Below are 238935 nucleotides of genomic sequence, written 5' to 3' on the forward strand. Positions count from 1 at the left end.
GGTGGTGAGGGTCTTTGATGATTGTTGCTGCTCTCCTCATTCCCTGTAGATATATTAAATAGTAGGGAAAGTTTTGCCTGTGACGTACTGGGCTGTGTTCACTACCTATTGAAAGGCTTTATGCTCAGATATGTTTGGCGATGTTCCAACTTTTCAGTCTGTAATTCTTCTCAGATTTGACCATTTCCACTCAGCGCCTCAACTTCCTCAGGAGTTTGTGGAGGTTTGGTATGACATCAGAAACGCTGGAAAACTTCTACAGATGTGTGATAGAAAATGTGCTGACCAGAGGCATCAAGGTCTGGTATGGAAATACCAATACCACTGAGTGTAAAGCCCTTCAATAGGTGGTGGACACAGCCCAGGACATCACAAGCAAAACCCTCCCCACTATTGAGCACATCTACAGGGAATGTTGCCATCAAAGGGCAGCAGCGATCATCAAAGACCCTCACCACCCAGCACATGCTCTGTTCTTGCTGCTGCCATCAGGAAAGAGGTCTAGGTGCCACAAGGTTCGCACCACCAGGTTCAGGAACAGCTGCTACCCTTCCACCATCAGACTCCTCAATGACAAACTCAATCAGGGACTCACTAATTGATTTTCTTTGCTCTCCCTGCATTGCACAGTTATTTACATTCATTATCTGTTTACTGTTCTTTTGTTTACATGTTTTTGCTGTGTAGTTTATTTTTTTTTGCGCTACCAATTAGTGGTAATTCTGCCACGTCTGCAGAAAAAAGGAATCTCAGGGTTGTAAGTGAATTTCATGTATGTACTTTGATAATAAATCTGAAATCACCCTCGTGACTGGTTTGGTTTTCTCCATCCGCCTGCCCTGCTGGCCCATGCCACAACATCCAGCACCAGCAAAAAAGATCATCATCTTCCTTCAACTGCCCCATTTTCCTAAGCTGTTTTCAGGTGGCCAGAATACCCCAATATAAAGCCTTCTAAAATACCCAAATGAAGCTGTTGGGAGGCCACCCGAAAGCAGAGGACCCTGACTTGTGGAGTACTTACCTAACCCTCCTCGGGTAGGTGTATTCTCTGCTTCCAAGCGCTCCCCCTAGGCACCGAAAGCGAATGGGACTACGGCCACAGTCGACAGGAGCCAGCGTTTTCTCCACGGCGCCTCTTCCCGCTGCGGACCTTTCAGGTGCCAGAATAGCGCCTTCAGCACTGCCACCTGAACGTTGCTTCATACACAACCGCAGCCGGCTCCGGAGCCACATTCTCCCAGCTATTCCACCTGAAAGTGGCTCTAGTCTCACTCTGCCACAAATATTTCCATTGTCCAATCCATTTCTCCCAGCACTTTCTCTGCAATTTAAAATTAACTTTATTTTTAAATGTCTTTCCTGGTTCTGATAGTCACTGAACTGAAAACACCTTGAAAACAGCAGGAAAACACCTTGTTCTTTTAGTTGTAGGTCATTGTAAAATTTCATTTGTAAGGCTCAAGTAAAGGACATATATGGTTGATGTTGATTGTGATTGGGTTGGTTTGTTTGACATCTGGGGAGCTGATCCGTATAACCATATAACCACTTACAGCACAGAACAGGCCAGTTCGGCCCTACTAGTCCATGCCGTAGCAAATCCCCACCCTCCTAGTCCCACTGACCAGCACCCGGTCCATACCCCTCTAGTCCCCTCCTATCCATGTAACTATCCAGTCTTTCCTTAAATGTAACCAATGATCCCGCCTCGACCACGTCTGCCGGAAGCTCATTCCACATCCCCACCACCCTCTGCGTAAAGAAATTTCCCCTCATGTTCCCCTTATAATTTTCCCCCTTCAATCTTAAACCATGTCCTCTAGTTTGAATCTCCCCCTTTCTTAATTGAAAAAGCCTATCCACATTTACTCTGTCTGTCCCTTTTAAAATCTTAAACACCTCTATCAAGTCCCCTCTCAATCTTCTACGCTCCAGAGAAAAAAGCCCCAGTCTGCACAACCTTACCCTGTAATTCAGACCCTGAAATCCTGTCAACATTCTCGTGAACCTTCTCTGCACTCTCTCTATTTTGTTTCTCTCTTTCTTTCTTTTTTTTCTTTGGCTTGGCTTCGCGGACGAAGATTTATGGAGGGGGTAAAAAGTCCACGTCAGCTGCAGGCTCGTTTGTGGCTGACCAGTCCGATGCGGGACAGGCAGACATGATTGCAGCGGTTGCAAGGGAAAATTGGTTGGTTGGGGTTGGGTGTTGGGTTTTTCCTCCTTTGCCTTTTGTCAGTGAGGTGGGCTCTGCGGTCTTCTTCAAAGGAGGCTGCTGCCCGCCAAACTGTGAGGCGCCAAGATGCACGGTTTGAGGCGTTATCAGCCCACTGGCGGTGGTCAATGTGGCAGGCACCAAGAGATTTCTTTAGGCAGTCCTTGTACCTTTTCTTTGGTGCACCTCTGTCACGGTGGCCAGTGGAGAGCTCGCCATATAATACGATCTTGGGAAGGCGATGGTCCTCCATTCTGGAGACGTGACCCATCCAGCGCAGCTGGATCTTCAGCAGCGTGGACTCGATGCTGTCGACCTCTGCCATCTCGAGTACCTCGACGTTAGGGGTGTGAGCGCTCCAATGGATGTTGAGGATGGAGCGGAGACAACGCTGGTGGAAGCGTTCTAGGAGCCGTAGGTGGTGCCGGTAGAGGACCCATGATTCGGAGCCGAACAGGAGTGTGGGTATGACAACGGCTCTGTATACGCTTATCTTTGTGATAACCTCACAAAAAAAAAACCTCACAAAGATTTTGTTTCTATCTTTCCTATAATTTGGTGACCAAAACTGTACACAGTACTCCAAATTTGGCCTCACCAATGTCTTGTACAATTTCATCATAACCTCCCTACTCTTGAATTCAATACTCCAATTTATGAAGGCCAACATTCCAAATGCATTTGGAAGCTCTGCAGCAGAGAGGAACGTGTCCTTAGGACAGGCAGTGCCTGCTAGGGCGGTAAAGATGGAACCAGTAAATGGGAGAAACCGGAGTGACTTCGACATGGGGAAGAAGAGAAGAAGCCAGTCATTCAGAATGCAAAGAAATTCTGGTCTGACTTATCTTTAAGTTAATTGGGGCATAGGGACAATGGAAAGGGAAGCTCTGAGGAATCCATGGCAATATTAGAGGTCTGCAGGAAGAATGGGGTGCCAAAGTGTGTGAATGTACCATTGGAAAAGTGGAAACAGTTGGGGAGAAGAACTACAGGACAAAGGAATTACGAAGCCCACTAAAGACTGGCTTCTGAGGGGGACTTAAACTTGGTCGAAGTGTGGTTTAATGCTGATAAGTGTGACGTGCTTCATTTTGGTAAGAATAATCAAAATGGGAGGATATTGAGGAATGCAGTGGAGCAGAAAGATCTAGGAATAACGGTTCATTGTTCCCTGAAGGTTGAATCTCATGTGGATGGAGCGGTAAAGAAGGCTTTTGGTATGCTGGCCTTTATAAATCAAAGCATAGAATACAGGAGTTGGGAAGTGACGTTGAGAATGTTCAAGGTCAAATCTGGAGTACTGTGTGCAGTTCTGGTCACCAAATTATAGGAAGGGTATCAACAAGGTAGAGAGTGGAGAGAAGATTTACGAAAATGTTACCTGGGTTTCAGAATCTAGATTACAAAGATTGAGCTGATTAGGTCTTTATTCCTTGGAGCGTAGAAGGTTGAGGGTGGATTTGATAGAGGTATTTAAGATTATGAGGGGGATAGATAGAGTTGATATGGATAGGTTTTTCCCCTTGAAGGTAGAAGAGATTGAAACAAGTCATGAGTTAAGGGGAAAAAGTTTAGATGTAACATGAGGGGGAACTTCTTCACTCGGAGAATGGTGGCTGTATGGAATGAGCTTCCAGGAGTAGTCGTGGTGGCAGGGTCCATTTTGTCATTTAAGGAAAAATTGGATAGGTACATGGATGGGGAGGGGAATGGAGGGTTATGGGCAAGGTGCAGGTAGGTGGACTAGAGGAGAGTTGGGTTCGGTGTGGACTAGAAGGGCCAAGATGGCCTGTTTCTCTGCAATAATTGTTATATGGTTATTTCCAAAACAGACAACCGTGAAGAGCACACAGCGAGAAGCATGGGAGTTGCCACAAACAGGCACTGGTCCTGAGCTCCCCAGACAGCCAGGTCCCATTGTAGATATTAAAGGAACATAATATATCTCAGCATAATATGAAGTTGACAAGAGCCCACAGGTGTGCAGTTAGGACAAATGAAATTGATTTTTAAAAAAAAACCTTAAGCACTCAGGTAGTGTTTCCAACCCAATGAAGGGACTCCCAACAAGCTGGTGCAATGGATAATATCCTATTCCCTTGCATTCATTTAGACCATCGCTCTGTACAGCGCACACTGCTCCTAATCATCACCCTCTCTCTTGCACAAATGCAAAAACACCCACCAGGTTGCTTTTTATTTGAAGCTTCTTGCAAGTGTTCTCACACATGCTCTTTCCTTGGTTCAACAGTACAAAAAGGAACTGTCCACATGATCGCAAGCCACTTTTTGCATGAGGATTACGGTGACTATTATCTATCTTATGTCATTGACTAACTTAATTCAACTATTGTAGTCTTTCTTTCCAAGTTCAGCTGCATCAAGAAAGAATTTTGGTGCATGTGTACATTGTACAATGTGTATGGCAATAAACTTATCATCACTTCTTGTTTTGCGGGTACCACAGCACACATTGAATTTATGCCTCCAGTGTATCAACTTTGTCTCTTAAGGTCCACATGTTTATACAAAGACCATGTATTTGGGGGGTCACACCACCCAACCTGTCCTGTTTCTCAGGCTCCATTCAGTCATCTGCTGGTCTAATCATTGTTCATCTTACCTGTTGTTCCCAACTTCTTCTCTTCTTCCCCATGTCGAAGTCACTCCGGTTTCTCCCATTTACTGGTTCCATCTTTACCGCCCTAGCAGGCACTGCCTGTCCTAAGGACACGTTCCTCTCTGCTGCAGGGCTTCCAAATGCAGCTTCCACCTGTCGCACGAGGGAGCTCGGGGCAAACAGGTAGAATGACAGAAACCTTTTGTGTGAAACTCAAGTGGTATAAACCACCCATCAGAAGATTTAGACCAAGGAAACCAAATCACACCCAGATACATAAAATAATTCAAATATAGTCAAGGAATTAACACGAAGAATGTTTTCCCTCTCATTAAACGTGACAGTTTATTTTATGGAAAACTTTATTTAAACTGTGCAATCATTCAAATGCAGACTATTTTACAACAGGTTTAAAACATTTTGGCTTTTAGACTAGTTGTATTTTTGGCATGAGTCAGCAAATTACAGATCAGGAGCTCTGGGCTGCATTCACTGCAGTGCTGTTAGAACAGAAGAACACAGTTTTCTCAGTAAAAGTAGTTAAAGACATAAATGCAATACATTCACAAATCAAGGCCAGTCTTTATTCTCCTGCAGCATTGGACAGAGCGAAGCTGATCCCCTGAGACAAATAAAATTTGATATAATCCAGGTTCACCCTCCAGTGCCAGGATTACAAACACGGCCTTTACAAGGTAATTCTTGGCAATTGAAGAGAGAAGGTTCAGAACACCGGAGATGTATCAGACTGCACCCTCCCCTTCTTCCCTTTTGTTCACATCTTAACAATATGCTCTAAATCAAAAAAAAAACTAGCACATTAATTGTTCTCATTACAAAGGAATAAAACAGTAACCAAAAAAAGTGTTTAGTTACTCTCCTCTCACCTTTCCGAACTGTTGCAACGAGTGGTCACATGACATACTGTATATGCAGTTGTATAGGATAATTCCGGAATTTCCACCAAAAATGTTGGTTTTGAATAAGATAACCTCCTCTCACCCCAAAATCTGGCACTTACTGCTGACCAGTGGATGCTGGTAAAAACAAATCGCAATATTTTACATAACAAATGATCATTTAAAGGTTTCAATTTTATTTGAATATTTTAAAATAAACCACTGTTGGCTTTTGTAACAGGCTGTTTAAAGCCAACAGCAGTTGAACTAGGTGGATTGACCCCGCAGGGGAGTCTGAGATCTCAAATAACTAATGGGGCAAACGCAAGATTGCATTGGAACTGGCAGAAAGATGGCTGTGGTGTTGGACCATTGTCAAGGTAAGAATTTTAGACTCAGCGTTTTGGACAATCTGATTTTAAGATGAAAATTTAAAGTTTCGGATCATCCTATTTGACAGCACAGACAGTATTTCAGGCCCACCGCAGGTATGAGCAGAACTTGTCATGTAACCACCCGTTACATCAGTTTAATACACAATAAAAAAATGAAAATGCACTTTCAGATAGTTTAAACACACAATTCCAGATTAATGTGCATCAACAAATACTTAAAAAGGAGGCAGTAGTTTCTAATTATAATTCAATTAACATCTCCAACCTCAAAAATGGCAGCAAAATCCCATCAGATGCCAGCATATTTTCCAAACTCTGATCAAGAACCACTTAAAACCTGTGCTTAAAGTTCCAAATGTATTGAAGCTCTCAGGCTCCAAGTTCAGCCCCTCTCCCAGATACGTTTTAAAAGACAGTTTCTTCAACTAATGGTGTAAGTCAAATTTGATTTGTTGAAATTACAATGTCAGGTTTCCCCAGCAACCACAAGTTGGGTTCCTTCATGAATAACTCCCTGTACTTGTTAATTATGTTAGTGAAAACATCAGTATCCATCGACACCATATCTGAAGCAGTGGGAAAATGCTGGTAATTTTTTTTACAGCAGTTGTCATTTTGGAAGTACTGTACATTGCATGTCAAAATGTATTTTCTATTTCTTCATCTGGGGTAGTGCTAAGTGACAAGGATATCAAACGAATTGTTCACACACTGTGTCCTTGGCAACAAGTGTTCAGTTGCAAGGTGAACAGAGGATGGGTTAGTGTCAAATAATTTAGATTTGCATTTGTCAAAAAATAGAAATGTTAGGTGATTACAGGATAGGCACATAGTGTGAAAAAAGGCCATTTGGCCCCACTTGGCCATGCCAATCAAAATGTCCCACCCACACTGGTCCCACCTGCCTGCATCTGGCCCATATCCCTCCCAACCCATCCTATCCATATATTAGTCCATATTTTTTTCTTGAACATTGCAATAGTCCCTGCCTCAACCACCTCCTCTGGCAGCCCGTTCCACACACCCACCACTCTGTAAAAACATGACCTCTTAAGCTCTTCTCCCTCACCATAAACCTTTGTCCTCTGGTTCCCCTACTCTGGGCAAAAGATTCTGTGTTTATTCAGTCTCTTCCTCTCATGATTCTGTATTAATGATGAGATCACCCCTCATCCTCCTGGCCCCAGACTAGTAACTGGATGTAAAAAACTGGTCTCACAACAACATCATTATCAAATTTTTCAACTGCTCAAATTGAACACCAGACTGCCCAGAGTAGAATGGGGACTGCAGCTCGCTCAATAGGGTGGGAGTAAGAAAACAGGGTCTATTAGGATAGAGAAGAGGAAATGCCTTTTGCAGAGGGTGGTGAATCTGTGGAATTCACTGCTCTTTGAAGCAGTGGAGGCGACCTCAGTAAATATATTTAAGACAAGGTGGGAGAGATTTTTGCATAGTACAGGAATTAAGAGATATGGGGGAAAGGCAGGAAGGTGGAGATGAGCCGATCATCAGATCAGCCATGATCTTATTGTGCGGCAGAGCAGGCTTGACAGGCCGGATGGCCGACTCCTGCTCCTATTTTCTATGTTCCTATGACAGTATTTCAAAATGACTGCTGTATAAAATGAATTGATGCCCATTTTGATTTGGAAAGTTATCCTTGAACATTTGTTGCCACATCAAGATACAAAGCAAACAATTAAACAATGTTATGTAAAAGACACAATCTAGGAGTGATGAACTAAACAACACCGATACACAAAGGTGAACAAAAAATAAATCTTTGGTTTCATTGGACGGCTGATCTAGCTGTATTTGAAAACAATAGAAAAAACAAATTTATTGTTTTTAAAAAAAATCTTGATCTGCTCTCCTTTCCTCACTGAAATTTCTCAAGGTAAGAGGCAGAATATTTTTATTGCTCAATGTTGACTACATAGTTTAAAGCTGTTTCAAATCCCTTTTCTTTCACATGCTCCAGAACTTTGTTTAGAGAAGTGCAAACCATGGAGCGTGAGCCACAAAGTATGCAGTTATCTTTGGAGAAGGGCTCAGCCAATCACATGTTAGCAGTTTAATTTAATTCTTAAAGGAATGTACAGATCACTGGAGGTTTTTTTTTAAACTCCTATTTGTGTAAAAGAAAATCTGGTATTTCAAAAAATTATAATTTGGGTTCATCAGTAAAAGATATTCTATGCCTTTTTTAAAATGGCAAATCATGAAAGATGTCCTTAAAGCTTAATGAAGTTTTAGTTAGTTATATAAAGAGAATCCTTCCATAATCAATTACACAATTATTGCAATTTGAGAATATACGTTTACAAAATTACATCTTGTGAGAGAATTCTCTTCATTTCATTCATCAACTCTACTGCAGGGTTTAAGGGAAAGTGTCACAGTTCTTGGATCTGGAATTCAGATACTGCATAGGTACAGTGTCCCATCAACATCAAATCTTTGGATTCAGTCGCTTATCATTTACCTTTGTATACGTTTTTACTACCGATACAATGGGATGACACTAATCTGAAAGGCAAGTGCTAAACTGACTATAAATCTGATCTACACTAGAAAGAGCAGAGTGCAGCTAACCAGAAGTCGTACTCAGTAGTTAGTACTAAGGATCTTTCATTGAACCGATATTAGAACATAAGTGAAACATTAAAATCTTTTTGGATTGGGCTAAGACAAAAATGGGCTTTTAAGTAATTTTGTACAATAGATCATTGGATATCTATTTACTATAATTCAATTTACTACATTTCCAGTTAGGGCTCGGTTTTAATAGCATTTGGGCATTAACACATCAATATAGCTCATTCCCCAAATTAAGTTTCCAATTATTCTAGTGTAATATTGTATTGGAAAATCAATTTCAATTCAAAACACATACAAGTCACTACATCTGATTGATTAAAGACTATCATAAAATTAAGAGATTCAATAGTTAAATGGCCCCAAAAAAAATCCTAAAAAAAAGTTATGTACATTTTCTTTGGTAAGCTTACTTTAAAGTAGTTTTGATATATCGGTATGCATTGGCGCAAACATTTACTGGCACACAATTCTAGTGATCTGTTCGAACTCTTCAAAGCTACACAGTAACTATTTTAAAAGCAAAAATACAAACAAGATACCCTGTCAGTACACCACACACTTGTGTGTGGCAGTTCAAATGTAACAAATATTTGATCCCTGAGGTTAGATAAAAGAATAACACTAAAATAGGTTTTCAAAGAGAGGTAGTATCAAACAGGAGGTGCAAGGCAAGAGCACATGAGAGCAGCAGCTTCCATTCCCTCTCAACATCTCTAGTGTCATAAAGCTCTGTTTATGCAAGCAATTCTAAAGACTAATACAGTTGAGGCACTGAGTGGTGATCCTGGATAGCAACCCCTCTGGAGCTACTGGATTTGATGCCGATAAGCTGAAGTTGTTTCCAAGGGGAAAGATTTCTTGTAGAAACCGTGGTCGAGATCTGGCGATTGAATACCTGAGCATAAAGTTGTTTTATTTTGAAATCAACTCTCTATCCCTTTCAACTTAACAAAAAATTTATATTCCTCTTAATTAGAAGCTGAATTCCTTGACTAGTTTAATCGAAATAATTTTAAACTCGGCAGTATTCTTGCATTCCCAGACTCAAAAATTAATTCTGCTGCAACTGTTCATTTTGCAGTTTGTTGAATTAAGTGGATCCATTCATTCATCGTGAGGATCAGAAGGTTAAAAGGTATGTGATTAATTCTGAGAGGAAGAGAAAGGCTTTGTGTCAAATAGGGGTTTAAAAATATTCATCAGTTGACAAGATGGCAGTGAGCTGACGAGGTGACATGAATTTGGTGCACCATGGCAGATGCATATTTCTAGTTGAGATTTTCCTTATTGTAGTTTGGGGGATAATACTCTCTTCAAGGCTGCAGAAAAATACTCATTTAGAAGGTAGAAATTCTCTTGGAATATTAAATTCCAGATAAAAAAATTTACTTTAGCTTCAATTTGGACTTCCTCACCAAACATCACCAGTGGAAATCCCACTCACACAGATCAACAGCTCAGTCCACAGGATTCCCCTTTAAAAATAAAAAAAAGTTTGAGTGAATATATGGAATAAACTACAATTGTCAAGGACCATCCCACCGGATGCTAGGCTCATGTCGAAATGGATCAATCACACGGTTGCAGAAGCATCTGGTTGAATGCTTGAAATTAGATCTCAGGCAGTGAAAGGCTCTGTCAGGGGTCAATGCAGGAGGCATTTCAACCCCAATTTATGCATCTGCATTGTACTCCCCAGTTTCTAGAGCTGGACCCATCTAGGTAATCGTTATATATAATATATACTGTATATTAGAAATGGAGTGTGTTCACTCAGCCTGGAGTGCAGGCCTCTGGTATCTTGCAAATCAGCTTGAAAGAACATAAATCAATCACTAAATAAACACCTAAAGGCACCTCAACCTTTTCTTCTTTGATCAAACCAGTTCTATAGTTTTCCCCAAAACACAGAAATGTTGCAGGAACTCAGCCAGTCTTGCAGCACCCATAGAAGGTAAAAAAAAATTATCCATGTTTCCCTGGTAGGGCTCAGTCTTGAAATGTCGGTAATATATCTATGGACGCTGCAAGACTGGCTGGAGTTCCTCCAGCATTTCTGTGTTTTGACTACATTCTCAGTGTCTGAAAACTGTCGTGTTTCATTCTCAGTTTTTCCACACATCTTAATGTAGATGTGCATTCATCCCAGCAGTGAAAAATGACATTAAATTTCCTGGATTGAGAATACCAATTCAAAACCTCCAATAATATGAATGGATCCATTGCTTTATATTAAACAAATTTCATCAAGAGAACTTCAGCTCAACGGCACTGAGTATGGCCTCATTTTAGAATCTTACCTGCCCGTGTAAACAGATCTTTAGTTAAACACTCTCATGGCAATGTCCTTACAACCCCCTTCATCACAGCAGAGCAACACCAACAAACATTTCTCTTTTATCAAAAAACTCGTCTCTGTAAGGAAGTATAAACTATTCAGCAATGGAGTCCAATACCTGTTAAATACTGGAGTTTATCGTTAGGTAAAAATGAGGTAGATTTTCAGCAGAAAGCCTGAAATATTATTTCTACTCCATGATTAAACTTCCTAAAATAAAATCAAAAGAAATGTAATGGTTCTCTTCACATTTTTTTGACATACAGACATTCGTGGTGGGCAAACTAAAAAAAATGGAACATTCATAAACCAAAAGTGTGTAAGAACCTGGAGTGACTAAATAATAATGACCCAGCCCTTTTTTCTAGGGTGCTCCTTGGCTTCCTGCACATTTGTCCATTGCACAGATAAGTCACGGAGAGACTGGATCGGGTTACTGGTTGTTGGTGTTCACACTGGCTAGTTTTGAAGACATTGGAGTTGGCTGAGGCAGTGTCAGCAGGTCAGAGGTCGTGGAATGAGAAACAACCAATGGGTGTTGATCTTCCTCTGAGGTAGACAGGACAGGAATGCTAGCAGTTTCTGCTTGGACACAGACCCCCAAGAAGACCGATGAAGCACCCGCCACGGAGGAAAGGTGTGTCATTTCCATCTCCTCTCGGGAATCGTGCGAATATCTGCCCGAATCACCAGTTTCATGGCTTCCATCGCTGTTATGAGAATATTCCGTGTCTCCAACAGCAGTGAACTCAGCCGGCAAGGATGTGGGGGAGATCAGAGATGAGCCACCTGTATCCTCACACGTCAGCCGGTACGAGCTCATACCAAACCCGTTTCTTCTCAGCGACTGTCGGCAAAAGAATGGTGGGTTAGCAAAAGCTTCAAATTTCAGGCGACTAGTATTCATTTGCAGAGGATTGGAACAGAAAAGCCAGGAAGTATTGCTGAGACTTTATAAGGCATTGCTCAGACCACATTTGGAGCATTGTGAGCAGTTTTGGGCCCCATGTCTAAGGAAGCATGTGCTGGTGTTGGAAAGGGTCCAGAGGGGGTTTACGAGAATGATTCCGGGCATGAAGGGCTGGATGGAGAGGACATGGAGAAGATGTTTCCAGTAGTGGGAGAGTCTAGGACCAGAGGGCATAGCCTCAGAATGAAAGAATGTCCCTTTAGAACAGAGAGGAGGTTTCTTCAGCCGGGGTGGGGTGAATCTGTGGAATTTATTGCCACAGATGGGTGCAGAGACTATGTTATTGGGTAGACTTAAAGCAGAGGTTGATAGGTTTTTGACTAGGAAGAGTGTCAATAGTAGTGGGGAGAAGGTAGGAGAATGGGGTTGAGAGGAGAAGTACATCATTCGTGAATGTGGAGCAGAGTTGATGGGCTGAATGGCCCAGTTCTGCTCTGACGCTTCCTGGTCATTGGAATGAATCCTATTAACTGGGTTTCTTGAGTGATCTACACATCCAATCATAAACCAAAACACTTTAGAAAAACAGGACCATTTTATTGGGCCTTTTTGGTAATTACTTAAAGAAAGCCAATGGGTCTTTATGGATGTGCAATATGCAAACGTGCTGGAGAAACTCAGCAGGCCATACAGCGTCTCTAGGAAGCAAAGGGCCTGAGCTTTTCGTCAAGGTGTGAACAAAGGGAAGGTAGGTCCCTGAATAAAAAGGAGAGGAGAGGCGGGAAGAAGGGGCAGGTGGGGGAGCACAGACCCACAAGCAAGAGATCATTGGTGGATATGAAAAAAGGTGAGGTAATGGGTAGGGGATAGCTCACTAAATGGGGAGGTAAGGGGGTGAGGAGCTGGAAGAAAGGAATCAGAGGGAGAGGGAAAGAGAGAGAGACACGGGGGAGGGGCCTGACGGAAATTGGAGGTTGATGTCAATGCTGTCTGGTTGGAGAGGGCTCAGATGGAATACAAGGTTGCTGTTCCTCTGATTTGTGGGTAGCCTCAGTTTGGAAGTGATAAGACCATGGCCAGACATTTTCATTTGGGAATGGGGTGAGAAATTGAAATAGGTGGCCACTGGGAAGACCATGTTATTGCAGCAGACCCAGCAACGATGCTCAACAAAACAACCTCCTGTCTCTCCAATGTAGAGCACCAGAAGCAGCAGATGACTCCTGCAGATTCACAAGTTTTGCTTCATTTGGAAGGACTATTTGGGGCTCAAATGGAGGTGTGGGCACAGGTGGAACATTTCCTGTGGTCACAAGGGAAGGAGGAGCGGATGAGAGAGCAGAGAGGGGAAGATGGTGGGGACCTGTTGTAGGTGACAGAAATTCAGGAGGATAATGTGTTGGACGTGGAGGTTGGTGGAATCCTGTCCTTGTTGTATCTTGGTATGGAGGTGGCCAGGGCAGATGTGCGGGAAATGGAGGAGATGCAGGTAAGGGCTGAGTTATTGGCAGTAGAGGGGAAGCCTTGCTTTCTGAAGGAGGACATCTTGGATGTTCTGGACTAGAAGACCTCATCCTGGGAGTAGATGCGATAGAGATGGAGGAATTAAAGGAAAATAATAGAATCTTTTCTGGGGAAAGGGTGTGAAGAGATGTAGTCAAGGTAACTGTGGGGGTAAGTGGGTTTTACAGAAAATGTCTGTAGCTGTAGATAGTTTGTCTCCTCAGATAGAGACAGGGAGATTGAGAAAGGGGAATCACCAGAGAGGGACCAAGTGAATCGGAGGTTTTTCTGAATAAATTTGGATCTAATCAATCTGAATACCTTTGACGTGTGGAATAAATGAGGTAAAAATACGCGATTATCAGGGGGCAGTAATGAAAGGAATCATGGCCATCATTTGATGAGCGGGTGTGACTTGCGGTTTAAAACCATCAATGTAGATTGGTTCAGCACGCTGACTGAAACAAAACAAGGGCTAAAAAGTCACTGAACACAAAACTGATTCTAAAAGACCACATCAAATTCCAGACCTGTTTCTGATTGCAATAGCTCTAATTATTGGAACTGTATCGAACATCACTGAAACAAGAAACCGTCACACTACCCCAAATGCTGGCATATGATGCACACATACAAGTCAGCCCCAGCACTACAACCAGTGCTGAGCCTTAAACCATCAACAAAGACTGACATTCCCTGTCAATGCAAGGGCACAAACACCAAAGCTCAAGTTCCATATCCTACCTGCTCCTCCTTGTGTGTACTTGTGGACCTCTTTTTTGTCCCAAAAAATGAGCATTTTTTGGTCTTTTCTTTCCTGCGACCAGAGCTGCTAATAATCAGATCAGATCCACCCTGTGGGTACAGGAGCACATTCAGAAGGGTTAACTTTGCCAGTACTGCATGTTGTTGGGTTAAATCCAGCCCTCCTATCAGCGCTCGAGCTGTGAGAATTGGATGAAGGGAGGGCTAGCTTATCTGTTCTCCACTGCTCTGAGGCCTGAAATTCATTTATACTCTCACAGCATTCCCCCTGTAAAGATTGAAACACCCCTTTCCATCAATTCTGAAATACAAACTTAACAGAAGTACTCCCAGTGTCTGCTTCTACTCATGAAAGTCTTCCTTCTTAGCTGAGAATTTCAGTTTTGTATCTAAAATCTGGACCTGCTGCCTCTCTCTCCTGTGTTTTATCCCTCCGCTGATCAGTGCCTGGAGTATGTATGCGGAGCACACCTCCAAGTCACCTGGCTGCCTCTCTTCAGCAGTGTGGGCGCAGGAGTATTTATCACAAGTATAACCTGAAGTTCGGAAGTCCTCAGATCAATCTCCATCACATAATCTTCATTAGACATCACAGTTGCAGAGCATTTTGGCATATCCTCAGATAATGAGGTAAATGTACAAAGAAAAATTATTTTTATTTAATAATAGAAATAACAAAAACTCAAGATGCAGAACAGAGGATCCAATTTGGGTGGCAACGCTATTATGGCGCCAGAGACTCGAGTTTGAAACCGGTGCTATCAAAAAGGAGTTTGCATACTCTCCTGTGTCTGCGTGGGTTTCCACTGGGTGCTCCAGTTTCCTCCCTCCCTTCAAAAGTGTACAGGGGTTGCATGTTAATTGGAGTACTTTGGGGGACATGGTCCGTGGGCTGGAAGGGTCCGTTACCATGTTGTACGAGGAGGACCAACACCAGGCAGTGTGTGAGGGATTATGAAGGAACAAAGGGACCTCTGTGTACAAGGCCAACAGCTGTGGAAGGTGCAGTACAGGCATATCACGTAACGGAGCTGCCATTCAGTCCCCACAGCACAGAACACACGTGCATTTTTCATCCCATTTATATAATATGTGACACACGTGCAAGGAGGTGTTGGTTACACCACAGCTGAAGTTCTGGTCACCACACCACAGGATGGCAACAGATAACACAAGGAAATTCACTGGAATTTTGCCTGGGATGGAACGGATCAGCTTGGAGGACAATCTGGGCTTCATTCACGTAGGGGAGGAGACTGAGGGGAGTGGGGTGGGGGGCACCTGAGAGAAGCACAATAGGGTAGATAGCAGTTACCGTTCCCCAATGGCAGAAAGGTTCAAGGCCAGAGGGCATAATGGTTAATGTGAATACGGTTGGGGTTGTAGCAACTGCAGTTTAAACAACCTCCCTTCTTTCCATAAAACACCTCTCACCAAAGACCCCAGCATTTTCCATCGGCTTTCCACCTTGCAGGTGACTGCGACACTCCTAATCTCCTCCTCCTGCGACCCTGAGTATGTGCGCTGCCAACTACACTGTTCACACCCCCCCGCTGTGCTGCCAACTACACTGTTCACACCCCCCCACCCCCATTCTGACCCAAGTATGCATCGCCCTGGATATGTCACCTGCAGTGCACTGCTCTACGCCTGACCCACGTAAGTACTCAACCCCAACAGGGTAATGGATAGGCTAAATGTAGGCAGGCATTTCCTACTGAGGTTGGGTGAGGCAAGAACTAGAGGACAAGAGAGGATTGGATTGGTACGTGGTCTGGAAGGCTACGAACCGAGTGCAAGTCGATGGGACTAGGCGGAATAAATAATCCGGCACAGGTTAGATGGGCTGAAGGGCCTGCATCTGTGCTGTCATGTTGGATGGAATAACAGACTCAGAGGAAATCCAAAGGGGAATTGTTTTGCACCCAGATGTGATGGCAGGTCTCTCACAACACAAAACCTGCATCTGACTAAGTGCTGGGAAACAGTAGGGGCCAGCATGGACACAGTGGGCTGAAGGGCCCGTTTCTGTGCTGAGACAGTAAAATAAGTGCACCATCACAAGGAAAAGACTTCTGTCACTGATGGAAGGAAGAGGCAGGTAAAGTAATGACAGTAAAGCAGGATTAAGGTTACCTTGGTGTCCAAGTAGACGGTCCTGTGCATCATTGGCGTCAAGGTTTCAACGTTCTGCCATTGCTCCTCTTTCCTCTTGCCGAGATAGCTCCCAGTGACCAGTGGCCTCGCCACTTGTGCCAACGCAACACTTCCTTGTTGCTCAGCCTTGACAGCGTTGGACTTCCTGGATAAACAAAGATCCAGGAACCTCAGTGAAAATACCGTTATTGTTTGATATTGCAGGCATTGGAGATGGCCACTGTTTACTAAACTCAAAATTGGAGAATGCAAATAAATGACACCTTTTGGAAAAAGATGACATTTCAATAAAAACAATATTTCAATCCAAGGAATAATGAACCCAGGTTGGGGAGGGGATTTGTTCCTTCAGATAACATCCCCGCTCCCAACAATTAGACTCAAACACATTTTAATGTAACCCTTTGCCTGTTATCTTCAACATCGTGTCTGAGGTTTGGACCTGGGTTCGGGTTGTGATGGGTTGAACTGAAACTGGAGTCTTGTGCAGCTGAGGGAGCGCTGGAGGTGACTCCACGGACTCTCGGGGACTTTAAGGACTCTCTTTTGCTTCTCTTTGTAAGGGGTGAATCTTTGTCTGCCTCATGGCAGATTAAAGGCAATTTTGTGTAGTATTACTTGACAATAAATAGTACCTACCCTGAACACCCTGTATTCTGCCCTAAGATCTAGTTCTTTCAGTTTTTAAATTTAGACAAACAGCACAGTAACAGGCCCTTTCAGACCATGAGCCTGTGCCACCCAATTACATCCAATTGACCTACAACCCCTGGTATATTTTGGTGGGTGGGAGGAAATCGGACCCACTCCCCCCATCGGGGAAAACCCTCGCAGATGCTGGGAGAATGCACAAACTCTTTACAGACAACGCCAGGTTCAAACCTGGGTCACTGGCGCTGTAACAGTATTGCGCTAAACACTATGCTAATTGCTAACCATGCCGGGCAAGCCGGGCGACCGTGTGGTTAGATGAGCCGATTTGCCTCCCCAGGCGGTTGGTACAAGATGGTGTGGGGTCCCTCCTTCCCTTCTCTTTTTTTTTAAATTTTTTATTTTTCACACCATAACTCAAGATACAGTGCTGGCATATTACCAATTGAGATCCTACTTGAAGGACAAATTAGGAAGCAGTCTGAGTTTACCAGAGGGAAGTAACTTTGAATATGTGATTACAGATACAATGATACATACATTTTCCTTATACAGTGCCATTTTCTCCCCCCTCTCCTCCCATCCCACCCTCCCTACCTCCCCCCCATCCATTTAAAGTACAAAATCTAAGATACATTAAACCAGTCAAACAATGTTGTCATTCAATAAAAATAAACAAAAAATTCCACTGAGTCAATTCTTTTCATTTCCTTCTCCTTTCGTTAATTTAGGTAGTGAATGTCCCCGGTAGGTTTTCTCTATTGTGTTTCATGTAAGGCTCCCATATTTGTTCAAATATTTCAATATTATTTCTTAAACTATATGTTATTTTTTCTAATGGAATACATTTATTCATTTCTACATACCATTGTTGTATTTTCAAATTATCTTCCAATTTCCAGATTGACATAATACAATTTTTTGCTACGGCTAGAGCTATCTTAACAAATCTTTTTTGTGCACCATCCAAATCAATTCCAATTCTTTGTTTTTTATGTTACTTAGGAGGAAGATTTCTGGATTTTTTGGTATATTGTTTTCTGTAATTTTATTTAATATTTGGTTTAGATCTTCCCAAAATTTTTCTACTTTCTCACATGTCCAGATTGCATGAATTGTTGTTCCCATTTCTTTTTTACATCGAAAACATCTGTCAGATACTGTTGGGTCCCATTTATTTAACTTTTGAGGTGTAATGTATAGCCTGTGTATCCAGTTATATTGTATCATACGTAACCTCGTATTTATTGTATTTCTCATCGTTCCAGAACATAACTTCTCCCATGTTTCCTTTTTTATCTTTATATTTAAATCTTGTTCCTATTTTTGTATAGTTTTACCATTTGTTTCCTCATTCTCCTTTTCTTGCAGTTTAATATACATATTTGTTATAAATCTTTTGATTATCATTGTATCTGTAATCACATATTCAAAGTTACTTCCCTCTGGTAAACTCAGACTGCATCCTAATTTGTCCTTCAAGTAGGATCTCAATTGGTAATATGCCAGCACTGTATCTTGAGTTATATTGTATTTATCTTTCATTTGTTCAAAGCATAATAATCTATTTCCTGAAAAACAATTTTCTATTCTTTTGATCCCTTTTTTCTCCCATTCTCTAAAGGAAAGGTTATCTATTGTAAAAGGGAGTAACTTATTTTGCGTCAATATTAGTTTTGGTAATTGGTAATTTGTTTTATTCCTTTCTACATGAATCTTTTTCCAAATATTGAGTAGATGATGTAATACTGGAGAACTCCTACGTTGTACCAATTTTTCATCCCATTTATATAATATGTGTTCAGGTATCTTTTCCCCTATTTTATCTAATTCTAATCTAGTCCAATCTGGCTTTTCCCTTGTTTGATAAAAATCTGATAGGTATCTTAATTGTGCAGCTCTATAATAATTTTTAAAGTTTGGCAGTTGTAAGCCTCCTTGTTTATACCATTCAGTTAATTTATCTAGTGCTATCCTCGGTTTCCCCCCTTTCCATAAAAATTTCCTTATTATTTTCTTTAACTCCTTGAAGAATTTCTCTGTCAAGTGTATTGGCAATGGCTGAAATAGGTATAATATCCTTGGGAAAATGTTCATTTTAATACAGTTTATCCTTCCTATTAGTGTTAATGGTAAATCTTTCCAATGCTCTAAATTGTCCTGTAATTTTTTCATTAGTGGATAATAATTGAATTTATATAGATGGCCGAGATTTTTATTTATTTGTATACCTAGGTATCTTATTGCTTGCATTTGCCATCTGAATGGTGATTCCTTTTCTTAAATTTTGAGAAATCCGCATTATTCATTGGCATTGCTTCACTTTTATTTACGTTAATCTTGTAACCCGACACTTCTCCATATTCCTTCAATTTCTTATATAATTCTTTTATTGATAGTTCTGGTTCTGTTAAGTATACTATAACAACATCTGCAAATAAACTGATTTTATATTCCTTGTCTTTTATTTTTATCTCTTTTATATTATTTTCTGTTCTTATCAATTCTGCTAGTGGTTCTATAGCTAACGCAAACAATAAGGGTGATAGTGGGCATCCCTGCCGTGTTGACCTGCTTAAGTTAAATTGCTTTGATATATATCCATTTACTGTCACTTTCGCCAATGGCCCCTTATATAATGCTTTATTCCAATTAATATACTTCTCTGGTAAACTGAATTTTTGCAATACTTTGAATAAATAATTCCATTCTACTCTGTCAAAGGCCTTCTCTGCGTCTAAAGCAACTGCTACTTTTGGCGCTTTACTCCCTTCTACTGCATGAATTAAGTTAATAAATTTACAAATATTGTCTGTTGTGCGTCTTTTTTTAATAAATCCAGTTTGGTCTAGATTTACCATTTTAGGTACATACTCTGCTAATCTGTTTGCTAATAGTTTAGCTATTATCTTATAATCTGTGTTAAGTAATGATATTGGTCTATATGACGCTGGTGCGAGTGGATCTTTCCCTTGCTTTAGTATTACTGTAATTATTGCTGTTTTACATGAATCTGGTAAGCTTTGTGTTTTATCAATCTGGTTGATTACTTCCAGGAGGGGAGGAATAATAAATCTTTAAATGTTTTATAGAATTCTATTGGGAATCCATCCTCTCCTGGTGTTTTATTATTTGGTAATTTTTTTATTATCTCTTGTATTTCTACTATTTCAAATGGTTCTGTTAATTTATTTTGTTCCTCTATTTGTAATTTTGGTAGTTCAATTTTAGTTAAAAATTCATCTATTTTTCCTTCTTTCCCTTCGTTTTCAGTTTGGTATAATTGTTCATAGAATTCTCTAAAGTTTTCCTTGATCTCCGTTGGATTATTTGTGATTTGTTTGTCTTTTTTCCTCGATGCCAATACCATTTTCTTAGCTTGTTCTGTCTTAAGCTGCCAAGCTAGAATTTTGTGCGTTTTTCCCCTAGTTCATAATATTTCTGTTTTGTCTTCATTATGTTCTTCTCCACCTTATATGTTTGTTGTGTTTCATATTTTATTTTTTTATCTGCCAATTCTCTTCTTTTAGTTGTATCTTCCTTCATTGCTAATTCTTTTTCTATATTTACTATTTCCCTTTCCAACTGCTCTGTTTCCTGATTATAGTCCTTCTTCATCTTGGTTACATAACTTATTATTTGCCCTCTAATGAACACTTTCATTGCATCCCATAGTATAAACTTATCTTTCATTGATTCCGTATTTATTTCAAAATACATTTTAATTTGTCTTTCAATGTATTCTCTAAAATCCTGCCTTTTAAGTAGCATGGAGTTTAATCTCCATCTATACATTCTTGGAGGGATGTCCTCTAACTCTATTGTCAATATCAAGGGTGAATGGTCCGATAATATTCTAGCTTTATATTCTGTTTTTCTTACTCTATCTTGCATACGAGCTGATAACAAAAATAGGTCTATTCTTGAGTATGTTTTTTGTCTACCCGAGTAATATGAATATTCCTTTTCATTTGGGTGTTGTTTCCTCCATATATCCAAAAGTTGCATTTCTTCCATCGATTTAATTATAAATTTGGTTACTTTGTTCTTTCTGTTAATTTTTTTCCCCAGTTTTGTCCATATTTGAATCCAAATTCAGGTTGAAATCCCCTCCTATTAATATGTTCCCTTGCGTATCTGCTATCTTCAAAAAAATATCTTTCATAAACTTTTGATCTTTTTCGTTAGGTGAATATACATTGAGTAGATTCCAAAACTCCGAATATATCTGACATTTTAACATTACATATCTCCCTGCTGGATCTATTATTTCCTCTTCTATTTTAATTGGCACATTTTTACTAATTAATATAGCTACTCCTCTTGCTTTTGAATTATACGACGCTGCTGTTACATGCCCTACCCAATCTCTCTTTAATTTCTTGTGCTCCAATTCAGTTAAATGTGTTTCTTGCACAAATGCTATATCAATTTTTTTTTTTCAGTAAATTTAGCAGTTTCTTCCTTTTAATTTGGTTATGTATTCCGTTAATATTTAAAGTCATATAGTTCAGCGTAGCCATTTCATACTTTGTTTATCTTCCCTTTCCGTTTCTCCATCATCACCTTTCCTTCTTATCCATTTCTGCTTTCTTGTTTTGAACACTTTATAAGACAACATTTCTAAAACATCAAACATTTTCCTTATTCTCCTATTTAAAACTTCTTTAACCCCATTCTCCCCTCCCCCTCCTGAGTTGCCCTTTATCCCTTGTCGGGCAACCACATCTCCCCTCTCCATTTGGATTTGCGAATTCACTCGCAAACGTCAACTGATTTTGTAGTGACCGTAACTCCTCCCCACCCAGCCCCCCCCAGAAAAGATTTCAATTTTCATATGTAACAAAGTCACTCTTTTAATTCCCTCCTTATTCCCTCTATTCCCTTTCCCTCCCTTAATTCTTGTCTTTTCTCTATATATTTTCCTCTAAATACGGATACATTCATGTATACACACTATATATATATATATATATATATATACACACACATATACCCCTTTACACACATACATATAGTTCGTGGTCATTTTTACTCTCATTACATGTCTTCATCTCTCTGCTTGTTTTGTAGTTGTTCTGCAAATTTCCTTGCTTCCTCTGGATCCGAGAATAGTCTGTTTTGTTGCCCTGGAATAACTATTTTAAGTACCGCTGGGTACTTTAACATAAATTTATATCCTTTTTTCCATAAGATCGTTTTTGCTGTATTGAACTCCTTCCTCTTCTTCAGGAGTTCAAAACTTATGTCTGGATAGAAAAATTTTTTTTGACCTTTATATTCCAGTGGCTTTTATGTCTTCTCTTACTTTCTTCATTGCTTTCTCCAATATATTTTCTCTTGTTGTATATCTTAAGAATTTTACTAAAATGGATCTTGGTTTTTGCTGCAGTTGTGGTTTCGGGGCTAAAGTTCTATGTGCCCTCTCTATTTCCATTTCTTCCTGTAATTCTGGTCTTCCTAGGACCCTGGGGATCCAATCTTTTATAAATTCTCTCATATTCTTGCCTTCTTCATCTTCTTTAAGGCCCACTATCTTTATATTATTTCTTCTATTATAGTTTTCTATTATATCTATCTTCTGAGCTAACAGCTCATGTGCCTCTAACTTTTTTTATTAGATTCTTCTAATTTCTCTTTTAATTCCTCTACTTCCATTTCTACAATTGTTTCTCGTTTTTCCAAGTTATCCACTCTTTTTCCTATCTCTGACATGGCCATTTCTATTTTATTCATTCTTTCCTCTGCATTCTTAATTCTTCTTTTTATCTCATTAAATTCTTGTAATTGCCATTCTTTCACTGATTCCATATATTCTTTAAAAAAAGATATATCCATTGTCTTGCCTTTCTCTTCTTCTTCCATTTCTTTCTGTTCTTCTTCTTCTTCTTCCTCTGGGTTGACCATCTGTTGTTTCCTTGTTTTCTTTTTACCCTCTTCTTTCTTGTTGTCGTTATTGTCTGTGTTCTGCACCTGCTGCTGTGCTGCAGGTGTCTCTCTCAGCTGTGGAGATCGACTCCGCAGCTGTTCCCCCCTCCCGTCGGTGTGCTTTTTTCCATGCGCGGTTGTGCACTTTTACTCGGCTCCGCGAGCCATTTTTGTAGTCCCGAGCCCGGGACCTCCACTGACCTGAGGGAGCGGGCTTCTCTCTCCGCGGCAGGCCTCTTCGGACAGGTAAGGCCTTCACCTTCTTCTTCCGACATTCTTTCTTCCTCTTTTCTTCCCGTTGTTTTCGACTTTTCTCTCTTCGCTGCCATTTTCTTCTCACCTTTATTTTTACTTTATTATAAATTTTAATCTTGTACCTTTGTGCTTTGTGTTTTTTTTTTAACATTTCGGGAGAGGGCTGGAATTCCCTGACCGGCCACTACTCCATCACGTGACTCCTTCTCTCCTTCCCTTCTCAGGGGGAGCCTGCATTTGGCGACACACTTTGCCCGGGAGATGTCGCCAATTCCTGGTTGCATGTCACTGGGCAGGGAGTGACTCCGCAACGTGCTGACGTCACTCCCATACACCAGAGCATCCCAGACAGGAAGTGGGTCATCCCCTAAAAGCAGCGCGAGACATTCAAATAAAGTCATTTACTAGTTCACCTTTGTGTTGTGTGAACGTACTTCATTTCAGTAGTGCTGCCGTTAGCAGACACTACAGTGGTGACCCTGAAGGTTCCAACGTCTTCGGAACTCACCTCGAATGCGACAAAATGCAGGGTGCTGCTACTGTTACAATTGCAACGGCTACAACCAACACTGTGGGCATGGATTTGGTGCCCTTCTGGGCCAACCAGCCCAGGAACTGGTAACAATTGATCAGTCACAGTTCCAGGTGAGAGGCATTGTCTCGGAGGACACCAAGTTCTGGTGTCACGACTGCAGCCAAAGTAGGCTACTTCGGGGAAAATCCTTCAAAGGAGTGTAAGTACGAACAATTCCGGCATGTCCTCCTCGATTCCCTGGAACTCAGCTGGCATGAATGGATCTTCCACATCCTGAATGTGCAAGGCCCGGGCAATAGAAACTCCTCCGAGCTCATGCTCGAAATGGTGGCCTTAGCAGACGGGCACACAAACTGTTTCCTGTTCAAGGCCCTGTTCCTCTCCAAGCTACAGGTGCACGTTTATATCAGACATGGACTTCAGCGCTCCACACCTAGTAGCCAAGGAAGCAGACAGACTTTCCCGCACCCTGCAGTGGAGCTCGATACATGTTCTACTCCATCGGTGACTCCGGCTCACTACCCCACCCCCGCCAGCAGTAGCCACGGCCAAACCTCAAATAGAGCAATTACTGTTTCTACCACCACAAATGGGGCCGCAATACCAGGCGTTGAGTCCCTCCATGCTTGTACTCCAATGTCATGTTGAGCACAGCCACAGAAAACGAACATGCCAGCCGCTGATAGTGGCCTCAGCATTTGACATGCATAAAGGCCTACTCAACCTAAGGGATCAGCAGACAAGGAGGGATTTCCTAGTTGACACAAGTATAGAGTTGAGTACTTCGAGCTCAACGACAATCCTAAGGGCCTTGCCCTACATGCAGCCAATGGCTCCTCCATTCCAAGCTTCAGCACCCATCTGATCATGATTCATGCCACGGGGACTGTTTTCCATTGGAAGTTTACGATTGTGTATGTTGATCAAGCCATACACGGAGGTGATTTCCTCCGGAGACATGACTCCTGGTAAACATGAACAGATGCCACTTGGTCAATGCTACTATGTTCCAATCATACATTCCTTTTTGCCATTGGGCATCCACGTTCTGGACCACAACAATTATGCCCTTTAACTGGCCGAGTATCCGTCACTGTTGGCGCCCAATTTCCACGATGCTAAACCAACATGTGGCGTGGAACACCACATCAAAACCACTGACCACTAGTGTACACACGGGCATGGCACCTCCCGCAGGACATACTCCTCCAAGCCAAGACAGAATTTGCTGCCCTGGAGGAGTTAGGTATTGTCCGCCATTCAAACAGCCTCTGGGCATTCCCACTGTACATGGTCCAGAAGAACTCCGGTGTTGCTCTCTGTGTGGCGTCACAGTCCCATATAGATACCCCCATCCCACACGTCCAGGAATTCACTACAAGGCTTCAGGGTTGCAGGATTTTTTCGAAGGTGGACCTTGTCACGAAGTACCATCAGATTCCAGTGCATCCTAACGACGTCCCAAAAATGGCTATAATTACACCTTTCAGCCTTTTCGGTTCCTTCGGATGCCTTTCAGATTAAGGAATGCAACCCAGACGATTCAGCATCTCATGGATGTAGTTGGCAGGGACCTCAATTTCATCTTCATCTATGGATGACATCCTCATCGCCAGCCCCGACGCCAGCACGCGCAGAAACGCACCTGACTCGCCTTTTTGACAGGTTGCAGGAGTTGAGACTCACAGTGAACCTGGCTAAGTGCCAATTTGGCCTGGAAACGATTGATTTCTTTGGACACCGTATCACCAGCGAGGGTGTCACACCGCTGCCGGATAAGGTAGAAGCCATCCAGCGATTTCCTCAGGCCAAGCATGATAAAAGGCCTACAGGAATTCCTAGGGATGGTGAACTTTTATTATTGTTTCCTCCCAGGAGCAGCCACCCTCATACCACCCCTATTTGACCTCATCAAACTCGGCGACAAGACGCTCCAGTGGACCAACGAAACTGTTGAAACCTTCCAGGCAACTAAAGCAGCACTAGCGGAGCCCACATCTTTGGCTCATCCTGATTCTTCCTCCCCCGGCCCTTACAACAGACGCATCGGACAGAGTGGTCGATGCGGTGCTTGGGCAGTGGGTTGATTTACAGTTGCACCCCCGGCCTTCTTCAGTAAACATCTCTGGACACCAGAATTCAAATACAGCACGTTCAACAGTGAGCTGTTGGCCCTGCGCCTGGCAATACATTTCCAGTACATGTTAGAAGGAAGGGTTTTCGTCACCAACACAGACCACAATCCACTGATTCATGCACTCAGCAAGATCTCAGACCCATGGTCGGCGAGGCAACAACAACACTTCTCCTACGTCGCAGGCAAGTCCAACATTGTGGCTGACGCTCTGTCCAAATCAGCCATCTCTGCTATCTCAGGAGGACTCGATGTTGCTCAACTGGCCAAAGACCAAGCCAAGGATGCTGACATCCAGGACTACCATACTGCCATCACCAGCTTGAAGGTTAGCAATTTCTGTCCTTCACTGGGGAGCCTGACTTTACTGTGTGACATGCCCACAGGCTTCTCCAGACCCATCCTACCTGCAACCTGGTGACGGCAGGTGTTTGACCAAATTCACAGCCTGTTACATTCTTCGATAAGGTCCACAATCCACCTGCTGTCCATGTGGCATAGCCTCCGCAGTGACGTAACTCTATGGCCTAACACTTGCTTGGACTGCCAGTGTGCCAAAGTGCACTGACAAACCAAAGCCCCGTTCCATAGGTTTGCCCCGGCGCAATTTTGACCACGTATGCGGTATTTATTCACAATAGTCGACTGTTTTACCTGTTGGCCAGAAGCGATACCCATGCCCACATGTGACACAGAGACTTGCACCAGAGCTTTCTCGTCCACTTGGGTTGCACGCTTTGGCAACCCGACCCACATCATCTCGGACCGAGGGGCCCAGTTCACATCTGTGCTCTGGTCCAACCTAGCTAAGTTCTGCAGCAGACGTTTACACCACACCACGGCCTATCAACCTCAGGCAAATGGACTTATCAAAAGTTTTCACTGCCATCTGAAAAGAGCCCTGAAAGCTCGACTACAAGGCCCGAATTGGATGGATGAACTCCCATGGGTGCTGTTAGGAATTTGCACAGCACCAAAAGAAGACCTACCAGCGTTGTCCGCTGAGATAGTGTACGGCTCCCCGCTTACTATCCCAGGGGACATTCACTTCAACCCTCCCAGCCCACAACCCAGATTCTTAGATACCCTCTACTGCTCGAGGGAACAGATGGGTAAGCCGAAACCTCCGCCACCTTCCCAACATGGCTTCCCCAGTCTGCCACGCCCTTCGACTTTGTTTTCGTTTGCAGAGGACAACGAGGAACACCCCTGCAATGCCCCTACGAAGGCTCATTCAAGGTATTACAGCGCGACAGTGTCGTTTTCACCCTGGACATCAGTGGGTAGCAGGACATGTTTACCATTGACGACCTCAGGACAGTGCATTTGGACTCCTGGCTCCCCAGGTCAGACACAGAGGCCGCCCACCTAAAGAAGTACTGTGACTTGCTCAAAGGGTGGCAGTGATTCTGGGGCGGGTGATGTAGAGGGCTAAGTGACCGTGTGGTTAGACGGGCCGAATCGCTACCCCAGACGGTTATTACAAGTTGGCGCGGGGGCCCCCTTCCCTTCTCAGGAGAAGCCTGCGTTTGGCGACATATGTTGCCTGGGAGGTGTCGCCACTTCCTGGTTGCACGTCGCTGGGCAGGCAGCGACTCTGTAATGTGCTGATGTCAGTCCCTTAGACCAGCATGCCCCAGACAGGAAGTGGTCGTCCCCTTAAAGTAGTGCGAGAGATTCAAATAAATTCAGTTACTGGTTCACCCTCATGTCGTGTGGACATGCTTCATTTCAGTAGCACTGCCGTGAACGACTGTTACACCACCTTCTTTATGCCTCTGTGAGGAGTTCGTATGTTCTCTCTCTGTGACCACGTGGATCTCCTCCAGTGTTCCAGTTTCCTCCCACATTCGAAAGGCACATGGGGTTGGCAGGTTAATTGGTCACATGGGAGTATTTGGATGCCGCGGGCATGTGAGCTAGAAGGCCTGTTACCCTGCTGTATCTCTAAATAAAATACATTTTGAAACAGTACCTTGCTTTGCTTCTATAGAGAAGGATGAGGATGCAGATAATGATGCAGGTCAAGGCAATGCAAACTCCAACAATAATCCCAGTCATTGACTTCTGGTCCAGCTGGTAAAACACGTCCGAGTCTGCTATGGGGATAAATGTGAGAGCTGAACAAAACCGGACATTAATTCAGCTTTTGTCAACACTTAATTATAATAGTGATTCCATTATGATAAGGGACAGAGGGCACATACACAAGTAGAAACTACCACGTCATTCAGTTTGTTGATTCAGATCCAAATGGATTGAGGAAGGGAAGGCAAAATTTCACCCATGATCTGAGCAGCAGGAGGCAGAAGTTCTAACTTACAACTTCTGTGTTCCTGATATTCACTGGTTCCATATTGACCCTGTATTGTAGGCATTAACAACGTCAGAATGAATCAAATTCTGATTTTCATGTACAAATTGTGAGTAGCAGGGCAGAAAGTGGTGGGATGGAGGGGATGGCAGATGCTGGGGCCAGGAAGCCCGAAAGGAAGGACAGGAAGAGACAGGTGAGAGGTCACAGCAAGACAGAGGGGCTGAAGGGTGTTTACTTTAATGCATGGGGTATTGTGGGCAAGGCAGATGAACTTAGAGCCTGGATTCGTACCTGGATTATGAGACATGGATACAAGAGGAACAGGGTTGTCAACTAAATGTTCCTGGGTTCCATTGTTTTAAATGGGAAAGAGAAGGAAGTGGAAATAACATTGCTAATCAGGGAGAGTGTCACCGCTGCACTCAGAGGAACTAACGATGGGTTCAGCCACTAAGGCAGAGTGGGTAGAAATACAAAAGATACAGTCACTATAGTCATCTCAATTGTCACTGGGTGTTGGAGGAACAGATGTGTTGACAGATTATGGAAAGTTGGAATGCAACAGGGTTGTCATTAGGGAAGACTTTAATTTCCCCAATATTGACTGGGACATCTTTCATTCCAGAGGCTTAATTGGGGTAGAATTTGTTAAGTGCATTCAGGAGAATTTCCTGAAGCAGTGTGGAGATAATCCAACCAGGAAGGGGCCACACTAGACCTTGTATTGGTAAGTGAGCCCAGTCTGGGTATCAGAGTTTCAGTGGGGGACATTTTGTGAATAGTGATCACTCTTCCTTAACTTTCAAGATAGTTATGGACAAGGATAAGCTTCGGCCCTGGAGAAAAGTACTAAATTGGGGGAGAGCAAATTAGACATGATTAGACAGGAGCAATTTTACCAACTCACCCACCTCAGTTTTCATCCAAGACATTTATATTTATTGCAGAAAGTTGATGAGGATAGGATAGATGTCTGGTCATGGTGGGCTGGTGCAGAAGGTGCAGATGAGATCATGCGATCCATAAAGGGTTTATAGTTTGGATGGCAGAATTAGCTGGCTCAAAGAACACAGAAGGTAATGGCCAGTGGTGTTCTGCAGGGATCAGTGTTGGGGACCTCTGTTTGTGAAGTCTCTCAATGACTTGGATGAACAAGTAGGTGGTGGATTAGGAGGTTTGTAGATAAAACAAAGATTGCTAGGACAGTTACAGATGATGGGCAGAGAAATGGCAGATGGAGTTTAAGGCAAGTGTGATTCAAATGCAAGGGGAATGTGTACAGTCAATGGCAGGATTCTTAAAAGTATTGATGTCCACAGCTCATTGAAAGTGAACACACGTTGATGGGTGGAAGCGGATATGTTATTTAAGAGGGTCATAGATCGGCACATGATTAGGAGGGGATCTGTGCACATAGCAGAGTTGTAGTTTGATTTGGACATTATGAAGGGCCTTATCCTGTGCTGTATTGTTCAATTTAAAATGTTCTGTGTAAAATGCTGAATCTTCATTAATAAATGCACTAATACAGAAAGGACTAATAATCTTCACTGTGGTATCTGTGATACTAATCACAGCAAAAGTCCGTTATGTAGATGTTGGCAGATATATTTTTTGTAGCAGTCAGGTGTCACCATTACAGTGCCAACAACCGGGGCCAGAGTTTGAACTCCACGCTGTCTGTAAGGAGTTTGTACATTCTCCCTGTGTCTGCGTGGGTTTTCCCCAGGGGCTCCGGTTTCCTTCCACTGTTTGAAATGAACTGGGGGCTGTAGGTCAATTGGGTTTTAATTGGGAGACATGGACTCGTAAGCCGAAAAGGCCTATTACCATGCTGTATGTCTAAATTAAATTGAAACTTAAAAATCTTGGAAAGAGAGTTAAGGCAGGAAAACACATTCATAGAGGGGTTCCTGCTGGCTCAGAAGCTGCTGAATCAGTTGGTATTTCCCAGGTAAATTAGAAAATTCTGGAAATGTGGCAAGTTTAGGCAGCATTCTGCAGAGAGAAATGTTTCAAATTCAGGACTCATCATCAAGTCTCCAATCTGACGTGGTCACCTTTCTATGCTCTCGCAGATGCTGCCTGGCCCACTGAGTGCTTCCAGCATTCGCTGGTTTTATTTCAGATTTCCAAACTCTGCAGTCTTTTGAGTTTTAAAACGATAAACGATTCTCTCAGGCATTTCTGAAACTTCTCCCAGCAGATCACTGCTGCCAGTTTCCATTTAAGTAACACCAGAAGGTTCACTTTATTTCCATTCCCCACAGATTCACGGCCACGTGAATGGTCTAAGTTTAACTTGTCTCGTGAAAGTACTAAATTGAACAGCTGGAGGAAGCAGCATCCGTGGAGGCAAAGGGGTGGTTAACATTTTTGGTCGAGACCCCGCAACAAGACTGAGACTACAGGGGGAGATAGCTGGGGGTGGGGGGGAGTAACGGAGGGGTTGGCAGGTGATGGGTGGATCTGGGGGAGTAGATGGAGCCAGGTGGGGTAGGGGGAGATGCAGTTGGATGACAGACACTGACGATGATAGCTCAAAATGAATAAAACATGAGGAAAAGTGAGCCAGGTGAAGGTGGGGGGGGGGGGGGGGGAGAAGAGGCAACGGGTGGGGGGGGAGGGGAGAGAAGAGGCAGAGGGTGGGGGAATGGGAGAGCAGTAGGTGGGGGGAGGGGAGAGAAGAGGCAGAGGGTGGGAGGTGATGTGAAATGAAGAGTTTGCAGAGCTAGCGAGGAAGCTGAATAAGGGAGGGAACCATGTGAAAGAGGGAACTAAACTGTGATGGGGATTGGGGTGGATCAGAAGGAAAGAGAAAGGAGCTGAGGGTGCAGTGGATGTGACATTGGGAACTCCATATCATCAGGCTACAGACTACCAAGTGGAAGGCAAGGTGTTCTCAATTACATTGGACCTCACCTTGCAGGAAGTCGAGGATTGGTCACTGTGGGAATGGGAGTTGACATAGCAGGCACCCAAGGGCTCTAGATGGCCATTGTGGACAGAGATCTGCCAGCCCTTGCCTCAGGTCTGCCCCATTTCTCGTGCAGGGCATCTCCCTCGTACACTCTGCCCCATTTCCAAAACACTAACCATGTCTCTGTCTCCAGAGACATGCCTTACCCACTGAGTTCCTCCACAGTTTGCTTTTTGTTCCAGATCACGGTGTCTGCAGTCTGTTTCCAGTTTAAATTCCTGCATTTTCTTTTCGTAGCTGAGATTGTCAACACCTTACTGACAAGTGTGCCCATTTAATCTACTGTGAGAAAGGTCTAACACTGGGTTACTTACCTTTAGCCTCTGCACTGTTGAGAGAGCCAGACCACTTTGGCCCTTGATTAAAGTACACATTCTCCAGAGCAGGGATCACCAGTTCTACGACATTGGAAAAGGGTCCATCTCCTATGTCATTTGATGCAGATATTTGGATGAGATAGACGTTTTCTGGAACAAGGTTCTCCAGTAAAGTCATCGTGACTGTTCCTAAAAACAATCGTAATAGTCATGGATCAGGTAGTTTATGGTGATAGGATTCTCTGAAAACAAAGACAATAAATGATTCGTTAGCTGCCTACTTCAAAATATCAGACTTCTCCCAAATGGAAATGAATATACCTGGCAGATCACTGGTACAAACTCAGCAAGGTAGAGTACAGTAAAAAATTGGATTAAAGTTTGTTTTATGTGGAGAAGATTGTTAAATTACCCAACATTTGCCTCACATCAGCTGTACAGGTGTAATGGATTGTACAGGGGTAATGGATTGTAGTCCTGGCCTAACACCACTTGTTCTGTACAGGGGTAATTGGCTGTACGGGGGTAATGGATTGTAGTCCTGGCCTGACAGCACTTGTTCTGTACAAGGGTAATGGATTGTACAAGGGTAATTGGCTGTACAGGGGAAATGGATTGTACAGGGGTAATTGGCTGCACAGGGGTAATGGATTGTAGTCCTGGCCTGACAGCACTTGTTCTGTACAGGGGAAACAGATTGTACAGGGGTAATTGGCTGTACAGGGGTAATGGATTGTAGTCCTGGCCTGACAGCACTTGTTCTGTACAGGGGAAATGGATTGTATAGGGGTAATTGGCTGTACAAGGGTAATGGATTGTAGTCCTGGTCTGACAGCACTTGTTCTGTACAGGGGAAACGGATTGTATAGGGGTAATTGGCTGTACAGGGGTAATGGATTGTAGTCCTGGCCTGACAGAACTTGTTCTGCACAACCTGTTCTTTCCAGCGGCAAAAGCCAGATGTCATTCACAGCCAGGGTGATGGGGAGCAGGCAACATGGTAACACACACTCCACTGGAGGAACTCAGTGGGCTGAACACCATCAGTGGGACAAAGTCAACTTTACAGCCATATCCCCTCATCAGGGCTGCTCACACAAGCCAATGAACATCTTCAGTGAGAGGAATACCTCACTTCCTTGTGACATTCTGCCACTGAGCTGACCTCTGACCATATTATCTATCTGGAGCAGTGAGATGTAACAGGAGCTGGTTCAAGGCTGGTGTTCTGCACCATTGATGCAGTTTCTGACTCCCAGAAATATTTTTATAATCTCCAAGGAAAATGTCTGGAATATTTAATGAATATTCTTCACTTCTTGACTATGAGATAGAAGCAGGGTCACCTCTCTTACCTGCTTCACTATTCAACACCTGCATTTTCCCCACTTTGATTCCTTCAATAATATGAAAATCCATCAAATAGTTTCTCCCTTGAATACCTTAAGTTACTGAACCAGCACGAACCTCTTAGGTGGAAAATTCTAAGACTTATCATCTCTATCCAAAATGGTCAACATCTTACTTTGAGACAGCCAAGGGAATATCAATGCAACATCTACCTGGTCAAACCCTATGAAGATTTTGTTCACCTCAGTAAGATCACCTTTCATCCTTCTGAACTTGAGGGATTATAGGTCCAGTCTGTTTAACCTCATCTCACACAACAAACCCGAAATGACAAGATAACTCACTTGTTTCACCCACAACTTGGTCAAAGCCCTGGAACACCTGGACAGCAAAGACGCATACATCAGGATGCTCTTTATTGACTACAATTCAGCATTTAACACCATCATCCCCTCAAAACTGATCAGCAATTCCAAGACCTGGGAGTTAACATCCCCAGTGTAATTGGCTCATGGATTTCCTCACCTCCAGACCACAATCAGTGAAGAATGGAAGAACTTCTCCTCCACAATCTCTATCAGTACCGGAGCACCACAGGGCTGTGTTCTTAGCCCCCTGCTCTACTCTCTTTAAACCTACTACGTGGCTTGGTAAGCCAATAAACACCATCTACAAATTTGCTGATAGTGGGTTGTACAAAGGAAGGGGATGAGTCCACATACAGGAGGGAGATTGAAAACTTGCCTGAACGGTTCATCAACAACAACCTCGCACTCAATGTTACCAAAACGAAGGAGCTGATTGTTGACTTCAGGAAAGGAAAGCCAGTGGTGTACAATGATCAATGGGGGATCAGAGGTGGAGAGGGTGAGCACATTTAGGTTCTTGGGAATCATTATCTTGGAGGATCTTTCCTGGACCTAACACACCAATGACACCATTTACATCGTGAAAAAGCACGTCAGCACCTCTACTTCTTCAGCAGTTTGTGGAAGTTTGTTATGGCATCAGAATCCCTGGAAAATTTCTACATATGTGTGATAGAAAGTGTGCTGATCGGCTACATCACTGTCTGGCAAGGGAACACCAATACCCCTGACCATAAAGCTCTCCAAAAGGTAGTTATCACAGCCCTGGGGATTACAGGCAAAACCCTCCCCACTATCGAGAACATCTAGGGAACGCTGCCATCGGAGGGCAACAGCAATCATCAAAGACCTCACCAAAGACTTGCCCCACCACATCCAGGAACAGCTGCTCCCCCTCCACCATCAGACTCCTCAACAACAAAGTCAATCTGAGATTTGTTTAAGAAACCTTGTGCATTCACTGATTTTCTTTGTTCTCTCTGTATTGCACAGTCAGTTTGTTTAAATTCATTATGTGTTTACAGTTCTTTTGTTTGTTTATATGTTTACATTGTGTACAGTTTATTTTTGCACTACTAATTAGTGGTAATTCTGCTGCAGCCACAGGGAAAAGGAATCTCGGTTGTATGTGATGTTATGTATGTTGTTACGGGATATGTTAGAATAGTTAAGGATAAAATAGGTCTTTAAAAGAGATAGGTTGTGGGGGGTTTAGCTTAGGTTACACTTTCACAAACAGAGTAACATCTCATTTAAAATACAAGAGCCTTGCTGATGTGTGACATTGTGTCACCAGTGACTTAGCAGAGATGATGGAACTGCTTTGGAAAGGACTTCACAAGGAGGTGCAAATAGAACAAAGTCCCCAGATACTAATAAGATCTTTCAAACATTGGGTTTGAGCCCTGTAAGAAGTTGTATGGTTTTTACAGGCAGAGAAAGGAAAAACAAATAGGTGATTTATCTTCTGGAAAGAGAGAGAGAGATAGAGTGAGAGAAAGAAGTCAGTTCTACAGCAGCAGTTGAGGCTGCAAAATGGCAAGCTGGCAGGCTTGTTGAAAGACTCCATTTTGAAGACGGGTAATGTGCATATGTTCAGGAAAGTTCTCTGTGTCACTATCCAATCATTCATTTTTCTCCAAGTTCACCGGTATACTGTGCACAGAATTCAATTTCCACCAGGCTCTAGTGCTTAAAGGTAAATGGTTACCACTCAGGAAGATTCTTGTTGGTTTCAGAGAGAAATTTGTTGCTTATTGGGACACACACAAACTGATATCCTCCAATCAGTCACTTCAGTGTCTTGCCAAAGAAATTTGCCCCATCATGGGTTTTCCAAATGATAACTTCTTCGTCCAGGTCACCACAGAGTTCCTCTTGTTTCCCTTAGAAACACTCTAGCCAGCCATTTCCTCTTGTAAGGACTACAAGGGTTTTGTACAGACTGAGCTCAGAACCCACAACCCATCTTCAAAATGGGGTCTTTCAACAACCCTGCCAGCTTGCCATTTTGCAGCCTCAACTGCTGCTGTAGAACTGACTTCTCTCTCTCCAAACGAGAAATCACCTGTTTGCTTTTCCTCTCTCTGCCTGTAAAAACCAGGGCTCAAAACCCAATCTTTGAAAGATTTTATCAGTATCTGAACAAGACTTTGTTCCATTTGCACCTCCTTGTGAAGTCCTTTCCAAAGCAGTTCCATCATCTCTGCAAAGTCACTGGTGACACAACGTCTCACTTCAGCAAAGCTCTTGCATTTTAATTGAGATGTTACTCTGTTTGTGAAGTGTAACCTAAGCTAAACCCCCACAACCTATCTCTTTTAAAGTCATATTTTACCCATAACTATTCTAACATATCTTGTAACACTGTCTTCTGACAATAAATCTGAAATCTGAATTGTGCAGGTGGAACAGGTTTTTTGGCCTAACTTGCACACACTGACCAAAATGTCCCACCCACACTTGTCCTATCTGCCTGTGTTTGGCCCTTATCCCTCTAAACCCATCCCATCCATGCATTTGTTCATTTTTTTTCTTAATGTTGCAATAGTCCCTGGTTCGACCACCTCATCCATACACCCACTACCCTCTGAGTACAAACAAGTTACTCCTTGGGTTTCTGTTAAATTTCTCCCCCCTCCTCTTAAACCCACGTCTTCCGGTTATCAATTCCCCATCTCTCCTAAATTCACAATGTCCACCAGGAACCAGACAACAAGTGAACAGGAACATTTCACATCACCCGGAATTGAAAATTTAACAAAATTCCTCCAGTATCATTGGGCCTCGGTCTCACAGCTGAGAAAACAATCTGCATCCTACCTTCTCCAGAGCGATTAGAGATGGCCAATAGTGAACACAACAGAACATCCCATGAATGAACAAACATTTTTATAATAGTATCTATATGAAGAAGAAACATGGCAAGAATATAAAATGACCCCGTGTGATCAAGGTCTACTGTTACGCACACCCTCACTCTTCGGAGAACATTAAGGATCTGTGAGTCCGTCTCTGATCTGGCACAATCAGAACCAAGCAACAATGAAAATACAGAGTTTCAGTTACAGTGCAAATGGGACAAGCTGTACATACTTTTGACACCAGTCCAAGATGCAAGGTCAGGGGAAGATATCAAATGTGTAATTAATGTTGGCATTCAAATAACCGTGAAAGCACAGTTACTCAAGAGCTTATAAATGGAGATGTAGGCAAACCAAACTTGTGATCAGTCCTCTCTGTAACTCCTCACATTAAATAATCATTTTATTCATATTATATATTGTGAAATGAATTTGGTTGTATTTTGACAAGTAATAGACTTAACCTTAAAATACGATTTAACAATTCAGTAAAATATCACTAGGGCACACTTATAACACCCAGAGGGAATAAAAATGCTCTTGTACTGAACCCTAGACATAAATGTTTGATGTATATTTCAACTTTTGCATTGTGCCTCGTACAAATCATCTAAGCATTCTCCTCAGAACAAGAATAACAAATTTAGGCCAGTATAAATATATTGTCCCGAATATTAAGAAGTGAGACAGATGTAAACACACACCAACTCTGAAAGCCATAAACATTTAAATAACTTGCCCACCCAGATGCTATAACCCAACTCAATGGTGCCAACTGTCCAGGTTCAATGTGCAGAAGAACCAGTCTGCAGGCCCTGTTCAATCGGAATCATCAGGCCATATGGATTTTCTAGTTAGTTTAGGGAGTAAACTCACAATTGACCGTAGGAAGTTGGTAGATGAAAGGTCCTTATGCCTTGAATTAATTCAAATGAATTGTCTACATAATCCTGAGATTCTCAATTTAATTAATTAACCTGACATGAGAGTTCACATCCAGGCATTAACAGCTTCAGGCTTTCCATCTGAACAAGTACACATGCTGAGTGAAGCTCACCTTCCCTGTGGAGCACCTGCCACTCGCCTGCAATCCAGGCCTTCCTGGAAGCGTACAGGATGGTGTAACGGGTGATAGCTGTGCGGGTATCTTCAGGGGGTTTCCAAGAAACGAGAGCAGTGCCTTCCTCTATCAAAGTGGCTTTGACCCCTGAAGGTGGGTGGGTTGGAGCTGCAAGAAAAATTGATAAAACTGTGAAGCAATAGCCATAACTGCAGACCAAGATATCGAGGCAGTCCAAAATATTATCACAATATAGATCAGGACTTTGTGCAAGATTTGGAAAGAGGTTATTAAATTCTGAAACATTTCATGCTCACTAATTTCCAAAAATCTGATCTTTTTTTTTAATGCAATTGACAAGAAGCTCAAAATCCTCCAGGATGAGGAATTCCAGAGATTTATGGATGAATATTCTTCTTGTTACGGACCTAAATGGACCACCCCTTCATGTGAAAACACAACCCCTAATTCTGGACTTCACAGCCAGATTAAACATTTTTTCCCCTCAATCCTGTTTAGTCCTTCAGTATTTATGTCCCAATAAGATCACTGCTTTATTCTTCTAAACTCTACCAAACAGAGGCCACACCTGCTGTCCCTCTTCACTCATCAGACCCTTCACCTGAAGAAAGGGTCTCATGAATCTTTGATGGATTTCCTCTGGAAAAAAAAGGCAATCGACTAAAATCATACAAAACATGGTCTCACCAACCCCCCTCGATAATTGCTGCTAAGACATCTTTACTTTTGAACTCCAATCCTCCCACAGTTAAGGTCAACATACCACTTGCCTTCATGCTGACCAATCATAGGTGTACGCCAGTTTTTGCACTGGCCTGTTTGCACACCTTGCCCTCTTTGAAATACAAACATAGAATTTCCATGTTCCCACTGGAGTGGATACCTCACCTGTCCTACTTTGGACTTCCTTTGCCACATTGTTGTCCGCACACTAGCAGCTGAATTATCTGCAACCTCTCCACCTCCTTGTGTAACATATTTCCACATCATTTTGGGCCACCAACTTGGAAATATAACATTCGTTGCTCTTGGTGAATTTGTTGCAACAGATTTGGGCCTGATGCATTAATCCTTGACGTATCCCACACATCACAGCCTGCTAACCTGAAAGCTATATTTATTGCCACTCCATTCTATCTATTAGCCAACCTTCAATCCCACTTATTCATAAAGATTGGCAATTAGTACTAAATTTGGGAGTACCCTCAAGGAACTTTGCTGTCCAATCTAGTTTTATTCAGAATACATTATGACAATGAGTTTATCATCATACATGTTGTACAGAGTACATATGCACCAAATTATTACTTGCTGCAGCCAAACAGGTCCTTGATGAAAGAAACAATATACAGTATTAAAAAAAATACAAAATATAAAAATAATAAATATTCAGTTAGCATGGAAAGAAGTGGGGTTACAATAGTGCAGACAGTCTTCTTGTGGTGTCAGAGCAGTTAATGATTAGTTTAACAAGGAGTGGTTCAAAAGCCTGATAGTTTTTGGACCTAGAGGTGTTGGTCTTCAGGCTTGAAGGGAGCAGTGAGAAGGGATTAATGCCAGGGTGCTGGGGGTCCTTTGTGATGTTGGCTGCCATCTTGAGTCACTGCCTCACATAAATCTCTGCAATGGATGGAGGGCGGGTGTGTCGGGAGTCTGTGATCAACCTGGCTGTGTTTGCTTCCTTCTGCAGCTTTCTGTGTCCCTGCGCAGTCAAGTTAATGCACCAGGCTGTGATGCAACCAGTCAGTTACTTTCCACAGCGCACCTGTAGAGGTTTGATGGAGTGTTCAACAACATGCCAGATCTCCTCAGACTTCTTAGAAAGTAGAGGTGCTGGTGTGTCTTCTTCCTGGTTGCCTTGATGTGCATGGTCAAGGAGACGTCTTCACTTATATGGACTTGCAGAAACTTGAAGGTTCTGACTCTCTCCACTTCCATCCCATCAATGGTCTCCCCTCCTAAAATCAACAATCAGTTCCTTGGTCTTGCTGACTTTGAGAGCAAGATGGTTGTTCTGGCACCACCCAACCCGATTGGTTCCTGATCTCCATCCTATATTCTGACTGATCGTTTCCAGTTATTCCGCCAACAGCGATGGTGTGGTTGGCAATCTTGCGGCGTATTGGAGCACAGTTTACAATTACTTATGCCTTTTAGATAGAACCCAACTCACTCAGTAATGGCCTGTTAGTAACAATGCGTTTAAAATTGCGATTAGAAAAATCATACCACACATCAAAATCCCTTAAATCGTGGAATATGCCAAAGGAAAAAACAAATTTGACACAACAAAATCAAGTTTGAATCTGGGTAAAAACTTCTTAACCAGATGTCTGTGGTTTTTCTCAAGGTGACAGCCCTTACCTTCAGGTAACGTGAGCTGATAAACCACTGGGCTCCAAGGGCTGGAGAGCTGGTCTGCATGAAGACGTACTGCAAACTCGTACTTGGTGAAGGGTTGCAGACCATTCACGAGCATGTGTGTTTCAGACCTGCAGAAATAATACAAGATGTCATTATAAGAGAAGTTTATTTGGGCATGGTTTTGATAGCTGTATATGGAAAACAGGATCAACGTATTAGTTTGGGGGTTTCTTTGCATGTTAAGTACAAAATTCTAATTAAATGTGAAATAGTTGGTTCAGCTGGGCTGTGTTCTTGGAACAGGGAACCATCCAAATGGTTTCTCAAGTAAAAGTACCAAGCTGAAAATTAAGGATTAACATAACAGATGAGTAAGTATTCTGCTCAACTCAGCGACGCCTCCTGTAAAAATCCAACTACTTTCCTACGGATGATGCATTTCTCTTGCACATTTGTGTTTTTCCCTCAGCATCTGCAGACTTTCTTGTTTAAATTTTTAAAAATCCCATTCATGATTTTTGTATGCACGTGCAGTTTTCAAAATGATCACCAGTCATGTTTATTTCCAAACCTCCTGCAGTATTATCCTGATAAAGAATGCAGGATGAATTATATTGTGGCCTGTGTTGATTGTATTTTACCTATGGGAAGCTTCCAAAAGACTTGAAAAGGAAAATAAGTATTTTCTGTATTAACAGAATGCAAAGATGACATTCCAACAGATCCTGCAGCATTTGGGCTTGAACCCTTTGTCAAGGTATGAATTAAAAGCAGGCATGCAGCTGAATGAAACTGCGAGGGGAGGTGCACAGGGTTACAGGCACAAGGATTGGAAAGATCTGGACAGTGAAAGGGGAGAGGATAGCTCTGTGAATGGAGAGGGAATGGGGTGGAGAACTGAAGGAAAGGAGACTGGGGGTGGTGGAAGAGGGAAGGTGACTGGGGGGGGGGAAGAGGGAAGAAAATGAGGGGGTGGGGAAAGGTGTATCTCAAGGATGCATGCTTAGTCAGTGGCTCTACTCACTATACACCCTTGATTGTGTGGCCAGGCATAATTCCAATGCTATCTACAAATAACACCACGGTTGTCGGCAGAATCACAGATGGTAATGAGGAAGCATACAGGAGGGAGATAGATCAGCTTGTTGAATGGTGTCACGCCAACAATCTTGCACTCAATGTTAGAAAAGCCAAGGAGGATTGTAGACTTCAGGAGGAAATCAGGAGAACACGACCCAGTCCTCATCGAGGGGTCAGCAGTGGAGAGGGTCAAGAACTTCAAATTCCTGGGTGTCAATATCTCTGATGAGCTTCCATGTTGATGCAATCACGAAGAAGGCTCTTCAATGCCTAGACTTTCTGAGGTGTTTAAGGAGATTCGGTATGTCATTGAAGACTCTCAAAAACTTCTTCAGGTGGACCGTGGAGAGCATTTTGGCTGGTTGCATCACTGTCGGGTATGGAGGTGCCAACTCTCATCACAAAAAAAAACTCCAGAGGGTTGTTAACTTGGCCTGTGACATTACGGGCATTGGACCACTCCATTGAGGACATCTACAAGACCTGATGTCTTAAGAAAGACAAGGACCCTCACCATCCAGTCCATGCCCTCTTCACCATGCTACCATTGGGAAAAAGATACAGGAGCCTAAAGATGACCACTCAGCAGCACAGGGACAGCTTCTTTTCCATTGCCATCAGATTCCTGAACGATCAATAAACCAAAGACACTGCCTGACTTGACTTTTCCTGCACTATTTTTATTTCTTGTTGTAAGGTGGTTTATAAGAATGTTTGCATAACAATAAATTTCCTGACTTATTCATGTAATAAATTCTGATTCTGAAAGGGAAGAAGACAGAGGGATGGGGAAAAGAAGGAGACGGGGAGGGGCTTTGTGTAAATCTGAGAAGTCAATGTTACTGTCATCTGGTTGGAAAGTCCCCAGACAGAATACAAGGTGTTGTTCCTCCAATTTATGGAGGCCACAGACAGTTACGTCAGCGTGGGAGTGGGGCACAGAATTAAAATGGGTGGTCACTAGGAGGTCCGCACTATTGCCACAGACAAAGCAAAGGTGCTCAACAAAGCAGTCTACATCCAGTCTCTCCAATGTAGAGAAGACCACACAGGAGCACTGGATACAGTAGATGATTCAGACAAGATGGTTTCATCGTGCATCCTTGAATCAAGAATAGGTCATCAAAGTTATGACAAATACTATTAACGGACGATATAGATTACTCCACTATAATTTTTTATATCCTCAGAAATGAAATAGATGGAAACTGAATTTATCGGATCAATATGAAACAAAAATTGGAACTTTTTTTCATTCTATGTGGTCCTGTGCAAAGGTTAATCCTTTTGGGGTTTCTATTTAAAATTTTTACAATGGGTAATGGGGGTGGGTTTTCCTTTAAATCCCAAATTATTCGTGTTAGGTAACTTTGAAAGTGTCACCACTGAATTGTCAGATTCTGAACTGAAATTTGTTAACTTGGCTTTAGTAAGAGCAAAGAAATATTAATATGGAAATCTGATGTCTCACTAACTTTAGAGAGGTGGCATGCTGAAATTCAAAGTTGCATTCCTTTAGAGAAAATTACGTACAATTTGAGGAAAATATTCTTTATTTTTCCAAATTTGGGATCCTTATACTAGATTTGTGAAATTAAAATTATAAAATTAATTTTTATATTTTTCCTATTCCATGAAGTTTTTCCTGAAGAAATAATGATTTTATGACATCTCTGAGTGTCAACTGATGCAATCTGAATTCATTAAATGTGATTATTTTTAATGAAACATTTTGCATTTAGATTCTGGGATTATAATAGCTTTTTTTTGGGGGGGGGAAGGGTTTTAATTTTAGTAAAAAAAGTTTTTTTCATATATAGTTTCAACATATATTTGTTAACATTCTATTATATAGTTGGGTATATCATTCTCAATTACTTGTTGATTAAATAAAATATTAAAAACAATAGGGTCAACAGTTAAGAAAAGCTAAAAAAACCAAGACAACAGGCTAAAAATATTTTGTACTGGGCAACATGCCCAGAACGATGTGAAATGGCACTGAACCAAGTCTCCTCAGTACATGGTCGTAGAAGAACACGCAGATCCATACCACAGCAAACAGACCTGCTTCCAATATGACTTGATCACAGAATAAAAATAGTTCAGAATTGTTAAACTAAGGGTTGTTTAGTATCACATCATAATGAATATTAGGAATAAAAGTTTAAGGTAGTCATCCATAAACCCCCTGCTTAGTTGAAAGCTTCAGCCTGAGAGGTGTCCCAAGCCCCGATTCTGTGGAGTGTAAACCAGCTCTCTCAAAGGAGCCAGACCAGGAAGATGACTAGCACTTCTGTTATCTGACATGCTTATTTATCTGAAGATGAGATGGGAGAAGTTCAGGAAAAATGGGAATGGAAAGAGTCCACCTCCTTCCGAAATGGGATCTTCGAGACTGGAGTCTTTTGGATGAAAAGAAGAATTTTCTTATTTTATTTTTCCTTTTGTTATCATGATACTTGGATGTTACTGAGTGTATGGTCGGGGAGGGGGAGATTTGCACTAAGTTCTTTATCAGTCATCAGCCACTGGTGGGTGACCCACACCCAATTTTTGTTGAGGGGATTACTACCTTTTGGTAGTTTTTTTTTGGGGGGGGGTTTATTTTTACTTTTTAATTTGTGATTTTGTTTTATTGGAGGGCCTACATACGTTGATTTGAGTTTTTATATAAAGATATTTGCAAAGTCAAGAGTTGATTGGAAGGCATACAAGCTAGTCAATGCTTTGATGTGTCAAATAGCTTCCTCTCAAATACAGAGGCATGGTTTAATTATGGCACAGCCATCTCAGAAATTATGAACAAACTGGCTCTCAACACAATTTCTACGGTGTAAAAACTGACAAGCACGAAGCGACTGCAATTGATAAGATGCTGCCCTGCCATTTTAATTAATCAATACCCAATCTGTGCCTTTAGAGGCAGGAATCAACTTACGTCTGAAGGTACATGACCAGGGAAGCATTCTGCAGGCCCACAGGGTTACAGCGGACGGTGTAGTTGATCATCAGTGCTGCAGTGAAGGCTGGTTTCCCCCATTGTAAGGAGATGGAAGATGAACTATTGGCGTTTGCGTACAAGTGATGAGGAGGGGGTGGAGGAGGTGCCATGCGGTCCCGAACAGCTGTCAGAAAAAAAAGCACACATTACTCAGCCCGGTTAGATTTTAATAATATTTAAACACACAGCAATATGTTGTGAGATTAGAAATACTGTTTGCATTTTCATTTGACACCACAAAGTATATTATCTCTAGTTTTCAAATAAACCTGGAAAAGCAAAAAAAATATTTTGATAGTTAACAGCTGTATGCAAATTCGGGGAGAAGATGCTCAGAAGTAGCCAAAATAAACTGCACACTGATCTTCAAAACATCTGAATATAGAACAACTTAGTAGGATTGTAAAAATAAGATGCTGGGCTCCAAGAATATATAATTAACCTCTGCAGGGAAATCAACTTGCTCAAATAAGGCGCTGGGGTTTTGAAAGCATAAAAAAGTTTTGGGAAAATTCTGATGTTTTCATCAACTAAGAAAATTGAAAGTACTCAGATGCAAAGGGATGTGGGAGTCCTTGTGCGGGACGGCTTGAAGGTAAACTTGCAATGCTGGCACTCATTTCCAGAGGAGTAGAAAATAAGAGTAGGATGTGATGTTGAGACTTTATAAGGCACTGGCGAGACCTCACTTGGTGAACAGTGGGCTCCTCACTGACATTGTGGATAGTTCAAAGAAGGATCACAAGGAAGGAAAGGGTTATCGTAGGACAGGCTCTTGGCTTGTACTTGCTGGAATTTAGAAGAATGAAGGGGGATCTCAGTGAAACATTTTGAACATTGATAGATATGGACAGAGTAGATGTAGAAAGGTTGTTTCCCTATGGACAAAAAGGCACAACTTCAGGATTGAAGGGTATCAGCTTAGAACAGAGATGCAGAGGAATTTCTTTAGCAAGAGGGTAGTAAATCTGTGGAGTTCATTGCCACAGGTGATTGTGGAGGCCAGTCATTGTATCATTTAAGACAGCGATTAGCAGGTTCTCGATCAGCCAGGGTATCAAAGGTTATGGGGAGAAGGCTGGGCAGTGGGGCTGAGTGGAAATGGATCAGCTCATAATTGAATGGCGGGCAGGCTCGATGAGCTGAATGGCCAATTTCTGTTCCTATGTCTATTCATCAAAAGGCACTCAAAGGTCTGAAATAAATGGCTGGGACAGAGCTGCTATCCAATTTACGAAGAATGAATGTATGGATCCATATTTCTGAGATGAGAAATTGGATTTGGAATTGTGTGATGTTTCACTTCTCAGAGTACAGCCTGTTTCCTCCCACTTTCCAATGTCGCTTTTCCTTCTGAGAAATTTTCAGACAAATTCCACAAAAACAAACACGATCTGCTGGTGGTCAGGCAGCATCAGAATAAGAAAAAGAACGTTGACAATTCAAGCTGAAACCTTTCACAGAGGGTGGTGGGTGCATGGAATGGACTCCCAGAGGAGCTGGGTGAGGCAGAGACAGTTGTTTAAGAAAAAAAGATGGTCAGATTCATGGAAAGGACAGGCTTAGAGGGGTATGGTCAAACACAGACAGGTGGGACTAGTGTGGGTGGGAGATTTTGGTCAGCAAGGGAGGTTGGGCCGAATGGCCTGTTTCTACACTTTGTGGATCTGTGATGCTGCTTCCTCCAGCAGGTTGTGTTTTGCTTCAGGCATCTGTTTGGACGATTGGATGTTATTCTTATTAATGTCTAAACACTAGTATTTCATTTTCTTTCATAAGACACGCAGTCATGAAATACTTATCACTGAAGGAACTGGGTAATGGGAACAGGAAATATACTCTCCATCTCACCCAACCCCCTCCCGTGTCCACACCCCCACCTCCACTTCCAGATGCACGCCGCCAGCCCCCACCATCCCGACCCCACCTCCTCTTCCATCATTAAGCCTTTCAGGAATGGAGGTTACGGCGTTTACCACAGAGAAAAGAACACAAGACATTGCCAGCGCCAGTCACTTACACACACATGCTGGTGTGCTCACAGTCTGGTCTGCCTGGTAACCTTCTCCTAGATCATTGTATGCCAGTAAACGCATGTGATACTTCCTTCGAGGGTCTAAAAAAGAGAAATGAGAAAGTTTTGATATCCAGTGTTATTTTATAATCATTTCAGTATATTTGTTCAGACCTGGTTTGAATTCTCTCACTGTAAGGTACTGAACATCTCCAACCAGTTTGCACCTTGTACATCCTCACCTCCCTCACACCTCCATGTCAAGCATGAACAAGTCAATCACGCTTTTTACTTCGTACTCAACAACAGTGATGCCATATTCAAGGGCAGTGTCCAAACAGATTGTTTTTGCATTTTCTTTGTCTTCTTTCCTTCAGCTCTCCTCTCCATTCAGAGCCATCCCTCCTTCCCCCGCTGTCCTCTCCTTCCCTTATCCACCTACCTGTATTACCTCTCCCCCACCAACCATTTTATTCAGATACCTGACTACGTTTTGCTCACACCTTGATGAAGGGCTCAACCCCGAAACATTGGTTCTGTATTCTTATCTTTGCTGTATAAAGTCCGCTGTTTGACCTGCTGAGTTTCTCCAGTGTCGTGTTTTCACTTGATGCCTTTAATCAACCCAGTTTATCACAACAGCGTCTCCCCATCAGCAGCTCCCTCTGTAAACTCTGATACAATACAATTCATTTACTGCAGCAAACAAAGGCAGAACTTTTGGCCTCGCCAGAATCCTTTTGCCCTTCAAACTGTTTCTGTCAGAAATCCTGTCAGAAGCATTATACACTTCTGAGGGTTTCCTGGGCTGAAGAAAGTAAAAGATTTTCAGAAATCAAGCCAATTAGTATTCACAGCAATCAAGATCAAACTAAGAAACCACACTTAGCTTCTGCATTCTTGTCTGTATTTTTTCAATACCATTCTTCTGGGAAAAAAATGGAACAAAATCAAACCACAAACTAAAGCCCTGGGGTGACTGGTTTAAGAATCCTTTTACAAAACAACTTATCTACATGGGACCCCTGCTGACCTGTTGAATTCCAGAGGATGGCCACATTAACCATCTATCATACTGTCAAGCAGCTCAAAATGTCTGCTGGTCTGCTGAGTGGTTCCCCTGAATCGGTCATCGTTCCATTAAATGGAGACAAGCAAAGGTCTAATGTCAGCACAGAATTGCCCTTCCTCAGTGAGAGATAGGCTTACAGCAATGGTTTGCACAATGCATCTTAACACAGGGGGCCTCTCTTTGTAAATGCAACCAATTCATCACTCTGCAGCATTATAAAGTTTTAAGATTTTCTTTTCCAGAACCGCAAAGCAACATCATTTGGCACTTTGATGGCTTTCACACACAGTGTGTTCTGAAATGTGTATGGATGGGAATGCCCAGTTTAAAAATACTTTTTAGAAAATTCAAAATGGAGAATCTACTAAACGACCAGAAATGAAATAGGATCGGCCTCATTTACCAAAGAATACAAATACATTTATTTGACGAGTATAATGCTTAATGATAATTGATGTTCAGGTCTTTTAGATACAGCTGTAATATAAAAATGCCAAAATGGGATTATAATTAACAAATTAGCTCCAGAATTAATAAAAACATCTCCTCTCCACCATCGCATTCTTCCACCAAATCACCCACTGTGGTGCAGAATTCTAACAAGGTAGTTTCCACAACCTCCTGGCAGCTCTGAGCCCAGACAAATCAAGGCGATTTGTTCAGAATGCCCACGTCAGAATGTGTTCCAGCAGAGGTCACTAGATAGCAATCAGGAGCACAGAACTGGTTCATTTTGTTACTCTCTAGTCAGAGGCAGCTCATCAATCCTGAATCACCATTCTCACCCTCCTTCAAGGGTAGGACATGGTGATCTGGTCAAACAGTGCTCTGTACTTTATGTAGCAAATATAAAAGTACATTATCAATGTTTTGACCTTGAGCCCTTCATCAAGGTATGGAAAAATGTCGGCAGGCGACCACACACTCACCATTTTGTTCAGGCGCCTATGACCTTTTTCCATACTTTGTCATATAAAGGACACTGTTCGGCCAGCTAAGTTTCTCCAGTGTTGTGTTTTTCAGAGAATGTAATGGGTCCAGTGGCTGGCTGGGCCCACACCATCGGAGAAACCTTGGCTTGATTTCTACATGCAGCTGATGAACAAGTGATTATCAAAATGTATGGCAATAAGGTATATGGTGAAACTCATGGCGCCCCGATTAGTGCCACATTATTACAGCGCCAGTGATCCTGGTTCAAAACCCGTGCTGTCTGTTAGGAATTTGCACATTCTCCCATGTCTGTGTGAGTTTCCTCAGGGGCCCCTGGTTTAAATTTAATTAAAAAAAAATATTTAGACATACAGCAGTTACAGGCCATTTTGGGCCACGAGTCTGTGCTGCCTAACTTACACCCAATTAACCTACCACCCCCCCTCCCCACAAGTTTCGAACAGTGGGAGGAGACCAGAGCCCCAGGGAAAACCCACACAGACATGGAGAAAACATGCACCCTCCTTACATATAGTGCAGGATTTGAACCCCAGTTTCCAACCATTTCCTCCCAATCCTTGTGGGTTAATTGGAGTATTTGAGTAGCATGGGCCAGAAAGTCTGTTACTTTGTGCTGTATGTCTAAGATTTAAATTTCTGAAACTATCTGTCCTTGCCCACTCCACAAAGGCCTTCAGCTACAAGTGAAGGCAATGAATGATCAATACTTCCACAAGGCAGGAGGGTGAAGGCTCATTCCTCTGTGCAAGGAGAGGAATACGGGAATGCAGGACTGCGTTACTTGTTCTTCCAGTGGCTTTGGAGTGGACAGAACCTCTGTTTTTCTTGACATACGACATCAAAAGGTCTGAGAAGACAAATGTTAGGAAAATCTGGTCCATGCCTCTGTAAATTCCCTTTAGTTAAAAGATTAAATAATGAGATTGACAAATTATAGATTCCATAATGCAAAGTACTTGTAATTAGCTTTTAAATTAAATAAATGAATTATCTAGGATGGTTATTGGCACGTGAAGTGGTTTGGTGGTACACTTCACTGAAGGAAAAAACTTTAATGAAAAAGATTAAGAACAAAATTGTCCAACCAACATCGCTGTGTGGAAGAGCATATGGTTGAAACGTGTTGCAGTAGAAGCATTTTTACAGTCATTTTGAATTTAGACTTCAACAAAAATACCAGATTTCAACTAAGAAATTTCAGACACAACAGTGAAAATTACAATTATGAAAAGAGCTCCAAAACTAAATACAAAATCAGATAAAGTCACTTCCTCTCTGGACGGCAGTTCTCCTATTTCACTGCATTATTTTTGCTGCTGCTGTTAATGGATCATCTAAAACAAAAGCACATCGTTTGCTGTTTTAATGGTTTCTGGTAACCTTGTAGAGCATTTAGATCATCCCATAAAAGCTGAGAGCTACCACTTATCAGGAGATCCACTGCAGACCATTATTTATTGTGCACCATCTAACAGTGGAAACCTTTACCTTAAAATAACACAGCCTTGACAAGAGCCCCACAGAATTGATGCTGCAGTTATCATCTCCACCATCGAGACAAGTTTAATTAACTTAGCTGCAGATGATCTGCCCCCTTTACTATCTACAGCCTACACTCACAAAGGAATAAATATTTCTTACATTGGTTTTATCTGGTTCAATGTACCATTTTAAGAAGATACAAGCAAATAGCCAGTGGAATTTATATTGTGTTCAGTATGAAAGGCCAATTAGAATTATTCTCGAATTATTAAATTATAAGATTCAAGATGATGTAATAAAAAGTGCAATATTAAATGGAATTTGCTTGTGTCTAACACAAGGCAGGTTGGCTATCGGCAGAAACCGCCTGGTGTCCCTGAGTCAGAGACAGAGAAGCAAAAGAGAGAAGTAAATTGATATTTACTTTCCAATCAAGCTGGGCTGCCCCCTACTTTCAGTTCATCCAGGATAAACTAGGAAATAAAATAAACCTGTGAGATGGTAACAAAGCTTTCTCAGTAGAAGTACTGTTATGTCCGGGGGTTGAGGCTTGTCCCAGCCATTAGCCCCTTTCTCACTGCCAACTTTTTAGGAAATGGGATGTGCTTTTGGTAAGTTAACTCGGCCGGGCTCCGACACTTGCTCCCTCCATGTATCAGAGCCCAGTTGAAATCTACTTGCCCTGCCCGGTTATGTCATTTCACACTGCGTGATTTGACCCACGATATTGCCAGGTTAACTCAGATTTAATTGGTGGTGTGAAAGGAGATTTTGAATCTCTGGCAAAGAAATCTGTGTTCAAGGAAGTGAAACGGTAATTATTTGAACAGAGCTCGGAAGGAAGCGTGGCACGCCATGATAGGAATGATTGTGAGACACAGGACTCCCAAGTTGCAAGGTCAGCCTTTTTTAAGCAGGGACAAATTCCAAGTGGGGAAATGTGGACGGGTGGCTGAAGAGTGCAGGAGGTGGACTTTGCTGCAATGCCTGACCTTCCTGACAGAACACCTCTGACCACAGATCCATTAGGATGTGAACACAATTGGAGCAGGAGGCCACTTCATATTGATCAACTCCTCTTCTATTTTATTTCTCCATACACCTCAAACCACCAAGTATTCATCCATTTCTGCTTTAAATACATCTACTTATGATGGTGGTTCGACTTACGATTTTTCGAAGTTATGCTGGTTTGCCGTCTAATGAAAATACCTGCACCTAGTCACTTGGTCCTGTAGTTTCACTATTCGCAGCATGGTGCAGTTGGTGTGACAGTCATTATTGGTTATTGTGCAACAGCTGATGGATGTTTTATGATTAAAAATTGTTTTTTTTTCCAGTGTGGAATAAAAGGTGTTCATCACTTAATTATAAAATAGGTTTTAGAAAAGAAAACATCCCAACATTTACCCTATCAATGCCCTGAAGATCACCACTCATTCTTCTAAAATATAGGCACAAACTATTTAGTCTTTCTTAATACAATCATCTAATTCCAGGAATTGCCTTTGTACTGCCTCCAATGTGACTACATTTTATTAAGATAAGGGGCAAAACTGTCCGCAGTGTTCCAGGGGTAGCCTCATGAACATTCTGTACAATTACAGCATAACCTCCAGATTTTCAAACAGGTAAAGAATTGCTGGAGGAACTCAGCAGTTTGATATCATCAGTGGGTAGAAATAGTCCAAATTTCAGCGCTGGACCCTTCGAGGCTCGATAAAGGGTCCTGGCCCAAAATGTTGATAGACCTCCAGGAGTTCTTTGTCTGCTCAAGATCCCAGCATCTGCAGCTTTTCAGTTCTCTGGATCTTTTACATTTGCAATGAAGGCCAAACTGCTGTTGGCATTCTAAACCACTTGTTGGATCAACTTGTGAGGTTTCTACAATTCATTTGCGCTTAGCACACAATGTCCTGAGGGAGTACATATGGTAGTTCCTGTGGAATGGATGGAGTCCCAGGAAATCTGTCAAAACCATCGTGCCTCCTCGACAGAACTGACCAACAAACACCCAAACACCAAGATGGTGGCTTGGGCAAGGTCCAGCATGAAAGGTTGGTCAAGAAGATTCAGTCGCTTGGTATTCAGGATGAGGTAGTAAATCTGATTAAACATTGGCTTTGCAGGAGAAGCCAGAGAGTGGCCGTAGATGATTGCCTCTCTGAAAGAGTGCGATGAAGATTTGCAACCATGTTGCCCAGAATTCTTTCTTCTTTCTTTTTTTTCTTTGGCTTGGCTTCGCGGACGAAGACTTATGGAGGGGTATGTCCACGTCTGCTGCAGGCTCGTTGGTGACTGACAAGTCCGATGCGGGACAGGCAGGCACGGTAGCAGCGGTTGCAAGGGAAAATTGGTTGGTTGGGGTTGGGTGTTGGGTTTTTTCTCTTTTGTCAGTGAGATGGGCTCTGTGGTCTTCTTCAAAGGAGGTTGCTGCCCACCGAACTGTGAGGCGCCAAGATACACGGTTGGAGGCGATATCAGCCCACTGGCGGTGGTCAATGTGGCAGGCACCAAGAGATTTCTTTAAGCAGTCCTTGTACCTCTTCTTTGGTGCACCTCTGTCTCGGTGGCCAGTGGAGAGCTCGCCATATAACACAATCTTGGGAAGACGATGGTCCTCCATTCTGGAGACGTGACTCACCCAGCGCAGTAGGATCTTCAGCAGCGTGGATTCGATGCTTGCGGACTCTGCCAGCTCGAGTACTTTGATGTTGGTGATGAAGTCATTCCAATGAATGTTGAGGATGGAGCGGAGACAGCGCTGATGGAAGTGTTCTAGGAGCCGTAGGTGATGCCGGTAGAGAACCCATGATTCGGAGCCGAACAGGAACGTGGGTATGACAACGGCTCTGTACACACTGATCTTTGTGTGTTTCTTCAGGTGGTTGTTGTTCCAGACTCTTTTGTGTAGTCTTCCAAAGGCACTATTTGCCTTGGCAAGTCTGTTGTCTATCTCTTTGTCGATCCTTGCATCAGATGAAATGGTGCAGCCGAGGTAGGTAAACAGGTTGACCGTTTTGAGTTCAGTGTGCCCGATGGAGATGTGGCGGGGCTGGTGGAACTGAATTACAGGGGAAGGTTAACCAGGTTAGGGCTTTATTCCTTGGAGTGTAGAAGAATAAGGGGAGATTTAATAGAGGTATTTAAAATTATGAGGGGGACAGACAAAGCATTTTCCCGCTGAGGGTAGGCGAGACAAAATGGGATATGGGTTAAGAGTTAAAGGGGAAATGTTTAGGGGGAACTTCTTTACACAGAGAGTGGTGGGAGTGTGGAACAACCAGCTAAACTGGTGAATGCAGGTTCCATTTTAACATTAAAAACAAAAATTGGATAGCTACATGGATGGGAGGGATATTGAGGGTTGGACCAGGGAGCAGAGACCCAGCGCTCCTCTGCAGGGATCTGCCGCCCAGTCCAACTACTGATGGCTCCACATAAGCTTTATACAGCCTGTTAAAGGAGTTACAATCCTGTGTCTGCAGCGCCTGGGCTCAAGATGGTGTCGCCAATGTTCAACAGTAGCCTCGAGGGGTTGCAGACACTAGGGAAGCTGAAGACTGGCGCAGGGCACCAGAAAAAAGAGAACACCCTCCATTTAAGAAGGAGAAGCAAAGGAGACAACCTGAGGTGAGGAACCCAGTCTGTAGGCTGCTGGTAATGGTGTCAAAGGACTCACACCAAGCATCGGGTTACTGGAGAAGGCTCAAAACCACCAACATTTAAAGATAACTTGAATAAGTTCACCCAAGTCATTTGGGTGATATGGTTAGTGTAGCAGTTAGCGTGACGCTATTTCAGTGCCAGCGACCTGGGTTTCAATCCCGCACTGTCTGGCTGTTCTCCCTGTGTCTGCATGGGCTTTTCCTGGGTGCTCCAGTGTCCTCTCACCCTTCAAAACATACGAGGGTTTAACTGGGGTATTTGGGCAGCATGGGCTTGAGGGCTAAATTAAATTACATTAACTATCCCACTGTTGATCTCAAAAATTTAAAACCCAAATTAGCATAAATTAGAGTGAAAATATTAATGGAATAAAAATACAACGTTGGCATCAACCCAACAGTGTGGAGAACTGCCCAGGGACGCCCCACAATAGGAAGGACAATCCAACCCGGCCAGTTCCACCCCCCCTCCCCCCCATGCCCAGTGACATAGTGGAAGGATCGTCGATGATGCTATCAAACAGGTCTCGCTCAGCAATCACCTGCTCACAGATGATCAGTTTGAGTTCTGCATAAGTTGCTGTGTTCCCGATTCACTACAGCCTCGGTCGAGTCCACGCTGCTGAAGATCCAGCTGCGCTGGGTGGGTCACATCTCCAGAATGGAGGACCATCGCCTTCCCAAGATCGTGTTATATGGCGAGCTCTCCACTGGCCACCGTGACAGAGGTGCACCAAAGAAAAGGTACAAGGACTGCCTAAAGAAATCTCTTGGTGCCTGCCACATTGACCACCGCCAGTGGGCTGATATCGCCTCAAACCGTGCATCTTGGCGCCTCACAGTTTGGCGGGCAGCAACCTCCTTTGAAGAAGACCGCAGAGCCCACCTCACTGACAAAAGGCAAAGGAGGAAAAACCCAACACCCAACCCCAACCAACCAATTTTCCCCTGCAACCGTGTCTGCCTGTCCCGCATCGGACTTGTCTGCCACAAACGAGCCTGCAGCTGACGTGGACTTTTACCCCCTCCATAAATCTTCGTCCGCAAAGCCAAGCCAAAGAGAGAAGAGACAGCCTCGGTCCAAACATGGGCAACGGAACTAAACTCCAGAGGTGACGCGAGAGGAACAGCCTCGATATTGAAAAGCAAACTGCATTGTTCTTGATTGCAGGGGGGGGGGGGGGAGGTTCCAATAACATCCTTGGTTTTTGCAAGAATATCTTTTCCCATGTTGTGAACATGAAATGCTTCCAAGACTAGAAGTGACCCAATCTTTCACCTGGAATGATTCGTGGGCCCCACCTGGTGGGAAGGGAAGGAGTCAGATGTTGAATCATCAGATGTTGAATGCATAGGGAGGTGTCCTGGGGTTGAGAACGGAGGGTGGGAAATACAGAATGGGGAGAGGGGAAGAGGTGACTGGTAGTGGAATTTTGGAGACACAGGTGCTGCTGGAATCTGGAGCAAAAAAGCACTGCAAGTCAAGCAGCATCTGTGGAGGTAAAAGAAAGACTGAAGTTTCAGGAAAAGACCATGCATTTGAACCAAGAGAGGAGGGGGAAGATCATCAGGTGAAGAGGTGGGAGGGAGAGCTGAAGCAGGGTTAGGAAGGTGATACTTGGAACATGGTGAGAGGTGCAACCACCAGAGAGATAAAATCCACCAGCTGCCACAGATTTCCACCACCAGTCATATCTCCTCCTGCTGGGACCACTCTCTCCATGACACCCCAACTCCCATCAGTCTGCTCATCTCTCGCTGATCCCTGGCATTCTCCCTCATCTCTGCACCTACTCCCTCACCATCTCCCAGGGACCAGAGCCCTCCAAGTTGAAGCAGACGTGTACCTCCTGTAACCTGACAATGCATTTGGTGCTTGTGATGTGGCCTCCTTCACATTGTTGAGGCCGTGTAGATAAGGGGAGGTACTACAGAGCCTCAGCCTCTGTTCACGATCACCAACCTGAGCTCTGAGCTGCTACCATTTCAACCCCCATTCTCACTCCTGCACTGACCCATCTGTCTGCTGCCTTCTCTACTGCCTTAGGGAGGTCACTCAAACATGCAACAACAACTCTTGTCCCACTTGGGTAGACGATGAACAGTGAATTTTCCAATTTCAGATCACCTTTCCTTTCCCATGCCCACCAAGATTCACTCTCCTTTTCATCCCCTACCATTACTGAGATTACTCTCCCATTCGTTCCATTGCCCATCACCCTCCCACCTGGTTTCTTCTGTCCCTTACCCCACCCTTGCCTGGTTCCAGTCTCCATCTTCCCCCTTCCCCCAGCTTCCTGCATTTTCCCCAATTCTTTTCCCGTTTTCAGCTCTAACCCACCACAGGCTAAAATTACAGCCTAAAATCTCCCCTCTCCATCTCCCACCTCACCAGATCCACCTATCTCCTACCCCTCCCCCACCTTCCACCCCATCCCCTCCTAAGTTTATACCATTGTCCCACCACATATTCAGCCCTGACAGGCACAACCCAAAATGTTGATCGTCTCTTGTCGCCACGGATGCTGGCCGACCTGCTGAGTTCTTAAGCAGCGGTTTGTTTCTCAGTGGTGGGATCAGCTTGAAGATGGGGAAATGGCAAATGATAAAAGTTGAAGGAGAAGACTACTGGGGTGGAATGCTGGGGTTTTGTCCTGGGGGAAAGAGGGTGAGAGAAGAGGTGCAGTAAACAGAGGAAGAACCTTAAAACATTACAGCACAGAAACAGGACTTTGGCCCTTCTAGTCCATATTGAATTATTATTGCACTTAGTCCCATCGACCTGTACCTGAACCATGGTCCCCCACACACTATCCATCTATTTTCCTGTGATCTCTTAAATGTCAAAATCAAACCCACATCTGCCACCTCTGCTGGCAGCTCATTCCTTACACCACCTTCTGTGTGAAGAAGTTCCTCTTAAACAATTCACCTTTAACCCACAACCTCTATTTCTTGTCTCACCCAACCCCAGTGGAAAAAAGCCTATTTGCATTTACCCTATCAATACCCCTCAATTTTGTACACCTCTGTCAAATTTCTCCTCATTTTTCTATGCTCCTAACCTGTTTAACCTTGCCTGCCACTCAGTTCTGAAGTCCTAGTAAATGTGTCTGCCCTCCCAGAGAGGAGAGCTTCAGCCGCGCCACAATGGCAGAGGGGAGGCATGCTTCAGGAAGGAGGTAGCTGGTCGAACACTTCATCACTGGAACAAATGCAATGGAAGTGAAGAAACAGGGAAAATGCAAGTCAGTTTTTAACATGGATTTCTTTTCTAAAATAAAGCATATTCAGTAAAACATGATAATTACTGGCTAGGAGTCAACTGCAGTCCCATTGTGCTGTCCCACGGCACAGGATATTCAATGTCCTGGAGGGACAAAGTGTGAACATGAAAAAATGTTTGGAAAAATCTAGGTTTTAACCTTAATGTGTAAAATAAACTGTCCAGAGCCATCTCAAGCAATACAGGCTCACCGGCTTTGGATCTTATTCCCAAGCCCATGCAAGTCACACACAAGCAGGCGAAACTTTTCCCCATTCACTGTGCTTCAAAAAAAAATTCACTTTGTGGGATCCTGAATGGAATTCAAAAATTATGGATCTGACTTTTTATATCAAGTTCTTGCTATCAGCCAGGGCAAAGTTTAAATTCTGAAACTTAGCAAAGCACATCTTGGTTTTGATGGAGGGGGCTTTTTTGAGGGGGGTGGGTGGGCTGAGAGAGAACAGTGGGAGAAAGGAAAACAGTGCACACTGGTCGGAGCTCCATTACTGATGATCATTCATTGAAGTGTTTGATGGCTCAGATATGTTAATGTCGGACAGAGAACAGGTCTGACCTCTGTGACCTCGCACCTCTCCATCCTCACTGCCAAATGAGGAACAGCTCATTTAGCAGGGGAACGGAGAATGGATGGCATTTACCAACAGCAAGGCCCAGGGGTGAAACACAAGGCACGGACAGGCTCTGTTCCAATGTTGGGTGAGAGTGCACAATTGTGTTTTCACAATGAATGGCCCACATGATGTCTGTGCCTTAACCACTGGTTCTGATATTTATTTTCTTTCTCAGAAGTTCAGCAGCACCGAGCGCATTGCAGTTCTCAGCAACCTTCCCGTCACTCGCAATCCAAACATTGGATATTCATACACAAATGTGCAGCAGAATCTCAGCAAAGGATATCCTGTGGACGCTGCATGACTTGCCTTGCACTCAACTCCAGTGTTTGCAGACTTTACTATCTGATTTCAGGTTAAAACTGCCAGACTGAGGCCACCCACACATTGGATGCCACCTTTCCCCATTCCCTTGCTGACAGGTGTGTCCATGGTCTCATGCACCTGTAAATTGGAGGAACAGCAGCTCATCTTCTGTCTGGCACCCACCAACTGGATGGCATTAACACTGACTTTTCCAGTTTCCATTAGTCCACCACCCCCGCCCATCTATCCCTCTGCCTCCTTTCCCCCAGCTCTGCATTCCCAGAGCAACACCCCTCTCCCCCTATCAATTCTCACCTCTCCCATCCTCCTATCCATGTCCAATTAACACCTGTTGCCTGTCGGCCTGTGTTCCTCCCCCTGCCCTTCCTTCCCTCCTCCCCAGCCTTTTAATTCAGGCATCTGTCTGCTTTTCACTCAGACGATGAAGAAGTGCTTGGGCCTGAAATGTCAGCAACGTATCTTTACCTCTTGTGGACGTTGCGAGTCCGGCATTTCTCTGTTTTACTACAATCGCAGCATCTGCAGACTTTTGTGTTTCCCACCTGACTTTCGTTCCATCACTGTTACACCCCGAGGATCTCACATGGAAGTGAATCAAAAGCAGGATTTTGACCTCTCTTGTCCCTAGTTCATAGACGATGAAGCCACATATCCACAGGCCCAGAGATCGGTGTCCATGCAAAGTCTCGTTTGAGGTATTCAAAAAATTGCCCCTTTCTATTAGAAATTATTCTAATCTCACCCTGATCAAGCATGCAGGATATTGTCTAGATTGGAAAATAAGTCTTGTGAGGCAAGGTTAGCAGAGCTGGGACATTCTCTTTGGAGTGAAGAAAGATGAGAGACTAAAAAATTCTTAAGGTGGACAGCCAGTGCCTTTTTCCCAGGGCAGGAATAACAAACACCAAGGGACTTGTGGACAAAGTGAGGGAGTAAAGTTTAGGGGTAAGTTTTTCTTAAAACACAGAGTAGTGGGTGCCTGGAATGCCTTGTTCAGGGTGGTGGTGGAGGCTAAATAATAAGGGGCATTTGGGAGACTCTTTGACAGGCATATGGATAAAAGAAAAATAGAGGGTTGCAGGGAGGTGAGGGTTTTTAATAAAAAAAGGAATATATAGGTCAGCACAACATCGAGGGCCAAAGGGCCTGTAGTGTTCTAACTCTAAAACTTTTCACTTCGACACTTCAGCTTACAGCAAGATATGGTGATGTGAATAAGAGTCCAAATGGTTATACAAATGTCGACAATGTAGTCAACGTTTTACTTTTGACGTTATCCCAGGAACATCTAGGGGGTCAAATAAGTAGTTAGTGGTCATTTAAAAGTTGCACCAATGTGTCAGTAAGGATTGTGGCGACTTGCCAAGGGCATCATTAGTGGCAAATGTTTGCCGACCATTTATTTCCAGTGACAAGCTGTAAATAGTTTTGCTTCAAGAGACAAGCAGTTCCTTTCTCTGTTAAAAATGTTTGCAAATCTCAAAAGTTCTTCAAAAGAAATGAGCTAGCAGGTCACCGGTGAGGGCATGAGGGGAAAAATGAATCTGGGGTCAAAACCATGGAGAAAATGTTTTTCTCCCCTGAAGGGTCATTCCATTTGCACTGCCCTTCATTCTGTGGCGATAAGACAAAGGCTAACCTACTGAAAAACCAGACCTCTCCATTCTGAAAAGGTCCCCTCTGGGACCAGGCAACAGATAAGGGCTGGCTAGACAAGACAAAACAGTGCCTGAACAGAAAATTTATAGCCAGCGTCTTTTAGCTTTGAGTACTTAATACTAGATGGGGCTTATCCCAGCGAGGCATGCAAAATTCTAGCCTGTGATCCAGGATAAAGTTTTGTCTGAAAGCAAAAAGTTAATGCCTTCGATGCTGTCCAGTTCCGAGTGAGCTCTGCATACATTGTCCTGCAACAGTCTAGTGGCTAGCCTGCCAGGGTGAAGGAGTGCCCCCAGCGCTTTCTCAGAATACAATAACGCTGCAGCAATTATGCAGGAAAGAATTCAACCATGCTGGATGGTGACATCTGGGCCATGCCCTTTGACACACTTAGAATCTGCCTCGGCTAAAGGGCTGCTTTTGAAGCAATTGGGAGACAGAGATCTGGGGGTCTGTAAAGGGTGTGGTGACACAACAAAGCCAAAAGCAATGTATGATGTTACAGAAACCCCCTAAAAGGCTCATTTTCCAAACTACATTTGTAAATCCAATGCTCATAAATTTAGGTGCTGACCATCAGCTTACAAGTTTTAAAGATCCTTTGTTTGTAAAAAAAATTGAAGCAGTTCCCACACTTTACAGCAATGTTAAAATTGTGGCTAAATGTAAAACGACAAAGCTGGAGAAATTCAGCAGGTCAAATGGTGAACTTTATGTAGCAAAGATAAAGATACAGAACCAACATCTTGGGTTTGAGCCCTTCATCAAGGTATGAGCAGAATGTTGGCAGGAGCAACAATGAAGACGGGGCATTTTGCTCATACCTTGATGAAGGGTTCAAGCCTGAAATATTGGTTATGTATTTTTTTAGACATACAGCACTGTAACAGGGTCATTTCAGCCCGCGAGCCCCTGCTGCCAAATTACACCAAAATAACCTACAACCTTCGGTACATATCGAACATCAGAAGGAAACCCGGGTAAACCCACGCAGACACAGGGAGAGTGTACAAACTCTTCATAGCGCTGGATTCGAACCCCAGTTCCGATCGCTGGCGCTATAACAGCTTTGCCTTCATCTTTACTACATAAAGTCCGTTATCTGACCTGATGAGTTTCTCCAGCATGGTGTTTTTACTTCAACTACGGTGTCTGCAGACGTTCATGTTTTACTTGTGGCTAAATGCATAAGTTCATACACATAGTGGTTACGTTCCACTGACTTCCAGGTGCCTGAAACTAACACTCAGTCCATCTTTAACAGCTACCCAAGCTCAACAGGCAATGGTCCGATTAGCACATTACATTTGCATTTAAGACACAAAGGAGATTGCAACAAACGGGCTGGAAGGGGAAACTTAGAGGATGCTTCACAGAGTAAACCAAGCTCCCCTCTACATCCTGCATCAACAAACTGAATTTGCCAACTTGAGTAAATTAGGTTTAATTGCTGCTCTTATTGTAAATCCTTCCACTTCTTCTGTGGTCACCTGACGTTTATGATTTATTTGTGTAATCCTGCCTATCTCAAGCCTTTGTTCTGCCCCTTTGAAGGCCTTCAGGTCAAACACTCCCCCTCCCCACCCCCATTCCCAAAATAAATGGTTCCTTGTCTCAGAGAAGCAGGGTTTTCGTGGAGGGAAAGAACAACAAAGATAGCAACACGAAAAATCATTTCGAGTGGCCAAGAAGTGACAGAATAATTTGTCAAGATTCAAGTAACTTGCAAAATGTACAGCCACAGAGGACCAGGTAATATTTCAGCAAGCAGCCACTGAAAATAAACTCCGTCTTGTCCAAAGAATGCCTTCAGGCCCAAAAATACATTTTCTTCTAAAATAAACATGGTCTATGAGTTTTTCATGGGTTAACTACCATTGTGACCTTGTAATAGAATGAAAACTCATATTTCTCAAACTGGTTAAATTAAGGCAACAACTTTGTGCCTACAACAACGGACAAGACCGTTGCACACAACCATTCCAACTCAACTTTATTTTCAACAGTACCTTTGCTCTCTGCAGTCGGGACTATTTAATGGCTTAGCATTGCTTTTGCACAGAATCTGTCAAGCGTATTTCAGCTTTTTTATATAAGAGATCACCTTACCAAGGTGATATTACAAAGAAACTTCAAACAAGCTTTCATAAACATTTCTTCTGTAATACTGCCTTGAACTGACCCAAACGAACCTGCAGCTGACGTGGACATTTACCCCCTCCATAAATCTTCGTCCGCGAAGCCAAGCCAAAGAAGAAGAAGAAGAAAAAATTATCTTATTGTTTTGATGTTGCACCTGGGAATTGCCAATTCAGGTAGCTGAGAGATCTGTTCAATGAATCTGGGGCCATCGCCAACACACGATCATGTCCTCCACTGCACTGGTGGCTAGTGATACCATGATCCGATGGACAGAGAAGACCTTCTTCCACAGCAGTCTAGGAGAAGTGAAGGGCTGTTCATACTTCCCAAAGCCTTCAGGCTCCCATTGGCTGTTTAGGTTAACATTTGCCAGCATTTGGAATTAAAGGGACATTTTAAGGGCACCACTGTTGATGTAGTGGTGAGCGCCATGCCTTTACAGCGCCAGCGACTGGGACTGCGGTTCAAATCCCTCGCTGTCTGTAAGGAGTTTGCACATTCTCCCTGTGCCTGCGTGGGTTTTTCCCAGGGGCTCCAGTTTCCTTGCACTGTTCAAAACTTATCGGGGGTTGTAGGTCAATTGGGTGTAAATGGGCAGCAGGGACTCATTGGATGGAAGCTCCTATTACTGTGCTATATATCTAAATTTGATGGAAGCACCTTTTACTGTGCTGTTTATCTAAATTTGAATTTTTTTTTAATTCAGCAGAAGGAGGGTTGGCGTGAGATAGTTTTCATTAGCACATTTTACATTTCCAAATAGAAACTGGACAGAAGATGGAAGAGAACATAGGAACAGAATATCTGTGTCATAATGCCAATTTAAACTAATCCCTTCTGTGGGTCTTTCTCCCTCCATTTTCTATCTCTTCACGTGTCTGCTTAAATAGTCTAAATACACCTGAGATCGTCTGATCTCGGAAACTAAGCAGGCTCAGGACAGGTTAGTACTTGGAGGGGAGACCGCCTTGGAACACCAGGTGCTGTAGGTTTCTGTGAGGGGTGCTGGACAAAGTGGTGACTTTATGTCTACCTTGTGGAAGTCAGAAGTTAATTTCATGTACATAGCATTCTAAATATAGCATTACATGGCAATAATGAAACCTTTACATGATGTTATCATATTTACTTCCACCACCCCACTGCTAATGTGTTCCCAGCACGGCCACTCTCAAAAAAAACTTCCCTCATTTATCACCTTTCAAGGAAGACAGGGGCAGAATTAGGCTATTCAGCCCATTGAATCTGTTCTGCCATTCAAATCACAGCTGATGTATTTTCCCCTTTCATCCCCATTCTTCTACCTTCTCCCTTACTCATTAAAAAACTATTAATCTCGGTTTAAATCTACCAATGACAGCCTCTAGCTGAAGAAATTTCTCCTCATCTCTGTTCTAAAGCCATGTCCTTTGGTTCTGAGGCTGTGCCCTAATGCTGGAAACACCTCCACATCCACACTATTGAGCCCTTCAAACTTTCCTCCCCTGCCCTTAGAGCTATGCCCTCTAGTATGTTACATTTAAACCCTGGAGAAAATAGCATCTTCCCTCTCATTATTTTACACAATTCTATCAATCTCTCTTAGCCCCTAACTCTGGAGAAAAAAAACTGAACTTCGTCCAGCCTTTGCTTGTAGTTGATACTCTCCAATCCTGGCCATTCCATCTCTACCTACTCCCATTCTTACCTTTCTCTCCAACCTTCCACCACCCCTCAAGCAATCGCCCCATCCTGTCTAGTATCTCATCTTCTCTTAGCCACTCCCCCCACCTTGATGAAAGATCCCAACCCAGAACATTGTCTGACTCACTGAGTTCCTCCAGCTTCAAAATGTTTGCTTGATGTCCTGGTGAACCTCCTCTGCACACTCCCCAAAGCCTCCACATCCTTCCTGTAATGCATCAACTAGAAATTCATGCAGTATTCCGAATGTAGTCCAAGCAAAGTTTTGTATAAACCTGCAACAACTGCGAGAGGGTGCCAAGGGCTCAAAGCTAAAGGCTTCCTGATCGTATCAGAGGCTTGGATCTGGAGCTTGGGTTGCCGATGGATCAAACCGGAGTTCATGCATTTGCAGAGACAGTGGGAGCACTGGAGGCCAATCCACAGACATTCAATGACTCTGAAGGGACTCTCTAACGTTTCTCTGTCTGTAAGGGGTGCCATGCAATTTCTGCTCATTGTGAATCTTTGTCTGCCTTATTGTAGACTAAATGCAATTTCGTGCAATATACCTTGATGAAGGGCTCAAGCCTGAAACGTTGGTTATGTACCTATCTTTACTACATAAAGGACACTGCTTGGTTGACCTGCTGAATTTCTCCAGTGTTGTGTTTTACTCATGCAATATTACATCTGTTTTATTATACGACAATAAAAAAAACTCTAATCTTGAACATGCCTGACCAACTTTTATATTCAATGCCCTGACCAATGAAGCCAGGCATACCATACACCTTCTTAACCACCTGTCCACTTGTGTGGCCACTTTCAAAGAGCTATGGCCTCAGAACAACATCCCTCTCTTCAACAGCACTCCTTAAGAATCTATTTAATGTTAACTCTAATACCCCTGAGAGTAAAGCCCTCCAAAAGGCAGTGGACACAGCCCAGGACATCACAGGCAAAACCCTTCCCACTATCAAGAACCTCTATGGGGAACGCTACCGTCAGAGAGCAGCAGCGATCATCAAGGATCCACACCACCCATCACACGCTCTGTTCTCGCTACTGCCACCAGGGAAGAGGATTCGGTGCCACAAGACTCGCACCACCAGGTTCAGGAACAGCTGCTACCCCTCCACCATCAGACTCCTCAACGACAAATCCAATCAGGGACGCATTTAATTGTGCACATTGATTTGTTTGATTCTTTCTGTATTGCAGTTTGATTTATATTGTGTAGTTTTTTTTACACTAAGTGGTAATTCTGCCTTGTCTACGGGAAAAAGAATTTCAGGATTGTATGTGACGTTATATTTGTGCCCTGTCAATAAATCTGAAAGTTTCCTTTTACATTTGAAATTAACTGAATAGCTTATGACAAAACAGAATCTATGATGCAAGTAAACCAGCTGACGGACTTTACCATCAAACAAGAAACCCTGCAAATATAGGAAATTTTAAATATAAACTGAAAGTGTTTTTAAATGGAAAACATTCAATGGGTCAGGCAGCCTCTGTGGGAAAAAAAGTGATATTGCTGCATTGGACCAATCCTGGGGGTGAGAGGGTTGTCCAATGAAGAGAGGACAGAGAGTTTGGTGTTGTGTTCTTTGGATTTTAATGACATTACAATTTTACTTTTTTAAATTTAGTGATACATCACAGTAACGGCCTTCAGCCCATGAGCCTTCATTGCCCAATACATCCACGTGACCAATTAGCCTCCCAACCATGTACGATTTTAGAGGGTAGGAGGAATCCAGACTGCTGGAGGACTCCTGACCCTGCAAAGAGACCCCCTCCCCAAAGTGACCCACGCAGACAAGGGGAGAATGTACAAACTCCTTCCAGATGCGTTGAATTTGAATCCATGCACTACAAGATCCAAGCAGAGCTGGACAGGATAGATGTTGAGATGCTTTCAATTGAGGGAAATTCACATTCATGGGATATTGCTCCAAAATAAAGGGTGAATCAGTTAAAACTGCATAGACGTTTCTTCTCTCAGAACATTGTGGATTTCTGGAATTCTCTGTTGCCAAGACTGTTAAGACTCATTTAAATGTGTAGATGTCTTTTAAAGATTGAGGGTTCTGGGGAACTGGCACATGAAGAGGGGCTGAGGGCATCATAGGTCTGCCCTGATCATATTGAACAACAGGTCAGGTCAGAGGGGTGGAATGGCCAACTCTTGATCCATTTTCTTATGTTCTCAGTGGCCATGCAACTGTGAAGCCACAGGTGATTGTCCTGTGCCCATGTGCTGATCATGATGGTGTTCTAACACCAGCTGATTGGTATCTGTAGCTCAAACATCTCTCAACATTGCACGTCACAGAAATGACGTGGGGCCATTTACTCTCAATCAACACAATTATGCTTAGTATGTTCTACTAAATCATTTCAGTTGTTGGTGACTTTTTAAATATTGAACAATGCCTAGATATTGAGACCCTGGACATCCCCATTTACAGCTAGTGAAGCTAGCAGAGCATCATCTGCCCAGCAGGAGACCACTGTCAATGCTCCACACTGCAACGCAGTCGAATTTGTCCCATTCACTTGTCCTAGCCCTCCCCCAGAACCTTGGAAGTTTTTTTATTCTCTGAGACCTGGCCAAAAGTTTTAGAATTATTGATCCCCCCCCTCCATTTCCATCACCTGCACAAGCAGCACATTTAAGGCCATTACCACTAAATTTACCCTGTAAAGACCCCCCCCCCCCCAAAGTGACCCTGAAACTGATTGTGGACTTCAGGAAGGGGATGTCTTCATTGACGGGACAGCAGTGGAGAGGATTAATAGCCTCTATTCCCTGAGCATTCATATATCAGAGGTTAGCACATCAAGGTCATTGTGAGGACAACATGTCATCCAATACCACTGAATTTCTACAGGAGTGCTGTGGAAAGTACATTAACTGATTGTATCACAGCCTGGTGTGGAAACTCGAATGCCCCCAGGCTGCAGAAAGTGGCAAACTTGGCCAGGTCAGTAACAGGTTCAGACCTCCCATCCACTGCAGATATCTACGTGAAGTACTGCCTCAAGAAGGCAGCCAACAACAGAAAGGACCCCATGACCCTGGTCACAACCTCTTCTCACTGCTATCTTAAGGTAGATGGGACAGAAGCCTTTAAAACCAGTACCAGTTTAAGAACAGTTTCTTTGCCCAATAGCTATTAGGCTCTTGAACCTGCTTGTGCTACCCTACCAATAAATGGCACCAGGACCACCACAAGACCTGCTTGTGCTACCCCACCAATAAACGGCACCAGGACCACCACAAGACCTGCTGGTGCTACCTCACCAATAAACAGCACCAGGGCCACCACAAGACCTGCTTGTGCTACCCCACCAATAAATGGCACCAGGACCACTACAAGACCTGCTTGTACTTCTTTCTTTTCTTTGGCTTGGCTTCGCGGACGAAGATTTATGGAGGGGGTAAAAAGTCCACGTCAGCTGCAGGCTCGTTTGTGGCTGACCAGTCCGATGCGGGACAGGCAGACACGATTGCAGCGGTTGCAAGGGAAAATTGGTTGGTTGGGGTTGGGTGTTGGGTTTTTCCTCCTTTGCCTTTTGTCAGTGAGGTGGGCTCTGCGGTCTTCTTCAAAGGAGGCTGCTGCCCGCCAAACTGTGAGGCGCCAAGATGCACGGTTTGAGGCGTTATCAGCCCACTGGCGGTGGTCAATGTGGCAGGCACCAAGAGATTTCTTTAGGCAGTCCTTGTACCTTTTCTTTGGTGCACCTCTGTCACGGTGGCCAGTGGAGAGCTCGCCATATAATACGATCTTGGGAAGGCGATGGTCCTCCATTCTGGAGACGTGACCCATCCAGCGCAGCTTGTACTACCCCACCAATATATGGCACCAGGACCACCACAAGACCTACTTGTCCTTCCCCACCAATAAACAGCATCAGGACCACCACAAGACCTGCTTGTGCTACCCCACCAATAAACGGTACCAGGACCACCACAAGACCTGCTTGTGCTACCCCACCAATAAACGGCACCAGGACCACCACAAGACCTGCTTGTCCTACCCCACCAATAAACGGCACCAGGACCACCACAAGACCTGCTTGTGCTACCCCACCAATAAATGGCACCAGGACCACCACAAGACCTGCTTGTGCTACCCTACCAATAAACGGCACAAGGACCACCACAAGACCTGCTTCTGCTAACCCACCAATAAACGGAACCAGGACCACCACAAGACCTGCTTGTGCTACCCCACCAATAAACGGCACCAGGACCACCACAAGACCTGCTTGTCCTACCCCACCAATAAATAGCACCAGGACCACCACAAGACCTGTTTGTGCTACCCCACTAATAAACGGCACCAGGACCACCACAAGACCTGTTTGTACTACCCCATCAATAAACGGCACCAGGATCACCACAAGGCTTGCTTGTCCTACCCCACCAATAAACAGCACCAGGACCACCACAAGACTTGCTTGTCCTACCCCACCAATAAACAGCATCGGGACCACCACAAGACCTGCTTGTGCTACCCCACCAATAAACCGCACAAGGTCCACCACAAGACCTGCTTGTGCGACTGAAAAAGCTACAACTTTGAATGTTTATTTTCCTTCTCATTGTGCAGTGGATTAATTTGTACTTACTGGGTGTCAGTGTGTCGCTGCAGGAAATATAATATACAGGTGCAATAAGATTCTTATGACAATGTATACTCTCATCACTCTGGTGGATCTTCTCTGGACCTTTACATTCTTTCTAAAGTGTGGAAACCAGCACTGGATACAATATTTTAGAAATGGCTAAACCAAAGCATTTTAAAATTTCAGAATAATTTTCTTACTTTTATACTCGATTCTTATTTATTGATGAAGCCCATGAGTTTTGCAAAACCCCTTCTTTCCATCTTGAAAGACCTATGTCCCATGAATCCCTGCACTCTTCAGAACCATCACCTTGCACTTCACTGCACCTGCCACTGTCTGCTTATCTGCCCTGTTTTTGCTGACTGGAATTAGTCACATTGCTTATCACAACCCCAATTTGGGCATGATGAGCAATTTTTAAAATGTTATTCTGCATTCCAATATTTAGGATTCTTATATATGACAGAAAACATCAGTGGATGCTGGCAACGGGCAGTCAAAGGACCCAAATGGGCTACGGGCTGCTGGAGACTGGCTCGTGGGAACCAGGTATTGAAGGCGGGATTCGAGAGGGTGCAGAAAACTTCCTGCCCGTCTCAGAGGTTTGGATCTGGAGCTGAGATTTCTGATGGATCGGAAGGAGACTGTGCAGCTGCGGATACTGCGAGTGAGCGCAGGAGGCCAATCCAGAGATACTTGGTGGTTTGGGGTGAGGAGAAGAGAAACACTCCTTTGATTCATTTTCTGTTATTTGTTAGGAGGGGCAGGCAATGTTCATGGTGAATCTATTTGCCTTTCTTACATTACCTTTTTATATCCCATTATGTGACAATAAAAGAAAGCTTAAACCTATATCAAAATGCCACTTAGCAAGTAATTTTTCAGGAAGAATTTGTCAAATTAAATCCATTATGAAATGAGTTATATTTCCAAATTTGAGCACGAGCTAAGTTTTTCCGAGTTCTAATTTGGATGGGTGAATCTCATGTCCATTCACAATAAATCCTAAATTTATTAATGGGAGATCTAATGACACCTACAGGAAGGACTCAGGCTCAAAACGTCGGTAATACATTTTTACCTCCTATACATGTCACGAGACCAGCTGAGTTCCTCCAGAATTTGTGTTTTAATCTTATGACAATGTTTATCTCAGACATTTTTGAATGTGGGTAGAGGTCTCAACAAGTATATGCAAGATTCATACAGCAAACACTAATAGTTACAGAATGTGAAGACTTCAAACAAGGAATTTCATATCCCACTACAAAAATATACAAAGGCAATCCAAAAAATGTCCATGTTCACAGCGAAATCCAAGTCCACAACGAAGACAAGAATATAATTAAGAGAAGTCCGTTTGGTGGCATCTGTGTCAATCTTCCCCAAATTATGGGGGGAAAGGCTGAGCTGTGTGGCTGTGGGGAAATGATTGAATGGTGGAAAAGACTCAATGGGCTGAATAGCCTATTTCTGGTCCTATGCCTGAACACTGAATTTGAGCATGCATGCCACATTTTGCTGCTGTCTGCTGTGGCACATAGGTTCTGGAGAAGGAAAACTTTCAGGCAATGAAACGCTTCAGGAAAGTAGTCACTGGCGTATGGACCCAACGGCTGAAACTACTTTGTGAATACCCAGCTCCAGCAAACAACAAAACCTATCACACATAGGAGCAGAGGCTATTCAGCCCATTGAGTCTTTTCTACCATTCAATCATTTCCCCACAGCCACTCAGCTCAGCCTTTTCCCCCACAACCTTTGATGCCCTGACTAATCAAAATTTAAATTTAGACATACAGCACTGCCACAGGCCTTTTAGCCCACGAGTCCTTGCTGCCTAATTTACACCCAATAAACCTACTCCCCAGTATGTTTTGAAGGACCTATCAATTTTCTGACTTAAATGCACCAAAAGACCTGGTCTCCACAATTGCCTGTGGCAAAAAATTCAACAGATTTACCACACTCTTGCTGAAGAAATTCTTCTGCATCTCTGTTCTAAGCGGACACCCTTCAATCCTGAAGTTATGCCCTCTTGCCCTTGACCAGTGGTTCTCAATCTTTTTTCTTTCCACTCACATATCACTTTAAGTAATCCCTATGCCATTGGTGCTCTGTGATTAGTAAGGGATTACTTAAGGTGGTATGTAAGTGAAAAGGGAAGGTTGAAAATCACCAATTGTTACTGAAATATTTTGCTTGAGAGAAATTGTCATTAGCCCATTTCCTTTGGAGCGATGAAACTGTGCACATAACAAGTCAATTAGGTTTGATTCAAACAGTGGTTTTCAAACTTTTTATTCCCACCCACATACCATGTTAGGCAATCCCTTACTAATCACAGAGCACTGATGGCAATAGGGAATACTTAAGGTGGTATGTGAGTGGAAAGAAAAAAGGTTGAGAACCACTGCCCAAGTTGTCCCACTATGGGAAACAATTTTTCCACGTCTATTTGGTTGACACATTTCAACATTCAAAATGTTGAAGTGAGGTTCCACAACCACCATTCTCCCAAATTCCAACAAATACAGGCCAGAAGCTGTCAAACGCACCTCATATAACCCTTTTATTCCCAGAATCATCCGCGTGAACCTTCTCCGAACCCTCTTCAACGTCAGCACACCCTTTCTTAAATGATAAGCCCGAAACTGCTCACAATCATCCAAGTGAGGTCTCCCCAGCGCCTTATCAAACATCCCAATCCCGTTGAGAAAATTACCGATAACTTCGACCTTTTTACAAGTTTGGCATCCATATTTACAATTTTCAGGTATCAATCTTTAACTGTGTTCTTCCCATCCCTCAAGAGCTGCATTGATGTTCTCCAAAGAAAATGAAATAGAATATGAATTTATGATCCGTGGAGTAGGTGCCGCTTTTCAGCATCCAATCTGTTCCTTCTCCCTCTTTCCTGTTTCTTTATCTTTTTCTTGCTTTTCTTTCCATATCTATTTATTTCTTTTGGGGTCTTCCTTGGGTGAGTGGGAGTTGGGGGGGGGGGTTGCGGTATCACCATCATGGAGCAAATATTGGATTTAATTTTGTACATGTATTTTTTAATTTTGTAATTGGTGCCACGTATGATCAAAAAATTTAACTATCCCCTTGAAATGAATGCCAGGACTGCATTTGCTTTCTTCATCCCACCCACTCTAGAACTAATTTGTTGTTTTTGTTAAAAAAAAGGTAAATGATTGGTTAGGATACCATGGTTTAATGCAGGGCAAAACATGCAGAATTTTCCCAAATGCACCAGATGAAGTGGCTTTGGCAGCAGGGCCCAAGGCCCAAGAATCATTCAGGGTATGATTTTTATTGGTGTCAACACAGCTGCATGAACACCTGTCTTTCCATAGAAGAGAGAGGAAGGATGGCTAGCAGAAGGCTGAGACAAATGTCTCCCCTTGCTCAATTTATCTTGGGAAGATAATGGCAAATAAACATTTCATGTTCTGATGTACTGTGAACTGGCTCAGAGTACTAGTGTCAAGTGTACAAGAATCAGTCTTTAAATAAATTGATTAGTCAGGTTGTAGCTTTCGCGCTATGCAGGTGTGGAGAAGAATGACACACACACACCCTAAAGCTTTGAAGTAGAGACTGGTTTATTGCTCTGGCTGTCACGTTTATATGGGCCCTGGGTGCTGATGTCGGGGCCCTGCATCATTGATGCACCAGCCTGGGATTGGCCAACGTTCCTCATCTTCCCACTGTGTAGGAAGTCACCCCGAGGTCCGCATCTCCGTGCGTGAGCTGCTACATTACACCACCCCCCCCCCCCCCCCCCCAGAACTGGTGATCGGGCCGTTGTCCGTGGACTTAGGCAGTCTGCCCTTGAATCATGGGGGAGGAGTGGAGACTGGCTGGTCACAGTCCAAACATGCTGGTTTCAGGCAGTCAACGGTAAAAGTCTCTTTCTTATCCTCGATGTCGAGGACGAAAGTGGAGCCATTATCCCTGATGAGCCAGTAGGGCCCCTTGTAGGGTCGTTGTAGGGGTGGCCTGTGTGCACCCCTTCTCACAAACACATACTGACTAGTCTTTGAGTCCCTGGGGATGTTATTATGGGGCTGGCTGTATGGTGGGGTTTGCCGTGGAACCAGGGACCCTAATTTTTGCTGCGTTATCAAGGGTGGCTGCAGGATCTTCTGGGCATTTGTTGGGGACCAGGACTCCCCCGGAATGGTCAAGGGTATGCCGTAGACCATCTCCGCTGCAGAGGTGTTGAAGTCTTTCTTCGGCACGATGTGAATCCCCAACAGGACCCAGAGCAGTTCGTCCACCCATTTGGGACCCTTGAGCTGGGCCATCAAGGCTGCCTTGAGGTGCCTGTGAAACCACTCCACCAACCCATTGGCCTGAGGGTGATACGCTGTGGTGTGGTGGAACTGTGTCCCCAGGAAGTTAGCCAGCACTGCCCAGAGGTAAATTGTGCCTTCCCGACCGAGGATAGGTACTCTGGACTCGCGTGTCCAGGTTTCTGTGGTGGTATCAGCCGGGGACCGCCTCAGGGCACCTTGTGGAGCAGTCAACCATGGTCAAGAGGTATCTCACCCCATGGGAAACTGGTAGCAGCCCCATTATGTCAATAATGTACATGGCTGAACCTGTGCAATGTTGGTTCAAAGGTCAGTATGGATGCCCTCATGTGACTTTTGAGGACTGGCAGTTCGTGTAGGTCTTGGCCCACTGACTGACCTGCTTTCTGAGGCTGTGCCAAACAAACCTGATAGCCACCATCATGACTGTGGCCCGGATTGCAGGATGTACCAGGTTGTGTTGGGCGTCGAAAACCTGGCGCCTCCATGCAGCCGGGACAATGGGGGGGGGGGCTGCCGGTGGAGACATCACACAGCAGTGTCAGGTTACCTGGGCTGATGGGGGACATCTTCCACCCTGAGATCAGAGACGGCTGTCCTATACGCAGAGATCTCAGGGTCCTGCTGTTGCACTTTGGCGCGGGCCACATATTTGACCCCCAGGACAGGACATATATCAACTTCATTGCGGAGCGTGGCAGAGCAATGTTGCTTTTCTCCACGATGTGCTGCATGTCTGTGGTAAATTCGGATATGTAGGACAAGTGTCTGTTGTCGGGCAAAGGTCAGCGGCTTTTGATCAGTGAGGACTTTGAATTGCCAACATTCAAAAAGTGACGGAAATGACTTACCACCAGATACAGCGCCAATTGCTCTCGGTCGAAAGTGCTGTATTTGAGCTCTGGGGCTAGAGAGGCCTGCTGAAAAAGGCCAGGGGTTGCAGGAATGAGGTGTTCCAGTATTTCCCCCTACTGCTGTGTTGGAGGCGTCAACTGTCAGGGAAATAGGTGCCTCCAGTCTGGGGTGGACCAGGAGGGTGGCATTGGCCAGTGCGTCTTTAGATTTCTGGAATGCTCTCGAAGATTTTGTCCCAGGTAATGTCCTTTGGCTTGCCCGTCATCAGCATGAAGAGGGGATGCATGATGCGTGCTACTGCCGGTATGAATATGTGGTAAAAGTTGATCATACCGGCACCGGACTGCCTCAACTTTTTCGGGGAGGGTGGTTGCCCTGTGTCTGTTTATCCTGTGCCCCAGGAAATCAATAGTGTCCGGCTGAATTGGCACTTAGCGGAGTTCATCGTCAGCCTGAACTCATTTAACCGGGTGCATAGTTGCCTCAGGTGGGCAGCGTGGTCTTTGCGGCTGGCGATGAGGATATTGACCAAATAGATGAACGCAAATGGGGAAACCCCAGCCCACTGCATCCATCAGCCACTGGAAAGTTTGTGCCGCGTTTTTCAGACTGGGGAATGCATAGGAATTCGAACAAGCCAAAATGGGTTATGACTGTAGTCTTGGGAATGCCCTGGGGGTGAACTGGGATTTGTGGTACCCCTGGATGAGGTCCACCTTGGAGAACATCTGTGCCTCATGCAGGTTGGTAGCGAAGACTTGGATGTGGGGCACGGGTTATCTGTCGGCCAATTGGCCTCCAACTCCCTACAGTTTTTGGCACAATGTGGAGGGTAAAGGCCCAGGGACTGTCAGAATGCCGCACAATCTACAGCTCCTCCATTTTCTTGCTTTTCGGGAGGGAGTCGAGTGCCCTGGCATGGAGTAGGGGGCCTTTGTTCAATATGTGGTGCCTTACCCAGTACTTTGGCTCAGCTGTGGATAACTGTGGCAGCACTATTGAGGCAGGCGATTCATTGTCTGAAAGTATTTCAGAGTCCAAGTGGAGGGCGGGTAGCTTGGCTTCCCCCAGAGGTAGAGTTTGTCTGGTCTGAACCGTGCCGTCCCTTGAGGTCGACCAGCAGGCAGTGGGCATGAAGGAAGTTTGCTCGCAGGAGGGTTGCATCACTGGCGCGAGGGTGAATGTCCATGTAAAGCACCTGTTGCTGAACCGAAGGGGGGTGGCGTGGGTACCAAATATCCGGATGGAGGAGCTGTTGGCTGCCCTCAGTGCTGAGCCCTGCTTGCCAAGGCCTGTGGTGGGGGGGGAAAAGAACATTTATCTCGGCTTCAGTGTTGACCAGGAAACACTTGCCCGACAAGGAATCTCAAACGTACAGGAGACGATCACGTGGGCCAACGCTGAGGCCATCAACAATGGTTGGCCAGGGCATTTCCTGGAGACCCGCAGGGTGGGCGGCATCAACAGGCCTCCACACCCCATTACTGATGGCAGTAGCAGAACTGTTCCAGGGTATTAACTTGCTTCTCTGCTGGTCTTGGTTACCCAGGTGGCTGTTTGTGGAGCTTGCTGATGTGATCTACAACAGCGCTGGTGTCCTTCTTCACTCTGCAGAGCTTGTCTGCCTGGGCTGCCACCCTCTGAGGGTCGCTGAAGTCCTCATCTGGGAGCAAGAATCTGATATTCTTGGCCAGCTGCTCCGGAACGATCTGCTCAAAGAGCAGGCAAGGCTTGTGGCCCTCGGTCAAAGTGAGCATCTCGCTCATTAGGGCGGATGGCGCCCTGTCCTCCAATCAATCCATGTGAAGCAATTGAGCAGCGCACTCACGTCGGGTGAGCCTGAAAGTGCAGATTAACAGCTTTGAGGGCTACATATTTGCCTTGCTCCAGAGGCTGCCTAGGAAGTCTATGACCCTTGCTGCCGTGCCTTGATCGAGAGGGCTCACGACATAGAAGTAGCGGGTGTCGTCGCTGGTGATGTGTTGAAGCTGGAACCAAGCCTCTGCCTGCTCAAACCACACATGTGGCTGCCACACCCAAAATGTTGGGAGTCTGAATGAGACCACATGGATGGTCGCTGGCTCTGTCTGGTCCGTCATCTTCGGGTCCAACTTCTGGTTTGACCTGTTGGGGTCTCCAATGTAACACTCACACTATGTGGGCAAAGAAAACAATGACATGCATACCAAAGCCTTGGAATAAAGACTGGTTTATTGCACTGGCCATCGCATTTATATGGGCCCCCCCAGGTGCTGATGTCAGAGCCCCACGTCATTGGATTAGCCAGCGTTCCTGCCACAGTTCTCTATCTTCCCGCCATGCGGGAGGTCACTTGGGATGATGGCTGGTGTCACCCCCAGATTCGCGTGGTGGCCACGTCCATTGGCCATTTTGTGGGCCAGTCTACGTCTCTGTGTGCAGGCCGCTACAAGGTAATATTTACAATATTTTAAGATGGATATTTACAAATTAATATAAAATTCAAGTGCCTTTCCTGAATTTTTTTTTAATATTGACGTTCATGCTGGTACAATGAGAAAGGTTCATTTCACAAGCAGACTAATTAACTTGAACATGCAAGTCGAGCAAGAGTACATTACAGCATGTAGTGTAACAGGGAAACGTCAATTAAAGCACCAAGGTTACGGGGTTCAGCCTGATGGCTGAAGAAATTGGTTCATGCTCTTGAATTTTCTGCGCAATGGGAGGAGGGAGAAGTGAGCATGCCCAGGATGGGTGGGGGGGGCGGTCCTTTGGTGTGCTGACTGCCTTTCTGAGGCGGGGGGAAACTATAGATGGGAGTTGAAGGGGAGCGAGGTTCATGTTATGCTCGGAGCATCATTCAGCACCATCTGCAGCTTCTTCTAATCTTGAGTGGAGTGGAGCGGTGCCAGTCTCACGCAGTTATGCATCAGCAAGGATGCCTTTGTCATTCAGGGACATGGGGACCTGCTGAACTTGACATTGAAAGAAGTAGAGGCATTGGTACACTTTCTGAACATGGTTGGTCCAGGTCAGGTGACTGGACAAGTACTCCCAAGAACTTTAAGCTCTCTATTGTCCCCTCTTCAGTGCCACTGATGTGGACGAGGGAGTGGGCTCTCTCCCCACCCTCTAAAGTCCACAATCAACCCCTTTGTCTTGCTGACATTAGGTAAATGCATTGAAATGTAAGTTTAAAGACAAATTCACTGAAGAGATATTCAAGGACGTGCCCTGGACAAGCAGAAGAGGATGAGGGGTGACGATGAAGATTAAATTAAGAGGGGCTAGATTGGGGGGACATTGGGGAACACTATTTCCCCTCAGTGGGCATACACAAGACAGAGGGCATAGGTCCAAGGTGAGAAGTAGATTTGGAAGGAATCGGGGCATTTTATCACAGGTGTTTTGTAATGGACCGCCTGAAGAACAAGTGGAGAGGCTTTTACGAAAAACTTGAATCCAGCGCAGAATGCTAAAAGCATGGCATTTTGATACAGCATTTAGTTACAAATGTTCTCTCCCTCAAAATGTTCAAGCATCTTTACAAAGCTTAGGGTGCACCTCAAAGAACCTTCTGAAGTCGAGTACTACTTCTGATCAATGAAAAATTACATCTGGCCTTGCAATTTGATGAAATGAAGAGATTTGTTTAGTTCAAGCTTCACACATGCACAACATCTCATCACGTGTCTAGTTAGCTTAACAGTTTGCGCCACACTATTACAGTACCAGCGACCTGGGTTGAAGGAGTTTGTACGTTTTCCCCATGACTCACGTGGGTTTTCTCCAGCAGCAGTTTCCTCCCCCAGAAAAACGTACAGGGGTTAAGTTCATTGGGTGGCAAGGACTTTCTACTGCACTATATTGTTAATGTTAAATCAAATATGCAATTTTAAAATGTCTCACATATCATTAAAACTAAATTAATTGGAGAAACTTGGCAAGTGCTAGGCTTATGCTTTGAGTTTAGATATCAACAGGTTCAGATAAGGACAATCAGACTTTCTGAATGTAATAAAAATAAAATCCATGCTCAGCTCCACGAGCCAAGGGCACAATAAGCAATAAGTTGCACCTTGCTTCCAAAACCTGGTTGCAATTAAAACAAAATATTGGGAGGCAAATACAATGGTAGCTGCAACGTGCATTTCTAACCCAAAACCCCTCCAGAGGTTTGTTGTCATGAAGCAAGTCAAAAGAGGGGCCTTCAAAAATCTGTGAGAGTCACATTCTTCACTGAAAATTGTTTCTTCTGATTATCCAACATAGATGCTCCACAAACATTCCATGAGATCTTAAAGGGAGTTGTAGTGGATGAGTTTAAAAGGTATAGAGTGTCAATTTTCTAATAATGTACATATCTATTTCCTGAAGTTGTAAACAATTTTCATTCATCAAGTAATACATATAGACAGTTGCTGAAGGTTTATAATAACACGAGCAGTTACATACGTTAGCCAAATGGCATTTCAGTCACTCCAAAGAAAAGTAATTGAACTAATGATTTACAAAAGATAAACAAGGCAGGCTATTAACCAGGTTTACAAATCATTCTAATATTTACTTATATCATTACATGCTCATCTGCAGATCTTATCTTTCATTTATTCAAACAGAACGGTACATTTTTACTGATAATTAATCAGATAAAATTTGGCCTTTTTTTGATCTTGCTGCGACAGTTGTGATAAAGCAGTACTGGTTTGAAGTTCTTCCTTCATTAACTAATTGTTCCCTTGGGATTTATGTGGCTTTATTGTTGAAGAAAAGTACTTTGATGCTGCACTTACTTTCTTCTGTTAACCCCGTATTATTTTCTCAGAACTACTATTGTTTGACCACATCAACTCTGGTTATGGTGATCACAACATCACTTTGTTGAAAAGCATTTTGCAGACTATTAATTTTTGGTGCATTATCTCTATTGCAATTTAGGAATTTGGGCTGGTCCCATAAAGAGCAATGAATTAAAGATGTTTTCTCCCAACATACAGCACACTAACAGGCCCTTCTGGCCCACGAGTCTGCACTGTACCAATACCCCAATTAACCGACAACTCCCTTACATTTTGAAGGATGGGAGGAAACCAGAGCCCCCGGGGAAACCCCACACAGACATGGGGGAGAACATTCAAGCTCCTTACAGACAGCACAGGATTAGAACCCCAATCACTGGTGCTGCAATAGCAATGCATTAACTACTTCGCTAACCAAACCACCTCCAAAGTAAAAAAGTAACACAGAATTGGTTATGAAATAACCATTGGGCAGGATGATGGAGAGAACTCCCCTCCATGTCCTCCTGAGTGTGCCACCTCCAGCATTTCAACATCCATGAATTCGTCTCTGGACCAGGAACTGGATACACAATTTTTCCAATAGTGGAAGTACTTTTCACTCTGCTAAAGAAGGCACCATGGCTGCACTATATCTGCCATGAAGATGTAAGATATTGCAGGCTGAGCAATCCAACAGTAATTTACAGACCTAATTATAGAAACATAGAAAGATTTGGCCATTTGGCCCTTCAGCCTACACTGCCATTCAATATGATCATGGCTGATCAGTACCTGGTTCCTGCCTTCTCCCCATACCCCTGATCCCCTTAGCCACAAGGGCCAAATCTAATCTACTCTTAAATATTGACAAGGAACTGGCTTCAACTACTTCCTGTAGCAAAGAATTCTACAGATCCACCACCCTCTGAGAGAAGAAATTTTTTCTCATGTCAGTCCTAAAAAAAACTTTCCCCTGATCCTTAAACTGTGACCCCTGGTTCTAGTTTTTCCCAGCATTGGAAACAACCTTCCTGCATCTAGTCTGTCTAATCCCTTAAGAATTTTATATGTTTCTATAAGATCCTCCCCTCAATCTTCTAAATTCCAGAGAATACAAGCCTAGTCTATCCAATCTTTCTCCATATCCAAGTCCTTCCATCCCTGGTATCATTCTAGTGAATCTTCTCTGCACCCCCTCCATGGCGAGGATGTCCCTCCTCAGATAAGGAGACTAAAGCCTCCAGACATGGTCTCACCAAGGCCTTGTCCAACTGTAGCAGGATCTCCCTACTCCTGGACTCAAATCCTCTCGCTATGAATGCCAATGTACCATTCCCCCTCCTCACCGCCGGCTGCACCTGCATGTTCACTTTTAACGACTGATGCACAGCAACACCCAAGTCTCTCTGCATCTCCCCTTTTCCTAAGCAGATACCATTTAGATAATAGTCCTCTTTCCTGTTCTTGCCTCCAAAGTGGATGACCTCACATTATATTGCATCTGTCACGTCTTGGCCCACTTGCCTAATTTGTCCACATCACTCTGCACCCTCCTAGCATCCTCAACACAGCCAACTCCGCTACCCAACTTCATGTCATCTGCAAATTTTGAGATATTGCTATCTATTCCCACATCTAAGTCATTGATATATTGTAAACAACTGTGGCCCCAGCACGGAGCCCTGAAGTACCCCACTAGTCACTGGCTGCCATTCTAAAAAGAACCCATTCATAACTACTCTTTGCTTCCTGTCCATCAACCAATTCTCTATCCATCTTAATACCATCCGTCCTGTACCGTGCTCTAAGTTTATATGCTAATCTTCTGCGCGGAACCTTATCAATGCCTTACTAAAGTCCAGATAAACCATGTCCACTGATTTCCCCCCTATCCACTCTACTGGTTACATCCTCAAAAAACTATTAGATTCTAAAAGCACCATTTCTGACAATAATTTTCCCCTTCAATTGCTAGTGTGGTTAATGCAAATAATCATTTTTTAAAATCTTCTAAATATTCTGAGAGTCAGATGACTTCAATGTGTATATGCATTTCTGTCAAATTATTTAATTATTTTGTATACATGATCACACACAGATGTGGATATTGTGCATATTTTCACTAGCTGGCATAGAAAAAAACAAAAAAGCAATTTTAACAGTTTCATCTGCTGTCATCAATAGTTTGCAGACAGCGTCCAACTCTGAACAAAGTATTTCAGTGAATTCCAACAAAACTGTCAGTGACTCAGCTATTTTAAGCAATTTTTATTCCTACTTGATCTCATGATCAACTGCACTGTAAAATTAATATAGCTTTAAATTTTGAATTGGCAAAGCTCTAGTAAAGTTGTGGAGTTATTGGTAATGGCTAAAATGTGGGGAAAATTTAAAATATCGAAAACCTCTGGAGATCTTTGGGCTCATTGCAACAAATACACTGTTCCTCTTTAGATTTGACCTTTTACCTCGTGATTCTATGATAACATCGCATTTAAGAGTTGTCATTCTGTTATAAATTTAAATGCTCCCCTGAGATAAGATTCTTAATTGAGTTTCTCTATAACTCCAACATAGGAAGCATTCGGTCTATAAACAGACTAGGACATGGACTTTCAGCGATTATGAAAACAAAGTTCCTTCCTTGACTAACAGGACAGTTTGAACTCGGATACCTATTGGCAGAGTAACAAATTTTTTTTATAAAGTAACGAGGGTTGCAGACTCCAGGGAAGTGGAGGACTGGTGCAGGGCATCAGAAAACAGGGAGACCACTCCCCTCCCCCCGCCGCTTGAGAAGGAGAAGCGGAGGAGGCGACCCAAGGGTCCCTGACCATGGCAGTGGGTCAGTGAGGAGTTCTGCAGCTGAAGAACATGAAGGCAGGGGTAGACTGGCAGGCGAGGAACCCACACAGGTTTCTGGCGACGGCAGTCGAGGGGTTCACACTAGGCTGTGGACTGCTGGAGAATGACCCAAGACTGGCTGATTGGGTACCAGCTATCAGAATTGGGAAGCAAGAGGGTGTCCAAGGCGCTGATTGGGTCCTGATCACGCCGGAGGTTCAGATCTGGAGCTCGGGTTGCTGATGTTTTGGAGTGGACTCTGTGGGGCTGCAGGGGCAGCTGGAGGAAATTCCATGGACACTCTGTGACTAGGGAGGGGGGGGGGGGGTGTGGAAACTTTATTTTGTTTCTCTTTCTCTGACTGTAAGAGGCACTTCAAACCGAATCTGTCTCCTTACGGCAGATGAAACAAATTTGTGTAATATTGCACTGTCTTTATTACATGACAATAAATTGAAACTTAAAAACTAAAAGCAATTTACTATTGATAATATATTTTGCATTAACACTGCCACACAAATCATAGTTGTACAGAATAATTTATTAACATTTATATTTTTCTAAGTGTTTACTTTTCTGTACATCTTCATTTCATAGGTTAGAGAATTTTGACCCAGTGTCATTTAAGGCAGCTTTATTCCCAACCACCTCACCTTTATCTGAATAAAATTCTCTGGTGTAATGAAGTTCTGAATAAAATTCTCTGGAGTAATGAAGTGACAGGCAAGACCTTGCTCAAGAGGGGCAGGAACTCAGTAATTTTTATCTAAAACACAAGCTGCGACATCTCTCAGTGGCCTGGGTTTAATCCTTATCCTCTGGAGCTGCGTTAATGGAGTGAGTTTCCTCCAATGTACCAAAGAGTTTGTGGGGGGGGGGGGGTTGGTTGAATAATTGCCCTTTATAAATTTTCCTTACTGTGCAGGTGAGTGGTCGAACCTGGGACTAATTGATGAGAGTGCAGGGAGAAAAAGTTGCAGGGAAACCTGGTCGCACCATGTGTCAGCATAGAAAGTAGCCATTTCACCCCATCACATCATAAAGAAATATGAAGGTAAAAGGGATTGTGAACAAGGACTCAGTGAAGTTCAGCTATTATCCAAGTCACTGCACATGTTAAAATGTGAAATATCCAAGATAATACTGGGGAAAATGTGCTTCCCACAGAATATTAGTACGTTAACAATAACCAAATTATTCTTGCAACTAGAATGCAATATGAAAACTGTGGATGTAATTTCAGTCCATAACAGAATAATATTTTTACTTAGGTGCTTGGTTTATTTTTTCTATAAGGTGCCAAAATTTACATTTTTATAAAAAGCTATCCAAAAGGACAAGAGCATAAACTGGTGGCTCGTTGTTAATATAATTGAAAAACCTGGTGTTCACCAGAATGCATTGTAGTTCTCGTGTACTCTTCGGTACATTTTTCAAACTTAGCTTTCAGAAAGCAGCCAAAATAGTTAGTGTCTCATTGTAAAATGGCACACTTCTGTACAGGTGTTCTTAACTTTATGACACTTTCACACCTTGTTAACACACAGCAACTATTTAAACACAAACAGCTAGTAAAAGACTCCATTTCCTACTAATTTGCCTCCCCTTTTCTTAGTACCTAGTCAAATTTGTGTTGTCTTTTAGGCCAACCCTGGCCTGTATAATTTTATTGCACACCAGGAGACCATCATTAAAGCAGCCTTCCAATGCACTGGCAGAAAATACTGAAAAAATGAGCTCAACCCCCCAACTTAAACTCAGCTCCTGTTGCTCCATCCCACTGACCACAGAATTAACCCAATGTTAACAAACTATTGAACCCAAATCTAGTTACAAGATTAGATAATGCAGAGCTCTGGTTGAATGCTCTGTTCATCTTTTAAATGGCAGAAGTTATCACTGAGGCCTTGGTGATAATTTACCAAAATTCTCTGGACTCTGGGAGAAGAATGAGAGGGGATCTTACAGAAACAAAATTATGGAAGACCTAGATAAATTTGAGGTAGCCAAGTTATTTCGATTGGTGGGGGAGACTAGAACTAGGGGATATAGCCTCAAGATTCAGAGTAGTAAATTTAGGACAGAGATGAGGAGGAACTGCTTTTCCCAGAGGGTGGTGAATCTGTGGAATTCGCTGCTCATGGAAGCAGTGGAGGCCACCTCAGAAAATGTATCTAAAACAAGGATGGATTGATTTCTACATGGGGAATTAAGGGATATGGGGAAAAGGCAGGTCGGTGGAGATGAGCCGATTATCAGATCACCCATGGTCTCATTGAACGGCGGAGCAAGCTCGACAGGCAGATGGCTGACTCCTGCTCCCATTTCTTATGTTCTTTTCTAAACTCTCTCCTATTCCACATGCCTTCAAGGGCAGCAACTCCCACTTGGGGAGTTGCCAGGGGGGGGTTCTTTCACGTGAACCTTGCTTTCCTATTCAACCTTGGAACATCAGAGCCAATGCCAAACCTTCCAACAAATTATGACTGTATTTGCTTGCAATTTTCAGGTGGGAAACCAGGATAGTTGGTGGCAAATGCAAAAGGTGAATGTTACAACCTGGTTTAGGGCATACACAAGATGTCAAAGAATAACCGATGTCACCAGACCACAGAAAGTATATTCTCCTGAGTGAGAATGTAAAAAGCCCTTGGACGAGGATTAAAGTAGGATTAAAGATGACACAACATAGGGATTTATCAATGGAATTTTGCAGGTTAAGAGGCTATTTAATCAAGGTTTTAATAGTGATACAGTAGAAAATAAACTAAAATATTCTGCTGGAGACTCTAGAACCAACGGACATCATTTAAAAATTAGAACTAGGCTTTTTTGAGTAAACAAGAAATATATTGTAAATGATGTTGAAAATTCAGTATATTGTTGAAAATCTTCTTCAAATGACACTGAAACTTGATCGATGGTTAGGGTTAAACCAAAAGAAGATAAATTAATGTTAAGACAGGGAGTTAGGTCATGGGTTATATTCAGTGTCAATGATGAAAGGTAGAAACTTGTGGGCAAGTCTCCTGTCTCTATCAAGCCATTGTTCTTTTGGCTTACTCGTTTTAAACATAAAGACTCTTACTAAGCAGGACAGGAAAAACCCTCCCCACTATCGAGAAAATCTACAGGGAACGTTGCTGTCAGAGAGTAGCAGCGATCATCAAGGATCCACACCACCCAGCACACATTCTTTTCTCACTGCTGCCATCAGGAATGAGGTACAGGTGCCACAAGGCTCACACCACCAGGTTCAGGAACAGCTGCTACCCCTCCACCATCAGACTCCTCAACAACTCAATCAGGACTCATTTAAGGACTCTTGTGCACTTCATTGACTTTTTAAAATTTTCTCTGTATTGGGCAGTTGTTTATATTTTTGTTATTTGTTTACATGTATAGGGTGTTTAGTTTCATGGGATATGGGGACAAGGCCAGAATTTGGAACTAGATGCAGGAGCAGTTTAGCTCAGGGAGGTTTCACAGAGCAGACTCGATGGGCCAAACAGCCTGCTTCTGTTCCTTTTTCTTGTGATCTTCTAATGTCATGCATGTACTCTGAAAATAAATCTGAAATCCAGCTGGAAAAGGTGCAGAAAATATTCAAAAGGATGCTGCTTGTTTGAGTTAGGACTGTCCAAGTCAATAGCCTTCAAGGTTGCCACGCACATTATGGGTTGGTTATGAAGGCATATAGCGTGCTGGCTTTTATTAGTCGGGGGATTGAATTTAAGAGTCGTGAGGCAATGTTGCAGCTCTATAAAATTCTGGTTATTCCTCATTACAGAAGGATGTAAATGCTTTAGAGAGAGTGCAGAGGAGATTTGAATTGGAAAACATACATTATGAGGCAAGGTGTTTTCTCCAGGTACTCTGGTTTCCTCCCACTGTTCAAACCGTATGGACTTGGTAGGTTAATGGAGTGTAATTGGGGAGCACAGGTTTGAATGGCCAGAATCAGCTTCCACCGAGTTGCATTGTTTAAATTAAGAATTTAGATTTAAATTTTAAAGATTCTTGTCTTTTGTATTTCAAAGATTGACAAACCAGAGTCACCATGTGAAGGAATATGGATGCATTCAAATCGCCACCTATCATCCATTTGATTGGAGACAATTTTATCATTAACCACGCTGAAATCAAGCCATGCAGTGAAGTGTGACACCCGAAATGTGGGTCAACATAAAAGTGCATTTATTTCAGCTCATAATATTAAATGTTCCAGCTGCAACCCCTACATCAGTACGAAAATAAATAACAAAAAGGAACCCAATCAATGGCTGGGTTCAGTTCCACACACTCCATTATGTGGGACAGTATTTTGCCTGGTTAAGTGGTCAGCTGCCTGCCACCTGCCATGGCTGGAATGGCCACAGATGGTCAGTTGTCCAGTTAGTAGTTAAGAATGTGCTGTTGTTCCCATATCACATGGGGATTGGGGGCCATTGACAGGATACATGAATCTGAGGTCATCACCAAGCAACAGTCAGGGGCCACAGCCAAACAGTGACAAAGGTCAGTCTTAATAATTCTGCCATGGCTTACACCAACAGATCACTCGGACCAAGTCTTTCAAATGTAATAACATTCGGACATTCTTGTTCCCTTTTGTTGCTAATGGAAAAACATTTATACGCCTTAACTACATAGGAGTAAAAGTCATGTAATAAATGCACTTCAAAAAGAAATCAAAAATTAAAATGCTCTGGAAAAAAATCTCAAATACCTTGGACAAAACAAGAGATCCTCAAGTTCATAAACTGGTAAAGATTCTAAACCCAATCAACCTTAGCTTCCATCACAACACATTTCGAAAGAGAGAAAGGGGACCTCAGCAGTCCAACAGCATCCTTGGGTAGAAATGGTCGGGCAAAGGTTCAGGTCTGACTAAGACTGAATAGGCAAAATTAAACATATAAAGGGGGAAGATGCTGGTTGGAGTGGGGGGGGGGGGGGGCGGGGGGGAAACCCAGAGGTAATAGAGGAAAGGGCAGGTAGAGGGAGAGGCCATCAGGAAATGAAAGGGGGAGTTAAGAGAGGAATAAAATTGTTCAGGAGTCATCAAGAGATGGAGTTGGGGGTTCCTAAATTTGGAAAGATCATTGTTCATATAACCATTTACGGAGCGAAAACAGGCCATGTCTGCCTTTCGAGTCCACCGGTTCACTAGAACAACTCCACTAGCTCAAACCTCCTGCTCTCCGCCAATAACCCTCCAACCCCCCTCACCTCCATGTACACACCCAACCTTTTCTTAAATGACAGAAGGAACCCTGCCGCAACTATCTCATTCGGAAGATCATTTCATTCTGCCACCACTCGCTGAGTGAAAAAGCCACCTCTAATATTTCTCCTAAAGAGTTACCCCCTTACCCTTAACTCATGGCCTCTTGTTCCAACCTCCCCTGCCCTCAGGGGAAAAAGTCTGTTTATGTCTAGTCTATCTATTCCTTTCATAATTTTAAATACCTCTATCAAGTCCCCTCTCAGTCGTCTACTGTTATTAGATTTAAGGCTGTGCAGGGAGGAATATGATTTGTTGTTGTTCAAGAGGCTAACTCTAAGGCATGAATTTTGCCTTTCTTCTACTTCAGCTTACAAATCCTTAAAAGGGGATTTTGAGGAATTGGCTTTTGTAATAACATGCAATGTTTTGTTACACACTTGCAGATACAAACCCCTTTTCCACTGGCACACTGTCTCAGGAATTAATGGGGACTGGGACAGAGTCCAGTGGAAAATCAGTCAGCACTGATGTTATTTTGCGCTAGGGATTGACAGCCTCTACCCCTAATCATAACCACGGTGTCAGCTGACACTGGCGTGCCGATTAAACCGGTGGAAAAAGGACAGCAGAAAGTCACCCGTTTCCAGTTTAAGGTCGAACACTCCAATCCCCAGGGATGAGTGTGTTCAGTGGAAAAGCAATTAGTGTCCCAGTTCAAGGTGGCCCAGTGGAAACAACATCAATGGCTTCCTATTCCAGGACACTGCACGGCCAATTATCTGGGATGCCGGTGGAAAAGGGACGATTGGCTGGTTATGCACACTGTACTCTTGTGGCCAGCAGGTGCAGAACCAAATTTTACTTTGCACAATTGGTTACCATAATCTGATACAAGCCTGGAATAGTTAAAAGGCTTTGAACAAAAAAACATTTCAGATCATTTCAGGTGGTCTGGAGGCAAATATGCAGAACTGTTAAGAGATTGTGTTGACAGAGAAGGTTGTGTCAATAATTCACAACTGAAAGAAAAATCTCTTCAGTAAAGGCCAACATGTAAACACTGCGGCACAGCACAAGAACCTCTTTTCGAAACTGCTTCTTTGTGGTGCTAAATTTAAAGAGAAATCAACTTATATTCGCATGTGATGTCAGTGTTTAAAAAGTTGACAAAAGGCACATTCACGGGAAGGTAGAAATTTTCAGCAATAGGCATTTATGAAAAGCAAAAGACCTGACGCTGCCTCTTACAAAGTTGACAAATGCTTCTACTGCATGGAAATACAAACTGATTATGTCCGGATTCAAATCCTGTAACTATTACTGGAAAAAGGGTAGGAATTAGAAGTTCCAGAAAAAAAAGGAAAACCATTTGAAAAGAGTTAGCCACTTCAGTTGAGATATTTTCCCCAACATTGTCTAAAATTTTAAGTTTTCTATCTGTAAACATTGGATAGGCATCTCCAAACAAAAAACAAGATTTTTTTTTTGCCTTGGACCTTTTGAGTTTACCCGTGTCAAACTTGTTTGGTGTTGATAAACTTTACTGTGCAGTTGATCCATGGGGAAAATTAAATTTCACCCTTCTCTACCCTTGGGGATTTCTAGCTCAAGTGAATCTGAGAATAAGTAGACAAGGAAGGAAAATATATAAACAGAGTAATGGGCTATGGAGCTGAGAAAAGATCGAGAACCTCCAACACTGCTCATCTCCTCCTTTCCTTTTGTAGCAAACAAAAAGGGAACCCAAAGCAGTCACACACTCAGACATTGCAAATTCTTATGCCCAAGTGAAGTATTTGAACATTCCATACCCAGCCCACCGATGGTGTAGTGGGAATTGTGCACAGTCAGTCCAATGGGTTCACATTCCTGCTGACTCTCCTCCCTGTAGAAGAGTTTGTATCCCTGGATCTGCACGTCGTTTTCCTCCGCTTGTTTCCACCTCACCACAATTGTTGTACAATTCAAAGGCTCTAAACGCAGCTCTGGGGCCAGGGGAACTATAGGAACAGGAAAATAAAAATATTATTCAAGTCGTTTTAATTTTTTTCTTATTAGAATAGATTATTTTTGAATTGCACTGAATGAAACTCTATCTTTTTTCATATATTAACGTATATTTGGTTCACTCCAATACCTTCCTCCTCTGCTCTCACCTCTTCACTACAATACCTCATGTGAAAAAGATACGACAAAATAACTTTTTTTTTGTAAAAACCTCTAACTTATTTCATTATGGTTTCCTTTTGTTTCTAATTGCTCCATATATATAAAGTTGACTGCAAGAAATTTAAAGTAATTAATACTTTTTATATGTTGATATTTAATTTTCAGTTGTGCTAAAAATTGGATCTTAAAATGAAGCTATTTCTTCCAAGAATTTAGATTCCAAGAGCCAAGCTTATGTTCTGTATCTGAAACTTTAGGATATTTTTAATTGATTTCACCTCTGCTTTATGCCTTGGTGTTGGAGTTGAGAAAGTCTCCAAGTGGAGTTTTAAAGGGTAGGAGGGGTGAAAGCAGCAAACACAAGTGTAAGCAGAACTCAGGATGCACTTTTTTCCAGGTCTCTTTTCTTTTAAGGGAAGGAATGCCATCCGCGGACTCCCCTAATCTGATGAAAACAACAGGCCTGGAGCCCCATGGGGAGGTGTCCTGCTCCAAGCCTGACAGCTCCAAGATTGATGGCTTAAGATAGCAGGCACCAGAATGAAATACTGCTGCTTTGACTGTTTATTTGCCTGTATCAGCAAACATAAACACACCATCTCTTTGTTTGTGGCCAAACTGAATTATTCTTGAATGGATACCATTTACGAAAATCAAAAGTAAACAGCAAGATATCCTTCCTCCATCACCACACTTCCCATTTAAACACAGGCTCATCTTCACTATCAGTGATCGCAGACTACTGCAAACCCTCATGATCCATTGATTTGGGGCCCATTCTAATGTTACTGGCACAAGGGCAAAGGTCACCAGAGTAACAGCAGCAACAACTTAACAAGATTATTCTGACAATCTTTTATGGACAACAGGCAGGTCACCAGATGCTCTGCTTTGGATTCTACCTTTTCCTCTACAAAAATCACACCACCAACATTTGGCGTCTTGCTTACAAATAGGCATTGCATGAAGCAAACTGGAATGGCAGCCAAAATTCTTCTCTCCTGCTTCTCCACGTCATGAAATAGCCTGGTCTTTATTGAAATCATAAAGATGCATCATTTGCACCATTTTAAAATAGAGAGTGTGACTGAGTCCAAGTTGTATCTGTAATAAATCAGAAGGCAATTCATCGCAGGAATGACAAGCCTCACTCAGGTTGTACCTCTCTTATCCAGCCACACCCATGGTCCAGCACGTTTGAATTTGCTGCCATTAGTACAAACTCCTTAAAGTCAGCGTGGGACTTGAAACCCGGTCCCAATCGCTGACGCTGTAAAGGAGTTGTGCTAACAGCTACACTAACCGTACCGCCCCACAGTATTATTTACATAGGGGGTTCCCTCAGGGGTCAATTTCTGTTTTCTAGCATTTTTTGTGGTCCAGCAATGGCCAGGTCCAAACGTTGCTGGATAAAAGAGATACAACCGGTATTTGAGCGTGCAAATGTGGAAGTTAATATAGTAGAAATTAATAAATATTTAGGGTGTTTATTTAATACTGCAATAATAATTCCCAATCTATTGTTAACATGAAAATATTTTTAAATGCTAACATGTCTGCATTGCCAGCAGAATTGACTTTAAATTTTTAAAAATGTAAACCTACAGCACAGTAACAGGCCCACGAGTTTGCGCCGTCCAAATACCCCAATTAACCTACAACCCCCGTATTTTTTCAATGGTGAGAGGAAACCGGAGCACCCAGTGGAAACCCACGCAGACACGGGGAGAACATACAAACTCCTTACATGTGGCGCTGATATGATCAAGCAATATGAAAGCTGCTGGTCTAGGATTAACTTGGACCTGCATTTAGTGGGAAGGACTGGCCACTTTGACTGCCAGGTATACTCCTCCATGCAGTAAACTGTCGAAACCCAGTGAGGGTGGTCGGCTGGTTCTGCCAGGCAGGACTCTCTCAGGGTAACAGCAGCAAGCTTTAGTAGTGATTGAGGTCCAAAGGCAAGGAGAAATGTGCTCCAGCAGGAGTTCTTTCAGCGCCAGTCACTTTTAACATACTGGATTCAATCAAGGTATCATTAGATGCACCTGCTCACAATTCTATATTTTACATTTTATCCCAAAATAAATTAATTGAAAAATCAAAACTCAACAAAACACAGGGTTCGAGTAAGAAGGATCTTCAATCCCTCCTCCTCCCTCAGACCACAACTTAAAGGGCCCACTATCCTGCCTTTACAATCTGTTTCATCTTGCTCAAAGTGCTCTGAGTTCTGAGTAAAACCTGGCAGGATTACTTCACAGTTGCACCCCATGCATTTGCATAGAGATAAGTTAAGTCAACAGAACTTAAATTCCTTTGTCCAGCCTCCACAAAGTGGCCCTCATGGATTGTAGAGAAGCATGGTTCTCATGGTACAGAGTGGGAGCTCAGTAATGCCACAGCAGCAGTGATGAATGAGGTGCAATGCAAGAATTTTACCACGGCATAAACATTAGAATCTAACCAATTTTTACTTTACTCCAAATTGGAAGTTTAGCAAGACAAAATTATCACCTTATGTTTTCTTTGATAGGAGGATCTGTTGGACACTTTCAAAAAATACTATTTTTCTTCTGACGTCTACATGTTAAATTCCCCTGCATGAATTTCCCAAAGACTTCAAATGTGTTAAGAACTTGCATTAAAAAATAGGAAATTAACTGACAGCATCAAAACTGCTAGGATCACTCGAAACCTCAATGCATTTGTAAGCAATACCGAGAAAGGATCTTCCTAGGGCAAATTCAATCCATACTTGCTTCTGACAGAAGACATCGTTCCTCAGAGGAACCTGCACAGTAGAAGGCCCTTCTGGCCAATGAAATCCTGATTTCCTCCACTTCTGCTTCCCAACAGATCATTGTCTCAGTGTAGTGGTTTGTACAATGTTATTGAACCTGGGTCCGAATTAACCACCAACCCCGTACATTTCAAAGGGTATGAGGAAACGAGCATGTGGAGAAACCCATGCAGGTCAAAGGAGAACGTACAAACTCCTTACAAACAGCGCCTCATTTGATCCCCAGTCCCGGTCACTGGCAGTACATCAGCATTGTGAGAACCGCTACAGAAATAGCATTGCTTTTTTGTTTTGGTTTGATGAATCTAATTTGTTATTTTTAATTGCGGCATACAGCATCGTAACACACCAGTCCATGAGCCCATGCCCCCCCCCCCAAATACACCCATGTGAACAAATTTTCAAGTTTTCAAAACATGGCAGAAACCCCATCCAGACACGGGTAGAATGTACAACTGTTTACAGAGTCTGGTTCGAATCCAGATCGCTGGCACTGTTTTTAGCAATTACTTCCAAACCAACATGGGCACAAAATCTGGCTTCCACCGTTAGCGAGAATCAAGGTGGAATCCAGACCGATACACATCATGGTCCAGACAGCACAAATCTGGGTAAAGCATCGTCTATGGAACCTGCGATTTTCCGCTGAGTATTCATCAAAAACATGTCGTTCATTGAATTGAAATGAGATGCATTGAAAAGGTTGACCAGCATCAGAGAATCCCTTCATGTACAGATCAAAATCAAATGGATTCTGGAGTTTCCAAGTTATGAGATTTTCTCCAGCACTATTCAGCCAATAGGTTGATCGGTGTTTAACACAAATTGTTCATTAGTGGACTCAGACAGGAAAGGAGACTGGCAATTACACAAGACTAAAATTTAATGCCCAAATAAAAAACCGATTAATTTTGGCATTCATTCAGTGATGGATTTGTAATTCAATATACTTTGTGGACGCAGAAGCCCTCCTGGTGGCCAGTATTAGATGATGCTGGAATGGGCAAGTAACAGAGGTTTGAAAGCCCTGGTTTTACCAGCTTCCTGGATTAAGGTCACAAGAGGGTATCCAGAACACAGCAAATTTACTCTTTTTGTTTACCTTCGAAAAATTGTGCACTGGCACCTGTAGTTTATTTTGGGAATGCATTGGCTGTAAAAAAAAATTAAAACACTCTCCCTCAATTCTACCATTTACACTTCAAAGAAAAATGACCTCAAAGGTTTTCTTTTGAACTTCAACATTTCCACAAAAGAAGACGTTATCATCCTAAAGTAAATGGAGTTTTCGATTATTCAACTTAATTTAGCCCTAGTGTGTACTTTCCATGAAGACACAATCACACTGAGAAGGAGTTAAAAAAAAATGGACAATCATGGCCAGGACTGCAAGAGATCCACATCCGTATTGGAAGGCCAGAATCAAAAAGAATGAGAGCGCTAAATTGATTAATCGTTGTTTCCTTTGCTCCTTTCCTTTGCTGTTTGTTATATCTACTGTGCTCAAGAGATTTGTTCTGGTGTAATAGTCCACATCCTTTAAAAAAGGTTTCTAATTTGAATATCAAGTCTAATCTCTTACACCATCTGATGTGACAGGATAGAACATTTTAAATTTGTACCATTGTCAGACATCCAATCAGTTCATGGATTCCTGGAATGACCAATTCTTTATAGATCTCAATTTAATTATTCCATTTTGCCAACATTAGCATCCAGAACCCCACCCACCCCATTACAAAAAGTGCAAAGCCTTTGTTGCAAATTGTTAACAACATAATAACTAGCTGGGTGTTTGACCTTTTCCTTTTCGAAGACAACATTTACCTTTGACACTGGTAGCTTTTGGGGTTCTGTGGGAGGTCCAGATTGACGATTCTCCCCACCCCACGCTGGTCGCCGCAGAGATTCGCACGAGGTAAGTGCTGTTGGGTTCTACTTCTTCCAGCAGGTGGTCCGACTTGGTTCCTGGGAGCTCGACCAAGTGGACAGCCCGCTCTGTGCTTTTACGATAATAAATGCGATATGCAATAATATCTCCTCTCCTGAATTTGGTTGGGATGGGAAGCCACGAGATCAGGATGTTGGTTGGGCTGCGGCTGGTCAAACTGATTTCCGGCACTCTCAGGGGAACTGTGTAAAAGGAGGAAATGAGAAAGTCAATGATATTTTTACCAAGTCCCTATATTTACGTTAATATCAACTTGGTAGGAAGAGAATCCAATCCTTCAATTACAATCCTTGTGATGGAAATTTATCTGAATCAAACTCGTGAAACATCAGCTACAGTTGCATTTTCACCTTCCACATTTCAACAGAGGGCAGCTGATTTACTTTATTGTGCCATGTGTACAGCACACATAGAATATTTACCACAGTATTCTGAGCACGGATAATTTAACATTGCATTTAAAGTGTTTAACCTGGGGAGGAGTCACGTGATGGAGTAGTGGCCGGACGGTGAACTCCAGCCCTCTCCAGAAAAGTCGGGAAAAACGAGAGAAAATACAAAGGCACAGAAATACAAGTTAAAGAAAAGTGAATATAAAGGTGGAAAGAAGATGGAGACAAAAGGAGAAAAATCAAAATCAACGGAAAGAAGAGAGGAAGAGAAGACAACGGAGGAAAAAGGTGAAGGCCTTACCTGTCCGAAGAGGCCCGCTGCGGAGAGAAGACCCCACTACCTCAGGTCGGTAGAAAGAGAACTACAACAATGGCTCACAGAGCCGAGTAAAAGTGCGCAACCGCGCATGCGCGACTCCTCGCGCATGCGCGATGCGCATACAAAAAAACACACCGACGGGAGGGGGGACCAGCTGGGGAGTCGATCTCCACAGCCGGCAACGACAGCTGCAGAACACCTGCAGCAAGAAGACACCACAGAAGACAATGGAAACAAGAAAGAAGAGGAGGAAAGGGCAGCAAAGAAACAACAGATGGTCAACCTAGAGGAAGAAGAAGAGGAAGAGGAAGAGTACAGGGAAATAGAAGAAGAAAAGATAGGCAAGGTAAAGGAGGTACTTGCTCTTGTTAGAGGATACATGGAGTCATTTAAAGAATGGCAAACACAGGAATTCAATGATTTAAGAAGAAGAATAAACAACACAGAAAAGAAAATAAATAAAATGGATATGACCTTAACAGAAATGGGGAAAAAAATGGACAAGATGGAAGAACGGGCAATAGCAGCAGAAATGGAGGTAGAAGACTTAAAAAAGAAATTGGAGGAATCTAATAAAAAAACTAAAGAGACACAAGAATTACTAGCCCAAAAAATAGATATAATGGAAAATTATAACAGAAGAAATAACATAAAGATAGTGGGCCTTAAGGAAGATGTAGAAGGCAAGAATATGAGGGAGTTTATAAAAGAATGGATCCCTAAGGCCCTAGGATGTCCAGAACTACAGCAAGAAATGGAAATAGAAAGGGCACATAGAGCATTGGCCCCTAAACCACAACCACAACAAAAACCAAGATCTATTGTAGTAAAATTCCTAAGATATACTACAAGAGAAAAGGTGCTGGAGAAGACAATGGAAAAAGTAAGAGAGGGCAACAAACCACTGGAGTATAAAGGGCAAAAAATCTTCATTTATCCAGATATAAGCTTTGAACTCCTAAAGAAGAGAAAAGAGTTCAATGCAGCAAAAGCGATTTTATGGAAGAAAGGATATAAATTTACACTGAAGCATCCTGCGGTATTGAAAATATTTATTCCAGGACAACAAAACAGACTATTCTCGGATCCAGAAGAAGCACGAAAATTTGCAGAACAATTACAAAAATAGACTGAGGGATGAAGACGGGTAATGAGAGCAAAAATTATCACGATTGATATGTATGTGGGTAAAGACAAAAATAGACTGAGGGATGAAGACGGGTAAGGAGGGTAAAAATGACCACGATTGATATGTATGCGGGTAAAGAGGTATAAGAGTGAATAGAGACAACGGGCATATGTGAAAGTATCTGTAATTAGAGGAAAACATAGAAAGTATAGACAAGAATTAATAAGGGAAGGTAATGGAATAGAGAGAATAAGGAGGGAACTAAAAGAGTGACCTTTGTGACATATAAAAAACGAAATCTTTTCTGGGGGGGGCTGGGTGGGGGGAAAAGAGCGGTCACTGCAAAATCAGTTGACGCTTGCGAGTGGATTCGCAAATCCAAATGGAGAGGGGAGATGTGGTTGTCCGACAAGGGATAAAGGGCAACTCAGGAGGGGAAGGGGAGATTGGGGATAAAGAAGATAGAAATAGGAGAATAAGGAAAATGTTGGATGTTGTAGGAATGTTGTCTGGTAAAGAGTTGAAAATAAGAAAACAGAAATGGAAAAGGAGGAAAAGTAATGATGGAAAAACGGAAAGAGAAGATAAACAAAATATAAAATGGCTACGCTGAACTATATGACTCTAAATATTAATGGAATACATAACCAAATTAAAAGGAAGAAACTACTAAATTTACTGAAAAAGGAAAAAATAGATATAGCATTTGTCCAAGAAACACATTTAACTGAATTGGAGCACAAGAAATTAAAGAGAGATTGGGTAGGACATGTAACAGCAGCATCGTATAATTCAAAAGCAAGAGGAGTGGCTATATTAATTAGCAAAAATGTGCCATTTAAAATAGAAGAGGAAATAATAGATCCAGCAGGGAGATATGTCATGATAAAATGTCAGATATATTCAGAGCTTTGGAATCTACTTAATATATATTCACCTAACGAAGAAGATCAAAAGTTTATGCAAGATATCTTTTTGAAGGTAGCTAATACGCAAGGGAACATACTAATAGGAGGGGATTTCAATCTGAATTTGGATCCAAATATGGATAAAACGGGGAAAAAAATTAACAGGAAGAACAAAGTAACCAAATTTATAATTAAATCAATGCAAGAAATGAAACTTGTGGACATATGGAGGAAACAAAACCCAAAAGAAAAGGAATACTCATACTACTCGACTAGACATAAAACATACTCAAGGATAGACCTATTCCTGTTATCAGCCCACATACAAGGGAGAGTTAGGAAAACGGAATATAAAGCTAGACTATTATCGGACCACTCACCCCTGTTATTGGCAATAGAGCTAGAAGACATCCCTCCAAGAATGTATAGATGGAGATTAAACCCCATGCTACTTAAAAGACAGGATTTTAGAGAATTTATTGAAAAACAATTAAAAATGTACTTTGAAGTAAATACGGAATCAGTGGAAGATAAGTTTATACTATGGGACGCAATGAAAGCATTCATTAGAGGGCAAATAATAAGTTATGCAACCAAGATGAAGAAGGACTATAATCAGGAAACAGAACAGTTGGAAAGGGAAATAATAAACATAGAAAAAAAATTAGCAATAAAGGAAGATACAACCAAAAGAAGAGAATTGGCGGATAAAAAAATAAAATATGAAACATTACAAACATATAAGGTGGAGAAGAATATAATGAAGACAAAACAGAAATATTATGAACTAGGGGAAAAAACACACAAAATCCTAGCATGGCAGCTTAAGACAGAGCAAACTAAGAAAACGGTATTGGCAACAAGGAAAAAAGACAAACAAATTACATATAATCCAAAAGAAATTAAGGAAAACTTCAGAGAATTCTATGAACAATTATACCGAACCGAAAACGAAGGGAAAGAAGGGAAAATAGATGAATTTTTGACTAAAATTGAACTACCAAAACTACAAATAGAGGAACAAAATAAATTAACAGAACCATTTGGAACAGTAGAAATACAAGAGATAATAAAAAATTTACCAAATAATAAGACACCAGGAGAGGATGGACTCCCAATAGAATTCTACAAAACATTTAAAGACCTAATAATACCGCCCCTCCTGGATGTAATCAACCAGATTGATGAGACACAAAACTTACCAGATTCATGTAAAACAGCAATAATTACAGTGATACTAAAACAAGGGAAAGATCCACTCTCACCAGCGTCATATAGACCAATATCTTTGCTAAACACAGATTATAAGATAATGGCTAAACTATTAGCGAACAGATTAGCAGAACAGGTACCGAAAATGGTAAATTTAGACCAAACTGGATTTATCAAAAAAAGACGCACAACAGACAATATTTGTAAATTTATTAACTTAATTCATGCAGTAGAAGGAAATAAAGCACCGGCAGTAGCAGTTGCTTTAGACGCAGAGAAGGCCTTCGACAGAGTAGAATGGAATTACTTGTTCAAAGTATTGCAAAAATTCAGTTTACCGGAGAAGTATATTAATTGGATTAAAGCATTATATAAGGGACCGTTAGCGAAAGTGACAGTAAATGGACATGTATCAAAGCAATTTAACTTAAGCAGGTCAACGCGGCAGGGATGCCCACTATCACCATTATTGTTTGCGCTAGCTATAGAACCACTAGCAGAATCGATAAGAAGAGATAATAATATAAAAGGAATAAAAATAAAAGACAGGGAATATAAAATCAGTCTGTTTGCGGATGATGTGATAGTGTACTTAACAGAACCAGAACTATCAATAAAAGAACTATATAAGAAATTGAAGGAATATGGAGAAGTGTCAGGATACAAGATAAACGTAAATAAAAGTGAAGCAATGCCTATGAATAACGCGGATTTCTCAAAATTTAAGGAGGAATCCCCATTCAGATGGCAAACGCAGGCAATAAGATACCTAGGTGTGCAAATAAACAAAAATCTAGGCCAATTATATAAACTCAATTACAATCCACTAATGAAAAAACTACAGGATGATTTAGAGCATTGGAAAGAGCTACCACTAACACTGATAGGAAGGATAAACTGTATTAAAATGAACATTTTTCCAAGGATACTATACTTATTTCAGGCATTGCCAATACAACTGACAGAAAAATTCTTCAAAGAGTTAAAGAAAATAATAAGGAGATTTTTATGGAGAGGGGGGAAACCGAGGATAGCACTAGACAAATTAACAGAATGGTATAAACAAGGAGGCTTACAATTGCCAAACTTCAAAAATTATTATAGAGCCGCACAATTAAGGTACCTATCAGATTTTTATCAAACAAGGGAAAAACCAGACTGGACGAGACTAGAATTAGATAAAATAGGGGAAAAGATACCTGAACACATATTATATAAATGGGACGAAAAATTGGTACAACATAGAACTTCTCCAGTATTACACCATCTCCTCAATATATGGAAGAAGATACATGTAGAAAGAAATAAAATAAATTACCAAATACCAAAACTAATATTGACGCAAAATAAGCTACTCCCTTTTACAATAGACAACCTTGCCTTTAGAAAATGGGAAAAAAAAGGGATTAAAAGAATAGAAAATTGTTTTTCAGGAAGTAGATTCTTATCCTTTGAACAAATGAGAGATAAGTACAATATAACGGGAGATACAGCGCTGGCATATTACCAACTGAGATCCTACTTGAAAGATAAATTAGGAAGCAACTTGAGTTTACCAGAGGGAAGTAACCTTGAATATGTGATTACAGATACAAGGTTAATCAAAAGATTTATAAAAAATATGTATATTAAACTGCAAGAAAAGGAAAATGAGGAAACAAATGGTAAAACTAAACAAAAATGGGAACAAGATTTAAATATAAAGATAAAAAAGGAAACATGGGAGAAGTTATGCTCTGGAACGATGAGAAATACAATAAATACGAGGCTGCGTATGATACAATATAATTGGTTACACAGACTATACATTACACCGCAAAAGTTAAATAAATGGGACCCAACAGTATCTGATAGATGTTTTCGATGTAAAAAAGAAAGGGGAACAACAATTCATGCAATCTGGACATGTGAGAGAGTAGAAAAATTTTGGGATGATCTCAATCAGATATTAAATAAAATAACAGAAAACAATATACCAAAGAATCCAGAGATCTTTCTCCTAAGTAACATAAAAAATAAAGAATTTGGAATTGACTTGGAGGATGCACAAAAAAGATTTGTTAAGATAGCCCTAGCTGTAGCAAAAAAATGTATTATGTCAACCTGGAAATTGGAAGATAATTTGAAAATACAACAATGGTATATAGAAATGAATAAATGTATTCCATTAGAAAAAATAACATATAGTTTAAGAAATAATATCGAAATATTCGAACAAGTATGGGAGCCTTACATAAAATACAATAGCGAAAACCTACCGGGAACAAACATTACCTAAGTTGATGGAAGGAGAAGAGAAGAAAAAAATGGACTCAGTAGAATTTCTGGTGTATTTTTGTTGAATGACAACATTGTCTAACTGAATTAATGCAACCTAGATTGTATAACTAAAATGGATGAGAGGGGGGAGGGATGGGGGGGTGGCTTGGGAGGAGGGAGGGGGGAGGGAGAAAAAGTCACTGTAAATGTGTGGAAAAGAAAAAGTGTATATCATGGCTATTGTGATTTATGGTGTGAAAAATAAAAAATTTAAAAAAAAAAAAAAAAAAAAAAAAAAAAAAAAAAAAGTGTTTAACCTGCAAATCCATCTGTGAAAGCTTGGATTTGTTCCGCAATGTAGGCTTGCTTTCACCTTGTACACAGAAGTTGTTGTTCCGAATTTAAGGCATCATTTTCAATGCAGCTGATTACATGGTTTTTAAAAGCCAATACCAATTACAGATGATAGACTAACAGAAGGATTAAGTATAATGTTATTTACTCTTAATTTAACTACTGTTCAACTGAGGTATATATTAACAGCTGGCTTCAGAAATCCCAATACAAATTCTAATTTTCTCTCATAGTAGTTGGATTTGAAGTGGGAAGGTACGATTTTAAAAAAAATGTTGACATTGTCACAGCTGCTGTATTAACAGCAGTGCAGAGACACAGACCCCAGCCCTAATGCCAGAAACTTTGTTCAGGCTCTAAATGGCCTGTTAAAGGCCATTTGTAAATAAAATCCTGCAACCTTCAGGTCAGAAGCCAAGATATTCGGCAGTGGTCACGAGGGGAGCAGCAGGCAGGCAGGGGACACCAGAGACAGGGAGAACACCCCTCCATTGAGAAGGAGAAGCAGGAGACAACCTTACAGGACGGCGATGGAGCAATGAGGGGCTTAGCAGATGAAGGACCCTCATAGGCTATGGGGCTGCCAGAGCCCGATTCCGGGAACCAGAACCAGGATTCGAAAAGGCACTGAGGGTAAGAAGTGCTCCTGAAGAGCCTTTGGCCCTGAAGGCTTCCTGATCATACCAGAGGTTTAGACCTGGAACTTTGGTTGCCGATAGTTTCAACAGGAGCCTATGTGGCTGTGGGTGTACTGGAGGTGAATCCACAGGCACTCAGCATTCTCTGCTGCTTTTCTTTCTCTCTTGGCTGTAAAGGGCACTGAGCAACATTTATGGTGTCTGTCTTACAGCAAGCAAAAGGCAATTTTGTGTAATATTGCATCTTCTGTACTATTACATGACAATAAAGGAATCTGGAAATGAGTATAAAATGAACATTATCTGGTCAACTTCCATTTACCATACATATGATTGAATGAATTAAGTTGCTATTATGGTGGGAATTGGGATAAATCCTTTAAGTAACTCATTCACATACTTGAAACATATTTTAGCTTAAATACCATATATGCCATTGTATAGGACGACACTGAAATTTCCACCTAAAATGTTGGCTTTGAGTGATATCCTTTGAATACCCCCAAATCTGGCACTTACCGCTGCCCTATGGATGCTGTTAAAAGCCAAAAATCATAATATATATTTTTTAAATTACCCTTTAAAGGTTTACATTTTATTTGGATATTTTAAAATAAACTGTAGCATCTGTAACAGGCCATTTAAAGCCCGTATGGAGCCAACAGCAGTCAAACCGGGCAGATGAACCCTGTGGAGGAGCGCTGAGACTTTGCAAATAACCAACGGGGCATGTGCGAGATTGCATTGGAGCCGGTGGTGTTGAGACCATCATCAAGGTAAGAATTTTAGACTCTTTGTAGAGGATGGCCCGTTTTTAAGGTGAAAATTTTAATTTTCAGGACCATCCCGTTCAATGGCATAGATGGTAATCTACACCTGTGACACAGTCGCAGAATAATCCACGGACACAATTGTTAAACCACCAAGAATCTTCTCAGCCCTCTTTTTGAAAGAAGGAGGCAGAGTTCTGTGCAACTCAAGAAGTTGAAACCCAAAAATCACTGTCTCAGAAGTGTGCTCCATACCATCTTCCAAGGTGTACTGAGTCACGTGTTCCGACATGCGACTGGCTCCCATGGGCATGTATGCAACAATGTAAAATGTGTAGTTACTGGCTGGTTCTAAATCATCAATAATGTAACGAGTTGTATCATTCCCAATAACCACTTGATATTCCTCATTATTTAGACCTGAAGAAAGAAAAACAAAAAAGTCAATTTGTGAGCCAGGGATAATTAACCTCAGCATTCCTTTGTGAAAACCATTCTTCCGTGAATCTGCCTTAAAATTAGATTATTTGATCTAATTTTCCAGCAAACAACACTTCACTGGAATGCTAAAATTATAAGTGTAATTCTTATTAGAACCTGATCTTCCCATCAATTTCATCATTACTTTGCTTTAAATACAGCTAAAAGCAAAATTATTCCCAATTACATTTTCCCACATTCATGAAAAGCTTAAAGGCAGCTTAATTTGCAAAACCCGGGAGCCACATACACAAGTAGTAATTACTGGCTAATAATGAATTTCAAAAGTCCTGATTTCTGACCCAGAGAACAAAACCCTGAAAGGAAAATTAAAGAGTCTCGTTACCTGCTGAATGCTCCAACAGGGCTTACCAAACAACGATAATGAGACACAAAGCGACCACTCGACTGCAAACTGCACTCTGTAGCCAACACTAATGCCTTCGGTAAACGGTGGTGATGCCCAAACACACTTCCCCACACACTTCAATTATACCTTCCTGCATTTCTATACCCTCACAATAAACACCTTTCCCTTGAGAAGGTAAACCTTCCACCAATTTTAATAATCTCCACAGATCACATTGTTGGTGCAGAGAAGGCTGCTATTCTCATATGATTAGAGAGGCGATTCTCTGTGTGACCTCTCCCCAGCAGCAGAATATTAACAACAGATGGTCATCTTCTCACATTCCAATTAGACACCAGGAGCGGGGAAAATCAGCAAATCCCAAAATCATGATTACTTGCAGATTAATGTAAAAACAAACCATTTAGTTTATATACAAATAGATACTTCTCCTTCCACTACAAATGCACTGTTTTTATACAGCAGGGAGGTTGAGGAAGGGAAGGGGGGAGGTGAAGGAGAGGGTGAAGAAGGGAGGGGGGGTGAAAGAGAGAGGGTGGGGAAGATGGGGGAGAGGGGGTGGGGAAGGTGGGGGGAGAGGGGGTGGGGAAGGTGGTGGGGAGAGGGGGTGGGGAAGGTGGGGGGAGAGAGGGTGGGGGAGAGAGGGTGGGGGGAGAGAGGGTGGGGGGAGAGAGGGTGGGGAGGGTGGGGGGAGAGGGGGTGGGGAAGGTGGGGGGAGAGGGGGTGGGGAAGGTGGGGGGAGAGAGGGTGGGGAAGGTGGGGGGAGAGAGGGTGGGGAAGGTGGGGGTAGACAGGGTGGGGAAGGTGGGGGGAGAGAGGGTGGGGAAGGTGGGGGGAGAGAGGGTGGGGAAGGTGGGGGGAGAGAGGGTGGGGAAGGTGGGGGGAGAGAGGGTGGGGAAGGTGGGGGGGAGAGAGGGTGGGGAAGGTGGGGGGGAGAGAGGGTGGGGAAGGTGGGGGGAGAGAGGGTGGGGAAGGGGAAATTAAACGCTCTACCAGTTGGATTGTAGAATTGGGTCAGAGTCAGAATGAGATTCACACTCACCTTCAGCTTTCATGTAATGGACCGAGTAAGCAATTACTTTGTCAGAATTGTACATGGGCCGTTGCCAAGACAAAAGAATCCCTGAGCTGGACACCGTTTCTGCCTGGATATTTCGAGGTGCACTTGGTCTGTCTTCCGACATGATAACAATCAGTCTAGCCACCGACAGCACAGATCCTTGTTCATTTTCAGCTACACACTGGTAAATGGCATCGTCTTCAGGAATGATCTGGTTTATCACCAATTTGCTTAAAAAATTTTTAAAAAGGAAGCATTTTCCTTGTTAACTGAATGGTAACAAAAGTGAAATTTACTATCTGTAAATAGGTACAATTCCCTGACAATTTAATAAAAGAAGGACCTCATACGTTGGAAATTAATATTTGGAAATGTTCAAACATTATAACAATACCACTGGTTTACTGCCTCAAACATGGAATTTCATTTGCACGAGAACAATTCAATGATGATCTGGTTCATGCAAATTTAAATCACAGCTCTCTTAAACTTTTGTCCTTTAGTGTAGGTATGCACAATGTCAACTGCAGCACCTTAGCACAGAACACCATCCTCTGTGACCTGGAATTAGCGGCCTGAAGCGATGTTACTGTATTTTTAATTTGTGGCAATGGTCTACAGGTTATAATGCAAGACAGACTGTATGGTTTATCTGTACCTTAGATAAGTGGCTCCATTTGAAGTTTATCAACCTATCATTGATTACTTTAATACTACTGGAGTCCGCCTCACTTCAGCATGTCCGACTTACAAAGCTGTACTTTAACATGAATGCCGTGTGAGTTGCTGAGTTTCATCAGTGTTTGCAGATTTTAATATGACAGTCTGATGTCATAATCAACACTGAAAACTGGAAGAGCTGCTTTGGTTCCACTACTTTGGAACGCAGAACTTCTAAAATCCGCACACATTAGGATATCTCTATTTGCCAACGCTGCAACGATCTACAAAAAAAAGCTACTGATCGGAGTACACCACAAAACCTTCAAAGGTTTCATAATCTGTGTTGATTTATACTGGCGATGGCCAGGTCCGCATTTTAAGACAATTGAAATGTTTAAAATCTCTGGCAATACAGGCAACATTTCAATTAAAAATAACTAACTGACCTACATTTTCTAAACTGGAAGAAGAAGATCAGCCAGGACTGGCACCTGCCTACATTTCTACAAACCTCCATGAAGGGCTCAAGCCGGAAACATTGGTTACCTTTATCTTTGCTGTTTAAAGTACGCTGTTTGATCTGCTGAGCTTCTCCAATACTTGGTACACTTGTTCCTCCATCATGCTGGTCGGTCCAGTGATCACATCTCCCAGCCTGACCCCAACCTCACACCTTTGAATACAAAGATGGGAAGTGTACACAGTTCTTCCCTTCTACCCCAGAAAAGGTAATCTATTCTACACCATCCCAGCAGACACAGGTGTCTCTGCCTAGATGCCCTGATATCGGTCGGTGGTCTGCACAAATCTTGGAGTATGTTTATCTGGTAAAACGTCCATGATTTCAGCTAAAACTCTTGACTCTGGGCACAGATGTAATTATATCCATCAGTTTTCACAAAGCTAAGGGTGTAGCTTGAATTGTTAAATAGTGGATCTACTGAAAATAGCAGCAACTTATGAAGTAGTTCTGGTCACTGATCACTGCAAACCAAGCTGAATGATGTTATTTGAAAATTACCAATCTTGCACAGATTAACTAAGCATTCTGTTCTTAAATATCAATGTCCCAATGGACCCAAGCCGATGGAGGGCCATCTATGTGCATCAGTTTAAACATCTGGGTTTGGGATGGATGGGACTGCACCTTAGACTGGCTCAGTAGTCGATCATGAGGATTTTACCACCTTGTGAAGAGCAGATTTCCAATCACTCTAGTTATGGTACTGATCATGTTGGGTCTGGAAAATGTTATGACCACTCAAGTTTTGGTTGGGTTTTAATTTTGCATTCTACAACACCTAGGACTTTCAAGTTAAACTGCTGTTCATGGAGTTTAATCAACCTTTGCATTAAGCAGCTGCACTTTAGGAAAAAAATCAAAAATAGTTCATATTTTTGAAAAATGAAATGTCAACTTCCTTTATAATGTAAAACCCGTTATCTGGAATTCAAGCAAATGGCAAAAAAAAATGCAGAAATATATAAAAAATACAGGTTTAGAATTGGTGCACCTCATCGTTAGTTCGCCAACATGCATCCGGAAAATTCACCTTTCCAGCATTTACCAACCCCCTAGGTGTCAGATTCCAGGGGGTTCCACTGCACTTCCATTCACAAACAAGTTCTCAAAGCAAAACTAGGAAGCCAACACTTACCTGCTATACTGGACCTTGATGCGTCCATTGGAGTGAATCCTTTGTCCATTCTTCAGCCAACTAATTTTTGGTGTCGGGATTCCTTCAGCCTGACACATAAACCTGGCTGTACCAGCGCGAGGACGTGTCAGACTCTCAGGCCACTCAACAAAAGAAGGTGGTGCTAAAGCAACAGAGAAAACACCAGCTAAGGCCAAGTTCTTATTTTGCTCTGGAAAAAGAGCCCAAACTACCCAATGAGGAATAAATTCCGTGTAAAAATTCTCAGAAAAGTATAATTCAGCCAGTGACATACTAATGCAGGGAATGTTATGGGAAGAGGAAATGTTCTTGTGGACAACGTCAAACCATTCCCACATTGTGGCCTTCCCACACTGAACAGCATTAACTTTTTAACAATATTACTCTGTGCCCAAATCAAACAAATGTTTCATTTTGCTGTACCAGTCCTCCTCATTTTGATAATATTCATGAATAAACAAGATTGTAAAAAAATGTCTCTACTGACATCTTATATTTCACATCAGAAACACAAATAGATCAAAGGGGATCAAAAAGGAACCTATAAACATGCATTTAATGCAGAAAAAAATCAACAGGGTAAGAGGCCAATCCAGTGGTTATCATTTTAAAATATAGATTTTCTTTTTGTTATCCATGAAAGCTTTTCACACAAATCAAGGTAGCATCTGTTAGTTCTCAACTCTCTGCTCACCAGCTCTTCTTTCAGCAATGTTAGTTCTATTCTGAAACCTTTTTAAAGTTTTTCCCTTTTTATAACTGAGAGTAAATATAATCCCATTCCTGTCAACTTGGCTTCATTGGCTGTGCCCTCATTTCTGAGCCCAAAGACAATATAGGCCAAAGCATTCGACAAGAACTAAAGAAAAACTAGATTGTCTCTACCCTTTCAAATTCTGGACACTCCCTGGCACTCTCTGAAATGAAATGGAGACTTTTGCCAGGCCAATACTCCTCCCTTAACCAACCACACCAACAGAAGATAACTTGGTCAATCTCAATGAAGTTTCAGTTGTCCCTATTGATGTCACACAAAGCACCTCACTGTGTGTAAACAGAAGTCTCTGAGAGACGGGTTCAAAGCTGTACAAACGCCAAGCTTTTTATAATTTCTTATTTACTTAAGTGAGCATACTTTTTAGTCAACATCATAATTCTTCAAAGACTTAACAGTTTGGAGGAACAGAGGGGTCTTGGGGTCAAAGACCACAAAGCCCTCGAGGTTAACATACATGTTGATAGGGTGATTAAAAAAAGAATATGGTGCATTGGCCTTTATTAGTCGAGGGATTGAATTCAAAATCCACGAGGTAATGTGGCAGCTCTATAAAACTCTAATTAGACCATACTTGGAGTATTGCATTCAGTTCTGGTCACTTCATTACAAGAAGGATGTGGAAGTTGTGGAGAGGGTGCAGAGGAGATTTACCAGAATGTTGCCTGGATTGAGAAATGTCTCATGAGGCAAGGTTAGCAGAGTTGGAACTTCTCTCTTTGGAGAGAAGGAGGATGGGAGGAGATTTAATAGAGGCTGACAAGCTTATGAGAGGCATAGACAAGGTGGACAGTCAGCACCTTTATCCCAGGACAGGAATAGCAAACACCAAAGTGAAGGGAGGAAAGTTCAGGGGAGACGCGAGGGGTAAGTTTTTAAAATTTTTTCCACAGAGTTGTAGGTGCCATGGGTAGTGGTGGAGGCTGGTACAATGGGAGCAATTAAGAAACTCTTAGTCAGGTATATGGATGGAAGAAAAAGGTTATAAGGTAGGGGGGGTTCAGATTGTTCTTTTTGGTGAGTATATGTAGGTCAGCACAACAAGTAGGGCCTGCACTGGGCTGTAATGTTCTACATTCTATAAAGCAAGGTTGACAAGTGCTGCAGCTTTTCTCTTTGGAGCAAAGAAGGATGAGAGGTGATTTAATTGAGGTGTGTAAGATTATGGGGGGGGGGGGGGCACAGATAGGGAGGACACCAGCTTAAGGTGAATGGACAATAATTTATTTCAGTCAGAGGTAATTTGTTTTTTTTAAATGCAGAGTTATGGATGCCTGGAATACATTGCCAGGGGTGGTGGTGGAGGCTGGAACAATCAGGACATTTAAAAAAAACTTTTAGACAGGTACATGGATGTAAGAAAAAGAGGGTTATGGGTGTGAGGTGTAGATGTGGGCCTGTACTGTTCTATATTAAAACATACTAATATATTAGGCTCTTTTGTACATCTAGAATTCTTGGCTTAAAATATACTTAGTATCTTACCCAACACGGTAAGCATAGCTGCTGCCACAGTGTAATTACGCGTGCCTGGCGTGGTGGCTCGACAGACATATATTCCAGCGTGTTGGACCTTTACATCCGAGATCATCAGATTCCCATTCCCCAGAACACGAGTATTAAAAACATCAATAGATCTGTGGTCTGGTTGGGAAGAGCAGAAATTTACATCAATCAACCATAAAAATTAGATCATTTATATGGAGAAACAAACTAGCACAACTCCGATTATCCAAAATGGTCGGGACTAGACCCATTTAGGATAAACGGCTTTTTCAGAGAACTGGTAATTTTTTAAACACAACCCAGTAGCAGCAGCAAATCAGTTGTAACAGTGTTTAAACAAAAACAAACAAAACTTTTTAAGCATTAAAATAATGTTTAATTCTCACCCAAAAAAAACCTAACCACTGACACCTCCCCACCGACGCCTCGCTCCTGCCCAGGAGCCCAAGGCCCACTGTGGCCAGTGCTGGGACCCCGATGTCCCCAGCCAGTTGGGCTCCAAAAAAGTTCGGATAAATGAGGATTTTGGATATCCTTGTTCATTGGAATTTTTAAAAAAATTTCAGATAACTGAGGATTCCAGAGAATCTGATTTCGGATAATCTAAGTCGTTCTGTACAATAGTTCTCATGAAGTCAATATTAACCACATTTATGTTTAAAAACAGTTTTACAAGGAAAAAGAAATTAAGCAGTTATTTACTTGCAGATAATTTCATATCAGTGTTATAAATACTTGTCCACTTTCGCATTTGTTTTTCCCAAAGAAAGTTATTGTATTTTAAACGAGAGAAACAGAAACTCACCCAAACGACTCCATGAAACAAGAGGCTTTGGAGAACCAATGGCCACACACTCCAGCATTGCTGTCTGATGCACGGGCACAGTGAGATTTTGGGGACCTGCGATGATGACTGGTTTCTGCACGGTCTTGTGTTCCCAAGCTGCTTGTGACAGATCAATGAAAAATTGTTAATGGAAGACATTGCTATTTACTATAGCAAGGTGGCAAATAATGTGCAGCTCGTAGAAATGTGTTGGCTGAGTCAGGAATCGTACAAGCGGGTGCTCACAATGGTAGTCCTGGCGGCCGTGGCTTGTGATCATGTGAATGTTGCCGCTCTCAGACATCTGAGGTTTATAGTAAGTATGTGGCTCTTACGTAAAGCCACAGAATCCTTCAAAAAATTAACTTCCCTACAAAATCAATAAATTGATGCAACTTTCCAGTTAAAGAAAAAAAAGGAGCTTTTTTGTTTTAAATAGCACCATGAGATTCATGAAAGTAGCATAGAATTTGTGAAAGAATCACACTGGGCAGCACGGTTAGTGTAGTGGTCAGAACAATGCTGTTACGGCGTCAGTGACCTGGGTTCATTCCCACGCTGTCTGTGAGGAGTTTTTACGTTCTCCCCACATCTGCGTGGGTTTCTTCTAGGCATTCCGGTTTCATCCCACCCTTCAAAACATAGTGGGTTGGTGGGTTAAATGTGTGAAATCAGGTAACACAGGTTTCATGGTAGGACCTTCTGCGGTGCAAAATCATTAAAATTTTACAAAGAATAATCTCCAATCAGAGCAAACGTCATGTCTTAAAACCACCTGTATGTACCTTTTAATGCAAAGGAACACCTAGTAGAGAAAAAAACCAAATGACCTGATCTGGAATAATAATTAGTACAGCCTTGGCAATTTGATCCTAGCTGGGGAATTGTCCAACGTAACACCTCAGTGAAGATTATGCCAATAGAGGGAGGGAGATAAATCCACTTTGATAACCATTCGATAAAGGAATAATACTCATTTTGAAAATATGTCAGAAGAAATATGTTTTGCATCCAGAAGTGGAGGTTATGCTGACAAGTACCCAACTCTTTTGACACATCCATAGTTAAACATGTATTGGAACATTTCTGGCACAGAATGCAGACTTTTAGATTGGACATAGTGATCGTGGACATCTTCGCTTGAACATAACTGAATCAATCACTGGAAATTAGCTGGGAGAAAAGACATCCCAGTCGTTTACCTGGAATGACGGTTAAAATCGCTTCTGAACTCCTGCGCCTATTTGCAATGTTGGTCGCGACACAACGATAATGCCCAGCGTGTCGCCTCTCAACGCCGTAGATCTGAAGGATTCCTGTCGGCAGAGCAGTTATCCTGAGGACAAAAAGAATTTGCCTTCTAACAAAACTTGCTGATTTATACAATAAAGGAATTATTACAACCAACTGTGTCAGGAGTTTGTACATTCTCCCTGCGTCTGCATGTTTTCACTGAGGACTCTGGTTTCCTCCCACCCTTCCAAATGTCCCGGGGGTTGTGGGTTAATTGGATGTAAGTGGCAGCACGGGCTCGTGGACCAGAAAGGCCAGTTATCGTGCTGTATGTCGAAAATCAAACTCAAGGTACTGTAATGGTAATAATTCAGGGCAACACGGAAAAAGGAACAAAAACAACAATGTACAGAACTGAAATACTATATTAAATTATTCATTTCAAATTGTTACAGTTCCGGTTCCACTTGTTCTGAGATCCAGGCAGTTTGGCTCATTTTCCTGGGGTCTGGAGTCTGAGTGCATGTGGTTGGAGTCAGGAATGCAGGAAGATTTCTGCCAGGGCCTGGAGTGAAACTTAAGAGTTCATGGAAAAATGTGAATGCTACCATGTAACTTTTTTTTTTGTAAAAGTTAAAAAACTGTTGGGGTATTAATAGAAATAATATCCCATAATCAAAGATAATCTGTTGGTTCATCACCAAAATCCTGACAGTGCTCGATTGTTGGAGTTTAAGATTCATTTTGGTAGCTTCTTGTTGTAATAATAGGTGTAATAACAACAGGTGGTAATATTACACAAAATTGGCTTTCATCTGTCATGAAGCAGACAGATTCACCATCATCAAAAATTACCAAGTGCCTCTTACAGTCAGAGAAAGAGAAGCAAAAGAGAATTCTACCCCCCCACCCTCCCACCAAAAGTCACTGGGTCCGTAGATTTGCCTCCTACAGCTCCTCTAGCCACAGGGTACAGTCCAAACCGGAGCTCTAGATCTGAACCCCTGACACAATCGGGAACTCTTCAGTGTCCTCGCCCCCTCTCGATGCCTGGTACCCCTTCAGACAGTCTCGAGCCAGTCTCCAGAAGTACGCAGCATGGTGAGAATCCTTTGACCGCAGTCCCCAGCATTCCACAGCCCACGCGTTCCTCAGCCACGGACACCTCACTGTTCCGCCGGAATGGTTACCGTACCGACAGTCATCTCTGCATCTTCCTCTCAAACAAAAGGTGGTTTCCCAATTTTCTTGTGCCCTGCGCCAGTCCTCTGCTTCCCCTGGACTCTGCAACCCCTTGTGGCCACTGCCAATCACAGGCACTGCCATCTTGGGCACAGACCCTGTGATCGCATGATTTTAAATAAAGCTAACATTGGCTCCTTCAGCAGGCCGTTTATAGTTCCAGAGATTCTACATCCAATGTCTGGAGGTCACTATCCCTTCCACAAGTTCCCTTTTCTTTTACACTGTTACCTTGATTAGAGGGAGGGGTCAATTATATTTAGTCTTTAGGTTTTTTTTCTTTTTATCTTTTTTTATTTAGATTAATTTGGCAAATATGGGTTTAACATGGTTATCATAGATTAATTCAATAATGTTTCAAATCTGGGTTAAGGAACTGTTAATGTAGTTCCATCTTTTTTTGTGTATATTTGTACCTATATGAGATGACTTGTTATGAGCTTTCCTTAAAATTTTGTATGCAAGTTTATATTGTTATAAACTGTGTGACAGCAGCTCCAGCAGTACCGCTGTTTATTGCGTATTCCATGGAAAACTATTTTAAATATGCAGACTTTTGTTTTCACAAGTTGATGTAAAACTACAAATCTCCCAGTTGGGTAGAATACCTGTCGGTCGCCAGGGGTAGTGCTGTCCGGTTGAATTCCCAGGTTATGATTGGTGGAGGATTTGCGTGGATCTTGCAGATAAATCGTGCCACTTCACCTTCCATCACCGCTGTTGTGGTCGGCTGAACTTCAAATGAAGACATGCCTGAAATAAACAAAGCATCACCATGTTTAGAAATTGTTACAAGCCCAGAGGACCCCAAAACCCAGCAGCAATAGACATTTGCCAAGACTTAAACAAAAGTTATTTTTAATTATCTTTAAACATGAAAACAGAATCAATCTTTAACTTATCTCTATTAACTTAACTAAACCCAACTTAACCGTATGATGTGTGTGTAAATTTAAGAAATTTCTTTGATTCACAGTCCAATCTCACTTCTCATTCTTCCAAGTTCACTGGTTGTAGGCAATTCTTATACTGAGCATAGAATTTAATGTGTATAAAGTTCACCAGGCTTTGGTGCTTGAAAGGTAAACGTTTACTACTCAGGAAGGTTCTCGTAGGGTTGGCAGAGAGAGATTTGTTGTTCCAGGATTTCCACAACTGAGGTACCACCATTAGTCACCTCAATGTCTTGCTGATGAAACTTGCCCCATCAGGGTTCTCCAGATGATAACCTCTTTCTTTCAGGCTACCATAGAGTTCCTTTCTGTTCCACTTATTCCAAGAGAAACATCCGCCACTTTGGAGTTTCTGTTTCAGCGGTGACTGTTCAGTTTCTCTCTCTCACTTGCAAAAACCCACTCCTTCTCCAGCAAACAATAGGAGTTAGTCTTCTGCTCCCATCTCTTGTTTTTAGTTAAACAAGAACCCAGGAGTGACCTTTGAGTGAGTACTTTGCAGAAAGGTCAGAAGTTTTGTAAAAATGCTCAACACAGACGGCCTGTCTCCAGTCCATTCATTTCATGACATCATTTCAATTAGCACCTACTTGTGAAATGTGCATAGCATTCTCCATAGTTTCTGTAAAGCTTCAGTATTTCAAATAAGATCTATTTTAAAGTATGTGTATGTATGTCACCTACTCTAATTTTACCAATTTATTTCCCAAATGCATTTCCAAATATTCTATCACAAAATTCAAAATAGTTATTACGATAAAAATCTCTAAAATGTCACATTTGTAAGAAGCTACCAAAATGCTTCCTAGAAACAAATCAAGTTAATTCCCCACCAAGTAAAACACGAAGTCTGCAGACCCCATGGTTGAAGTAAAAACACGATGCTGGAGAAACTCAGCAGGTCAAACAGTGGAATTCATACACAAAGATAAAGATACTTAACTAACAGGTCGGGCTTGAGCCCTTCATCAAGGTGTGAGCAAAGTGCAGGCAAACACAATGACAAAATGGTGGGGGGGAGTGCAGGGGAGGGGGGATGGCTCTGAAATGGATGGAGAACAGGAGGAAAGGAGACAGAGGGATAGGGAAGAGAGGGAGGATGGGATGTGGTCAATGTTGATGCCATGCGGTGGAGGGTGCCCAGACAGAATATTAGGTGCAGCTGAAACTTTGGTTATGAACCTTTGCCATATAAAGTACACAACTTGACCTGCTGAGATTTTCCAGCATGAGTTTTCACTAAACCAGATCACACTACAATGAGAACCAAAGGTTATTTTCAATTCTATTTTTGAATTTATACAAATACATCCCACAAAACACTTTTCAAAGGAGAGTTTAAAAAAATCTCCCCTTCAACTTTTAAACTAGGTTGGATGAGATTTCTGATTTATTGTTAGAGTACATTCATGACATCATATGCAACCCTGAGATACTTTTTCCTGCGGGCCAGTCAGAACTATTACTAAATGGTAGTGCAAAAAAACCTGTACACAATGTTTTTTTCTTCTTTGGCTTGGCTTCGCGGACGAAGATTTATGGAGGGGGTAAAAAGTCCACGTCAGCTGCAGGCTCGTTTGTGGCTGACCAGTCCGATGCGGGACAGGCAGACACGATTGCAGCGGTTGCAAGGGAAAATTGGTTGGTTGGGGTTGGGTGTTGGGTTTTTCCTCCTTTGCCTTTTGTCAGTGAGGTGGGCTCTGCGGTCTTCTTCAAAGGAGGCTGCTGCCCGCCAAACTGTGAGGCGCCAAGATGCACGGTTTGAGGCGTTATCAGCCCACTGGCGGTGGTCAATGTGGCAGGCACCAAGAGATTTCTTTAGGCAGTCCTTGTACCTTTTCTTTGGTGCACCTCTGTCACGGTGGCCAGTGGAGAGCTCGCCATATAATACGATCTTGGGAAGGCGATGGTCCTCCATTCTGGAGACGTGACCCATCCAGCGCAGCTGGATCTTCAGCAGCGTGGACTCGATGCTGTCGACCTCTGCCATCTCGAGTACCTCGACGTTAGGGGTGTGAGCGCTCCAATGGATGTTGAGGATGGAGCGGAGACAACGCTGGTGGAAGCGTTCTAGGAGCCGTAGGTGGTGCCGGTAGAGGACCCATGATTCGGAGCCGAACAGGAGTGTGGGTATGACAACGGCTCTGTATACGCTTATCTTTGTGAGGTTTTTCAGTTGGTTGTTTTTCCAGACTCTTTTGTGTAGTCTTCCAAAGGCGCTATTTGCCTTGGCGAGTCTGTTGTCTATCTCATTGTCGATCCTTGCATCTGATGAAATGGTGCAGCCGAGATAGGTAAACTGGTTGACCGTTTTGAGTTTTGTGTGCCCGATGGAGATGTGGGGGGGCTGGTAGTCATGGTGGGGAGCTGGCTGATGGAGGACCTCAGTTTTCTTCAGGCGACAATAGAGGACCTGCAAAAACTTTTCCTCCACACCCTCAATCAGGTGTTTAAGAGAAAGATTCTTTAAAAACTGGATCTGGGGAACACTTTTGCAACAGTTTAGGGAGCAAGAATGTTCCTTTCTGAAAAGCTGATGCAACCTGTAGCATCTGAGGATGCACTTTTGAAACAAAGTATTTGCTCAATCATTCTCAAGTATTCTTTCATCTGAATTAATGAGTTAATTACTTCATTAAGTTTAAATTTCAGGTCACTTTTTTTAAAAAAAAGCAGAAAATTATGTATTTGTACTCAACCGCTGCATGAAAGCCTTCGATACTTCCTCGCCCTATAAGGACACCACCCGAACAAATCGAGACTACATTTCCACCCTCCGAGCTTTCATTAACAGACACAAAGAGGTAGTGAAAAAAATGTATCGCTATCACTTGGTAGCCTGACTCCCCTCTACTTATAAAATGATAGATTGCGGAAATGAACAGCCGTGTACCTATGGACAAAAAAAAAATCACACATAACTTAAAGAATAAATATGAAACTTTTGTAAAGTTATGGCAGCCATACCTGGACCACATAGGGGTCCCAGGCGCTGACATCAGGGCTTCGTGTCATTGGAGCACTGGCCTGGGATTGGCCAGGGTTCCCACCAGAGATCCCCATCTTCTCGCTATGCGACGGTCACCTGGGATGATGCCCAGGTCCACACGGTGGCCGCCTTGGTTGACCATTTTGCAGGCCGGCCCGCATCTCCGTGCATCAGTACGCCATTATATGTACAAAAACGTAGTTTCCCCAGCTATACTCTATATACTTGAAATGTATGCAAGCTCTGACGGTGACTGGATCTGTATATATGGAAGGGAGAAGTGGGGGAGGGAGGGACTGTTTTGTTTTGGTTTGTGAGACAAAGTTTAATATATTGTATATTTAAAATGTTACTATGTATATTTTTTGGAAACAAATAAAATATTCAAAAAAAAGACACAAAGAGATCCTTAACTACAGTATGTACTTTGAAGTCAAGTGAACTACAATTTTTTGATTTTTTACTGTTCTAAACTGGATAGGCATTTTATAGAACATTACTTTGACATCATCCACTTCATGTTTGGCATGAAATCTAAATCCATGAGAGCTTTTTGCTCATTTTGCATACATGATGGACTGCCCTATACAAGTGGTTACCACCTCACAGATGTTTTTGTGGCAATTGAATGGATCCTGACGAGGAGTCATTTCTCACACTCCGGGCCCTGAAAGAAACTCCAAACTCTTTCAGGATTGCAGTTACAAATGAGAAAGCTTCCTTCAGGATAAATGACGTTCTGGGCCAAGCCATGCAACCTATACCAGTGTTGCAAATGTGAGGGCTCATAAAAATTTCACATCTCTGGAGAATTAGTAACTCATCATTATCTACAGAGGAATTAATTCTGAGTTCCTGTACAAAGAAAGACACCGTTTGTAGATCAATACAAACTTTTTTGAGGATTAAAGAAACCCAAAAGCTAATCAATGGGTGAAAAACACAGATTGTGGCCAGTTAATAATCAACCAAGCTGTAGGGGGTGCAATAAAAGTCAACGATCAATCAGGCATCAGAGTGAAAAGGTGCACACCAGTTACCAAGAAAGAAAAAAACCAGGCCCTCCTCAATCAGCACTGCAAAAACATTCAGTTTCAACAGAAATACAGTTACAGCAGCGTGCAAGGCACCCTTCTCAACAACCCAGAGTTAATCTCACAAATACCTCCACCATAAAAAATTTAAAGCTTCTTTACTTTGTGTTAAATTTATGGGGGAGCAATCACTGATCAATATAACTGAACTCAATGCTAGTGTGTCAGAACAGGAAAACGTGAGGCCAGGATTCCTCTTCCCAGCTTCAATGCAGTCTTCCTGTTGGGTGACAATGAATGCTGAACCAGGAGTAGTTGTGGTGCCTCTAGGGCTGAGTAGTTTATTGACATTCACTGTGAAAAACACACACACACACACACACAAGAACCATGGCTTTTTTGGTTGAGGCACTAGACAGTGAAGAGCTTCTGAAAAACTTATCTCAAACACCAGTCATCATTATTAGGGTGAAACAGGACTGACAAGAATAAATTCTGGACAAATTCCCAAATGGACCAATTCATTCAATATACCACTCGGCAGTCATGGTTCTTGTTGAACTCGACAAATTGACAATTAAGTCAAGAGGATTAGTGCAAGAATGTCAGAAATATACCACCCAATTTAAAGTCAGAGTCAAATTTAAAAAGTAATGTTTATATATCTTATGTGGAAACGTAATGGCCTTTACAATTATAGAGTGGCTGAAGTATCTGATTTTAGCGTGAATGTAAAATGCACTCGGCTTTTGTCTCTGCACAATAACACTGAAGGACTACTGCTTAAACAACAACTCTCTTGTCAGATTCCCTTATATAACACTATTAGCTTCCTGTGAGATGAAAGCCAAGAACTAGCCAATACTAATCAGATTTACAATCAGTTAAGGTCGTCCATATGTAGCAGCATTTTGCACTGTGACTGTGAAAGGTCCGAGCTTCGAGTGCTGTACGTATTACAAGCTTTGCTCATGTGGTCCAGAAAAGCAGATGTTGGACGAGATGTAGAGCACAGCAATCAATACAAGGATTTCAATCAGGAACAAGATACTCATTTCACAACAAACTCTCTGAATTAGGACATCAACTGAGGTCTATTACAGTGAGTAACTTGAGCAGGTCAAGCAGAAGTTATTCTGCATTTAGGAAAAAAGTTGCATTTTGGCTAGATGGAGTGTACAATAGCAACAGTAATTTGCAAACAAACTACATAGAATTCTTTCTTGTCCTTAATTTAGCCAATAATCTACGAAATGGACCATAGAATGGAACAAATAAATTGTTTTGTCAGATTACAGGAAAAGGACAAAGTATTCACCAGAAAAAAATTCAAGAAATTTTATTCATCAGAAAAGCTTAGACCAGAAAATGTCAGTATATTTTTGGCTGTACAATTCTGGCTTGTGTTGACAGTTACTCCTTCTGACAGTGGAGTTTCAGTGAGAATCTTTGCAAAAGAAATGTAAATTTGACTGATTCAGAGTAAGAACGCCATCATAGAAGCAAGGTCTGACACAGATAATGTGGAATTGTCCCTTACTGTTGGAAAATTGAACAACTTCATTAAACACTTGCCACTTAAAGTTCCTTGAGGTTCATTCTCAGATGGAGACCGATACAGAATTCAAAATCCTCTGAGAACAATGGAAACAAAATGTCCTTTGACCTACCTACTAGGTGGTGATCTTTAAAACTCTGGTGCTCCCCATGCACTCTCTTCTACATTGGGACAACTGGATGCAGACCAGGAGATTGTTTCGTTGAGCACCTTCACTCTCTCCGCTGCAACAGCAGGGAGCTCCCAGTGGCCAACTATTTTAATTCCACACACTATTGCCACATTGATATGCCTGTCCACGCCTTGTACTGCCAAACCGAGGCTTCCTTCAAATCAGAGGAAAAACATCTTGTATTCAGTCTTGACTGTCTAAAAATATCCAACTCCACCCCTGTTCTCCCATCCCCAATCCTTCTGTCTCCTTTACTCCAACTCCCTACCTTCTTGGCCCTCTGCCCTCTCCCCGAATCACTTCTTTCTCTTCTATCCTCACACCTTCCTCCCTTCTTTTGCCATCTCCCCTCCACCCCCCCCTTCACCCCAGTTTTTATTCTGGCATCTGCCCAATTCTTACTCCTCCTGAAGAAGGGCTCAATCCTGAAATGTTGATTGCTTTTTTTTTTAACTTCCCGTGGATGCTGCGAGACCTGCTGAGTTTATATATATATATCTATATATATAGATATATAAAATTTCCTTGAAAAGTAATTTGTGGGATGTATTTGCACAAATTCAAAAAATACACATTTACATATTGCTTTAGAAGATAAATCTCAAGCTATCCAAAACAATTCAGATCCTTTCACAAACCAAATCACTCCCAGCCAGTGAAAAGGAGTGGGGATGGGGGAGATGGCCCCTCAAGCTCATTCACCCATTCACCAGATGAGAGTAATTGGGCAACACCAGCTCAGAATGTGCATCATGGAATGCTCCAATCTGTATTCAGGAAGTGGAGAATGCATATTTTAGCACAGTGGCTAGAATACCATCACAGGGCCAACAATTAATCAACTTGAAGGAACTTGTACGTTCTTCCCCATCGCCGTGTGGGTTTCCTCCCACATTCCAGACCAGTGGTTTTCAACCTTTTTCTTTCCACTCACATCCCACTTTAAGTAATCCCTATATCATTGGTGTTCTGTGATTAGTCAGGGATTGCTTGAGGTGGGATGTGGGTGGGAAGGTTAGAATCACTGCCCTAGACCCAATTGTTACTGAAATATTTTGCTTGAGAAAAATTGTCATTGGAGATATGAGACCGTTCACATAATGAGTCAATTAGGAATGATTAAAAGTGGTTTTCAAACTTTTTCTTTCCTCCCACATCCCACCTTAAGCAGTCCCTCACTAGTCACAGAGCATCTATGACATAGGGAATAATTAAAGTGGGATGGGAGTGGAAAGAAAAAGGTTGAGAGCCACTGTTACAGCTGTACAGGATTTGTAGGTTCATGGGTGTTATAGATAGTGCGGGCTCATGAACTGGAAGGGTCTGCTACCGCGCTCTATCTCTAAATATTGATCTAGAAGTTCCCTTTCTGGATACAAATGAGATCAAATTTGAAAAATAAACAATCTTTTAAGATACTAGGTGTTATCACAATGGTACTAACTTAAGCTAGTTCAACATCTTGCTACATTAAAATATTCCCTACCACAGACAAAAAAAAAATTGAATTGGGGCATCAAGGAACAGCTCTGGTAGAAAACTGGTTTCTTGACATTTCATCGTTTATCAATTTTATGAGGAAGCAAAAGAAAAATTAAAATCTAAAGGGAAAAGAGCGAGAAGCCTATTTAATGCCCTTCTGCATGAGCAAGGTGCAATTTCAAAATCTGTTTGATGCAGGGTTTCAAGGAAACATGGACTCTTTGCCATGCATTACAGGAGTTGGTTCACATCTCTTGGCTGCATTGATAGTCAAACCTGTTGGAGAAAGGTGCCAAAGATGACAATTGTGCTGCAAAGATTGCATGCAACCAATCTGGAGAGAAGCCACCAGCTTTCTGACGCACAAAGAGCTGGAGAAACATCGGTCTTGCGGCATCCATGGGAAGTAAAGGTAGCCGATGACGTTTTGACCCTGTGCCCTTCCTCGGGAGTTCAGAAAGTTTTCTGGTAGAGAGGTTTAAGACACAAAGGGGAGTATGATGGATATAGAAAATTATAGCACAGTATAGTCCCTTCGGCCCACAAAATGGTGGTGACCTATATGTACTTACAAACAAACTGAACCCTCCCAACCTCATAACATTCTATTTTTCTTTCATCCATGTGCCTAAGTATCTCTTAAATGTCCCTAATGTTCTAGTCTCCACTACCATCCCTAGGAATGCATTCCAGACACCCACAATTCTCTCCATTTAAAAAAAGTTTACCCCTGTCGTCTCTCCTAAATTTTCCTCCCTTCACTTTGTTCAGATATCCTCTGGTGTTTGCTACTCCCACTGCGTGGAAAAAGGTGCTGGCCATCTGCCTTATCTATGCCTCTCATAATCTTGTAGCCCTCTCTTTGCTCCAAAGAGAAAATCCCCAGCTCTGCTAACTTGACCTCAAGACATCTTTTCCAATCCAGGCAACATCCTGGTAAATCTCCTCCGCTCCCTCTCTAAAGCTTCCACATCCTTCCTGTAGTGAAGTGACCAGAACTGTAGTGATGCAGAGTTTGGTTTCTGAAGTTCAGTTCCATGGATTTCAATAGAAGTAACATTTCAGGTTCAGTCTGAAAGTTTTCTGAACTGTGCTTCGCCTTTACCCTCCGAGGAATCCTTTCTACCACATAATCAGTTAGATCAACAAATTATTCCCACTTTATATTTAGTACAAATTAGTTCTGTGTGTACCATAGTAATTTCTGGGACCCAGTCTCACTCCCAGAGAAATCAGGGCAGGCAACCAGATTGTTTTGTGAGACTTGTGAGAAAAACACTGTCCAAACAATCCCACCACATCCTCCTCTCTCCCGACATCTCAACAGACTTTCCCCCTTCAACTGGTTATCATTTTATTTTGAATGCTACTATTCAATTTGTTTCCACCATCATATCTGGTTACACATTCAAGATTATAGCAGAGAACATACTTCTGATCCTCATAGTGCTATTGATTCATGGAGTTCTAGAGCACAGAACAGGACTTTGACCCAAGTTACCTACGTGAGCTCACCCCAGTTGTCTGCATCTGGGTCACATTTCCTGTTCGTGCATCTGTCTAAATAAATGTCTGTGAAGCGTGGCATTGCATCCACCTCTAGATCTTTGCCAATCATCTTAATTCTGTGCCTTCTCTCAACAACAGTTATTCCCTAGATGCAATAAATTTACATTCAAAGAGCATGAAAATTTTTGTTAGGCAAGTTCAAATATGATCTTCTGTAATTTTCATCATGTCTTCTTGGTGGAGTAAAATTGTAAGAAGTTATTCACCAATTATATTGTATAAGAGGGTTTATAGCTGGTTACAAAGTAACAAAATTCATGAATTATGTTCATAACAAACTGACAATAGGAGCCATTTCATTGACAATATACAGTAAAACCCCGGCATCTAGAATTGAAGCAACCAGCAAAAAAAATTGAGAAAAATAAATTTAAAAATTAAAATGGATAGGTTAAAAAATGCAAGTTTTAAATTGTACAACTAAATGTTCTCTGATGCAACACATAAATCTTTGTAAAAGATGGGAGCAAATATTCAGCCAGCGGATGCCTTGGATGTGCTTTGTTTGTAGCGGCTGTTTGAATAAAGTTGTGTGAAACAGCAATGGTGTCGCCCAAGATGAAGAGCTGGTCGATGCTGCTCAGCGCTGGGGTGACTCTCTTAAAGTTTCTCCTTATCCCTGCTGAGTAAGAGTTGCCCTGCTCAGAGGCTTTATCTGTAAACTGGAGGGGGAGGGGTGTAATTATCTATAATGCTCCGTGCAGGGGGATGAACCTGCAGATGCAGCAACAGTTAAATGTTTTAAAGAATGTGACTGAAAATAAAGTGAAATGCTTTAAGGTTTATATATTCATGCAAGTGAAGTTTGTTCAGTGTAAGTAAGTATAGTATTTATGTCTTTTAAACTGTTTTTCTTAATGGAGGTATATTCATTAGGCATTATAAGATTGACTCTCAAGCAACCAGAAAATACACTTATCTGGCATCTACCAATCCCAATAGGTGTCAGATACCAGGGTTTTTTACTGTATTATTCATTTATCTCTTTGGCTTCACCACAATAAGTAAATATCCACCTGGTGACACTAAGTTTAGAATGGGAAAGAGAGACCAACCTCACAACTACATAGTAACCTTTGCCAATTCCATTGCCAGGAATTAAATAAATAATTAAATGAGGAGAAAACAAAGGTGCTTCATAAGACAGGCAACAAAGCAAATGGGGCAACTGTTGGGAATCAACAGTCGCCCCATGAAGAGGCCAAGGGAAGAATGAGGCAGGTTACGTTTCTGTCTCTAAACAATAGGATAATCATTTGTCTCATCCACTTGAATCTCTTCATCCATATTAACTGGATCAATTACAAAAAATATTCAAGGGATTTACTTTAACTTTCTCTAAAAACATGCTGAAGTATGGGATGGGAAGTAGGATGCTGTGGTTTGCATTGATTGGGTAATGCTTTCCCAAGATACAACTCCGAGACCATCAGAGGAATTCTGATGACTGCAATGTTTGCGCAAAATCAAATTGATATGTGTTGGTGTATTCTGGACTGTAGCAGTGCCAGCACCTCCAGTAGATAGAATGGTAGAGTACAGGAACAGACTCTTCTTGATGTCCAAATCAACTAAAACTCTGCTGCTTGCACATGATGGATGCCCCACCACATTCCTACCTTTATCCAAAACCTCTTAAACACCACTATTGTATCTGCTACCATCACAACACCTGGCAGCCTATTCCAGACACCTACTACTTTGTGTAAAATATTTGCCCCATATATCACCCTTAAACCTCCTCCCCTTCACGTTAAATGCATGTCCTCCAACAGAAGAGAATATGGTGTCCGAAATGCGGCACGACCACCGTTAACATTTAGGTTGTCTATTATGTGCATGACAAAGTCCATCGATCTATAATCAAACTAATTAATTCTATCAAAAGATCACCCTTCCAGTTATACTAGTTGGACCTGTAAAACCTCCCGAGTACATTCTGTAAGAAAGTGTACAAAGAACTACTGGAGGAACTCAGCAGGTCAGACAGCATCCATGGAGAGCAATTGTCACCCAGCGTTTTGGGTCTGGACCCTTTATTAAGAATATTTCATTACATAATTAGGTTTTGCAGGGAGAATGTTCTTGCTATGACAAGAATATACATTCAAGAGAAACACTTAAAACTAACCTGAGAATGAGCCATGCAGGTTTGCTTAATGCACGGCCGATTCCCAAGTGCGCAGTTTTAGAATAAAGCATGAAGAGCTAAACACACATTATAAAGCTCAACACTGGACAGTAAAAATAGAAGGATGAATTATTTCTGAAGAGCTCTGCTGGCAGCAAAGTGGATTATTATGTAATTACCATATGATAGAGGAAATAATAAAACAATTTGATTTCTGATAGCTTAACATCTGCTCTCCTGTTTTGCACATTATACACTCCCACTGCCCTTGGATTACAATAGGAGCACTTGCTGCTTCATTGGAGAGCCCAATTCCCTCTGATTATACAATATTTGAGGCAGTTTTAACCTTGATGGATTCAAAGCAATCTACACTAATTATCACTAACAATTGGTGAGAAGGCTTTTGTTTTCAACAAACTTGGATTAAGATGTTTAAATTTGTTCCAAGTGATTTAAATTAAAACTTTAATAATAAAAAGTTTCTCACCAGCTTAGAACATCAGTATCCATGTTCTTCCCGATGCCCATAAAACATGGACAAAAAAGTAATGTACAATGGCTTCTCGGTTATAAGATACCACCAAAACAGCTCTTCAACAGGCTGTCAACAAAACCTGTTCAACTTTTTAAACCTTTTTCAAGTTTAACTTTTTACTTTGCCATAAGTTGCAACTTCCAAGTTCCACTCACTTAACAAGAAACCTTCATATTCCTCTTTACTTTTGTAATCAAGTATGTGATCACACTCTAATGACAATCAAGGTCCTAGTGAACTGGTGAAGGGCCCATTTTAAAAAGCTCTCTCCACAAAAGGTTACATTCTAAAAGATGAATTCTTGTGCATTGTTTCAAAACCATCGTAAGCTTATTGACTTTAAAAGTGTAAATAATAGTTTATACAACTTACGTTACAGTCACATTATTGTAGAAGAGACAGGCCTCTTGCTTTCATGGGTAGTTGCAATAATCAACATGAAATAGATCTGTCATACAACTGCTTTATTTTGCAAATCAAAGGAAATTCTTCACATTTAATGTAATAATATGGCAAATGTTTAAAAAAGATGCAAATTGCCAAAATGACAATGATACTATGTATTGTCATATACATTGTACAGTGTACATATGCACAGAATTCCTGCTTGCTGCAGCTGAACAGGTACAGTAAAATCCCCAGGATCTGGATTCAACCCAAACAGCTGGCAAAAAAAAGCCAGAGGAAAATGAATAAGGATAAATAAAAATTTAAATAAAACTTTAAAGTTGTAAAATTAAATGTTCTCCGAAACAACACACAACCTCTTGGGGGAAGATGAGAGCAAACATTCAGCCAGCGGAGCACCCTGGTCACGCCCTGCCCGCAGCAGCTGTTTGAATAAAGTTTTTTTTGAATAAAATGGCATCACCCACGATGAAAATCTGGTTGATGCCACTCGCCGCTGGGGTGACTCTCCCAAAGTACCCTCCCTATCCCTACCTGGTAAAAGTCTTTATCTTTATTAGTATTAAGCATATTAGTAAGGCTTTATCTGTAAACTTGGGGGAGGGCAGGTTAATTACGATGGAGGCAAGGTTAGCGCAATGGTGTTACTGCAGCATAATCGGAGTTCGAACTTAAAGTTAAATTGTGTAAATTACGGGAATTACCTGATTAACGTGAACTTTATATACAGGTAATTAAGGACTACAATACTGATTTTTTTCTCAATTTACATTTTGCATTGTCTTTTAAACTGCTTATGTAAATGAGGGAATAAAGAGAATGTGAATGGAATGCCAAGCAATCAGGCTGCTTGCCCTGGATCAGACCTGCACTCATCCCAGAAAGTGGTGAGGATTCCATCATGCTGCTGACCAGTCTGTGCCTTATATATGGAGGAAAGCCTTTGAGGCACAAGAAAACAAGTTACCCACATTGCCAAACCTCTGACTTTCTCTTGTAGCAACGGTACTTGTGTGGTGAGTCCATTTGAGTTTCAGGTCAGGAATGCTGCTTCACTACCAAATTTGGATCAGGAGGATCAAGAGGGTTTGAGTGCCCCCTTCTCTAGAAAAGAGATCAAAAGAACTCTGAACACTTTGCAGACTTGTAAATCACCAGGGGAGGATGATTTCCCCTGCTGAATTTTATAAGAGTTCAAAGATCTCTTAATGCCCCTTATGAAGGTGGATCAGGTGGCAGAGATGCATACCATCCCAGAATCTTTCTCAATGGCAATCATCACAGTGATCCTGAAAAACGATAGGGACACATTGAACCCTTCTCCTATAGACCCATTTCATTACTGAATGAAGATTATAAAATCAGCAAAAGCATTGGCCAATAGATTGGTGGAATATTTGCCAAAATTAATGAATCCAGACCAAGCTGCATTTGACAATATTACTAGATTGGTTAATGTAGTACATCTTGCACAGTCAGAAGTGGAGCTCTAGCTGCAGAGAAAGCCTTGATAGATTGGAGTAGAACTTTCTGTTCAAGGTAATGGAGACATTTGGATTGGGACTGTTAGAGTTATGTGTTGTGTGGTTTTATGTTAAAAAGTGACAGTTTGCCTTAGAGAGCCAAGGTGAAGGTGAACTGCTGAGAGAGTGGGAGACAGACTGAGCATGTGCAGAAAATGATCTAAAGATTTCTGGACATGGACGATAAACCACCAGCGGGGGTTCTGAGGAGTGGAAGGAGGCCCAGAGCACGTCATGGTCTGGAGGACAGTTTAGAATGTTGGTATTTCAAAAAGGATGAACATTCCGAAGGCAGCCAGAAGGATCCGGACCAAGCCAGTTGTTCCTCTCTCTGCAAGCAACACACTCTCTCTCTCCCTAAGGTCTTTTGGCTTCAGTTTACCAAACAAACTGAATTTTGTTTATGATCTTTGCTTCAATTGAGATCGAAGTTTTGTGAGTTTTGTGTCTATGTTTTTCTGTGGGCTGGTTGGAAATATAACTTAGACTTTAATTACATAAGTTATATTTAGGCTGGGGAATTTATTACTTTTACACTGTTATAGAAATTTGCATAGTCACCAGTGGGCATTGTTATAAAAGGGGGATTTTGAATTAAAATTTGAAGGTGAATTTTTTGTTAATAAAGTAATTGTTCATCTTTACCCCTGTGCAATATGCCTTCTTTGTGGTTGCTGGTTTGATCTTGTAACAAGACAAACATTTATTAATTATGACACAAATACAAACTCCAAGCTAAAATTATTACAAACGGGCAGGTGTCCCCAGTATTTCCATTGAGTAGATCCAGTGGGCTGTCCACTGTCCCCAGCGCTGTTTATACTGGCCACTGGCAGAAGCCATTCGACAGTATTCAGACAGAGGTTCAGAGGGCCCAGGAGGTGCACAGAATCAATCTATTTGTTGATGATATGTTAGTATATTTGACGGATCCTGGGTGATCGTTGGCCTAGCTAGGAACCGCACTAAAGGATTTTGGCGAGATCTCTGGGTATGGGATGGATCTGGACAGGAGTAAAATTGTGCCTATGATAGGAATGGGAGGGGGTGGGGGGTGGGATTGTAGACAATGCCAACGGGAGATTGATTTGTATGGCCACAGGAAGACATTAAATATCTGGGGATGGGAATAGACAAGAATGATCGCGACTTGTACAAACTCAATTGTCTCCCTTTGCGCCGGAACATTGAGGAGGACCATGGTGGATGGAGAACTCTGCCCATAACTTGAGCAGAGTTAACTGTGTCAAAATGAGGGTGATGCCAAGGCTACAAATATCTATTTCAGTCATTATCCATTCTGTTGGCTAATATCCTCAGCCCATGTGTCAGGAAGTTCCTGTGAAACTGGAAAGTGGTTAGCATCTCCATGGAAAAGTTGACTTGGGATGACAAACTGGAGGATTTAAAATTGCCAGATTTCATAAAATATTACTGGGCAGCCCAGGTGAGGTTTATCGCCTCACTCTTTGAGGGAGGGGCCGCCCTCCTGAGCACAAATGGGATGACATGCAGTAGGTGAAAAGATAGGAGAGTTTATATATAAAAGAAACACTAATTTAATTTCAGAGAAAACAGATGACCCCACACTAAAGTATGTTCTCAGACATGGCAAAGAATAAATCAATGTATTAGATGGAAGGTGGGGGTATCTCCCAAAATGCCCTTGACCCGGAACAATTCAATGCCCTTGACTCTGGGTAATAAAATCCAGGACACATGGTGCCAGAAGGGGATCAGGTGTATCGAGGATTGTTACAAGCAAAGGCAGCTCATGTCATTCAAGCAAGTGAGGAATAAATATGATTTGTCTAATAGAACATTCTTCTGCTATTTGTAACTAAGATCTTTTTTAAAGGACAAATTGGGACCATCCATGACCCTGCCCGTGTGTAGTGACATGCAGATTCTAATTTGAAGGGGGAATGTGGGCAAGCTTATTTCTATGATGTATTTCATATTCCAAAGTGAGGGCCTGAAGCCAGGCAAGAGAAAGGTTGGAGATGGACTTGGGCACAGTCCACGAGGAGAGGTGGTCAGATTTGTATCTGGACAGTATGGCAACAGTCAGTAATGCCAGGTACAGGTTGGTGCAATACAATTTCTTGCACCAGCTGTACCTCACACCACAAAAATTACATAAACCTAAACCAGAAATCTCAGAAATGTGGTTTGGGTGTGGTGTGAAGATTGGAACCTTTATCCACTCCACCTGGCTGTGTACAAGGGCGAGATCCTTCTGGGAGGACCTGGGGGACATGCTGGAAAATAATTACAGAAATAGATTTTCCACAGGATCCAGAATTGTATCTTCTGGGAAACATTATGGACGCAAGTTTTAATCTGTCCAGATACCAAATTCAGTTTGTGAAGGTCACCTTGTTGGTAGCCAGTCAGTGTATAGTGATCATGTGGAAGTCTGACTCCCAACTAAATATCACATGATGGAATATGGAAATACAGAGTTGTGTTCCCCTGGGAAAAAAAAATCACATACAATCTTAAGAGGAAATATTGACATGTTTGTTAGAGTGTGGCAACCTTATCTGAAATGCACAGGTACACAGATATAATTTCACCCCTTTGGAATAAAGGAAATGAAACAACCTTTCCAGCAGGGAAAAGATTGAGATCAAAGAAGTGGGATGTGGCGCAGACAATAGGCTCTTGTTTTTTGTCCTTAAATAAAAAGGGGTAAAGTACCTGGGGCTTTCTTTTTCAGTTTGTTGCAAGGGTCGTTAACCTCAAGAGTAGTGGTGTTTTGTACATTTGTATAATTTATAAAACTTTATTCTCTGTTGTATTGGGGCATTGGGCGGGGGGGGGTGGTGGAGGGGAAAATGGACTATGTTATACATAATTGTTGATAGAAAGTGCATTGTTGTCTGAATCTATATGAGTCTTTGAAAATCAAAAGTAAAACAGTAAAAAGAGTGCAGCTGACCAGAAAGTCAGCGCTGGTGATCATTGAGGGTAGGTGGTTATTCTCTCTGGCTGAAGATCATCATTTCCCTCATATCTGCCAGTCACACATCAGTTCATGCCCGAACATTGGCTGAGACCTGGTAGCAGGCAGGCTTCATTTACAGGGGCACCTCAGATGAAGCAGATGTGTAATTATTCTCACTTCGGATGCAGTGATGGGAGGGCGGTCACTGAAGCTGCTGAGTTAGGGAAGAACTGACTTCAGGAACTCCCAAATAATGCAAAGCAGGTGTAATAATCAACTTCCAGCAGCCCAATGCTGCACAAAAGAAAATGGCTTCAACTCCAGTCATAGTGCAGTTTCCCCCCGGAGCTCCAAGATATCGTACTTAGCATCTCTCTCACTCCAGCTGTGAAATGTGACCGTTCTGCTCCAGTTTGGGCCTCAACTTCAATGAAGTTATCTGTTGAGTTGTCTTGGTGAAACTGAGACTGGGCATTGGTGAGCAGATTAGTGGGGTAGGTGTTGCTTGACTACACAATGGGACTTTCCATGACTTGCTTCATGACAGATCGATCAATTAACTAGTTGGATTGGATTTGTTTTCTTTGCCAACGGTATTTAGGAGTCCAATCTAACACAATGTTTAGCAGGTGCTAGAGTTATTACTACACTGGACAAGCTTGGTTACTTCTGGAGTGTTTCTGGAGCAGCAGCATGGCTGGCGTAGCAGTTAGTGCATTGCTATTATAGTGCAGGGACTAGGAGCGGGTTCAAATCCCGCGCTGACTGTAAGGAGTTTGTACGTTCTCCCTATGTCTGCTTGGGTTTTCCCCGGGGGCTCCAGTTTCCTCCCTCCGTTCAAAATGTACCAGGGTGGGTAGATTAATTGGGTGTAAATTGGGCAGCATGGGCTTATAGGGTTGAATCGGCCTGTTACCATGCTACATGTCCAAACTTAAATCTAAATTCATATCTCCAGGATTTTGCATAGTTCCAAAGTTTCTGCTGTGTTCAATGCTCTGGGTACACATGGGTAAAGTTTAGCAAGGTATTAACACAATCTGCTGCAGGAATTCAATGGATTGGGCTGCATCAGTGGAAAATAAAAGAGTGGTCGATGTTTTGGCCCAGAATCCTTCTTGAAGGCTCAACAAGTCCCGCTGACAGTCTGAAACATTTGACCACTGTATTCTGTTTCTCCCCACTGTTGTTCCAGATTCTAGCATCTGCTGCCTTGTACATCTCCACATGGATACAAATCATCCGCTCGCAGGTCACACGCTGCATCCCACCCGAACATTCTGGAAGCCACCTCCTTTTCCCACTACCATTAGATGTGGCAAGGCTGCAGACAGTTTGAACTGATGCATTGGCAGAGGGTCTCCACACTTGGGCTTTGGCAATGCACGTTTCACACTCGTTTCACCATTTACGGTCTTCTGCTGGAGGGTTGTTTTTTAATTTGGACATACAGCACAGTAATAGGGCCCACAAGCCCACGTCGCTCAAATAAACCCATGACCAACTAACTTACAAATCCTGTCAGTCTTTGGAACGTAGGAGGAAACTGGGACACCTGGAGTCACAGGAAGAATGTACAAGTTCCTTACAAACAGCGGCAGGTTTGAATTCAGGTCACTGATGCTCTAAGTGTTGTGTTCACTGCTGCAGTCAGCATGCTGCTTTTTTGCAATGAGATTTAACGTAATTTTTCCTCTTTATTTAACCGTGTGGCGGGGTCTGCTTTTTGTCAAGTGCAGAAACAGGGATTTGGAGCTGTTGATAGAATGTCCTTTCTACAATATCTGGACATCAAGGGGCGCTGCGCCGAGATGTTCACCACTTCAATCACTCACCTCCTGTCTCAGCACATCCCATCTTCCCAATGACCTGGGGCATCAGTACTTGTTCCAAGGGGAGTACTGAAGGTGGTGCTTGGAGGAGCACAAAGTGTATTTAAAATCCACAATGTTAGGAAAGCAAAAACAGTTTGGCAGCATGGTTAGTGTAGAAGTTAACACAGCCCTGTTACAGCACCAGGGACCCAGGTTCGAATCCACCGCTGTCTGCAAGTTCTCCCCTAAACAGTTTGGGCTTCCTCCCACGTTCCAAAGACGGAAAGGGTTAGAAGGTTAATTAGACACAGGGAAGCAGGGGCTCGTGGGCCAGAAGGACTTGCTGTATCTCCAAATTATTTTTTTAAAATGAAAAAGAAATCTTTACCATCCACTGGAATTGAAGTAAGTAGATACATGAAAAGTGTACATTTTAAATTATTACAGTATCCATTCGGCGTTGTGTTGTGACACCTATTAAGCACTGTCGGAACAGTTTTAGTGCAGTTTGATGGATGACGTCCACAGCAAAATGTTTACAGAACTAAGTAGCTTTAAGCAGGATGCCGATAAGAATAAGCATCTCCAAAGCGATCTGAGCTAGACAAATACCAAGACCAAATTCAAATACAGGTTACATGACTTATGGATTACTTTTGAGGCTCATTTAAGAAAAAAAAGTAACCAAATCCTTTTGGAAGTCCTTTACGAAAATCCTTCCCTGTTAGCCTCCAGACGCTGAATTTTAAAACCATCTGTAAGAAACTTCAACACTAGTCATTTTGTTTCTAAGATCCTTAACAAGGTGACGGCTGGGAGCGGGAATGGAAGGGATACTGAAGGACTAAGTAGATGTGCTAAGTGATTGGTAAAGACTAACATTTATAAATAATGAGGCAGAGTTAGAACATTTCCATTTCATAAAAACATTTTCTTGCTTTTAGGCACCCCCGTCTATACAAGTACACATACTCTTCAACACTAATCCTCCCTGCTGATTGAGAAAGTCCAGTTCCTATTCCTACATCAAAATACAGTTCTTTCTAAAGGATGTTCCGTGCATTTCAAAGTCAAGCAAAGACAGAAGGCTCTTTTGGCACGTCCCTCTCCACTCTTGTGCCCACCAAAAGCAGTCCATAAAAATAAACAAGCATATCATAGTTCTGAAGGTCAATTTTATCTAACAGATTGTGAGCAAGTTATAAATTTGTCCAGAAGTCTTCACTAATCTAAACCCACTCACCTCCATTGATCCCTCATTAAACTCAGTCTCTACCTCCACCGAACTATAAACCAAGAAAACAGTTACAAACTTGTGTGGATTCTACTCCATTTGATTAAACTCCAAAAACCTTCCATGAGGAAAAAAGCAACTTTCTTCTGCAGAAAGTTTCAAATTCTGTAACATAGCAGAACCAAAATAGCTTCACCAAATTTAACTCAAGGCCAGATGTATAGCTCCCAATAATCACGTGGCTGATCCAGGGGACCCTGCGTACATCAGGATTCCGGCATGCAGCTGGCATCCACAGGAGTCAAATGATCTCCAAGTTCCATGCGTCAAAACTGCAACTCAAAGAATGCTTGTACCTGTATTTTCCTCCCCTAAACCACCAGACTCCAATTGCTATTTGCAAGGTCACTCACATTTCCACAGTCTCGTAAGAATAGTCAAAGTTTCATTGGGTGGGAGGGCAAAAAAAAAAGATTTAGAAGGTTGCAAATATTTGGTAGAGATCCTGCCTACAACCTGGTAGGAAAATAGCTACCATCAATGGTGTGAACTCTGGCCCACAAGGGTCCGTTTCTGTGCTTCCCCTCCCTTCATGATCCTTCATGAGGGGACCTCCCCTTCTCTTCCCAAGACCAAAATTGCAAATTTACCAGAGGAACAGTTTCAGCCCCAAAACGTTGACCATCTATTGGCTTCCATGGCTGCATGGATTAGCAGAGTTCCCCCAGTTCTTATGTGATGTACACAACCAAATTGTGCTCAACTTCTTGTGCTCAACTTTTATCTCACACCAAAAAATCTCCTGAGGTTTGAGTTTTGTGTTCTAAATAAGTTTGTCAAATGTCTGTTAAGTTCAAAATTAATATTGGACTGTCATTTCCTCTTTAATTTATGCCAAATATTAATGGAAAGGAACACACTCAAGATCTAATCCAGAGCTTTTCTCAACATTGCATACATACCATTACAGAGGACATCAACAGCACAAATTGTCCATGCACTGAAATCACATCAAAATAGCTGGCTACCACTATGCTGTTAAAACATAGTAAATGTTGGAGGAACTCAGCTGGTCTCAAATACATCAATGGTGATCATCTTACACCATAGCATAAAAATGGGAAAAAAACGCACGTACAACAAGGAGGAAGCCATTATTCCCATTTCCCCACTCATTTGCCTGTGACAGTATTTAAAAATAAAAGTTCTTTTCATTACTTTTATTACCTTTTTCTCCAAAATCATCCCTTGATTACATTACAAAACACAGAGAAACAGTGGATTTCACGACAAATCTATTTGCCTGGATACTTGACAACGAGCTGAGACAGGGGGTTATGGAGGAGAGAGAAAGAAATTAGGTAGAGTTCTCAGAATCTATTTCCTTGTGTGACACAGGGACTGCCTGTATTTCACGAACTGATACAGAATCGAGCCAATTAATTCAGCAATACTGGTGCTACCATGCAGGTTACACATATTGCAATCGGTCAACAACCATCACTACACCCCGAAGCAAATCATTTGATTTCTTTCTGCAGTTAAAAGCATTGTTGACTCCGTGGATATTAGATTATTGAAGGAGCGGCTTGAAAAATCAAAACAGAACATATTGGCAAAGCCACAATTGTTCAAGTGACAGTCTGGAATGCTGCCAAAATTTTCACTGACCCGAACCTCTGGTAATAACCTCTCTAATGGATTTCATTTCCAAGACATAACCCTTCAATCAGTACAGTAATCCACTTTGTGGTTTACAAATCAAAACAGTTAAAACACAGTCGTTACTTCCTACAGCTGTCAAAATCTATTACTGTGCTATTTAGCTCTATTCAGGATTCTCTCCCAGTTATCCATCCTGTTCAGGAGAGGGGACCAAACAGCAGCTGTAGAAACGGGATTCAGTTCCACTCTATTACTTTTACACAAATTGACAGTTTCCAGAAAACCATTTCACAACTGTAAAACCCAAAAGGCCCCATCAATCCACTTGCTGACGATTCTCACATAAAATGACGCTGATCATTTCTTAAATTAAACTTACTGCTATTAGAAATAGCATCAGAAATGGGAAAACTGCATTTTAACTGAAATAATTCGACAAAACAGACCTTTTGTTCTCGATTTCTTCAAACAAATGAGTGCATTTTCCCACAAAATTCTTTAAACTTCCACAAGTAAATGTTTCTTTCCAGTTTTAAAATCTATCATCATCGCTGGAAGACTAATGATGTAAAACAACAAATCCAGTCCTGCAACCATCTATGGCCCTTTTAAATAGAGATCCCTCTAAATTGACATGTCAACACCCATGTTTAAGCCAGGTCGAGTCGGATCGGAGTGTTCACACTGAACCAAGAAAAGCTGGTGCGACCTTTTACATCAGTTCAGGTGGCCTGAACACCCCAGTGTAAAGCCGCATAATCTCCCCACCTTGCGGCTAAAGACATGCTCACCCGAATATGGCAAAGGCGCCTCCAAGGTGCCAACACCAACCCTCCTCCACCGACGGCGGAGAGCCGCTGACGCACCTGAATGAGCAGCAAGCGGCTGCCTGGGGGGCATGCTGATCAGCCGCAACCCAACACTCCCCGCTACCTGACAGTCCTCTGTCCCACTGGGGAGGGGAGGTCAGTGGAGGCCGTCAGGGCAGGGGAGGCCGGGTGGGCTGTGACAGCCCTTCTGGCCATTCCTGCACTGGGGCCACTCTCTGTGGCTCAAAACGCGGCATAGCAATGAGAGTCTTCACTATCCATAATCCCCCACACAACTGGAACTGTTGTGGGAAACAGAGTGGTTCCATCTGCGTGGGGGATTATGGGTAGGGAAAACGGCCATTGCTATGCCACATATTTATGATGGGTGAGGCTGTGGCATCAGTCGCCCCGCCTCCTTCAGATCCAGAGGTATTATGAGGTTGACCAGTTAACGCTGCATCACCCTTTTAGGGCTGCCACCTGAAAGGTGCGTTCAAAGTTTTAAATCCACTCCTGTCACCAGCCTCAAGACGGAGGGTCTACCTGAAAGGGCCTATTAGGATGTGGCAAAAGGAAGCAGGAACTGCAGCATTACAGCGTTGATGTCCCAGGAAGGCAGGTAAGCCTTTTACACAGGAGCCGATGTGAAGATCATCAGCTTTGATACTACCTACCTTGGCAGGTAAGTACTGGGATGAAAACGACTCCCATCCCATGTTCATCGCATTCACACAGTAAGTGAAGCAGTTAAAAGGCAGTTAATTCCCATCTTTCAAGCCTTAGTGTGCTTGTTTGTGCAATTAGTGATGTTTTTCCATTCCCACACTGCAGAAACATCATGGAGTTAAAAAGACATAACTTTGTTTTGTGTTCAATTCTGTTGATCCCTTCATTTAAGCCAGTTCAAATCCAACACAAAATTGTCGTCAACTTCTTGTGCTCAACTTTCATCTCACACCAAAGAAAACTCTGAATGGATCGGAGTTTTGTGTTCTAAATAAGTTCGTCAAATGTCTGTTAAGTTCAAAATTAATATTGGACTATCATTTCCTCTTTGATTTATTCAAATTATTAACGCAAAGGAACACACTCGAGATCCAGAGCTTTTCTCAACATTGCATACCATTACAGAGAACATCAACAGCACAAATTGTCCGTGCACCAAAATCACTGGCTACCATATATATAAAATTCAGGCCCGGAACCCAAGATTCCATCTTGCACGAGCCAAGCAGAGCAAAGTCAAACTCAACAAAAATTTTAATCTGACCTGTTGCTTCCATTAATGATATCTGCAGAGATGATCTTGGATAGAGGCTGTCACTTGTTCAGCTTCCAATTGGATGGGTAATAAGAAAGTTTTATGTCTCTACCATTACATCATGGAGTTTCTTCAGAGTGCAGAGGGTAGCCTGCGTCTGTTCAATTGCAGCAAGCATACTTACTCTGTAATGACTGTGGCTACACGCGAACTAACCACTCTTGAAAAACAAAATGGCAGATTAATGGCTTTTTCTGTGGATGTTAGCAAGTAAATGAACCAGCAGCAAACACCAAGAACAGGTCACAAATCAGTTTGTGTCTCTTTCATTGTTCACCACATCAGCCTATCTTTAGAAGCTTTATCCTCAAACAGGAGCAATATCCTTGAATGTTTCTACTGTGGTCTCCCACTATCCAGTGGCACCAGTTGGATTAGCAGGCAGTCAGCCCAGTGGTATTAAAATAGAGATTAAAAACTCAAAGGCAAGGAGGTCCGCGGAAACTATCTGCATGGCTGATCAGAAATATTCTTTATTCCGTACTCTGACAGTGAGGAGAATGGCATCTGTGCTCACTTGGGTTAAGTGAAAAAATGTAAAGTATTCAACTGTATTTGCATTGTAAAGCCACGCACCAAAGTGTATCTCTCTTCATGGGATATGTGCGTGAAATAGAAGGAAGCAAGTGAAAGGGAAGCCGACCAAACAGGGATTAAAGGAGCTTCTGAATTTCACATGCATGAATTCCACTTTATCTAGTCTGATTGTTCAGCTGTGGTAGTTCAGTTCGCGAAAGGCCCTCTGCATCTGAAAACATTTTGCAACTGTCCTAAACAAGTAGCATTTAGGAATGCAGGTACCTCCTTCCTGTCAACAGAACAATTACACCAGGATCCTCAAGTTGAGTGGATCTGCAAAGCCACCACAAACATTTTCAACCAATTCAGAAATGGAATTAAAAGCTTTAGTGTTTTCACATTGTTCTGTCCTCATTTACTGTACATTTTGATTTGAATGGTTCTTTTATGAAAAATATACATTTCCCCATGTCTTTATTTCTCCCATTTATTATTTCTTGTAACTTTACTTTTCACTTCTGTATTTTCTCCTTTTTCTTTTAATTTATTGCCAGCACTTTAATTCACCCTTTGATTTTCCCATTTGTAGTGACTGAACAAAGATACATCTCAGCTGAAGAGGAAGTAAACAATTTGTTTTAAACCTCAATTTAAAATTGGCAATATCAGACTTTAGTCACTCTTCACTGGGCTACTGCTGCTCTGCTGTAGATTTTCTGGATGGTGGAGAGAGTTTGCCTGTGATGTACTGGACTGTGGCAATTGCCTTTTGAATTGTCCTCCGAGATGGTGACTCCCAGGAATTTAAATGTGTTCACCCTCACTATCTCTGATTCACCAATGATCACTGGTTTTCCCTTCATAAAGTCCACATTCAGCTCCTTGGGTTTTGGTGACATTGAGTGCAAAGCTATTGTTGTTGCACCATTCAGCCTAGTTTTCAATCTCCCTACTGTCAACTAATTCATCACCTTTCTTTATGCAACCCACTACTGTAGATTCATCGGCAAATTTGTAGATGGTGTTATTGTCGTTCTGAGCCACACATCTTTGCTGTCCAGGTGTTCCAGGGTTTTACGTAGAGCCTGTGGGATAGCATCTGCCAGAGACCTGTTGCTACGATAGGCAAACTGGAATACATCCATGTCGCTACTCAGACAGGAGCTGATAGCTCTCAAAACACTTCATCCCTGAGGATGTGAGTGCACACTGGTCGATAATAATTGAGGCAGGATACCACACTCTACTTGGACATTGGTATGATTGATGCCAATTTGAAAGAGGAGGGTACCACGCCCTTCTGGAATGAGATGTTGAAGATGTCCGTGAATACATTGGCAACTTGGTTAGCACAAGCTTTCAGTATGAGGCTGGGTCCTTCATCCGGACCAGATACTTTCCTTGGATCCACTCTCCTGAAGCAGCTCATATGTCATCCTCTGACACTCATGCAAAGATGGTTACTTGTCTCCCTCAAGCTGAATAACAAGTTTCACCCACCAATTGAACACACGAACTGGGTGGTTAACAATGAAACTGGGGACTGGTGGGAGGTCATACCTGGAGTGTACTGTGCAACTTGAGAAAGAATATACTTTGGAAGTGGTACAGAGCAGGTTAATCAGCTTGATTCCAGAAATGAGGTTAGCTCACGAGCAGAGTCCACAGATTAGCCATGATCTTATTGAATGGCAGACAAACTAGATGGGCTGGATGGCCTACTCTTGCTCCTATTTCTTATGGCCACATTGTTTGGTTAACAAAATCGGAGCTGCCCATAAATATCCACCAACACTTTATGCTGTGGATTCTCCACTTTCCCAGAGTTGGACAAGTCAAACCTTGCCTCATGGGAATTCGTGGTAATCTCTGATAATGAGGCCAAACACTCTGAGGAAATGTGGTAACATCAAAACAATTTAGAGGAACAGAAAGTAATGATTGGAACAAATATGTGCAACTGTGGCAGAAATCAAAATAAAAATATCACAGAATTTGGAAAAAAATTAAGGGAATTGCAATAAAACAACACTGTTTAGGGGATGGGGGGGATTTCATGGCAACAATTAAGGAATACTTCATTAAAAATTCTTTTAACGTCGTCATATTTAAACAAAAATCAAAATAACTGCAGATATTAGATATCTTAAACAAAAACAGAATGGTGGAAATATTCAGCATGTCAGGCAGTGTCTGTGTGAGGAGAAATCATTTACGTTTCAGGTCAAAATTTCTCCCTCAAACCTGGTCAAGTATTTCCAGCATCTTCGGTTTTTACAGGATAACAGGATGCGGTTTGGACCAGAGCTTGGATCTGACCTGTGGGTGTGGGTCACAGAGCACGTCTGATGCACGCAGCTTCCATTGTTTGATGTGAAAGTAGTCCTGGCTTCTAACTTCATCAGACTGGACCCTCATTGTGAGGTGTGCCTTGGTGCTGCTCCTGGCATGCCCTGCTGCACTCCTCATTGAACCAGGGCTGATTCCTGATTAGATGGTGACGAACTGCTGTAGACGGCCACACATTGCATGGACACTCAGTCCAGAGCCGTTAGCTCACGAGCAGAGTCCACAGATTAGCCATGATCTTATTGAATGGCAGACAAACTAGATGGGCTGGATGGCCATTACCACAGTGCCAGTGTCACACAAAACGGTGAAGGGTTCTTTCACGGTAAAGGGTCAATTTCATCTCCACAAAGACTGTGTGGTAGTCTCTCCTACCAACAGTCGTGGAGAGGTGCATTCATAATTGGTGCAGACAAGTAGGGTTTTCCCGCTTACTGCTTCTCTCAGCCCCTGCTGCGCAACCTTCACCACTGTTGCTACCAAGACAACTAAAACTTGGTTCTACGAAGGTGGGGGGGGGGGAAGAATATGGTTTGTTTGAATTTTACTATGAACATTAAAAAATGTTCAAAAAAACTTCCCATCCAAAGCACAACTGCTTCCTCCACGTGTTATTTCACATGGGCCTAATCCCACTCTCCCACTCTGTCTACACAGGGTTTCCAGGTTCTCATTTTATGACCAAGGAACAGTCCTATCTGGTCAATATGCAGCCATGGCCCAGATGTGATCTGGACAGGCATGGTGGACAAGAAGGGCTTCGAAGGATGTGAACCAAATGCAGGTGTATGACTAGCTCGGAATGCCAGTTAGTCAGCATGGATAAATTGGGCTGAAGAAGCTGGTGCACATTGTATAACTCACACATGTCAAACTCTGGCCCGCGGGCCATATAATTATATTTGGCCTGCAAGATCATTTCAAAAATGTATTAGAGGTGGCCCGCCCTGCAGCGAGAGCCGTTGCTGTTTTTTGGTAATGTCACCCCCACCATCCTCCTCCTTCATTGCACATCCTTCCCCACCCCCTAACTATCCCCTCCCCCCTAAAACCACCCCCCTTAAAAGATGGCCAGAATATTCTCAAAAAGGAATCCAGAATGGTAAAGTTCCACAAACCTTCTGCTGAGAATCCTAACAACACCCGGGCATCAGATCCACGGGACGCGGAGGGAGCAAGAGTGTTGCAGGTTGACCGTGCAAACTTTGAGAACGGGGAAAACAAAATTGTAACATGAGAAGTCTGTCGATGTCATCAGCCGGCAAGCCAGTTGGAAGGCTCCCCACACAGCCAGTCACTTCTCCCACCTGTCGAGCGGTGCGGCGGATTGGCGAGCGCCTGTGATTTCCTGTCGGCACGACGGACATGGCAGGCTGCGCACGGCCCCCGCTGTTCCGCAAAGGCTGATTGGCAGCGCACTGGGCCTGAGTGGGTGGGTATGCAGGGGTGGGCAGAGGGTGTAGGTGAGGAGTAATGGGCAGGGGAAGTTATGGTGGTGCGAGGGGCAGTTAGAGGGAGGGATGAGTAGAAGGAGGGGTGGATAGAGAAGAGGTAAAAGGGGAGGGGCAGGGCGAGTAGGGGAGTGGTGATTAGAGGGTGAGAGACGGGTAGAGGGAGGAACAGGTTGTGGGGAGAGGCAGTAGAGGGGCGTGTATAGGATGGGGTGGGTAGAGGCAGAGCGAGTGGAGTGAGGGGTGAGTAGAGGTTGGGTAAAGGACTGGTCAGGTAGAGGGATGGTGGGTCGAGGGTGAATAGAGGTCTAGAGCCTGAGGAGTGAGCAGGAAATGCTGAGTCCTGATGCAGGCCAAAATGGACACAGCTTGTGAATGCTGACTACATCTCCACAGGGACCAAATATGTTTCCCTCAGGTCAAGCAAAGGGTGAACTTGAGCTACCTACTCCTGACCTGTAACATTATCCTCCTAAATTTATATCCTAAAGTTTAACATTACATATGTTGAAAGAAGAGAAAACACGCAGATGTTGTTGAAAATTTTCAATAAATATTTAGTTCGGCCCTCGACTTAGTCTAAGTTTTTAATTTTGGCCCTCCATGAATTTGAGTTTGACACCCCTGGCATAACTGATTCTCATAAAACATGAAAGTCTGCAGACTCCGTGACGAGAGCTGACAACACTAAAATTTCAATAAAATTCTTCTCACAATCTGAACTATATTTGGCAACACAATGGTTAGATAGTTGCTACAAGCCGTTTTTCTTAGTGCTGCAGGTACACTATAACAGAGTTTGAAACCTTCATTCAACTCTAATATCAAGGAGCCTTAACGACACTTACATCAAGCTACAATAGAACTGGGTGGGGGAATAAAAACTCAACATCACACAAAGACGTCAGTCGCCTGGGCCCTGGTCATCTCTGCAACAACCTTTCTTCCATCAGACCAGAATTGAGATGATTAGAAGTTCCATACAATGTTCCATTCAGGTATGGAGTGGCAAGTGGAAAACATGATTCAGGGCACTGACGATTTAGACGTTCTCCAAAATACCGTGGAGAGCATGCAGAGAGGATTTACAAGGATGTAGCCCGGACTCGGAAGAGGCCTGGGCTACAGGGAGAGGTGGAGCAGGCTGGGGCTTTATTCCTTGGAGCACAGGAGGATGATCTCACAGAGGTGGATAAAAATCAGGAGACGAATAGATCGAGGGAATGCAGAAAGTAATTTGCCCAGAGCAGGGGAAATGGTCACCAGAGGACATCAGTTTAAAATGAGGGGGAGGAGAGATTTAACAGGAACCGGAGAGGTAATTTTTGTTTAAACACACAGTGTGGCAGCTGGAGGAGGTGGTTGAGCAGGTACTAGTGCAATGATCAAGAACAAAATTGGACAGATACACAGATAGGATGCATTGAGAGTGAGATGGGCCAAATGCAGGTAGATGGGACAAGTGTGGGTGGGACATTTTGGTCAACGTGGGAAGGTGGGCAGAAGGGCTGGTTTCCACTCCTGACCATCTCCTTGAGACTCAGTGATGGTACTGTTGCCATTACCAGTATTCTAGGATGACTAAACTAAATGAACCAGCCACTTAAAATTCCCAGCTGAACAACAGGTCAGGAAGCAGATATTTTCCAGTGAACAACCATGCTCTTAACTCCCAAATCCTTTCCACCATCCAAAGCTGATGGTAAATCCTCATCTCACACGAAGGGATGCAGAGCTACGGAGCTCAACATGAGATTGGCACCCATGGGAGCAGAATTAGGCCATTAAGTCCATCAAGTCACCTCGCTCACTCCACTACCAGCAAATGTGGTGGACTGTAGTCAGTGTATAAACACTAAAACAGCAGTCAATCCAGGCTTCAATTAACAGCAGTTCCCCAACACAAACTAATGTTCACTACTAACTCAACTATTTTCATCAGTTTGTTCCAAAACCTTCTAATAATTTAGCTTACAACTCTTTCTGCAGTGGAATGTATTCTGTTAATGCAAGATTTAATTGATACACCACAGTAAATCAATGTATTGGAGTTCCATCACCACTTGTTGTGGAAATGTTACACAATCCCTTTAACGTGGGGTCCGAATACCGGCCCTACCTATCCCACAATGCTCAGCACGCTCTTCACCAAACAGAATGCAGTGGTTCAACAGTTCACTGTTGCCCTCTCAGGAGCACCAAAGGACAGACAGTATATGGGGCTTTGCCAAGGATGTCCATGCTCTGTCAAAGGAATTATTTAAAAGAACAATTTTAGAGCTCTCAGCTCAATGTTGACTGAGAACATGGAGGTCTTTGCTTTGATGCAAGTTTAATTCCAAATAGAGATTCAAGGTGCATTTAGACCACAATTATCAAAAATCCCCAACTCCAGATACAAATCAACCACACATTTAAACTCCCCTGGGATCGCCTATTGAACGCAACCTCAGAAACAAACTCTACATGAAGTAACGTTCTCATCCACTAATGAGAGCTGATAAACCTTCCGATCACTTTTGTCCATTTCCATTAGTTAACTATAAAGCATAGCACAGCTTCTGTGAAGAGGTTAGAAGATCAAAGAAGATGAATAAAGTGAGTATATTTACCACTTTAATTTTTAAAAAGCCAACAAATATCCTCCCTCTGTTGCAAGATATACACAAGGATACAACTTCTTGGTGAAAACCCTGGCTCCAGTTCACACACACTATACCACCTGCTATCATGTCATTTGGTTTCTTGCTAGTCAACCATCAAATCGCTTTTCTGCCATTTTGGATTTTCCAAATGTCATCTGTCATCAAATTGTCAGTGATCTTTGAAGCCCTACATTTCTCTCAGAGTGGAGAGAATACCTGTCCAAAACCCTCCCACGTCCATCCCTCTGGGTGCAAAGCGCAGGGTGCAGACCTTTAATCAACATCAAAGAAAATTCCTCACTGCTGCACAACAAATTCTCACCAGGCAGGTATCAAATCAGCACAGGGCCCCGGGGGTGGGAGAGGGATGTTATTACAGAACAACTTCACAGATACAAGACAGGATGAAGATTCACACAAATGAATGATAGTAGTCTAAACAGTCAACAGATATCACAGGAAGGTGCAGAACTCAACCAGTGCCAAGAGTATTTTGTTTGCTGTGATTTTAAAATGTCTGGAAGTGCTCACTACTACCTCAACTATTTTCGTCAGTTTGTTCCAAAACTTTCTAATAATTTAGCTTACAACTCTTTCTGCAGTGGAATGTATTCTGTTAATGCAAGATTTAATTGATACACCACAGTAAATTTAGAATATGCATTTCTTGGGTAAATGATATGCTTTCGATTTCAATTATGTTAAATGAACATGTTTTTCAGAAATATTTCACAGAAACCTTTCAGAAGTAATCATTCACCAAATTCCATGTGCAATGAAAAAGGATTTAACCATTTGCCCCTTCCTCTGTCCCTACCCCATCACCTCTGCCCTCCACAAATCCTTGTTGAAGCCATGCGTAGTTCACAGGCCTTGTGACACAAGGCTTCCTGGCTTCCAAATATCTGCCAATCAATCACAAGTTGGGCCCCCTCCCTCCCCTCTCTACTGGGACTCCTCAGGCACTGTCCACATTGCAGATTTTCCTTCCTTTCCTTCACAGAAAGCCATCCACAGAAGTTCCCTTTCCAAAATTATCTAATGGGTAACGTAAACCTCAATGTTTTGCAGAACAAAGTTCTCTGATTGTTTTCAAGCTTTGAAAGAGCAAGGCATCTCTTAAGACTTTCACACAGAACACAGCGGTTATATTTTCCCATTGAAACTCTACTGCTAATTTGCTCAATTGTTCTGTAATCTGAGAAGCCGAAATACTGAGCAAAGCAACAGAGTAAACAAGAGGTCAGTTACCAGGTCAGCACAGAACAAAGGTTTCCTCAGAGATGTCATATGCAATCTCATTATTCTTCTTTCAATAGTCATCGGCCATCCAGCCTATTTCTTGAAAGTTCTTGCTTCAGTAGCTCTCAAAAGGTGTACCCTGAAGGAAAGTACTCTGTTCTGAACCCAAGGCAGCCAAGAAACACTCGTTGCTAAATTAAACTAAAACCTTTTTAATTCCCACACATTCATTTATGAACAGCCACTGGAATTGGATAAACTAAGACAATCCTCACTGCAGGAGGATAGTTTTACAAATGCCCAGGGAAAGACAGTTTTACACAAGTAAAACGCAAAAGTCTGTAGACACAGTAGTTGAAGTAAAAACGCAACACTGGAGAAACTCAGCAGGCTGTACTGTACTTTATATAGCAAAGAAGATACAGAACCAACATTTCAGACGAACCCTTCAACAAGGTGTGGAAAAATGTAGTAAAAATGCAGCAAAATGCTCGAGGTTGGGGGTGGGGGAGTGAGTGAGTGTGCACGAAAGCCTGCGTGCAATTGCTGGAACTACTAGTACAGCAACAATTAAGGTGTTTATAACTACAATTCATAACAGGTCTTCACAATACCACAAAGAAGCCAAACTCATGTAAAAATTTTTTTCCTCTTTTCGCAATACAAATTTGAAATAAATATTGGAATTTAATAAATCTGATGTTATCAATATTCCAAGCAATCCACACATTTCCATTGGCCAAGAATAATCTCAGAATGCACTATTGATGAGGTTCTTTAGATACAAAGGTTTTAACCATGCGGAATTGAATCATCCTGTACAAGATACTGGTGAATATTTGTTTGGTGTGCTATCCAGACAAATCAAACCAGGTACAAGTGCAAATTGTATTGTTACAAGGAAAAGTCTCAAGGCTGTCCCACAGGTTGATAGGATAGTTAAGAAGGCCAATGGGATGCTGAGCTTCGTTAACGGGGGACTGAATTCAAGAGTCAAAAGGTCATGCTGCAAATCCACAAACCTCGACCGAGACTACACTGAGAGTATTGTGTTCAGTTCTGGTCACTTCATCATAGAAATTATGTGGAAGCTATGAAGAGGGTGTGCAGGAGATCAATCAGAGTGTCATTTAGATTGGAAAATATATTGTAAGAGGCAAGGTTAGCAGAACTGAGACTTTTGTCTTTGGAGCGAAGGATGAGCGAACACTTGATCGAGGTTTACAAGATTCTGAGAGGTGGACAGCCAGCGCCTTTTTCCCAGGGTAGGAATAGCAAACACCAGAGGATGTCCCTACAAAGTGATGGGAGGAAAGTTTAGGGGAAACGTAAGGGGTAAGTTGTTCATATATATATATATATATATATATATATACATACAGAGTTGGGGGTGCCTGGAATGCCTTACCAGGGGTGGTGGTGGAGGCTGAAACATCAGGGGCATTTAAGAGACTCTTAGACAGGCACATGGGAAAAAAAATTAAGGGTTACGGGGTAGGAAAGGTTTTGTTTTTTTTGGTAGGAATATACAAGTCGGCCTAAAGGCCTGTCCTGTGCTGTAGTGTTCTAAGTGCAGCAAAACAATGCAAGGCCACCATGAGGTAGGTTTGTAAGATTAATGGATCAAGAGGGGTTCATTCACAAATCTGATCACAGTAGGAAAGAAGCTGACCACCAATACGAGGGGAATTTCTCATCTTAACTATAATGTCTGTCCTCCAGAAAATTAGTTTCTTTGGTTCAACTGTTTTGGAACATTCACAAAAATTGCAATCAAAAGCACCCAGAGGAAACCCATAGAGACGGGGAAAATGTACAAACTCCACAGACAGCACCTGATTCAAATCCGGGTCACTGGCACTTTAATAGCTTGCACCAATGTCCACCTTTTTTTTTTAATTTTTTATTTTTCACACCATAAATCACAATAGCCATGTTATACACTTTTTCTTTTTCACACATTTACAGTGACTTTTTCTCCCCCCCCCCCACTCCTCCCAAGCCACCCCCCCACCCCCCCCCTCATCCATTTTAGGTATACAATCTAGGTTGCATTAATTCAGTCAGACAATGTTGTCATTCAACAAAAATACACCAGAAATTCTACAGAGTTCATTCTTTTCTTTCCTTCTCCTTCCATCAACTTAGGTAATGTGTGTCCCCGGTAGGTTTTCTCTATTGTATTTAATGTAAGGCTCCCATACTTGTTCGAATATTTCAATATTATTTCTTAAACTATATGTTATTTTTTCCAATGGAATACATTTATTCATTTCTATATACCATTGTTGTATTTTCAAATTATCTTCCAATTTCCAGGTTGACATAATACATTTTTTTGCTACGGCTAGGGTTAGCTTAACAAATCTTTTTTGTGCATCTTCCAAGTCAATTCCAAATTCTTTATTTTTTATGTTACTTAGGAGAAAGATCTCTGGATTCTTTGGTATATTGTTTTCTGTTATTTTATTTAATATCTGATTGAGATCATCCCAAAATTTTTCTACTCTCTCACATGTCCAGATTGCATGAATTGTTGTTCCCCTTTCTTTTTTACATCGAAAACATCTATCAGATACTGTTGGGTCCCATTTATTTAACTTTTGCGGTGTAATGTATAGTCTGTGTAACCAATTATATTGTATCATACGCAGCCTCGTATTTATTGTATTTCTCATCGTTCCAGAACATAATTTTTCCCATGTTTCCTTTTTTATCTTTATATTTAAATCTTGTTCCCATTTTTGTTTAGTTTTACCATTTGTTTCCTCATTCTCCTTTTCTTGCAGTTTAATATACATATTTGTTATAAATCTTTTGATTAACATTGTATCTGTAATCACATATTCAAGGTTACTTCCCTCTGGTAAACTCAAATTGCTTCCTAATTTATCTTTCAAGTAGGATCTCAGTTGGTAATATGCCAGCGCTGTATCTCCAGTTATATTGTACTTATCTCTCATTTGTTCAAAGGATAAGAATCTACTTCCTGAAAAACAATTTTCTATTCTTTTAATCCCTTTTTTTTCCCATTTTCTAAAGGAAAGGTTGTCTATTGTAAAAGGGAGTAGCTTATTTTGCGTCAATATTAGTTTTGGTAATTGATAATTTGTTTTATTTCTTTCTACATGAATCTTCTTCCATATATTGAGGAGATGGTGTAATACTGGAGAAGTTCTATGTTGTACCAATTTTTCGTCCCATTTATATAATATGTGTTCAGGTATCTTTTCCCCTATTTTATCTAATTCTAATCTCGTCCAGTCTGGTTTTTCCCTTGTTTGATAAAAATCTGATAGGTACCTTAATTGTGCGGCTCTATAATAATTTTTGAAGTTTGGCAATTGTAAGCCTCCTTGTTTATACCATTCTGTTAATTTATCTAGTGCTATCCTCGGTTTCCCCCCTCTCCATAAAAATTTCCTTATTATTTTCTTTAACTCTTTGAAGAATTTTTCTGTCAGTTGTATTGGCAATGCCTGAAATAAGTATAGTATCCTTGGAAAAATGTTCATTTTAATACAGTTTATCCTTCCTATCAGTGTTAGTGGTAGCTCTTTCCAATGCTCTAAATCGTCCTGTAATTTTTTCATTAGTGGATTGTAATTGAGTTTATATAATTGGCCTAGATTTTTGTTTATTTGTACTCCTAGGTATCTTATTGCCTGCATTTGCCATCTGAATGGGGATTCCTTCTTAAATTTTGAGAAATCCATGTTATTCATAGGCATTGCTTCACTTTTATTTACGTTTATCTTGTATCCCGACACTTCTCCATATTCCTTCAATTTCTTATATAGTTCTTTTATTGATAGTTCTGGTTCTGTTAAGTACACTATCACATCATCTGCAAATAGACTGATTTTATATTCCCTGTCTTTTATTTTTATTCCTTTTATATTATTATCTATTCTTATCGATTCTGCTAGTGGTTCTATAGCTAGCGCAAACAATAATGGTGATAGTGGGCATCCCTGCCGCGTTGACCTGCTTAAGTTAAATTGCTTTGATACATGTCCATTTACTGTCACTTTCGCTAACGGTCCCTTATATAATGCTTTAATCCAATTAATATACTTCTCCGGTAAACTGAATTTTTGCAATACTTTGAACAAGTAATTCCATTCTACTCTGTCGAAGGCCTTCTCTGCGTCTAAAGCAACTGCTACTGCAGGTGCTTTATTTCCTTCTACTGCATGAATTAAGTTAATAAATTTACAAATATTGTCTGTTGTGCGTCTTTTTTTGATAAATCCAGTTTGATCTAAATTTACCATTTTCGGTACCTGTTCTGCTAATCTGTTTGCTAATAGTTTAGCTATTATCTTATAATCTGTGTTTAGCAGAGATATTGGTCTATATGACGCTGGTGAGAGTGGATCTTTCCCTTGTTTTAGTATCACTGTAATTATTGCTGTTTTACATGAATCTGGTAAGTTTTGTGTCTCATCAATCTGGTTGATTACATCCAGGAGGGGCGGTATTAATAGATCTTTAAATGTTTTGTAGAATTCTATTGGGAGTCCATCCTCTCCTGGTGTCTTATTATTTGGTAATTTTTTTTATTATCTCTTGTATTTCTACTGTTCCAAATGGTTCTGTTAATTTATTTTGTTCCTCTATTTGTAGTTTTGGTAGTTCAATTTTAGTCAAAAATTCATCTATTTTCCCTTCTTTCCCTTCGTTTTCAGTTCGGTATAATTGTTCATAGAATTCTCTAAAGTTTTCCTTAATTTCTTTTGGATTATATGTAATTGTTTGTCTTTTTTCCTTGTTGCCAATACCATTTTCTTAGTTTGCTCTGTCTTAAGCTGCCATGCTAAGATTTTGTGTGTTTTTTCACCTAGTTCATAATACTTCTGTTTTGTCTTCATTATATTCTTCTCCACCTTATATGTTTGTAATGTTTCATATTTTATTTTTTTATCCGCCAATTCTCTTCTTTTGGTTGTATCTTCCTTTATTGCTAATTTTTTTTCTATGTTTACTATTTCCCTTTCCAACTGCTCTGTTTCCTGATTATAGTCCTTCTTCATCTTGGTTGCATAACTTATTATTTGTCCTCTAATGAATGCTTTCATTGCGTCCCATAGTATAAACTTATCTTCCACTGATTCCGTATTTACTTCAAAGTACATTTTTAATTGTTTTTCAATAAATTCTCTAAAATCCTGTCTTTTAAGTAGCATGGGGTTTAATCTCCATCTATACATTCTTGGAGGGATGTCCTCTAGCTTTACTGTCAGTATTAAGGGTGAATGGTCCGATAGCATTCTCGCTTTATATTCTGTTTTTCTTACTCTATCCTGCATACTAGCTGATAACAAAAATAGGTCTATTCTTGAGTATGTTTTATGTCTAGTCGAGTAGTATGAGTATTCCTTTTCTTTTGGGTTTTGTTTCCTCCACATGTCCACAAGTTTCATTTCTTGCATTGATTTAATTATAAATTTGGTTACTTTGTTCTTCCTGTTAATTTTTTTCCCCGTTTTATCCATATTTGGATCCAAATTCAGATTGAAATCCCCTCCTATTAGTATGTTCCCTTGCGTATTAGCTACCTTCAAAAAGATATCTTGCATAAACTTTTGATCTTCTTCGTTAGGTGAATATATATTAAGTAGATTCCAAAGCTCCGAATATATCTGACATTTTATCATAACATATCTCCCTGCTGGATCTATTATTTCCTCTTCTATTTTAAATGGCACATTTTTGCTAATTAATATAGCCACTCCTCTTGCTTTTGAATTATACGATGCTGCTGTTACATGTCCTACCCAATCTCTCTTTAATTTCTTGTGCTCCAATTCAGTTAAGTGTGTTTCTTGGACAAATGCTATATCTATTTTTTCCTTTTTCAGTAAATTTAGTAGTTTCTTCCTTTTAATTTGGTTATGTTTTCCATTAATATTTAAAGTCATATAGTTCAGCGTAGCCATTTTATATTTTGTTTATCTTCTCTTTCCGTTTTTCCATCATTACCTTTCCTCCTTTTCCATTTCTGTTTTCTTATTTTCAACTCTTTACCAGACAACATTCCTACAACATCCAACATTTTCCTTATTCTCCTATTTCTATCTTCTTTATCCCCAATCTCCCCTTCCCCTCCTGAGTTGTCCTTTATCCCTTGTCGGACAACCACATCTCCCCTCTCCATTTGGATTTGCGAATCCACTCGCAAGCGTCAACTGATTTTGCAGTGACCGCTCTTTTCCCCCACCCAGCCCCCCCCAGAAAAGATTTCACTTTTCATATGTCACAAAGGTCACTCTTTTAATTCCCTCCTTATTCTCTCTATTCCATTACCTTCCCTTATTAATTCTTGTCTATACTATCTATGTTTTCCTCTAATTACAGATACTTTCACGAATGCCCACTGTCTCTATTCACTCTTATACCTCTTTACCCGCATACATATTAATCGTGGTCATTTTTACCCTCATTACCCGTCTTCATCCCTCAGTCTATTTTTGTCTTTACCCACATACATATCAATCGTGATCATTTTTACTCTCATTACCCGTCTTCATCCCTCAGTCTATTTTTGTAATTGTTCTGCAAATTTTCGTGCTTCTTCTGGATCCGAGAACAGTCTGTTTTGTTGTCCTGGAATAAATATTTTCAATACCGCAGGATGCTTCAGTGTAAATTTATACCCTTTCTTCCATAAAATCGCCTTTGCTGTATTGAACTCTTTTCTCTTCTTTACGAGTTCAAAACTTATATCTGGATAAATGAAGATTTTTTGCCCTTTATATTCCAGTGGTTTGTTGCCCTCTCTTACTTTTTCCATTGTCTTCTCCAGTACCTTTTCTCTTGTAGTATATCTTAGGAATTTTACTACAATAGATCTTGGTTTTTGTTGTGGTTGTGGATTAGAGGCCAATGCTCTATGTGCCCTTTCTATTTCCATTTCTTGCTGTAATTCTGGACATCCTAGGGTCTTAGGGATCCACTCTTTTATAAACTCCCTCATATTCTTGCCTTCTTCATCTTCCCTAAGGCCCACTATCTTTATGTTATTTCTTCTGTTATAATTTTCCATTATATCTATTTTTTGAGCTAGTAGTTCTTGTGTCTCTTTAGTTTTTTTATTAGATTCCTCCAATTTCTTTTGTAAGTCTTCTACCTCCATTTCTGCTGCTACTGCCCGTTCTTCCATCTTGTCCATTTTTTTCCCCATTTCTGTTAAGGTCATATCTATTTTATTCACTTTCTCTTCTGTGTTGTTTATTCTTCTTCTTATATCATTGAATTCCTGTGTTTGCCATTCTTTAAATGACTCCATGTATCCTCTAACAAGAGCAAGTATATCCTTTACCTTGCCTTTCCCTTTATCTATTTCACTGTATTCTTCCTCTTCTTCTTCCTCTGGGTTGGCCATCTGTTGTTTCTTTGGTGCCCTTTCCTTCTCTTCTTTCTTGTTTCTATTGTCTTCTGTGGTCTCTTCTTGCTGCAGGTGTTCTGCAGCTGTCGTTGCCGGCTGTGGAGATCGACTCCCCAGCTGGTCCCCCCTCCCGTCGGTGTGTTTTTTTGCATGCGCGGTTGCGCACTTTTACTCGGCTCTGTGAGCCATTGTTGTAGTTCTTTTTCTACCGACCTGAGGTAGTGGGCTCCTCTCTCCACAGCGGGCCTCTTCGGACAGGTAAGGCCTTCACCTTTTTCCTCCATTGTCTTCTCTTCCTCTCTTCTTACCGTTGATTTTGATTTTTCTTCTTTTGTCTCCATCTTCTTTCCACCTTTATACTCACTTTTCTTTCACTTGTATTTCTGTGCCTTTGTATTTTCTCTTGTTTTTCCTGACTTTTCTGGAGAGGGCTGGAGTTCACCGTCCAGCCACTACTCCATCACGTGACTCCTCCCACCAATGTCCACCTTGAGAAGTTTTCCAGAAGTGCCCCCAAGATGCAGGGAAAGGTTGCTCTAGCAAATTTTAAAATAATCGACTTTGTTCGAGCCAGAGGTCCAGTGCTGGGTTAGGTTGGAGTTGGGTATGTATTATGTTGAAACAGTTTCACCTGAACTAGCTCAGGTGAGAACCTCATCTACCCGTCTCAGCTGAACAGACCAGGCAGGAACTGGACAGGATTGTCCACTGGCAGTTCACATAATGCTGGCTAGATACACAGCAGAGCAAGGGAGTTGAAGCTATTGGGCAGGGCTTGGGGTTCAGTGCTTTAGACACCAGTTTCAGAGTTGCTTCCACGCCATGGTCAGGCACTGACATCTGCCCGGGGGAGTGCATAAGCCCTCCCTGGCACAGACATCAAACAAGACCTGGTGCATGTGATTGAGCAACAGGCAGTGCCTCTCCCAGATGAGCAGCTTGCTTTGCCCAGTATTAGTTTCCAGTTCACCTCCGCATTATTGTTGGAATGAGAAATTCCAACCCACTCTAGTCATGCCCTCTTCCCTCGGGCTGATTTAAAATGGAGTCCCTTCTTATTGGTGGCCTACTGACAGGACGAAGGAACTCGCTCAGCCAAACAACAGAGGCGCACTCTGACTCAGTATCTGGGCGTGATAGTGTGCAGGGTTGGGTCAAGCAAAGAAAATAGCTGAAGCCCCTGACTCAGGTCAGGTTGTTGCCCTGGGGTCTGTCTGGATTTTGATTTTGCATCCAACCAAACCTTTTGTGGGAAACTGGTGGATGCAAAAACTTTTGACCCCTCATTGGAGTGGACGACAGTTTCCTCGCGCAATGGAGGGTGAACTCAGGTCATCAGCTGAAGTCTGAAATGAGAAATAAGCCAAGAAGTGATCAGAGGAGAGGTTAAGAATTATAGTTCTGTGAAAGGGGAAGGAGTAGGGATATGGAGTCATGGGGATAAGTGGGGGGGGGGGGAGATTAATGGAAATTGAAGAAATCAACAATGACGCCCTCCGGTTGGAGTCTGCCAAGACGGAATACAAAGGATTTTTCCTCCAATTTGCAGGTGGCTTCAATTTGGCAGTACACAAGGCTATGGACAGACATGTCAGTGTGGCAGAGGGTGTGGAAGTGAAGTGGCTTTCAGGGGACAGAGCAAAGGGGTTGAACAAAATGATCTCCCAGTCTACATCCAGTCTCCCTGATGCAGAGGATGTCACCCACAGATGACCCCCTACAAATTCACAGCAGAGTTGTTGCTTCACTTGGATGTGCTCTGCGCCCTAGTCAGGGAGGAGGTAGGGGTGTGTGTGGTCTCTGTCCATGGCCTCATGTACTTCCAATTTCAGTATGAAGTCAGAGCTTTCAAAAACAAGGGAATATGGGATTTCATTTGGAATCAATATTATACTTCATTTCTGAAAAAGGATTGGTTACAATAAGAAACAGTACAAATATGTTCATATATATTTACAACAAAAATTTTTTTTTTTAAATACACTCAATCAGAAGCCAAAAATAGACTGTACAATTAAACTGAAGAACCCCAATTCAATGCAACTTCACTGAATCCCTACAATGATATTATACAGAGGGTTTAATTTGAGGGGCTACCCAACTTCGCCCACTTGCCCAATCATTCACAAAGCTCAAGAAATTCATCCCTTCAGGTGTTCACCCAATTGCCTTTACAAAGACCTTTGGAGAGATCCCTCCAAAATGCAGATGAATAAATCAAATGAGATTCAGAATCCTTATCATTTCAAATCCAGATAGTTGGAAACTGGTTTGTAAATCATGTTGGATAAAGCATGGAGTTATATTATAGCTCCATAAGGAGCATTCTCACATCTGCATCAGAAGATTCGGGATCCAAATTCTACAATAACGAGGTTCCTGTACAGTATTAAGGTACAGAAGTAAATGCCAAAATTCTGCTATTCATCGTCTGGCTCAGGAGGAGAGATAATGACACTCTCCCTGTCATCCACTAGAACCCCAGTTTCTGTGCTCTCTCTAAACCTGATGAAAAATTGATCATAGCTGAGTGCCATCTTAAAACAAATGAATTAAGAGCACACTGAGATATTCATTCAGAATTAGCATCTAGAGAAAGTACCCATCCTAAACTCTGGAATATTGAAGTTCACTGTTCTACGCCTTGGGACTGCTGCCTTCCAGGTGAGATCTTAAATGGATGTTGGATTACTTTGAAGGTGGCGAATTATTCTCTGGTGTTTCTCAAATCAACATCATGACGACAGCAGATCTGGTAATTGCTACCATTTTTACTGCGAGCTTGCTAAGCCAAATTGGCCAATGCACTTCCATCAATGCAACAGTCATTATATTTCAGAAGTACTCCAGTGCTTGTGGTGTTGCAATACTCCTGGACCAATATAAAGGAAAACATGATAGCTTACTTCTTCGGGTCGACAGGTTATGATTAATAAACATTTCCCTCTCTGAGATGGCAGTAGTGGAGGTCATATCATTGAGAGCATTTAAGGAAGAGATTGATGGGTATTTGAATCAGGGTATCAAAGGTTATGGGGCTAAATGAGAGAATGGATCAGCTCATGATGGAATGGTAGAGTGGACACATTGGGCTGAATGACCTTCTCCTCCTATATCTTACGGAAAGGGAACTGCAGCACCGAACAATCTTGTTCTCCGTCCATCCCCTACTCTAAAATATGCTCTTTTTTTTCTGATGTTCTAAGTTAAACATTACGCTCTGCAAACTCTGCTCAACTTGCTGAACATCTCCAGCTTTTCTCTTCAATGGTCCTTCCATTATGCTTCACGGTCCCCTCTCACTTCTGCTTGAAAGGAAATAATTTTTCTTCAGGATTCAGGCAGGCAAGTTGATTTTCACAAAAGTTAGATGATGGTGCAACAACTGCTGAATTAAGGTATGCAACGTCCAACAGTGCTGGAGAAACTCAGCAGGTCACACAGCATCCATAGGAAGTGTAGGGTAAACAATGTTTCAAGCCTGGGCTCTTGGTCAGGTTTCCCTTTACTGCTTATGGACTTTGCATGGCCTGCCCTGTTTCACCATACATTAGAGTTCGGCCCTCAAGCCAGATATCTGCACATTTTCTTATTTAAATTTATTAAATATACAGCCTTAATAAATTGCAGAGCCCTTATCTAATTAATAAGCTGTAGGATGGCATCATCTATGTGTAAAATGCAGTTTCATCAAAAAGAGCCAGTGGATTTTTTTTCCACCCCTCAGAACTGGAAAATTCCACATAACTAATGTTCATCTTCATTCAAATCCAGCAAATTAAAGAGATAAATGCTACACACTCACTGCTTTATCAGTGCACAGTGCGAGTTCCAATAACAAACAGATCCAGCCCTTCGATTCATTCTTTACTCCAACTCACTTTCACTCACAGTTACTCATCAACCAATGTTGCAAAGTGGACCTAAGAGAAATTAACATCTAATCTCCTGTCTGTGTTGGTTGCTAATACAGCAGCCAGACAAGAGATCTGGAGATGGAAAACTGGCCTATGCTTTCTCCAGCCCATTTCATAATGACAGCCGTGGAAATTGCAACTGTGCAGTGGAGAAGATCTCCCTCTCTTACCAAGAATAATACCCTGGGAAAATGAGGAACAAAAAATATTGCCAGAGTAATGTCAAACTGAGTTAAAAGATATTACAGCATAGAACATTTCAGCACAGTACAGGCCCTTCAGCCTCGATGTTGTGTCAACCTATATATTCCCACCAAAAAGAGTATTAAACCTTTCCTACCTCACAACCCTTTATTTTTGTTTCATCCATTTGCCTGTCTTAAGATTCTCTTAAATGTTTCTGCCTACACCACTATCCCTGGCAAGGCATTCCAGACACCCACAAGTCTGTAAAACAAAACTTACCCCTGATGTCTCCCCTAAACCTCTTTCCCATCACTTTTATAAATGTCCTCTGGTGTTTGCTATTCCTGCTGTGGGAAAAAGGCGCTGGCTGGTCCACCTTATCTATGCCTCTCAGAATCTTGTAGACTTGTATTGTCTCCTCTCATCCTTCTTTGCTCCAAAGAGCAAAGTCCCAGCTCTGCTAACCTTGCCTCATAAGACATATTTTCCAATCCAGGCAACATCCTGGTAAATCTCCTCTGCCCTCTCTCCACAGCCTTCCTCTAATGAGGTAACCAGAACTGAACACAATACTTTAAGTGTGGTCTCACCAGGGATTTGTAGAGTTGCAAATATATTTCTATTCTAGAAAGTCCTTCCACAGTTGTCCCAGAACCTTAAATGTCTAAGCAATTTTGTTACACAGTTCCAGATTTTGAGGTCATATTAAACAACTTTAATAATGTTGGATTAAAAAACATAATAGATCATCTTTGATCCAGAGTTGTCCATCATGTTTACTCTAAGGAAGGCAGCAGCTGAACTGAATGGATCTGCTCAAGAGGTTCCACTGGATGAAAACACAACTTCTCTTTCTTCACCAGCTCATACGTTTTGCTTGAGTGAAGCCTACATCAGAGAGAAGGAAACTCTCTGCTGCCAACAGCACTTCACAGCTGACAAATGACATTGCTGATGGATTGTTCCTTAAATCCAAAACCAGTGCTCTCAGCAGTAATATGTCAGGCCCCCTGGAAAATGGAAACCAATTGGATAAGCAAGTGGCAGGAAATGGGATCTTCAAAATAAGCAATTGACTTTGGCAGTGAATACTTACATTTTTTTAAATGTTTTGGTGAATAGTGAATACTCAGAAGGCCGCCCGCTCAAAAATACTCACCACTGTCACTCTATTCAAAGTTTCTCTTCAAATAAAAAGTGCTTAAATGAGAAATTAATCATTGACGTTTATACCACATAAGAGCTATTGACGTTTATTCAGGCTTAACAAAAAGGAGGAAAAAGGGCTCCTAGCTTATCTACCATCTGTGAAAATCAATACACATCAGCATTAGTTTAGACATGAAGCAAAACATGAGCTTCATCAACGCTGCAAGAAACCCGATTTGTGGCCACTCAACACACGTTTCTCAAGAAAAACTGAAATGCAAATACTTAACTATAACAAGTACATGGTTAGCCCAGATCGACAGACATAAAAACATTGTAATTTAATCACAAATCATTATTTTTCTAAAGAAAGACTGGAAGATTTGCCTTCAGCAGTTGACAAGGTTTAAGCAATCCTCAGGTTGTGTATTTTGTACAATTGACATCCAATCTGCTGATGGAATAAGGTTTTTTGTTTTAATTAATGGAACTCTTTGAAGACTTTATTTAATGTGTTTCCTTACCTCAGTTTCCTTACCAAATTCTTAACTACTCTTACATTTGCATTCTGCATTTCTGTAGGGAACACAAGCCTTGGTCACGAGAGTGTTCTTACAGCACTAAAGATGCCAAATCAAGCTGGTTGTGGTTCTTTGTGCAGAGGTGGCCCTCCAGTCATTCTTTATACAAAGCAAGTGTCTGTGAGCAATTTGGTAATAAGCAACACTGCACTCTGCCCTCAGTGACATCTGCTAAATTCACAATATAAAAGGCATAAATGTGAGGGAGTCAGTCTTCCAAAATCCATTTTAAGTCAATGGAAATACATTTCAGAAGCAGATTTCAATATACATACCCTTCACACTCAGTGTTCGGCTAACATAACCAAGGATGAACTTCTTCTCCAAGTTTCTATCAACTGTTTAGATTTTCTAATGATACAGATTATTGAATGGGAACAGAGCACGCAGTTGATTTTGCTGCCTCATACTGCTACATACAGCCTCCCGTGGAACACTTGTAAAGGATCAGATTCCTCAGCACAGATCAACAAGGCAAGCAAAAACCGAGGTTTTAACCTTGTAACACTTTGAACTGCACAGAAATGTACAAAATAGTAGTTAATAACATAATTGAAGGTTAGTTAAGGCATTTTTTAAAAAAGGTTTTCAGAAAATGGAAGGAGCATCTTACTACAGTTAACTATTTATATAGCACCTTTAACAAATAAAAGTATTCCAAGATGCGAAACACAAGCCAAGATGAACTTTTAGGGGAGTTTTCTTTAAACTCAGGTAGAGAGAGGGAATGATGAAAGGAAGCACTACCATGTTTAGATTTAAGGCAGCTGATGACACTGCCTCCAACAAGACCATATTCACAGGACAACACGCTTGGCGTAACAGCGCCAGCAATTGGGACCGGGGTTCAAATCCCACAATGTCTGTAAGGAGTTTGTAGTTCTCCCCAAGTCTGCACGGGTTTCCTACAGGTGCTCCAGTTTCCTCCATTCCTCAAAGTGTACCGGCAAATGTAGGCCAATTGAATGTAATTGGGTGGCACAAACTCATGTGCCAAAAGGACACTCGTGTGCTGTATGTCTAAATGTTAAAAAAAATAAAACACAAAATTCTGCAGATGCTATGGTTGAAGTTAAAACACGACGCTGGAGAAACTCAGCAGGTCAAACAATGAACGTTATGTAGCAAAGATAAAGATACAGAACCAACTGAAGGTTTGAGGCCTTCAGAAAGGTCTGAGCAAAATGTAGGCAGGTACCCAAACCAGTTGAAGGGGAGAGATTTTTTGTTACTCTTCATGAAAAGTAAGTTATGGGGTGTTTTGAACAAATTCAAAAACACAATTCAAATTAAACTTTGGTTCTCATTGTTGTTGTTTTATATTTAAAAATTAAATTTAAATTTAGAAATACAGCACTACAACAGGCCCTTTTGGCCCAATTACACCCAATTAACCTACAACCCCCAGTTCATTTTGAATGGTGGGAGGAAACCAGAAGCCCTGGGGAAAAACCCAGACATGGGGAGAACATACAAACTCCTTACAGACAGCGCGGGATTTGAACCCCGGTCTCAATCACTGGCGTAATAGGGAATGCAGGATAAATTTCAGATTTCCAGTCAAGAGTTCACCAAGTTTCTGGTGGAAGGAACAGATTAAATGTTTTTTTTTAGAATATGCAGATGCTGGAGTCCAAAATTAGAACAGAAAATGGCGGGGGGTGGGGGTGGGTCAATCTGCATTTATACAAAGAGAAACAGAACTAATGCCTCAGATTCAAGATAGCTCCAAATAAAGTCCTTGCACAATTTTTTTTTCAGAAGAAAGAGAGAGAGAGAGAGGGGGGGGGCGGGGGGAGCGCGCGCGGGAGGGGGAGAGACGGGGAGGGGGAGGGAGAAGGGAGGGGGAGGGGGGAGGAGGGGGAGGGGGAGAGAGGGGGAGGGGAGAGAGGGGGGAGGGGGAGAGAGGGGGGAGGGGGAGAGAGGCGGGAGGGGGAGAGAGGCGGGAGGGGGAGAGAGGGGGGGGAGGGGGAGAGAGGGGGGAGGGGAGAGAGGGGGGAGGGGGAGAGAGGGGGAGGGGTAGAGAGGGGGGGAGGGGGAGAGAGGAGGGAGGGGAGAGAGGGGGAGAGAGGGGGGAGGGGGAGAGAGGGGGGGAGAGAGGGGGGAGGGGGAGAGAGGGGGGAGGGGAAGAGGAGGGGAGAGAAGGGGAGGGGGAGAGAGGGGGGAGGGGGAGAGAGGGGGGAGGGGGAGAGAGGGGGAGGGGGAGAGGGAGGGGGAGAGGGAGGGGGAGAGGGAGGGGGAGAGGGAGGGGGAGAGGGAGGGGGAGAGGGAGGGGAGGGGGAGAGAGGGGGGAGGGGGAGAGAGGGGGAGAGAGGGGGGGAGCGCGCGCGGGAGGGGGGAGCGCGGGCGGGGGGAGAGGGCGCGCGGGAGGGGGGAGAGGGCGCGCGGGAGGGGGGGAGAGGGCGCGCGGGAGGGGGGGAGAGGGCGCGCGGGAGGGGGGGAGAGGGCGCGCGGGAGGGGGAGAGAGGGGGAGCGCGCGCGGGAGGGGGAGAGGGCGCGCGGGCGGTGGGAGAGGGCGCGCGGGAGGGGGGGAGAGGGCGCGCGGGAGGGGGGGAGAGGGCGCGCGGGAGGGGGGGAGAGGGCGCGCGGGAGGGGGGGAGAGGGCGCGCGGGAGGGGGGGAGAGGGCGCGCGGGAGGGGGAGAGAGGGGGAGCGCGCGCGGGAGGGGGAGAGAGGGGGAGCGCGCGCGGGAGGGGGAGAGAGGGGGAGCGCGCGCGGGAGGGAGGGGGAGAGGGAGAGAGGGGAGAGAGGGGAGAGAGGGGGGAGGGGAGAGAGGGGGGGAGGGGGAGAGAGGGGGGAGGGGGAGAGGGGGGGAGAGAGGGGGGGAGAGAGGGAGGAGCGCGCGCGGGAGGGGGGGAGAGAGGGGGGAGCGCGCGCGGGAGGGGGGGAGAGAGGGAAGAGCGCGCGCGGGGGGGGGGGAGAGGGGGGAGCGCGCGCGGGAGGAGGGAGAGAGGGGGAGCGCGCGCGGGAGGGGGGGAGAGAGGGGGGAGAGAGGGGGGAGAGAGGGGGGAGCGCGCGCGGGAGGGGGGGAGAGAGGGGGAGCGCGCGGGAGGGTGGAGAGAGGGGGGGAGGGGGGGAGAGAGGGGGGAGCGAGGGGGGAGGGGGAGAGAGGGGGGAGCGCGCGCGGGAGGGGGGAGAGAGGGGGGAGCGCGCGCGGGAGGGGGGGAGACAGGGGGGAGCGAGGGGGGAGGGGGAGAGAGGGGGGCGAGCGCGCGGGAGGGGGGTGAGAGGGGGGAGCGCGCGCGGGAGGGGGGAGAGAGGGGGGAGCGCGCGCGGGAGGGGGGAGAGGGGGGGAGAGAGGGGGGAGTGAGGGGGGAGGGGGAGAGAGGGGGGGAGAGAGGGGGGGAGAGAGGGGGGGAGAGAGGGGGGGAGAGAGGGGGGGAGAGAGGGGGGGGGAGAGGGGTGGGGAGAGAGGGGGGGAGAGAGGGGGGGAGAGAGGGGGGGAGAGAGGGGGGGAGAGAGGGGGGGGAGAGAGGGGGGGAGAGAGTGGGGGAGAGAGGGGGGGGAGCGCGCGCGGAGAGGGGTGGGGAGAGCGCGCGCGGGAGGGGGAGAGCGCGCGCGGGAGGGGGGGAGACAGGGGGGAGCGAGGGGGGAGGGGGAGAGAGGGGGGAGCGCGCGCGGGAGGGGGGAGAGAGGGGGGAGCGCGCGCGGGAGGGGGGAGTGAGGGGGGAGTGAGGGGGGAGGGGGAGAGAGGGGGGAGCGCGCGCGGGAGGGGGGAGAGAGGGGGGAGCGCGCGCGGGAGGGGGGAGAGAGGGGGGAGCGAGGGGGGAGGGGGGAGAGAGGGGGGGAGCGCGCGCGGGAGGGGGGAGAGAGGGGGGAGCGCGGAGAGAGGGGGGAGCGCGCGCGGGAGGGGGGAGAGAGGGGGGAGCGCGAAGAGAGGGGGGGAGCGCGCGCGGGAGGGGGGGGAGCGCGCGCGGGAGGGGGGAGAGCGCGCGCGGGAGGGGGAGAGCGCGCGCGGGAGGGGGGAGAGCGCGCGCGGGGAGGGGGGGAGAGCGCGCGCGGGAGGGGGGAGAGCGCGCGCGGGAGGGGGGAGAGCGCGCGCGGGAGGGGGGAGAGCGCGCGCGGGAGGGGGGAGAGCGCGCGCGGGAGGGGGGAGACAGGGGGGCGAGGGGAGAGGGGAGAGAGGGGGGAGCCGAGGGAGGGGGAGAGAGGGCGCGGAGGAGGGGGAGGGGGAGAGAGGGGGGAGCGCGCGCGGGAGGGGGAGAGAGGGGGGAGCGCGCGCGGGAGGGGGGAGAGAGGGGGGAGCGCGCGCGGGAGGGGGGAGAGCGCGCGGGAGGGGAGGGGGAGTGAGGGGGGAGGGGGAGAGAGGGAGGGGGCGGGAGGGAGGGGGCGAGGGGAGGGGGGCGGGAGGGGAGGGGGGCGGGAGGGGAGGGGGGCGGGAGGGGAGGGGGGCGGGAGGGGAGGGGGGCGGGAGGGGAGGGGGGCGGGAGGGGAGGGGGGCGGAGGGGAGGGGGGCGGGAGGGGAGGGGGGCGGGAGGGGAGGGGGGCGGGAGGGGAGGGGGGCGGGAGGGGAGGGGGGCGGGAGGGGAGGGGGGCGGAGGGGAGGGGGGGCGGGAGGGGGAGGGGGGCGGGAGGGGAGGGGGGCGGGAGGGGAGGGGGGCGGGAGGGGAGGGGGGCGGGAGGGGAGGGGGGAGGGCGGGGGGGCGGGAGGGGGAGGGGGCGGGAGGGAGGGGGGCGGGAGGGGAGGGGGGCGGGAGGGGAGGGGGGCGGGAGGGGAGGGGGGCGGGAGGGGAGGGGGCGGGAGGGGAGGGGGGCGGGAGGGGATGGGGGCGGGAGGGGATGGGGGCGGGAGGGGAGGGGGTCGGGAGGGGAGGGGGTCGGGAGGGGAGGGGGGCGGGAGGGGAGGGGGGCGGGAGGGGGAGGGGGGCGGGAGGGGAGGGGGGCGGGAGGGGAGGGGGAGGGCGGGGGGGGGGGAGGGGGGGGGGGCGGGAGGGGGGGTGGTGGGAGCGAGAGGTGGGGGCGGGAGCGAGAGGGGGGGGCGGGAGCGAGAGGGGGGGCGGGAGCGAGGGGGGGGACGTGAGCGAGGGGGGGGGCGGGAGCGAGAGGGGGGGCGGGGCGGGGGGGGGCGCGCGCGCGAGAGGGAGAGGAAACACGCATATGGAACTGGCCCGTTAGCTCATCGTTAACCACCCTTTTACACATTAATTCCAATTTTATTTTTCCCACTATCGTAACAACTTCACTCAGATTCTTCAAGCAGTAAAGGATTTTGACAATACAGATGAGATTTTAGAAATTAAATGTTGCTTAACCAGAAACCAATGTAGATCAAGAGATGTTGGATGAAAGAATTTGGCATTGGGTTTGCTCCAGACATTGGTGTTTTGATGACCTTACATTCTCAGAATTACCTATTTGTTCCCAAAGTATCACAAGGCATTATTAAACAAATGCATGGTTAAAACATGGATTATACACGAAATGCTATGGAATGATTACAGTGTTATGCTTTTCCATTATCAGTATGTTCAGGAAAAACTAATTTTACTTTGCAAACGATCAACTTCTTTTCAGTTTTAATTCCATTCATTCGAACTGACCCAGCTAATACTTTATCTCTGGAGCAGTCCAGCACCCCGGCACCCATTTTTCCATTATTATTGCCAAATAAACAAATTCCACGGTGGACAAAGACCAGAATGCTGACTCTTGGCACCTTGCTTTCTTTATGAACACCACAATCTACGTTCAGCCCAAAAACTCAAGCTGCTGCTTTTCTTTCCTGACTCCAACGGAGCTCATTTTTTCAGTGGAATGCTCCCTGCTCCTCCACAAATCAGGGTGGATTCAATGGGGTCACTTCATCACTTCATATGCAAATACCCATAAACCCAGTGCATGCTGTGATCAAGGGAAATGAAGAATGCCAAGTAGACAGAAGAGAACACAAATTACATGAACATTCAGGTAGGATTTCTATTTGCTAGCTCATGGTATCCATCCAAAACTCATCTAACCTTAACTACTAAAACCACTTTGAACAAACATAACTACCCAAAGGAAATGTCTGTGCCTGGTTAATGATCTGCTTCTTTACAATTAGGAATGAGTTAATAAACAGGGGTATACAAAAATTAAAACTTCAACACTTGGGGGAAAAAATAATCACTGAATCAAGCTTTTTTTTTCCAATTTAAAGTGGATGTTTCTCAAAATGGATTCCTTCTACGAATGTGCTAAATTTACCCGGGAAAGATGCAGCTGATCATTTGTTGCTAAGGTGGTTGCCAAAGCCCGCTAGAGTTCACTGACCACTGCCAAAAGATAACAAAGCCAATTCTCCAGTGAATAGCCTGGCCCCAGAATCTGGGGTCACTGGGGTAGCCCCTGCAAAGGCTTTGTGGCAGCTTCTAAATTTTCCCATTATTGTGTTGACCATCCTATCACTTTAAGATGTCAATGCATTGCCACAGGGACAAGGCACTGACTTTTCCACAGCTCTTTTGTCCAGAAGAAAAGGTTTCCAAAATTTGCTGGCAATCACATCAGGGAGACTTTCTCAAAAGGATGTTAAAACATTTAGCAGTGCACATTTCCCCCACCCTCCCCCTACCCATGGAAAATGTGCTGTAGAAGAATAATATGGCATTCCTGACATGAAAGTTTGATAAAACCTTAGATTACAACCAACTTTCACAGCTTCTATAAAAATGCTTTGGCAAAAACAGAATATTCCCTTTCCCAATTATCAACATTTAAATATTCCCGGGGTTATTTTTCCATCATATATTCAGTATCCTCTGCTGCGTCTGCTTTCATACAAAACAGCTACTCTCAACAGTAAAGCAAATAAATTAAAATACTCAAAACGCACAACAGGTCGGTCAGTATCCATGGAATGAGACATCCTGGCTTTGTTGGGTCTCAGAACCAAAAACATCTACTGTTTCTCCTCCCACAAAAATCTCAACAAAACTACCCAATCCAGGATTCATGTATTTTTTTAAATTTATTGTTTATACATAATCAGACAAAAATGAACGCAGCAGAGAGTGTTGTAATCCAGCGAGTGAGACCATATCTGGGCCAATGGTGGACAACAAAGTAAATGACCTGACTGTTGTGCAGGGACAGAAATATACATTAGTGGAAAGGAATGAGATCTCAAGACATCACTGTTACATTGCCCAGACACTGGCCCATAAAGAACATCCAGAGAACAGGCACCCTTTAATGGGCAGATTATAGGATCTTCTTCAGCAGTGACCATGAGGGGAGTGAAGACATGCTTTTAAACTTTCTGAAGTCAAGCATTTGTTCAAATTAATCCACCCCGTGCAATTCCCATTTCTCCTCGACTCTCATTGAATGGTGTTCATGTAACTTTAATTTACATTTTGTTTAAAAGCACAAGGAACTCACCAGCTGCAGCCAACACATCAGGAACAATGTCACCTTAAACATTCTGGGGGTGTAGGTTAATTGGGTGGCACAGATTCATGGGCTGAAGTGGCCTGTGACCATGCTGTTTGCATGTCTAAATTAAATTATTACATAACGGTTGAGATTGGGCTCCAGTACAAGACAAAATAGAGCAAGATTCATTAACAGTGTCTCATTCATCAGGCTCTCAGACCACAGACTCCACCTTGAGTCAGTGTTTGCATGTTTACACCCAAACAATGAAGGTTTATCTTTGAATTAATTTGCAGCCAGATTCCAATAAGCACGGACTATCTATAAATACAGCGCAACTTGAAGGTCCGATGCTTAACGTTTCCTGTTTTTGCCCATGGCTCAATGACATACACAAGCTTTATACATAAATTGATGAATGCCTGTCATTGTGTAGATAAACTCAATCAATGACTGATATTGAAGTGAAGCAGCGATAACACAAGTTTTAGCCTACAGGCTATGTTACACTTATTATGCCATCAAAGAGGAGAGAGCTTTTCCAAGTGAAAAAACTATTTAAAAATACAGTAACTCAAATTATTTGTCCGTTAAGTCAATGTTATGCAGCTCTCAAAAATGTTAGTGAAGCAAACATAAATGCTTGTTGGGAAATGACCCAATGTTGCCATCTTTCATACCCTTTTTATCCCCAACTTCAAATGATTCTTGCTTTCACGAAAACGTCAGTATTCTAAACGGAAGCCATTTTTCCTGGCGAGGGCCAAAGGTTACACTGATTAAATGTCAATAACCCTATCAGTGCTTGAAATTCACAGTAACCGGATAGCCGACGGCGATGAAAAATTTAGCTACGTACACTGCCTTGCTATGTTTCTAGCCTTATGAAGATTGGTACTGGAAATAGATCGCCAAAAGAAAATGCTTAAATGCTTCAGATTTTATAACCTGTTTAGCAAAACAACTTGGCGTGGGGGGGATCTGAACTGCTTGTCCACATAATACATCAAGCTGTTTGCCAAGTCGATAGTATTAATAAGTGTAAATTACCCAGCTGGAAATGGGGAGAGAACAAAAATCCCCCCAAGTACAGACACTGGCAGTGAAGCTTTGTTAGAAGTCATGCACTGATGAAAAACAGGAGTAATGAGGCAATATCAAGTATCACATGATTATTGTTTTTGCTGTCAAAAACTCCAAAGACTGATAGTATACCCACTGGTCCAGAAACCAATTAAATTCTCAATGAATTTTGTCACTACTGGTGAAAATGAACATTTTATCATCTTTCAACTGCAAGTTGATTATCTGCAATACCCTGCTCCCTCACTTCAGATTAAACAAGCCTTCAGATGAGGGATAAACCTCATGACGAGATCCAACTCGACATATTTAGTGGATCAGGTTAAACTTCCATTTCCTATTACACCCACCTTGGCTTCAGTAGTAAATCTGTGGCCACACTGGAGCCTCATTCACACAGTTGCCTGCAGAAAGCTGCTTCCAGAGACGGTGGCTTCACTGTCAACTGCCCACTTTTGGCCATCGGTCAGGAGACTTCCATCTCATTAGACTTGCCAAACAAGGTGAAATTTCCCTTGTGTTGGTTAAATGTTTTATATCAGCTAGACTTCAAAATTAAAACAAACCCTCAACTAGGTTTACAATATTCCATGCTCCAGAATTGAGTTCTGAGAGCCTGGGATTCCTCGCACAACCCTAACACAAGGTTCTCTTACACGCTGAGCCTGTAAAAGTGATATTTACAGATCCACTTTTCAACACCGTCAAAGGACTCATTTCTGTGCTGCAATGATGGGAGAAGTAGGATGCGAGTTTCACCTTCCTGGTCTACACGAAGAACAGCAGTTCTAGAACTTCAAGTGTCAAAGAACAGCCGCTATCTACAGTGTGCAGGATCAGGATTCACCATCACATGGAAGGGTCTCTTCATGCTCCATTGAAACAGAGGAGACATTTGGTACAAACTCCTACCAGCGGTTCACAGCACAGCTCCAACAATACTCATCTCCATTCAGCATCATCCTATTATACACAAATCAATAAAGATAGAATAAAGTCCCATAATGTCTGTCCATGGTCTCATGCACTACCAGACAGAGATCACCCGTAAATTGGAGGATCAATACCTCACGTTCCGTTTAGGAACTCTCAACCAGATGGTATTAATGTCGACTTCTGTTTCCATTTGCCCCCCCCCCACCCACCTCCCAACTTTCCCTCTATCTCCTTTCCTCTAGCTCTCTCTCTCATTCCTTTTCTCTGTCTCTTTTCCCCAACACTGCTTCCGCAGAGCCAAAAACACACCTCTGTCACAAACAACTCCTAATTCTCACATTTACTCTCTCCCTTGTCCCATTCATATTCAATTAATACTTTTGTCTGTTGGTCCGTACTCTTCCTCTGCCCATTTCCACCCCCCCCCAACTTTTTAATCCAGGCACCTGCATGCATTTGACGCTTAGCTTGAAGAAGGGCTCAGGCCCCGAAACATCACTTGTATATCTTTACCTCTATGGATGCTGTAAGCAAGTCACGCAGAGTTCCTCCAGCATTTCTGTGTTTTTCTTTTTTTTTTCTTTGGCTTGGCTTCGCGGACGAAGATTTATGGAGGGGGTAAAATGTCCACGTCAGCTGCAGGCTCGTTGGTGGCTGACAAGTCCGATGCGGGACAGGCAGACACGGTTGCAGCGGTTGCAGTGGAAAATTGGTTGGTTGGGGTTGGGTGTTGGGTTTTTCCTCCTTTGCCTTTTGTCAGTGAGGTGGGCTCTGCGGTCTTCTTCAAAGGAGGTTGCTGCCCGCCAAACTGTGAGGCGCCAAGATGCACGGTTTGAGGTGATATCAGCCCACTGGCGGTGGTCAATGTGGCAGGCACCAAGAGATTTCTTTAGGCAGTCCTTGTACCTTTTCTTTGGTGCACCTCTGTCACGGTGGCCAGTGGAGAGCTCGCCATATAACACGATCTTGGGAAGGCAATGGTCCTCCATTCTGGAGACGTGACCCACCTAGCGCAGCTGGATCTTCAGCAGCGTGGACTCGATGCTTTTAATGCACCGTTAAAGAGCATCATTCATCAGTTAAGACACATTCTTAGAACCTTGTTTCGTGAAAGTTTAAAACTACCCATAATTTTGGCTAAATTTGGTTTCCAGCACTGGCCATCTCTCGCACTCCAGAAGTAAATTTCTGGAAAATTCTCTTGCAAAGTCATAAAGAAAACATTTGAAAATTACACTGAACCAGATAATCAACATTAATTCTCCTTCAGGCATTATTTTGGCCTCAATGACTACCGACCACCCTGGGGCATTGACATCCACCATTATGAAATGCTTCGAGCGTCTGGTGATGGAACGCATCAAGCTGTAAACCCAAACAAAAATAGGAACAAGATCTAAACATAAAGATAAAGAATGAAACATGGGAAAAGCTATGCTCCGGAACTAAGAAATACAATAAACATGAGGTTACGCATGATACAATATAATTGGTTACACAGGCTATACACCACGCCCCAAAAATTAAATAAATGGGACCCAACAATATCAGATAGGGGTTTTCGCTGTAAGAAGGAAATGGGAACAACAGTACATGCAATTTGGGCATGTGAGAAAGTGGAAAAGTTTTGGGAAGATCTAAATCAGGTATTAAATAAAATCACAAAAAGCAACATACCAAAAAATCCAGAGATCTTTTTTCTAAGTAATATAAGAAGTAAAGAATTTGGCCTCGATTTGGATGGAGCACAAAAAAGATTTATTATGATAGCCTTAGCTGTAGCAAAAAAATGTATTATGTCAACCTGGAAATTAGAAGATAGCCTGAGAATACAGCAATGGTACACAGAAATGAATAAATGTATTCCATTGGAAAAAAATGACATATAATTTAAGAAATAACATCACAGTATTCGAACAAATTTGGGAACCGTACATGGAACACAACAGAGAAGTCCTACCGCGGACCTCCACCACCTAAAATGACAGAAGGAGAAGAAGACGAAATGAACTGACCCAGTGTGTAAAAGTAGATGACACAATTTTCTTGTTTATTTTCATTGTGTGATGACATTGTTTAATGGGTTTAATGTATCAAATAGGTTGAACGTTGAGTGGGTGGGGAGTGGGGGTGAAGGAGGGAGGGAAGGGAGGGGGAAAAAGGGGAGAAAATGACACTGTGTATATTCAAGAAGGAAATGTTTGTGTGTATTTTGGTTCGTATGGTTCATAGAGTGAAAAATTAAAAATTAAAAAAAAATACACCTCCCAGAGACCTATATCAAATCGCTTCTAGAAGAAACCTTTCCACAGATGATACTGTACCCTTGTTGATTCACTCCCTCCAGGCCTACCTGGAGAATGATGCCTCATTGACTTCAGCTTGCCATGCAATACGATCATTCCCCAGAGGCTGGTGAAGCTGTCTTTGCTGGAACTCAACACCCCTCTCTGTAACTGGATTCTTGTCTTCCTCATGGAAAGGCCAGTCGGTCTGGGTCAGTAGCAGAAATATAGAGTACTGTCATGCTGAACATCGGCTCACCTCAGGGTTGTGTGGTCAACCCACACCTGTTCATGCTACTGATCCACAACTGCATTGCCAGATCCAGCTCTAACAGTCGTTGGCCTCATCAGCAACAACTGATGGAAAATCTTGTGAAATGGTGAGAGTGTAACAACCTGTCTCAACATGGACAAGACAAAAGAGATGATCATGGACTTCAGGAGGACCAGGGACGACCACCCTCCTCTACACATCAACAACTCTGAAATCGTAGAGAGCAGTAAGTTCTTTGGAGTTCACTTAACTAGTGGCCTATCGTGGACACTCATCTCCTCACTTGTCAGGAAGGCGCAACAATGACTGCACTTCCTGAGAAGACTAAAGTGGGCAAGGCTGCCGGCCTCCATTAAGTCAATCATCTTCAGGAGCTCCATCGAGTGTCCTGGTCGGCTGCATCAGTGCGCTAGAGTTGCGGCAGAGAAATGGATTGGAGGTCGTCAATCCACAGGACCAGCAGAGTGGCAGAGAGGATCACTGGAGTCTCCCTCCTCCCCATGATCTACCAGTATCATCTGAAGATGGTGCACAAAATCATGGAGGACCCCTTCCACCCTGCACACAGCATCTGTCACCTGCTCCCGTCAGGGAGAGGAGGATCAGAACCAGCACCACCAGGCTGACGAACAGCTTCTTCCCATGGGGAGTGTAGGAGTCAGAATTCACCGAATCACATTGTTTATTGTTGTTGACAGTAGTCGCAGGCGTCGGCGGCATCCCAGGATCCAGAAGCTTCTTCCAGTGCACATATGTTATTCGTAAGGGTTGTCGGTGCATGAGCTTCACACCGTTGGAGGTTAATTAGCCTGCGTTGACTGGTATGGCAGGATAGACGGGGGATGAGTAGGGCGTTATCACGGACATTCATTACCAAGTTAGCACAGACGTTATGTTATTACAATAGATGTTTGGTTACTACACTATTATAGATGTTATGAGTCCTTTTGGTTAATTAAGAAACTGTTTTAAAACTTATCTGGGCTTCATCATGAATTCCTCAAAACATTACAGTAACAGGCCCACTTAGTCTCTGAAGCAGCTTTTTATGGACAGTAGTTGCTACAGCCAGTGAGAATGCCAAATGACCAAAGGAACTGCTCTCACTAACCATCCAATACTCTCATAAGTACAAAACAATATTTATGTATTTGTACAGGTAAAATACTCGTCCTGCATGTGTATTGTCTGAACGTGTGTTGTGTCTGGTTGTGCGTCTACGTGTTTTGCACCGAGGACTGGAGAACGCTGTTTCATTGGGTTGTACTAGTACAATCAGGTGACAATAAACAATTTGGTTTTCTTCAGGTCTCACCTATATTTTCATGCAAGCTACCATGATACATGGGTCCAAAACGAAAATGAGAAAGGGCCACAAACAGATTTGATTTTTATACCAAGCAAATACTTAGTTATTACATTTTGAATAGCACCCAAGCATCAACCATTTCCTGTTTTAGGGCAGCACGATTTATGTAGCACCAGAAACTTGGGTTCAAATCCAGCGCTATCTGCAAGGAGCTCTACCCATGTCTGTATGGGTTTCCTCCCACCTTTCAAAACGTTCGGGGGTGTTGTAGGTTAATTGGGGTATTTGGCAGCACAGGCTCCATGCATCAGAAGGACTGATTACCCTGCTCTATACATAAATTTAAATTTTCATCCATTTCTTAGTCAGTGTGGAAAATTGTAACACTGGTTAAATTATGCTGACAAGGATGTGTGAAAACTCAAATGAAGTTTGTAAACTGGCATGGTGCAGTTGGGCCACATCTCTATCTCTGAGGGCGACGTCAGAACATCATTCAAGCGGGTGAACCCTTCCAGGGCATCAGGCCCTAATGGCATACCTGGCAGGGGACTGAAAATCTGCACCAGTGTGTTCATGGATATTTTCAGTCTCTCACTGCTGCAGTCAGAGGTTCCCACCTGCTTCAAAAAAGGCATTAGTCATCCCAGTACCCAAGAAGAGTAGAGTGGGCTGCCTCAATGACCAACGCCCATTTGCGCCAACTTCTACTGTGATGAAATGCTTCGAGAGGCTGGTCATGGCCAGAATTAACACATACCCAAGTAAAGATCTGGACCCCCTGCAATTTTCCTATTGTCACAATCACTCCACAGTAGATGCAATATTGCTGGCTCTCCACTCAGTTCTGCATCACCTCAAACAGCAATTCATACATACAGCTGCTCTTCATCGACTACAGCTCGGCCTTCAATACCATTATTTCCTCAGTGCTGGTCAAGAAGCTACAAGCTCTAGGCCTCTGTACCCCCCTCTGCAACTGGATCCTTGACTTTCTCGGAAGACCACAGTCAGTACGAAATGGAAACAACGTCACCTCCTCACTGATCATCAACACAGACGCATCCCAAGGATGCGTGCTGAGCCCACTGCTCTACTCATTATACACCCACGACTGTGCAGCCAAGCACAATTCCAATGCTACCTACAAGTTTATCGATGACACCACAGTTGTCGACAGAATCACAAACGGCAATGAGGAACCATACCAGGGAGATGATTGGGGACTTAGAGGAAGTCAGGGGAACACAATCCAGTCCTCAAGGGCTGAGTAATGGAGAGGGTCAAGAACTTAAAATTCATGGGTGTCAACATCTCTGAGGATCTATCCTGGAGCCTCCATGTTGATGCAATCACAAAGAAGGCTCACCAGGGGCTAAACTTTGAGGTATTTGAGGAGATTTGGTATGTCACCCAAGACTCAAACTTCTATAGGTGTACCGTGGAGATCATTCTTGCTGGTTGCATCACTGTCTGGTATGGAAGCAGTAAATCTCAGGACAAGAATAAACTCCAGAGGGTTGTTAGCTCAGCCTGAGATATCACAGGCATCAGAGTTCACTCTACTGAGGATATCTACATGAGGCGGTGTCTTTAAAAAGCAGCCTCGATCCTCAAAGACCCCCACCACCCAGGCCATGCCCTCTTCACTCTGCTACCATTGAGGAAAAGGTACAGGAGCCTAAAGACGAGCACTCAGCGGCACAAGGACAGCTTCTTCCCCACTGCCATCAGATTCCTGAATCATCAATGAACCACAAACTCTGCCTTACTTTTCGTGCACTAATTATTTTTGATAATGTTGCAAGATGGTTATAATATCGATGTTTGCACTAATGATGCTGTTGCAAAACACCAAATTTCATGACGTTCTGATTCTGAAAGGCTTGCTCTTGCAGTGTACGTAATATAAAGGCTGTTCTTTGGAAACAGTGCTGAAACTGGGTACTTCCTCTCTGCACAACTAGCACAGCCAATCCCCCCCAACCTTTTGAAATCTTCAAATCTGAAAAGGAAAAAGCTTTAAAGTTGTAGTTAACTGGATATCACCAGTTAAAGAGAGTGGCATAGCCTCAATTACTTTAAATATGCATTACAAACATTAACAAATTGAACCAAAGAGACAAATATTAGTTTCTTCATTCTGTAAAAGAGATTGTGGTTAAATATTTTCCACATCCCTTGTGGCAAAAGCAAGTATATGCCTGCGCTATTGGTCTGCACATTGTGCAATCTTAATGAATATCAAGAGGGAAACGTGTTTGGTGCCCATGCTTTGCTCCAAGCTTTCTTTTCCACCACAAAAGAACAGAGTTTCATATCCGCCAGACGACCAGAGAGATCAGACTTGGAATACAAGCAGGTTCTTCTGAGTCATCTTCACATTTAATCCAATAATTCAATTTACAAGGCAGTTACTAAATCAGTTTGCACTTCACGATCACAGCTGCTTTAAACTAAATTACATTGCACACACTAATAATATTTACATTATTCCAAACAATCCAGTCCAAACAAAAGGAATCAATCGGCACCTTGTGTTTCTGGTGTCAAATCAGTCCACTTTACAAGTTATTCAGCAATTCACCATCTTCCATCATTTTGCTGCTACATTTCACAGCGCAACACCTTTATCTGGACCAAAATAGAGCACGGCATTTAACAAGAGCACAATTCCAAAGGCAGCTCACAATTGCAACCCTATTTAATGAATCAAATTATTAAACAACCAGAAATTGTACTTTCCATTGTGAAATTTCACTGCCATTCTTTAAACAAATTTAGCTCCGATTTTCCTGCAATCTCAACAGTCCTTAAGCAACTTCGATAGCATAGCTACAACTCAATATCCTTTGCAATCTTCAATGACAACACTCCATTTTATAGGGACATTCAGCACTTACCTTTAAGCTCTTTGACAATATATAAACAGAAATATAACCCATCATTTTGTTTCGTTGCCATTGAAGTAAGCAATCTCAGTATGAAATGGTTCATTTAATTGACTCAAAGCAGGGTATTAGTCACCCTGGCCTATACTTATAATACAGGGAACTTGCACATTTTCCAAATTTCCTCTGTCCATAGGATTTCCCCTCCTCCCGAATAAAAAAGCCAAAGTTGCTTCAAAGATCTACAATAACCAGAGCACGTGTTTTCTACACATTTCCAAAATGAATAGTTCCAGATGCTCAAATTCATTTTACTCATTTCCCTTGAAAAATAAAATGGGTTTAGTTTCACATTATCATCCACAAACTATCAAACCACCACCCAACAGTACCAGAAGACCTTCGATCAAAATCAAACTATAATGTTTACAAATTCATCAAATGAGGTCACGTTAGTGAACTGGTCGGCTTTGTAAGGTGAAAATGACAAAGATCTGCATCCCAAAACACCACACATCACTATGGTGCAGCAAGTATACTCATAGCAATATTAATTTTAAATTTAGATATACAGCATGGTAATAGGCCATTTCAGTCCACGAGCCCATGCTGCCCAGTTACACCCAATTAACCTAACCCCCCCCACCAAAGTATGTTCCGAAGGTGGGAAGAAACCGAAAACCCACACAGACACAGGAGAACGTAGTAACTCCTTTACACACAGTGCAGGATTCAAATCCCGGTCCCAATCGCTGGCGCTGTAACAGCACGTGGCGCTGACCACGCACTAACAATGCCAAGTAAGCAGTTATATGTTGAAATCTACCTTATACACTCTGCTCCAGGCAACCATTTTCTCAATCCAAATGTCACCTCCTTTCACAATTAACAGATTGGGAAATAAATTACTGCTTTTCCCTTCACCCACATTTAAGTGGCCATCATTGTCTAAATTCCATTATTTAACATTTTATATTAATTTTATTCCAGTTTTACTGAAAACATTGCATCTCCTAAACATTTAAAATCAATGTACTGTATTTGAATTCCTCCTACAACTTTCCAGATTCTTTTTCCATTGGGGGGGCAGCTTGATTAGCCTGCCTATAATCAAGCTCTTAAATTATGAAGATCTGAGAATCCAAGCACAACAGAACCTGAGAACTAAAACTACTGCCTTTATTTAGGATCATCAGAACAGGTAAAGGGTGCAAGACACATCCTTTCCTCTGGTGTACAAAACAATTGGAACTGCCAAACCTCAGCAAGTTGCTGATCTGGCAATATGGCTGGAAGATTCAGCCCCAAACCCATTAACCACTTTGCCCACTCTGGATTTCTCAAGTACTTGCAAATTCCATTGGCTTTGAGACAGATTTCCCTGTAAAAACCCAGACAGGTTTATCCCCCATCAGTTTGAACATGAAGCATTTCCAAAATGAAAACAACTACTGCCCGTAATAGAATACAAAGAAGTTTATGCTAAAGAATTCAGTGATAACTAGATTACAATGAACAGTAACTAACTGCCATAATTTATTTTTCATGGAATGCCAGTTCAATATTTAGTGGTAATAGAATGAAGAGAACATTTTGCACAGTACTCACAAATAGAGCAGTCCAAGTAAAGTAGGTTATTTACCAGATAAGTAGAAAAGTCCACACCCACACGTTGCAAAAACATTCACACAGCATTGCCGACAAATGCTTTCATGACTGGTGCAAAGCAAAGCCAGTGCACAGAAGCTGCAACATTAATATGATATATCACCTTCATTTAATCAAAATAAAGAATTAAATTAATTAAAGAATCTCAGGAAAAATAATAAGCAAAGATAAAGAGTAAAAACACAATGCTGGAGAAACTCAGCTGGTCCAACAGTGAACTTTGTACAGCAAAGGTAACAGAACCAACGTTTTGGGCTTGAGCCCTTCATCAAGGGATGAACAAAATGTCAGAAGGCATCCGAACGCCCACCATTTTGTTCAGGTGCCCACTGACCTTTTTCCATGCCTTGATGAAGGGCTCAAGCCCTAAATATCGGTTATATATCTTTATTTTTGCTATATAAAAGACAATGTTTGACCTCATGAGTTGTTTTTACTTCAACTGCGTTGTCTGGAGGAGTGACGTGATGGAGTAGTGGCCGATCAGGAAAATAGGAAAAAAGTTAGGAAAAAGTAAAGCATAACAAAAATAAAATATAAGAAATAGAAGATAAAGATACAGAAAAGAGAAAGAAGATGGGTTCCAAGAAAGAGAAAGTAAAAACTACTGGAAAAAAAAGTAGAAAAGTCACCAGAGAAGAAAGAAGAAGGCCTTACCTTGACAAAGGAACAGGACGCTGCGGTGGCGAGGAGCGCCCGACCCTCGAGGTCAGTGCCTGCCCTGCGGAGTCACAACTCACCTGCTGGTGGACTACAAAAATGGCTCTCAGAGCCAAAAGTGCGCAGTGTGCAATCAAAGGAGAAAGAGGACACCAGCAGGAGGTGGGCTCAGCAGAGGAGCGGGCTGCCACAGCGCGAACAGCTGAGGGATGCCGGACACCAGGGCGCTCAGCTGGAGGACAAGGAAGGCAGCAGAAGAGTGAATGATGAAACAGACGTGGGAGATAGACGGAGGGATGACCGACAAGAAGATCAACGTCAGGAAGCACAACAGACAAGCTGCCCAGGAGGGGAGGACCAGCAACAAGAGGCCCAGCAAGAGGAGGCCCGACAAAGAGATACAAGCAGCTCATCAGGAAAAACAGAAGAGACACAGACACAAAGAAGAGAAGAAGAAACAAACACAGGTACAGACTCAGAAGAAGAGGAAGAAGACGACCAAGCTCTTCACAGAGAAATAGAAGGTAAAACTGATGGACAAAGAGAAATAAAAGGTAAAACTGATGGACAGAATATAGATAAAGTCTTTTTTGAAGAACAAATGAGATCACTAAAAGAATGGTCGTCATTGGAGTTTAATGCAATTAAAAGGAAAATGAAAAGGTTAGAACTGGTAATGACAGAAATAGGGAAAAGAGGAGAGAATGTGGAAGAGTGGGAAACGGCTATAGAAATGGAAGTAAATGACAAGAGAAAAATTGGAAGAAAGTGACATAAACATTAAAGTGACACAAGAGTTGGCTCAGAAAATTGATATGTTAGAAAATTATAGTAGGCGAAACAACAAAAAAAATAGTGGGCCTGAAGGAGGGTGAAGAAGGCACAGACATGAAGGAATTTATAAAAGGATGGATCCCGAAGGTCCTGGGAATGACAGAAATGCAGGAAGAAATGGAAAGAGAAAGGGCACACAGATCATTAGCTCTGAAACCACGAACACATCAAAAACCAAGATCCATCTTAATAAAATTTTTGAGATATACAACAAGAGAAAATATACTGGAACGGGCAAGGAATAAAGTTAGAGAAGACAATAAACCATTGGAATACAAGGGTCAAAAAATAATTTTTTTACCCAGACTTAAGTTTTGAACTCTTAATGAGGAGGAAGGAGTTTAATACTGCAAAATCAATTTTATGGAAAAAAGGTTACAAATTCATGTTAAGACATCCAGCCGTGCTTAAAATATTTATACCCGGGGAGCAAAACAGACTGTTCTTGGATCCAGAGAAAGCGCAAGAATTCGCAGAGCCTTTGCAGGACAGGAGAAGAAATGAAGATATGTAACAATGAAGAACGGCGATAAAGTATATATAAAGATATAAAAACAATGTATATGTAAAGAACTAAAGAGGGAAAAGAGAAGGGAAGGAAGGGAGTAGGGGAAAAAAGAGAGCTTTGTTATATGTGTTTAAAAAATCTGGAGAGGGCTGGGTGGAGGGGGAAGAACTGTCACTGCAAAATCAGTTGACGCTGCGAACAAAATTGCAACCCAAATGAAAAGGGGAGTTGTGGTTGCCCGCCGAGGAATATGGAGCAACTCAGAGGGGGGGTGGTGGGGGGAATTTTTGGGGTTAAGGTATTTAGGGGATGTGGGAACTGTGGGTGTCTTAAATGTGTTGTCATACATTAAGTGTAATAAGAGATAACTAAGAGATGAAAATGGGGAAAAGGGGGATGGAGATGGCAAAGAGGTGGAAAAGAGATGTATGCAAGATATAAGATGGCCATGTTGAACTATATGACTATAAACATTAATGGAATACATAACCAAATTAAAAGGAAGAGGCCAATAAATTTATTGAAGAAGGAAAAAAAATAGATATAGCATTTGTGCAGGAAACGCATCTAACTAAAGCGGAACATAACAAACTAAAGAGAGACTGGGTAGGACACGTAACGGCAGCATCATATAATTCAAAAGCTAGAGGTGTAGCCATAGTAGTTAACAAAAATGTACCATTCAAAATAGAGGAGGAAATAATAGATCCGGCAGGGAGGTATGTAATGATAAAGTGTCAGATATACTCAGAATTTTGGAATTTGCTCAATATATATGCACCTAATGAGGAGGATCAAAAGTTTATGCAGGAAATTTTTTTGAAGATTGCAGACACACAAGGAAATATATCGATAGGAGGGGATTTTAACCTTAATTTGGACCCAATGTGGGATAAAACTGGACAAAAGACGAGTAAAAAGAATAAAATAGTCAAATTTATGGTTAAATCAATGCAGGAAATGAAACTTATGGATATATGGAGGAGGCAACACCCAAGAGAGAAGGAATTTTCATATTATTCGAGTAGGCACAAAACTTACTCAAGGATTGATATGTTTTTGTTGTCGGCCCATATTCAAGGGAGAGTTAAGAAAACTGAGTATAAAGCTAGACTACTATCAGATCATTCACCCCTGTTATTAGCAATAGAACAGGAGGACAACCCACCAAGAACATATAGTTGGAGGTTAACCTCCATGCTACTTAATAGACAGGAATTTAGGGAGTTTATTGAACGCCAAATTAAAACATATTTTGAAATAATCACAGGATCAGTGAAAGACAAATCTATATTATGGGACGCAATGAAAGCCTTAATTAGAGGGCAGATAATAAGTTATGTGACTAAGATGAAAAAGGATTACAATCGGGAAATAGAGCAGTTGGAAAGGGAGATAGTAAGTACAGAAAAGGAATTAGTAAAAAGGGATGATATAACAAAAAGGAGAGAATTGGCGGACAAAAAAATTAAATACGAAACATTACAAACGTACAAGGTGGAGAAGAACATAATGAAAACAAAGCAAAAGTATTATGAACTGGGAGGAAAAAAAAACCAAAATATTAGCCTGGCAACTTAAAACAAGCTAAAAGAACGATACTGGCATCAAGGAAAAAGGACAAACAAATTACATAAAACCCAACAGTGATTAATGAAAATTTTAAGGAATTTTATGAACAATTGTATCAAACTGAGAACGAGGGGAAAGATGATAAAATAGAGGAATTTTTAGCTAAAATTGAACTGCCGAAATTGCAAGAGGAAAACAAACTGATAAAACCATTTGAAATAGAGGAAATACAGGATATATTAAAAAAGCTGCCGAACAATAAAACACCAGGAGAGGATGGATTCCCAATAAAATTTTATAAAACATTTAAAGAGTTATTCATTCCTCCTCTCCTGGAAGTAATGAACCAGATAGAAGAAACACAAAACTTGCCAGATTCATGTTAGACAGCAATAATTACAGTAATACCAAAGACGGGGAAGGACCCATTAACACCTGAATCATATAGACCAATATCTCAACTTAACTCAGACTATAAGATAATAGCGAAATTATTAGCAAACAGATTGGCTGATTGTGTAGCTAAAATAGTAAAACAAGATCAAACTGGATTTATTAAGAAAAGACGAACTGCGGATAATGTCTGTATACTCATTAATCTAATCCACGGAGTTCAAGGAAAAGAAACCAACTGTAGCTGTTGGTCTAGATGTAGTAAAAGCCTTCGACAGAGTAGAGTGGAACTACTTATTTAAAGTATTACAGAAGTTCAATCTACCAGAAAAATATATAAATTAAAGCATTGTATAATGGACCATTGGCAAAGGTAGCAGTAAATGGATATGTATCGAGTCACTTTAAATTAAGTAGGTCAACTAGACAGGGATGTCCACTATCCCCCTCATTGTTCGCCTTAGCAATAGAACCCTTGGCAGAATGGATAAGAATAGAAAATAAAATAAAAGGGATAAAAATAAAGGAGAAGGAGAATAAAATCAGCTAATTTGCAGATGACATCATAGTATACCTAACAGAACCAGAGGTATCTGTAAAAGAATTACATAAGAAATTGAAGGAATATGGAGAAATATCGGGGTACAAGATCAAAGCATATAAAAGTGAAGCGATGCCAATGAGTAATGCAGACTATACAGAATTTAAAAAAGAATCACCATTTAAATGGCAAACACAAGCAATCCGATACCTAGGGATCAGGTTAGATAATAACTTAAGCCACTTGTACAAACTAAATTATCAGCCGCTAATAAAGAAATTGCAGGAAAACTTAGATAACATTGGAAAGAATTACTGCTAACGTTGATAGAGAGGATAAACTGCATTAAAATTAATGTGTTCCCAAGGATACAATACTTATTTCAAACGTTACCAATTCCTTTAACAGAAAAATTCTTTAATGAAATTCTTGTGGAAAGGGAGAAATCCAAGGGTAGCGTTAGATAAATTAGCAGAGCGGTATAATCAAGGTGGTTTGCAGTTACCAAATTTTAGAAATTATTATAGAGCCGCACAATTAAGGTATTTATCAGATTTTTACCAGACAAGGGAAAAACCAGATTGGACCAAGATAGAACTAGATAAAATAGGGAAGAAGGTACCGACCGGAACATATACTTTATAAGTGGGATGAAAAGCTGGTGCAATATAAAACCAACCAGTGCTGCATCATTTACTTAATACATGGAAGGTCCACTTAGAAAGGAAAAAAACGAATTGTCAAATACCAAAATTATTATTGACGCAAAATCCGCTAATCCCTTTTACAATAGATAACCTTTCCTTTAAAGAACGGGAGAGAAAAGGAATCAAATGAATAGAAAATTGTTTTTTGGGAAATAATTTATTAACATTTGAACACTTGAAGTACAAATATGGAATAACTCATGGTACAATGTTTGTATTTCATCAACTGAAAGCTTATTTAAAGGATAAATTGGGAAACAGCTTGAGATTACCTGAAGGAAGCAGCTTTGAATATGTAATTACAGACACAATGATAATTAAGATTTATAACCAACATGTACATTAAGATGCAAGATAAGGAAAATGAAATAAACTATAAACCTAAGCAGAAGTGGGGAAAGGATCTAAACATAAAGATAAAAAATGAAGTATGGGAAAAGTTACGTTCTAGAACTATGAAGAATACAATAAACATAAGGTTACACATGATACAGTATAATTGGTTACACATGGGATATATTACTCCTCAAAAATTTTTTAAAAATGGGATTCAACATTATTGGATAGATGTTTTCGCTGTAAGGAGGAAATGGGAACAACATTACATGCAACTTGGGCTTGTACAAAAGTGAGTAAGTTTTGGGAAGAACTAAATCAGATACTAAATAAAATTACAAAAAATAACATACCAAAAAACCAGAGATAATTCTTTTAAGTAACTTAAGAAGTAGTGAAGTAGGCCTCAAATTGGATAAAGTGCAAAAAATATTCATTATTATAGCCTTAGCGATAGCAAAAAAAATGTATAATGTCAACTTGGAAAATGGAAGAGAGCATGAGAATATAGCAATGGTAAATGGAAATGAATAAATGTATTCCCACTGGAAAAAAATAACATGCAATTTAAAAAAATAAAGTCACAATGTTTGAACAAATGTGGGAACCAAACATGGAACATAACAGAGAGAACTTGCCTACGACCGACCGGAGAATGAAAATTATAAGAAGACAAAACGACTAGATTCAGTGTGTAATAAATAGATGACGCATTTTTCTTGTTTATTTTCCTTTGTGTGAAGATATTGTTTTATGGTTTTATTGTATTGTATATGTTGAATATTTATGAGTTTTGGAGGGGGGGTGGGTATAGAAGAGAGAGGGAAGGGCAAAAAAAAGGGAGAAAAGACCACTGTGTAAATTTAATGAGAAACGTTTGTACATATTTTGGTTGATATGGTTCATAGTGTGAAAAATTTTTAAAAATCAGTCATCGTGTTTTACAAGGATAAATAGAATGGTTTTAGAAAATAAAACTGCCCTTGTGTTTCTTGTATATAAATCAAATCTTGATTGTACTTTTCAAAAAAATTCAGAGTTAAGAAAATAACATTCCTTCAGCAAAAAGTACAAGTTGGCATTCATCATGTACAACTTAAGGAACTGGCCAATAGATAGATCTGAATTTTCTATATACTCTGAAATCAGCCACAATTGTTTTTAATAAAAACGAAGTCTCTTTCCTTCCAAGCATACTCCTTATCAGTAGCACATGGCTGTTCACTTTTCATCTCATTCAGACGCAAAGCAAGCCATTTGGGAACTTGATTATTCCAATGACATTTACCCCAGCTGGGTGCCTCAGCAAGAAGAGAACAGCAGCGAAAAATAACTTCCTATTGTCTCACAGCTACAAGAAGAAAATCCATTTTTAAAAGAATGCAATTGTCCCTCAATAGCTCTCATTTTCCCAACTTCCTGAACACAGACCTCCGTTCCTTTAAGAGAAATTTAAAATAAAGCAAAAAAAAAGTAAAATTCATCTGTGCATGGGTGAACAGCAAAAAGCAGAGCCTCAAGGGCTTCAGAGGGAGAAACTGTCCCTAAAGACCTGCTGTGATGTCCTTGTGTGATAAGGCTCCACAGTAACAAGCTATCCGATTCGCTGCATTCCTTAAGAACAATTCCTGGCAATCACAAACTTTGTGGAGGAACAAGATGAAAGCTACGGACAATGAGCAAGGGTCATCTGCTCTTTATCACAGGGCTAAACCTCATCCTGCATAGCCTCTAACCTTTTAACCCAAAGAATTCTTAATTTGCACATGAATAATCAATTTCAACCTCGGTGCAAGTAACAGCTTCTAACTTTGGAAAAAAGTGACACCTTCCTGTGTGTTCAGGTCGAACACTTCTTGGATGAACTAATTAAAAGTTTTAAATGCTTTTCCAGACATTACACATCTGTGATAAAGGATAACCTCACTGGCAAATGCTTTAAGAGAAAGCTGTCCCTGCACCTCACTGCTACTTTGGTTTGGAATGCACTCCCCTCCCCCAAATTAAAAGTTGCAATTTCACAGCTTTCTCCAAGAGGCTCCTGCATGAATTAAAGTTCGATTTTGTTAAGAGAATACCCTTATTTACAGATTTACTTCTGCATCACAAGTGTACATTTGCCACGATATTGATTTTTCACAGTCACACACAAATTGTTTTATACGGATTGATCAAGTTTATTGCATCTTTTTTCACCACAGCCTAAATAACAAGAGCTTTTACAGTGCAGTGATCAATAAATATATCAGCCAATTTATTTTAACTCCAACACTTGATAAATTTGATACTATGTCAAGCTTAAATAACTCAACATCAACTCAACGGTGTAAATAACTGCAGCCTGAGAAAATTAGGCTTGTCATCAAAACCAACACGAGCCAATAACCTGATTGAGATCAGCCAACCAGGTCTTCCCTGACATAATTTATCATTTACAGTAAAGAATGTTAAGCATTTTATGAGACAATCACAAAATTATTAAGAAACACATCTTTAAAATCATATGTGCCAATAGTTTGCAACTGAACACCAGAACTGAATTTCAGTTCATTTTTTTATATAAATAGTTCATTTTTTTTACCTATAGTAAATGTGTTCTAAGTGTAAATTCATAAGACGACATTATTAGCAAGATTCACAACTTTAGATATCTTTGTATGACCATTTCTCCTCCTGTGTTAAAACTTTCATTTGCCTGGAGGTGCCACTGAGTAATTACACAACGAACCTCATCTGCTCACACCAGATCCAAATGTTTTATCATAATTCTCAAATGATTTTGTGAAATGTTTACAATTTTCCATTTTTGGTTTATTCACATATCTGATTATATAGAACACAAGATCCAAGAGTCTATCAAGACTCCAACACAAAGCAGAGTGGAAACTTGCCTTGATAAATGAGAGGCAAATGCTAAATTTTTTGAACAGGATTTAAGATTCAACACATTTCAAAACTTGGATAATCTGAATAAATAAAAATCACTTTGGGTACATGGTCCATACTATGGGTCATAGTCATTGAAAGTGGTGACACAGGTAGACAATGTGATGAAGAGGCCATTTGCAAAGTTGCCTTCATTAATCAGGAACTGGAGCATCACATTACAACTGTTCAAGACATGGGTAGGACCACACAGAGCACAGATCTGGTCACCCAGGTTTAGGAAGGATGGCATTTATTTGAAAGGGTGCAAAATCAATTTAAGAAATATTACCAGGACTGGTGGGTATAAGGTAAGGCTAGATAGCCTTGGACTGCCGTATGTTCTCTGTGGTGAGGAAGGGATTACTTATGATAAAAACATTAAGAACCACTGTTACAGAGGTTTACATTGTCATAAGGGGCAAAGACAAGGTAAATGATCTTTTTAACCTGGGTATGAGTTAAAAGTAAAGGGCATAGATTTAAGGTGAAGGGGACAGATTTAAAAGAGACCTGAGGGGCACCTCCTTCACAGAGAGGGAGGTTGGTATGCGAAACAAGCTGCCAGACACAGGCACTAATGCAATGCTTTAAAAAACATTTGAAGTTACATGGATAGGAAATCTTTCTAGGGATATGGACCAAATGCAGGTTGAGGCTCGATAGATGAAGATTTTGGGACAAAAGGCCTGTTACATTACATCACAAATCGCTTGTTTCATCATATGGGTCAACGAAGCAAGACAATTTTCCTTAAATTCATTTCAAGTGATATTATCTTTATAATCCATCATTTTTACTTCAATTGACAAACCAGCTTTTCCAGTGCAGCGTGTCTGTGTGTGTCTGCACATGAATGGGAGATGTACATAATAGCTCAATTAGGATGTTTTTCAATGAGATAAGAGTTTATTATCAGACCCACAAGAACAGATACATTGAAATTCTTGCTTGCTGCAGTTAATCAAGTGCACACAAGACATACCAGCTACAGTAATATGAACACCACAATATCCCAAGACTGTAATAGATTAATATAAATGGGCAATAAATATTCTTTGCAGTTAGTGCGAGAAAAAAATGGGCTGTAGTTCAGACAAATCTTCTGGTGGTCCCAGAGCAGTTTAATTAGTAAAATCTTTAAAAAAGTACTTACTGGCCACAGAGAGATGGGATTTCTGACTCAGAATGGCTCCATATTTATTTTGGGCTAAACATTCATAGCAGCCTTCATCAGATCTCTCCCCCCTCCGATGTTCAACCTCAGTGATGTACAGCGATCCATTTGATAAAACGTATGTCCGTTCACTATCCACCAACTTCTGTCCATTTTTTAGCCACACAATGGTAATTGGAAGTTCTCCATGGGCCTGGCAATCCAGAACCACAGGCTCTTTCCGCAGAGCGACCACATCATGGGGTTCCCTCATGAAAAAAAGCTCAGTGAAACACCAAATACCTAGAAAACACAAATCAAATCCCTTTATCGGCAAAAAGACCAGCTTGTCAAAGTATTAATCTTTATTGTCCTTGATATGTAAAATAATTTTCACCATACATCCACAAATCAATTCATGCTGGTACATTAAAACTACAGGAGGAAAATTAAACATGGCAAATGGTTTGGGGTCGTTTGATAAATTGTGTAGATTGCTGTCAGATATTAGGGATTAGGTTTTGGGATTAATCTGATGAATGGGAATCCATTTGCCAATTCATACACTGAAGGATATGTAATGGTCTGCCCTAATTCTCCTTCTCTTAGATCAGTGGTTCTCAACCTTCCCCCTTCTCCTCCCTCCACTCACATACCACTTTAAGTAATCACTGACGAACCACAGAGCACTAAAGCCAATGGTGATGTGCAGTTGGTAAGGGATTACTCAAGGTGCTATGTGAGTGGAAAAAAAATTGAAAACTACTGCCCTAGATCCTCCAATTCTGAAACATTTTGCCCCCAATTTTAATCTAACCAATTACCATGAGAAAAAGGTTATCGTACCATTTAGAACTAAATTCTCATTTTATCTCCATCACAACAATGAGATCCCATGCTTGGTCACCCCACCCAAAAGTCTCTTGCTGAATAACGTTTTTACTGATGACAAATGTCAAAAATGTTACTCATGAAAACTATCCCTGAAAGTTTGTCCATCTTATAATCACCACACAAGTGGCACACGCTTCCTCAGTTTTTATTCTCCTCTTTCCTTACTCCTCCCTATTCCAAAATATTATGATTAATTTGAGTATTTAATGGACATTTTGCCATGCCAGATCAGGAACCGAGTTATTTCAGTAAACAGACACAAAGTTTCTGCATGTTTTATAGAGCTAAAAAATTTGGTGAACTCCCCTCCTTCTCCATTCTCACCCCCTCCTCCTCCCCCCCCCCACCCAAAGCTTTACAAGTTTTGTAAATCCTTCCAAATCCTCGGGGTGGGGAATTTTGACTTGGAATATGAAGCTCTGCTTCCCTTACCACAGATACATTCTGACCCACTGATTATATTGTAAAGCTTCAGGGGGAGGGGGAGGGGGTGAGAGTGGGGAAGGAGAGGAGTTCACCAAGTGTTTTAGCTCTACAGAAACATGCAGAAACTTTGTGCCTGTTTATTGAAATAACTCGATTCATGATCTGCCATGGCAAAATGTCCATTAAATACTCAAGATGATCACAATATTATGAAGGCTGAGACTGTGAGTTCCTCCAGCATTTCGGAACTTTTATATGCAACAGTAAAACCTCGTTAGAACGCGGTAGTTGGGGTCCAAGATTTCATACCGCGTTCCAGCCGAGTCGTGGAACAGATGCCTATATGTCAATCAAACCCAAATATTAACAGTTTTCGAAGGATCCGCTCTCTAGAACTAACAATTTCAATGAAAAAAAAAAGCAAGTGCATTCTTTTAATATTGGGATTCTGAATTTTAATCAACTTATTCGCAAAGTTTGGGGTCCACAGACACCCGCACTATAAGTGATTCCGCGGATTAATGAATCGCGCTCCAACGAGGTTTCACTGTATTCTGCTGTATCATCTCAGGCCTCAATTCTTAGATCTTCCAAGATCCAACATCACTGGGTTCAATAAATTAAAACTTACTATTCAATTTTTTTTTAAATATTCAAATTTGGACAAATGGGATACCTGTATTTTTAAATTGAGACATCTAATTTTAATGATCACAAATGCATGCATTTGGTAAGCCTGTAAGCTTTGAGATAGGACGTTGGAAGGAACTCGCTTGGACCAAAAGCCAGGCAACAAAAGACAATCCAGAGATGGATGCAAACTCGCGGCAGGGCGCACCGCAGTGGCGGTCACCTCTCCCTGAGCTGTTAGATGGGGCCAGGGAACTCCGTTCAAATCCGAATTAAGAGGCCGGCACTCTTGTAAAAACGTGCTATTATTTTGATTCTAAACACCAAGTGGATCCAGCCGAGGTTCCCATCTGAAGTCGCCACCGGTTGCCATACAGGCACGACCTGGCACAAGATGTTCGCTAATTTTACAAGCTTGTCAAAAAGGAGCCCGAACAGGCGAGGTCGTAAAAGTCGGGTTTTACGAGAAATCATTCACAACGGCTTTCAATGAGCCCTCGCTGCCTTTTCGGACCCTTTCTCAGCGAAATGTCGACGAACCACGTGGAGGGGGAACTGCCCCGGCCACAGTCCCGGGGAACAACAAGCAGGCGGGCGGCGCCGATCCCCCCACCGACGCTCCCTGTTAAAACTAAACCAGCGCACTTTTCCCCAACCGCGGCTGCTGCAGCCGGACCCGGCGCAGGGATCGACCTGTCGGGGAACTGGGGTCCGGGAAGAAAACCATCCCGCCAAGGGAGGGCGTTTACATCGGGACAGCGGTTGGTGGGCAAGAGCAATTCCCCCATCCCCCCCTTTCTCCCTCCTTCCACCCATCCCCCTCCCCTTTCTCCCCCCTTCCACCCATCCTCCTCCCCTTTCTCCCCCCTTCCACCCATCCTCCTCCCCCTTTCTCCCCCCTTCCACCCCATCCTCCTCCCCTTTCTCCCCCTTCCACCCACCCACCTCCCCTTTCTCCCCCTTCCACCCACCCACCTCCCCTTTCTCCCCCCTTCCACCCACCTCCCCTTTCTCCCCCCTTCCACCCACCTCCCCTTTCTCCCCCCTTCCACCCACCTCCCCTTTCTCCCCCCTTCCACCCACCCTCCTCCCCCCTTCCACCCATCCTCCTCCCCCCTTCCACCCATCCTCCTCCCCCCTTCCACCCATCCTCCTCCCCCCTTCCACCCATCCTCCTCCCCCCTTCCACCCATCCTCCTCCCCCCTTCCACCCATCCTCCTCCCCCCTTCCACCCATCCTCCTCCCCCCTTCCACCCATCCTCCTCCCCCCTTCCACCCATCCTCCTTCCCCCCCATCTCCTCCTCCCCCCACCCCGGAAATCAGCGATATAAATGACCCTTCCATTCGGGACAACATAACGCGACAAGTCACACGGCGCCGCTGGAAGGGGAGACCCTCCCCCCCTTCCTTTAAACCCCTCCAGAAACTACTCCCTGCCTTTTCAACAGAAAACTTTCCGTTAATCTCTAAGAGCTAGAGAGCGGTATGAACGCGGCGACAGGCCGCTGTCAACAACGGTGAGCAGCAGAGCAGTTTTACACCCCCACCCACCCACCAACCACCGGATCGAAACCCTCCCCCGCGTCGGTCCGGTACCCATGAAGGGATGAGGGAGAGCGGAAGCCCCCACGCTGTGCCCCAGGGGTGGGACACGCCGGCTTCTCCCGTCCCTCCAGTCGGTGGGAAAAGGAGAAATAAATAAATACACGTGGGTGAGGGTGAGGAAACGTTGTGGCTCCGCGGTTACACCTCTCCACTCATCAGCCTTCCACCACACACCCATCTTCATCCCCCACACCTCACTCTCACCTCCACATCCCTTCTCCCTTAGCGAAAACCTCTCTCTCCCTCCCTCACCCCCTCCCTCTCTCTCCCTCACCCCCTCCCTCTCCCTCCCTCACCCCCTCCCTCTCTCTCCCTCCCTCACCCCCTCCCTCTCTCTCCCTCCCTCTCTCACCCCCTCCCTCTCTCTCCCTCCCTCACCCCCTCCCTCTCCCCCTCCCTCTCTCTCCCTCCCTCACCCCCTCCCTCTCTCTCCCTCCCTCACCCCCTCCCTCTCTCTCCCTCCCTCACCCCCTCCCTCTCTCTCCCTCCCTCACCCCCTCCCTCTCTCTCCCTCCCTCACCCCCTCCCTCTCTCTCCCTCCCTCACCCCCTCCCTCTCTCCCTCCCTCACCCCCTCCCTCTCTCTCCCTCCCTCACCCCCTCCCTCTCTCTCCCTCTCTCTCCCTCTCTCTCCCTCTCTCTCCCTCTCTCTCCCTCTCTCTCCCTCTCTCTCCCTCTCTCTCCCTCTCTCTCCCTCTCTCTCCCTCTCCCTCTCTCCCTCCCTCACCCCCTCCCTCACTCTCCCTCCCTCACCCCCTCCCTCACTCTCCCTCCCTCACCCCCTCCCTCACTCTCCCTCCCTCACCCCCTCCCTCTCTCTCCCTCCCTCACCCCCTCCCTCTCTCTCCCTCCCTCACCCCCTCCCTCTCTCTCCCTCCCTCACCCCCTCCCTCTCTCTCCCTCCCTCACCCCCTCCCTCCCTCTCTCTCCCTCCCTCACCCCCTCCCTCTCTCTCTCCCTCACCCCCTCCCTCACCCCCTCCCCCTCCCTCACCCCCTCCCTCCCTCACCCCCTCTCCCTCACCCCCTCTCCCTCACCCCCTCTCCCTCACCCCCTCTCTCTCACCCCCTCCCTCACCCCCTCCCTCTCTCTCCCTCTCTCTCTCCCTCACCCCCTCCCTCTCTCTCCCTCCCTCACCCCCTCCCTCTCTCTCCCTCCCTCACCCCCTCCCTCTCTCTCCCTCCCTCACCCCCTCCCTCTCTCTCCCTCCCTCACCCCCTCCCTCTCTCTCCCTCCCTCACCCCCTCCCTCTCTCACCCCCTCCCTCTCTCACCCCCTCCCTCTCTCACTCCCTCACCCCCTCCCTCACCCCTCCCTCACCCCCTCCCTCACCCCCTCCCTCACCCCCTCCCTCACCCCCTCCCTCACCCCCTCCCTCACCCCCTCCCTCACCCCCTCCCTCACCCCCTCCCTCACCCCCTCCCTCACCCCCTCCCTCACCCCCTCCCTCACCCTCCCTCCCTCACCCCCTCCCTCTCTCTCTCCCTCACCCCCTCCCTCTCTCTCCCTCACCCCTCCCTCTCTCTCCCTCACCTCTCCCTCTCTCTCCCTCACCCCCTCCCTCTCTCTCCCTCACCCCCTCCCTCTCTCTCCCTCACCCCCTCCCTCTCTCTCCCTCACCCCCTCCCTCTCTCTCCCTCACCCCCTCCCTCTCTCTCCCTCACCCCCTCCCTCTCTCTCCCTCACCCCCTCCTCTCCTCCCACTCTCACCTCACCCTCACCCGAGCAACCCGCCGCTGCCTGCCGTCCAGGGCACCGAGCCCACGGGGCCGAGCCGGTCACTAGAGCCGGGCAGAGGGACCCAACCTCGCCCGGAGGACCCCCCCCCCCCCCTCACCCTCACCTGGAACAGGCAACAGCAGAGCGATTAACGCGGTACTCCTTCTACACATCGCCATAGCAGCGTGCCTTGCCCGAGCTCATGCTACTCGCCTCCCGGCCATGTCCGGCCCCCGGCTCCGACTCCCGGCACTGACCCTCCACAGCGCCGCCTCCTTTCCGCACTCCTTCCACACCGCGCACGCACCCGCGCGGCGGTGACCCGGTCAACCGGACCACCCAGTCCGCAGCTCCATCCGCTGCAGCCGCGCGCTACTTTCTCCTGGTGAGGAGCGGAGGTCCAGGTGTCTGGGTTAGAGGGAAGGGTGAAGAGGTGGGAATGGAGAGAAGGAGACGGATCATCTAGGAGGGTATGGGGTTTATCAGGGAGAGGGAGTCCAGGTAGAGAGGCTGAGGGACGGGGAGAAGTCATTTAAGAGAGGATGGGCTGACCAGAGAGGGTTCAGGTTGTCCTCTCTGGGATCAATATCCCTCTCTATAACTGGAATTAAAACAGGAAAATCTGCAGACTCTGCGATTGAAGTAAAACCATAACGCTGGAGAAACTCAGCAGTGTCCTTTATATAGTAAAGATACATAACCAACGTTTCAGGCTTGAGCCCTTCAGAGTGGAGATGCAGAACCTGGTTGGGTGGTGCCAGAACAACAATCAACATCACCAAGACCAAGAAGATTATTGTTGATTTTAGGGAGTGGAGACTGAGGAACCATGCACCAGCCTGCATTGATGGGACAAGGGTGGAGAGGGTTCCTGGGAGTCCATGTTTCAGCCTGATTTTGGAATTTGATTGCCCAGAATGCAGAAGGCTCCAGCAGGTAACAAACATAGCCAGGTCCATCACAGGTTCCGACCTCCAAACCGTTGCAGACATGAGACACTGCCTCAAGAAGGCAGCCACTGTCATAAAAGATGCCCATCACCCTGGTCACTCCTCACTGCTACTTTCGGACAGAAGGTACAGAACCCTGAAAACTATCACCTAAAGGTTCAAGTACAGTCAGAAAGCTCACTACAGCAAACCTTCTCAGTGCTGCCATTAGCCCCACTCCCAGTGCCACCACTAACCCCCCCTCCCAGTGCCACTGCCAACCCCCCCTTTCAGTGCCACCACCAACCCTCCCACAGTGCCACCACCAACCCCCCACTCATTGCCACCACCAACCCCCCACTCAGTGCCACCACCAACCCCCCACTCAGCTCCACCACCAACCCACCACTCAGTTTCACCACCAACCCCCCTCTCAGTGCCGCCACCACCAACCCCCCCCTCTGAGCACCACCACCAAACCCCCTCTCAGCACCACCACAAACCCCCACTCAGTGCCACCACTAACCCTCCACCCTGTTCAGTACCGCCATTAACCCCCTCTCCCAGCACTGTTGTAGGGGGTGGAGCTCAGGATGTGGCCTGGAGGCAAAGGGGCAGCAGCCCGAGAAAGTTTGGGAACCACTAGTTAGAGGGATATGGGCCAGATACAGACATGTGGGACTCGTGTGAGTGGGACATTTTGGTCGGCATGGGCAGGTTGGGATGATGGGCCTGTTCCATTCTGTGTGACTCGATGACATGGGTGAGAGCACGAGGATTTTGTGAGCAGTTCTGGTTGCCTCATGAAAGGAAGGATGTTATGAAGCTGTAGAATGCGGAAAAGATTAACAAGGTTTGTTACCAGAACTGGATAGGCTGAGGCTTTTTGCACTGGTGGGTCAGAAGGTGAGGCATGACCTGGGTATATAAAATCGTGAGGGCATAGATAAGGTCACAGACTTTTCTCGCAGGATAGGAGAGTATAAAACTAGTGGCCAATAGTTTATAGTGACATGGGAAAATTTGAGGGGCAACCCTTTCACACAAGAGGATGGTGAGTAAATGGAATCCTCTGGCAGAGGAGGTGCTGGAGGCAGGTACTGTTGTAGCAATCAAAAGACATGGATTAGAGACATATTACCAAACTGTAGACAACCTGGCCAAAATGGAGTTGGGCCCAAGGGACTGTTTTAATTCTGTGTCTGACCTGAGCCTAAATGTCATCCAGATGGTCCACGCAGTCATGAAATGCCTTGTTTCCTGAGTTGTGTCGATGTCACGCAGGGTCCTCAGCATGACCAGAGATGACCCTTTTCATCATCTCCTCTTCCACATCCAGAGTGTATCTACAGTTGGGATCTGATTCATTATCTCCACTCTACTTGGAGTGGGTTCCCACCCCTCAGTGCAAGAGAGATCCATTATGGTCATTGCAGCCCTGACTACAATCAGAAATCAGGGCCATGGGAATTATCCTCGGCCTCCATCGTTTTCCAGAAATTCTGTTAAAATACTTTTATTAACATATAAATTCTATGTACAAAGTCTTTTAATAAAACAAATAACAGGTCATATAATATTCACATGGATAGAAAATAAGTAAATCTACATTAGACTATCCAATGGTCTAAACAAAGGGTAGGTTCTGTCTAATTTAATGATATGATCTATGAAAAGCATATTTAAACCCATATTTAATGTTAATCTAAAGAAAAGAATAAAAAGAAAAAAAAACCTGAAACTAAATCTCATCTACCCCCTCTCTCTAATCGAGATTACCTTGTAAAAAAAGATGTAAAGATATGGATGAAATAGCGACCTTCAGGTGCTAGACACCAAATCACCCAAGCATCCAAACTCCTTAAATCTTCCAATCATGAATGGGTCCTACATCTCTTCGAATTGAAAAATTCTTTCTTTAATCGTGTATCTAATTTCATCTAAGCTTAAATAATGGTAAAGGTTCCATTATCTTTACATAATACTACATTTAGAATTTAACATACATTAACTTTGAGGAAGACAGAGAGTCGCCACCTTGTCCGGAACCCCTCACAGAAATGAGGCCCCTGCGAGGAAAGACTCGTGACGCCTGCACTAATCACTGAGCTATTGGAGTGTAACCACTGTGTATGAGTAGGTGAAGTCATCTTTTCATTTCATTAAAATTGCTCATCAGGCTATCAACATGATAAAAGCTAAAACTTTCTCCTAGGTTGCAGACAGAGGTATATCTAGTTCATGAAAAAAAACAAACAAAACAATTAAAAGGCATGGTTCTATTTTGATCTTGAAGCTTCTTTTGAACAACTGTCAGCTAAATGTAATCTTCCTAATCGATATTTTTTTAGATATTTACAAGTTAGGCATTTTGTGCAGTCCAAGCTTCCTGCTTTTCCTTGAATCTCAAATACATATATTCTTGATTTATTTTTTAACTTACAGTTTGTTCACGGTGGATTAATATCATGTAGTAATAATGACCTACAGGATTTAAGATCAGCCTCAATGGCTGGGATTAAGAATGATTTGAAGTGTGGTCTCAATATAACATTTTCAGATGAAGACTGGTACTCGACTCTCAGTTAGATTAATGATTTTGTGCAAGGCATTGTTGATTACAATTTAAGGTGGTACATAGAACACATATGACCCAACTAAAATGATCTTGTTTTTATGCGATGTTGATCCATTATGTGAGAAGTGTAAAAATGTTTTCCAGAAATTCATAGATTATTCATAGATCTATGTCACAGATTATTGGAATATCAAAAATGTGAAACCGTTTGCATTTCTGTATGAAGCCCTTAACAATGTTATATGAAGTCAACCACATTTAATCTGTATAGCTGTAAAATCACTCGACGACGTTGCCCATGACCTTTACCCTTGGTAGAGAGCCTTTGTTCTCTCCCTTCTGCAAACTGGGAAATGTGGCTGGAAGGAAGGAAATGACGGCAACTGTGAGCTGAGTTGTCACAGGGAAGCAACAGGCAACAGAAAGATCCCCTGGGTGAACTGAACCCAGTGCTGCTAAGATTGGGCCTATGCTTCCTGCATGTCTAAGGAGGACAGGACCTGTTAGCCAGAGTTTTTCATCATTCTGTTCCTGTGGCCAGATCTTTGGTTCCACATTAAAAGGTCAATAGGACTGCCACACCTCTCGCTATTTCTTCTACAAAGAGTTCTCTTAACACTCAGCTACAGACAGAAGGATCTCATCTTCAGACAGCACAGTTTTCTTAAACCTAGAAACATTTCACTAAGTATTCCACCAAACAACAATTCCAGTGGTACCTGTGAGGGATGAGTTCTTGTTGCTGATCAGTCCAAATTTCTGCCGTTTGGTTAAAGCAGTCCATTAGCTGGATCCTCACCACAAATGTAGCAGGATTGTTGCCCAGGGATGGCTAACACTAACAACCTGTTCTAAAGATAACTTGATATGGTACTACCAAATTCTCCCAGAACCTCATCAAACTAAAAATGTGCCCATCTCCAAAGAAACAACATACTCCAAGATGGAAGCTACAACTATTCCATGAAACAAAACAATGAACCACAGGCAGAGACATTTTTTCCATTAATATCGTAAAAGCCTGAATTTAAGATTTCTATAGCATTGGCTATTTTATATATACTCCTAGTTTCTTTATTGCAAGGTAGATGAGCTTCAGATTCATTGTCAGAATACATACATGACATCACATACAACCCTGAGATTCTACTTCCTGCAGGCGAGGCAGAATGACCACTTATTGGTAATTCTCTGTACACATATCTTGTATTTTAATTTAAAGCCATGTGGTTCCACCAAGACATAACTTAGAACATAGAACGTTGTCGCACAGTACAAGCGTTTCGGAAACGTCCATCTTCCTCAGAGGGAGTTGGAACCATTTGTAAAGATGTGCCTCACCAGTGTTCTGTTCATTTTAAACATCATTTGGACTTGTTTTAGCAACAGGGAGTGGACCATCAATCTCCTGATTTTCTTTGGCCTAAAGCCTTTCCCATCTTTATCTGTTCCCCATCATTTCAAAAAGGTAGCAATGTTACATTTATAATAAACAATTGCTTTATCACCAAGTGTCAGATACAATGAGTTCCAAACTTCCAACAACGTTTGCATGCAGCATAAATTCATTTTTGATTGGATTGGCTTTGACTTTAAACTATGCTGTAAGGCAGTGGGTCCCAACCTTTTTCTTTCCACTTACATCCCACCTTAAGCAATCCCTTAGTAATCACAGAGCACCCATGGCGTAGGAATTACTTAGAGTGGGATGTGAGTGGGAAGTAAAAGATTGGGAATCGCTCCTCTAATGTTTATCCTTCCCTGTTGGAGGAAATAGATTTTATCTGCTCCATTAGACATCCTTAATATCTTAAAAACATCATGAATCAATCCCCTAACCTTCTGAAGTGAGTTCCAGGGAAGCTATCTTGGTTTATTTCTCCAGTGGATTTCTGCTGAATTCCCAACATCATTGCATCCTGACGCCTAGTTTGTCTCAAGTTGCCTACTGTAACCATACATTTTGTGGAGTGATAACCTTTCTATCCCCCTCCACGATTCATGTTTTCTGATTGATAGATGAAGACCATCCGACCCATCAAATTGATACAAGCTCTATCCCATCGGTACCATTCCCTTACTTATTTCATTGTCATCTATTCTCTTTCACACAGGCACATCAGCACCTGTTTGTTTTAAATCTTTTACATTTTTTTTAATTTTATTTATTTTTCTTTTTAAAATATTTTTATTGTTTACCATACATAAAATGACAATTGCATAATAATTCATTTGTATACAATACACAGAGAAGGAGGAAAATAACTACATCATGTAGTAATTCAAACTATTGATAAGCATAATTTATGCAACCTTGTCAGATCCATTTTTTGAAATATTTTGGTAAAATAATAAAGAAAGAAGAAAAAAACTAGAAACTAGTGAAACTAAACTAATCTAATCTGCCCCCTCCCCATAGTCAAGGTTAAGTACCTGTTCGATTTGCTTAGCACCCATCTGTGCAAGTGACAGAGAGCAGCACACAATCTAATGGCCAGCTCATCTCTAGGATACGGGAGGAACTCTGGGTGCCATCCACACAGTCACGGGGGAACATGCAACTCCACATAAACAACACTGGAGGTGAGGTTCGATCCAAAGAGCAGGAGCAGTGACACAGCTACATGATCTGCTGTACAGCTGGCCACATAGAATATTTTACAGAACAGAGAACATTACAGGCCCTTCAGCCCACACCGTTGTGTTGACTCATGTAAACCTAATTTTGCCCCATCTCACAATCATAGAAATCTTAAATTCTTACATCCATGTGCCTGTCTAAGAGTCTTTTGAACGTCCCTATTGTACCAGCCTCTGCCATCACCCTGGCAATGCATTCCAGGCACCCACCCCTCTCTGAGTAAAAAAAAACTTATCTCTGACCTCTCCCCTAAACTTATCTCTGACCCCTAAACTTTCTTCCACCCACCTTACACAGATGTCCTCTGGTATTTGCCATTGTCACTCCAGGAAAAGGTGCTGGCTGGCTAAAAGAATCAGATCTCATGTGATGTCCTATATGTTCTCTGACAATAAATATGAATTTGATCTTTGACACCCTGTCTCAGCCCCTCATCAGCTCTACACCTACATTTAATCACCGCTCACCCTTTGTCGCTCCAAACGGGAAAGCCCTAACCTTGCTTCACAAAATGTGTTCTCCAAACCAGGCAACATCCTGGTTAATCTCTTCTGCACCCTCCCCAAAGCATCTGCATCCTTCCTGGTATGAGGCGACCAGAACTGAACAAAGTTTTATAGAGCTGCAACATTACCACCCCATGGCTCTTGAACTCGAACCCTGACTAATGAAGGCCAGCACTCCATACACCTTCATAACCATGTTAACAACTTGTATGGCAGCCTTAAGGGATCTATGGACCTGAACCCTAAGATCTTCTGTACCTTCACAGTGTCCAAATCAAACTAGAACTCTGCTGTTTATGCCCCACCCCTTCATATTCATGTGTCCAGCTGGAAGCCCTCTGAAACACCACTTTCTTACCTGCTTCCACCACTACTGGTAGCCTGTACCCACCATTCTCTGTGAAAACTATTTGCCTCACACATCTCCCTTAAACTTCATTTGCCTCACCTTAAAACTATGTCCTCTGGCATGTGATGATTTTACCCTGGGGTAAATCTCTATTAGGTCTCCTGCCAGTCTTTGATGTGCCAGAAACAACAGAAGTTGTTAAAGTCGACCCCGCACTGTAATAAAACAAACAACAGCAGAACCAAAGAGCTTACAATCACTTAAGCTAGCCGGAGTGCGGAGTACAAAGAAAGGGTAAATGATGTAACTCATTCCCTGCAAGGAACCTCACTCAGAGTACACAGTATCCTTGTACAACTTATATAATCATTTAGACAGATGCCTACATGCAGTTTTATGTTTTTCCACTAATTGGCAATCCTGTACTTTGCAGTTTCTGTGAAGTACCATCCAGTAACCTTCCCAGCAATGTTCTGATATGCCATATCTCTTGCCTCATACAGAGGGAATCCCTTTCTAGTTGTACCATGCTCTGAAGCTGTGGACTGCTTAATCTACTAAAGTATTAACTCTTGTTAGCCTACTTACTACAGCATAAGCCCCATAATTCTTTACCAAGTTTGTCTGGTCTCTCCCCATAACTCATGCCCTCCAAAACAAGCAACTTCCTGGTAAATCTCTTCTGTACTCTTTTATTTCCAAAAATAAACTTCATTCACAATGAATTATTTTCAAATTTAAAAAAATCAGTGTCTTTTCACATATTTAATGTCATATTCATACATTTCCATCACTGCACATTGTTAAAGTCTTTCTCTATTTAGCACCATTCCCACCACTATGGCCCCTACAATTGGAAATCAATTGTTTCTAAATTTTAATCATTTAAAACATACTTTATCTACTTTTAGGTTTGAGTAGATAATTTCACATTGGTCTTAATTTTAAAGTACATTTGTCATATTTTTGCCAATTTACTTAATCTCTTAATATCTTTCTAAAATGTAATATTTGATCTGCACTGGCCTCATGTACTTTCTTCCAGAATAGACTTAGATATCTAGTATTCAAGTCATTTATACATACTTCCAGTCCCTAAAACAAAAATCCTTGGGACGTGACTGGTCACATTCTTCCCGTTTGAGTACTCTCCCATTATCTCTCCTCTCTCTGTCTCCAAGCAGTCAGCAAATTTCCAAAGCAGACCAATAATTTGCTCACAATTTCATGAGCTTGTCTTGACTGGTTCAGCATTCAAAAAAATAGAATTGCTTTGTTCATTGCTTTGCTGCACGAATTGGATGAGGAGGTACGTGCTGGGAATAATTCTGTGAAAATGGCATGAGAATAAAAGAAATGCATGATGTTCATTCATATACAGTACAAATATTTATTACAAGAGAATACTACAAACAGGCCCTTCAGCCCCTATGTCTGTGCCAGACATGATGTCCCAATTGATCTTGCATCTGGTAGATACCCCTCCATCTCTTTCATTCATGTGTCCATCTAGAAGCTTCTTGAATGTCACAATTGTATCTGCTCCTGGCTACCACCAGTCTCTGTGAAAAAGTATTTGCTGTGTACATCTCCCATTACCTGCATCCCCCTCTCCAAATATCCACGTCCTCTGGGGTGTGAGGATTTTACTGTGGGGAAAAGATTCTGACTGTCGACACTTCTCATGACCTTGTAAACTTCTAACAGGTCTGCCCTCAGGCCCTTATGCTGCAGAGAAAACAACCTGCTTGTCCAGTCTCTCTCCACAAAGCGTACCCTCTAAACCAGGCCATATACTGGTAAACCTCTTCTGTCCCCTTTCCAAACCCTCCACATCCTTCCTGTAATGGAGCGACCAGAATTGCTTGCAATATTCTAAGTACAGGCTAACCAAAGTTTTATATCGCTGCATCACCTACCTACTTTTATATTCAATGCCCTGCCCATACTACACGCCTTCTTTACCACTCGATCAACTTAAGTGGTCACTTCAATGAGTTGTGGACTTTGTTCCCAAGATCCTTCGATATATCAATGCTTTTAAGAATCCTGCCGTTATCTGTATGTGTTCCTGTTACATTTGACCTCCTAAAGTGCAACACCTCACATTTGTCTGGATTAAACTCCATCTGCCATTTCTCTGCCCTTATCTGTAGCTTTCTACACTATCAGGGATCCCTGCGGAACACCGCTGGTCACGGGCTTCCAACCCAAGTAACATATTTTCACCACTCCCCTCTATGAGCCGGAAAATTTCCCATCCAAACTATCAATTTACCCTGGATCTCATGCATTTTTTGAATCAGCCTTCAAGAGTGACTTAACAAATGCCTTCCTAAAGTCAACGTCGACAACATCCACTGCCCAACCCTCATCACCCACCTGTCAGTCAGCTTCTCAAATAACTCAATCAAATTAGTATGACATGACCTGCTCTCACAAATCCATTTTGACTCTCTAAATCTGGCTATAATTTTCAAAATGACTAAGTAGCCTTTCCAATGATTTCCATATTATTTACACGAGACTCACTTGGCCTACACTTTCCTGCAGTATCTTGTCTCCCCCACCTTGAACAAAAGTATAGCATTGTCTACTCTCCAGTCGTCAGGGACCTCTCCCTGTTGCTAGTCTTTGACAAGGCCCCAGCAATCTCTTCACTTTACCCTTTCAATAATCAGGGATATGTTCTATCAGGTACAGAATTACTCTTGTTAATTGCTTCATAGCATTCATTTTCCCTGTTACTTTTTGCATATGATCATGGGAATGTTACCCTCATGGTCTAAGAGCACAGTATTAATTATATTTTTATATTTAACTCATAAATACAGCCTTAACATGAACAGTCCACAGGAAAAGACAAACAAGGTTTGTAGGGACGTATTTGGGTGGTGTGGGAATGTTACTGTGCTGTATCTCTAAATTAAAATCAATTTAAAATTGAAATTGTTACACAAGATGTTTAAACACAAAAGACATTTTCATCAATGCTTGTGAAGAATGTATATTTTTCACCACATATTTGTTTTTTTCTCTTTGGCTTGGATAGCCGTCACATCATAGCTTTTGAAACATATGAAGATCACAGTTAAAATCAACAAGATGCCGTATCTGTGACTGTCTTCTGACACCAGCCACTGATTTTATGAAATAAATGCAAGAAATTCCTAATAATACCTCCAGCAGGTTCCCAGCTTTGGACCAATTGTGTAAGTTATCAGTATCTGTCTCACAGGTACCCAATTGTCACATAATTTTCCACCAATGTGCCCACATCCTATTGGACACAAAATTCTGCAGACAATGTGTCATAGAGCTTGAGAACAGCAGATAAATGCCACAATCACGTGATTCCGGCACCAGGCACATCTTCCCCTCTCCTGCTTCCTCCGTCCACTCCTCCCTTCCCACCAATCACCCCTTTCATACTCCCACATCTTCTCTCTCACCACCATTCGGGGCCCCAAACAATTCTTCCAGGTGAAACAACTGTGAATCTGCAGAGTGAATCTGTGAATCTACTGAATCCGGTGCTTCCTTGTGCCCTCCCCTTCAACAGAGACTGGTCGCAGACTGGGAGATTGTTTTGATCACCACCTTTGTTCTATCCATTGCGATAGTGGGGCTCTTCCAATGGCAACCCATTTCAATTCTCCAACCCATTCATTTGCTCTCTGTGGTCTCATGCACCATCCGCAAATTAGAGGAACAGCACCTCATAATTCCATCTGGGCACCATCCAACCAGATGGCATGACCTCAAGTTTCCATTCGCCCCCCCCCTCCCACTGGCTCTCCCCTTCCCTTGTTTCTCCTTTCCTCCAGCTCTGTCTCTCTCCCTCGGTCTCATTTCCTCTAGCTTGCTAGTCACAGATCCATCCCCTCCCCCCCATCAATTCTCACCTTTCCTCCAATCCACGTCCAATTATGGCCTTTTGCCTGTTGACCTGTGCTTCTCTCCTAGTCTTTTTATTCAGGCACCTGCCTGTTTTTTCCTCAAATATTGAAGAAGGGTTCAGTCCTGAAACATTGGTTATGTATCTTCTATGGATGTTACGTGACCTGATGAGTTCCTCCAGCAATTTTGTGTTTTTACGAGGTCATCCAATAGAGTTGTTTTTCTGGAACAGTGTGGCCACAATGTTCTTGTGCTTAGTACAAAACACATACCCCTTGACACAGATGGTAAAAGACAGGAATTAACTGCCTTTTAACCACTTCACTTACCTATGTGAATGCAACGGGATGGAGGGGGGGTGGTGGTCATTTTTATTCTGTGTATTACCTGCCAAGGCAAGTTGTATCAGGGCTGATGCATTTCACATCGGCTTCAGTCTAAAAGGCTTACCCGCCTTCCTGGGTCCAGGACAGACAAAGGCTATGACTCTCAATGATGAGATTTAATGTGTGCAACTTACCAGTGGGAAATTCAAACTTGAAAAGGCAGCAACGAGGTGGCAACAAGGTCACTGCCTGGTGCATATGATATATAACAATATAACCATTTACGGAGCAGAAACAGGCCATGCTGGCCTTTCGAGTCCGCACCGGTTCACTGATTTTGTGCGCCCTCTTCAGGCCTTGGTCCCGGTAGATCTTCATTCAATAACAATGGGCGAATTCAATGCAGGTGGAATCAGTCGTAGAAATGTTTGTGCTGTTGGAGGACTAATTGTCAGGGGCAAGCCATGGCTGTCAGGTCTCTGGAATAAAGCCTGGCCTTGTGGTCAAAATGAGAAGGGAGGGTGGGAAGAGGAAGGCTGTGTTGAGAGGAGATGACAGTGAGTTCAGCTTCCATCTCATTGTCGAAGAATTTTGCCTGATTATTCCCCAGGAAAAAAAAATTAGTATGGCAGGATGGCAAAAAGAGAAATTAAAACCCTTCTTCCCAAGTACAGACTTAGAAGGATTAAATTTTCTTCTTCTCACCACACACCAAGACCCCTGAAAATGATGAGCTTTCAGGTATACATCACTCAGGATGTCGATGCTGTAATGCCGCAGGTCCCCGCGTCCTTTTGCTCTGGGATGTTGGATCACGATGTAAAAGGTTGCACTGACCCACCTTTTCTTGGTTCAGTGTGAAAGACCCAACCTAGCTTTAAACACAGGTCGTTCACACTCCAATATAGTGCGATCTATGTGTAAAAGGGGTAACAGAGTCAGTGCTCCAATTTGCAGTACAGATACGTAATCGGCATTGCAAACTGCCCAATCGCTGCTCACCTTGCTGCATTCCAAAGCACAGGCCTGAACGGTGTGCTTCAGGGCACATGGAATAATCCTGAAATCCAAGACTGGATTTTCAAAACTGGATATTAACGAAACTGGACAAAGTTTGTAGATTGTAAAGTTCACAAACATTATTTAGGAGCTGGTTTAAATATTCTTTTGAATACATGAGTTTTTAATGGGCACCCAGTTTTGATTAAAATATTGCAGGGCACATCCTGAGTGCACTAAAACTGCCCTTCAACATCTCACAAACAGCACCTCATGGTGGGGGGGGGGGGGGGGGGGAATAATTTGCATTTATGTAATTAAAATAATTCTAAAATACTTCAATGCTGAATAATTAGACTGAATTGATAAAAGTAAATGCACGGTAAATAAAATGTTGTGCCCTGGATTGGTCAGGACATAAAGAATGGATTCGTTTGGCCTCAATAGCATTATGCGATGCTCCCAAGTCGGCCCCTCCAGTCTGATTCCACAAACAGCCTCATCCCAAAATTCTGGAAGGTTCCTTTAGTATGTCATTACAAACTGTTGTCATTCCCATAGCAACTACTTGTATTGCCTATCAGAGTTAGATTGCCACATTGGTGTGATATGAATTTGTTTCAAATCGCAGCCACAAGGCTGGCAAAGAGAGGGGACTTTGCGAGATTTCAGTGGAGGCTAGATCTGTGCGCAGGTCAGAAAGGAGAAAGGCCTGTGTGTTAACTTACTGCATCAAGCATTGTTAATTTTGTGTTAGGTTCTATAATTTTCCGAAAGGGATGTACATTTTAACAGAATTTCTGGCAGCATTGTGGGGAACAACTGATACAGAATAACCAGGTCAAAATTAATTTCTTTAATTTCATTTTGTTACTGCACAAGTTGTGTCTTAGTGACCGGAACTAATTCCTTCATCAGTTAGCCCTCACGCCCGCCCACAGAAAAATTCCATTGCAACTGTTTCCACAGACGCAGGTTATAATTACACTGCCTGCCACACCACTTAATCAACCAAGCAGAACTGCTTCAAAGTTGCCTGGACAATTAAAGTGGAAACTTAAGAAACCACCCTGCACAAGTTTCAGGATTTTTAATTAACATTTGATAATTAACAATGAAAACATACAGCAGCTGGACAATAACCTACACAATCTAAAAGAGAAGCCATTCAAGCTTTAAAACTGATGTGTCCCCTGAAGTGACCATATGCAGTGTTGTTTCCTGGCGCCTTCCACAGGCAGGTGGCTGAAGGAGAATAAATGTTATTCTATTTTGAATAGGTTCTGGCACCCCTCTACTTGAGAATTGTACATTTATTGTCTGCACTTACGTAGAGTAGAATGTGGTTTACTGAATTAAATCAGAGGAAGAGAGAAAGTCAGACGAAACAGCTGGCCTCAGTCGCAAAGTGGCCTTCAATGGACTGAAAGTTTAACTTTAGAAAGATATACAATTACTTTTCTCAAGTAAATATAATATATAAACTCAGTGAAAAAGAACATTAAACTGCCTACAATATTTCAGGTCATTAAGTAGATTCAAAATTTAAACTTTTTACTTTGAAGAAAAAACCTTAACTTTTAAAAAAAATGACAAACCAGTTTGGGCTGATTGACTTTTATCGAATGCTGGGGTAGGAAAATCAATGTTTACTATTTTATGTAAGATTTCAAAGAATGATATCCCTTCCTTCCTGGATGTCTTGAAATGGATGCAAAGAGTGTGAATCAAGAGTAATTTTGGTGTCACGATGTGATTGAGTAGCTCGGACATCTGCAGAAGTTAGAATGAGAGAAGCTGCAGTTGGGTAAGGAGCCCCAGGAAATATTTAATTGGAGTAATTTAAATACTTTGTCCACGAGATTTAACCATTTCAGTGTTATTACGGTGGAAGAGATTGAGGACTAGGTATTTAGCAACACAAATTCACACACCTTGATTCCGCTGGTTACCCAGTGAAGGACTTTTCACATGATGTGCTTTGTACTAGAGTGACAATCCCATTTTTATAGGATGCCATTGGTGCTCTGTGGTTAGTAAGCGATTACTTAAGGTGGTATGTGAGTGGAAAAAAATAGGTTGGGAACCACTGGTGTAGGGGCTTGGAGTTTTACACATCCTGTATTTGCATTCAGTATTTCCCACTCCATAATCTTCAGACTAGTCTCCTCAGACTCTTACATGTAAGACATCAGCAAATCCTCTAATTTGACACTCAGTCTGTGACACTGCATTTCATGTTGGTATTCTAACCACGCAGAGTACAAGCAATAATTTTAAATTGGGTGGCAAAGTTAGTGTGGTGGTTAGCGTGATGTGACTACAGCGCCAGAGACCCAGGTTCAAATCAGGCACTGTAAGGAGTTTGTACGTTCTCCCTGTGTCTGCGCAGGTTTCCTCAGCGTGCTCCGGTTTCCTCCCCACCCTTCAACAACATTACGGCGGTTGTAGGCTAATTGGTCACATTGATGTATCTGGGGCATGGGCTTATGGCCCGGATGGGCCCGTTACCGCTCTGTATGACTAAATTAAATTAAAAAGGAAACACACGAATTTGTGAGGTTATGTATCACAAGTTAGTACCATTGCATTGAGATTGGATCATTTAACATTTTAAGATTCAAGATTCAATTTATTGCCATGTAATTAAAACAGTGCAATATTACACAAAATTTGCTTTTGCCTGTCGTAAGGCAGACAGATTCAGCATTGGTAGAAATTGGCTGAAGCCCCTCTTACAGTCAGAGAAGGAGAAGCAAAAGAGAGTCCGCCCCAGAGTCGCCGAGTGTCCGTGGATTCGCCTCCAGCCCTCCCAGGGCCACCCAGAGTCCAGTCCAAACCATCAGCAGCCTGAGCTCTGGATCCGAACCTCCGACACGACTGGGACCCTTCATCGGCCTCGGCACCCTCTCGCATCCCAGTTCCAATACCTGGTGCTCCTTCACCCAGTCTTGAGCCAGTCTCCAGCTGTCCGTTGCCTGGTGTGAAACCCTCGACCGCAGTTGCCTGCAGCCCGTATGGGTTCCTCGCCGCAAGTCACCAATAGCCTTTGTGTTCCTTCAGTCGCCCAACCCTCACTGGTCCGCTGCTGTGGTTACCGTCCCATGGGTTGTCTCTGCTTCTCTTTCACAAACACCACTCAAAACAAGCCCTGCTTGTTCCAAAATCTATTGCAGTGAATCACATTGGTCAGTATTTTTGGGTTAAATCATTTTAACCAGGAACTTTTGCGATCCCAGTTTGCCTCATATCTGGCGGATTGCCAACGACATTAATAATGGTACAATGTGCATTTCAACAGCACCTGCATGTTGAAGATAAAAGTGGATGGATGCATGGATAGGATGGGTTGAGAGGGATACGGGCCAAACTCAGGGAGGTGGGACTAGTGTGGGTGGAACATTTTGGTCAGCATGCGTTAGTTGGGCCCGTTTTCGCGCCATGTGACTATAACTCTAATCCAGATAACAGCCATTGTGTAATTATGTCAGCTGTGTTCTTGTTTCCCTGACTTTGGGTGACCTTACTGGGTGGCTGCAAACTGACTGAAGCACCTCTTAAAGTCCAGAGCACTGAAACCACCAAAGAATGTTTGTAGCACAATAGCTGCTGCATCCAATCATATCCCAGAGGGAGCGCTGTTGACAGCAGTTCATCAGTCGAGGCTTCAGGATAAGCAGCGCAGGTGACAGATGGAGGTTCAGGGCCCAAGTTCAGTGAGCACAGAAATGTACATCTGCAAGAGTCTGCGCAGAGTGACTCAGGATGGGTTTGAACCGCCCTGATGAACAAGCTCAAAGCCTTTGAAGATCAGTGGATGACCTTCAGTCATGCTCTTGTGCCTACAGAGGGATACCTTTGGGTAAGGCTCATTCCAGGTGGCCATCACACTGATCTCTGGTATATTTCTCTGGTTGCTGACAGCCCCAGCCAGGTGTGCAGAGGGGCCAGTAATTGAGGATGTTGTTGGTCTCCATGTTGTTTGTCAATCACGGAGCCCACAGGTGCAAAGACGTCAGTGCAGTTTGCGGCCTTTTGGATCATGTAACAATCACAGTCAGTGGGAGAAAGAGGAAAGAAGGACAGATAACAAGAAAGTCTGCAGATGCTGGGGTCAATACACAAACATGTTGGAGAAAAAAGCCCAATATTCCATCTGGGTACTCCCCAGCAGAAGGCATTAACATCAGTTTCTGATAACCCCTTCCCCTGAGTCTCTCTCTTTCCCTCATCCCCTTCTCTTCTTTCCCCCACTTCCTTCCCTTCCTCCTCCCATCAGAGAGCGACCGTCCCCTTTTTTCTCTTCTACCTTCCCACCCTAATCCACCTACTTACCTGTTAGTGAAAACAGAAAAACCGGAGGAACTCAGCAGGTCTCACCGCATCCATAGAAGGTAGAGATATATTAGCGACATTTCAGGTCTGAGCCCTTCTTCAAGGCAAGGTTTGAGTCAGTGCTCCTTCCCCTGCCCCTCCCTCTCGTCCCCTCCCCATCTTTTCATTCTGGTGCCTGCCTGTTTTTGCATGTACCTGACGATGGGCCCAGGCTCGAAATGTTAGTTACCCTCTAGATGCTGCGTGACCTGCTGAGTTTCTCCATCACATTTGGCCCTTGCAGGAAAAGGTCCTGGACGTAGATGCAGATGCAGAAGATGAGCAGAAGGACAGGGAAGCTTTACCCTCCAGCCGAGGGCAGGACCGGGAACATTCTCTGAGAGAGACCCATCACCTACTCCGCCTGCACATTAAAAAAAAATATTTATACATACAGCACGATAACAGGCCCTTTCACCCACAAGCCCTTGCTGCCCAAATATTCCAATTAACCTACAGCTCAGGTACATTTTTAAATGGTGTGAGGAAACTGGAGCACCTGGGGAAAACCCATGCAGACACGGGGAGAACGTGCAAACTCCTTACAGACAGTGTGGGATTTGATCCTGGTCCCAGTTGCTGGCATTGTAACAGTGTTGTGCTAACCACTGCACAGTTAATGTCTTCTATTGCAGTTGGTGCCTCTTACGTACCTGTGTGGCTGCAAAAGTTAAGAATTTTGGTACATCTGTACATTGTACTTAAGTATATGACATCATTAGTCATTGCCCAACATTGAGCGAGAGAGGGAAAGCCCAAATGATGGAGAAATTCCCCCTCACATTGCTACTTTGTAGTTCACCTGAACAGAACAGAAATGATTTTCACATTGGTAGTCATTCTCAGGATAATGTCACCAATGGTTTCAGTCAAATACCCTTTACTATATCGAGACAACCAAAACATCCCTTCACATTGAGGAACAAACTGCATGGCCTGGAATGTTCTCTGTAAGGAACTGTACAAGGTGAGGGGTCACAGGGAAAGGACAATGCCACCATCTGCCGTACCAGTGTGTCCTGCCTCTGTTCATTGAACAGAGGTTTGGAGTACTGTTTTGGTCTCCAAATTATAGAAAGGATATAGATAAGGTGGAGAGGGAGCAGAGAAGGTTTACAAGGATGTTGCCTGGCTTACAGCATCTGGATTACAGGGACAGATTAAGGAGATTGGAACTTTATTGGCTGAGAGGGGACTTGATAGAGGTATTTAAAATTATGAAAGGAATAGATAGACTAGACATAAACAGTCTCTTTCCCCTGAGGGTAGGGGAGGTTGGAACAAGAGGGCATGAATTAAAGGTAAGGGTGCAAAACTTTAGGAGAAATATTAGAGGTGGCTTTTTCACTCAGCAAGTGGTGGCAGAATGGAATGATCTTCCAAAAGAGATAGTTGCGTCAGGGTCCCTTCTGTCATTTAAGAGAAGGTTGGATGTGTACATGGAGGGTTATGGGCAGAGAGAGGAAGGGTTGAGCTAGTGGAGTTGTTCAAGTGAACCGGTGCAGACTCGAAGAGCCGACATGGCCTGTTTCCGCGGTGTAAATGGTTATATGGTTATGTAATGCACCCAAAATAAAGCCTCTGAATGGGAATTGTGTTTTAAAAATCAAATAGATAAATGGGAAATGGTAACGTTGAGTTTTTATACTCCTGTGGTTGGTTGGCACAGATCTTCAGTACCCAACCACAAATATTGTCTGGTCCTGCTGTCTTATGTGGGTTCACCCTGGATAGGATTCTCCTCACCTCAGCTGTGGCTATGCAAGGGGTTGTTTCATCAGGGAAACATGGAGCTTTCTTCAGTGTCAGCCTGTTCTTTTCATCAAACCGTGCATAGAAGACGATCTGACTGTCCAGAAGGGAGGTTTCATTGTCTTTAAATCTCAAGGTTGACTTGTGATCCATGGTTTCTGGTTTGCCCTGGTTGTGAAGCATTTAGTGTCGGTGACTTCCTTAATGCACCTGCTAACATAGCCAGTCACTGAGCTCATGAAATCCTCAACGTTTACATGACCATCGGTGGTCGCCTCCCTGAAACAGCTCCAGTCAGTGGTCTCAAAGCAGTCTTGTAGCGCTGCTGTGGCCCCTCCCAGCCATGTGCTGAACTCCGTGCAGACTGCCTTTGTCCACTTTGCCAGTTGTGGTATTGCCCATTCATGGATTTGGCTTCCTCGTCCATTACTGATATCCAACTTGAACCTTTCCATTATCGCCTTGGACTCACTTCCCTGACACCTCAACTTGGTTAAGCTGCAGTCTCTAACATCTGCCCTGACTACTTATCCCATCCCTTATTTGGCCAGTTTCTTGGACTGAACAGTACCGTTCGTAATATTTATGTTTGAAAATGTCCATTTTCACCTTCAAGAAATTGGTGGCCTCTTCTGCACCCAGCCCATTTGAGTTGAATTCCTTCTGCACCCAGCCCATTTGAGTTGAATTCCTTTTTCACCATTGCCTTCGTTATATCCATACATCCATTCCAAAGCTGTCCTACCCAAACTATTGAAGTAAAAAGATAACGCTGGAGAAACTCAGCAGGTCAAACAGCGAATTTTATACAGCGAAGATAAAGATACAGAACCAAAGTTTCGGGCTTGGGGCCTTCATCAATCTATGAGCAAGATGTAGGCAGGCTCCCGGTTCAGGCACAAGCCCGAAACATTGGTTCTGTATCTGTATCTCTGCTACATAAAATACTCTGTTTGACCAGCTGGGTTTCTCCAGCGTTGTGCTTTTACTTCAACCACAGAGTGCAGACGTTCGTGTTTTACTTCTACCCAAATTATTACCCTCTGCTTTTAAACCATTCGGAACACTGCAGCAAGTGGTCACATTATCAAATGGCCACTCAGCATTGCTTACATCTTCTCTATCTGTCCAATCTCAATCAGACAGTGCACATCTCCCCACTCATTCCAAGAGCCTCCAGACTTCTCAAAAAAACTCCTCCTCTAAAATAGAGAACCCTCACATGTTTCCCTTTTAACTCTCAATTCCCCAATCATCCCCAGGGTCCATGTTTAAGTTGCCTCACTGTGACACGTTTTGCTAAGTTTTCTTCACGTTAACTGCATCACAAAAATGCACATTGGTGCTGAGCCAGCTGTTAGTTACAAAATGTTAACAAAACTAATGACTCATGCGGCTGGATGGCTGCCAATCCATCCATTTGAAATGCCCGAGCTCAGTTACGTGTGTGCCATGCCAACAGATTCAGTTGTGTGAGGAGGGGCTAAAAAGCTTTTCATCAGGACAAGCAATGGCTGCTGCAGTGTGGTGGTATTAAAAATAATAACCTGAGTCTGAATCCTTTCCTCCAGCAGACAGGCACCAGTGAGGCTTCACTTGGAGTACGGGGTACAGTTTTGGGCTCTTTATTTGTCAGGAAGCACGGTTAGTGCAACACTGTTACATCACCAGTGACCAGGACCGGAGTTCGTCTGTAAAGAACTTGTACTTTCTCCCCGTGTCTGCTGGGTTTCCTCCGCATGCTCCGGTTTCCTCCCACCCTTCAAAATGTTCTGGAAGCTGTAGGTTTGCGCTGATACAACTGCCGGACTGTCCGCCCTCCTGCACTGCCTACTGCAGGGGGTGACCCACTGTACCTGCAGGGAGGTAACCTGGGAGGCTGGCTCCACCTACACCCTGCCAATCACCAGCCCCGTATAAAGGCTCACGCTTGCCCTTAGGTTGCGAAGGAATACGGAACTTTGTGTGCAAGTTTTACGCTAATTAAAGCCTTCGTAGTTTATTCTAGTTTTGCATCACAATTTAATTAGCGTAAAACTTGCACACAAGGATCTGTATCCCTTCTGGCTCCAAAGGTAATAAAATGCCTGTTCGATAGCGGTAGTACTGAGAGTTTTGTGGTCCATATGCTGGCACTCAAAGTACACCCAGTGAATTTTTCTATGGCTTTTGCAGCCCAGGACCACTCCATCACAAAGCTGGGGGGCTGCTCTGTAAATTTTACTGTGGGAGGGGAAACCTCCAAAGGGTTCAGGCTCCAGAGCTCTGTGCCCCGATTATCCTGGGACTACCTCCACAGTGTCACTCTAGCCTTCAGTGGCCTGCCCCTCCCACTCACCACCCACAACGCCAAATCTAGCGACCGCCCCCGCCCCACCAGAGGACTGTCCATCCTATGGGTACCCACTCCCTTCTATTCAACCACCTGATGCCAGATTGCAGGCCCATTGCAGCCAAGAGCAGGTGCCACTGTGTAGCTGACACAGCTGAGGTGCAATGGCTTCTGGCAGAAAGGATAATAGAGCCCAGCACTAGGCAGTAAATCGAGGATGGTCATCGACTATAGTCAGACCATCAACTGGTACACCAAGCTGGATGCCTATCCACTACCCCGTATTGCTGACATGGTCAATGAGATAGCCCAGTATGGGGTTTTCTCCACACCATTGACCTAAAGTCGACCTATCACTAGCCCCCAATCCATGCCTGGGATAAGCCCTATGCCACCTTCGAGGCTGATGGGTGCCTCTACCAGTTCTGCCAGGTCCTTTTTGGGGCCACAAATGGAATCTCCTTGTTCCAGAGGGAGATGGATCATAACGTAGACTAAATAATCTAAGAGCAACCTTCCCATACCTGGACAATGTAACCATCTGCGGCCATGACCAGCAGGACGATGCTAACCTGGAGTAGTTCCTCTGATGGCAGAGGCATTAAATCTCACCTACAACAGGGAGAAGTGCATGTTCACCACCACCCGTCTCACCATCCTAGAGTGCATCGTGGAACATGGTGTCTTCAGTCCCAACCCCAAACGCACGCACCCCCTCATGGAACTTTCCCTCCCCCACATGCTAAGGCCCTGTGTAGGTGCCTAGGCCTATTTTCTTACTATTCCCAGCGAGTCCCTTGCTTCTCAGATAAGGTCCACCCTCTGGCCCAAGTCACCTCCTTTCCCCTCCTTGCCAAGATGCAAGTGGCCTTCGCCCGCATCAGAAAGGATATTGCCAACGCCACGATGCATGCTGTGGATGAAAACACCCCCTTACTGGTGGAGTGCGATACCTCTGATGTTGTCCTCACTGCCACCCCCAACCAAAGAGGCCATTTTCTCTTGAACCCTCCATGGCTCAGACCTCGGGCACTCCTCCACCGAAAAGGAGGCTCAGGTGATCATGGAAGTGGTCTACCACTGGGGCCACTACCTGGCAGGTAGAAGGTTCACCCTCCTCACTGACCTGCGTGCAGTGGCTTTCATGTTCAGCATCACCCACAGAGGCAAGATCAAAAATGATAAGATCTTGCGTTGGAAAGTCAATCTGGCCATGTTCAGCTACAACATCCAGTACAGGCCAGGGAAGCTTAACGACTCCCCCGACACCCTGTCCTGGATCCTGCACCAGTGCACAGTCTGACCAACTCCAGGTGCTGCACGACACCCTTTACCATCCGGGTATCATGCGTCTGTATAATTTCATGAAATCCTGAAATCTCCCCTTCATTGTCCAGGAAGTCCAGACCATGACTGATTCCTGTGGGTCTGTGCGGAGTAAAAACCATGCTTTTTCCGTCCAGTACAGGCCCACGTAATAAAGCCCACTCAGCCCTTTGAGTGACCATTGCCTTCCATGAACAAGAACGTCTATTTCCATTCAGTTATAGTCAAATTCCTCCCATTTTCCCTTTGCCAACTCTTGCCCCAATACCTCCACTGCCTTCATTATAAAGGCACTGGTGCAAATTTTTACCATATTCGGATACCCGACGTTCATCCACAGTGACCATGGGTTAGGAGTTAGGAGTTAGGAGTACCTGGCGATGCGGAGAATTGCATCTAGTCGCACAATTAGCTACAACCCCAGGGGCATCGGTCAGGTAGAATGTGAAAACAGGGTAATCTGGAAGGCAGTCCTCCTGGCTCTTAGGTTGAAAGTATGGTCCATTAACTACAAGCAGGAGGACCTTCCTGAGGAGCTCCATGCCATACGTGCAGCTATCTCATGAACGCCTCTTTTCCTTCCCAAGGAAATTGGTGAGGGGAGCCTCACTGCCCACTTGGCTGATGTCTCTGGGACCAGTCCTCCTCTGTAGACATGTGAGGACTCACTAATCTGATCCCCTGGTCGAGCAGGTACACCTCCTCCATGCCAACCCACATTACCCCAATGGACATGAAGACATCTTGACTCGGGATCTGGCACCAGCGGGAGCCCAGACCCCCATCCCAGGCACCCCTGGCATCTCCAGATCCCTCCCGGAGCCGACATCCTCCCCCTGCCCACCATCAACTACTGGACTCTGTTGCCCATCACCCACCCCTAACCTACACCCCCTCATTGCTATGCACCACCCCACCTGCACCACCACCAACCGCCCGACCACTCCTGTCCTGGCCAACCTTCAGGCAGCCTTGTCTCCACTGACCATTGACTAGGTGCCTATCCGGTGACGGTCCCAGAGGCAACAGTGACCATCAGTTCACCTGAATTTGTAAACCTGTAAATATGTTTTCTCTCCCAACTACACTGTATCTAGTGGACACACAACACCACAATGGTGATGGACACTGTTTTTCTTCCCCCCCACCCTGGGACTCATTTTAAGAAGGGGGTGAAAGTGGTGATACAACCACAGGACTGTCAGTGACTGCCTGCGCCTGTCCGCACTCCTGCACTGCCTATTGTGACAGAGTATTTAGAAGTGGTTTGGGAGGAATTGTTAGAGCAGCTTGCACACACACATTTTAAAAACACAGAATATTTGCAGGACTTTTGCAGAATGCTTTTTGCAGGAGGCAACGAAGTATCGACGGCAGTTTGCCTGGGAGAGCATGTGATCTTTGCAGGCAGAGGAGAACAGTTTTGCTCTCAGAGAGGGAGGGTGTGAAACAGAGAGAGAGGAGACAGAAATCAGTTCAAGAAGGACAAGGTGGCAAACTTTGAAAGGCTGCTTGGTCAAAGGAGAAGACTGGCTGTGTGAAAGGTGACCTGAAAAGAGGATCATCTGGAGAACCCTGAAGGGGGCAAGTTTAATCAAGAAGACTGATTGAGAAGGAATCAGGGTGGATGTCCTGGAAAAGGAATTTCTCTCTAAAAACCAACAAGAAACCTCCTGAGTGGTAACCATTTGCCTGTTAAGCACCAAAGACTGATGAACTTTGTTTTTTAAAATTTTGTATTTTTCACACTATAAACTGCATTGATCAAGATACATACATTTTTCTTTTCAAGTATATACAGTGTCGTTTTCTCCCCCCCCTCCCTCTTCCCATCCCACCCACCCTACCTCCCCTCCCATTCATTTAAAGTTCAGAATCTAAGATACGTTAAAACCGTCAAACAATGTTGTCACTCAATAAAAATAAACAAGAAATTCCACTGAGTCAATTCTTTTCATTTCCTTCTCCTTCTGTCATTTTAGGTGGTAGATGTCCCCGGTAGGTTTTCTCTATTGTGTTTCATGTATGGCTCCCATATTTGTTCAAATATTGTAATATTATTTCTTAAATTATGTTATTTTTTCTAATGGAATACATTTATTCATTTCTATATACCATTGTTGTATTCTCAAGTTATCTTCTAATTTCCAGGCTGACATAATACATTTTTTTGCTACAGCTAGGGCTATCCTAACAAATCTTTTTTGTGCACCATCCAAATCAAGTCCAAACTCTTTGTTTTTTATGTTACTTAGGAGGAAGATCTCTGGGTTTTTTGGTATATTGCTTTTTGTGATTTTATTTAATATCTGGTTTAGATCTTCCCAAAATTTTTTCACTTTCTCACATGTCCAGATTGCATGAATTGTTGTTCCCATTTCCTTTTTACAGCGAAAACATCTGTCAGATACTGTTGGGTCCCATTTATTTAACTTTTGAGGTGTAATGTATAGCCTGTGTATCCAGTTATATTGTATCATACGTAAACTTGTGTTTATTGTATTTCTCATCGTTCCAGAGCATAACTTCTCCCATGTTTTCTTCTTTATCTTTATGTTTAAATCTTGTTCCCATTTTTGTTTAGTTTTACCATTTGTTTCCTCATTCTCCTTTTCTTGCAGTTTAATATACATATTTGTTATAAATTTTTTGATTATCATTGTGTCTGTAATCACATATTCAAAATTACTTCCCTCTGGTAACCTCAGACTGCTTCCCAATTTGTCCTTCAAGTAGGATTTCAGTTGGTAGTATGCCAACACTGTATCATGAGTTATATTATATTTATCCTTCATTTGTTCCTGAAAAACAATTTTCTATTCTTTTGATCCCTTTTTTCTCCCATTTTCTAAAGGAAAGGTTATCTATTGTAAAAGAGATTAGCTGATTTTGCGTCAGTATTACTTTTGGTAATTGATAATTTGTTTTATTCCTTTCTACATGAATCTTCTTCCAAATATTGAGCAGATGATGTAATACTGGAGAATTCCTACGTTGTACCAATTTTTCATCTCATTTATATAATGTATGTTCAGGTATCTTCTCCCCTATTTTATCTAGTTCCAATCTAGTCCAATCTGGCTTTTCCCTTGTTTGATAAAAATCTGATAGGTATCTTAATTGTGCAGCTCTATAATAATTTTTAAAGTTTGGCAGTTGTAAGCCTCCTTGTTTATACCATTTTGTTAATTTATCTAGTGCTATCCTCGGTTTCCCCCCTTTCCATAAAAATTTCCTTATTTTTTTTTAACTCCTTGAAGAATTTCTCCGTCAAGTGTATTGGCAATGCCTGAAATAGGTATTGTATCCTTGGGAAAATGTTCATTTTAATACAGTTTATCCTTCCTATTAGTGTTAGTGGTAAGTCTTTCCAATGCTCTAAGTCGTCCTGTAATTTTTTCATTAGTGGATAATAATTGAGTTTATATAGATGGCTGAGGTTTTTCTTTATTTGTATACCTAGGTATCGTATTGCTTGCATTTGCCATCTGAATGGTGATTCTTTCTTAAATTTTGAGAAATCCGCATTATTCATTGGCATTGCTTCACTTTTATTTGCGTTAATCTTGTATCCGGACACTTCTCCATATTCCTTCAATTTCTTATGTAATTCTTTTATTGATATTTCTGGTTCTGTTAAGTATACTATAACGTCATCTGCAAATAAACTGATTTTATATTCCTTGTCTTTTATTTTTATCCCTTTTATTTTATTTTCTGTTCTTATCAATTCTGCTAGTGGTTCTATAGCTAACGCGAACAATAAGGGCGATAGTGGGCATCCCTGCCTTGTTGATCTGCTTAAGTTAAATTGTTTTGATATATATCCATTTACTGTCACTTTCGCCAATGGCCCCTTATATAATGCTTTAATCCAATTAATATATTTCTCTGGTAAACTGAATTTTTGTAGTACTTTGAATAAATAATTCCATTCTACTCTGTCAAAGGCCTTCTCTGCGTCTAAAGCAACCGCTACTGTTGGAGCTTTATTTCCTTCTACTGCATGTATTAAGTTAATAAATTTACAAATATTGTCTGTTGTGCATCTTTTTTTAATAAATCCAGTTTGGTCTAGATTTACTATTTTTGGTACATAGTCGGCTAATCTGTTTGCTAATAGTTTAGCTATTATCTTATAATCTGTGAATCTGGTAAGCTTTGTGTTTTATCAATCTGGTTGATTACTTCCAGGAGGGGAGGAATTAATAAATCTTTAAATGTTTTATAGAATTCTATTGGGAATCCATCCTCTCCTGGTGTTTTATTATTCGGTAGTTTTTTTTATTATCTCTTGTATTTCTACTATTTCAAATGGTTCTGTTAATTTATTTTGTTCCTCTATTTGTAATTTTGGTAGTTCAATTTTAGTTAAAAATTCATCTATTTTTCCTTCTTTCCCTTCGTTTTCAGTTTGGTATAATTGTTCGTAGAATTCTCTGAAGTTTTCATTAATCTCCGTTGGATTATATGTGATTTGTTTGTCTTTTTTCCTTGATGCCAATACCATTCTCTTAGTGTATTCTGTCTTAAGCTGCCATGCTAGAATTTTATGCGTTTTTTCTCCTAGTTCATAATATTTCTGTTTTGTCTTCATTATGTTCTTCTCCACCTTATATGTTTGTAGTGTTTCATATTTTATTTTTTTATCTTCTTTTAGTCGTGTCTTCCTTCATTGCTAATTCTTTTTCTATATTTACTATTTCCCTTTCCAACTGCCCTGTTTCCTGATTGTAGTCCTTCTTCATCTTGGTTACATAACTTATTATTTGTCCTCTGATGAACGCTTTCATTGCGTCCCATAGTATAAACTTATCTTTCACTGATTCCGTATTTATTTCAAAATACATTTTAATTTGTCTTTCAATGAATTCTCTAAAATCCTGCCTTTTAAGTAGCATGGAGTTTAATCTCCATCTATACATTCTTGGAGGGATGTCCTCTAACTCTATTGTCAATATCAAGGTGAATGGTCCGATAATATTCTAGCTTTATATTCTGTTTTTCTTACTCTATCTTGCATACGAACTGATAACAAAAATAGGTCTATTCTTGAGTATGTTTTATGTCTACCTGAGTAATATGAATATTCCTTTTCATTTGGGTGTTGTTTCCTCCATATATCCAAAAGTTGCATTTCTTTCATCGATTTAATTATAAATTTGGTTACTTTGTTCTTTCTGTTAATTTTTTTTCCCAGTTTTATCCATGTTTGAATCCAAATTAAGGTTGAAATCCCCTCCTATTAGTATGTTCCTTTGCGTGTCTGCTATCTTCAAAAAAATATCTTGCATAAATTTTTGATCTTCTTCGTTAGGTGAATATACATTGAGTAAATTCCAAAACTCTGAATATATCTGACATTTTATCATTACATATCTCCCTGCTGGATCTATTATTTCCTCTTCTATTTTAATTGGTACATTTTTACTGATTAATATAGCTACTCCTCTAGCTTTTGAATTATATGACGCTGCTGTTACATGTCCTACTCAATCTCTCTTTAATTTATTGTGCTCCATTTCAGTTAAATGTGTTTCTTGCACGAATGCTATATCAATTTTTTCTTTTTTCAGTAAATTTAGCAGTTTCTTCCTTTTGATTTGGTTATGTATTCCGTTAATATTTAAAGTCATATAGTTCAACATAGCCATTTCATACTTTGTTTATCTTTCCATTCCGTTTCCTCATCATCACCTTTCCTTCTTATCCATTTCTGCTTTCTTGTTTTGAACACTTTATAAGACAACATTTCTAAAACATCAAACATTTTCCTTATTCTCCTATCTAAAATTTCTTTAACCCCACTATCCCCTCCCCTTCCTGAGTTGCCCTTTATCCCTTGTCGGGCAACCACATCTCCCCTCTCCATTTGGATTTGCAAATTCATTCGCAGTGACCGTAACTCGCAGTGACCGTAACTCCTCCCCACCCAGCCCCCCCCAGAAAAGATTTTAATTTTCATATATAACAAATTCCCTCCTTACTTCCTCTCTTCCCTTTCTTTTCCTTATTAATTCTTATCTATACTCTATATATTTTCCTTTAAATACGGATACACTCATGTACACACATATACATATACATATACATACACACACACATATATATATATATATATATATATATATATATATATATATATATAAATATATATATATATATATATACATACCCATATACACACATACATATAGTTCGTGGTCATTTTTACTCTCGTTACATGTCTTCATCTCTGTCTGTTTTGTAGTTGTTCTGCAAATTTTCGTGCTTCCTCCGGATCCGAGAATAGTCTGTTTTGCTGCCCTGGAATAACTATTTTAAGTACCGCTGGGTACTTTAGCATAAATTTATATCCTTTTTTCCATAGGATCACTTTTGCTGTATTAAACTCCTTTCTCTTCTTCAGGAGTTCAAAACTTATGTCTGGATAGAAAAATTTTTTTGACCTTTGTATTCCAGTGGCTTTTTGTCTTCTCTTATTTTCTTCATTGCTTTCTCCAATATATTTTCTCTTGTATGTCTTAGGAATTTTACTAAAATGGATCTTGGTTTTTGTTGTGGCTGTGGTTTCGGGGCTAATGTTCTATGTGCCCTTTCTATTTCCATTTCTTCCTGTAATTCTGGTTTTCCTAGGACCCTGGGGATCCAATCTTTTATAAATTCTCTCATATTCTTGCCTTCTTCATCTTCCTTAAGGCCCACTATCTTTATATTATTTCTTTTATTATAATTTTCCATTATATCTATCTTCTGAGCTAACAGCTCTTGTGTCTCTTTAACTTTTTTATAAGATTCTTCTAATTTCTTTTTTAAGTCCTCTACTTCCATTTCTACAGCTGTTTCTCATTCTTCCACCTTATCCACTCTTTTTCCTATATCTTGGGATTTCGACTGACCTTAGGGAGCAGGCTTCTCTCTCTCTGCGGCGGGCCTCCTTGGACAGGTAAGGCCCTCACCTTCTTCTTTCGACGTCCTTTCTTCTTCTCTTCTTCCCGTTGCTTTTGACCATCTCTAATCTATTCATTTTTTCTTCTGTACTTTTAATTCTTCTTTTTATTTCACTAAATTCTTGTGATTGCCATTCTTTTACTGATTCCATATATTCTTTAAAAACATATATATCCATTGTCTTGCCTTTCCCTTCTTCTTCCATTTCTCTATGTTCTTCTTCTTCCTCTGGGTTGGTCATCTGTTGTTTCCTTGTTTTCTTTTTACTCTCTTCTTTCTTGTTCTCGTTGTTTTCTATGTTCTCTTCCTGTTGTTGTGTTGCAGCTGTCATTCTCAGCTGTGGAGATCGACTCCTCAGCTGGTCCCCCCTCCCGTCAGTGTTTTTTTTGTCATGCGCGGTTGCGCACTTTTGCTTGGCTCCGCGAGCCATTTTTGTAGTCCCAAGCTCGGGATTTCGACTGACCTTAGGGAGCGGGCTTCTCTCTCCACGGCGGGCCTCCTCGGACAGGTAAGGCCCTCACCTTCTTCTTTCGACGTCCTTTCTTCTTCTCTTCTTCCCGTTGCTTTTGACTTTTCTTTTTTCGCTGCCATTTTCTTCCCACCTTTACTTTCACTTTATTTTAATTTTTATGTTTGTGCCTTTGTGTTTTCTGTGTTTTTTTTAAACTTTTCCGGAGAGGGCTGGAGTTCCCCGACCGGCCACTACTCCATCATGTGACTCCCCTCACTGGTGAACTTTGTTAATGCTAATTTCTGTTCACAGTACAAGAATTGCCTGCAACCAATGAGATTGGATTGTGATCCAAATAACTTTTCTAATCTTAAATATACATTACACACACCCGTGCTCAGTGTTAGAGGGGGGATTAAATAGTTAGGTAGGTTAAGTAATAAGTTAAAGTTTAATTCTGTTTTTTTGTTCAAATATAATTAAAAACTACTTTGGTTTAGGTAACCCTGTGTTGTAGCGTATATCCATTGCTGCTGGGTTTTGGGGTCCTCTGGACTCCATAACACTACTGCAGGGGGCGACTCACTCTACCTGCAGGGTGGTAACCTGGGAGGGTGGCTCCACCTACTCCCTGCCAATCACTGGTCCCACATAAAGCCCCACACCGGCCCTTGGGCAGGAGTAGTGTATATGGAGCCAGAAGGGAGACTGAACCTTGGGTTTTAAGCTAATTAAAGCCTTTGTAGTTTGAGTTTGTTCACACTGCAGCGCACCACAAGATTAATTGGGTGTAATTAGGAGCACGGGCTTGTGGACTGAAAGGGCCTGTTACTGTGCTGCATGTCTAAATTTAAATTTAAGAAAGGATGTGCTTGCATTGGTGAGGGTACAGGAAAGATTTACAAGAATGATTCCTGGAATGAAGGGATAAGCATGTGGGAAACATGTGATGGCTCTTGGACAGCTTGACTGTGTTCAGATGAATGTAGAAGCATTTCAAACGTTGATAGGCTCAAAGAGAGCGACGTGGCAACGTTGCTTTCGAAGGTAGGAGAGTCAAGGACAAGGGGGCACAACTTCAGGACTGAAGAGCACCCATTTAAAACAGAGATGCAGAGGAATCCTTTTGCCAGAGAGGGGTGAACCTTTGGGATTTGCTATCATGGGCGGCTGTGGAGGCCAGAACGTTGGGTGTATTTAAGGCAGAGAGTGATAGGTCTCTGAATAGTCAGGGTATCAAAGGTTATGGGGAGAAGGCAGGGGAGTGGGGCTGAGTGGGACAACAGAAGGCGGAGCTTTCATAGGAGAATGAGCTTCTCCTATTCAGGGAAACCTTTTAATTTAGACATACAGCACGGTAACAGGCCATTTCAGTCCATGAGTCTGTGCCCCTTAATTAACCTACACCCCTGGTACGTACTTGTGGGCCAAAATGGCTTATTACCATGCTGTATGTCTAAATTAAAAATTAAAAGGTTGGCCACCACTATATCTTATGGCCTTATGGAATGTCGACGTTATTAAGACAACGTGTGACTATGATATGCACGGCAAAATATCAAGATTCTCCCTCCTTTCCGAATGAATGTTTCCACGTGAGGGTGGATCTCACACGAAAGGACTTTTCTAAACTTACTGAAAGTGAATTTAAAAAAAACAGTATTTTTATTTCATGAGTTGAGAGTGTCCCTTAGCAATTTAGAGACACAATAGGACTTTGGACTGTGGTCATTTTAGGAACATATGAACCAAGGAAGTAGGAACAGGAGTAGGCCAAAAATGGCCCATCGAGCCTGCTCCACCATTCAATACGATCATGGCTGATCTAATTTATGACCTAACTCCACCTACCTGCCTTCTCCCCATATCCCCTAATTCCTCTATCATGTAAAAATTTATCTAACTGAATTTTAAATATGTTTAATGAGGCAGCCTCAACCACTTCCCTGGTTACAGAATTCCAAACATTCACTACTCTCTGGGAAAAACTATTTTTCCTCATCTCTGTCCTAAATCTACTCCCCCGAATCTTGAGACTGTGTCCTCTCGTTTTAGTTTCCCCGGCCAGCTCAAAAAACCTTCCTACCTCTATCCTATCCATACCCTTCATAATCCTATATGTTTCTATAAGATCTCCTCTCATTCTTCTGAACTCGAGCGAATACAATCCTAGACGATTTAATCTTTCATCATAAGTCAACCCCTTCATCCCAGGGATCAACCTAGTAAACCTCCTCTGGACCGTCTCCAAAGCCAGTATATCCCTCCTCAAATATGGAGACCAGAACTGGACACAGTACTCCAATGCAAAGGAAGTAGGCACGACAGAGAGGATGATTAGGAAGAAAACAACCAAATGAACAATTTTTACTGCTGATGGTTGAGGGATAATTACCGTCCAATACACCAGGGACAAATCCCTGCTCTCTCCTCTAACAGGGTACAAGAGGGTTGAAACAGTCTTGATTTAGTATCACACTCAATAGAGAGTAGCTGAAAGCAGAGATCCTGAGTACTGCCTCAGAAGGCAAACTTGTTCCTGTAACTAGGATCGAAACCCGGAAACTTCTGTCTCCCTTCTGAGGAATGGGACCAACACTGATCCAAGGGTGAGATCTTCAATTCAACACAGTCTGCTGAAGGAGCCAGAACAGTGGATGTTTTTATCAGCTCGAAATGTTGACCATTATTTTTCTCCCTCTGACGCTGTGCAACCCACTGAGCTCCTGCATCAAACTGTGTTTAGCTTCCGATCTCCAGTGTGACATCTTTGTTGGTTTGTGGTGTATAAAATCATGAAAGGAGCATCGATAAGGTGAATGGTCAGACTTTTCCAAGGGTAGAGGGATCAAAAACTAGGAGGTAAAGGTTTAAGGTCAGAGAGGAAAGATTTAAAAGGGATCTAAGGGGCAACTTTTTTCCACATGGAATGTGGTGGGTATATGGAATGAGCTGGCAGAATAAATGGTGACATAATTGTGACATTTCTAAGCTATTTAGACAGATACTTGGATAAGAAAGATTTGGACGGTAGTAAACTAAATGCAGGCAAAAGGGTCAAGCTTAGAAGTACAACCTGGTCAGCATGGATGTGTTGGGCCGAAGGGTCTGTTTCTCTGCTATAATAACACTACTTCTATGTGAATGTAAGAATAATCGAGTTCAGTTACCACCTGTTTCTCTTTATGTAGCAGTGTACACCTTCCCACCTTCTAGAAATAAACTGCATTTATATTGTTTCTTAAATGATCTCAGAATATTTTTAAAATTTGGTCATTCAGCGTAGTAACAGGCCCTTCCGGCCCACGAGCCCGCGCCACCCAATTAACTTACAACCCCTGGTACGTTTTGAAGGGTGGGAGGAAACCGGAGCACCTGGAGGAAACCATGCAGACACGGGGAGAGCATTCAAAGATCTTACAGACTGCGTGGGATTCGAACCTGGGTCACTGGCACTGTAATAGCGTTGCACTAACCCTGCCACCTTAAATATCTCAAAGTAATTCACAGCCAATGAATAATCCTTGAATTAAAAAATAGAAGTGAAGGAAGAAATCAGCCTCAAGCAACATCTACAGAAAGAGAACCTAGTTGACATTTCTAGACAGTGTCTCTTCCTGGGATCATTGATCTGGAATCTCCGGTTTCATAGATGCTGATTGACACCCTGAGATCTCCCAGCGTTTTTTACTTTTGTCCCAGATTCCAACATTTGCAGTGTTATTTTTGCTAGAATCAGAATCAAAAGTTATTGTCACGAACATGTCAAGAAATTCATTTATTTTTGCAGAAGCAGGTGGACATGTTACTATAAATTTCATTTAAGAATATTAGTGCCACGGAAGAGAAGGCGAGGTGGTATCTGTGATCTGTTCTCCATTCAGTAATCTGATGGCAAAGGGGTAGAAGGTGTTTTTGTGCCATCCTCAGGCTCCAGTACCTCCTTCCTGATGGTAGTAGTGTGAAGGGGCACAGTTGGGAAGGTGAGGGTCCTTAATGATGGAGGCTGCTTTGTTGAGACACTGCCTTTTGTAGATGTCCTTAATGGAATGAAGACTGATGCCCATGATGGCGATGGCCAAGTTCACAACTCTCAGTAGCCTTTTCCTGTCCTGTGTATTGGCACATCTGGACCAGACAGTTAAACAACCAGACAGCATATTCTCCATGGTGCACCTGTAGAAATTTGCAAGAATCTTTGGTGACAGACCAAATCTCCTCAAACTCTTCACGGAGTATAGCCACTGGCGTGCCTTCTTCATGATTGCATCAACATGGAGGCTCCAGGATAGATCTTCAAAGATGCTGACACCCAGAAATTTGAGGTTCTTTCCCCTTTCTACTGCTGACCCCTCAACTAACATACCACTCAATGGCAGTAGGCAAATTACAATGGGTCCAGTGATCTTTACTTAGGTATGTTTTCATTCTGGCCATGACCAACCTCTCAAAGCATTTCATCAGTGCTATTGGACCATAGCCACTGAGGCAGCTCCCTCTGCTCTTGTTTTCATTAACACTTGAACGATCATTGTTTTAATCTGGGAAACACAGAACTGCTTTACTTTGAGCATGTTCCCCAAACCACAGCACTGACCCAGTCAATTATAATCCCTTGTTCAAAAGGCCAACTCAACCTGGGTTGGACCCCCAAAAATATTTGCTCTTCCCCAGTGCACCTGCTACATTTCCAAGCATTCAATACCAATAGTGTTTGCACAGTTAACTTTTCCTTCACCACCATGAGTCCTCCGCAGTCGCATTTACAGCTCTCCATTCCCTAGCCAAGTTGCCTAGCCAAACCTCTTCTGTGACAGTCAATCATCTAGTCAAATTAGAGGATCTAGTTGCCTCCCTGTTATTCACCATGTTCCACTCTTGCTGCAGACGATCTGTATTTTTAATCAAGCATAGTTTTAAATATAAATATATTCTAAGACACATAACCATTCATCTAACTATTAATTCATTTTTAGATATATTGCACGGTAACAGGCCCTTTCAGCCCACAAGCCCATGCCATCCAATGACTGCCAATTAACCTACACCCCCGGTTCATTTCAAACAGTGGGAAGAAACCAGACCCCAGGGGGGGAAAACCCATGCAGACACGGTGAAAACAAAGAAACTCCTTGCAGACAGCATGGAATTCAAACCCTGGTCACGATTGCTGGCGCTGTATCAGCTTGGCGCCAACTGCTACGCCAAATATGCCTCCCCCATTCACTTATGCCAAACGCTGAATAATGTAAGAGTTGGGCAATCAACCTGGTGGATTGAAATAATTACTGTAAACCTGCAGTACAATAATGTGAATAAACCCACTGATATTTTTGACATGTTGTCCATTCATTGGTAGAGGCCCTGCCATCTGCATACTATGCGCTTCATCTCCAACATGCACCGCATTTACGAGCCTGGGTTATTCTGTTGTCATGATAACCTAACCCACAAGCTCAAGAAGTACAGGAGCACCATCAACTCCACGTCCCCCTCCAGGTCTCACACCACCCAGACCCTGTTCCTTTCCGGTCACTGGGCCTAAACCTTGGACAGTCACCCAGCAGAGCTGTGAAATTACCTTTATCACATAATGGTACTGGTTCAAGAAAATAAGTCAATGCTGGTTGAGGGCAGAAAATAAATGCAGGATTTGATGTTCAAGGCATTGGTGAGGCCACGTTCAGAGTATTGTGTGCAGTTCTGGTCTCCAGGTTATAGGAAGGATATCATAAAGATAGAGAGAGTGCAGAGAAGATTTACTAAAATGTTGCCTGGATTGCAGTACCTAGAATATGGAGAAAGATTGAGTAGACTGGGTCTTTATTTGTTGGAGCATAGAAGGTTGAGGGGGGATTTGATAGAGGTATATGAGCGGGGTAGATAGAATGGATGTGAATAGGCTCTTCCCCTTGAGGGTAGGTGAGATTGGAATGAGGGGTCATAAGTTAAGGGTTGGGGGCAGAACTTTAGAAGTAATAGAGGAGGAAGCTTCTTCACTGAGAGAGTGGTGGCTGAGTGGAATGACCTTCCGGAAGAGGTGGTTGCAGCAGGGTCAATTTTGTCATTCAAGAGGAGATTGGATGAGTACATGGATGTGAGGGGATTGGAGGGTTATGGGCAGGGAGCAGGTGGGTGGAACTTGTGGAGTTCACTTAAATCGGTGCGGACTAGAGGGGCCAAGATGGCCTGTTTCCATACTGTAATTGTTATATGGTTATATATGGTTTGTCATCTATATCAATGATCTGGTTGATAGTGTGGTAAATTGGATCAACAAGTTTGCAGATGACATGAAGATTATTGGTGTAGTGGACAGCGAGGAAGATTTTCAAAGCTTGCAGAGGGTTCTGGACCAGCTGGAAAAATGGGCTGAAAAATAGCAGATGGAGTTTAATGAAGACAAGTGTGAGGTGTGGCATTTTGAAAGGACAAACCAAGAAAGGACATACATGGTGAATGGTCGGGCATGGAAGAGTGTGGTAGAACCGAGGTATCTGGGAATACAGATACAAAATTCCCTAGAAGTGGCATCACAGGTGGATAGGGTTGTAAAGAGAGCTTTTGGCAATTTGGCCCATAAATCAATAATGATAACAATTTCAAAGCTACAGACTTTGTTTCAGCAGTAGAGAGGCTCCATTTCATTGGCTTTTAATAACTTTCCTCCCTCCACCAAGGGACAACTGCAGGAGTTCAGTTAATTTCCTTGCTGGGTTCCTCATGAAGGAAACAGATCCCTTACAATGCATCAGTTGGAGTTCTGGGCAGTCCGGGGTTGGGGGGGGGGGGGGTGTTTAAAACTGAGCAATCCCTCAGCTGGATACAAAAACAGAGAGTCTGGAACCAGTTTATAAACACAAGGGGTCCCATCATCAGATGTAAGGATCAACAATTTAGAACAGAGAAAGGGAAAAATATCTTTATACAAAGAATTATAAAGTTCCGCACCCCAATGTACACACCTGAGTTAGGGAGCTGGGGCACCATGATCTGTTAGAATGTGGGGATTCACTCAAGATGCCACTATTCTGTTCCTGATTCGTATGTAATTCCACTCATGGATGTGTTTTCCTTTTCCTCAGCCAATTGGAGCTGACGCAGTCCCAGTAAATGCAAGCACTGCAATCTCCATGTGTGTAAAACGTAATTTCACATGAAGTGATATATTTGCCCTGTGTCTTCTGCACTCAGTAATTAAACACTTCTTAACGACATTCTTCCCCATTCACAATTGTGTGATTCAATGGATTTTTTTGAATGATGTATGGCTATAGTCCAAACCATCTCAATGTATTCAAAGCAAGCAATGAACAGCTTGAACATCATCCAATTAGTCAGGTCCCACATTCTGCCGGCTAATTTTGAGTCAATTAACAATTGAGCCTTCTATACAAACTGAAATTCCAAGATGAAACAGTTTTTGGACAAATGTGTCCCTTAATTGTGTACTTCAACAGGAATGGATTTAATTTTCAACCAAAGCTTATAGATTCATTGATGAGGTGTCAACATACGATGGTACAGGTAGCCATTGCTCAAAGAAATGTGCAGTAAGCTCACTTGTGACGCCCTATAAGCCAACCAGTGCTCCGTGTGATTTTATTGTTCATTTCTAACAACCTGTTTCTGCCTTAACCAAGCCAGGCTTTTTGTAGACTGATCTGAATGGATTCCTGGCTTTCATAGAAGTGTCTTTGTTTTGATTTCTGGATTGCCACTTCACTTGCCCTCTTCTGGTTTGGAGTGGCTCCTGCAGGCCACTTGTATTTTTGGACTTGAACTAAAAATCTATTCATTCTTAATAAAAGAGTGTTTGTTGGTGGCGATCCATTTTTCTACCAGCTGCAGATGAATATCTCGAGGGCTATTCACGAATGCAGCACAAAAATAACCAAGTAAAGGCATTTAACATATTGACAGGAGAAACAATCGCTAACATAAAATGGAAATTTGAAGTAAACACTCAGACCACAGCTCACTGCTGGCACTTACCCAGGTTGGGGTCTGCTCATCCATCAGGGGAAGGGCTCCCACGATGATTAAACAGTGACGGCATTTACCTAAAGTGAAAACACTGCCGATTAAAGGAGAAGCTTGTGAAAGAAGTTAACACAATTATCTTTCCATTTCTTTGTTTTCAACAGAGGAAGAATATCAGAGGTGGAAACCGAATAACTGAAAGACGTGTAACTTGAAATTCTATGTCACCTGGTTTTGGTGGGACGACCCTGACTTCGAAGGCAGTCTCTGTGAATGATTTACTCCCAGTCTCGGTCTAGGTCAGTGAATATGGGATTGGCGGACACTGCCCATGGCAGGGAGAGGTAGATGACAGGCAGATAGGAGAGTGGAGCAAGATGCACGACACTCCTGTTGGTTAGGCTTCTCTATTTTAATTGGTCACGGGACTCCCAGAAGTTAGTGAAGATAATGCCTGCCTCTCCTCTCCCCTCACCACCACTGCCCCCCCACCCACCCCAAGGAGACATTTAGAATGTACTGGGCTTCTCCTCTGCCTGTCTCCCTGGCAGAGCTCAGATCAGTGAGCAAGATTTGTAGTCTGCTGCCTATCAGAGAGTGCAGAATTGGAACCTGGATGCTGGGGATGTTCTCCTGGGATAAAACTCTGACCCTGGCCACTTGAGTTGGCAGTGGAGATGGAGGGGTTTGCAGAGCGGTGACTCCTCAGTGCGTGGAGGTATCTGCTGGGAATTGCCCGTGTCTTTGAAGCATCCAGGACAGCAGGGCTGACTGCTGCTATGTCATCTGTGGGGGCTGAATCCAGAGATGATCTCCAAACAGCCATGGAGCCAAATGTTGTGTTGATGCACTCATTAATCTTGGATATTACCCCTTACCTCCAGAAGTGAGTTAACATTAAAGTTCACCTCCAACAACCAACTGACAGGTACAGAAAAGGCTGCCATGGTGGAAAGGGTTAATATTGGGGAGGGTCAAAATGGTAGTGACCCAGAACCCTCCCAGTAATTCCTACAGTGGTATGTTCATCCTCAGCCTCATCTCTCATCAGGGTGAGGCCAAATTTCAACTTGAGGAATAACACATCATCTTTCCCCTGGACAGGCTAAAACCTAATGGGACGAACATTGAATTAAATAGGAGGACTTATTTGGACAGAGCAATAAATGCTTCACGCATAACACAAAAAGTGCTGGAGAATCTCAGCAGGTCACGCAGCATCCATAGGAAGTAATGGGTAACCAACGTTCAGGCCTGGGCCCTTCTTCAAGGTGTAGCTAAAAAAAACAGGCAGGCACCTAAATAAAATGGGTGGGGTGGGGGGGGGGAGGAGGAGAAGAGGGAGGAAGGGGCAGGGGAAGGAGCAAGTAAGAGGTCATCAGTGGATATAGGTGGGAAAGCTGGAGAGAGGAAGGAGGCTATTTAACCCCTTGAGTCTGTGTAAGATCATTGCCCACTAATTTTCCAAGTAACCTCGTCCAGCATCTCTCTGTCCCCACCCTCCATCCCCAACATCAATCTGCTCCCACCATTACATTGTCCCTACATTCCACCTCCTCCACCTTCCCCTTCTCCTTCCCCATCTCTCTGACCCCACCAGCTCCAACCCCACCATCTCTCTACCCCCACTATCTCTCCATCCCCACCATCTCTCTGACCCCACCATTTCTCCCCTTCACCATCTCTCCACCTCCACCATCTCTCTGTCCCAATCATCTTTCCATCCCCATCTCTCCACCCCACCATCTCTCCACCCTCTTCTCTTCACCCCATCATCTCTCTGACCCCACCACCATTCTGACCTCACCATTTCTCCATCCCCACCATCTCTCTGACCCCATCATCTCTCCATCCCCACCATCTCTCCATCCCCACCATCTCTCCATCCCCACCATCTCTCTGACCCCATCATCATCCCCACCATCTCTCCACCCTCACCATCTCTCCACCCCACCATCTCTCCACCCTCTTCTCTTCACCCCACCATCTCTCTGACCCCACCACCTTTCTGACCTCACCATTTCTCCATCCCCACCATCTCTCCGACCCCATTATCTTTCCATCCCCACCATCTTTCCATCCCCACCATCTCTCCATCCCCACCATCTCTCTGACCCCACCATCTCTCCACTCCACCCTCTCTGACCCCACCCTCTCTGACCCCACCCTCTCTGACCCCACCACCTCTACACCCCCACCATCACTCCATCATCTCTGTCCCTACCATTCCTCTGTCCCCACCCCCACTATCTCTCAATTTGCACTATCTCCCTCTCTGTATTATCTCTCTGTCCACACCATCTCTTGCTTACTTTAAGACATTATTTAAAACCACTCTCACCAAATTTTGGCCACCTATCCTAACATCCCTTTATATGGCCAAAGTTCAATTATGTTTGAAGTGAAGTGTCCTGCGATAATATCTTAAAGCACAACATGAATGTTAATGTTGGTGATCCACCCCATTGCAATGATCAGCTGCATTCCCTCTTTTGATTTCCTAAGCTGGTGTACATGAAACAATATTGCTCTGTCCAGTGACATCCCATGATTTTCTCTGTTAAAGAGCTTAGAACAAACCCATTTTTCACAAACTTGTTTCATTTGGGAGTTCACACCTCCATTTTGTGGTGTATCTTCAAAAGGAAAGGCTTGTATTGATATAATTCCTGTCAGTTTTCAACTTCGTTCATTTGTTTTTCATGGAGGAAGGAGAGGTTCATAGGGATGTAGATAGTGTGGATAGGGGGAAATATCAGAATTGTCTAAAACTAGATGGATTTATAGCGTTGGGGGGGTAAAAGTTTCAAGGGAATCCAAGCAAGACCTTCTTCACCAGAGACAAGCACTTCGATCACTGAAGCTAACAAATGGTTCAAGCTGAGTCACAATGGCCAGCAGGTGGGCTGAAGGGCCTGATTCCGGTCTCCATGGCAACCAGATATCCAACAAAAGCCACACACCAGACAATGCCTGATTCAGTTCAAGAGGAAGCAAAATTGTCGTTGCAGATGTAGACCGAACAAGTCACACTCCAAGAAGATTCTCCTCACATCAACACCTCAAGGATGCGTGCGCAGCCCACTGCTTTACTCATTATACACTAATAGATGTGTGGCCACCACAATTCCAATGCTATCTACAAATTTGCTGATCACACTACAGTTGTCGGCAGAATCACAAATGGCAATGAGGAAACATACAGGAGGGAGAGAGATCAAACCAACAACCTTGAGCTTAATGTAAGCAAAACCAAGGAGATGATTGTGGACTTCAGGAGGAAGTCAGGGGGACACAAACCAATCCCCATCAAGGGCTCAGTAGTGGAGAGTCAATAACTTCAAATTCCTGGGAGTCAACGTCTCCGAGGATCTGTCCTGGACCCACTATGTCAATTCCTTAACGACGAAGGCTTGTCAGCAGCTATACTTTGTAAGGAGTCTAAGCAGATCTGGTATGCCACTGAAGACTTTCACAAACTTCTACAGCTGTATCTTAGAGAGCAGCCTGGCTGGTTACATCACTGTCGGATAAGGAGGCGCCAACACTCAGGTCAAAAAAAAACTCCAGGGCGTTGTTAACTCGGCTCGCGACATCACAGGCATTGGATTTCACTCCACTGAGGACATCTACATTGAGGCAGTACCTTAAGAAAACAGCCTCTATCCACAAAGACCCCCACCACCCAAGCCATACCCTCTTCACTCTGCTACCTTTGGTACAAGAAACTGAAGACGAGCACTCACTCACCGGAACAAGGACAGCTTCTTCCCCCCTGCCACCAGATTCCTGAATGATCAATGAATCAAAGACACTGCCTTACTTTGACCTTTCATGCACTATTTTTATTTATTTTTGTAAGGTGGTTTGTATAAATGTCTGCCATGTGATGCTGCCACAAAACAACGAATTTCATGACTTGTTCATGACAATTAATTCTGATTCTGAGATTAGACCTTCCTTTTTCACAGTAAATGATTTCTCAGAAATTGAGTAGAATTCCTCGTGGTGAATCCTAAATGAAAATCACCACCTTGTGGACAGTGAAATCAGTGCATCCTGAAGAGTTCATACATAACTGCAGGATCTCAGCAGGTCATGCAGCATCCAAGGGCAGCAAAAGACTGTTAACATTTTGCCCCTGAACCTTCCTGAGGCAGACACGGGGCACAAAGGCCCAAAGTGTTGATTGCCTTTTGCCGCCCATGGATGCTGCATGAACGGCTGAATTCCTCTAGCAACCGTTGTTTCCTACACTAGATCCCAGCATCTGTCGGCTTCCTGTTTTCCTCCTAGTTAATTCAAATTAATTTTTTTTGAAAAAAGGAATTGATGACTTTTGAAAGCATCAAATCCTTGACTCATTGGATTACATTCACTTGAGTTCATGTCCAGTACGTGGTACACGTATAACCAGAGAAAACATCGTCTCTCCAGACCATGGTGTGCGTGTGCACAAACACACACACAACACGTAGGCACACACACACACAAACACACACACAAACACAAACACACTCACACCCACTCACACACCCACACACACACTCCCATACACACACCCACACACCATCACGCACACACTCACACAGACCCACTCCCACACATACACCATCACACATATCCATACACACGCACACACCCACATACACCCACACACACCCACTCACCTACACACACCCACACACATCTATACACCCACATGCACCCACACACATACCCACATGCACCCACACACCCACTCACCTACACACATTCCCAAACATACACCCACACACTCACACACACACCTACACAATCACACATACTCACCCACCCACACACACCCACTCACAGCCCCACACACCCACACCCACACACTCACACACACACACATACACACACCCACACACACACACCCACACATCCACATACACCCACACACTCAACCACACATACACACCCACACCCACACACACACACACCCACACACAGTCCCACATACACCCACCCACACACAAAAATATACCAACCACACCCACACACTCACACACCCACACATACACACACACCCACACACAAACCCCCACACACACACATCCTCACACAACCACACCCGCACACCCATAAACACCATCACACATATCCATACACTCACGCACACACCCACATACACCCACACACACCCACGCACATATATACACCCACATGCACCCACACACACCCACATGCACCCACACACACACCCACACGCACCCACACACACACATACACACACTCCACACTCCCAAACACACACCCACACACTCATACACACACCCACCAAAACACACTCACTCACAGCCCCACACACACACACACACACATATGCCAACCACACCCACACACTCACACACCCAGACATACACACACACCCACACACACACACCCATGTATTCACACACACACCCATACACACCATCACGCACACCCACACACACACAACACATCCACACACATCTATACACACACCCACATGCACCCACACACATCTATGCACACACACACCAACGCACCCACACACATCTATACACACACCCACATGCACCCACACACATCTATGCACACACACACCAACACACCCACACACATCTATACACACACCCACATGCACCCACACATACACACACATACATACACACACCCTTCACTCCCACACTCTCACACTTTCACACACACTCACACACACACACACACACACACACATAATGCACAGCATGTAAAAATCACATCTATACATGAAAATATAAACTAAATTGATGATCAACTCGGTTACAGATTCATCAATCTCACAGCCTGCAGGAAGAAACTGTTTCCCACCCTGGCAGTCCTGATTTTGATAAACCTCTACCTCCTTCCAGATGATGTTGGGTCAAGCAAATGTCGTCAACAGAGGAATGGGAGACCCCATTGATCTTCTTGGCCATTTTGATGATCCTCTGTAATGATGTCCGGTCCGATGCTTTGTAGCTACTGTCCCCATACAATGATTCAGCCAGACATGACACTCACAATTGTGTTCTGTAAGATGTTGTCACAATGGGGGCCTTGCCCTCCTGTGCCTTCCTGACTAACAAGGAGATGTTGTGAGTCCAGGATATGCACACCAAGGAACATTTTGCTCTCCATGACAGAATCATTGAGATGTAGCAGAGAATGGTCGACCTTCATCCTCCTGAAGTTCACAATCAGCTCCTTTGTCTTGTCCATATTGAAAGTCAAGTTGTTATTCTCACACCATTTTACAAACCTCCCAATTTCCTCTCTTGTGCAGTTTCCATGCAAGTCGCCCGTATCATCCACAATACCAACAATTTTTGAGTCAGCTGCACATTTACCATGCATAAAAAAAATGGATGGATACTGTTATGAGCCCAGAAGACTCCAAAAACCAACAGCAACAAAACTTCACCAAGACATTTGTTACTTAAGCAAAAAATTTAAAATTTTTCTTCAACCATAATATTTATGGTTGAATATTTAACTTATTACTATTAACCTAACTTAGCCCCCTTTTAATTCTAAACGCACATGTATGTACTGTTTATGTGTTAAGTAAAGTTCTTTGTTTCACTGTCCAATCATTTACTTTTCACTTCTCCAAGTTCACTGGTATCAGGTGATTTCCATACTGTGCACAGAAGTTAACATTTATGTATTCACCAGGCTCTGGTGCTTTAACTTAAATTGTTACCGCAAAGGAAGGCCTTTGTTAGTTTCAGAGATATTCATTGTTCATTGGACACTCAAACTGATCTTCAATCAGCAACTTCAGTGTCTTGCCAACGAAATTGCCCCTTCATGGGTTTTCCAAATGATAACCTCTTCTTCCAGGTTACCACAGAGAGTTCTTCTTTTTCCCCTATTCCAGGAGAAACACATCAACCAGCCACTTCCTCTTGTAATTGACTACAAGGGTTTAGAATAGACTGAACTCAGAACTCCAAACCTGTCTTCAAATGGGGACTTATAGCAGACTGCAAGACTTGCAGTTTCCAACACCAACTCCTGCTATAAACTGACTGTCTCTCTCTCTCCAAAGAGAATAGAATATTTTGTTTCAGTGTTTGCAAAACCACATGACCCCTCTTAGAACAGCAAACTTCAATTAAACTTGGATTGCTGGCACCAACAAAAGATTAATCAGTTTCTGAGCCTGGACATCTGTTTCTTTAAAGACAATAATCCATTTCGATTCCACAACATCAGTCCAATTAACACCTACTTGTGACGTCTTCATAGGCACTCTTCAAAGCCACTGTAGACATGGAGTTTCTGCTTAGGCATAGTTCCTGCAGTTCAAATGAGATGTCTTTTGTGAAATGTTAATAGGCATTTTCACACCACATTGTAAAATGAAGATTCTTGGGAAATTTTCCTGGGAACCCTCCCATGAACCTGCAGAGTGAAAAGGTCAGCCCCAGGAACTGTAAACGGGTCCACAGCCCTATCTCTTAGGTAGGACTACGGCCCCAGGAAATTTCCCAGACTACCTTCTCCCTGTGGTGTGAAAAGGCAAATAGTAGAGCAGGAAAAGCCTTGTGATGTCAGTGCTTGTGTGCTGCATCACTGAGGCAATCAAAATTAAAAGATACCTATCTCCTGACAACAGTGGGCTGCTTTGACACATTGCAACGGCAGCACAATGTGAGATGGTCGTCCTCATTAAACATTAATCCCTCACACGCTGGATTTCCCAGAGCAGTGAGGGCTTATGGGAAACAAAGTTGGCCATTCATCCAGCATTGTGCCGTTGTCTCGACGTGCTGAAGCGTGGGAGCAGTGTGGGAGTGGCGCAGGGTAGTGGCCGGTAGAAGGTGGGGAGGGAGCTAGCAAGTGAGCGGGTGGCTGGGCAAGTGACCAAAGGACTGACAGGGGTGAACTTACTCTTAATCTTGTGAGTGTGTAACACATTATCGATTGTGGGGGGGGGGGGGGGGGCGAGACCCCCCTAAATTGCTGAGGAGGTCAAATTCCCGGGAAATTGGACTGTGGTTATGAAAGGCCTGGGAGGTCCTGAATTCTCAGGAATTTCACTTGGACAAAGTAGGGTCACTGTTTGTAAAGATTAAAACCTTGTGTTTTTGATTTGTAGTTAATTTTATGATTAGTCCTTTAAGAAAGATTGTTGTTTGTTTGTAGTGTTACCATAGTGACTATGATGTTGTAATATCTGGGCATATGGGGAGCTTTCTTTCATTCTTCAAAGAACCATGGAGGAGGTGTAAGCATCGAAATACATTTCTTTAAATTCATCATAATCATATCTTATTATCATCTTATATCATTATGTCTAAAAACAAATGTTTTGTTTATCCGTCATTATGAAAATCTTGATGTGAAGTTATGCAAAATGTTTATCTGTTTATATCAATGAATTAAAGCTATTTACAGCTGCATCTATAGAGTCTGATTTATTCGATTAATAAGATAGTAATTCGGAATATCATTCGGAAAGTGTCATCAATATTCTTATTCAAATAAAAGTAAAATCATGAACTTTGTTTGGAAGAAAGAATTGTAGAAATTTGTCTGAGAGAATTTACAACTAGATTTAAAATCAAAAAGCAGTTTTCTGTGAGAAAATATCTATCAGTTATGTCTGTTTCAATTGTGCAGTTTGAAACCAGTTGATGTCTTTCAAGACACCTGTGACCTTGGGAAGATAAGATAGAGCTACCACCCAGTGAATTGGCAGGAAGCCCAGGAATGTTTTAAAAACATGAGATAAAGAAAGCCAGTTTGTATGCAGAACAGAGACAAAGCCAACCAGAGAAATCCTCTTAAAGGGACCATGCAAGATACAAATTTGTTTACAGTTCACAGGTTGAACCAGGAAGCCATGAGAAGACAGGCTGCAGTGTGAAGAATCTAAGATGGATAAGATGAAGTCTCATTGGGCTAAAGACCTCAAGCAAACAGATCCTCTCAAAGAACTGTTTGATCGAGAATTGAGCCAGCATGGTGTACCGATAACACTTGGCAGGAGGTTGGAGCCGGCCACCAGTGAAGAAGCAGCTTCAACTACCAAGCAAGGAGAAGACTCTGATAAGGCCCTGCAGACCTCATTAGCTAGTTTAAAGGTTAGTGGAACTGGAACATTGCAAAACCCGACTGGTTTTGGACCGAGCGAAATGCAGAAGATAGAGACTCAATCAGCAGTTTCTGAAAGTTCAGGTGTGAATCCTGATGATGGTATTTCCAAGGTTATGAGCAAAGGAAGATCTTCAAAGTCTTCAAAGGCATCTTGAGAGGGGGGAGGAGTCACGTGATGGAGTAGTGGGCGGACGGTGAACTCCAGCCCTCTCCAAAAAAGTTGGGAAAAACAAAGGAAAACACAAAGGCACAGAAATAAAAGTTACAGAAAAGTGAGTATAAAGGTGGAAAGAAGATGGCGACAAAAAAAGAAAAATCGAAAGCAATGGTAAGAAGAGAGGAAGAGAAGACAAAGGAGGAAAAAGGCCTTACCTGTCCGAAGAGGCCCGCTGCGGAGAGAGAAACCTGCTCCCTCAGGTCGGTAAATAATGGACTACAAAAATGGCTCGCAGAGCCGAGTAAAAGTGCGCGATGCGAATGAAAAAAACACACCGACGGGAGGGGGGACCAGCTGGGGAGTCGATCTCCACAGCCGGCAACGACAGCTGCAGAACACCTGCAGCAAGAAGAGACCACAGAAGACAATAGAAACAAGAAAGAAGAGGAGGAAAGGGCAACAAAGAAACAACAGATGCCCAACCCAGAGGAAGAGGAAGAGGAAGAGTACAGTGAAATAGAAGAAGAAAAGAAAGGCAAGGTAAAGGATATACTTGCTCTTATTAAAGGATACATGGAGTCATTTAAAGAATGGCAAACACAGAAATTCAATGATTTAAGAAAAAGAATAAACAACACAGAGGAGAAAATAAATAAAATGGAGATGACCTTAACAGAAATGGGAAAGAAAATGGACAAGATGGAAGAGCGGGCAGTAGCAGCAGAAATGGAGGTAGAAGACTTAAAAAAGAAATTGGAGAAATCTAATAAAAAAACTAAAGAGACACAAGAACTACTAGCTCAAAAAATAGATACAATGGAAAACCATAACAGAAGAAATAACATAAAGATAGTGGGCCTTAAGGAAGATGAAGAACGCAAGAATATGAGAGAGTTTATAAAAGATTGGATCCCCAGGATCCTAGGATGTCCAGAACTACAGCAAGAAATGGAAATAGAAAGGGCACATAGAGTATTGGCCTCTAAACCACAACCACAACAAAAACCAAGATCTATTGTAGTAAAATTCCTAAGATATACTACAAGAGAAAAGGTACTGGAGAAGACAATGGAAAAAGTAAGAGAGGGCAACAAACCACTGGAGTATAAAGGGCAAAAAATCTTCATTTATCCAGATATAAGTTTTGAACTCCTAAAGAAGAGAAAAGAGTTCAATACAGCAAAGGCGATTTTATGGAAGAAAGGGTATAAATTTATACTAAAGCATCCAGCGGTATTGAAAATATTTATTCCAGGACAACAAAACAGACTATTCTCGGATCCAGAAGAAGCACGAAAATTTGCAGAACAATTACAAAAATAGACTGAGGGAGGAAGACGGGTAATGAGAGTTAAAATGATCACGATTGATATGTATGTGGGTAAAGACAAAAATAGACTGAGGGAGGAAGATGGGTAATGAGAGTAAAAATGATCACGATTGATATGTATGCGGGTAAAGAGGTATAAGAGTGAATAGAGACAATGAGCATACCTGAATGTATCTGTACTTAGAGGAAAATATAGATAGTATAGACAAGAATTAATAAGGGAAGATAATGGAATAGAGAGAATAAGGAGGGAATTAAAAGAGTGACCTTTGTGACATATGAAAAGTGAAATCTTTTTTGGGGGAGGCGGGGTGGGGGGAAATAGCGGTCACTGCAAAATCAGTTGACGCTTGCGAGTGGATTCGCAAATCCAAATGGAGAGGGGAGATGTGGTTGTCCGACAAGGGATAAAGGACAACTCAGGAGGGGAAGGGGAGATTGGGGATAAAGAAGATAGAAATAGGAGAATAAGGAAAATGTTGGATGTTGTAGGAATGTTGTCTTATAAAGAGTTGAAAATAAGAAAACAGAAATGGAAAAGGAGGAAAGGTAATGATGGAAAAACGGAAAGAGAAGATAAACAAAATATAAAAGGGCTACGCTGAACTATATGTCTTTAAATATTAATGGAATACATAACCAAATTAAAAGGAAGAAACTACCAAATTTAAATGAATAAATGTATTCCATTAGAAAAAATAACAGATAGGTTAAGAAATAATATTGAAATATTTGAACAAGTATAGGAGCCTTACATTAAATACAATAGCGAAAACCTACCGGGGACAAACATTACCTAAGTTGATGGAAGGAGAAGGAAAGAAAAGAATGGTCTCAGTAGAATTTCTGGTGTAATTTTGTTGAATGACAACATTGTCTGACTGGCTTAATGCAACCTAGATTGTATACCTAAAATGGATGAGAGGGGGAGGGTGGGGGGGGGGGGGGTGGTTTGGGAGGAAAGGGGGGGGGGAGAAAAAGTCACTGTATATGTGTGAAAAAGAAATAGTGTATATCATGGCTAATGTGATTTATGGTGTGAAAAATAAAAAATTTAAAAAAAAAGGCATCTTGAGCAAGTATCATCTATGCATGCTAAGGCACAAGCAGATTTGGTTACTATCTGCACACAACATGAGTGGTTGAGAAAAGACATGCTTTAGAAGATATGGAAACTGAAATGAAGAATCAGGAACTAATGAAAGAAGCTGAAATGAAGAAACAGCAAGAGGAACGAAAAAGATTATTGAAGAGAGAAAAGAAAAAAAAATAGATCTAGAGGAACATTATGTTATGAAGATGGCCAAAGTAAAAGCATTAGCTCAGGCTTCTGCAAGATCTATCACTCAAAGTGAAATACACCTAACATTCCAGCAGGTCAATGGGTACCGCAGCCACAAGAAACAAGTATACTCGAGCAAGGAGCCATGGCTGGCGCTGCTAGTTCTCAGATGACAATGACCAATCATGTGGAAAGGGCGAGTGACATTCTATCTTTTCTGTGTGCATAATTTATGAATCTTCCCAAAAGGACAGCATTTCAAAAAAGTTCAACCATTTCTGCTATGTTAGCGCAGCAACAAGGTTCATACGGTTTACCCAAGAAGGAAATTCCAGTTTTTAATGGAGATCCATTACAATATCTGACATTCATAAAATCCTTTGAACTTCACAAAGTAATACTAAAAACACCAAAGATCGTCTGTATTACCTGGAAGAGTATACTGGAGGACAGGTTAAGGAGTTCGTTGAAAGTTGTCAATATATGAATCCAGAGCAAGGTTTTAAAAGGGCAAAAGAATTATTACATCATCATTATGGGAATGAACATAAGAGGACACAAAGGCTTTACAAGTATATGCACTCTTTCTGAGAGGGTGTTGTAATGCAATGGGAAGTAGTGTACATTTGCAAGAGCTGAATTTGCTTGCCTCATCAGCTGAAGGATTTATGGGAAATCAAAGTTGCAGAGCTTAAGATGCTTCCTGGAAAGTCACCACTTTTGAGGATGTGGTACAATTTTTCGAATGGCATGTGTATATTAACACTGTACCAGTATTTGGAAATATTAAGGTTTCTTCAATAGTTCCTAAGTCTAAGTCATTATCTCAACAGAAACCAAAGGGAAATACGTTTGTTACTACTGTGTCAGATACAAGCACAAGAAAGAACAAGGAAACAAGGGAGAAGTAAGATCAGAGTGTTCAGGAAAATGCTTTAGAAAAATGTTCACAATTGGAGAAGAAATTGTATGACGAGAAATTAACTTTTTTAAAGAAGAATAGAATATGATTCAGCTGCTTGTGTAAAGGACACATCTGCAAAACCTGTAATAAGTGACTCGGTTGTGATATATGCAGTTTAAAGCACCCCAAGTTACTGTATACTCAACAAAGTTGAGAAGGAAGTCAAACAATCTGAATCCAAGACTAAAGACACAGTCAGAGAAGATGCTTCAGCTTAGGTTCAGACAAACAGTCTTAGATCACAAATCTTGTTGAAGATAATGAATGATGAAAGGAACATCGAAACTAATATAGCTTCAGATTTACAGATTGCTGGATTAAATAGCAATGAATTTTTGTGATCTTCTGAGTGTAGAGTGTAGAGCCCAGAGAACCCCAAAACCCAGCAGCAATAGATATTCACTAAGACAAATGGTTACTTAAACAAAAGTTGCTTTTAATTATCTTTAAGCATGAAAACAGAATCACACTTTAACTTATCACTATTG

At 42.8% G+C, this 238935-nt stretch overlaps 1 protein-coding gene across 7 annotated transcripts; it reads right to left on the bottom strand.

Annotated features, from left to right (window-relative positions):
- Nucleotides 1–5179: 5179 nt before the first annotated feature.
- Nucleotides 5180–237940, bottom strand: prtga (protogenin homolog a (Gallus gallus)). Of its 7 annotated transcripts, none has more exons than XM_069911022.1 (22): nucleotides 237913–237939; nucleotides 232844–232910; nucleotides 225613–225680; nucleotides 182929–183231; nucleotides 110522–110666; nucleotides 108641–108774; nucleotides 107418–107555; nucleotides 106592–106750; nucleotides 104311–104473; nucleotides 101972–102219; nucleotides 100335–100499; nucleotides 91975–92280; nucleotides 86987–87175; nucleotides 45655–45750; nucleotides 43572–43758; nucleotides 39551–39678; nucleotides 37163–37333; nucleotides 31521–31712; nucleotides 27885–28008; nucleotides 16386–16551; nucleotides 14229–14339; nucleotides 5180–11918 (listed from the first exon to the last, which is right to left on the bottom strand). In XM_069911022.1, exons 4-22 carry the CDS (start codon nucleotides 183200–183202, stop codon nucleotides 11505–11507), a joined length of 3510 nt encoding a protein of 1169 aa, XP_069767123.1. In that variant the 5' UTR covers nucleotides 183203–183231; nucleotides 225613–225680; nucleotides 232844–232910; nucleotides 237913–237939; the 3' UTR covers nucleotides 5180–11504. The 7 variants fall into 7 exon arrangements, with proteins under 7 accessions (XP_069767123.1, XP_069767122.1, XP_069767125.1 ...); XM_069911021.1 differs by lacking the exons at nucleotides 232844–232910; nucleotides 237913–237939 and adding exons at nucleotides 195306–195421; nucleotides 228219–228462; XM_069911024.1 differs by lacking the exon at nucleotides 232844–232910 and having other exon boundaries at nucleotides 237913–237940.
- Nucleotides 237941–238935: the final 995 nt, after the last annotated feature.

Source organism: Narcine bancroftii, chromosome 14, assembly GCF_036971445.1.
Source record: "Narcine bancroftii isolate sNarBan1 chromosome 14, sNarBan1.hap1, whole genome shotgun sequence".
In the NCBI taxonomy this organism is placed as follows: domain Eukaryota; kingdom Metazoa; phylum Chordata; class Chondrichthyes; order Torpediniformes; family Narcinidae; genus Narcine; species Narcine bancroftii.

Coding starts and splice junctions, on each gene's coding strand:
- prtga (XM_069911018.1), bottom strand. CDS start 188,382: ATGGCGATGTGTAGAAGGAGTACCGCGTTAATCGCTCTGCTGTTGCCT. Junction 100,500..101,971: donor CCATTACATGAAAGCTGAAG/GTGAGTGTGAAT, acceptor TTCTTTCTTCAG/GTCTAAATAATGAGGAATAT. Junction 43,759..45,654: donor GAGCACACCAGCATGTGTGT/GTAAGTGACTGG, acceptor TTTTTCTGACAG/CTGTTCGGGACCGCATGGCA.